The sequence below is a fragment of the Eschrichtius robustus genome, chromosome 1 (assembly GCF_028021215.1).
Source record: "Eschrichtius robustus isolate mEscRob2 chromosome 1, mEscRob2.pri, whole genome shotgun sequence".
NCBI lineage: Eukaryota > Metazoa > Chordata > Mammalia > Artiodactyla > Eschrichtiidae > Eschrichtius > Eschrichtius robustus.
The window spans coordinates 91867811-92156168 of record NC_090824.1 but is presented as its reverse complement, the minus strand read 5'-3'; the positions used below and the strand labels follow the sequence as shown (position 1 = coordinate 92156168).

The 288358-nt window shown below is 44.9% G+C and overlaps 7 protein-coding genes, 3 non-coding genes and 1 pseudogene across 36 annotated transcripts in view; 7 read left to right on the top strand and 4 right to left on the bottom strand.

Moving 5' to 3' along the window:
* The window catches only part of GATM (glycine amidinotransferase), a 14977-nt gene extending 12207 nt beyond the window's left edge, over nt 1-2770 (top strand). The window contains exons 8-9 of the mRNA XM_068550953.1: nt 1-67; nt 2036-2770. The exon at nt 1-67 is cut by the window's left edge and continues 50 nt beyond it. Of these exons, the coding sequence (XP_068407054.1) occupies nt 1-67; nt 2036-2148 (180 nt within the window). The 3' untranslated portion in view covers nt 2149-2770. The remainder of the gene's footprint in view (nt 68-2035) is intronic.
* Nucleotides 2771-26748: 23978 nt separating this feature from the next.
* On the top strand, nt 26749-29747 carry LOC137762022 (52 kDa repressor of the inhibitor of the protein kinase-like; annotated as a pseudogene).
* A 54614-nt stretch (nt 29748-84361) lies between these two features.
* On the bottom strand, nt 84362-180192 carry SLC28A2 (solute carrier family 28 member 2). 21 transcript variants are annotated; one of them, XM_068550799.1, is made up of 24 exons: nt 169927-170247; nt 166018-166215; nt 162819-162891; nt 146837-146879; nt 130943-131192; nt 130334-130410; nt 126841-126932; nt 126612-126706; nt 110873-110964; nt 109607-109790; nt 107272-107413; nt 106528-106641; nt 106097-106174; nt 105586-105666; nt 105065-105145; nt 103251-103376; nt 103038-103168; nt 102438-102606; nt 102062-102259; nt 101392-101473; nt 99609-99707; nt 99331-99442; nt 89163-89220; nt 84362-84755 (listed from the first exon to the last, which is right to left on the bottom strand). In XM_068550799.1, the coding sequence occupies exons 5-24, from the start codon at nt 131002-131004 to the stop codon at nt 84681-84683; spliced, it is 2148 nt and encodes a 715-aa protein (XP_068406900.1). In that variant the 5' UTR covers nt 131005-131192; nt 146837-146879; nt 162819-162891; nt 166018-166215; nt 169927-170247; the 3' UTR covers nt 84362-84680. The 21 variants fall into 21 exon arrangements, with proteins under 21 accessions (XP_068406900.1, XP_068406920.1, XP_068406890.1 ...); XM_068550819.1 differs by lacking the exon at nt 166018-166215 and adding an exon at nt 128519-128604 and having other exon boundaries at nt 169927-170246; XM_068550789.1 differs by lacking the exons at nt 166018-166215; nt 169927-170247 and adding an exon at nt 170418-170466.
* Nucleotides 169872-169943, bottom strand: TRNAH-GUG (transfer RNA histidin (anticodon GUG)). The gene has a single exon. It is a non-coding gene; the product is annotated as a tRNA-His (tRNA).
* TRNAH-GUG (transfer RNA histidin (anticodon GUG)) lies at nt 170620-170691 on the top strand. Its single transcript has one exon. It is a non-coding gene; the product is annotated as a tRNA-His (tRNA).
* TRNAH-GUG (transfer RNA histidin (anticodon GUG)) lies at nt 172168-172239 on the top strand. Its single transcript has one exon. It is a non-coding gene; the product is annotated as a tRNA-His (tRNA).
* On the top strand, nt 178574-198282 carry SHF (Src homology 2 domain containing F). 7 transcript variants are annotated; one of them, XM_068550909.1, is made up of 8 exons: nt 178574-179071; nt 187825-187966; nt 190573-190782; nt 192197-192337; nt 193621-193792; nt 193935-194054; nt 195418-195438; nt 195539-195703. In XM_068550909.1, exons 1-8 carry the CDS (start codon nt 178574-178576, stop codon nt 195639-195641), a joined length of 1407 nt encoding a protein of 468 aa, XP_068407010.1. In that variant the 3' UTR covers nt 195642-195703. The 7 variants fall into 7 exon arrangements, with proteins under 7 accessions (XP_068407010.1, XP_068407000.1, XP_068406989.1 ...); XM_068550899.1 differs by lacking the exons at nt 195418-195438; nt 195539-195703 and adding an exon at nt 197539-198282; XM_068550888.1 differs by having other exon boundaries at nt 195418-195714.
* A 1953-nt stretch (nt 198283-200235) lies between these two features.
* On the bottom strand, nt 200236-219261 carry LOC137761961 (dual oxidase 1-like). The gene is given in 21 exon segments (XM_068539197.1): nt 200236-200632; nt 201310-201438; nt 201591-201746; nt 202881-203039; nt 203288-203520; nt 203942-204095; nt 207837-207964; nt 209422-209535; nt 209685-209724; nt 209925-210124; nt 210865-210978; nt 211675-211812; nt 212431-212549; nt 212770-212945; nt 215065-215237; nt 215480-215582; nt 216621-216711; nt 218106-218202; nt 218351-218411; nt 218793-218959; nt 219057-219261. Coding segments are annotated over 21 exon segments (2766 nt in total). The 5' UTR covers nt 219112-219261; the 3' UTR covers nt 200236-200473.
* A 12531-nt stretch (nt 219262-231792) lies between these two features.
* Nucleotides 231793-235069, top strand: DUOXA1 (dual oxidase maturation factor 1). Its single transcript, XM_068539069.1, has 6 exons — nt 231793-231939; nt 232258-232315; nt 232984-233118; nt 233373-233586; nt 233856-234073; nt 234756-235069. The coding sequence occupies exons 1-6, from the start codon at nt 231793-231795 to the stop codon at nt 235067-235069; spliced, it is 1086 nt and encodes a 361-aa protein (XP_068395170.1).
* Nucleotides 235070-236576: 1507 nt separating this feature from the next.
* Nucleotides 236577-239908, bottom strand: LOC137759519 (dual oxidase maturation factor 2-like). Its single transcript, XM_068535844.1, has 6 exons — nt 239762-239908; nt 238600-238657; nt 238171-238305; nt 237699-237912; nt 237127-237341; nt 236577-236770 (listed from the first exon to the last, which is right to left on the bottom strand). Exons 1-6 carry the CDS (start codon nt 239906-239908, stop codon nt 236577-236579), a joined length of 963 nt encoding a protein of 320 aa, XP_068391945.1.
* A 764-nt stretch (nt 239909-240672) lies between these two features.
* LOC137759516 (dual oxidase 2) lies at nt 240673-258334 on the top strand. Its single transcript, XM_068535829.1, has 34 exons — nt 240673-240726; nt 241021-241097; nt 241385-241474; nt 241720-241884; nt 242485-242672; nt 242807-243008; nt 243119-243285; nt 243667-243727; nt 243876-243972; nt 244419-244509; nt 244784-244886; nt 245373-245536; nt 246067-246242; nt 246444-246562; nt 246919-247056; nt 247273-247386; nt 247584-247786; nt 248083-248268; nt 249065-249290; nt 249370-249463; nt 251073-251264; nt 251764-251850; nt 252271-252354; nt 252881-253059; nt 253217-253447; nt 253606-253705; nt 254411-254460; nt 254748-254875; nt 255128-255281; nt 256533-256765; nt 256986-257144; nt 257495-257650; nt 257803-257931; nt 258212-258334. The coding sequence occupies exons 2-34, from the start codon at nt 241028-241030 to the stop codon at nt 258332-258334; spliced, it is 4659 nt and encodes a 1552-aa protein (XP_068391930.1). The 5' UTR covers nt 240673-240726; nt 241021-241027.
* The last annotated feature ends 30024 nt before the right edge of the window (nt 258335-288358 follow it).

The window sequence follows — 288358 nt, the reverse complement described above, 5'->3', positions numbered from 1 at the left end:
CTAGATGAAAAGCGTGTTATGGTGGATGCCAACGAAGTCCCGATTCAAAAGATGTTTGAAAAGCTGGGTATGTACAATAAATGAAACATGTTCATATTCCAAAATATTAAATGAGAAGAAATGACATGCTAGGTCTGATGTATGATTTATCTAATTAAATTTCTGTTCCTTTTAGAAGCACCAAGTTATTATTTCATAGATGGACAATATATTTGTTTTCAACAATCACAACCTCAAAAGGTTGGAGATGCATCCCAGGCTCCTTCGACACCCCCTTAGCAATAAGTTTATCAATCTCCTGTGACTTATCTAACTTCCTGGTGCCCAAGTGTGGAGAACTACCCCTTTGCAGATGAGCATATAGATGATTTGGCCCTTCGCCAAATAAGAAATTGTTGGGGTCCTTTAAAAGTAATTTAATTGTCATTACATATTTTAAAGGACGTATAAGGATACAGATATAGAAGTGACATATGTGTGATAAGCACTGTGAACAAAGTAATGAAATACAATAGAGGATGTCAGTAAATCATTTCAGCTTCCAACTAAAAAGCAGAACTGGTTATTACTTGGGTGGGAATTTGCTTATCGTGGTATTCAAAATTTAGACCAGTTATTCTATACTGAGAAAAGCGTTGAAAGAATTTTCATACGGCTATTATTAGGGTGCAGAAGTGTGTGTTTATCACTATCATTCTACTTGACATATCCTAAGTGTCAAATAAAGCCAGGCGGTACACTTGTTGAAATCAAGTCATGTTTTGATTTATGTCTTATATTTCAGGTGTACTACTCAGAAGATATTGTTTGCCCCTTTGAAACATCCCTCTTTAATGAAGTATCAGTTTAAAAAGATTAGCCCATTAGTTTTAGATTGAGCCCAATCTAATGATTTCACCCCTAATGCTATCCCACTTTTTTTTTCGTGGCTTTTGTTAAATAAGCCAATTGCTTGGGTTCAGTTTCCTTGTCCATTAAGATTTTATTGTTTCTCAACTTAAAATATTATTAAGTACCAAATATTTGATTTATAATTTTGTTTTTAATAAAGTCTTTTTGAACATAGGGAACTTGTTAAAACAAATTAAATTCTCTCCAATTCAGGGTTAATATGGCTCTAGCCATCTGACTAAGATAGATATGTCTTTCTATCAGGAAACCCATGCTCATGGTTAAAAGCCCACTTCTTATCCCAAGCCCACTCCTGAACCCATGTCCAAACCCTATTTTTACTCTTCAAAGCCCTGCTCAGTCTTACTTTCTCATGAAAGGCTTTCCAGATGACTCATGCTGCCTTTCTAACTATACCAATGGACCCTTTAGCAACTCTGTAGCTTAGCTTTCCTCTCAAAATAATGGATTCCTCGAGAGAGGAGAATAGATTTTCTTTTTAAAACCCCATTATGCCAAACACAACAGATTCTTCCAAAATACCATTGGTTGACTGGGCCATGTACATCATAACCATATTAATACAAATGGTGCTGGATTAAACTAATTGCCTGAGTAGCTTTGATACCTGTATGACCATACAACCCAGATGAGCTCTGTTCCATTGTTTCCTTAAGGTGGGCTGGTCAAGCTAATTGTGTTAGATAAACTCTGCTTATACGTGGGTAGGTAAAGTCAACTTTTCAGGTTGGCTAAATTATATTTTTCTTACTAAATTCACGTGGTAAATTAGAAACAGTCTGACAAAGTAGTTAAAGCATAATTCTAAAAGGCCTTGAATTTTTACTATTTGGATTGTTTCTGAACGTTTGTCAGATATATCCGCTCATGAAACCTGTTGATTTGTGAATAGTCAATAGAACAAAATAGACTTCAGAGTCTCTGCTGACTTTCTGGTGAAGGTTTTATATTAGCAGTGGAATAGATTAGATGAAATATAATTGATGAATAAAATTGAAAGACTATCCTGGGGTGGACTTAAGGGTTAGAACCACAGGATTCCTACCCATTTTTAGGCTCATTTCTATAGAAGAATCTTCATGTGAGTCCATCTAACTGGCCACGTCTCTCTCTTTCCATGTAGGTATCAGTACCATTAAGGTTAACATTCGTAATGCCAATTCCCTGGGAGGAGGCTTCCACTGCTGGACCTGCGATGTCCGGCGCCGAGGCACCCTACAGTCCTACTTTGACTGACCAGGCCTGCTGGGGCTTGGGGCTTGGCCTCAAATAAACCTAGGAAGCTTAGGGATAAGGTTCATTCTCCTGCTTTAAAAAGTGCATGAACTGTAGTGCTTTATACAATCATATCCATAACAGGGGTCTTAAGCCTGGTTTATTTTTATTACTTTTCTTTGATAAAAGGAAAATAACCTGTGCTAGATCTTACTCTCTTCTCCTAAATTTTTTTACTGTTTGGCTTCAAGCATAAAAATTTGGTGAATGTCTACCAAAACAAAAAATTAGTCATTTGAGTAACTTGGCTACTAATATATTTAACCATCTACCTCTGTTTTTAATTTTCTTTCCAAAAGGCAGCTTGAAATGTTAGTCCTAATAGTCACTTTTTTTTCCTTTTTGCTAAACTTGTGAATGTTTGTATCACTTCTTTTTTCTAAATAAAAGACTCAGTATGTACACAGATGTTATAGAACCAGTAATTGTCTCTTTTTCTAATAAGGAATTTTGGTAATTTTTAATTTTTTGTTTTAAAAAATAACCTAGACTATGCAAACATTTAAGTGAATTTTCCATGAATATTTTTAATATTCTCATCTCAACATTGGTGATATTTGCTATTAAAAACCTTTTCATACAACTTACCTCATTTCAAGTGATTTATTTTAATCTCTTTTTTCTTCTCTGTCCAGAATTTTAGAGGAATATTTAGTGCAATAGGATATAACTATCAGTTCCAATTCCTAAAGTTTGATGTTCAGTATCTAATGGATACATTGCATCTTTGGTAATCTAAGATTTGTTTACAGATGTGCAAATTATTTAAAGCACAGACTTTAAAAGCATTAAAAAAAAAAACTAATGGAGGTAAAACCTACATGCGATGTGAAATAATTTTAATGTCAGATACGGTACATATATTTTTATTCTAATAAACTTTTGTGTTACAGAATGGGTTTTATTAGAGTTTGGCATCAGTCTAATCATTTTAAGCATAAGTAAATTATGGGAATATAGCTCTTGGAACAGTGTTCTAATGCTTTGAATTAATCAATATATTCACCTCCAGTAGATAAAAATTTAAACCTAATGCTTGTGTTCAGAAATGTTTAGCAGAGTCAGATTTTATTTATTAATTAATCCAATCAGTCAACAATATCTGAATGTCTTCTGAATATAAGGGACTAATCCTAGGCCCCAGAAGAGGAAAAAAGTCTCCATTCTCTAGATACTCAGTATTTTGACCCATGAAAAATCTGTGGGGTGGGGATGGGGGGAGGTGTTCTTTGAAGTGGTCATGGGTTTCGACCATGCCTTTGTAGCCTAGTGTCTTTTTTCACACACCACAGAAATACCTGCCCATTCTACGCTCGACTGAATCCTGCTTAAGAAACCTTACAATCATGTGGATTGGTGCACACTTAGGGGATATATTCCCGGGTCTAAATACTACTCTGCAATTCTATTACACACCCCTCCACATTCTCCTCAGTGGCTATTCCAAACCTTCACTTTGTTCTCTTATCTGATCATATTGTTTCATTTTTCACAGAGAAAATAAGAGGCCGTCAGGTGTCAGTTCCGTCAGATTTTCTGCTCCAATTCTCTATAGATTTACCTGCATTTGCATTCCCTGGTTAAATTCTCTCTCCTTGCCTGTACTAGCTAAGCTTCTAAAGAGAGAAGTCGGGTCTTCCTCTCGTCACTCAACTGTACTTCTCAACGCTCTACAAAGACACTTCTCTCACTGCTGCAGAGAAAGAGGTGAACCTTTTGACCCGGTCTAATCCACACAACTGTCCTTAGATTCTAATCTTTCTCTCCTCTTTCAGGAACTGGCTTCATCAGTTATCATCTTTCTTATAACTCCAGCCTCTGTGTGTGTGTGTTTTCCCTCAGCAAACAGTCATGTTCAAAATAATCTTCAAAACAAAAACTATCCCTCTGGCAATGTCACTGTCCTTTAGAGCTCAGTTTCCAGAAAGAATACATCTACTGATATGTCCACTTTTTCACCTTTTATTTACTCTTCAATCTCTTGCTATCTGATTTGTACCTTATTGCTTCAGTGTACTGCTGAGAACCCTGACCCAAGTGTCATTTCCAGTGGACACAATTCAGGCCTTAACGACCATTCCTTTGAATGTCTCTCCTCTTTTGGGTTTCTGAGATACCGCTTTCTCCCATCTCTTTTTGACTTTCAACCTCCTCCACTGGATTGTCTTCTTCCTCTGTTAAGGGTGGATGTCCACAGGGTACTTCCCTGGGGCCTATTCTTCTCTCCTGGATCCTCCCGGGTCATCTCGCCTGTGCACAGGTCTTCCCCTCTGCATATCCACCAGTAATTCCCAGAGGCTACGTGGGAGGGGAGGCCCTAAGCCTGGACCTTCTAGTCTAGGCCTGGCCCTGAGCCCCAGGTCCTGTTCCCAACTGTCTGTGGACATTATCTGGATGTGCAAAGGCATCGCAGGCTCAACACTATCACAACTGACTCAGTTGGCCAAGCCATCCTGGACTCTTCCCTCTTCCTCATCTCATCGTGTCTCTTCCATTGGCCTTTTGCATGGTTATTAAATAAGACAATTACTTCAACAAAGATAGCTCAACTGAATGATTTAATAAAGTCTCTGTTTTTAGATCCTTGGCACTGCTTGTGGGTGTCCCCTCTTGTCAAAGTTGTGGAGGAAAACAGAAGCAGCCTGGTGTCCACCACACAATTGCTATCAGGTTTCTCTTCGTCATCCACCAGTCCTGCAACCTGGTGGTTTCTCCGGTATCTGTAGCAGGCAGAAGGCCCACCATTTGCCGCTTTAGAGTCATGGTTTCCAGATCACTTGCCAACAACTGCAGATTGCCATTCTTCCTAGGGAACACCAAGCCTTGTGTAACTCGATGTCTAAGGAAACAGCTGTGCATATTAGGACGAACCTACTGTCATAAAAAATGAACTAAATTTAAATAAAAATATCTAATATTGCCAGGGCAGGTCTAGTTCCTAGTAAAAAGCAAGGTATTCCTTTCAGGAATAGCCTTTTAAAAATAAAGTTCAGGACTTCCCTGTTAGCGCAGTGGTTAAGAATCCACCTGCCATTGCAGGAGACATGGGTTTGAGCCCGGGTCCTGGAAGATCCCACATGCCACGGAGCAGCTAAGCCCGTGCGCCACAACTATTGATCCAGCGCTCTAGAGCCCGTGAGCCACAATTACTGAGCCTGTTTGCCACAACTGCTGAAGCCCCTGCGCCTAGAGCCCATGCTCCGCAACAAGGGAAGCCACTACAATGAGAAACCTGCTCACCGCAACGAAGAGTGTCCCCCGCTCGCCGCAACTGGAGAAAGCCCGTGTGCAGCAACGAAGACCCAATGCAGCCACAAATAAATTAATAAATTAATTAAAAATAAATAAATAAACAAAAATAAAAATAAAGTTCATGGATCTGACCACTCTAGTGTGTTAACTTGCAACTACATAGGAATACCACCCAATAGTTCAGAAGAATGTAAAAATACACTACCTCAGATTTTTTTTTGGTCAACTTTTTGGATGTAGAGGATCTTTTTTTTTTTGAGAAATTAGAAGAATATGAAAAACACTTAGATTCCCATCACAGTGCACTAACAGTAACAGTTAAACGAGGTTTGACTGCTAAAGTCTCATAGGACTTAAAATGACAGTGCTTATAAATCTATAGTTTATTGCAGGAAAAGGACACAATATAGCAATAGTATTAAAGTAAGGATATGCATCACAGCCAAAGGCCATCTCACAGCAAAGAGTCCAAGGCAGCCAAGCCCTGCATTTGTTAGCCCTCTGTAAGGGCTGTCTAGACACACTTTCTCAGATCTGGAACCACCAGTATGAGCATGGACCATCTCAGAACCAAGGAGCCCAAGACAGAGTCTCAACCAGGGTTTCTCATCCCCTGTTGGTCACGTGGGCATATACTTGCTATGTAACCAGTTCCAATGACAGAACCCTCTGGGTGTCTCAGACCAGGTGCAAGTCAATTTCACTGTTATCAATAAACAATGTCAACAGCTTGCCCTGAAACTCCTCCCACCCATGGTTACAAAACAGCACTAATAATCAGTAGACGTTATGCCTGGACCAGAGGTCAGTGTCAGGTGGGTACATTTCTTATTTTAGTAAAACAGTTCGGGCCAATTTCAGGTCTGCAGGAATTAACCCTCACAGCACGGTCTATCCCCCTCATCCATGGTCAAGACCATTTTAGGACAAAATGGTCACTGTTGGTTTGAGAGCCATTACTTGCTTGATGATATATAATCAAGTAGACGATCAAAATGTACATGAAAATTCCATGCATTTGTAATAATCCGTGGGCAGCTGGTGGTATGGATTTAAACAAATAGCTGAAAATTCCAGCATAAACTTTGTCATACTTCTGAACTAACTTTACAATTTGTTTGTCTACTTCTTCTACAGCCATTGTATTTATGGTATGTATCTGCTGAGGGATTCAGGGACTGTAGTCGACCTACCATTGCTCAGGTCAAAATTTTCTTCACGCCGGTTCTTCTCCACAGGGATAATATCCTAAAGGGGTTTAGTTCAGTCTCCCAACATTCACATTTGATTGTCAATATCAGTATTATCATACATTTTATTAGCTTCTACAATATTAGTTTTACCCAATTATCTAATGTAATTCTACCTTTAATCCTCCTCAGGTCAAGTTATAAGACATAGTCCTATAATTTTGTGGAACGGCCCTTCAATCACTTGTTTTCCCTCAGTTTAAAAAGCATATGTTTTGTTTATCCCCATTTTCTATTAACCCATTACTTTGAGAGTGACAAGTAATATGCTAAGCCTACTGAATATGTTTCTTTGCCTACCGTTTCACTCTATATATAGGCAGTGAAGTGTCTTGATCTGATCTGATGAAATGTAACTAGGAGAGCCAAACAGGAAGGTGATATATGTGTGTGTGTGTGTGGTTGTTGCAGTCCTTTGACAGAATTTGCAGCACTGACTTTAGCCATTGGTATGTGAAACCAAACCCTGAAGGCCAATATTTAAGTTGCCAAACAATAGGTAAAGGGACAATGTAATCTATTTGCCAGCTATATGATGGACCTTTTCCCCTGGGAATACTTCCCCAGAGGAACCGAAAATTCTGCCTTTCCTGTTGGCAAATAGGGCAATTTTTATTAAGAGTTTGAGGCTCAGTAGGGGCCAAATAACAGATGGCCAATCCTCTTCAGGAGGCTCTATAGTCAGTCCTAGGGGAAAAGAGGCTACTTGCTTGTGACTACAGTGAGTTCCTCCCATGGAAACTCCCAGGAACATGCTCCCATTGTGTACCAAATCCATTTTAGGATGGAACTTGTTTGGGCATTGTCCTTCTTGTTGGAATGCTTTTCTAATATCACCCATGACATGCTGGTATTTCAGGTCTTAATATAATCTTATATCCTTCCGTTATTGGAGCTGTTCCATAAATGCTCAATAACAAGCCTGTAACTGTCTTCAAAAGGAATATACTAGAGAGTAGCATTTGGTACTTTTCTAGTTCAAAAGTCCAGTTCACCACTGAGCAATAGATATTGCCTTTGGCCAGAGACTCCAGTTGGCATGAGTGCAGGCAGCCAACACTTCTAATTTTATTTCATCATTAGGATCATAAGGTCCTAATGGGATAATTTGGGCTACAGCCCTCTGCGGTTTTAAGAAGCCTTGCTGCTATTCAGCTCCTCAGTCAAATATAGCCCTTTTCTGGGTAATCTTATGAACTGAAACTAATGGTATCCCTAAGTGAGGGATACAATTTTTCCAAAAGCCAAACAGGCCCACTAGGTGTTGAGTCCCTATAGCCTGAGAGGTGGGAAGCAATAATTTATTGCTCATTGTCTACAGTATGCAGTCCCCCCAAATTTCATAGTCTGTGTACAGCCCTGGATTTTTTTGGAGTTAATCAATTATCCCCAATTAGTTATATGATTTATGACCTCAGTAAGGTCTCTTTTAGCTTGATCCTCAGATTTTGAGATAACCATAATATCACCAATATAGCATATTCGAACATTGTCCAGTTGTATTAGATCTAGGGCCCACCTGACCAGACTGAAAATACATGGGCACGTTCAAATATCCTTGATGTGATACAGTAATTGTGTATTACAGACCATAACACGTCAATGCAAGTTGTGGTTGCCTCCCCCTGTCGACTGATAATGGGAACAGCACATTTTCTGTGGAATTCTGTGGTGAACTGGCCCACATTGGTCTCTGCTTCCTTTACCCTGCTATCTGGATTAGGTATCACTCCTCCATCAGCTGTCCTGTCTTCCAAAAATTTATAGGCAGCTCTCATCCCCTGTTCTCTCTTTTCTCTTAGTCCTTGTGGGTTTTTACCGTGTTATTCCATCACTATCATTTTAGGGCAGTTTCAGGGGAAAGTGAAGATAAATGTTTATTTTTAATCCAATTCAGTCCCTAATCACGTGTTAGTCTTTAGACAGTTAATTCTAAATAGCATGATAAAGGAAGAAATTGAGGGAATTTCCCCCAAATCGCACAACCTGGTTGCACACCAGGAATTAAGGTGAAATGGAAGTGAACCAGTCCTTGCACCGTCTGCAGCTCAGCTTCACATCATTTGAGTAGCCCAGAAAATCTCTAGCTTGGAATTGGATTAAAGTGATACTTGATTGCTGGCACTCCCAGGTGCCTGAAAAAAGTAATCAGAATTCTTCTTTGAGGGAATGTAACATCTGTCTAGGCTTCAGATTGTTTCTAAAAATAAGATTTCATATGCAAAGTCCCATACACAACCAAAGATAGACAGATGCACGAAGAGTAAAGACCCTTTCAGCAAAATATTCAACAGAAATATATCCACAGAGACTCCAGATATCAGATTATCAGACAACAGACTATAAAGTACCCTCCCACTAAGAAGCCCCATACCCATTAGCAGTCATTCTCCATTTCTCTTCTAAGCCCTAGGCTATTACTAATCTACTTTCTGTCTCTATAGATTTATCTATTCTGCAAATTTAATAAATGGAATCATACAAAATGTGGTCTTTTGTGATGGGATTTTTTCACTTAGCAAAATGTTTTCAAGTTTTATCCACTTTGTAGCTCATATCAGCACTTTATTCTTTTTTTATGGCTGAACAAAATTCCATTATATGGATATTCCACATTTTATCTGTCCATTCATCAGTTGGTGAATAGTTATGTTATATCCATTTTGGGGGAATTATGAATAGTGCTGCTGTGAACATTTGTATGCAAATTTTTGTGTGGACCCAGCAATACCAGAGTGGAATTGGAATTGCTTCGTCATATGGTAACTCCACGTACTACTTACAGAAAGAAAAAAAAAAGTTACATTAAAAAAAAACTAGCAAGGGTTCTTTGAGAAGATAAACAAAATTGATAAACCATTAGCCAGACTCGTCAAGAAAAAGAGGGAGAGGACTCAAATCAATAAAATTAGAAATGAAAATGGAGTACAACAGACACCGCAGAAATACAAAGCATCCTAAGAGACTACTACAAGCAACTCTATGCCAATAAAATGGACAACCTGGAAGAAATGGACAAATTCTTAGAAAGGTATAACCTTCCAAGACTGAACCAGGAAGAAATAGAAAATATGAACAGACCAATCACAAGTAATGAAATTGAAACTGTGATTTAAAATCTTCCAGCAAACAAAAGTCCAGGACCAGATGGCTTCACAGGTGAATTCTATCAAACATTTAGAGAAGAGCTAACACCCATCCTTCTCAAACTCTTCCAAAAAATTGCGGAGGAAGGAACACTCCCAAACTCATTCTATGAGGCCACCATCACCCTGATACCAAAACCAGACAAAGATACTTCAAAAAAAGAAAACTACAGACCAATATCACTGATGAATATAGATGCAACAATCCTCAACAAAATATGAGCAAACAGAATCCAACAACACATTAAAAGGAACATACACCACGATCAAGTGGGATTTATCCCAGGGATGCAAGGATTCCTCAATATACGCAAATCAATCAATGTGATACACCATCTTAACAAATTGAAGAATAAAAACCATATGATCATCTCAATAGATGCAGAAAAAGCTTCTGACAAAATTCAACACCCATTTATGATAAAAACTCTCCAGAAAGTGGGCATAGAGGGAACCTACCTCAACATAATAAAGGTCATATACGACAAACCCACAGCAAACATCATTCTCAATGGTGAAAAACTGAAAGCATTTCCTCTAAGATCAGGAACAAGACAAGGATGTCCACTCTCACCACTATCATTCAACATAGTTTTGGAAGTCCTAGCCATGGCAATCAGAGAAGAAAAAGAAATAAAAGGAATACAAATTGGAAAAGAAGAAGTAAAACTGTCACTGTTTGCAGATGACATGATACTAGACATAGAGAATCCTAAAGATGCCACCAGAAAACTACTAGAGCTAATCAATGAATTTGGTAAAGTTGCAGGATACAAAATTAATGCACAGAAATCTCTTGCATTCCTATACACTAATGATGAAAAATCTGAAAGAGAAATCAAGGAAACACTCCCATTTACCATTGCAACAAAAAGAATAAAATACCTAGGAATAAGGCTACCTAGGGAGACAAAAGACCTGTATGCAGAAAACTATAAGACACTGATGAAAGAACCTAAAGATGATACCAACAGATGGAGAGATATACCATGTTCTTGGACTGGAAGAATCAATATGGTGAAAATGACTATACTACCCAAAGCAATCTACAGATTCAATGCAATCCCTATCAAATTACCAATGGCATTTTTTACAGAACTAGAACAAAAAAATCTTAAAATTTGTATGAAGACACAAAAGACCCCGAATAGCCAAAGCAGTCTTGAGGGAAAAAAACGGAGCTGGAGGAATCAGACTCCCTGACTTCAGACTATACTACAAAGCTACAGTAATCAAGACAATATGGTACTGGCACAAAAACAGAAACATAGATCAATGGAACAAGATAGAAAGCCCAGAGATAAACCCACGCAACTATGGTCAATTAATCTATGACAAAGGAGGCAAGGATATACAATGGAGAAAAGACATCCTCTTCAATAAGTGGTGGTGGGGAAACTGAACAGCTACATGTAAAAGAATGAAATTAGAACACTCCTTAACACCATACACAAAAATAAACTCAAAATGGATTCAAGACCTAAATATAAGACTGGACACTATAAAACTCTTAGAGGAAAACATAGGGAGAACACTCTGACATAAATCACAGCAAGATCTTTTTTGACCCATTTCCTAGAGCAATGGAAATAAAAACAAACAAATGGGACCTAATGAAACTTCAAAGCTTTTGCACAGCAAAGGAAACCATAAACAAGACGAAAAGACAACCCTCAGAATGGGAGAAAATATTTGCAAACGAATCAACGGACAAAGGATTAATCTCCAAAATATATAAACAGCTCATGCAGCTCAATGTTAAAAAAACAAACAACCCAATCCAAAACTGGGCAGAAGACCTAAATAGACATTTCTCCAAAGAAGACATACAGATGGCCAAGAAGCACATGAAAAGCTGCTCAACATCACTAATTATTAGAGAAATGCAAATCAAAACTACAATGAGGTATCACCTCACTCCTGTTAGAATGGGCATCATCAGAAAATCTACAAACAACAAATGCTGGAGAGGGTGTGGAGAAAAGGGAACCCTCTTGCACTGTTGGTGGGAATGTAAATTGATACAGCCACTATGGAGAACAGTATGGAGGTTCCTTAAAAAACTAAAAATAGAACTACCATATGACCCAGTAATCCCACTATTGGGCATATACCCAGAGAAAACCATAATTCAAAAAGACACACGCACCCCAATGTTCATTGCTGCACTACTTACAATAGCCAGGTCATGGAAGCAACCTAAATGCCCATCGACAGACGAATGGATAAAGAAGATGTGGTAACTATATGCAATGGAATATTACTCAGCCATAAAAAGGAACGAAATTGGGTCATTTGTAGAGATGTGGGTGGATCTAGAGACTGTCATACAGAGTGAAGTAAGTCAGAAAGACAAAAACAAATATCGTATATTAACACATATATGTGGAACCTAGAAAAATGGTACAGATGAACCGGTTTGCAGGGCAGAAATTGAGACACAGATGTAGAGGACAAACGTATGGACACCAAGGGGGGAAAGCGGCAGGGGGTGGGGGGGGTGGTGTGATGAATTGGGCGATTGGGACTGACATGTATACACTGATGTGTATAAAATTGATGACTAATAAGGACCTGCTGTATAAAAAAATAAATAAAATTAAATTTTAAAAAAATTTACATTTCCCCCCCCCCAAAAAAACTAGTAAGAATAAAAATAAACCTACTAATATACCAAATCAGTGTATGATTTGTGTGATTCATTTATATAATAGTTGGTATGACTGTATTATGGCTTGAAAAAGACGATGAAAAGGATCTGAAGGGCAAAGTGGCTCTCATGTGAAGATAGACTAAATTCACTGAACTCAGTCTAGAAGAAGGAAAGCTGAGGAAGTTACAAAATCAAAATTACTGAAGTTACAAAATCTTGACTAACTGATCAACTTCCAATTTATTTAACCATTTTCAAAACACCTCAATAGGAGTACAGTCTTGATTTTAAATAAGATAGTTTAGGAACCTAATAGCAAAGTAATCTGGGAAGCATAGACTCTGTTGGGTTTTTTTACCAAAAAAAAATAATGAACATATATGAATATTAATATATGAGTTATTGAGAATCTACCATAAGCTAGGCATCATCTTGAGTACAAAACATGCTTTATCTCATTTGACCTTTCTAAAAAACTTCAAGATAGGTATTATTTTTCTTATTAAAAAAGGAGGAGAGGGCTTCCCTGGTGGCGCAGTGGTTGAGAATCTGCCTGCCAATGCAGGGGACACGGGTTAGAGCCCTGGTCTGGGAAGATCCCACATGCCGCGGAGTGGCTGGGCCCGTGAACCACAATTAGTGAGCCTGCGCGTCTGGAGCCTGTGCCCCGCAACAAGAGAGGCCGCGATAGTGAGAGGCCCGCGCACCGCGATGAAGAGTGGCCCCCGCTTGCCGCAACTAGAGAAAGCCCTCGCACAGAAACGAAGACCCAACACAACCAAAAGTAAATAAATAAATAAAAATTAAAAAAAAAAAAAAAAAAAAAGGAAGAGAAAATAAAGGTTAAGTGCTCATGTCCAAATCTCTCCTATTTTAACAACAACAACAACAACAATTTTCTCTTAAATCACCTCATCCCCCAGCTACCTCTCATTTCCTTCCCCCCATCCAGAGGGAAATTTCATGAAAGGATTGCTTGTATTTCCCGTAATCATTTTCTTACCATCCACTTATACCTGAAGTTTGCCCCACGACATTGTCAGAAACTGCCTCCTCCGAGTTCAGCACAGAAGTGAGAGTTCCAGTGCCATTTTCCAGACTTTCTCTTAAAAACCTCTTCCCTTGGCTCATCCTCTAGAGCAGGATTCAGCAAATGTTTTCAACATCCTTGGAGCTAAAAATGGCCTTTGTATTCTTCAATAGTTGAAAAAAGTCAAAAGAAGATGATTTCACAACATGTGAAAGATTACATGAAATTCTCATTTCAGTGTCCATAAATAACGCTTATGGGACACAGACACGTGTATTCACTTCTGTACTGTCTATGGTTGCTTCGGTGCCACAATGGCAGAGTTGAGTAAGTTGGGACAGAGGCCTTACGTGCTGCTATCACTGCTTCGCAATGCCGCTCGCGGCCTATGAATCACACTGACACACTTAGAACTTGACAGATCCCACTGACACACTTAGAACTTGACAGATCCCACTGACACAGTTAGAACTTGACAGTGTTTCAAGTGCCTTATGTATCACTGTATCCGTGACATTTTATTTTTTTCACTGCCAGTGCATACCCAGCATGTCAAAACAAGAAAAGTGGACTTCAAATGTCATGCCTCTAAGGCACAGTGGAATGTGGGTTATTTTGATCAAATTAGATGGCAAAGCATTGTGTTCATTATACAATGACATTAAGGCTGTGCTGACATTACCAGACTAAGCCTGATCACAATATTCCCACCTCACAGGAGAGGAACAGTCAGAAAAAGTGGAAAATCTTAAATGGAATATCTCATCACCGAAAAATTTCTTCACAAAAATAAAAAATGAAAATAAGGCTGCAACAAAAGCCAGTTTCCTACTGGCTCATTTGTTAGCCAAGCGAGGAAAGCCATTTACTGCTGGTACGTTCACTAGATCATGTTGGATTGCAGCAGCTGAAGGAATCTGTCCAGAAAACACACACTTGCTTAAAACTATTAGCCATTTGGTGTGAAGCGTTGCTCCAAGAGTTGAGGACATTGGGAGCAACATCAATAATCAATTAAACAAGAAGGCAAATGATTTCGAGTGGTTTTCCTTGGCTCTTGATGCGTCCGCAGATATTATCGATACTGTATCTGCTAACACGGAGAGGGATCAACTTGAAGTCTTAACACACATCATGCCCTACAGCATTTTTCATCTTTCCTTCTCTAGCCAGCTTTCACACATACCACAAAGGTTTCAGATTCGTTCTCTTCTCAAGCCGGGGCATATTTGTTCTTGCAGGATTCTAACTGCAGTTCTCAAAGCTCTAGGATAACTATGGTACATTTTCAGAGAGTGTCAATTTTATTCCAGGATTTGGAGAAAAACTGTTTAAAATGTTTGCCCCTTAAAAGGGTTTTGTGACACATGTACAAGTAAAATCAGCAAAATTCTGCTTTTCCATGTCAGTCAAACTTGTGTTTTTCTTGAATGCATACTGTAGAGTAGAAAATTTTTTATGTGTAGAGAGCGATTGAAAACTCTGGCGTTTTTTGGTGTAATCGGGGAACCCATTGATATTAGCTCTGGAGTCTCCTTAAGTGAATGCAAGACGCTACACGAGGCAAGAACAAATTTTGTGGGTATCTGTGGCCCACATGGTTTATACTTTGACCAGAGTAGACAAACTTGAACATGTGACTTCTCAGTGAGTCCAAGAAGGCTGAGATATCTATTGTACAATAGATATTTATCTACCTTATAAGTTTCTCACCTCGTAAATCACTGTTACTACTTGGATTATACACAAAACCATTGGCTCCTGCAAATCAGCTCCATTTCCTGATATAACTGCCCGCAAATGTTTTGGTATATTGAAATATTTCTGGATAAAATCATATGATATTTAGGATTCGGTTCAAAATAATATGGGATGGGGGAAGTACACTGGAGTAAGGTTTCAAACTCAAGGTCGACTTGCTTTTCATTAGGCAAGAAAAGAGAGGTGATGACCAAAGACAAAAACCTAGATAATTTGACTAACTTGTTCATCGTGGTGATAAAGAAAGTCTCACTCAATTTTCTTATTTAATAGCTTTTGGCTTATTTGTTTGAAGTCTAAATAATTTCAGATAACAACTGCAAAGCAAAACTGTTAATGTTTTTTTTTGTGAACATCAATAAAATTGCTATAATAATAAAGATTGAGAGTTAGATGGAAATCATAAGGACTATATCACTGACATCCTCGGTTCATTTAAGCATAGTGAAAGTTTTGGCTTTAGTGAAATAGAAAACATCATTACTCGTCTTTCTTCAACATAAAAGTGTTTTGACAAGAATTCTGTGGAAATAGTAAAAAAAAGGCTGACTGGGTCAGAGAGCAGATCATATGACACTGGTTACTTGGCCTGTGAGCAGGATGTTGCAACTCTCAGAATTGTTTATCACAGGAACCTGAAAATATTGCACCATCACTCTCTCTCCAGCAGCATCCTACAAATATTTTTTCAGCATTTACCCTTTTATAGCCCATAAAGCAGTGAAAAACTGTTTGCCGTTTTTTTGTGGGTGTGGGTTCTAGAGACACTGGGACTCCAAAATAGAGAAGAGACATTGTCGAGATGATGAATCTGATATTGGCATCAGCTGCCTTCGGTGCAGCCCAGTTTTCTGACATGGACAGAATCCAAGAAAAGCAGCCTCTTCATTGAACCAATGATACAAGCGGAACATTTCTTTTTCCCTGAATGATAATTTAAAACATTTTAATATATTTTAAAATATGGTGTTATTATAGTATAAAATGAAATATTTGATTTTAATATTTCAAAAAGAGACTTCAAAGAAACTTAATGATTTTATTGGCTACTTTGGCCATACCCCCGTACTCTCCAGAGTATGATCTGTTCTCCTCTGCTAGGAGGGGTAACTGGTGGAAAATACTGAAAAGTCCTGATTGAACTGGTTTTCTTTTTTTTTAAGGAAAGCTTAGGAAGGTATCAATTATTTAAAACTTCTCTAAACCATACCTGTGGGGAGAAATTCTTCTCAGTTATTTAAAAATCAGGCTAACAAAATATTTTTACATAAACAGTAGTTTTATTATTTTCTAATACTCTAGTGTATTCAAAGTAGGCTAAGAAAGCATTGCCTAATAGAGAATCGGTGAAATGGAGGAAAAAATGAATTGATTTAAGAAACCATGGGCTTACCACAAATCAATTCCTAAACTGAAATTTATTATTTGCATAGACATTGAAGATAATGCCTGAAACCTTTTAAAAAACTAAGTAAAATTTCCTGTATAATTCTGTAGACAGCCTAAATTTTCTATGGGAACAATTATCTCTAAGGTAAAAGGGGAAACTTTGATTTTGTCCCTCCAACTGATCACAAATAGTCAAATCTGTTTTAGGAAGGTTTTATTATAACCTACATTGCACAGAAAGGATGCTTGGGTGGTATTTGTGGGGATGCCCAGAAAAAAATGTATCGTCTGGTCAAAGCTGAGACATCGAGGTCAGCATTTTCATCCCATCCTGTCCTTGGGCTCCAGGATGCAGCGATTGTGGCTTTCAAGTGAGCGCCACAAGTCTTTCCACTCTGTCCCTACAGAAACTATTTCCTTAACCAGAATTGCTGGCGCTTATTGTGCACAGAGTGGGAACAAACCCCTGGCACAAGGTTAGAATGTGTTCAGCGTTCTGAGAATTGCTTTAGCAATTCTCCCCTCTATAATGCATCCATATTTTTTTTCTCTCTACTAGACATTTCCACTAGTATACAAATATAGTACTATTTCTTCCACTTAAAAAACAAACAAACAACCACTCCTGACCTCATTCCCCCATCTAGCTTACTGCTCTATTTCTGTTCCTGCCACAGAAAAACTCCTCAAAATAATCATCTACCCCCCTTGTCTGCAATTCCTCTCCCCTTCTCTTCTGAGCCCACTCAGTCAGGCCTCTACCCCGACCTCTTCACATAAGTTGCCCTTGTTAGGGCTATTAATGTTTCCCACGTTGTAAAATCTAAGGCACATCTTCTTTATCCTTACTTGACCCATCAGCAGTGTCCTCGACAATTGATCACTTTATTTTTCTTCCTTGTAACATTTTCTGCCTCTGGTTTTCAGGACACCCCTCTCTCCTGGCTCTCCTCTCTCCTCAATGGCTGCTACTCGGTCTCCCTGGTTCCTCCTGTCTCTCTGCTTGAAACGCAGGACTGCTCCAGGGCTCAGTTTTGGCTCTTTGTCTTAGACTACAATTTCTCCTGGGGAATCTCATTCAGTCTCATGCATGTAGATGACATCCAAATGCACATTTCCAGCCCTGACCTGTCCACACGCGTATGTTCACCTGCCTGCCCCACATTTCTACTTGTATGTCTAATAGGCGTCTCAATTTTCATGTCCCAAACTGAACTCCTGATCTTTCCCCCCAAACCTGCTTCTCCCTGAGTCTGCCTCTGCTTATTTAGTTAAAGTAATTCCATCCTTCCAGTGGCTCAGGCTACAAACTTTGGACTCATTGTCCTTCACTCCTCTCTTTCTCTTGAATAAAATGCTGAAAGAAAACGTTGAAGTCTGCTCAACATAATGCTTAAAGACAAAGGGCTAGAAATCTTACCACTGCCTAAAAGTTGCAAAAGGGCTACTGACACCTCTTTCTCTCTAGAAATGCCAAGCTTCCAACCATCAGCTATAATCACCCTCTGGAGAGACCAGGAAGCTTCTGTTCAGACCTGTAACTTCTACTAACTGGGTAACAATTGTTCAAACTGGTTCCAGGAAGGAAGGAAAAACACAAGGTTGGACATCACATTCCCTCTATACACACCACTTACATACGCCAAATATTTTCACACACGTTTCTTTTATTCTCTACTCTCAAGTGGTCAACTTTCCCACCAAGTGCTAAAGGGGAGCCCTGTGGCCCTGGAGACACCAAGTGCTGGAAAAGTTCTTTGCAGAGCACGTAGGTGCCATAGTTGCTGCTGGGCACTTGTATTGGAGAAACAGAGCTGGCCTCACCTCCTTTGGGGGCATATCAATAAAGAGAGGATTCCCAAGTAGTGGGGAAACATGCTCCCACGGGTAGAATGTAGAATTTAAATCCCTCTGGGAGTTTTTAAACAGTAAAGTATGTCTTCTGCTTTTTTGAAAATCAGGCCATCTGTAATTTCTTTGAAGATAAGAGATCTGTTTTCTACTTTTTTTTGTACCACTCCCAAGAGCCTGAGTGAGGTGCTTTGCATGTGATGGGTACTCAAAAAAAAATGTTGCTGATTGTTCTGAACTTTATCCTCTCCCTTGGGAACTGGGTGGGTTCCTTTATTCTTTAAGGACTAAATCATATTTCTATGTGTTTCTATCTCCAAGACCCAAAGAAGCACCTACTTGCCACACAAACAGGCAAAGATACACAAGCCCCAGTGAAGAAGGCACTCATGCAGTCTTGGAAAGTTGCTCTTCTGGTGGGACATCACTGAGGCTTCAGGCAACAGGGGAGATGAGGAGAAAGGAACTTAAGGTAGCCAAGTGTTCTGTATGCTACCAGTTTATTAGAAGAAATTCTGATAGGATTCTTAGTTTACCACTACTAACAGCTCTGCCTTCTCCTTTGAAAACTGGCATTTGTATTCTGTCATCATTTTTACTATCAACCTTGCAGTCTTTAGTGTCTTAAATTCATTTAAATACATTTCTTCTTCCCTACCCACAATCCAACATACATAAGTGATTCTGATAGAAAAGAAATGGGACATTATCTGATAGATATCCTCAAAGACTTAAAATATTTTTAAGAGCTCCATCTGAAAAAATTGCGACAAAGGAGTATGAAGAAATCACTTAGTATTTATGTTTTAACTTTACTTTCTGTTAAATGTAATCTTGAAATGTTCTTTTCTAGAAAAGATACATGAATGATAAGGTTCTTTAAAAAAAAGAAGGTGCACAATAGAAACCTGTTAGAGCTATTACTAAGGAAACCCATGAACCCACGAAGAAATGCCTGTAAATAAGTGCAAGTGACTGATGCAGATCAGAAGCTCAATTCTGGTTTCAAAGAAAAAAATGCTAAAAGCAAAGATAGAGGAATAACTTTCTTTTTTCCCCAAGTTTTACTGAGGTGTAACTGATGTATAACATCGCATTAATTTAAGGTGTACAACCTAATGACTTGATTTATGCAAACATTGCAAAACGATTACAATAGTCTAGTTAACATCCATCATCTCATATAGTCATATGTTTTTTTCCTGTGATTAGAATTTTAAGATCTACTCTCTTAGCAACTTTCAAATATACAATATAGTATTGTTAACTATAGCCATCATGCTGTACATTGCACCCCCAGAACTTATTTCTTATAACTGGAAGTTTGTACCTTTTGACCCCCTTCACCCATCCCCTCCATCCCCCACCTCTGGCAACCACCAATCTGTTCTGTTTCTACGAGTTCATTTTTTTTAGATTCCAAATATGTAATACTATATGGTATTTGTCTTTCTCTGTCTGACTTATTTCACTGGAAATAACTTTCTTATTAGAAAGGTTGTATTAGTCAGGGTTCTCCAGAGATACAAAACCAATAGGATAGAGAGAGAGAGACAGAGAGAGAAGAGAGACTTATTTTAAGGATTGGCTCATGGAATTTTAGAGGCTAGAGAGTCTGCAGTCTTTAGGGCAGGCAGGCAGAGTTTCTCTATTGCAGTCTTGAGGAGAATTCCTTCTCCTTTGGGAAACCTCAGTCTTTGATTTTAAGACCTTCAACTGATTAGATGAGGCTTACTTACATCATGGAAGGTAAACTGCTTTATTCAAAGTCTACTGATTTAATGTTAATCATATCTAAAAATACCTTCACAGCAACATCTAGACTGGTGTTTGACCAAACAACTGGGCCAGGTTGACACACAGAATTAACCATCACAGAGGAAGTCAAGAAGGCGTGTTCTCCCTCTAGCTCTTCTTCAGCTGAGGAAGGAAACAGCTCTGAGTACTCAGGGACGTGGGGCACTGGGCAAAGTCACCTAAGCTTGCTCAAGACTAGCAGACACCAGCCTAAAGCTTAAGTTAAAGCCTCAGCGGAAGAAGTAAGAGGTTTTGGTAGTTGACAAAGCTGCTGAAGGTCCCAGAACTGCGACTAGGGCCCTTGGAAGACCAAATTCAAGAAGAGTTCAGGGTGAATTTGAAAATTCTGTTCTTCTTAAGGCTTAGATAAAATGAAGCAAGATAATACTAGAATAAGCAATAATTGATAACATCGAAATTAGTATTGGATAAAATTAATTATACCTAGGTATTTTTTGAAACTGCTTCCAATTGTGTATAATGCTTTACACTTAAGGAGAATTCTAGGAATTATTTATGTCTAGGTCCTTTATGAGAGTACTATTTCTTTTAAAAAATCAAAAGCCCATCAGTCTTTGACCCTCTTAACCACTGTCTGTGAGAATGGCACCTAGTGGTAGCTTAATTAATACCTAAGTAGAAATAAAACAACTTCTGGAACGCTAACTTTGCAAATCTAAGCCAAAACCTATCATGTGAGAGCAAAAGTCCAAACTGTGGCTTTAAAATATTCCTTCTAAACATCTAACTCTTGACTCTTCCCCCCTTATTCCTCTTCTTTGAATTTTAGCGAAGAACAACACGCATTCTTAAGAAACATCCTTTTGTTATGCCTTCCATTACTAATCCTGTGTTCATCTACTTAGCAAGGGCATAGGGAATTGACACCATTTTTATTCTCCTGGTTCCTGATCATTTTAATAAATTCAGTATTCATGCTTTACATTGTATAGAAACAAATCTTCCACCAGGGCCTTCACTTTGGCCCTAATGAAATATACCCGTTTCTAAAATTGTCTGTAATATTCCAGAGGTTTAATAGGAGGAAAAGGAAGTGGGGAGTTCCTACTGTGCTCACTCAAGTTTTCTCACATGACCCCTACCGGGGCCCAGGTTGGCAAATCCACAAAGAACAAGCTCTTTACTAAGAAAGAGAAAGTAGATGTGAGAAGTTCTGTTTCTCCTGCCAAAAGTCTTTCCATCATCCCAATTATATGAAAAAAAAAACTTAAGAAAAACGCAGATTAAGGGATGGGAAACTGTCAGAGATTAGAATAGTGACTCTATCCTTTATTGACAGGCTAGGGAAGCTGGCCTTCTTTACACTATGGATTTGAAAACTATTATGACATTGTTGGGGCCAGTGATATCGCTAACTCTCTGGGAATGGGGTGGATTAACTAGGAAAGGAATGTATTATCAATTCCAAAGGGCTGGCTATTAAGTCTGTGGCTCTTCCTTTTTTCTTTCTCTTTGCTCTCTAGTTATTTACAGAACTTTTAGTGCTCATTAGCACCTTCAGCCCGGGCTGAAACATGGAAAAGAATTAAAATTCAAATTATCATTTCCCATAGATCTGTCTTCATTTCTAGGCACCAACCCTGCGTTGGTTTCCGTACTACATTGGAGGGGATTATATTGTTCTCTTCCACATTTTATTGTTAACACAAGCCGGTATGGATGTGACTGTATACTTCTGTGCGTAGGCTACGTATAGAAATGTACCGTTATTCATTCCCTGCCCATTCTTCTATTCCAGAGAGACATTTATTCTTATGCTGGAACAACTACTGACAGGCCACAAACTTATTCAGAGAAATCTAATCCACAGCATCTCAGCGGCTACGGGATGGGCTGAGGCTCCACTGGTAGCAGCTGCCAAGAGGTTCTCTGCCTCCTTGTTGGGTTAGAAATTATTTTTATGGCACATTTCCTGAAAACCGTTAAGATTTTATGGGCCGGGCTTCCCTGGTGGCGCAGTGGTTGAGAATCCGCCTGCCGATGCAGGGGACACGGGTTCGAGCCCTGGTCTGGGAGGATCCCACATGCCGCGGAGCAATTAGGCCCGTGAGCCACAACGACTGAGCCTGCGCGTCTGGAGCCCGTGCTCCGCAACAAGAGAGGCCGCGACGGCGAGAGGCCCGCGCACCGCGATGAAGAGTGGCCCCCGCTTGCCGCAACTAGAGAAAGCCCTCGCACAGAAATGAAGACCCAACACAGCCATAAATAAATAAATAAATAATTTTTTTTAAAAAAGATTTTATGGGCCTATAAACAACTCAGCGAGATAAAACTGCTATACCCTACACAAGGAAATTTGGGGGGAAAGCAGTAGAATTCAGGGCCAAGTGTCTGTCCATAGTGTCTGACAAGAAAGATTCTTCTAGAAATAATGAGAAAGAGAGTAAACTCTGCCCAAAGATGAGTATGGTAAAATGTCAGAGAGGCTGTGTTAAGAAAGAGCATTTTTATTATAATGGGATATCAATGTGCAGTGGAATGTACAAGCTACTCATTTTCTTCCTGTACCATTTGTCTTTTTATCCTGGATTTGGACTCTTCCACTGCCAGATAGATCAGTTTCAATACGGCAAAGCCTCCGGGGGCAGCCATTTCAGAGGCAGCAAGCAAAGATGAAGAGTCAGTTTGCAAGGTCAGTGTAACAGAGACCGCTTTCTTATCCTGAAATTCCTGGTTGATGGGAATGCTCTGCCACCCACTACTGGATGGCATCTAGGATGACTTCTGATTCTTCCAAGGAACTCAGTTTAGAGAATGAGTTAACACCCCCGTCTTTCCTTCACTCTCTAGAAGGCTTGCTGTAGACTAATAATTTCCTGTCATAGTTATAGAGCAAAGAGGCTTGGCTTTCATTACAATAGGGGCATAAAAATACTAATTTAGAAAAAAAAAATGAATTCAGCTACTATGGTTGGATAAAAAGCCAATATGATGAGATTAGTTGAGTTCATAAATGACCTCAGGGCGGTAATCTGCAAATGGGAAACTGAGTCAACTCTGTGTTAATAGCAATGAAGCAGTTTCCCCTGTGCTTGTTCAAGTAGCCGTCCTTACACTGGGGAACCTTAGGAAGAACCTGGGAAGTATTGGTTTGGCCAAAAAGTTTGTTTGGGTTTTTCCGTAAACTCTTATGGAAAAACCCAAAAGAAATTTTTGGCCAACCCAATATACTCCATGTAAAGTAAATTCCAGGGGCATTCACTGAAGCCAAAGCAAAACTAGTGTCCAGACCAGAAAACTGACCCATATCATACCAGTATTTAGTTCTGGGGATTAATGGAAGTAGGAAGGAGAATACATTTTTATTGTTTACTTTGCCATCTTGTTTGCAGATTGCCTGGTTAATGTAGGTTACTTCGGGCATAGCAGCCACAGAAACTCTGAGGGCAGCGGGAAACAATTCTTGTGGGTATGGTAAGTAGCATGTATCTTTTTCATTAGGTAATCTCAGATATTTTTATAAACACATCTCAGAGTCCCCAGAGCTCTGCTGGGTATAGAAGGTTTTTCAATAACTTTTTTTGTAGGAACTTTCCACAATGATAGAAACTCATCCCTGCCGTTCAGTTAACTTGAGGTTTTCCTAATGGTTGACTACTTAATTCTCCGAATTCAGGTTCCCACAGTAAAATAACTTGCTCCTTCTACTTCTGGGGTTGTTTCGTGAGCAGAATAGCTGGTGTTCTTTCATCTGTGGCTGCCCACATCCAATCCTGATTATCATTCTAGTTTGCATACAGCGGCACTTCTAATTTGTCCGTGCATTGCAGGCTATTGCTCTCTGAAATCCATGCCTTGATGACTGGTGACTTTGCTACCACTGCAAGGAGCGTGATGGATGTCTACATGTCTTTTGTTAAGCTTCTGGCAAAAGCCAAGAGCACCAGACACTGAGGAATGTAAGCTTCTAATATAGCATATCAGGCATGTAATATGGTCATTCAACTGCCCCTTCTAGAGTACTGGATCCTGACCACATATGTAGGCATTTCCTTACTGGTTTTAACGAGTGCTTTGGTTCTTTAGGGAAGGCAAAGGTAAAAGAATGAGGGCCCCAGGGGAATTTTCCACTCAATTCCTAGAACACAAGTACCCTAAATGCAGTATTCTTTGGTCTAGTCTAATTTATCCCTAGGAACACTGTCTGAATATCAATAACTATTTTCAAGGTAGCCTAACTTTCCAGTAGTGTGTTCCAGAAGCCACTATCATAAGGAATCCCTTTGGCGTACTTGTCCTGCATCCAGTCATGAACTTGTGGGGAGATTGGGGATTTCTAGTTTGTCTACAAACTGTAGGGTGGCTAAGGGACCTCTTACCTTCAGGGTAGACCCAGAAGATAAGCCTTTGGGGAAGAGGGTTTGTTTAGTCTTGTGTCAGCTGTTAAGGAGAATTCCAATGGGAGAGGTCTGCTCATCTGAGCACTTCTTTTCCCTTTGAAGAATTCCAGGGCATTCCAGTTTGGCTCAGAATATGTGGCGAATTGAAGTAAAAGCAGACCTTTCGTGGAGTAGCTGTGAGCTACAATAGTTTCACATCATCGCCACCCAGGAATGATTTGACAGAACTCTGTGGTTGTAGGAAATACTTCAAGAAAATATATTGAGATAATATCTTTTAAAGTTTATGAATTTCTTTCTCCTCTAGTATTTACTGAGCTCAATCTCAGCTTATACTCAGACATTCTGATTTAATTATCTAGGATGGGGACCAGGGATCCTGATGATATGAATATGCAGCCTGCGTTGACAGCCACCAACTACCCAACCCCCTCATTCTACAGATGAGGAAATTGGGGGGTTAATTAAAATGGCACCAATACAGCATATTTAAGTAAAAAAATTTTTCATAAATATGTAGTTAATAATTTTTAAAACCTGAAACTTCTTGACCAAGGGAGACTTAACTGTCTGGACAACTGTTTACCATTTCCACTTTTTTGGGGGGTGTGGGAGAGGACTAAAGGTCTTCCTTATCTCTGATATTAACTCTATGAACATGGATTAACCTTTCTAACCTTTCTCTGAAAGAATTACCAGCCAAATATTTACCCACAGGAGCTGACACAAGCAAGTTTAAAAAGAAAAAAGAGGGACTTCCCGGCTGGTTCAGTGGTTAAGACTCTGCGCTCCCAATGCAGGGGGCATGGGTTCAATCCCTGGTTGGGTAACTATTCCACATGCTGCATGGCACGGCCTAAAAAAAAAATAAACAAAGAAAAGAAAAAAAGAATAAAAGTTGAAGTAACATAGTTGACTCTCACTTTTTAACTTTCTCTAACAGAACTTTAGTATACAAATAGAAGAGCTATTTTAAATAGCTTACAAAATTAAAAACCAAACAAGGATTAAAATCTGAGAGGCAAACAGGTGCCATGGTGATTTTTTTTTAATGGCTGTACCTTCTTTGACACACCCCCCCCCTCCAAGAGTGGGGTTTGTTTCCTCCCCTTGACACAGAATAGCTAGTGAGTGCTTTAACCAATAGGGCAGGGCTCAGCAAACCTTTTCTGTAAAGGACCACATAGTAAATATTTTAGGCTTTGCAGACCATATGGTCTCTGTTGCAACTACTCAGCTCTGCATCAGAGCACGAAAGGAGACACAGAAGATACATAAACGAACGGACATGGCTATGTTCCAATAACACTTTCTTTACAAAGTCAGGTGGCAGGATGGATTAGGCATCAGGCCACTGTTTGCTGACCCCTGCAATAGAGTGTGGAAGAAGTGATGCTCTGTGACTGCTGAAGTGAGGTCATAAAAGGCCACAGAGCTCCCGCCTGGGTCTCCTGGAACACTCATGCTCAGGAAGGTTCCTCTTGGAACTTGGCCACCATCCTGGGAGAAGCCCACACCAGAGACAGACCCCACATAGGCGCTCTTCTCAACAGCCCCAGCCAGCCCAGCCTTCATGTCATCCCAGCCCAGGTGCCAGCATGGAGTGAGGAAGCCTCCATGTGATTCCAGTTTCCAGCCTTTCAAATCACCCCTCAGCCTTTGAGTCTTCCCCGCTGAGGCCCTGGACATCGTGGAGCAGAGATAAAACGTCCCCACCATGCCCTATCTGAATTCCATTAGGATAACAAAACTTTTGTTTTTATGTTGCTAGGTTTGGAAGTGGTTTGGTGTGCAGCAATAAATAATTAGAACAGACACTGAATGAACAAAATGCAAGAGCACATGTGGAAGGCTAAAAATCTCAGGAAAGAGAGTTTCTGTATGTGTAGAACATTCAATGCTTGACATTGCTGTGGTTTCAGATACTTTGTAGGTAATACTAAAACAAAATTTATGATGCTAGTCTATACTAGAAAAGCTTTCAAACTTTAAGTAGTATGAACTATGCTAGTAGTCACATTTAAATTACAATGAACTAACTTCATCAGAACAAGCAAGAGAGAATGCAAGCATGACCAAGTCAGTCTTTTGTAACCTAATCTTGGAAGTGATATGTGATATCCATCATTTTTGCCATGTTCTATTTATTAGAAGCAAACCATTAGGTCCAGCCCACACACAGAGGCAAAATCACTGGGGGGCAGTTTAGAAGCGTGCCTACCCCAGAATGCAAGAGAGGTAAATTTTGGGGGGAATGTTTGTATACCTAAAATAGTCTTTTTCTACTCTCATATTTAATTGATAGTTTGGGCATAGAATTCTAGGTTGGCAGAGTTAGGCTGGTTCTCCTCCCCAACCTTGCCTAAGGGTGGGATGCCCTGAGGAGACAGGAAGGGGGAAGCAAGACTTGAGAGATGAGGATGCTTAACTCCTTCACGGACCCGACTGCACAAGGAAGAGTCAGAGCTGGTCTTTAGGTTCCCTGCAGGACCTGGCCAGATGCAGAGCAGGTGAAGAAGCATAGCAAAGCAGACTTAAAAATATAAAACTTAGAAGATAAAACATTATTGGTGATGTGCCAAACACTTTGAGACCTCTAGGATCTGTAGAAATAGTCATTATAGTACACTTTTTTATCTCACCAGTCATCTGAACAATCTGCCTAATAGACAGAAAACAAAAGAATTGAGTGAAGGTGAAATCATGACACTGAAACATAAAAACCAAAACCAAAATCAACAAAACTTCTGAACAGGAACAAAAATATAAGAATACAACGTGAAGCTCAGACCCCCGGTGCAGAAGAAGGAGGTGAAAAACTGGATGAAGACATTTTATCTTTAACTCTTGAAGAGAATGGAAACAATACCTAAAAACCTTTATTTGAAATTTCCTTAAAAGAACTTTTTTTTTTAGATTTGAGTATAGTTGATTTACAATATTATATTAGTTTCAGGTGTACAACATAGTGGTTCAATACTTTTATAGAGTATACTCCATTTAAAGTTATTACAACATAATGGCTATATTTCCCTGTGCTGTACAGTATGTCCTTGTTTACTATTTATTTTATACATAGTAGTTTGTATTGAAATTTCAATTCTTATGTAAAACAAAACCCACCTCTGGATGGACATGAGGCTGATGAACTCCCATAAATTCTCTTGACTTCTGATAACTCTGAAGCACCGTAGAAACGCAAGAAAAATTCTGGTGAAGAGGTCCTGAGAAGGCATTTTGAGACAACAACAGTTAACATACTCTGTTGGCAAACAGCAGAATCAGCTGCTAGAGATCCGTGAGAGCCTCATTCAGGAAGAAACCCTCACGGAAGTAAGGGACTCATGATCATGACGATGTGTGAACATAGCTGGGGAAGAACACCAGACCGTCCTGGTGAGGTTTGCTGACGAATTTCATACTCAAGAGAAGAATTTGTAGGCTTCCTTCCTCATCAAGTTGATACAGAAATTCTGGTTGTGTAATTTCACACTGGGACTAAATATGGAGCACTGCCATGGCCAGGCAGACGTTGTATCCAGTAGATTTTCTTCAAAAATGAAAGTTGTTGCTTTAAGACTCGTAGGGAAGTATCCCTAAGCTGTCTACACACTCTGTTCTTCCTGTGCCTTACATATGTGGTTGGCAAAATCAGTGCCTGTTAGGGGCGTACCTGTTGCATTGGGAACAACTGAGGAAGGTTGTTCTTTTATCCATCAATTACCATGGCTCTTTTAGAACTTGACAATGTAATTTCTGTCTCTTCTCAGAATAATGAAAAGGGTAATGACCTGAAGGACATTTATCATTCTCAGTGGACAGACAAGAATGATGCTTTTGAAATTTAAATAGATCTCCTGCAAGCACTTACTTTATGTTTAGATGAAATAACCGTCTAGCTGGCTGAGCATTTGTCCTCTGCAGTGTTATCAACAGATTTTTATTTCATTTTTGTCACTGTTGCCCTTTAAAGTGTCCTATCTTAACCTCTTTAAAAAGTTCTGTTTTTTTCAAGAGTCTTTGGAGAAAATCTCCAGGGGGCAAATCTTTGACGTTTTCTTTGCAGTCAGTAGAATGATTGCAGCGTTGCATTCACTAATGAGGTGATGGAAAATATTAAAACTTACCATGGATTTTGGTTTGAGGAAGCCATAAGTTTGATAACCAAACCTGATATTCAAATGATCTCCCTGGGAAATTCCACAGAGTTCAGCAAGGTAACCTGGAATCTCAATTAACCTCTGAGACTTACTCTGAAGAATCCCTAAGTGTTCCAACAGTGGAGCACATTACTCGAGAACTTAAAGATACAGCTGACCCCTGAACAACACAGGTTTGAACTGCACGGGCCCACTTATACGGGATTTTTGCAATAATAAATACCACAGTACTACGTGATCCACAGTTGGGCAACTCCATGGATAGGGAGGAACTGTGGTTAGGGAGAGCTGACCGTAAGTTACATGCAGATCGACTGCAGGCAATGTTGGTGCCCCTAACCCCCAAGCTGTTCAAGTATCAACTGTATATACTCAGAACAACACCCCAAAGCCTGTAAATGCTTATCTCTGGTACCATCGGTCACAGCACAGCTCAAATTCAACACATCAGAGGAATAGCATGCTGACGTGTACACAAGTGGCTTAGCCAACCCTGACACACTCTCAGCCCAGCTCCACAATTGGAGAATCAAGCAGAAGCACAGAAGGACAGAGGTAGAGCTTCCATCCACCCCTTATGAAGCCCTCCACCTGCCTGGCCTCAAGTTTTTTCCTAATGTTTATGCATTGCTGAAGGGCCTTTGCATTCTTCCTGTGATGGAGGTTGAGAATGAGCCCCATGAAAATGGAGGAAAGCATCTCAAAGCACACCTGAGGAACACTTCGACAGACCTAAGCTCAAGTAACTTGGTTTTGCTCAAAATGAATTTTTATATAAAACATGACCTGGATTTCATGGTAGACACATATATCAAACTATACAACTATGCTTCCTACAGATAATTCATAAACCATCAAAATACCTAAAAGAATGTTTAAAAATAGGTTTTCTCCTATATTTAATATTTGAAGGAAAAGCTGTAAGGCGCACGTAGGCACCTTAATCTTTGAATATTTTTGCCTACAGGGCTCTGACTAAATACATTAGCCATTGATAATCTACCTGTTTAAACAACCACCGTTTTTTTTGTTTGTTTGTTTGTTTGATTTATTCATTTTTGGCTGTGTTGGGTCTTCGTCTCTGTGCGAGGGCTTTCTCTAGTTGCGGTGAGCAGGGGCCACTCTTCATCGCGGTGCGCGGGCCTCTCACTATCGCGGCCTCTCTTGTTGCGGAGCACAGGCTCCAGACGCGCAGGCTCAGTATTTGTGGCTCACGGGCCCAGTTGCTCTGCGGCATGTGGGATCCTCCCAGACCAGGGCTCGAACCCGTGTCCCCTGCATTGGCAGGCAGATTCTCAACCACTGCGCCACCAGGGAAGCCCCAACCACCGTTTTAACGCTCACACTTTGAAAACTTATCTGGTTTTCCAGAAGATAGTACTGAAAGCGCCACATTTCATTTCTGCGTGATCTCTGGTACCGGCACTCTGGAATTGTTCAAAGTCATTTCAATATAGCATTTGTTATCACTGTGGACCCTACTGTATTGAGTTATCAGTTCTTTGAAGGAATAAATTTTGGGGAGGTGTGGGAGGAAGGAATACATTTTATAAAATATTACAACGAATCTCACAACTGACTTTTGACTAGTTGAAGTTTAAGTATATTGTTAAACATTTGTAATGTACAGTGAAGGGAATTACCAGAGAGAGAGAGAGAGAGAGAGAGAGAGAGAGAGAGGGAGAGAGAAACTGTGAGCTGGTTAAACAGTGTACTTTTGTCTTTATAAAGTGAACCTAAAGGAACAAGTTACAATTGAAGTTAAAATGAAGAGCCCACCACTGTTGTTCCACATCTGGTTGCTGCTATTTACGTTACTTTGTGGAGCCTACACCTTCTTCTATCCTAACCTTTTTATCAGGTATATGTTAAACACTTCTGCATCATGCTCAAGACAGAATTAGAGGCAATGGATACAACTGATTTACTGTTTTCTTCTGCTTTTTCTCTGACTACACTTACTTCATCTTGAGCTGGAAAACTTGCAAAAATAAATATTTGGTGGTTCATTTAGGAATAAAACAGTCTTTAGTAAGGAAAATAAATTTTCTTTTAATCTAAATGAATTTTTATTTCATCTTATTTCAACGAAATAAGCTTATTTCAATATAAATAAAATATGGATTTGGCTTTTCAATAAATTTGTTTTAAAATTTCATTTTGAAAACATTGTGTCTAGAAGAGATTGCTGGTGAATTCTTCCAAACTTTTAATACGGATAAAATTACACCAATTCTCTATAATCGCTTTCAGAAGACAGAAGCAGAGGAAATACTTCCTAACTGATTTTATGAGGCCAGAATTACCATGATATCAAAACTAGACAAAGACATTATAAGAAAAGGAAACAACAGACTGATCTCTCTCATGAACATATATGCAAAAATATTTAGCAAAATATTAGCAAACCAAATCCAATAATGTATAAAAAGTATTATACATCATGACCAAGTGGGATTTATCCCAGGTATGCAAGATTGGTTCAACATTCAAAAATCAACTAATGTAATCCATCACATCAACAGGCTAAAGAAAATCACATGATCATATCAATAAATGCAGGAAAAACATTTGACAAAATCCAACACCCATTCCTAACAAAATCTATCAGAAAACTAGGAATAGAGGGAAATATCCTCAACTTCATAAAGAACATCTACAGAATACAACTAAAATACTTAATGGTGAGAAGGTAATTGTCTGTGTAGAAAATGTGAAAGAATCAACCAAAAAAATCCTGGAACTAATAAGCAATTATAGCAAGGTTGCAGGATACAAAGTTAATACACAAAAGCCAATCATTTTCTTATGTACCAGCAATGAAGAAGTGGAATCTAAAATGAAAAACACACTACCATTTACATTAGCACTTAAAAAATCTAATACTGAGGAATAAATCTAACAAAATATATGCAAGGTCTATACGAGGAAAAATACAGAACTCTGATGAACAAAATCAGAGAAGAGCTAAATAAATGGAGAGATATTCCATGTTCACAGACAGGAAGACTCAATATTGTCAAGATATCAGTTCTTCCCAACTTGCTCTATAGATTCAACACAATCACAATAAAAATCCCAGGAAGTTACTTTTGTAGATGTTGACAAACTGATTCTAAAGTTTCTATGAAGAGGCCAAAGACCCAGAATAGCCAACACAACATTGAAGGAGAAGAAGAAAACTGGAAGACTGATACCACCAGACTTCAGGATTTACTATAAAGCTACAGTAATCAAAACAGAGTGGTATGGGCATAAGAATAAAGAAATAGATCAAGGGAACAGAGTACAGAGCCCAGAAACTGACCCACATAAATACAGTCAACTGATCTTCAATGAAGGAGCAAAGGTAATATAATAGAGCAAAGACAGTCTTCTCAACAAATGGTACTGGAACAACTGGACATACACATGCAAAAAAAAAAAAAAAAAAAAAAGGAATCTAGACACAGACCTCATACCTTTCACCAAAACTAAATCAAAATGGATCACAGGCCTAAATGTAAATGCAAAAATATAAAACTCCTAGAAGGTAACATAGGCAAAAATCCTAGTTGACCTTAGATATAGGGGTAACTTTTTAGATACACCAAAGGCATGATCCATGAAAGAGATAATTGATAATCTAGACTTCATTAAGATTAAAAACTTCTGCTCTGTGGAAGACAACGTCAAGAGAATGAGAAGACAAGCCACAGACAGACATATTTGCAAAAGACACATCTGATAAAGGACTGTTGCCCAAAATATACAAAGAACTCTTAAAACGCAACAATAAGAAAACAAACAACCCAACTGAAAAATGGGCCAAAGACCTTAACAGACACCTCATCAAAAAAGATGTACAGAAGGAAAATAAGCATATGAAAAGATGCCATCACGTTATATGTCTTCAGGGATATGCAAATTAAAACAACAGTGAGATCGCCACAACTACCAGAATGGCCGAAATCCAGAACACTGACAACACTAAATGCTGGCAAATACATAGAACAACAGGAACTCTCACACATTGCAAAATGGTACAACTGCTTTGGAAGACAGTTTGACAGTTACTTACAAAACTTAAAAAAAAAAAAACTTAAAAAAATCAGCTTTATATTGAAGTATAATTGACATATAAAATTGTAACATACTTAAAGTATACACTGTGGTGATTTGATACACGTATACTTTGTGAAAGGATTCCCCATCTAGTTAATTAACACATCCTCTTACCATATAATCCAGCAATCACACTCCCTGGTATTTACTCAAAAGAGTTTAAACACTTACGTGTATATAAAAACGTGCACACAGATGTTTATAGCAGCTTTATTCATAGTTGCCAAAAGTTGGAGCAATCAAATGTCCTTCGGCAGGCAAATCAATAAACTGTGGTACATTTTAGTTATTTATTTTTGGCCATGCCACGTGGCATGTGGGATCTTTGTTCCCTGACCAGGGATTGAACCCGCACCCCCTTCACTGGAAGCGTGGAGTCTTAACCACTGGGCCGCCAGGGAAGTCCCAGTCTGTGGTACATTCAGACAATGGAATATTATTCAGTGTTAAAAAGAAATGAGCTATGAAAAGACACAGAGGAAACCTAAGGACATGTTACTAAGTAAAAAAAGCCAATCTGTAAAAGCTACGTACTCTATGATTCCAACAACATGACATTCTGGAAAAGGCAAAACTATGGAGATAGTAAAAAGATCAGTGATTGCCAGGGTTAGGGTGGAAGGAGGGACCAAGAGGTGGAGTACAAAAGACTTTTAGTGCAGTGACAATACTCCGTATGCTATAATGGTGGATACACGTCATTATACATTTGTCAAACCTATAGAACGTACAACACTAAAGAGGGAAAGCTAATGCACGCTGTGGACGCTGGGTGATTATTATACGTCAATGAGGTTCAATGATTGTAACAAATGTACCACTCTGGTGGGGGGATGTTGATAGTGGAGGAGGCTGTGGGTGGGCAGGAAGGAAGAATACGGTAAATCTTGCCTTTTCTGCTCAATTTTGCTGTGAATCTGAAACTGCTGTAAAAAAATAAAGTCTATTTTTTAAAAATTTAACTAATTCACAGAGTGATTTTTTTTTTAAATATTTATTTATTTATTTGGCTGAGCTGGGTCTTAGTTGCCACACAATCTTCGTTGCCGCGTGTGGGATCTTTTAGTTGCAGCATGTGAACTCTTAGTTGCAGCACATGGGATCTAGCTCCCTGACCAGGGATCAAACCCGGGCCCCCTGCATTGGGAGCACAGAGTCTTAGCCACTGGACCACCAGGGAAGTCCCTCACAGAGTGATTTTAACAGAGTTTATGTGATGAATAAAGAGCACTCCAAATATCTAAGCACATTTTTTTTCTCTCTTGTAAAACTTCTCAGTGGCCTCACTGAAGGCAGAGAAACTAGTTATGAGTCTATTAGAAACGATCGTACCTGAAAAGCAGATTTCTTCAATCAGTATGTCTCCAAAGACAAATCTAGAACCAACTATGGTATTGTTCAGGAAAATCTGGGTGGGGGGCAGGGAAGAGCTATAGTTAATACACAATCTCTCTAACCTCTAGATGAGGGTTCTCAACAGGGGACCATGGACTCCTGTGACATCCATAGATCAAGGCACTCCTTGAACTCTATGAAACTTTGTAACATTTTCATGTATGTGCATTTTCATGGTTTTTTAAAAATCAAATTCTAAAAGGATTCCACGACACAAAAAAGGTTAAGAACTACTAGCTAAATTATGTTCTTTTTACCCACGTTTAATCTGCTTTTTTAAAAGTAGACCTAAGTAACTCTTTGGAGAATGAAAAAAACTACCACAACAGGAATACTGGGCACCCAAAATTGTGGAAAAACTGCTAGGTACAGCATGTTTAATTGGATGAACCTAAGAATCATGCGGGAAATCAAAAAAATCTGGTCCTACTCAACTAGGTGCTGACGATAGGAAAAAAACTCAAAACTTTTCTTTTTTTTTCTCTTTATGCCTTTTGTCATCCTGTAAGGATCATGGGACCTTCCTTAGCAGAGGAATATCTCCTACATCAAATCAGAATTATTGGGACTTCCCTGGTGGCACGGTGGTTAAGAATCCGCCTGCCAATGCAGGGGACAGGGGTTCGAGCCCTGGCACGGGCAGATCCCACATGCCGCGGAGCAACTAAACTCGTGTGCCACAACTACTGAGCCTGCACTCTAGAGCCCACGAGACACAACTACTGAGCCTGCATGCCACAACTACTGAAGCCCGTGTGCCTAGAGCCACTGCTCCACAACAAGAGAAGCCACTGCAATGAGAAGCCCGCACACTGCAACAAAGAGTAGCCCCCGCTCGCCATAACTAGAGAAAGCCCGCACACAGCAACGAAAACCCAATGCAGTCAAATAAATAAATGAATGAATGAATGAATTTTTTAAAAAATCAGAACCATTATCGGGTAATGTTGGTATTTGGATTAAATGAATACATTGGCTCAAGGCCTGGAAATATTAGGGATGGATAAGCCAGCAGCTGATGGGTGTGACAATATCATGCCATATTGATATGGCTTACTCATAATTCCATAAATGCCTCACTCTGAACCCTTCAGCATTAGAACATATAATTCTCCTTTGTGTTGAATGGGAAGACTATGTTTTCACCATGAAGTTCAAGTCATTTCTAGGATATCATCTTCCACACCACAACTCTTGCCTAATATCATTTCCTTTAAAGTGTGACTGAAGTGAGTATTTTTTGTACAGAGTTCACTAAAATCCTGATGCAGTTACCTTTTGTTAATTTATTAGAAGCATAATCCATAGTAATTTATGCCTTTCTGTTATATAAAATCATATCTACCCCAAACGATTCATTTGTAATTTGACATGAATTATATTATTTTTCACTTTCTAAACATCTTGCTTAGGCCAATATTAAAGTAGCTTAAAGGCCCAAAGCATACAGCAAAATGGGAATATGACCCTGAAGAACTTTAAATGCCAAGATGAAACTAAATTAGAATAATGGGCTGTGGGTTATAATACATTATTACATTACAATAATGTAATATTAGTAAATATAATCATAGTAAGCTTAAGAGAAGGAATTTTATTTATTGATCTTCATACTCTACAGAACTTAGCACAGTGTCTAGAACAAAGTAGATTCCAGAAGAGTCTGATAAATAATCTCTTAAATATTTATTTTCTTTGCTTGCCTGTATTTATGTTAACAGAAAAACTCTGAAATGTTGGGCCCCAAATTCAGTTGAGGTATCACTAGCTTAGCCCTATATTTTCTATAGCCATCTTTATATTGTGTTGTAGTAAGAGCCTTAAGAATTTCACTTCTGTATATTATCATGGGGACATAATCTGAAAGTCAACAAAACTGTATGCACAATGATATCTGTAAAATCCTTAATTATAAAAGCAAACACTGAAAACAACTTAAGTGTCAACAATGGGAAAATGGTTAACTAGTTACAATGGAATGCTTAAAGTAAGCTTTATTTAATTAAATAAATTACATTAAGAATATAATTAATTTTAACAACATTAAGGTAATGTTTATATGATAATATTAAGTAAAAAAAAAGAACAGGCTACAAAAATGTATATACATTTTACATATCAACTATGTAAAAAATATACAAAGGAAAAAAGTTGGAAAGAAAACATAATTCATCAATTTTAAGATATATTCTCTACCACACACATTTTCTAAAACTGGGATTCATTGTATCACCAAGTATATATTAACTGTAGTATCCTTGTTTTTCTAAAAGGTTGTTGGAATATTTGAATTTCCTTTCATGGCTTACTTTTTTAATGTCAATTGGTTATCTGGGTAGTGGGCCATTTTGTGGGTAATGGGTCATTTTGTGCTTTCCTGTATTTAAAAAAAAAACCCTATATTTAAATTTTTTTAGAAAATTAATGTTATGGGAAATTCTAGCCAAAGTCTCTAACACTATGATGTATATATTTTTTTCATTTTTCTTCTGGAAAGAAGATGAAGCTAACAAATTATGATCATGAAGTAATTTTTACCAGGATTTGTGTGACCTTTCCAAGAAAGTAAATACATATATATCAATAAGGAAAAAGTACATGCAGTTTTGCAGAATGTCCATGAGAAGTCACACATCTTTCTTTGTTAATGCTTACTTGCTATTTAATGTTTCTATTAGAAAGTTGAGAGACTTGCCCCTAAGTACTTTGAAAGAGGCTACAAAGTTGTGTGAATGTCAATGTTGAAATTGCCTCAAGTGAGGAATAAGAGTTAAGTACACACTGTCACCAAGCGCCCACAGTATTTGCTTGGTGGGGGTATTAAAGGGATTAGAACCCATTGCCCTCTTCCTTGAAGCTGTCACTCAATACTGCCCGGGAAGTTGGGCTGTAGGTTGTCCAGCAAATGCTGTCCAGCTCTAGGACCACGCAAGCCATGTCAGCTTGGGTGGCCCTGGACTGCACAAATACTTGAGATAGTCTCACCTTTGGCAGGAGACTAAATGCAATGCAAATAACACAAAAATTTTGCTTAGAAATGTCTTAGAGAATAAAGGAAAAATTTTAAAAATGTTTGAATGTTTTTTGCTTTTTTGTATCCTAAAATTTCCATTTCATTTCATTTAAAAGCCTTGTCCAGGGAATTCCCTGGTGGCACAGTGGTTAAGACTCCGTGCTCCCAATGCAAGGGGCCCAGGTTCGCTCCCTGGCCAGGGAACTAGATCCCACATGCATACCGCAACTAAGAGTTCGCATGCCACAACTAAAGAGCCCACGAGCCGCAACTAAGGATCCCGCCTGCCTGAAATAAGACCCAGCACAACCAAATAAATAAATATTTAAAAAAATAATAATAATATAAAAAATAAAAGCCTTGTCCAGAGACAGGAGATCATCTTTATTTTTGGCAAGGTTCTAAATGGCTAGGCAACTATCCTAACATAATTTATTTACTAATTAATCTTTTCCACAATTGATTTGAAATAATGCCTGTATCATTTACAAAATTCCCATATACACATTCTATTTTTAGACTCCCAATACTATTCCACTGAAGTGTAGATTTCTTGACATAACATACCAAATTGTTTCAAGCATTATAGCTTCATGATTAAATATCCAGTTGGGTCAGTGTATTAGTTATCTACTGCTGCATAACAAGTAACCCCTGAAATTCAGCATCATAAAACAACATTACCTCACACAATTGTAAGGAATCTGGGGGCAGCTTAGCTGGGTGGTTCTGCCTCAGAGTCTCACAAGGTGGCTATCCAGGTGTAGGATGGGGCTGAAGTCATCTCAAGGCTTGACAGGGCTGAAGGAGCCACTTCTAAGCTCACCTACATTGTTCTTGTTGACAGGGATTGGTTCCTCACTTGATGCTGGCCAGAGGTTTTAGTTCCTTGCCACGTAGGTCTTTCCACAGGGCTGCTCACAATATGGCAGCTTGCATCCTCCAGGGTGAGAGACCAGGGGATGGGGGGATGTCCAAGGCAGAAGTCTGTCTTTTATAACCTAATCTTGAAGCTGACATATCCTTACCTGTGTCATATGTTACGGGTCACACAGACCAATGAATTTGTAAATCAATAGTGTTCCAGATTTAACAAAGAAAAGTATAGCATTCTCAGTTAAATATAATTTTCAGATAAACATCAAAATTTAGTATATCGCAATAAAGTGAGTCACATGAATTTTTGGTTTCCTAGTGCACGTAAAAGTTATGTTTAAGCTATAATGTAGTCTAGTAAGTGTGCAATAGCATTATGTCTGAAAAAACAATGCACATATCTTAATTAAAAAATACTTTATCACTAAAATATGTTACCCACCATCCGAGCCTTCAGTGAGTGGTAAGTTTCTTTGCTGGTGAGGGTCCTGCCTCGGTGTTGATGGCTGCTGACTGATCAGGGTGGTGGTTGCTGAAGGCTGGGGTGGCTATGGCAGTTTCTTAGAACAAGACAACCACGAAGCTTGCCACATCGACTGACTCTTCCTTTCACGAATGATTCCTCTGTAGCCTGCAATGCTGTTGGATAGCATTTTACCCACAGAACTTCTTTCAAAACTGGAGTCAATCCTCTTAAACACTGGCACTGCTTTATCAACTAAATTTATGTAATATAGTAAGTCCCCTACATACGAATGAGTTCTGTTCCGAGAGCGCGTTCGTAAGTCCAATTTGTTCGTTAAGTCCAACAAAGTTAGCCCAGATACCCAACTAACACAATTGGCTATATAGTACTGGACTGTAATAGGTTTATAATACTTTTCACACGAATAATACATAAAAAACAAACACGAAAAATAAAGAAAACATTTTTAATCTTACAGTACAGTACCTTGAAAAGTACAGTAGTATAGTACAACAGCTGGCATACAGGGGCTGGCATCGAGTGAACAGGCGAGAAGAGTTACTGACTGGAGGAGGGAGAGGTGGTGGGAACACCAGCAACAGGAGACGGAGGGCAAGCTGCAATTTCACTCACGCCTGACACCATCAGCACAGATTCTGGTTCCTTGCTGGATTCAATTCTATCTACCCTCTTGAAAAAACGATCCAGTGATGTCTGAGTAGTAGCTCTTTTTTTCTTGTCAGAAATGACACGGTAGCATTGGATTGCATTCTGAACGGCCGCTGCAACCTTCGTGTACCATTCTACGTTCGGGTCCTGTGCCTCAAAAACTAACAGTGCCTCCTCAAATAAAGAAAATCCCCTTTCCATTTCCTGCGTCATGAATCTCTTCGGTTCTTCAATTACTTCTTCTTCCTCTTGTCTCTCTTTGTCCTTTCTCTGGGCCTCCAATTCCACCAGGTCTTCACTAGTATGCTCTTCGTGTTGCACAGCCAGGAGTTCAATGAAGTCGTCCTCTTGCAGATCTAGCTCCGCCTTCTCTCTGAGGGTCACTAAGTTGCTGAAGAGCTCTTTGGACTCCTCATCCACCTTCTCAAATACACGAAAATCATGAACAAAGGTTCTTCCAAACCCCATTCATGGTGACGGCCATAACCTCACACCAAGCAAAATCAATGGTTTTTATGGCCTTGTAGATGTTATAGTCCTTCCAAAATTGTCACAAGATTGTTTCTGATTCGTCACTTGCCTTTACTGCCTGACGAAAAGTGTGACGTAAATAATATTTCCTGAAAGTCACTATAACTCCCTGGTCCATAGGTTGGATGAGTGACATAGTATTCGATGGCAGATGCACTACTTTGACGTTGGGATGAAAGTCATCCATGAATGGGGGTAGCCCAGAGCACGGTTGAGCAGCAAAAGAATGTTGAATGGGACGTCCTTCTCCAAGCAATATTTCTCTACCTCTGGGATAAAGTGGTGGAAAAACCAGTGCTAGAAAATGGCCTGTGTAATCCAGGCTTTGGGGTTACTCTTCCACACAACAGGAAGAGAGCCCTTGACTATGTTTTTAAGGGCTCTTGGGTTCTCTGAATGATAAACTAAGAGAGGCTTCAGCATTGCCACCAAGCAACAGAGTTAGCCTATCCTTTGCTGCTTTATAGCCTGGCAACCACTTTTCCTCCTTACTGATATAACTTTGGTCTGGCATCCTCTTCCAGTGCAGCCCTGTCTCATCCACATTGAAAACCTGTGCCTTCATCAATAATTTCTCAAAATGTTTCCGGAAATTCCTGGGCAGCTACCATACCTGCATTTACTACTTAACCACATACTTTTTTTTTTTTAATTGGAGTAAAATTGCTTTACAATGTTGTGTCAGTTTCTGCTGTATAACGAAGTGAATCAGCTATATGTATACATATATCCCCTCCCTCTTGGACCTCCCTCCCACACCCCCCCATCCCACCCAGCTAGGTCATCACAGAGCACCAAACTGAGCTCCCTGTGCTTTATAGCAGGTTCCCACTAGCTATCTATTTTACACACAGTAGTGTATTTATGTCAAACCTAATCTCCCAATTCATCCCACCCTCCCTGTCCCGCCCTGTGCCCACATGTCCTTTCTCTACATCTGCATCTCTATTCCTGCCCTGGAAATAGGTTCATCTGTACTATTTTTCTGATCCCACATATATGCAGTAATATACGATATTTGTTTTTCTAGTTCTGATTTACTTCACTCTGTATGACAGATTCTAGGTCCATCCACATCTCTACAAATGACCCAATTTCGTTCCTTTTTATGGCTGAGTAATATTCCATTGTATATACGTGCCACATCTTCTCTATCCATTCATCTGTTGATGGGCATTTAGGTTGCTTCCATGACCTGGCTATTGTAAATAGTGTTGCAATGAACACTGGGGTGCATGTGTCTTTTTGAATTACGGTGTTCTCTGGGTATATGCCCAGTAGTGGGACTGCTGAGTCATATGGTAATTCTATTTTTAGTTTTTTAAGGAACCTCCATACTGTTCTCCATAGTGGCTGTATCAATTTACATTCCCACCAACAGTGCAAGAGGGTTCCCTTTTCTCCACACTCTCTCCAGCATTTACTGTTTGTAGATTTTTGATGATAGCCATTCTGACCAGTGTGAGGTGATGCCTCATTGCAGTTTTGATTTGCATTTCTCTGATAATTAGTGATGCTGAGCAGCTTTTCATGTGCTTCCTAGCCATCTGTATGTCTTCTTTGGAGAAATGTCTATTTAGGTCTTCTGCCCAGTTTTGGATTGGGTTGTTTGTTTCTTTGATATTGAACTGCATGAGCTGATAATATATTTTGGAGATTAATCCTCTGTCCATTGATTCGTTTGCAAATATTTTCTCCCATTCTGAGGGTTGTCTTTTCGTCTTGTTTATAGTTTCCTTTGCTGTGCAAAAGGTTTTAAGTTTCATTAGGTCCCATTTGTTTATTTTTGTTTTTATTTCCATTTCTCTAGGAAATGGGTCAAAAAAGATCTTGCTGTGATTTATGTCAAAGGGTGTTCTTCCTCTGTTTTCCTCTAAGAGTTTTATAGTGTCCGGTCTTACATTTACGTCTTTAACCCATTTTGACTTTATTTTTGTGCATGGTGTTAGGGAGTGTTCTAATTTCATTCTTTTACATGTAGCTGTCCAGTTTTCCCAGCACCACTTATTGAAGAGGCTGTCTTTTCTCCATTGTATATCCTTGCCTCCTTTGTCATAGATTAGGTGACCATAGGTGCATGGGTTTATCTCTGGGCTTTCTATCCTGTTCCATTGATCTATATTTCTGTTTTTGTGCCAGTACCATGTTGTCTTGATTATTGTAGCTCTGTAGTATAGTGTGAAGTCAGGGAGTCTGATTCCTCCAGCTCTGTTTTTTTCCCTCAAGACCACTTTGGCTATTCGGGGTCTTTTGTGTCCTCATACAAATTTTAAGATTTTTTGTTCTAGTTCTGTAAAAAACGCCATTGGCAATTTGATAAGGATGGCATTGAATCTGTAGATTGCTTTGGGTAGCATAGTCATTTTCACAATATTGATTCTTCCAGTCCAAGAACATGGTATATCTCTCCATCTGTTGGTATCATCTTTAATTTCTTTCATCAACGTCTTATAGTTTTCTGCATACAGGTCTTTTGTCTCCCTAGGTAGGTTTATTCTTAGGTTTTTTATTCTTTTTGTTGCAATGGTAAATGGGAGTGTTTCCATAATTTCTCTTTCAGATTTTTCATCATTAGTGTATAGGAATGCAAGAGATTTCTGTGCATTAATTTTGTATCCTGCAACTTTACCAAATTCATTGATTAGCTCTAGTAGTTTTCTGGTGGCATCTTTAGGATTCTCTATGTATAGTATCATGTCATCTGCAAACAGTGACAGTTTTACTTCTTCTTTTCCAATTTGTATTCCTTTTATTTCTTTTTCTTCTCTGATTGCCATGGCTAGGACTTCCAAAACTATGTTGAATTACAGTGGTGAGAGTGGACATCCTTGTCTTGCTCCTGATCTTAGAGGAAATGCTTTCAGTTTTTCACCATTGAGAATGATGTTTGCTATGGGTTTGTCGTATATGACCTTTATTACATTGAGGTAGGTTCCCTCTGTCCCACTTTCTGGAGAGTTTTTATCATAAATGGGTGTTGAATTTTGTCAAAAGCTTTTTCTGCATCTATTGAGATGATCATATGGTTTTTATTCTTCAATTTGTTAGCATGGTGTATCACATTGATTGATTTGCGTATATTGAAGAATCTTTGCATCCCTGGGATAAATCCCACTTGATCATGATGTATGATCCTTTTAATATGTTGTTGGATTCTGTTTGCTAGTATTTTGTTGAGGATTTTTGCATCTATATTCATCAGTGATATTGGTCTGTAATTTTCTTTTTTTGTAGTATCTTTGTCTGGTTTTGGTATCAGGGTGATGGTGGCCTCACAGAATGAGTTTGGGAGTGTCCCTTCCTCTGCAATTTTTTGGAAGAGTTTGAGAAGGATGGGTGTTAGATCTTCTCTAAATGTTTGATAGAATTCACCTGTGAAGCCATCTGGTCCTGGACTTTTTTTTGTTGGAAGATTCTTAATCGCAGTTTCAATTTCATTACTTGTGATTGGTCTGTTCATATTTTCTATTTCTTCCTGGTTCAGTCTTGGAAGGTTATACCTTTCTAAGAATTTGTCCATTTCTTCCAGGTTGTCCATTTTATTGGCATAGATTTGCTTCTAGTAGTCTCTTAGGATGCCTTGTATTTCTGCGGTGTCTGTTGTAACTTCTCCTTTTCCATTTCTAATTTTATTGATTTGAGTCCTCTCCCTCTTTTTCTTGATGAGTCTGGCTAATGGTTTATCAATTTTGTTTATCTTCTCAAAGAACCAGCTTTTAGTTTTATTGATCTTTGCTATTGTTTTTTTTTTTGTTTCTACTTCATTTATTTCTGCTCTGATCTTTATGATTTCTTTCCATCTGCTAACTTTGGGTTTTGTTTGTTCTTTTTTCTCTAATTCCTTTAGGTGTAAGGTTAGATTGTTTATTTGAGATTTTTCTTGTTTCTTGAGGTGAGATTGAATTGCTATAAACTTCCCTCTTAGAACTGCTTTTACTGCATCCCATAAGTTTTGGGTCATTGAGTTTTCATTTTCATGTGTTTCTATGTACTTTTTTAATTTCCTCTTTGATTTCTTCAGTGATCTCTTGGTTATTTAGCAGCGCACTGTTTATACTCCATGTATTTGTGTTTTTTACAGGTTTTTTCCTGTAATTGATTTCTTATTTCATAGCACTGTGGTCGGAAAAGATGCTTGATATGATTTCAGTTTTCTTAAATTTTCCAAGGCTTGATTTATGACCCAAGATGTGATCTATCCTGGAGAATGTTCTGTGTGCGCTTGAGAAGAAACTGTATTCTGCTGCTTTGGGGTGGAATGTCCTGTAAATATCAGTTAAATCTATCTGGTCTATTGTGTCATTTAAAGCTTGTGTTTCCTTATTTATTTTCTGTCTGGATGATCTGTCCATTGGTGTAAGTGGGGTGTTAAGGTCCCCCACTATTATTGTGTTACTATCGATTTCCCCTTTTATGGCTGTTAGCATTTGCCTTATGTATTGAAGTGCTCCTATGTTGGGTGCATAAATATTTATAATTGTTATATCTTTTTCTTGGGTTGATCCCTTGATCATTATGTGGTGTCCTTTCTTATCTCTTGTAACAGTCTTTATTTTAGAGTCTATTTTATCTGATATGAGTATTGCTACTCCAGCTTTTTTTTGATTTCCATTTGCATGGAATATCTTTTTCCATCCCCTCATTTTCAGTCTGTATGTGTCCCTAGGTCTGAAGTGGGTCTCTTGTAGACAGTATGTATATGGGTCTTGTTTTTGTATCCATTCAGCCAGTCTGTGTCTTTTGGTTGGAGCAGTCAACCCATTTACATTCAAGGTAATTATTGATATGTATGTTCCTATTACCATTTTCTTGTTTTGGGTTTGTTTTTGTGGGTCTTTTTTTTTTAATATTATCTATCTATCTATATATTTATTTTATTTATCTGGCTGCATTGGGTCTTCAGTTGTGGCATGTAGGCTCTTCTTTGCAGTGTGCAGGCTTCTCTCTAGTTGTGGTGCACAGGCTCCAGAGCATGCTGGCTTAGTTGCCCTGCAGCATGTGGGATCTTAGTTCCCCAACCAGGGCCCAAACCTGCATCCCCTGCATTGGAAGGTGGATTCTTAACAACTGGACCACCAGGGAAGTCCCTGCCTTTTTCTTCTCTTGTGTTTCCTGCTTAGAGAAGTTCCTTTAGCATTTGCTACAAAGCTGGTTTGGTGGTGCTGAATTCTCTTAGCTTTTGCTTGTCTGTAAAGCTTTGATTTCTCCATTGAATCTTAATGAGATCCTTGCTGGGTAGAGTAATCTTGGTTGTAGGTTTTTCCCTTTCATCACTTTAAATATATCCTGCCACTCCCTTCTGGCCTGCAGAGTCTCTGTTGAAAAATCAGCAATAACCTATGGGGATTCCCTTGTAGGTTATTTGTCGTTTTTCCCTTGCTGCTTTCAATAATTTTTCTTTGTATTTAATTTTTGTTAGTTTGATTAATATGTGTCTTGGTGTGTTTCTCTTAGGGTTTATCCTGCATGGGACTCTCTGTGCTTCCTGGACTTGGGTGGCTATTTCCTTTCCCATGTTAGGGAAGTTTTTGACTATAATCTCTTCAAATATTTTTTCAGACCCTTTCTCTTTCTCTTCTTCTTCTGGGACCCCTATAATTCGAATGTTGGTGCATTTAATGTTGTCCCAGAGTGAGACTGTCCTTCTTTCTCTTCTTCTTCTGGGACCCCTATAATTCGAATGTTGGTGCATTTAATGTTGTCCCAGAGTGAGACTGTCCTCAATTCTTTCCATTCTTTTTTCTTCATTCTGCTCCTCAGCAGTTATTTCCACCATTCTATCTTCCAGCTCACTTATTCGTTGTTCTGCCTCAGTTATTCTCCTATTGATTCCTTCTAGAGTATTTTTCATTTCAGTTATTGTGTTGTTCATCACTGTTTGTTATTTAGTTGTTCTAGGTCTTTGTTAAACATTTCTTGTATTTTCTCAATCCGTGCCTCCATTCTATTTCCGAGATTTTGGATCACCTTTACTATCATTACTCTGAATTCTTTTTCAGGTAGGTTGCCTATTTCCTCTTCATTTATTTGGTCTTCTAGGTTTTCACCTTGCTCCTTCATCTGTAACATATATTTTTGTCACCTCATTTTTTTTTTTTGATGGGTGGGGCTGTGTTCCTGTCTTAGTGACTGTTTGGCCTGAGGCATCCAGCATTGGGGTTTGCAGGCAGTTGGGTAGAGCCGGGTCTTGGTTCTAAGATGAGGACCTCCAGGAGACCTCACCCCGATTAATATTCCCTGGGGTCTGAAGTTCTCTGTTAGTCCAGTGGTTTGGACTCGGCCCTCCCACCACAGGAGCTCAGGCCCAACCCCCAGTCTGGGAGCCAAGATCCTGCAAGCTGCTTGGCTCGACCAAAACAAAAGGGGGGGGGGCAGAACCATAACAAAGAATAAAAAATAAAATAAAATTAGAAAAATAAAAAAATTTATTAGAAAAAATAAAAATATAAGTGAAACAACAACAGCAAGGTAAAATAGAACCACAACAGCAAAAAACAAACAAACAAACAAACAGAAAAGGCCTTGGCCGTGGGGGGGCAGGGCTTTGGCATGGGGTGCAGCCAGAGGGGGCCTCAGAGGGCAGAAGATCAGGACCTCAGCAGGCTCCCTGGGGCCCAAATGGGTGGGGGAAACACTGGCCCATTCCCTCCTATCCCTCAGGGGTCTCTTTCCATTCCCACTGATCGCACCGTGGGTGGGCCCCTCCCGAGCGTGGGAATCCCTCCCCTCCCCCAGCCGCCCCTCAGGGGCACCGGTCCTGTCCCGCCTCCACTTCTCCTCCCCACTTCTCCCCCCCCACATCCTACCCGGTTGTTCGGGGGTTCCTCCCGTCCCCTTAGGTGTCCGAGGTCCCCCACCAGTACCTGGTATGTGCCCTAGTTGTGAGGAGACGCAAACTCCATGTCCTCCTACTCCTCCATCTTGACCTCCCCAGTTTCTCGCCATTTACCTTTACATTGTGAAGGTTGGCTCTAGCTTTGAACCAATGAAACCTGCCATGGCTGGCATGAAAAGATGCGCCCTCTGATTATTTGCTGTGCTTCTTCTTTAAGTCTTCACAAAGGCTTTTAGCTTTCTCTTGAATCAGCATTAAACTGAGCAGGACTCGAGGCTGATGCTGATCCTGCATCCACACACTGAGAAGCTTCTCCATCTCCTCCATCACTTGTCCACACTTCTTCAATATTATTGTCTACATCACTGGCAGAGCAGACTTCACATGTTCCATGATCTTGTCCTTGTTCTTTAGAATTGTGCCAACGGTGGAACGATTCATGTTATAATAATGAGTGACAGCTACCATCTTTTTGCCTCTCTCCACTCTCTCAATTATTTTCAGTTTGTTTACATCGTTATCGCTTGATGCTTCTTAGCAGTACCAGCAGCTACATCACCGCTGCTTTTACGCTTGTTTCCGGACATCCTCAGCTTGAAATAAAGATACTGTACTACTGTACTCTATACAGTACTGTAAAGTACACAAAAGCACAACCACTTGTAGAGGATGCATGCACGTGACAATGTACGCCAGACACGTGAATTTACATGATTGGACATGCAAATTCACGTTCGCATCTTTGAAAGTTCACAACTTGAAGGTTCATACTTAGGGGACTTACTGTATTCTAAATCCTCTGTGGTCATTTCAACAATCTTCACAGCATCTTCACCAGGAGTAGATTCCATTTCAAGAAATCACTTTCTTTGTTCATCCATAAGAAACAACTCTTCATCCATGCAAGTTTATCATGAGATGGCAGCAAGTCAGTCACATCTTCAGGCTCCACTTCTAATTCTAGTTCTCTTGCTATTTCTTGCTACCACATCTATTGAAGCCTTTAACTCCTCAAAGTCATCCATGAGGGTTGGAATCAACTTCTTCCAAACTCCTACGGATACTGATATAGTGAACTCTTCCCATGAATCACGAAAGTTCTTTTTTTTTTTTTTTTCCTTTCGGGAGGAGGAAAGATTGATTTATTACTTGCAGCTGGTAAGGAGAACACCCGGGGATCTTTCCCAAAGCAGTGTCTCCACAAATGTTCTTAATGGCATCTAGAATGGTGACTCCCTTCCAGAAAGCTTTCTATTTAGTTTACCCAGATCCATCAGAGGAATCACTATCTATGGGAGCTATAACCTTACAAAATGTGTTTCTTAAATAATAAGACTTGAAACTGTTAATTACTCCTTGATCCATGGGCAGCAGAATGGATGTTATGCTAGCAGGCATGAAAACAACATGAGGGACTTCCCTCGTGGTCCAGTGGTTAAGACTCAGTGCTCCCAATACAGAGGGCACGGGTTTGATCTCTGGTCAGGGAACTAAGATCTCACATGCCACTCAGCGCAGCCAAAACAAAAACCAAAAAAAACACATGAATCTTGTTGTACATCTCCATCAGAGCTCTTGGGTGACTGGGTCCATTGTCAATAAAAGTAATATTTTGAAATGAATCTTTTGTTCTGAGCAGTAGGTCTCAACAGTGGGCTCAAAATATTCAGTAAAACATGTGGTCAACTGATGTGATGCCATCCAGGCTTTGTTGTTCCATTTACACAGCACAGGCAGAGTAGATTTAGCATAATTCTTAAGGGCCCTAAGATTTTCAGAATGGTAAATGAGTATTGGCTTTAACTTAAAGTCACCAGCTGCATTAGCCCCTAACAAGAGAATCAGCCTGTCCTTTGAATCTTTGAAGCCAGATATTGACTTCTCCTCTCTAGCTATGAAAATCATAGAGAGCATCTTCTTCCAATATAAAGCTGTTTCATCTACATTGAACTCTGTTGCTTAGTGTAGCCACCTTCATTAGTTAGCTTAGCTAGATCTTCTGACTAACTTGCTGCAGCTTCTACATCAGCCCTTGCTGCTTTACCTTGCACTTTTATGTTATGGAGATAGCTTCTTTCCTTAAACCTCATGAACCAACCTTGACTGGCTTCAAACTTTTCTTCTGTAGCTTCCTCACTCTCTCAGCCTTCACAGAATTGAACAGTGTTAGGGCCTTGCTCTGGATTAGGCTTTGGCTGAAGGGAATGTTGGGGCTGGTTTGATCTTCTATCTGGACCAATAAAACTTTCTCTCTATCATCAGTAAGGCTGTTTTGCTTTCTTATCATTTGTGTATTCACTACAGTAACACTTTTAATTTCCTTCAAGAACTTTTCCTTTGCATTCATAACTTAGCTAACTGTTTGGTGCAAGAGGCCTAGCTTTCAAGTCTATCTGGGCTTTTGACTGCCTTCCTCACTAAGCTCAATCATTTCCAGCCTTTGATTTAAAGTGAGAGATGTGCAACTCTTCCTTTCACTTGAACACTCAGAGGTCATTGTAGGGTTATTGATTGGCCTAATCTCAATATTGTTGTGTCTCAGGGAATAGGGAGGCCCAAGGAGACAGAGAGAGAGATGGGGGAACAGCTGCTGGGTAGAGCAGTCAGAACACACACATTTATCAACTAAGTTTGCCATCTTATATAAGTGCAGCTTGTGGCACCCCAGAACAATTATAATAGTAACATCAAAGATCACTGATCACAGATCACCATAACAGGTATAATAAAAATGAAAAAGTTTGAAATACTGTGAGAATTACCAAAATGTGACACAGAGACACAATATGAGCAAATGCTCTTGGAAAAATGGCACCAACAGGACTGTTCCACACAGGGTTATCACAAACCTTTAATTTGTAAAAAACACAGTATCTGTGAAGTACAATAAAGCAAAGCACAATAAAATAAGGTATGCCTGGGCTTCCCTGGTGGCGCAGTGGTTGAGAATCTGCCTGCCAATGCAGGGGACACGGGTTCGAGCCCTGGTCTGGGAAGATCCCACATGCCACGGAGCAACTGGGCCCGTGAGCCACAATTACTGAGCCTGCGCGTCTGGAGCCTGTGCTTCGCAACAAGGGAGGCTGCGATAGTGAGAGGCCCGTGCACCGCGATGAAGAGTGGTCCCCGCTTGCCACAACTGGAGAAAGCCCTCGCACAGAAACGAACACCCAACACAGCCATAAATAAATTAAAAAAAAAAAAAATAAGGTATGCCTATGTAAGTATGCCCTGTGCAACATTTTAAAATTATGCATTGTTTGTCTGAAGTTCAAATTTAACTGAGAATTCTATATTTTATCTGGCAGCCCTACCCTGGTACAATATAGGAGGGGAATACACAAGGGTATGAAAGCCAAGAGGCAGACAGTGATCACTGGGGTCTGTCTTATAGGTTGGCTACCAGAGCTAAGTCTTCCCATACAACACTTTTTTTTTTGGCTGATCAATTTCACAGTCACTGTTTCAGTGAAACTGAAAATCAAGTCACGTTCCAAAAAAAGAAATCAGTTATAGTTTTTGTTGAGATTTCATTAAATCTACAGATGAATGCAAGGGAAATGGATATATTTATAGTATGGAGTGTTCTCAGCAAGCTTTTTTATATCCTCTATTAAGTTTTATATTTTTCTTCATCTAGGTCATGCGTACTTCCTGTTAGGAGTTTGCTGTTATTATAGTTTTGATTTGTGATTATAATTTTACCTATAATAGTTTTGAGTTGGTTTTCGTTGGAATATAAGACTATTATTGATTTTTGTACATTTATTTTGTAATGGCTACCTTATTGAATGTTCCTATTATTTCTAATAACTTTTAAGTTGATTCCCTTAGGTTTTCCAGGTACATTATAATGTCATCGGCAACTAATGATAATTTTGCCACCTCCTTTTCAATATTTAAACCTCTAATTTCGTTTTTTTGACTGATTATATTGTCTATCAAGCAGTTATCATTTTTATGAGAAAAACCTGAGCCTCGGAATAGTCTTCTGAATTGGGAGAAAATAATATATAGGAAAACTACTTTACACATTTTATTATTTAGATTGAGGTGTAACTGTAAGTATGATGTTTCCAGACTACCCTCCCCAAATCTGCTACACAAAAAGCTTCCCAGAATTTCACTTTGTTTAAATATCCCACATCTGCGTTGCTTTGAAAGAACTTATAACAAAGTCTGCCTTCCAGAAACAGCGGAACTTTTTCCTTACCATTTCAGGCAGACATTCAAGGGGAATTTTCACAGGACTTTAGACATGTCACTTCCCCCAAAAGTGTATTACATAAAAAGCTTTGGATCAGGAAAACAAGAATCACACACATACAGATAAATAAGGACTCCTGAAAATCCAAAATACAGTCCACAGCAGAAAAACAACATAACCTAATGGGAGAGGGAGAAGAAAAGCCCAGAGAGAGAGACAGCTCACAGGGGAATGCTCTGCCGGGCATTGGCTCCCTCTCTTAAACAACAGCTGTTAATAAATCTCTTGAGCAGTGGGAGTGTCAGATTTTTTAGCTGGGAAACAGGGGTAGCTATCTGGCCGGAAGGGAAGTTGGAGGACTTGTCTTAACTGAGTGCTGCTTTTGGGTAGTTAGCGCACTGTTTTTACCTCCAATGCATATTACACAACAATAAAAATAACGTGTTTTCTAAAGGTGCTCTTATTTATAATTTACAAACATTTTTCTTCTTACATATGAATTCTGATTCTGGAGGGCAGTTGTGGGTTTTATGCAAATCGGTGGGGGAAGCTAAAGCTCTCCTGGGCCACTCCTTCACACCCACAAGTCTACAAAGCACTGTTCTAAATTGTATGAAAGCATAAAGCTTAAAAAGATACGATTCTACCTATATGGGAATAGAATCTAGAAAAGAGTGGATAGATGTATAACTGATTCACTTCGCCATACAGCAGAAACTAACACAACATTGTAAATCAACTACACTCCAATAAAAATTAATTAAAAAATAAAAATATAAAAATAAAATATACAATTCTTACCCTCAGAAAAGCACAATCCAAAGGTGTAAAGAGAATGTAAGGTGGGAATCAAAGAAGGTGACTGAGGTAACTAACTGTTGACTATGGGCACAGTACAGAACTACTCAACCTCCAGGTTACAAATGATAACACAGATGTTCAGGGCTAAGTTGATTTTAAAATTCTGCCTTAACACTGTGTTGATGATGGCAAAATATTCCCATGGAGGGGGGTTATAGGAACAAGGAAGGAGATGTGTCTTTTCCTAACACACCGGGTGATGTGGTCCTAAGCCATGATGAGTCTGGAGAGGCACCTCCTCCCATGTAATATGAGCTATTTCAAGTCCTATGGAGAGTTTAACTTGGGTCTGGAGGCTTCGGAAAAAAATCCAGATGGAGTGCCTTCAATTCAATACATATTTACTGGGTACATTTGTATCAGGCACTACGTTGGGGACAAAATAAGACAAAGGTCTCTATCCTCAGAGTCAATGGAAGACATTTTCATCTCTGACATCTCAGAATCACACTCAGGATCTTACCTGTACATACTAAAGCGAGGATCCACCAACACAACTGGTCTTGCATTTTCTAGAAGCTTCTTGTCTTTGAGATTGTGTGCCATTTCTGAACAGAGTACAAAAAATAAAATGTAAAAGGTGCTCTGGCATGCTCTTTAACTCTCAAATGCAGACCTCAGGGAAAAAACCCCAGCAAATTTCAGCTGATTTTGCTCTTGCTCCGTGGGAGACTGAGTTAAAGCAAATTTTAACTTAATGAACACTAACTGTGAGCCAATTTAAAACAAATATGCCAGACCAAGCCATCCTATTTGGGCAGTAATCAAAGCAAACCCCATCTTAGCCTGGATCAGTGACATCTACCAGAACGTGAATGCCTGGGGAGAAAGACTAACTTAATTAATATTCCTCACTGAATTCTTGATTCTAACCACCATCCCCTCCTCCAAAACCTCTTTTTCTCCACGCTTTCTGCACCTGAGAAAATGGCAACCCATCCTCCCAGCCACTTGCTCTATCTGGACACGTTAACACATCTGCTCTAGACAATGACCGAGTCCAGACCATGACCAAGTCCTGTCAACTCTACCCTCCAGTACATCTTGAATTTGCTTACTTCTCTCTCCCCTACCAGTACTGTAACCCAAGTCATGCATATCTCCCACGCAGACAACTGCATTAGCTTCCAAGCTGGTGTGCTTGCTTCTACCCTGACCTCTATCAAATTCCTCAGATACATATGTGATTTAACTTGTTTATTGGCTATTTCTCCCCTCAGAATGTAAGCTCCGTGAAGACAAAGACCCCTTCTGATTTTTTTTTACTGGGGGTATTCCTGGTGCCTAGCACAGTACCTGGCATACAGTAGGCATCAATAAGACTTGAGAGGATAAATGAATGATAGAAGTCCTCCTGTCCACACAGACAAGTAAGGTCCAGAGTCCATTCTCTTAAGTCTTTTTTCCCTCAGAGCCACATGAGCCATTCCTCAAAGAGAACTGTCTTTTTACTTCCTTCCTTCATTGTACGGTGATCTTTTAGCAGAGTCTTTTAGGAAAAAATCAGAGTGAGCTCTGAAAGAATCCAGACAGAGCCTGCCTCTTCCTAATGCTTTGGAAAGAGATGACATTTTATAAAGAAAACAAAACAAAACAATCTTAGACCTTTTGAGGCATTACTGCCATCTGGGGGCAATAATATTAATCTGCAGGCAACCAAGAACTTTTCCCTCTGCCTACTAATTGTCTCAATTTTTCTGAAATTTAACAATGATTTTAACCTTGGTATGAGTCTCTTTTTATCCATCATGCCTTCTATTCTGGAAACATATGTCCTTCAGTTCTAGGGCATTTTCTTGAATTATTTCATTGATATTTTTCTCCCCATTTTCTCTTTTGGGAATTCTTATAATTTGGATGTTAGATCTCCTGAATTGGCTTTTAACTTTCTTATCCTTTTTCTCCCATGTTCCTCCTCTCTTTTTTGTACTACTTTTATAGAGGCGATATTTCTGGCTCCACCAACATATCTCCAAAACAACCTTTGGCAAAACAAAGCTGAGGGACTTCCCTGGTGGCGCAGTACTTAAGAATCCGCCTGCCAATGCAGGGGACACGGGTTCGAGCCCTGGTCTGGGAAGATTCCACATGTCATGGAGCAACTAAGCCCGTGCACCACAACTACTGAGCCTGCGCTCTAGAGCCCGCGAGCCACAACTACTGAGTCCATGTGCCACAACTACTGAAGCCCGTGCGACTAGAGCCCGTGCTCCGCAACGAGAAGCCATCACAATGAGAAGCCTGCGCACCGCAACGAAGAGTAGTCCCCACTCGACGCAACTAGAGAAAGCCTGCGCACAGCAACAAAGACCCAACGCAGCCAAATATTAAAAAATAAAAATAAATAAAATTTTTTAAAAACAATAAAGCGGAGTTTATTCTTACTGAAGGAAGGGACAGCACTAACTTGACGGAGCCTTAGCCTCTTGGAGGGGGGAGGGCAAAGCTTAGTTATTTCTGAGGTTTTGCAACCTGGTTTAGGGCAGGTCTTTCAATGCTAGGGCTTGATTAGGATTGGACAAGAATAATAGTTTAGTGTTGGTGGTCCCAGCAAGGAAGGATTTTGAGACGCAGATTCAAAGAGTCTAGGGGAGTAAACTGTTCCTTGATGCTATCTATTGGTAAGCTCAGCATTTAAATGGGTTTGAGGGAAGGACATTCCCAGAATAAACAAAATTATTTACATCTGTCATTGCCTTGTGAAAAAGTTCCCTGTAATAATAAAGTTACACTTGAGATGAGTGGAATAGTAAGTCTTGTAAATGCAAACAATAAGCTGTGTGGGTACAGATGGTTTCAGTTCTCAGGGGTCTCCTCACCTTATTTTCCTTCCTTTCTGTTGAATTTTTCACTTCTACTATAGTATCTTCAATTTATGAGTCTTTTTTCTTCTGAAAGCTCCTTTTTAAAGCCTTCTTTCTTTGGAGGAACAAGGGTATCAACAAGGACAGAAAATAGAATTTTTTAAAACAAGTTTCCATGCCAGCTTCATTGCCTCAATGTCCTCTGAGTTCCTTTTGGTGTCTGTCTTTCATGCTGGGGCTTTCCTGGATTGTCTGAGGGTGAGCCTTGGCTGTCCATGAGGAGCAATGAGACCAACAGCAGGGGTGAGGCAGGGTAGAAGGCCGGGCCGGTCAGTGCAGGGTGATCGTATTAGGACTGCAGGGTTTTACCCCTCTTGGGCTGGAAAGTTTTCCCACTGAGGAATTATCCAATTGCCTGTGGGTCAAGGAGGGCATGGAACAAGCCTGGTTGCCCGCGTTCTCAGAGCTGTGCTGCAGAAGGGGGCTGAGATATCACCATCCAATACTGAGGTTTACTTGATTCTAATTTTCATTACAGTATGTCTGTCCTCAGCTATGCCTCTTATTTTTTTGTCTCACTCACACTCCCCCTTTCAGAGACATCTAGTATCTCCACCACCTAATCTTTCCTGGGGGTTCTAAAAATTGGCTTGTTATGGCTTCCCCACTAATAGCTTAGTGAATTACTACTCTGCTAAGTCAGTTTCCACTCTTCCAAAATGTGGTTGCTGTCATCTGCTCACCCAGGTTCTTTGTCTTGTGGGTTTATGCATTTTGAACTTATTCCTTTAGAAGACTTTGGATAGGCAGCAGAGATAAATGAATGTGTTCATTCAACCACTTTTAACTAGGAGTCTGCATTATATTCCTAAGGTTCCCTCCAACACTAAATACTGTGATTTTAAGTGCATTTTTGTTAAAGCAAGAGTGAACATAGTTGGGAATGGTACTGGAGCAAGTACAACTTAGGAATCTCATGTCCAAATGCATTAGGAGAAGAGAGGTAATTAGCTTTTTTTCCTCCCAATAATCAGTCTGGGAAGGCTTTATGGAAAAAGCAAAATTTGAGGAACTATTTATATGATAAGAAATACTCATTTTGACACAGAGTAGATGAAAAAATATTTTAATAACTAAACCTGAGGACTTATTTATTTATACATTTTAAAAAGCAGCAGGAGTGGAATAAAAGAGAAGTTGAGGGAGCCTACAGCAAACTTATTCTTGATCCAGAATGCAACAGGGACCTACCATCAGGCTTTAGGTAGTGAAATGGTATCAGAAAGGCGTGAAAAGAAAGATAACGTAGGAAACTTTGGTATCAATTATAAGGATAAACTGAGGGAGGAAGAGACAATACTAAAAAAGAAGAAGAAGAAGAAGAAGTTTTTTAAAGAAATGGAAAAGCCAATCTTCTAAAATTCATAGCAAAATGCAAAGGACCTTGATAAGCCAAAACAATACTGAGAAAGAAGAACAAAGTTGGAGGACTCCCTCTCCAATTTCCAAACTTACTATATGGCTATGGTAACCTAGAACAGTGTGGTACTGGCATAGGATAGACATATAGACCAATGGAATATAACTGAGAGTCCAGAAATAAACCCATACATCTATGGCCAATTGATTTTCAACAAGCATGCCAAGACTATTTGACAAGGAAAGAATAGTCTCTTCCATACATGGTGCTGGGACAACTGGATACCCACACTCCTACTTCATATGATATATCAAAATTAACTCAAAATGGATCAACAGCGTAAATGTAAGAGATAAAACTATAAAACTCTTAGAAGGATACATATGGGTAAATCTTCAGGACCTTGGAATCAGAATGGATTCTTAGATATGACACAAAAAGCACAAGCAACAAAAGAAAAATGAATAAATTAGACTTTATCAAGATTGAAAACTTGTTCATCAAAGGACATTATCAGGAAAATGAGAAAGACAACCCATAGAATAAGAGAAAATATTTGCAAATCACATGACTAATATAGAATCTAGGGGCTTCCCTGGTGGCACAGTGGTTAAGACTCCACACTCCCAATGCAGGGGGCCTGGGTTCAATCCCTGGTCAGGGAACTAGATCCCACATGCATGTCGCAAATAAGAGTTCTCATGCCACAACTAAGGAGCCCGCATGCTGCAACTAAGGAGCCCTTGAGCCGTGACTAAGGAGCCCACCTGCTGCAACTAAGACACGACACAACCAAATAAATAAATATTTAAAAAAAAAAGAGTCTAGTATTCAGAATGTATAAAGAACTCTTACAACTCAACAACAAAAAGATAAACAACCCGAAGTAAAAATGGGCAAATAACTTGAATAGACATGTCTTCAAACAAATTATACTGGGATTTCCCTGGTGACGCAGTGGTTAAGAATCCGCCTGCTAATGCAGGGGACACGAATTCGAGCCCTGGTCTGGGAAGATCCCATATGCTGTGGAGCAACTAAGCCCTTGGGGCACAACTACTGAGCCTCCGCTCTAGAGTCCGCGAGCCACAACTACTGAGTCCGCGTGCCACAGCTACTGAAGCCCGCACGCCTAGAGCCCATGCTCCTCAACAAAGACAAGCCACCCCAATGAGAAGCCCACACACTGCAACGAAGAGTAGCCCCTACTCGCCGCAACTAGAGAAAGCCCGCACGCAGCAATGAAGATCCAACGCAGCCAAAAATAAATTAATTAATTAATTTTTAAAAATTAACCAATGGGGGCTTCCCTGGTGGCGCAGTGGTTGAGAATCTGCCTGCCAATGCAGGAGACATGGGTTCGAGCCCTGGTCTGGGAAGATCCCACATGCCGCGGAGCAACTAGGCCCGTGAGCCACACCTACTGAGCCTGCGCGTCTGGAGCCTGTGCTCCGCAACAAGAGAGGCCGCGACAGTGAGAGGCCCGCGCACTGCGATGAAGAGTGGCCCCGCTCGCCGCAACTGGAGAAAGCCCTCGCACAGAAACGAAGACCCAACAGAGCCAAAAATAAATAAATAAAATTTAAAAAAAAAAAAAAAAAAAAAAAATTAACCAATGGACAACAGGCACATGAAAAGGTGCTCAGTATCATTAATCATTAAGGAAATGCAAATCAAAACCACGAGATAACACTTTAAGTCCATTAGGATGACTATTTTTGAAAAGTGGAAATAAGTGTTGGAAAGGATTGGAGAAATTGGAACCCTTGTGCGTTGCTGATGGAAATCTAAAATGGTGCACCTGCTGCAAAAAACAATTTGGTGGTTCCTCAAAAAGTTAAACATAGGATTACCATACGACCCAGCTATTCTACCCCTAGGTATACTGTATACAGAGGAATTGAAAACAGGGACTCAAGCAAGTACATGTAAATGAATGTTCACAGCAGCATTATTCACAAAGCTGAACGGTGGAAACAGTCCAAATGTCCGTCAACAGATGAATGGATAAACCAGTTATGGTACACACATACGCACAATGGAATTTTATTCAGCCATAAAGAGAAATGAAGCACTGATACATGATACAACGTGGAGGAACCTCGAAAACACTATGCTTAGTTTAAGCCAGACAAAAAAGATCACATGATTTTACTTCTGTGAAATACCCAGAATAAGTAAATCCATAGAGATAGAAAACAGTCTGGAGTTGTCAGGAACTTGGAGGAAGAAAGAGTGAAGAATGGCTGCTTAACGCGTATGGGGTTATCTGTTTGGGGTGGGTTAATGAAAACGTTTTGGAACTTGATGGAAGTGGTGACTGAATGATATTGTGAATGTTCTAAATGGCACTGATTTGTATACTTTAAACTGGTTAATTTTATTATGTGAATTTGACCTCAATTAAAGAAAGGGGGAGATGCTGAAAGACCCACCAAAAAGGCCTTAGGAGTAAGACAGAAAAAAGCAGAGTGATACAAATACAAAGAAAATCAAAACAAGGAATTATAAATCTGAGAATTTCACCCTGGAAACAATGATGGATATGAACATTCTTAGCTCAAAAAAAGGGAGCCGAGTGTACATAATCCCCAAAAAAGCAAATGCAAGGATTTTCTCATTGGCAGAGCTCTGGGAATGCTGGTGGAATAGGTGAGACGAGTGATTATCTAAGACTCAGTAAGATACTGAAGGGCAAAAACCTAGAGGGAATAGAGATAGGGAAGAACCCGGCATTTCTGAGAACAAGGGAATTTGACAGAGATATCTCAGAATGGTTTAAAAGTGGATACAGGGAAGACTAGAAAAGAAAAACTATTACCCTGAGGATCAGGACCTACAGTCAGGATATCGTAATAAAAGATAGGAAGACACTGAATACCTAACAGAGACTATTCAAGCTTTAAAACTTACAGAGACTATTCAAGCTTTAAAACTTACATCTATCTAAGTAATTTGTGAGGAAACCTTGATTATATTACAACTACACATTGTGTATATACTGTACAGTATATACACATACTACAGTACATGTGCATTGGAGCTCTATGAGTTGAACTACAGTGGACAGACTGGAAGATGTGAGGATTCACAAAGCAGTAATCTAACATTTTAATTCTCAGAAAATAGTGTTGAAAGGTTAACCTAATGAGTGTATAAAGGTATGCATACAAAGGTTTATTGCAGCGCTGATTCTTTTAGCAAAAGAAAAAAATTGAATCAAAGTGAATATCTACCAGAATGGAAAAGGATAATTTACGGTACTTCCATACAATGAGATATTATGAAGACATTTAAAAGGGTGAGGTAGTGCACTTCCCTGGTGGTGCAGTGGTTGAGAATCTGCCCGCTAATGCAGGGGACACGGGTTCGAGCCCTGGTCTGGGAAGATCCCACATGCCGCGAAGCAACTAGGCCCGTGAGCCACAACTACTGAGCCTGCGCGTCTGGAGCCCGTGCTCCGCAACAAGAGAGGCCGCGATAGTGAGAGGCCCGCACACCGCGATGAAGAGTGGCCCCCGCTTGCCACAACTAGAGAAAGCCCTCGCACAGAAACGAAGACCCAACACAGCCAAAAATAAATTAATTAATTAATTTAAAATTTTTTTAAATAAATAAATAAAAGGGTGAGGTAGATTTTTACATATTGGCTTTGAAAGAGGTCCAAAACATAACTAAGTGGGGAAAAAAGCATAATGTAGAGCAATATATGCACAAGAGTTTCCATTTTTGTAAAACCAAAGCAAACGAAAAGTCCCAAGGAACAAGTTCTATAAATGCATATGTTTGTGCTAGCCTAGAATAAAGTCTAGAAGACCACACACACAACTGTCAACAGCGGTTACCTCAGGTGGTAATGATTGACAGACTGTGCTTAAGTTAATATGCCTGCAGAATAGTGCCTGGCACATAGTTAATGCTCATTACATGTTAACCACTATCATTTTCACTTTATATGCTTTGACACTGAATTATTATAAAAACTACTTCTGTAATTTAAAAAAACAATGCTTGCAGAATGAGAAAAACAAATGTCCAAAAACATACGAAAAGATGCTTAATCTCACTAAGAATCAGGAAAATACAAATTAAAACAACATCATTTCTAGGGCTTCCCTGGTGGCGCAGTGGTTGAGAATCTGCCTGCCAATGCAGGGGACACGGGTTCGAGCCCTGGTCTGGGAAGATCCCACATGCCGCGGAGCAACTGGGCCTGTGAGCCACAACTGAGCGTCTGGAGCCTGTGCTCCGCAACAAGAGAGGCCGCGATAGTGAGAGGCCCGCGCACCGCGATGAAGAGTGGCCCCCACTCGCCGCAACTGGAGAAAGCCCTCACACAGAAACGAAGACCCAACACAGCCAAAAACAAAAATAATAAATAAATAATAAATTTAACAACAACAACAAAAAAAAACATCATTTCTACCCATTAGATTGGCAAAAAATAAAACATTTATGATATCCATTTTGTTAAAAGTTTGACTGAAGCAGCATTATCATGCACAACTGGTGAAAAATCAATTTATATTATATTTATAAAGGTTTAAACATGTATATCCTTTGATTCAGCAATTCCACTTCTAGAAATCAATCCTAAAGATATAGTTGCCATATACACAAAGTGATGTGTATAAGAATGCTCACCTAGCAGTGAAAAACTGAAAATAACCCAAATATCTATCAAGGAATGAAATTAAGTCACATGGAATATTATGTAATCATTAAAAAGAATAAGATACAGCTGTATATATCAAATGGAGAATTCTCTAAGATGTTAAGTGAAAAAAAGTAAGTTGTGAATCTGTGCCAGGTAGTTTATTGCTCCTTAGCTCCAAATCTACCCTTCTTTGCCTGTTTTGTGATCCTGGACGTTTTAAGCATTTTTCCTTTGCCCTCTGATATGATTTTAACCTCTACCAGTAGAGGGCGCCGGAGGAACTCTGATGAGGAACGGGTAGGCTTCTCCGTGCCTGGGTGCTTGCCTACCATCAAGTTTCAACAGCACCCCTGTGGGTGTCTTCCCATTGAGTTCCCTCAGCATCCCTGTGAGCAGCTTCCCAGAATCGTGGTGGCTTCCTGGCGAGTTTCATCAGCCCTCCAGCTCGGCATTCCAGCACATCCAGTTTCCTGCATGCCAGCCCTTCAGTGGGCAGCAACTCAGCAAACTTTGTCATCCAGTGACATAAACCGTCACATACTCTCCCATATAGTCCAATTATCAGTCTTGGAGGAAAAGAGGGCCTCTTCCAAATTCTTTCCTTCCTTGAATGCTTTGCCTCAACCCTGGAGGTAGTGGCTGCTCCCTATATCGGCTATCGAATTCTTTTAGAGTTCTCTTCACTCCTTAGTAGTTAATTCCCTATTACTAGTTAATAATTCTCTGTGTCAAACTTACTCTATTTGATGTGTGGTTTCTGTCTCCTGACTGAGACCCTAGCTGGATACAGTGTCTCATTTATGTTTTTAAAAACCTCTGTGTGTATGTGTATGCACATACCCACGCCCCCACACCTGTGTAAATGTACAGACGATATGGAATACACCAAATTATTAACAGTGATTATTTCAGGAAAATAAGTGGGATACAAGGATAAGGTAAACAAAAGGATTTTCTCATTTACTCTATATGCATCTCTTGTTTTAATTTTTTACAATAAACATTAATTCAGGTATTATATAATTAAAACACATATATAATATTTAAATATATAATATTAATATATATTAATATATAATATTAATATATTTTAAAATATGGTATATATATGGTAATTATGTATAAAATGCCAATTTCTGGGACTTAAATTATATAATTTAAAACAAATATATATTTTTAATATATATAGAGAAGGTATATATTTTTTATCTATATGGCATATATATGGACATATATATATATATATCTCATGCCAATTTCTGGGAATTAAAATGGTGGATGGCTGTTTCATGACTGATGTTTGCTCCTGAAAAAATAAGCTATCTAATTATAAATAGAAAAAAGAACAAATTATAAAAAGGCAATGAATAGTACGAAAAGGACAAATTCTAGGTGACAAGGATTTGAGATTATTGCATGATATCAAGAGATGCCAGAAATCATGGCAGTGCTCATCACGTCAAGAGTTGCACATGCAGGAAAAAATGGTAATAGGAAGATGGACAACTCCAGCTTCATGATATTCAATTTAAATAGAAGTTAGTAGCTACAGTATAAGAGGACACTTATACATTTAAACCCTGCCTAAGCCACTCCTAAAACCTGACGGCCTTGAGTAGAAGGGAACCTAATAGATTAAACCCCGAAGTGCCAGCAATTGTCATTCCAATAATTTCCAGCTTTATTTCTCAACTTTCACCCTTGCCTAATTGCCTATCCCACAGTAGCCATAGCAAAATCTACTGCTACAGTCAGAACTGTAAAGTCAGCATTCCCTAACTCCTAATTTAGCAGGGAAGCCTAAAATATAAAATTTTCTTGAAACTAAAGTGTTTTATGACAAAATGGAGGAACTGAACTTGAGGTAGCAAAGTAGATACATGGGCCATTTATATACAGTATAGATAACTGAACTTGTGATAAGTATGAAGAGCCTTAGACTTAAGACATGGAAACTTTGGTGTGGTTAAAAAAAAAAAAATCATGGCCCTGCCACTATCTAGTAATTCTTTTTTTTTGTACTTAATCAGTTAGGCAGGCAGGTTTTAGAGTCAGATCTCCTGGGATCAAATCCCAGCTATACCACATATTAGCAAGTTAATCACTCAGCCTGTTTCCTTATTTGTAAAAAGGGAACAATAGTACCTACAGCCCAGGTTTTTGAAGAATACGTATAAGACATGCACAGCACCTGGTGCTTACTAAGGTCGCAATACAAGTCACGTTCACCTTTCAGAGTCTCTGTTATTTTTGTTTTTTGGGGTTTTTGTTTTTGTTTTGTTTGTTTTGTTTTTACCTAAAAAATGAGGGGTCCCCACTTGATTATCTCAAAAGTCCCAAACCTGCCGTACCAGTCTGTAAGTCTACACGATCAGGGTGGGTTTCTTAGGCGGCGGCGGGCTGGGAGGATGTACAGAAAATAGTCTAACATAAAAGTCAACGAAAGAAAAATTTTCAGAAAGGTGGCAGATAAATCAGTAGAAACTGTCTTCCGGGAGTATACGTTAGACAATGTGTCGGAGGAGTCAAAGTGTCAGGTATCCTGTAAAGGAAGAGGTAAGAAAAGATGCTCCTTTCTCAAAACTAGAGGATGTGAGGGGTAATCTTGCAGTGACTTAGAGGTCGAATCTGTTGATCTGTTAGACCAATGCTTTGAGTAGAATGGCAGTCCCAGTCAAAGGAACCTAGGAAAAGTCCCATTATCAGCCTCGTCTTAAAGGGCCAGACAGCACTTCTGCACTCACCGGGTAATTTGCATGCCGAGTGCGGCAGAAAGTGTGGCTAGGTTGGTGATCATATGACAGCTCTCTTCCAGGCTTTGCTTTACTGCCTCACTCGGAATGAACTCCTAGGGCATTCCGTAAGGTGGGTTATCCTACTCTTCCCATTCCCCTTTCAACGCCCCGTCTGCACTCTCCCTTCCGCGTCCAGTTGGTCTCACCACGCCGCCCGGTCCCCATCCCTCCCTCACTCCCTCCCTCTCCCCATTTCTCCGGACCCTCCCAAACTCCCACCCTCTTTTTCTTTCCCATCGTTTCCTATTTCCCATTTTCTACGGTCGTAGCCTCCCCCTCTTTCCTTTACCACCCGTACACGCTGCTTTCCCGCGCTCACCTTGCTGCAGCCGACCGCCACCCGCCGACCCACGGAGGATTGAAAGTAGAATTGCGAGCGCCACAGAGGCCCCGCCCAACGCGCGTGGACGTCCCGATTCTCCCGCCCCCTGAAGGCGCAGTCCGAGAGCGATTGGTCCCCAGGGTGCGCCTCCCAGGACTGGCAGCTCTTTCCACCCAACCGACGTGTCCAGCCTGCCAAGGTCCGGACAAGGCTCGTTGTTCCTCTTCCAACCTTTCAGTCTGTTCTGCGGGGGGTGGTTTTAGTACGGTCCTGTTTCCTTGCGAGGAGAGCTGCACCCAGATTTGCTTTACACAGGAGACGAGTCAGAATTAGAAAGCCTGCCCTTCCTCTCCAAATTGTCTCCATGTTCATGTGTGTTGGCCCAACTTTTAAAGAAGTCCAACAAACTGATTCATAGCCATGGACTGAGCTCCATGATGATAATAGTAGCTAACACTCCAAACTTACTGTGCCACAGACACTATTATAGACGCTTTATAAGAATTAGCTAATTTCTCTGTAAGGTAGATGCATATTATCTCCATTTTACAAATGAGGAAACTAAGTTACAGGGAGGTTAAGTATCTTGCCCATGATAGCTTAATAAGTGAACTAAAACTAGAACACAGGTGGTCAGATTTCCAGCTTTATTTCTCAACTTTCACCCTTGCCTAATTGCCTATCCCACAGTAGCCATAGCAAAATCTACTGCTACAGTCAGAACTGTAAAGTCAGCATTCCCTAACTCCTAATTTAGCAGGGAAGCCTAAAATATAAAATTTTCTTGAAACTAAAGTGTTTTATGACCAAATGGAGGAACTGAACTTGAGGTAGAGAAGTAGATACATGCGCTATTTATATACAGTATAGATAACTGAACTTGTGATAAGTATGAAGAGCCTTAGACTTAAGACATGGAAACTTTAGTGTGGTTAAAAAAAAAAAATCATGTAATTCTTTTTTTTTTTTTTTTTTAAAGAAGAATTTTTTTTTTTTTAATTTTATTTATGGCTGTGTTGGGTCTTCGTTTCTCTGCGAGGGCTTTCTCTAGCTGCGGCAAGCGGGGGCCACTCTTCATCGCGGTGCGCGGGCCTCTCACCATCGCGGCCTCTCCTGTTGCGGAGCACAGGATCCAGACGCGCAGGCTCAGTAGATGTGGCTCACCGGGCCCAGCTGCTCCGCGGCACGCGGGATCCTCCCAGACCAGGGCTCGAACCCGTGTCCCCTGCATCGGCAGGCAGATTCTCAACCACTGCGCCACCAGGGAAGCCCTAGTAATTCTTTTTTTTTGTACTTAATCAGTTAGGCAGGCAGGTTTTAGAGTCAGATCTCCTGGGATCAAATCCCAGCTATACCACATATTAGCAAGTTAATCACTCAGCCTGTTTCCTTATTTGTAAAAAGGGAACAATAGTACCTACAGCCCAGGTTTTTGAAGAATACGTATAAGACATGCACAGCACCTGGTGCATACTAAGGTCGCAATACATGGTCACGTTCACCATGATTCCATTACTCACCGTAACACATGTATACCACATTACATCATGTAATTTATAGACTGACTACCTGGAACAAAAATGTTAAGAATTTATTTGAGGGCTTCCCTGGTGGCGCAGTGGTTGAGCATCTGCCTGCCAATGCAGGGGACACGGGTTCGAGCCCTGGTCTGGGAAGATCCCACATGCCGCGGAGCAACTGGGCCCGTGAGCCACAACTACTGAGCCTGCGCGTCTGGAGCCTGTGCTCCACAATAAGAGAGGCCGCGATAGTGAGAGGCCCGCGCACCGCGATGAAGAGTGGCCCCCACTTGCCGCAACTAGAGAAAGCCCTCGTACACAAACGAAGACCCAACACAGCCAAAAATAAATAAATAAATAAATAATTAAAAAAAAAAAAAAAGATCCCTCAAATGATCAATTTCAATCTTTCTAAAAAAAAAAAAAAATTTATTTGATTGAATTTATTACCATATTATGGTAATATTTATTATTTCAAATCTAAGTTCAGGTAAGGTTCATGGTCAATTTCTAATATTGTTCAGTAAGTTTTCATTTTTAGGATACAGTGAACAGACTAAATTTAAGATTTTCTATTAAAGATCTTGGTAAGTTGATTGTAGAGCAGGAACTCAACTAACTTTACCAACAAAAAGGTAATTTGAATAAGGAATAGTAAAGAAATGAACCAGTCTCACAGTGGCCTATTTAAACCCTAAATTCTTTTTCACTTAGGGACTGGAAAGTGATGGTCCCTTCAGAGAAGTGCTGACATGAAAAGGCAAAGGAATACATAGTGGTTCAGATTACCACAGAGCAACGAGACTGTATCAATATGTTATGCTAAGTAGCTGGAGGTGAGGACTTCAGCAGTGAATAAGTGAATAAAAAATGTATTTTCTCTTTCATACTTCAAATTATACCAGTAAGGAACTCTATAGGATGTGTTAGGAGAACTAGTTCCTTCCTTTCTTCTCCCATGCTTCATACTTAACTCTGCCCCTGTTGGGAAACTCACTTCCCAACCTTTGCTGCAACTTAGCTCATGCTTTACCAAGTGGCCTCCATCCTAAAAGTTGAGTTAGGTATCCTCAGGGCTCTTTACTTTTGGGGCAGAGAGGATAGAAATTCAGGCTTAATGTCTAGTATAATTGATTGGGTAAAAATTGTCCTTCCTTCAGATTCTGGATGCTAATGGCCTTCATTATGGAGCTTTAGCCAACAGTCAATTCTGGCTCTGAAAGAAGAGAGTAAGAAACACTCTTGTATTTTTTTCATTTTTTCATTTTTTTTCATTTTTCACTCTTGTATTTTTTTTTCATTTTGGCATAATATATATGAGTGATGTGACTACAACTCGTGAACAAAAGTTGGTTATTTTTATACTATTCTTTACTACATTTGGCCTTAATGATGACACAGAGCCACAATAGGAACAAAAGAATTAAAAAAAAAAAAAAAAGACCAGGTCCAGATTGTACAGCTCAGAATTCTCACAATGGACCAAAAGGACTAAATTGGAGAACTAGATTGCCTTCCCTGATGTTAACCTACAGATTCAACAGGAGAGCATCTTGTAACTTTCCCTGCATGGAGCCAGGATTGAGAACATAATACCTCTATTGTGACTGTCACTTATTTGCTGTTGGTTCCAAATCTATGTCTCCAACTCTGATTTGCTATCCTGAACTTTAAACTCCAGCTGCCGTCTTCATCTCTACCTGGATGCCCGGGGTATCCCACAGCATATCCAACCCAGAGTGTCCAAAATGGGGGAATTCCCTGGCGGTCCAGTGGTTAGGACTCTGCGCTTCTGGGGGTGCAGGGGGTGCAGGTGGAACTAAGATCCCACATGCCATACAGCGCGACCAAAAAAAAACCAAACAAACACAAAACGGAATTAGCCTATCTCCTCCCTTACCCCCACCCCAGAACTATTTCAGTAAATGAATAGCAGCCCCCCCTTAAGACTCAAGCCAGATTTAGAGAACATTCCAGTTCCCTTCCTCTCCTCATCTTCCCTTCTCACTCCTCTAATTAGTAGTAGCCAATCTCTTGTTTCCACCCCCTGTCATTGACTACAGGTAGTGGTTAAGTGGGGGCATCGTAACTTCCTGGGTGAGGTGGCTGCAGTCAGTGGTGGGTAATTCTCTGGAGAAAGAGGCAGCTGTGAGCCATCAGCATCCACAGTCACTGCCGAGGCTGGGGGCTCCAGCCCGGTGCAAGGAGATCTGGGCAGGGCACCCCAGTGTCTACCACACCAGCCCTCGTCACTACTTGAACTACTGTAGTAGCCTTCTCGTTAGAAACTCTACCTCTAGACTCAACCATCTCTTCTTATTCAGCATCCACATGGCAACCAAGAACGATCTTTCCAAAAAGAAACTCTGATCATGCAACTATTCAAAATTACAGAGGAAAAAGCTAAACTCCTTAACTTTTCACATCAACCCTTCATGATAAGACCTTACACCACCTTCCTGGCTTTATTTCCAAGAAATCTTTTCACCCACCTACACTTCATGACGATCTCACACTCACACACACATACACACGCGCAAGTTTCACACTGAACTCTGCTCTAGCAATATCAAACGCAAACCCTTCAAACTCTCTCATGTTGCCATGCTTTTACACTGCTGCTCAATCTGCCTACAATGTCTTTCTTACTCCCTGTTCCCACTTGTCTACCTGAGAAATTCCTGTTCCTTCAACTGTAAGTGCAGCATCACCTATAAAGCCTTCCCTGGTTTCTTTAGACCTACTCAACACTCTCATGGTACCAAATGACAGCACATGGCACATTGCGTTGTAATTGTGTACTTAAGCACATGTCTCTCCAATTAAACACTAAGCTGCTCATTTAGTCTCCTGGAACCAGCGTGGAGTTAATGCTCAATAAATGTCAGCTGTTGATCTTCCAGCTTTATCACCTGTGGAATAACAGGTTCCACTACTTTACCACTCACGGTTTCATGTGATCCTCTCTTACATGCCCCCAAAATGTCTTTTTGAAGCTCCACCACATATTCCCTTCCTTTAATATTGTAGAACTGGGTAAACAAGTCCATGTTCACTTGTGATTTTATTAAGTTCAGCATTATTCCTCCTGAGTCTTCTGCAGTTCTAACTAATATGATAATTTATATTTGAGCTGAGTAAGCTTTAAAAGCTAAGATTTCTATAAATGGGGAATGAGACAGTGTCCTTCCAGACTTAGGAAATAGCATGGATGTGGGTAGAAGAATTAACGCACCAGTGAGAGCACTAACCAGCAGTCTCAGGAGGACAGAGGGATGTGGTGGGAGAAGAGACAGGAGACCAGTGAATGTGGAAACTTGAAGGCCTCGCTGATTGAGATGGAGGGCACACCTGTGGAGTTACAGTGTGTGTAAGTCCTGGCTCTACCACATCCCAGCTGGGTGATCTTAGGTAAGCATCTTAACCTCTCTGAGCATCACTTTCCTCATTTGTAAAATGAGAATGCTATGAAACTTAAAAAAAAGAAAAAAAAAGACCCCTTAAAATGTGCTGACTGGACGCTAGTGGGGAGATGGCTGGCAGAACAGAAGGGGAAGAAAACCATTTCTAAGGAAGGGGGAGGCCCGGATGGGGTCTGGGAGGACTCCCATCCCAGACCTTGGTGGCCCAGCATATGCAGATGGAAAAAGAAAGATGGAAGTGACTTCCTGGTCAGACTGAAACATCCCAAAACGACTCAGGAGGCGCAGTAGACAGGCTCAGCTATTGCCCAAGCCAGTTAACTTCCTGGGAGAGGGTGCCCAAGTGGGCTGAGAAACAGGAAAATAGTAGGTCTTCCTAGGGTGAGAATTGGGTTGGGGGAGACCACCAAGGGGTTCTGACTCCACACCTGGCACAGAGTCACTTGCCTGAGAGTTGACAGCACGTGCAGATAGCAGAGAAGCAGCACCAGCTGCAAGAGCATTCACACCCGTGCTGAGATCAACACACTTGGTCTCAGTGGGTGGTGAGACTGGAGCAGAGGAATTTCTGGGCAACTGCAGGGTTCATGCCCCCCAAGGTAATCGAGGAGCCCACGGGGCAACCCACCAACACCTGAAAAACAAGAGGCTCCTCAAAACAAGGCTGTTGAGGAATAACACTTATGTTCAATCTTTGTGTTTCCAAGTAGAGAGACGTCAGCTAAATGAGGTTCCCTCCCTCACTCCTCCTTGGGTATTTGTGTTTGGGGATGTGCTGGGAGGAGACTTGTGTGAGTGGTGAGTTTGGGGGAAGGGACACAGCATATGAGGTTCAGCCTCTCACTTCCTCCTCTTTGGGACCCAGCCTAATCTCGGGATGCAGATATTCTAGTCTGTAGAGTAAAGAGACTGTTCCTGCAGAGCAAGGCCTGAGGTTGTCCTTGGCTATTTGTCCTGGGTGGAAAAGGGCTGTGTGTTCTTCAACTTAGCTTTCATCAGTCGAAAAAGGAAAAGAAAAAAAGCTGACATTCTCTTTTAATTAATTTAAAGATTTTTTTTTGAAATTGATAAATTACTAACTTTATTTATCGAAAATAAATATAAATTTATTTTCAAACTTTCAGAAAAATTGCAAGTACAGTACAAAGAATATCCACATCCCCCTCACCCAGGGGGTGTTACATTTGATCACATTTGCTCCTTCCGTATGTGTATTGTATGTATATATATATAATTAGTTGTTTTCTGAGCCTTTTGAGAACAAGTTACATCCATGATACCCCACCACCCCTAAATACGTCAGTGTGTATTTCCCCAAATTAAGGACCCTTTGCTATTCAACTACCATAAAACCCTCCCAGTTAGGAAATCAACATTGATACAACACCACCATTTAGTTCACAGACTCCCACCCCCATCCTGTCCCAACTCACATTTCCCCAACTCTCCCAATAATGCCTCTTCCTCCTTTCTGGCAACTATCCCTCACAGGAACACACACTGCCATTGGGGTCACATCTCTTCCATCTCCTCTGGCCAGAAACTGTTCTCCCTTTTTCCCTGCCTTTCACACCCTCAACAGTTTTACCTCATGTCTGTGACACTTGTAAGGAATACAGACCTTACACTCTGGAGAAATGATCCTTAATCTAAGTTTGGTGTTTCTTCTTGACCACGCCGGAGTTGTGCTTTCTCGTCAGGGATTCCTCAGAAATGATGCTGGACACTTTCTAGGGTAGAGATGGGGCCTGCGTTGTCAATCCACCCCGCCACTGGTGATGTTAACCTTAGTCACCTGGTGGTGTTGACGTCTGCAGTTTTCTCTCCTGTAAGGTCCCCATTCACCTTTGTAAATGTTGATTAGTACTTCCTGCAGATGTGCTGCCAAATTATGCCATCAACCTCCAGTTATAGCCCTAGCCTTCACTGACAACTTTACCTCAATAAACCACTACTATGAACGTTGCCAAATGGTGATTTTCTACTGCCAGCATTCCTGCTACGTTTAGTACTTGATATTCTACTGTAAAGAAGATCTTTCCCTCCTCCCTATTTATTTACTCTTTCATTTATTTATTTATATTAGTATGGACTCATGAATTCCTATTCATTTATTCATTCATTATCGTAAGTTACTATCATTATTTTCATGCTTAAATTGATCCAGGTTTGGCCAATGGGAGTTCCATCAAGGGGCTTCTAAGATCTTTTGACATGTCCCCATCATTCTGTAACTATTTTCTTGCTTTCTGGAACAAGATATGCCAGGATCACCATTTTTTCAAGGAGTCCTGGCATTTTAGAGAAGGGTGGTATTTGGAAACCAAGATCTGGCTACTAGATGTGCTCACTGCCTCCGGAGTGTCATTGCTTCCAGACTTTTTTCAGTGGACAGAGCTAGGAGGTCTATGTACATAAGTAGGCATGTATGTATATACATATCCATGAATTTGTACCAGTACTTCTAAAACCACTACAACACCTCTGGGTTCTTTTGAACTTTGCCTCTTTCCATGTTTCCCTTCTCCAATGGTGAGAAACCTGGCTCTCTAATCCCAAATATATTTAATTATTTGCTCAATGAATTTTCTTATTTGCTCAATGTAAACAGCCTCCCAGCCCTGCTGTTGTTTGTCTCCTCACCTCGCTCTTGGGCACCAGTGGGCACAACACCAACATGCTCTGCACAGGGCCTTCCTTTCCCCTTCAGTGTGTGTGTCCTGGGGTGCAGGTGGGCAGCTGCCACACCACCTCATGCATCTCACCCCCACCCCGGCCTCCAGCTCACTCCTTCATGCCCAGGAAGAAAGAAAACAAAAGGGAAGACAAGACTGTGGGGGGGGGAGCAGGGAATGGGATTTAAAAAGAATGGCAGATGTTCTCTCATTTAAAAAATATCCAGCTAACCAACTCCTTTGTCTTTCAGTTGATCCTGAACTTGGGCAGGTAAGGAAGGTGTTTTTTTGTTTGTTTGTTTTTACTGCCAGTTTTCCTTCACTGCATGCAGAACTTCAACAATGGAATTTTATTTCCTGGGAGGCAAAGATTTCTTTCTTTTATATTTGGCTATCCCCCCAGAGAGACCTGTTACATTTTCACAAACTGTTTGAAATTCAAACAGTGTAAAATTTCTTTGTTCTGCTGCTGGCTGTAGTTCACTTCCTCATCTTGGAAAGCACTATCTATCCTTATCAAACTACTAGCCAGATGGTGTCCTAATGACCTGGGAGAGCCCTTGGGGAAATATCTTGAAGTGAGAAAATTGTTGAAATTACTTTGCTGTGGCATCATATTCGTCTGAGGGATATTCTTTTGAGCCCAGATTGTATCAAAGAGTTTGGTGTTCTACCTCCTGAGAAGAGTATAAAGGAGGAGGGCATTTAAAAGTCAGCCCAGGGACTTCCCTGGTGGCACAGCGGTTAAGAATCCACCTGCCAATGCAGGGGACACGGGTTCGAGCCCTGGTCCAGGAAGATCCCACATGCCGCGGAGCAACTAAGCCCGAGCACCACAACTACTGAGCCTGCGCTCTAGAGCCCGTGAGCCACAACTATTGAGCCTTCGTGCCACAACTATTGAGCCCGTGTGCTACAGCTACTGAAGCCTGGGCACCTAGAGCCCGAGCTCCGCAACAAGAGAAGCCACTGTGATGAGAAGCCTGTGCGCCACAACAAAGAGTAGCCCCCGCTCGCTGCAACTAGAGAAAGCCCACGCGCAGCAACGAAGACCCAGCACAACCAAAAATAAATAAATAAATAAATAAATTTTCTAAAAAAATCAGCCCATAGTGCTGCCTCTTTAGCCATACATTTTTTAAAGTGCTTGAGCTGAAGTGTCATCCCTTACAGAAAGGACTGGGTTGGTCCAAAGGCCAAATGGGAGTTGGGAAACAAGAGAAGGCAGGGGAGAGGCATAGAGGGTGGGCGTGGGCAAAGAGCAGATGGTCTGGGACTGAATCTGGAGGCGAGGCCGGGCGCAACTGGAGGTAATGAGTACTGAGGTCACCAGCCAAGGCTGTGAGTGAGGAGGAAGCCTAAGCCACAGGGCCATGATGCTCTGTAAAAGGACCCCCAGACCTCTACACACACAGCACTCAGTCTCTGTTTACTGCTTGCAAGCCAGTCCTTGCAAGCTAGCAGTGGAGCACAGTGTCAGGGGTCCACAGAGGCCAGAGGTGCTCCTGGTGCTGGGCCTCTCAGCAGCCCCGCCACCCCGACCCGCCTCACCTCCTCTCTGCCAGAACAGCGCTGCCCTTGCCTCTCCAAGTCAGGGAGTGACGGTGGAGGCAGCCAGGGAGTCTTAGATGAGTCATCCTCCCTCGTGAAGGAGGGTGGCTCTCAGCCCTCACTGGCTCTTTGTTTAAATTTTTTAAAAAATTTTTGGCTGCGTTGGGTCTTCGTTGCTGCGCGCGGGCTTCCTCTAGTTGCGGCGAGCGGGGGCTACTCTTCATTGCGGTGCGCGGGCTTCTCATTGCGGTGGCTTCTCTTGTTGCGGAGCTCGGGCTCTAGGTGCCCAGGCTTCAGTAGCTGTAGCACACGGGCTCAGCAGTTGTGGCACGAAGGCTCAATAGTTGTGGCTCACAGGCTCTAGAGCGCAGGCTCAGTAGTTGTGGCACACGGGCTTAGTTGCCCCACGGCATGTGGGATCTTCCCGGACCAGGGCTCGAACCCATATCTCCTGTATTGGCAGGCGGACTCTTAACCACTGCACCACCAGGGAAGCCCTCAATGGCTCTTTTTAATCCAAGCCCATCATTATTGCTAGAAGAAATGCCTCCAGATTTTTAGTTTATAGATGATTCCAACCTTAGTTTTCAGTAGTGATAAATTATTTCCCCCTGTCTCCCTGCTCTATTGATTATTTCAGTGGACTTGGGGGAGGGAGATGCTAGGCTTCCATACTCTACCACCATCCTGCTCGGAAGAGTCATACATAAGGAGCAGGCAGAAGAGACTTAGAAGGAGCCATCGGAGAAGTAGGAGAGAACCAGAAGAGGTCAGTGCCACGGAGGTCACAGGAAGATGAGTGGTCAGCGGTTCCAAAAATAGACCAAATTTGGCAATGAGGAGGTGACTGGAGAGGGTTGAAAGAACTGTTGCAAAAGAGTTACTGGGGTGTCAACTGAGCTTCATATGTAGAAACGGAAAACAGCAAGTACGAGAACCTTTAAAAGACGTTTGGCAATAAACAGACAAGGAGAGTGACGGGATACAGGTTGAGAGGGAGTAAGGTGAGGAGAGAAGGTTTTGTGGGGTAGAGGAGTGGGAGGGGAGGTGAGTGGCTCCCGGTCCCCAGGTCCCCCCTGCTGCACAGCTTGCTTCATTCCCACTGCTGGGCTCAGAGTATGACGTGGGAAGGCAAGTGTGCCCGGGAGAGATCACCCGGACATCCACTCCAGCCTCTGTAACTTCCAAATGTGACCTAGACCCCACTGCTTCTTGCAAATCATGGCCAGCAGTACAACTGAGGACCTGAAGAGCTAAGTTCTGCTCTTACAGAAATCCTAGCAACAACAGCAATGAACTAACATGCTGAATACATACAGTAGACCCCATGATTCCAGGTTTTACACAGCTCGTCTGATCCTCACAATCACTCCCTCATGTGTCAATATTAGGGCTCATATTTTGTAATGAGAAATCTGAGGTTCGGGAGGTTAAATTAGTTGCCAAAGTCATAGAGTTGGTAAGTAAGAAAGCAGAGGTTCAAAATCAGATCTTTCTGATTCTCCTTGGGCACCTGAGGCCAAAATACAAGCCATGAGCAACATGAGACCTGAGGACAGACCACAAGTAGCCTAGATTCATGGAGAGTATTGAGTTATAGGACCAAAGAGAGAAAAGTTAGGGCCAAGTGGGTTTGCCTGATAAAATACAGGATGCCCAGTTAAATTTGAATTTCAGATGAACAGCAAAAAATTTACTAGTATAAATACATCCCAAATATTGCATGTGACATACTTTTACCAAAAAAAATTGGTTGTTTATCTACAATTCAAAATTAACTGGGCTCCATGTATTTTTATTTGCTAAATCTGGCAACCGTATGGCCAGATTATGGAAGGTTTTCATATATACTAAGGAACGGAGACTTTATTCCATAGCTAATAAGGATCCATGGAAGATTTTGGCACAAAGGAGTGACATTGGTGAAGTGGTATCTGAGACCAGCCAGAAGACAATGGCAATTGTCCAGGTAGGGAATTCTGAAGTATAAGACAAGGATGCTAGGAGAAGGAAAGAAAAAGGGCAGGATCTTGCGGCTGGTTAAAAATAGGCGGATAAAGAATGAGGAGAAATCCAATATGACAGGTTTTCAGCCTGACTGGCTGGAAGAATGACAGAGCTACTAAAGAAAAGACAGGTCTGGGGGAGTAATTGCTTTGGAAAGAAAAATAGACTTTGAGATGACACTTGTATTTCTAAGTGAATTTTAAAACAGGAAAAATAAGTTACCTCTTCTTCAGCACCTCCTCCCAGGTTCCGCACAGATGGGATGTTACTCATCCTCACAGCCACCCTGCCTGTACGTATTATTACCGCAGTTTTCTAATGAGCAAAATCGACGTCACCAGTAGGTGGCAGAGCCAGGTTTTAAAGTCCCAGGCTACCTGACTAAAGTCTGGTCTTATTTCCTCTATGCCACACTGCCTGGGATTAGAGAAATAGAAGCAGAACTTCAGAGTAGTTGTGTCTTGAGTTCTCTGGCTCCATCTACCTTGTTTAGAGGCTTGGCTATCTAATGCCTCTATTGATGCATGAGGCTTACCAAAGTTGTCCTGTAAACTGCCAACTTCTGAATACATTCGGAGGTCAGTTAAGACACCCGTCTATAGAATGATGGAATTAATGACATGTTACAGGTTTAAACACAGTTTAGGTGGGGATTCACTCTTGGGTTATTTTCCTACAATCTTCATTTTCCACTCCCAGTGCCCTCTGTGAGAATGTCCTTCCTCTAGATGCAGTAGCCACTTGATGGTAATTACTTAGACTTGTGATGATGGTCTTCTGGAGTCTTTGGGGTCCCAAGGCTACACAGAGGCAGAGGGGAAAAGGACAGAAAAAACAACATGTGCTCCAGCTCTATGGCTACATTTCCCCCTGAGTTTTGGAATATAGTGAATAATCCCAGAGTCTCTTAAAGTTTTTCATGAATATGGAGCTTTTTCTCTTTCTAAAACTAAACCTTTCTAAAGAACCTCAAAACTAGATCATTGGTTCTAGCTGATACATACACTCATCTATTGCCTCGTTATCTCATTTTTCTCCTACTCTCCATCCCTGGCACACCTGCCCCAAACTCCTACCAAAACAGTGAAAGTCCCGTGCATATCAGTTGATGCATGAGGCTTACCAAAGTGGTCCTGTAAACTGCCAATTTCTGAATACATTTGGAGGTCAGTTAAGACACCCGTTTATAGAATGATGGAATTAATGAAATGTTACAGGTTTAAACACAGTTTAGGTGGGGATTCACTCCTGGGTTATTTTCCTACAACCTTCATTTTCCAAGAGAAAATGACATCAGAGATTATCTTGATCTTTTATTCTACCTAGAACTAAAGTCTTTTCAAATTCGGCTCTGCGTGACTTTTGTCAAGTTCCTTCCTATATTATTCTGATCCTCACATATTCTCAGGTTCTATAATTCTTTTAGAATGTAGGCGAATTCCTCCTGGAGCAGGACCTGTACTTCCCTGGTTAGGGTGTGCAGAGCTCTGACACTGGTTATCAGACTGGAAGCAGAAAAGGGCAATGGAGGAAAACAAGAGTCATCTTGCAATGAATCTATTAATATTTCATTCATGTACAGTCTCCAGGTAAAGGGAGACTGTTTTCTTCAGTCAAGAGGAAATGGACTGCTTCTTCAGGCCAAGAAGATTTAGGGACAATTGGGAGGTCAAGGTTCTGAGGCTCTCACCCACCCAAATATTTCTTGTCCAGGTCTTAAGGTCTCACATTTTTCCTATCTGGAAAAGTCTTTGACCTGTTGAAGCTATGCATTCAATCTCTTTTGCAGCTCTGCCACTCTGGATCCTGAACCTAATTTTCTACAGTGCCTCACTTGCTCTGCAAGAGATCAGAGTCTCCTTTGTGGCTGCCAGAGAAGTCCTCTGGCTTCCATAGTGTTCTTACCTCGGCAATTAGCTGCTTCAAACTATTGTTTTCTTTTTGCAAGGCTTCCAGTGCTGTCAAAAGCAACCAGTCTCGGGAGTTTGGGGTTGGTAGATGCAAACTATTACATTTAGAATGGATAAACAACAAGGTCCTACTATATAGCACAGGGAACTGTATCCAGTCTCCTGGGATAAACCATAGTGGAAAAGAGTATATATATATAAAAAGAATGTCTCTATGTGTATAACTGAGTCACTTTGCTGTACAGCAGAGACTGGCACAACATTGAAAATCAACTATACTTCAAAAAAAAAGGAGCCAATCTCTTCCCCAATCCTTACCATTATCTTTTCTCCCGTATCGATCAAGTACAGCATCCACTTGGTATCCCAGTGCTTTATCTTCCACCTGCACCTCATCCCACTTAACTACAGATGAAAGCTTTAGTAACTGTGATGCCATGCTACTTCATAGCAGGAATTATTATCCCACTTACTATCAGGAAAACCATTCCTATTGCCTTCAGATAGGTGGGCTATTCAACTCCAAAATCTCATTTTGAGGGTCTGTTCTTAAAGACCACTCCTGGTACCAGTGCTTTTTAACAGAGAGTCCTAAGAAAACAAAACTTGAAGCAGAAGATAATGTACTAATGCTTTGTTGATGGGTGAAATTCCAGGGAAGAAAGTGTGAGAGAAAAAGGAAGTGAGGTAGGGAAAAAGTGAAAACAAACATAACGGATGTGTTACCAAGATGGCCACAGCTTCATTGCAAACAAAGCTGGCTGCTTGATCATCCAGGGCAGCTCCAGGAAGTACTTATGAAGCTACTACTTCTCAGAACCGCCCTTCACACAGGACAAAGAGTGAGCAATGCTGGCTTCTTTCTGTCTCCTGTCTCTCATGGGTTAAGTTTTATCTACTCCCAGACTTAACTCCCCTACACTTCCGGATTGTTTTACCCAGCCCTACCCCTCCCCACTCAGGTAGCTTCTTGGGAAGCTAAAGCCTCGGCAGTTCATTCCGGCCAATTTTCAGGTGCTTCAGTTCTTCCTCCCAGTCAGTACTGTCTGTGGAGGACCCTCAGTTTGTGGGGGCCAGATAGCACCAGGGGCTATAACTTCACGGCTATAGGCTACCTCATAGTGTTTTTGTGAGGACTCGGTCAAGTAATACCCAGTGTCTGGCATTTAGTATGCACTCAGCAAATGTTAGCTATTAGTATTAATAGTAATTAAGTGAAAATTTTGTGTGTGATTGTTATGTGATATGACTGTTATAAGCATCCTCCTCCCCCCTCCCCCCCACCACAAGCCTTTGTTAGGCACCACTGGACCCAATCATCACTCTGATACACAGCCAGACTCATCTGAGTGGTTCAGCAATGCCATAGGCAGTGGTCCACAACAGCGGGGGATAGCCAAGCAGCCAAATGGATGTGCAACAAATCCACAAGAGTGGTGGCCACTGGCCAGGCAGCATACAGCTGTGCGATGGAGCTGAGTATCTTCCCTTTATAAAATATGACTAGCGATACTGCCTTTCATTGTTTAGCCACCTTAAAAAATTCTTTTAAACATTTAACTTGTCTCTGAAATCCACTAAGGAAATAAATTGGTATTGTTTTTTGTTCTGTAAATCATAGCCATGTAGCTGAAGGCTAATTCGCCCTTTCACAGAGCCATAGATTTGCTTCTGAAACCATGAACACAGGAGCCCTCAAATGTCAAATACCTGACGGATAATATTTTCTTTGGGAAATTTCCTACATCATCCTCTGAGTTTGGTTAATCACAGATAAATATCCTTTACTTAATGAATAATTCAAACCTTAGTCTTGTCACCATGGAAAAGAGGGCTCCCTCCTCCATTTTTTCTGTATGAGACACTCAGTGCCACAGACCTAATGTGTACTTCCCTTGAGGGAACAACAGCCCTTGACAAGTGGAAATATGATTTCAGCAAAGAAATTGCTGTTCTATGTGTTAAAAATGGCTTCAATGTTCTGTTTTGATTCCTGCTTAAAATATACAAAAAGGATTTTTATAGTCAAGGTAAATCTATGTGATAAATGTGATAGACATGAGCCTTGAAACTGAAAAGTGCATTTGGGGTTTTCAAAAAATATGCTTTTCTTTTCTGGATGTAAGAGTTGAGTTTTTAAAAATAAAAACTGGTAAAAGTTATTATCTAATGAAAAATGTAAGCTGTTAACACGGGTGGTTTCTAATAAATTTCCTAAATCATGCTTTTCTTGTTGATGACAAGTGTTTGTCATGAGTATCCGGTACTTGTTTGAAACCCTTTGATGACCTAGTCGCCCCTGTTCACAGATCTACATCACCTGCGTTCCCTGAGAAAAGATTTGGCTCCATCAAGTCTGATCTTTGGTCTTGTGACTTAAACGTGGCATGGGGTTCCTGTTAGAGTGCCTCAGGCCACCCTCAGCAACTACCAGCCAGACCTAACCCAGCCCTTTGCCCCATCCTTCTGAGACTACCTTTGGCCCCAGGGGAGGAGTTGGGACATGCACAGGACATGAAGCCAGGTGCCATCGAAGCTGCAGAGAAATATAAGAAATATTTGGTAGAGTTATGCAGAAAGTATTGAACTTTAAGTTGAAAGATATGAAAAAGAAAGCAAGCCAAGGAATCAAGGACAGAACATTCCTTAAGCATTTCTGTGTTCCAAGCACCTTAGAGTTAAAAAATTTAACCTCCCCAACAACCCTTTAATGAAGCCATTATTATCTTTGTTAGTATAACTGTGAGAATAGAGGCTCTCGGAGGTTAGGTACTTTTTCAAAGTCACTGAGGTGTAGATTTCTTAGGGAAAGTCGGTAGATCTCTGTGGTGATTGTGTACATGGATGGGTAGCATGAGATAGTGGTAAGAAAGAGACTGGATTAACTACTACTCAGCTATAAAAAAAAAAAGAATGAAATTTTGCCATGTGCAACAACATGGCTGGACCTGGAGGGTATCATGCTTAGTGAAATAAGTCAGACAGAGAAAGACAAATACTGTATATTATCACTTGCATGTGGAATCTAAAAAATAAAACAAACTAGTGAATATAACAAGAAGAAAAAGACTCACAGATACAGAGAATAAACTGGTGGGGGAGAGGGGGGGAGAGGCAAGATAGGGATAGGGGATTAGGAGGTACAAACTACTATGTATAAAGTGAATAAGCTACAAGGATATATTGTACAGCACAAGGAATATAGCCAATATTTTATAATAACTAAAAATGGAGTATAAAGTGTAAAAATTCTGAATCACTATGTTGTACACCTGAAACTAATATAATATTGTAAATCAACTATATCTCAATTTTTAAAAAAGAGAAGAAAAAATAAAAGAAAGAGATTGGAAAGCTAGATTTCACCCATATAGTGAAAAGCCTTATTAAACTATATCCTTTTCACTATACCACGCTGGCTTAGGTCCTTGCTAGCTCTGTAACCAAGGGCAGGTGTACTTAAACTCTCTGCATGAAGTGCCTTGTTTTTAAGACAGAGGGGAGAAAAGTGATGACATCATACATACCACAAACAGTTTTGTTAGTTCCAATGAACTCATGTAAAAAAAAGAAATTCATACATAGAAAAATGCCATACAAACTCAACTCATTTCTCATCATTTCAAGTTGCAAAATTTTACAATCCAGCTGAGAGGACATGACATAAACATAACTTACGGAGAATAACCACAGCAGTGTAACTCAAGGTTTAGCTGTCTTGATATCTCAAAAGTCCTCCTGCCTACTGGAGAATTCCCTATCCTTTACAATTTAATGGAAATGGTCTTGAGCCCCCATCCTATATAAAATGAGAAAAACCAGCATTGTTCCCAATGTTTCTGAGGTTTCTTGGACACCTTACTTCTCTCCTTATAATTTATGGCTCTATTTTACTCCTGTTGACTGGAGTGCCTATACCATAATATCTGTACGGGATACCACCTGGATTCTTGAATTCATCAAAATACCACTGGCACCAGATCATATAGAGAGCAGACTTTTACTGAAGATTTGAGGGCAAAGTTGGTGGGGTTAAATATTAAGTATCCCTATTCTTAAATGCTCTTTGCCCATTTCTGCCTGAAAAGTCCTCACTGGCCATCTATTCACAAACTAGCCCAGCATCATTTTGCTCTATTTTTTCTTTCTTTTGCCTTCCCATTTTCTACTTGCTACCCATACCCTCCCCAAACCTATTATACATATGTAGCAATAATAACTAATACTGATTAAAAGCTTACTTTGTACCAGGCCTATGTTCTTTCATATAGCAGACATTTTCTCTCGCTTTGTTTTGCCCCCAGGTGTCTAGGACAAAACGCTTGGAGTTTCCTCTTTTTTGTTTCTCAACAATATTAAATGCATTTTTTGCTTGCAGGTTTGTTTTGTTTTGCTAGGCACAGTGCTAGCTCCTAGAGCTTTGGTAATAAATAAAACAGACTTGGTTTCTGCCCTCATGGAGCTCCATATTCAAAGACCTGATAAAAGTAACTTGTTAAATAAAGACAATTCTGTCTTTGAGGTACTTGCCAGTTTTTATAACAATCTTTTTTCTACTTACTGCAATAGAAGACAACAATAAGACAAACTGCAAAATATGACAAAAATACAAAAGATGCCACACAGCAGGACATGATTGGCACACAAGTCGTTCACAAATAATAAATACTTTAGAAGCTGATGAGATCACTTGGGTTAAACTGGTCGGCCTTGAGGCACTGGATTAGAGAAGGAAAGAAGGCAGGGAGGGCTGGGATAGAATGAGAACAGACATAGTGGTTAAGAGGCTTTTGGAGTTAGACACTCCCTGGGCTCAAATCATGGTTCTGTCACTTACTATGTGACTCTAGGGAGCAACTTAATCTCTCTAAGCCTATCTTTCCTCCTGTGGAAAACTGGGATAATAACAGTACCTTTCTTAAAGGATGGTTGTACAGATTAAATTGGGGCAGGGGACACGCAAATCTCATTAAGCAACTGCAAGGAACTTGATAAGTGCCAAGCAAATGTTCATGTATAAAGGAACAAATGCTCTCTATTTAAGATCCTTACACCTTGGGACTTCCCTGGTGGTCCAGCAGTTAAGACTCCATGCTCCTAATGCGGGGGGCCCCGGTTGGATCACAGGTCGGGGAACTAAGACCCTGCGTGCCGCACAGCACAGCCCAAAGGGAAAAAAAAAATCCGTACACTTTAACTACTTGTGAAAAGAATAGCTTTGGCACACCTTACCATTTACATAATGCACTTTTTTCATATATATAAGTCAAATTTTCTACCAACTTATAAGGTAGATATAAGGTAGATATAATTATCATCACCTTCATTATTATAATTATCGGCAGAAGTGGAAATTGAGCTTTCGAATTATTAAGAACTTTCACGTGGCTTGAAAGGGACTCAGGACAGGACTTTGAATCCAGATCTTCTGGCTCCTAATCTTTTTATTCCTATCTTGAAAGTCAATTATTCCCACAGATGGGATAACCTTTTAAATGTCTGACAACCAATAGCTTAGCCAAAGAATTTCACCAAGAGTAGTTCAGGCATCTAAAGGAGAGTCAGAAGTGGGAGTCAAACACAAACTGTTTACATGTACCGATCTAGAAAGATGTCCACACACATAAGCAAAAATTGCAGGTTGTGGAATAATATATACAAAAGAGGCTTTATGGTGTAATGTTTGCAAGAACAGACTGTACCCATTCAGTGATCCAGTCGGCCACTCTACTTTCTTCATTTCCACAGTCTCCCTTCCGTTAGGGGAAACACTGACTGAAACCGCCCGCCCTGGCCAGGCAAAGACAGTAACAATTTGCGTGAGTTATTTTACGACAGGAGATCCTGGTAAGGACCACGGAACTAACAAGCCACCACCAACCAGAAGAATACGGGAAAGGTCAAAAGGAGAGAGGAGACGCCAGTGCACAGGTCCTACCAACCTCCCAGAATCCTCGCCGGAATCCATCTTGGTTGAGCGCTTGTGCGCCACCAGGAAGGACCCTGAGTCAGAATGATTGGCCAGAGACAACCCGGAAACTAATCCCATCACCATAAAGCCCGAGACTGCGAGCCACGTGGCAGAGCAGTCCTTCCTGGGTTCCCTTACCCTCCTGCTCTCCACCTGGGTGCTCATTCCCCATAAAGTCTCCCGCTTTGTCAGCACGTGTGTCTCCTCCGACAATTCATTTCCGAGTGTTACACAAGAGCCCACTCTCGGGCCCTGGAAGGGGTCCTCCTTCCTGCAACATTTCCCACTACTGCTCCCACATCCCAACACAGCCCCCTTCCTAGTCCTCCAGTCTTTTCTCTTGGCCGCTCTTCCTCAGGCTCCTCTCTTCTCTCTGCCTAAGACTCCTTTATCAGGGATGGAAACAGGGAGACTTGTTTGTGGAAGTCAAGTGCGTGCGCCATGGAGTCTCCAAGAACTGGGCATCTGCATGTTTGCCCCGCCCCCAGGACGGAGCCCGAGGGCCATTGGTCCCCGTCTTGCGCCTCCCCTCCGGGTTGACCAGGCACTTCGAACTCTACCCGGGCCCGCCCAGCCCAGCCCAGCCCAACCCACTTCCACCCTGGTCTCTGCTGTGCTCACCTGCGAGTGCCTCTTGGCCCCAGGAGGCAGCATTGTGTTTGTCCACATCACGCTCAGCTTTCCCTGTTCGTTCCTCCTGCTTGTGAGGCTGTTCTGCTGGTGATGGTGTTGTCACGCTTCTGGCTGTTACAGGGCGGCCCTCTTAAGTGTGAGAGTTTAGACCAGATTTGCTTGAAATAGGAGACAGAGTTAGAAAGCCAGCCCATTCCCCTGAAAGGAGATAAGAAGATCCCTCCGCCCCATACCCTTCCTCGTGTGAACTAAATTTCATACATAACTCAATAAATTGATGGTTATGAACTCAGCTCCTTAAATGGTAATAATAGTAGCTAACCCTTACATTGGGCTTACAGTGAGCGGACACTCTTGATCCCTTTACAACCTCACAACCGTTAACTATAAGGTAGGTCCCATTAACCCCATTTTACAGACGAGGATACCAAGGCACAGAGACGTTAAGGAACTTGCCCAAGATCCTCTGGGATAAGTGGCAGAGCTCAAAGCAGAACCCAAGTAATCTGGCCTACTGTCCAGTACCACCAACCACTGCATTCAGCTGCCTCTCAGAAAGAAACTAGGCTGGGGTAAAAATCAGCGTGCAGGACAAGAAGCATGCTTCTTTATTGAGGCTTCGTTTTCTTTTACCTCAAGTTTGGAAAATAAGGGAGAGAAGTTGGGACAGGAGACTGGAAGGAAGACCAAGAGGTTCTTTTTTTTATAAAGTTATTTATTTATTTATTTTATTTTTTTATACAGCAGGTTCTTATTAGTTATCCATAAGATAACTATACGGATAGTCAATCCCAATCTCCCAATTCATCACACCACCACCCCCTCGCCACTTAAAGTTATATATTTATTTATTTAATAAACTTTAATAAAGTTTATAAACTTTATTTAAAGGTATTTATTTATTTATTTATTTATTAAAGTATAAAGATATTTATTTATCTTTGGCTGCGTTGGGTCTTCATTGCTGTGCACGGCTTTCTCTAGTTGTGGCGAGCAGGGGCTCCTCTTCTCTGTGGTGTGTGCGCTTATTGCAGTGGCTTCTCTTGTTGCAGAGCACGGGCTCTAGGTGCACAGGCTTCAGTAGTTGTGGCACATGGGCTTCAGTAGTTGTGGCTCGCGGGCTCTAGAGCGCAGGCTCAGTAGTTGTGGTGCACGGGCTTGGTTGCTCTGCGGCATGTGGGATTTTCCCGGACCAGTGATCAAACCCGTGTCCCCTGCATTGGCAGGCAGATTCTTAACCACTGTGCCACCAGGGAAGCCCAGACCAAGAGGTTCTGAGCTCAGATAATTGTGAAATGGAAGAAGGTAGATTAGCTAAGGGAACATACAAATAGTCTATATACATAAAATTATATATATATTTATTTATATATATAAATTTTACATATATATAAAATTTACCGAGGTGAAATTCACATAACATAAAACTAACCATTTGAAAGTGAACCAATCAGTGACATTTAGTACATTCACAATGTTGTGTAACCACCATTTCTATCTAGTTCCAAAACATTTCCATCATCCCACAGTAAAACTGCATACTCATTAAGTAGTAATTCCCTATTCCCCCTCCCCCCCTACCCTTGGCAACCACCAATCTGTATTCTGTCTCTATGGATTTATCTATGCTGAATATTTCATACAAAGGGAATCATACAAAATAGGATCATACAATAATAAGCCTTTGTGTCTGGCTTTTTGACTTAGCGTAATGTTTTCTAGGTTCTTCTGTGTAGGATATATCAGTACTTCATGCTTTTTATGGCTGAATAGAATTCCACTGTATGTACATAACACAGTTTGTTTATCCGTTCAGCTGTTGATGAACATTTGGACTGTTTCCACCTTCTGACTACCGTGAATAGTGCTGCCATGGTCATGCGTGTACATGTACTCGTTGGCATACCTGTTTTCAGTTCTTTTGGGTATACCAAGGAATAGAATTATGGGGCCAGGGGGTAATTTTAACTTTTTGAGGAACTCCTACATCCTTTTGAAACTCTTCCTTAAGGCTATAATATTAATATTATAAATAACATTAGATATTAAGAAATATGTTAAATATTTTCAATCAGAGTATCTCAGCCTTAGCACCGCTGACATTTGGGGCCACAGAATTCTTTGTTGTGGAGGCTAACTCGTGCATTGTAGAATGTTTAGCAGCAGTTCTGGCCTCTACTCCGTCGAAGATGTCAGTAGCATTCCCCCAGTTGTGACAACTAATTATATCTCAAGACATTGTCAAATGTCCTCTGGGAGGAAAAACTGTCCCCCCTCCCTGCCGAAAATCACATTTTTAAAAGAGTCATTGTAAACTTGAAGCAAATATGGCACTAAAGCAGAATACTAAAATGAAGTAAGGGCCTCTAAGAAACTCTAAGAAACGGATATTCCTTATAAGTTTGCATATAGGAAAAACTGTTTACTGTGTAATGATGTTAAAGAGTTTTCAGGTTTACGAATGTATGGCAACAAGAAAAATCTTATCATGAAATATTCATGGAAATTTCTTATGTACCTTTAGTACCATAAACCCAGCTCAACCACAGAACTCCAAGAAATACAGCTTTTCACCTCAGTACACATTACATACCAAATCCCATTTATAGCACACCAACATCACATAATTTTTTAAAAATTTTGTCAATTATATATTTTATCCAAGTGTTTAAATTGTCCAAATGCCCATTGTGATACATTGTTTTCATACAAAAAGAAAAATGAAATGAAACCCAATAAGCTATAAGTAAAGGGCATTAAACTGCAACTTTCATTCTCAGATGGGTACCTCTAACAGCATCCTTCCCAAAGTATTCAGATAACATCCAAGGTCTACTTCAGGGCAACTCCAGCCAACATAAAGTGAAGCATTTGTCAATTATATGTTAATTATATATTACAATAACTTTTATAGTAATGATTCCACATACAGAGTCATGAAACACTTTTTCTTTGTATTTATTTATTTACTTATTTATTTATTATTTTTTAACATCTTTATTGGAGTATAATTGCTTTACAATGGTGTGTTAGTTTCTGCTTTATAACAAAGTGAATCAGTTATACATATACATATGTCCCCATACCTCTTCCCTCTCGCATCTCCCTCCCTCCCACCCTCCCTATCCCACCCCTCTAGGTGGTCACAAAGCACAGAGCTGATCTCCCTGTGCTATGCGGCTGCTTCCCACTAGCTATCTATTTTACGTTTGGTAGTGTATATATGTCCATGCCACTCTCTCACTTTGTCCCAGGTTACCCTTCCCCCTCCCCGTATCCTCAAGTCCATTCTCTAGTAGGTCTGCATCTTTATTCCCATCTTGCCCCTAGGTTCTTCATGACCTTTTTTTTTTTTTTTTTTTAAGAGTCCATATATATGCGTTAGCATACGGTATTTGTTTTTCTCTTTCTGACTTACTTCACTCTGTATGACAGTCTCTAGGTCCATCCACCTCACTACAAATAACTCAGTTTCGTTCCTTTTTATGGCTGAGTAATATTCCATTGTATATATGTGCCACATCTTCTTTATCCATTCATCTGTTGATGGACACTTACGTTGCTTCCATGTCCTGGCTATTGTAAATAGAGCTGCAATGAACATTTTGGTACATGACTCTTTTTGAATTATGGTTTTCTCAGGGTATATGCCCAGTAGTGGGATTGCTGGGTTATATGGTAGTTCTATTTGTAGTTTTTTAAGGAACGTCCATACTGTTCTCCTTAGTGGCTGTATCAATTTACATTCCCACCAACAGTGCAAGAGGGTTCCCTTTTCTCCACACCCTCTCCAGCATTTATTGTTTGTAGATTTTTTGATGATGGCCATTCTGACCGGTGTGAGATGATATCTCATTGTAGTTTTGATTTGCATTTCTCTAATGATTAATGATGTTGAGCATTCTTTCATGTGTCTGTTGGCAATCTGTATATCTTCTTTGGAGAAATGTCTATTTAGGTCTTCTGGCCATTTTTGGATTGGGTTGTTTGTTTTTTTCATATTGAGCTGCATGAGCTGCTTATAAATTTTGGAGATTAATCCTTTGTCAGTTGCTTCATTTGCAAATATTTTCTCCCATTCTGAGGGTTGTCTTTTCATCTTGTTTATGGTTTCCTTTGCTGTGCAAAAGCTTTGAAGTTTCATTAGGTCCCATTTGTTTATTTTTGTTTTTATTTCCATTTCTCTAGGAGGTGGGTCAAAAAGCATCTTGCTGTGATTTATGTCATAGACTGTTCTGCCTATGTTTTCCTCTAAGAGTTTGATCGTGTCTGGCCTTACATTTAGGTCTTCAATCCATTTTGAGTTTATTTTTGTGTATGGTGTTAGGGAGTGTTCTAATTTCATTCTTTTACATGTAGCTTTCCAGTTTTCCCAGCACCACTTACTGAAGAGGCTGTCTTTTCTCCACTGTATATGCTTGCCTCCTTTATCAAAGATAAGGTGACCATATGTGCGTGGGTTTATCTCTGGGCTTTCTATCCTGTTCCATTGATCTATATTTCTGTTTCTGTGCTAGTACCATACTGTCTTGATTACTGTAGCTTTGTAGTATAGTCTGAAGTCAGGGAGCCTGATTCCTCCAGCTCCGTTTTTCTTTCTCAAGATTGCTTTGGCTATTCGGGGTCTTTTGTGTTTCCATACAAATTGTGAAATTTTTTGTTCTAGTTCTGTGAAAAATGCCAGTGGTAGTTCGATAGGGATTGCATTGAATCTGTACATTGCTTTGGGTAGTAGAGTCATTTTCACAATGTTGATTCTTCCAATCCAAGAATATGGTATATCTCTCCATCTATTTGTATCATCTTTAATTTCTTTCATCAGTGTCTTATGATTTTCTGCATACAGGTCTTTTGTCTCCTTAGGTAGGTTTATTCCTAGATATTTTATTCTTTGTGTTGCAATGGTAAATGGGAGTGTTTTCTTAATTTCACTGTCAGATTTTTCATCATTAGTGTATAGGAATGTAAGAGAATTCTGTGCATTAATTTTGTATCCTGCTACTTTACCAAATTCATTGATTAGCTCTAGTAGTTTTCTGGTAGCATCTTTAGGACAGAGTCATGAAACACACTTTACATCTTCCAAGAACTTCCACACACTGCTTTGATTATTATAATCTTGAAGTGAACAGGGCAAACATCATTCTTCCCAGTTTACGATAAGAAAACTGGTACAAGATTTTTAATAACTTGCCTGCATACGTCTTCTTTCAGTAAGGGGCAGAGAGGAATGACACTCATCAAACTCCAAGGCAGACTGTGCCTGCCTCCCATATTTGTTTTACCAGAACATATATAGAAGAGTTCTGGCACACATCACGTAATTTTTAAGATGGCAACTAGAAGCAAGGTTTGCAAGACATTCTTTGACATGGTAATATTTATTATTTCAACTCTAAGCTCAGACAGAGCCCATAAGGAATTTCTTATTTGGTTCGGCCAAATAATGGAAAAACGAGGGCTAATATTCATTACTGACATACAGTGAACCAAAATGAATATTTTACATTTACTATTAAAGATCAAGGTGAGTTAGCTGTAGAATGAGAACTCTGAGTACGAAAATAACTTTGCCATCAAAAAGCCATCCAGATCAGGACTGTTACGGAAATGGACCAGCTTTAGGCACAGACAGCATTGGTGTAGAGGTCACAGCATTTAGCAAGGGCTATGGCACTGACCTCTTTATCTTCCCAGGGACCAGGAAAAGAAGGAGGGTTGGTTCCATTCAGAGAGGTACTGAAATGAAAAGCCAGAGAGATACATAGTGGGTCAGATAAAAACAATGCAACAAGATGTATCATTAAGTTCTACCAAGCAGGTGAAAACAAAAACAGAAACTTATTAATGAATCCAATCACAATGACGTAATATTGGGCTGGCCAAAATGTTCATTCGGTTTTTTCCATAAGATGGCTCTAGTGGCACTTAGTTGTCTTTAACTTCATTCGAAACAATTGTATTAGATTGTATTGTGACAGCTGTCATATCAGCATGCAATTAAAAAAAAGAACTTATCAAAATTGGTGAATTTTTGTGTAGCCATTTTAATACTGAAGATGGAAGAAAAAAGCAACATTTCAGCATATTATGCTTTATTATTTCAAGAAAGGTAAATGCAACTGAAATGTGAAAAAAACGATTTGTGCAGTGTACGGAGAAGGTGCTGTGACTGATCAAACGTGTCAAAAGTGGTTTGCGAAGTTCCATGCTGGAGATTTCTCGCTGGATGATGCGCCACGGTTGGGTAGACCAGTTGAAGTTGATAGTGATGAAATCGAGATATTGAGAACAATCAACGCTATACCACGCGGGAGACAGCTGACATACTCAAAATACCCGAATCAAGCGTTGAAAATCATCTGCCCCAGCTTGGTTATGTTAATTGCTTTGATGTTTGGGTTCCACATAAGTTAAGCGAAAAAAAACCTTCTTTACCATATTTCTGCATGCGATTCTCTAATTAAATGTAATGAAAACGTTCTGTTTTTAAAACAAATTGTGACAGGTGATGAAAAGTGGATACTGTACAGTAATGTGGAACGGAAGAGATTGTGGGGCAAGCGAAATGAACCACTACCAACCACATCAAAGGCTGGTCTTCATCCACAGAGGGTGATGTTGTGTATATGGTGGGATTGGAAGGGAGTCCTGTATTATGAGCTCCTTCCGGAAAACCAAACAATTAATTGCAACAAGTACTGCTCCCAATTAGACCAACTGAAAGCAGCACTCGATGAAAAGCATCCAGAATTAGTCAGCAGAAAATGCGTAATCTTCCATTAGGGTACGGCAAGACCACATGTTTCTTTGATGACCAGGCAAAAACTGTTACAGCTTGACTGGGAAGTTCTGATTCATCCGCCGTATTCACCAGACAATTGCACCTCTGGATTTCCATTCATTTCAGTCTTTACAAAATTCTCTTAATGGAAAAAATTTCAATTCCCTGGAAGACTATAAAAGGCACCTGGGACCATTCTTTGCTCAAAAAGATTAAAAGTTTTGGGAATACGGAATTATGAAGCTGCCTGAAAAATGGCAGAAGGCAGTGGAACAAAACGGTGAATACGTTGTTCAAATAAAGTTCTTGGTGAAAATGTAAAATGTGTCTTTTATTTTTACTTCAAAACTGAAGGAACTTTTTGGCCAACCAATAAATAGGACAGGGACTTCCCTGGTGGTCCAGTGGTTAGGACTCCACACTCTCAATGCAGGGGGCCTGGGTTCGATCCCTGGTCAGGGAACTAGATCCCGCGTGCCACAACTAAGACCCAGCACAGCCAAATAAATAAATAAATTAAAAAAATAATAATAATAAATAAATAAATAAATAGGACAGAATTAAGCGTATTTTCTCATTCATGCCCAAGATAGTACTAGCAAGAAATCCTATACAATGTGTCTGCTTCTCTGTCCAGTTCATAACCATAGTCCTTTGGGGAACTGCTTGTCCAAACATCACTGAAGCAAGATTTATGCCTTGTAATGATTTAGAATTGAATTTATTCTAAATAGTGAGATGGTACTCCAAAGCCACATTCCTCTTGAGAAAGGAAAACAGCTCAGGCTTGGTGTGTATGTATATATGTATGTGTGTTTCAGTTTTATGGAGGTATAATTGACAAACAAAATTGTAATATATAGAGAGTGTACAGCATGATGATTTGACATATGCATATACTGTGAAAGGATTCCCAACATTGAGTTAACACATCCACCACCTCACATATTTATTTATTTATTTTTTTTTTTTGGTGAGAACACTTAAGTTCTATTCTCTTAGCAAATCTCAATTATATAATACAGTATTATCAACTATATCCACCATGTTATACATTAGGTCCTCAAACTTATTGATCTTATATCTGAAAGTTTGTACTATTATACCAGCTTCTCCCTATTCCCCTATTTCCCAGCCCTAGGCAACCACCATTCTATGAGTTCCTTTTTGTTGTTGTGTTTTTTTTGGATTCTGCATATAAGTGAGACCATGCAGTATTTGCCTTTGTCTGGCTTATTTCACTTAGTGTAATTGTTCATCCACATTGTTGCAAATAACAGGATTTCCTTCTTTTGTAAGGATGACTAACATTCCATTGTATACATACACAACATTTTCTTTATCCATTCATCTGCTAGTGGGCATACCTCATTGAGGTTTTTATTTGTATTTCCTTGCTAGTTAGTGATATTGAGCACCTTTTCATGTACCTGTTGGTCATTTGGTTGAGTTCTTTGGAAAAATGTCTATTCAAACCCTCTGCTCATTTTTAAATTGGATTACTTGGATTTTTTGCTATTGAGCTGTATAAGTTCCTTGTATATTTTGGATATTAATTCCTTACCGGATATATGGTTTGCAAATATTTTCTCCCATTCTGTAGGTTGACTTTTCATTTTGTTGATGGTTTCTTTTGCTGTGCAGAAGCTTTTTAGTTTGATGAAGTCCCAATTGTTTTTTGTTTTTTGCTTTTTAAAATTTTTATTATTTTTTGGCTGTGTTCGTTCTTCGTTGCTGTGCGCAGGCTTTCTCTAGCTGCAGCAAGCAGGGGCTACTCTTTGTTGTGGCGCATGGGCTTCTCACTGCGGTGGCTTCTCCTGCCGCGGAGCACGGGCTCTAGGCGCGCGGGCTTCAGTAGTTGCGACGTGTGGGCTCAGTAGTTGCGGCTCGAGGGCTCTAGAGTGCAGGCTCAGCAGCTGTGGCTCACGGGCCTAGTTGCTCCACAGCTTGTGGGATCTTCCTGGACCAGGGATCGAACCCATGTCCCCTGCATTGGCAGGAGGATTCTTAACCACTGTGTCACCAGAGAAGTCCCCCAATTGTTTATTTTTGTTTTTGTTGTCTTTGCTTTTGGTTTCAAGTCCAAAAAATCGTTGCCAAGACCAATGTCAAGGAGCTTACTCCCTACATTTTCTTCAAGGATTTTCAAGGTTTCAGGTCTTATGTTAAAGTCTTTAATCCGTTTTGAGCTGATTTTTGTATATGGTGTAAGACAGGAGTCCAGTTTCATTCTCCTACAGGTGGATATACAGTTTTGCTAATACCATTTATTGAAAAGACTACCCTTTCCCCCACTGTACATTCTTGGCTCCTTTGTTGAAAACATGGGTTTATTTCTGGACTCTCTATTCTGTTTGATTGATCTGTGTGTTTATTTTTAAGTCAGTACCATACTGTTTTGATTACTACAGCTTTGTAATATAGTTTAAAATCAAGACGTGTGATGCCTTTAGCTTTGTTCTTCTTTCTCAAGATTGCTTTGGCTATTCAGGGTCTTTTGTGGTTCCATATGAATTTTAGAATTGTTTTTTCTATTTCTATGAAAAATGCCATTGGAATTTTAATAGGGATTGCATTGAATCTGTAGATCACCTTAGGTAGTAAGAACACTTTAATAATATTCATTCCTTCTAATCCATAAACGTGGAGTATATTTCCATTTATCCCTTCCACTTTTTCATCAATTTATAGTTTTCAGTGTACAGATCTTTTCTCTCCTTGATTACATTTATTCCTAAGTATTTTATTCTTTTTGATGCTATTGTAAATGGGATTGCTTCATTAATTTCTCTTTCCAATAGTTCATTGTTATTGTATAGAAACACAAATGATTTTTGTATGTTTAGTTTGTATCCTGCAACTTACTGAATTTGTTTATCAGTGCTAACAGTTTTTTGGTGGAGCCTTTAGGATTTTCTATGTATAAGATCATGTCATCTGCAGACACAGACAGTTTTACTTCTTTTCTGATTTGGGTGCCTTTTATTTCTTTTTCTTGGCTAATTGCTCTGGCTATGATTTCCGATACTATGTTGATTAAAAGTGGTGAGTGTGGTAATTCTTGTCTTATTCCTGATCTTAGAGGAAAAGTGTTCAGCTTTTCACGATTCAGTATGATGTTAGCTGTGGGCTCGTCATATATGGCCTTTATTATGTTGAGATACATTCCTTCTACATCCAATTTGTTGAGAGTTTTATCATGTAAGGATGTTGAATCTTGTCAAATGCTTTTTCTGCATCTATTGAAATGATTATATGGTTTTTATCTTTCATTTTGTTACAGTGGTATATCACATTTATTGATTTGTGTATGTTGAGCCATCCTTGCATCCCAGGAATAAATCTCACTTGATCATGGTGTATATGACCTTTTTAATGTACTGTTGAATTTGGTTTGCTAATTTTTGTTGAGGATTTTTGCATCTATGTTCATCAGGAATACTGGCCTGTAATTTTTTCTTATAGTGTCCCTGTCTGGCTTTGGCAACAGGTAATTCTGGCCTCATAAAATGAATTTGGAAGTGTTCACTCCTTTTATGTTTTTTTGAAAAGTTTGAGAAGATTGGTATTAATTATTCTTTAACTGTTTGGAAGAATTCACCAGTGAACCTGTCTAGTCCTGGGCTTTTTTTGTTGGGAGGTTTTTGATTACTGATTCAATCTCCTTACTAGTAATCATTCTGTTCAGATTTTCTATTTCTTCATGATTCAGTCTTAGTCAGTTGTATATTTCTAGGAATTTATCCATTTCTTCTATGTTATCTAATTTGTTGGGATATAATTTTCCATAGTAGTTTCTCAAAATCCTTAGTATTTCTGTGTTATTAATTGTAATACCTCCTTTTTCATTTCTGACTTTGAGTCTACTCTCTCTTCTTCTTAGCTTAGCTAAACATATGTCTATTTTGTCTGTCTTTTAAGACAAATGGCTCTTAGTTTCATTGAACTTTTCTGTTGTCTTTTTTTGTCTCTATTTCATTAGCTTCTGCTCTGATCTTTGTTATTTCCCTTCTTCTATAACTTTGGACTTAGTTTGTTTTTCTTTTTCTTGAGGTGTTAAATTAGGTTGTTTGAGATCTTTCTTTTTTTCTTAATGTAGGTGTTTGTCACTATAAACTCCCCTCTTTGAACTGCTTTTGCTGCATCTCATAAGTTTTGGTATATTGTGTTTCCATTTTCATTTGTCTCAAGATATTTTTTCAAGTTTTTTCCCCCAGTTTTATTGAGATATTATTGACATATAACATTGTATAAGGTGTGCAATATAATGACTTGATATAGGTATATATTGTGAGGTGATTACCACAATAAGTTTAGTTAACGTCCATCAACTCACACAGTTACAGATTTTTCCTTGTGGTGAGTAAAGATATTTTATTTCTCTTTTGATTTCATTTTTGACCCATAGTTCAGGAGCATGTTGTTTAATGTCCACATATATGTGAATTTACCAGGTTTTTTCTTGTTACTGATTTCTAGTTTCATACTATTGTGGTCAGAAAAGACATTTGATATAATTTCAGTCTTCTTAAATATACTAAGACTTACTTTGTAGCCTAACATATAATCTATCAGATAATTTCCATGTGTACTTGAGAAGAATGTGTATTCTGCTGTTGTTGGATGGACTGTTCTGTAAATGTTGTCAGGTCCATCTGGTCTAACATGTAGTTTAAGTCCAATGTTTCCTTATTGATTTTCTGCCTGGATGATCTATCTGTTGTTGAAAGTGGAATGCTGAAGTCCTCTACAATTATTGTATTGTTGTCTCTTCAGATCTGTTAATATTTGCTTTATATATTTAGGTGCTCCATATTGGGTGCATAAAAATTTACAGTTATTACATCCTCTTGATGAACTGACCCCTTTATCACTATATAATGACCTTCTTTGTTTCTCATTACTGTTTTGGCTTAAATTCTATTTTGTCTGATATAAGTATAGCTACCTCTGCTTGTCTGAAAAACTCTCTCTCCTTCAATTCTGAAGGACAACTTTGCCAGGTAATGCATTACCAAGCATTGGTTGGTAGTTTTTTTCTTTTTAATATATCATCCCACTTTTTTTCTGGACTGTAAGGTTTCTGCAGAAAAATCTGCTGATAGTCTTATGGGAGCTCCCTTGTATATAACAAGTTGCTTTTCTCTTGCTGCCTTTATCTATGCTTTGTTTGTCTTAGTTTTGACAGTTTAATTATAATGTGTCTCAGTGTGGGTCTCTTTAGTGTCCCAAAGAGGAGAATTGCAGCCAGCACCTAGATGCAGGCTGATTAGAAGCTGGACCCTCAGGCACCAGCTGGAAAGTATGCAGTCAAACCCCTTCCAGGGAAAGAGTGGGAGATGGACATTTTTGACTGCTTCCTCTACACTGAGCCTTGTGGGGCAGGCGGGGGGTGGTGGGGAAGTAGGCACAGTTCCGTCTTAAAAATTGGGGCACTAGGGGCTTCCCTGGTGGCGCAGTGGTTTGGAATCCGCCTGCCAATGCAGGGGACACGGGTTCGTGTCCCGGTCTGGGAAGATCCCACATGCCGCGGAGCGGCTAGGCCCGTGAGCCACAAGTACTGAGCCTGCGCGTCTGGAGCCTGTGCTCCGCAACGGGAGAGGCCGCGACAGTGAGAGGCCCGCGCACCGCGATGAAGAGTGGCCCCCGCTTGCCACAACTAGAGAAAGCCCTCGCACAGAAACGAAGACCTAACACAGCCAAAAATAAATAAATAAATTTATTTAAAAAAAAAAAAAATTGGGGCACTAGATGTTCAGTCTAAACCCTTCACTGCTTAGGGATAAGCTTAGAGTTGGGAGTTCCCTTCCATTATATGGTGCTGTGCCAGGGGTGGGTTTTATGATGAGACTGTTTCTCAGTCTTTCCTACCCAATTCAATGTGGGTATTTTCTCAGTTGTAGGAGTCATTCAGCTAGTTTCTGGATTTTGCTTAGAGGGAATTACTCCACGTATAGCTGTACATTTGGTGCATCCATAGGAAGAGGGAAATTTAAGCCTCCTTTGTTGTTGTTATCTTGGTCTGGAGTCACTCCAAATATATTTAGCATGAATGAATTGGACAAAAACATTATCTCTTTCAGATTCTAGATACTAATGATGCTTAGTATGTGACTTTAGGCAAAAAGTCAGTTTCCGTTTTGAAGGCAGAATGACCAGGAAAGAGTATTCTACTAATTTTTTAGCGAAGTTCAGTGATGTAAAGACAACTCATCATTAAACACAAATCAGCAATTTTCACTTCACTCATTTACTTTAGACTATGCTTACAATGACATCCATTGAACTTCCCCAAGAACATAGGAGTCATAACTATGCCAGACCAATGATCTATCCAGTTTATAATTCATCTTTAATAGTACAGCAAAAGGATTATTTTTTCAGAGGATGTTGGTTGCTTTCTCTGGTGAAAACCTCCAAACACAGGAGGGTAATGTCTGTTAACTTGCCATAGTAACCTGTTAAGGAGCTGGTACCCAAACATCTACCTATATACTGAACAGATCATTTACTTAATGACAACTTCCAAATCTATCTCCAGTTCTTTTTTCTCTCCTGAACTTCAGACCCAAGTTGGTTTGTGAGTTGCTTAACATGATGGTCCCACAGGTACCTCCAAGTCAACATATCCACCTGAATTAAGCCATAATCTCTCCCCTTTACTCTCATTCCTGGAACTAGTCCTCTTCCTGTCAGTGAATGAATGGCATCCCTCAGACCCACTTACCCAAGCCGGAAAGGGTACAGTCATCCTTATCCTGCCCTTCACTTCAATAACCAATCCTATTGATGCTCCTTGTTCTAGTGCATCTTCATTCTCACAACTACTTAGTATCAGCTCTCATCATCTCTTACTTGGGAGCATTACAGCAATGTGTTTATTGATCTCCCTGACATCCAAATGGCTACCAGCATGATCTTTTGAAAAAACATACCAGTGTTAAGAATTCTATAAGTCAAAGTCTAAATTCCTTATCATTTCATACAAGGCCTTATAAGATCTTTCAGCCTCATCTCTCAGAACTCTCTTCATTTACCCATATATCACTACTAATACACACATCTTTTGCTTTTGAAGCACCAAACATTCCAGTTCCTCAAATCTTTCATTTTGTGTGTCCTGTAAATAGTTCTTTCAGCTTAATGATATACTCTCTTTTTTTTCAACTGACTTCTTTCAGTATTTTTTCTTTATCTTTGATTTTCTATAATTTCAAAATATGCTTAAGTATAGTCTTCTTGGAATTTATGCTGCTCGGTGTTCTCTGAGCTTCCTGGATCTGTGGTTTGGTGTCTGACACTAATTTGGAGAAATTCTCAGTCATAATTGTTTCAAATATTTCTTCTGTTCTTCTCTTGGTATTCACATTATGTGTATGTTACACCTTTTGTATTTGTCCCACAATCCTTGGATGCTCCATTCTGGTTTTTTTTTTTTTTTTCCAATCTTTGTTCTCTTTCCTTTTCAGTTTTGAAGACTTCTATTGATATATCTTCAAGCTAGGAGTTCTTTCCTCAGATGTGTTTAGTCTACTAGTAAGCCATCAAAGACATTCTTTATTTCTGTTACAGTGTTTTTTGATCTGTAGCATTTCTTTTTGGTTCTTTCTTGGGATTCCTATATCTCTGTACTTACATTGCCCATCTGTTCTTGCTTGCTGTCTACTTTATCCATTAGAGCCCTTAGCACATAAATCATAGTTGCTTGAAATTCCCACTCTGATAAATCGAAATCTCTGCCATGTCTGGTTTTGATGCTTGCCCTATCTCCTCAAATTGTGTTTTTTGCCTTTTAGCGGGCCTTGTACTTTCTTCTTGATAACTGGACATGATGTACCCAAAAAAGGAACTGCTGTAAATAGGCCTTAGTAATGTGGTGGTGAGGTGTGGGGGAGGGGAAGCATTCTGTAGTCTTATGATTAGGTCTCAGGCTTTTAGCGAGCCTGTGCCTCTGCACTGTGAACTTCACAAGTGTTTCTCAGTTTTTCCTCCCCCTTTAAGGGGGATAGGATGGCTAGAGTGAGCTTTAGTTGGGTATTTCCCTTCTTCCAGGTCAGGTAGGCTCTGATAATACCCCAGCTGGTTAGGCTCTGGTTAACTAGTTTCTCCTGAGAGCAGGCCTTGTTTAAAAAAAGAGTGCTCTGGTGTATTTCAAAATGGCTCCTTTTCCCCTCCCCCTGCCAGAAGAATGAGGCGGTTTTTGTCTGATATTTACTGTGAGAACTTGGTCTAGCTCCTGGAGGTAAAACTCCCCAAAGTGTAGGGTTGTCCCCTATAACTGGGTCCCCCCGGAGTTTTTAACATCCAGACCTGTCCTCACTGAGGCTCCAGCAATTAGTTTCAGGTTTTCCTGCCCCAGCACAGGATTCTGTGGCAGTTTCCGCTCATGAGTCTGCTCCAGTAAGCTATGTGTTTGCCTGTCTGTCTCTCCAGTCTTCAGGTCAGCAGTTTGCCCTGTGTCTCTTACAGATCCAAGAAGAGTTATTGATTTTTCAGACTGTTCAGTTTTTTTTTCTTGTTGTTAGGATGGAGTGGTGACTTCTGAGCTCCTTACATGCAGAATCAGAAAACTATTCTAATAATATCCCAGAAATTGGTAAACAAGTTCATTTTTACACTATCCGAATGCATCATGATTTTATCAATTCAACTTTATCCACTCTCAGTCTTCATTTCTGTCTGAAGAAGGCTATAAGTTTTTAGCCACTTAGGACCATTGCCATGTCTTCACCTACAACTTATCTATGTTCCAGTTACAATAAATACATCACTTCTGATCAGGGAAACCACCCTCCCTTACTTCCCCTCACCCTCCACTTCTCAGTGCCCCATCAATACAGGTAAAATCTGTCACTTGTCCATGCTAGAGCTAATAGTGAGTATGCATCTAATAAGAGAAAAAAACGGAGATCTAGACCACCGCAAATACCTGTCTCCCTTCTTACACGCTCTATTCAGCATCCGTGTGATTACCCTCAAGACCTTGCTTCTCCCCACTCCCAGAAGACTCCTGAGTGGAGGAGAGCATAAAGGAGAAGGGGTCAGGGATCCCAGTGTTCACTCACCTCCGAAAGAGCTCTCTGCAGCACACATAGATCTCATAGGTTCGATTGGTGAAACTTGTGTTTAGGAAGGAGACACAGTCAGTTTCAGCTCCCCTGGGGACATAGAGGATTCCTGGGTAAAGGAGACAGAGATGCTAAGGGGAAGATTTTACACATGTTCCTTAAGGCTCTTAATTCTTTGGGTATAAATTGAGAACACTGTAGATTTGGTGCCTTTTCTATGCATATGTGAGATGGAGAGTTAAAACAATATTCTGAGACTAAGCTGAGACACTTACCTGCCACACAGGCGCTGATAAGGGATACACAGGCCCCTGTGAAGAGGGCACTGACCACAACCTTGGACAAGTCACTCTTCCGGTGGGGTACCATTGATGCTGCGGACAACACAACAAAATAATTCAATCTCTTCCCCACAAGGCAATTAGGCATACCCCATGAAACCCCACTAGAAGAATGCTGAGGATCAAAATGCAGCAGATGAATAGCATTCTTACCACCAACCACCAGAGGCTGGACAGTGGTACCCTAAGAAGTGTGTATATTCATTAGTCCTATGGGGTCACTAACTTAGACATTCCCCAGGTCAAGGATTGTGTGAAGGATTGTGTGAAGTGTGTGAACCACTATTTAGTGGTTTTGTGAACATTCCCAAGATATATCTGAATTAAGCAAAGCCCTGGGTTGCTCCAGACAGGTGCAAATGCCTTGGGTGTTCACTAACTGAAATCTGCATTCTTAACCTGGACAGAATTAGATGGGCTATTTTGTGCCAGAGAAATAAGGAGGGCAACATTCACCTAAGCCTTAGTCACATGATGCATATCCCACTACTGGATGACAAGCTCACAATCAGATTGTAATCAGGCATCAGAATTAGAATACAGGGACTTCCCTGGTGGCGCAGTGGTTAAGAATCCGCCTGCCAATGTAGGGGACACGGGTTCGAGCCCTGGTCCGGGAAGATCCCACATGTCGCGGAGCAACTAAGCCTGTGCACCGCAACTACTGAACCTGCGCTCTAGAGCCCGGGAGCCACAACTACTGAAGCCCGGGCGCCTACAGCCCATGCTCCGCAACAAAGAGAAGCCACCAAAAGGAGAAGCCCGCGCACCACAACGAAGAGTAGCCCCCGCTCACTGCAACTAGGGAAAGCCCATGTGCGGCAACGAAGACCCAACACAGCCAAAAATAAATAAATAAATATTTTTAAAAAAAGAATTAGAATACAGACAAGTGTTTAACAGAAGGGAAAAAGATAAACTGAAAGGAAATTGTTTCACCTTTAAATTGTTCGATCAGCTACCAAGTAAATCAACTTAATGATTCTAGCCCAGAATATGAGTGCCATAAAATACTGAGCTGAGCTGTATTTTTCTTACACTTTATTTCTCACTTGGATCTTCCAAACTCTTGGAATCCCCTGCCTTCAAGGACAATTCCATTTTCCTCATATTGTTTCCTCCAGCCATCACCATTCAGCAAGATTTTCAGCAATCTAATTGTATCTATGTATGCTTCACATACTCACTCCTCCCACACCTGGTGACTTGTAGCTTTTAATCCAACACTTCACACCACTTGCTCTAATTATCTATCTGCCTTATGTGTCTGCTGCTTTTATTTGGCCTTTGATTCCTTGTGCAATGCCTAATTCTGTGAAGTCAACTGGTGAGCAGCATAATTTCAGAAAGTACCTTCACTACTGAATAAAAAACAAAATACCTTTACTTATATATGCACTATGTCCATTTAATGGCAAAATAAAAATAATATCATTATAGTCTTCCTCATAGGGAAAATAAAAATAAAATTGGTCTTTTGGGCCTCCATTTGAAAGGGAAAAAAATGACAGAAGTTGAGATTGCAAACCCAGCCTGGGCTTCATGCATAGCCAGGTAGCATGATTACCTTAACTCCAAATTAACTGCCACCTGAGAGGCCCATTTCACATCAGCTTCTCTATCTGGTCTCAACTCATACTGAAGCACCAGGACTGCCCACTACAGATGCTGGGAACTGGCTGGCATATTGGGTAGCTGGGAAAATGAATTAACTCACTCAAGCCTCCCAGTGTGATTCCTATGGAACTAAGATTGGCAAATCCACAGAGTGAAAATGTTGTAATGATTTCAGCTCTCACCTAGGGAAAACAAAAATAAATAAGTAAACTCAGTCCTATGTGCACAGTCGTATAATCATGATAGACGTTCCAGAGTACTTAGAACCCCCAATCTTGTGTGTGCTACTCTAAGGAATATGGAAAGGATGCTCAGAAAATAATCGCTTCATGAGTTATTATAGGGATAATGATATGGAACCACCATGGCCTCTTTACCCAATGCTCTTCTTGTTGAAGCCTATGAATTAGGAGAAGGCCTAGGAATGAGGATGATTGAGAGAAAAGAGAGGGAGAGAAAAAAGGAGCTCAGTTTATAGCAATTTAAACTTATAAATGAAGAAGGAGACCTTAGACTATCAGAAATAGTATCCTCCTTGGACTGCCCCAACTGTAAAGGCTCAGCAATTACATTCTAGAGAGAAGTTGGGTCAGAGTGTAGGGGACTAGCACACAGACCTCAGGGCAGCTCAGGCACCGAAGCCAAGCATACTGTTACTCTTGCTTTGTGGTCAGGCCTGGGATCCTGGAAAGGGATCTGTGCATGTTAAACTTTAGTGTAACACTTTTTGTCTGCCTGGACTGTTTATGCTTTTCTAGATTGTCACTTACAGAAATCCACTGTTTCTCGCCTCCAATCCACTCTTCCACTCCAGAGAGACGTTTGTTTTTGTACTGAGACAGTTGCTGATAGGCCACAAACTCATTCGTGAAGAACTTGATCCCCACCATCTCAGCCACCATCGGACAGTCTGCCCACTCGACACCCATCATGAAAACCACGGGCCTTAGGATATAGGAGCAGATGACCTGGGTGAGAGAAAGAGACAGTCAGGAGACAAAGACTTCTCTGGAGCCTTGACTCAGTCTCCTGCACCCTTCTCCTCTCCACGCTCCCTCAGTGCACTGTGGGTCAGGAGGACATGCACAATTCAAGGACTACTTAAACACACCCTAGAGGGACAGCCCAACAAATGGAATCCTTTACCTGAAAAGTGAGCCCCTGTATGTCTACCAGTTCCCCTAGCCAGGAGAGGGTAGCGTTGATGAAGGCCAACACGGCCAAAAAGGCAATCAGGTTGGCTGCTATGTTAGCAGCAAGGCCTATGGCATCTGTGGCTCCATTGCTGGCAGCTTCCAGAACACTCTTCTCCTTCCTGTGGTTATTGGGCATAGGGGAAGAATACGGTGTCTAGAGTAATCTCGGCTCCTCAGAGAAGAGCTGTCCCAGTGTCCCAGCAGTGCAGGAGTGCAACAGGAGAGTGCAAGAACAGCTTGAGGGGTGATGGGGGTTCCTAGTGACCCTTTTTGTGGAAATTACACTGAAGCAGTATCAGATTTAATCGCCATGAAATGGTACTGACACAAAGGACAGAGGATAATGGCATGCAGAAGAGAGAGGCAGGTGGGAGGGTTAAACAAAAGAAAAAAATCAACATGATTATCTAAAGGCAGAGGTAGACAAGAGGGGATATGGAATCATATTATTTCTTCTCCAGAAGACTTGAAGCCTCTGCCACCATAGCACCACTCTTGACTCTGCACCTGACCTCACCATCTCCCAAATTATATGCCTCATTGGACTCACCCACGGGGCAATTTTACCCCCTCCTTATTCTTGAACTTGGACTCCTCCACTTCTGGATATACCAGCTTTGACAAAGCAAGAGCAGAAGGGGCAGCCATCACAGAGGCAGAAATCAAGGATGACGCGTCAATCTGTAAGGCCAGACTTAGGAATGAGCATCTACAGAACCCAGACTTGGGCTCACCCAGGAGTGATCAAACAGACTATGCTTACCCCAAAGGATATGAAGGCTCCCAAGACAGTGCCTGAGATGGTGGCAAACCCTCCAGTCATCACTGCATGGACTTCTGAAAGCGTCATGTCTGCAAGGTATGGACGGATGAGCAGAGGTGCCTCTGTCTATAAAAAAGGAGAAGAGAGTCAGAATCAAGAAGGTGCAGCTCCCCATCCCAGAGTGTCCGCCCCAGCTCCGGGCACACATCCCTCCAGTGTGGGTGCTCTTCCAAAACTAAGCTCTGCTCTTAGGCTCTCCCAGTGTCTGGCTCACCCACTCTGGCACCTAATCATATCCCGGCTAGCACTCTTCTCATGTGTTTTCATATCAGTTTGTCTCATCTATTTAAAATTTAGAATGCTATAGAAGACAAACAGTATATTTCTTTTGAATGTTCTCAATGTCTAAAACTATATACTTGGGAATTCCCTGGTGGTACAGTGGTTGGGACTCCGCGCTTTCACTGCCAAGGTCCGGGATTCGATCCTTGGCTGGGGAACTAGGATCCCACAAGCCATGTGGTGTGGCCCAAACATACAAACAAAAACTATATACTTAGTGAATGACTTTAGTATAGTGTACTTACTGAGTACATATTAATTGCTTAAAAGGTACTCATTAAATGAATTGCAAATAGATGACTGAAGCCCAATGTTGATGAAAGAATCCAAAGAAATAATGTTTGTGAAAATGGTATGAAATTATGAAGACCCAACTATGTAAAATATATCTAGCACTGGGGCTTCCCTGGTGGTGCAGTGGTTGAGAATCTGCCTGCCAATGCAGGGGACACAGGTTCGAGCCCTGGTCTGGGAAGATCCCACATGCCGCGGAGCAACTAGGCCCGTGAGCCACAACTACTGAGCCTGCTCGTCTGGAGCCTGTGCTCCGCAACAAGAGAGGCCGCGATAGTGGGAGGCCCACGCACCGCGATGAAGGGTGGCCCCCGCTTGCCACAACTAGAGAAAGCCCTCGCACAGAAACGAAGACCCAACACAGCCAAAAATAAATAAATACATTAATTAATTAAAAAAATATATATCTAGCATTGACCTAAGAAATACTTATTATTTAATGAGTGACAACTATGTGCCTAGTGCTATATGATATGCTAGGGACACTCCTATGAATAAGGCAAAGTTCCTACTCTTAGGACTTTATAGTCTAGCAGAGGAAACTAAGCTGATTATGGAGAAGTTCAGCAAAATGCATCATGCTATGGTAGAAGTGTACAGAAGTATTCTGAGAACACTTCAAATACCATTAATCAGCCTAGGGCCTTAGGAGAGAAAGACCTCAATACTAATTCCTTGTCAGTTTGACAAGCCATTGTCCCTAACATTGAGTTGATCAGTCAGTAGCATATATTGAACACCTACTCCATACAGACAAATGCATCAAACAAGTATTATGGGGACAAGCTTTGGTTTTAGCCCTGAGCAAGGCAAGCTATTGTCTCCTTAGAGACCCTGGAAAACAAAGGTCACAGGAAGAAACCAGAATATGGAGGAAACATCTTTCATAGCCCCTGAAGGAGGATGACTTGGACCAGGCCATTTCCCTAAATTCCTGTGTAAGGAGTTGGATCTGTGGTTAAGTATGTCCCCATTACATACACCCAAATAAGTATTATTAGGTATGAAAGGTGAAAGCAATGAGCTGAGTTCCAAGTTTTCTTTCATCAGAGTGACTGGCTGCCCATACAGTCTTCATCTATTTGACTTTTCAAAAGGAAAGCATACATTTCTCAAACTGTTCTCTGCCATACTCTCTGTTCCCCAGAGAAAAGATCAGAAGGCCTCAGGGTGCTTACCATACCCACAAAGATGTTTCCTGCCACAGCCAGGGTCTCTGTGGCAGTGGTGCCCATGGTGATTTGCAAAAACCAGGCAATCTAAAGGGATACAAAGATCCAAACCATTAACATTAGCAGAAATCTTGGGGTGTATCCATCAAAACCCCTTCTCCATTATGTTGGTAAGGAAACTAAGGCCTAGAGAAGAAGAGGGACAAGGCCGAGACCACAAACCAAGTTACTAACAGAGCCTGGACCAGAACTCAGGACTCTTGGCTTCCAGAAAAAGTAGATTAAAACTCAGTATGAAATGGCAGTTCAGCCCATTTTTTCTCCCTGCTCTGTCCCTCAGCCTGCCTAGGGCCTGGTCCTGACCATCTGATATCAGGCACGCTTGAAAGAGTTTGCTTTTCACATTGGTTCTAATGCTCTAGATCTGACATATGATCATTTTTTCCCAAAGTAAGTGCCATCTTCATGCCTCTTGATAGATCACAAGACAAAGGCCCACCTCCTGACCATGCAGGAGAATGACTCACCTTCTGAACTACCCACTGCACAAAGCCCAGGTAGTAAAGAATGGACATCACACATCCAAAGAAAAGGATGATCGGTAAGGCCTATAATGAGAATGATGGGGCAACCAGTGAGATACTACACTGAATGTGCAACTGTGTGCCATAAGAAGACAGTGTTTCAGGTCTCTAAGTTAAGTTCTTAGCATCCTAAGCACAGCTGATACAGTATAGATACTCTGGATATTTAAACACAAGCTAGTCTAGGAATAAATTTTAAATGTATTGCAAATCTATTATTTGCAATAATAGAGCCTTCTTCTCCCACCCCTATTTCATTCCAATTTCAGTATGACAATGATCAAAGGGCAAGAGATTAATGCTGCTTCCTATATGGATAAGATCAAATCCTCTTCTTAGGGTCAAATTGGTATACAGACTGGCTGATCTCTTGGACACACATCTTCATCATCTCGCTTTATCCCCCTCACCCTCACTGCCATTGACGCTCATTCTTGCTCATGAAACATATGACCTGAAAAGCGAAGATATCCTTGACCAGCATATCCCCAAAAACAAAACTGGAGCCAGCCACAGTATAGTTGAGGAAAATCTGAAAGAAAAAAAAAGAGAGACAGAACAAGAGTGAAGCCAGAAAGGACACAGGGAAGATAGGATCAGCCTCATGTATGCTGAGGACCTACTGCTGCTACTGAGGTTGCCTCCCTTTGACAGCATGGGAAGCAGCCTAAGTCACTATGAGCTACTCATTGAATGACAGAGGACTCAGCAGTTCTGTTCTCTTTATTTGTATGCTTAGTTGTACCCCAGTATACTCTCTCCTTTCCCACCAGATCACCCACCACCATCACTAACAAGACACAGCCTGATCTCCTCATGCTTTCCCCCAGTCTCCTTTCTCTAGGGTTCTAAAAGACCAGAGCTCTCATATTCAATTTCTCATACCTGAATCTGGTTTCCCAGCCATTGAAATGCATTAAATCCAGGATCAGTTCTGATGACCAAGATCCCAAAGACAAACTGAAGACCTAGGCCCCAAAGCACTGTCCTCCAGGACACCTGGGACCAATAAGAACGTTATTCTAATGTGAGCTCTAAACCCGACTTGTTCATTACCTGGCTGGGGTTTTAAACATGGGTACGTGTACTCTGGAACCAACCTAGCATGTTAACAGTAAATCTGGGGTAAGGTGGAACAGGGAGCAGGGGGAAATAGGGCAGTAGTATATAAAGAGCCACATATGTCTATGTGGTTTTCAAAACTATGTCTACAGGTTAGACCTCACACACAGACACACGCACACAAATATATAAAAGCATCATAAATGAATACTTTAATATTACTATGTACAATGCAAGCTGATTCTCTATTGTATTCTATTTTCTTTCTTTCCTTCTTTATTTTTTGTTTTGTTTGTTTTTTCTTTAACACTGGCCTGGATCCACAAAATTGATATCAAGGCTCACTAATGGGTCACAACCTACAGTTTGAAAATAAATGGTCTAGGGCCTGTGAGAACTTTAAACTTCACTTAGGAGCAAAATTGTCAAAGGGGCAAATTCCAGAGATTGGTAAGAACTTAGTTCTATGCCTTTGTAATCAATACTTGGCTCATGCACTTTGTAATTAGTAACACATGGTCCTTGGCTAGGTATTACTATGCCCACCCTGCAATACCCAAAACTCACTGCACTGTGGTGTTTGGAGCAGGCAAAGAGGATGAGGGTGAACATGCAGATTCCTGTGAAGGAGATCAGCTGCTCTGGCCTTTGGGCTGTGTCTAGAACCAGCCACAGGATAAGGCCAACCAAGAAGACTCCCGTGAACACACTGGAGAGGGAATTTCAAGACCATGTCATCAAATCAGTGAGTGAATAAGAAATCATTAACTTTACCTCTAAAAAATAGAAATTCACCACAAGGATAAATGAAACAACTCAATAGATTAGACACAGAGACATATCTTTAGAATCATTCATCTGGTGGTTTCCCAGTTACCACCTCTTCCCTCCTCTCAACTCTTTTACTCACAGAATGAAGCTGAAAGAGTCCAATCTGAGGACATAAATCTCATGACCTCCTTTTCTTCAAGTTATCATACCAGTAAGATGTGATATAAAGACTTATTCTTTAAGAATGTTCTAATGCATAACCAAAGTATTTTTAAAAGAAGGAGGAAAAGTCCTCCCATGGATCTCCACCCAATTCCAACCACTCCAAGGGCAAGAGTAAACGCTAAGCCACAAATCAACTACTTAGTGCCCTGTGGTACCTTGATGTACCAAACATGCTTGATCAATACATAAACTAGTCTCCTCATGTCTGAGTGTTGGAGTCATTTCAGTTCAAGGGAGAAGAATTAGAAGGTGAATCACATATGAAAAGAAAAGAAAACAAAAAGAGCACATTGTCCGTTGAGATGCCGTAGGAACAACAATGATGACGACAGAAGGGATCACAGGTCAGGGTTGAATTTTGGAGCTGTTCTCACTGTGAACTCAAAGTGAATTAAATCTGGCTTCCATGGATAACTAATAAGAACGTGCTGTATAAAAAATTTAAAAATAAAATTAAAAAAATAAAGTAACATAAAAAATAAATAAATAAATAAATAAATAAATCTGGCTTCCAGAATCCATCCTGTTAATGAAGAAAGTCCTTTCGCTCTATCTCTCCAATGTCAAATAAATCAATGATCCAAAATTTAGGCTGTAGTCTGGTGTGTTTCTCCAAATGAGCGCTGTTGCAAACATCGTGAACAGCTATTTTCCGTGCATCCATTGGACAAAAGGCATAAAAGTGGAACATATAGAGAGTCTGCAAGTTATCCTCTCACCCCAGGCGTGTGATCAAAGGACACGTGCATGCCACAGTTAGTTAGATGAGGTGCGGCTGCTGTAGCATCCAGCTCAGTATACATTGAACAGTGAGTTTGCTCCTTAAGCTCTAGGGAATTATAAGACACCAGTGGGTGCAGGAAGTCTGGAGGACTAAAGGGAAAAAAAGCACAAAAAGTATCCGGGAACTAAGGGAGAAACACATGACCACCAAATCAATATGATAGTTTAATGCTGCTATAAGCCTCTTTGCCTTGATTTCTTCATTGAAGAGGAGTATGGTTTTTCTCATTTCTGATACCAGCCCTGACAATAAACAGACCGAAACTCTTCTCTGAAATGGAACCCCTCTGGCCCCCTAGCAATATTGAGACACGAGGCTATAAGAAACTGGACTAAGTTCAGTGCTCAGACGCCCACTGCTATTTGCTTGCTGAACCTTGGGTTTTTTTTGTTTTTTTTTTAACATTTTTATTGGAGTATAATTGCTTTACAATGGTGTGTTAGTTTCTGCTTTATAACAAAGTGAATCAGTTATACATATACATATATCCCCGTATCTCTTCCCTCTTGAGTCTCCCTCCCTCCCACCCTCCCTATCCCACCCCTCTAGGTGGTCACAAAGCACCGAGCTGATTTCCCTGTGCTATGCGGCTGCTTCCCACTAGCTATCTATTTTACATTTGGTAGTGTATACATGTACATGCCACTCTCTCACTTTGTCCCAGCTTACCCTTCCCCCTCCCCGTGTCCTCAAGTCCATTCTCTAGTAGGTCTGCGTCTTTATTCCCGTCTTGCCCCTAGGTTCTTCATGACCATTATTTATTTAATTTTTTTTTTTTAGATTCCAGCTCTATTTACAATAGCCAGGACATGGAAGCAACCTAAGTGTCCATCAACAGATGAATGGATAAAGAAGATGTGGCACATATATACAATGGAATATTACTCAACCATAAAAAGAAACGAAATTGAGTTATTTGTAGTGAGGTGGATGGACCTAGAGTCTGTCATACAGAGTGAAGTAAGTCAGAAGGAGAAAAACAAATACCGTATGAGCCTTGGTTTTGTAAAGTATAGGGGAGGGTCTGAGAGACAGCTCAGGAACCGTCAAAGGAGGAAAAGGGTAATGGACTGGGATTTAAGACAAGTTGTGGGATGAGGGATATTGAGATTCTTATCTTACCATTTCATCCAAAGCTTCAGGCAGGAGTTTTCAAGGGGCTTCAGACATCTCGTTAATTTTTCACCAAAGAACCTTTTCAGAAAGCGGTGAACCAGGACTAAAAGCACCAAACAGGTGAGGACGAACAAGGCCAGTGCCCTATGGAAATTCAAGATGCAAGCTGCCAGGAAGTAGGCAGCATAAGCTAAAAAGAGAAAGTACAGAGTAAGGATCAGCAAGGCAGAGCCCCCTAGGACCAAATGAAGATTTAGTCATGAATGTCTGGGACTTAAGGCAGGTAAAACCCTCCAGCGACCTTACCACCCAGCCCTGTCAGACTGAGCTGCAATTCTCAAGGCCAGGATAGATGGCTAACTGTTTTCTTGGGAGATCCCAAGGAGGAAACAACTTAGTTTGAATGTTGCATATTTTCACTTGTCCCTGATAAAATCTCATTCCCTTCTATTTTATCTGATATTCTCTTTCTATCCCTGGAAGTGGATTTGATCAGCACCCACCTTTATACTCTTAAAAAGTCATCTTTTCTCAGAACTTTATAACCCCAGTCATTTTAACCTTTCCTCTTCAGCAGAACCATGTAAACAAGGCTACTACTAGGAGGTACAGCCATATGGTTCTCATTCCATGGCCCCTTGACTCACCCCAAAATATAACTTTTGTTCTCACTACCCCAGCTGCCTCTAATATTCACATCAAAGTCCCATACGTCACTGATGGTATATTTTAAGTAAAGGTTTGCTATCTACTTTTTTTTTGGTCATGCCCCGCAGCTTGCAGGATCTTAGTTCCCCAATCAGGGATCGAACCCGGGCCCCAACATTGAAAGCACTGAGTCCTAACCACTGGACTGCCAGGGAATTCCCAAGAGGTTTGCTGTCTTTTAAAAATATGTTATATCATTGATCTCACCAGTAAACCAGCAAATAAGTAACATACTATAGGCTTCTTTCACAGACTTCAAGAACCATGCCCCTCATCTAATCAAGATATTAAAAAAGAGACAAGCCCAGATTCTCTTACATATTTAAGTCTATCAAATAGTACATTTTGAAAAATAGCTTATTCTCAGAAGTGTAACTTACTTATTCCTAGAAGTGAAACTCTATAAATTACAGCTCACCTACAAGTAATTAAGATCTTCACATCACATAGCCCTTTAGATCAACTTGTGAATAAAGCTGCTTTCCATCTAGTAATAGTCTTGACACAAGGTCACATTTCTAAAACGACTGTGTCTCTCACTTCCGTGGATCCTCAATACCTTACCCAAACACAACAGGCTCAGCAGGATCTTCTTGAACAAGCCAGCATGTGTCTTACAGAAACTTCTTGCCCTGGTGAAAGGCTGTAGGTTCCTCCTGATGAGAATCCAAAGGTAAGATCCAAAAATTATTCCATCCCGTTTATATCAATTCCCAGAACTTAGATTGCCTGGCCAGAGGAAGAGTTTTCTCTTAATGAAATTCATCCTGGGGAAGTTCGGTAGTGTTCTAGCGATGCCAAAAAGGCCAGGTCAACCTTGCCAATGGGCAGCAGGTCAGAACACTCCTACCCAACCTGGACTAGCAATATCCTCAGTAATTTCCTACCACAGAAGGGAACACTGGTCACATCAGGGAGAGACTACCGGGACCTACTCCTTCCTGTTCCCTAGGGACGAGGGATTGCTCAGCTTCCAGATGCAGAAAAGGGCCTATTCTTCTGAGAGAAAATAAAAATCACATAAACCCATAACCCTGAACAGTCAATCAGATATGCATTGACAGACTGGATGGAAAACACTACCACCCTCAAGAATCCCTGGGTGAGAGGGCCTGAGAGAAGGTACCCAGCAAGTAGAACTTTTCAAGTTTAATTTATCAAACATTTATCTAGTGCTTTCTATGTGCTGAACTCTTTCTAAAAAGTTTAAAAGTACTAACTCATTGACTCCTAATAAGAACTCTTGAGATGGCTACTATTATCATTCCCATTTTACAGATGTAGAAACTGGAAAACAGGGAAGTACCTTTCCCAAGGTCATGGAAGTTGTAAGGAGCATAGACAGAATGTAAACTCAGGCAGTCTGGCTTCAGAATCTGAGCTCTTAACCATCTTCCTTTGCTGCGTCTTACCTAGGCCCCAGGCTCACCTGTCTCTGCCACTTTTAAATGTCCTCAGCACACTGAAGTCATATGAACAAAAAGCTCTAATTTCCAAACTCTCAGACGCTCCAAAGAAGATGAGCCCAGCAAGAAGGTCCCAGTTGGCCATCATGCTGAGGCAGGACAGCTTAGCCAGGGCTGGGACCAACCACTAGCTCCAAATGCCCTGGGGACTTAGCTCACAGATTTCCATGGCTCTTTCTCCATTGTTACCTCTCCCATCTAACACACTCCCTCTTCTTTATACAAAGCCTTCCTTTTCACTCCTCTCTCCTTCCCCTTATTTCTTCTTTCTTCAGGGAGTCCAACCCTGTGTTAGTTGAGTAGAGGGTGTATTATCAGATACAGGTGATCTGAGAAAGGAGAAAACATTCTTTATCACCACCTGACTTATCAATTCAAGAGGACACTTTAGGATCTCAAGAACTCTGCTACCTTTCCATGCTTAATAGAGAAAGTAGTGAGTAAAAAGCATTGCTTAGAGGTGTCAGTGTACCTGAAGGATGTCAATATCTTTGGAATATCATTTGCAAAGTATATCAAGGAACTAATGTAATTTCAATCCTAGACTTCCCATGTGTGCCAGATACCTTTGGTTTGCTCCTCCAGATCCACTCTCCATCTTGCTCTGTGCCCTGGGATTCTAACCCATGTGGACTGCAGCAGTGGGATTACATAACCCTCTGGATTATCTAGTTGGGTTCTACCAAGAGGACCCAAAAGGAGATCAGAGTGTATGAAAAGAATGAGGTCAGCATATTGAAGTCTTCTTTATCTGACTCTCCTTCTGGGTTCTCTTATATCTTGTCCCTTTGGGCCTAGGAATAGTAACTGTTCATTGCTTCTAGCCTCAGGTTCTTGCACTATTGTTCCTTGTGATTCCACTACATCTTGCACACATCCCTGTAATGGTCTCTCTGTAAATAAACCCCCTCTGTAAATAAACCCTTCTCTAATTATCCTAATTTAAGTATTCTGTCTGTTCCTGTTAGGACCCAAACGGATCTATTAGGTGAAGCTGATTTAAAATCATACCTAATCAAATGCCAGTTCAGCAAAGCCATTGCAGAATTAGAGGGGACACTCACTAGTCCAGGATAAATATAAACCACATACCTAGAAAAGATTTCTGCCATTACCTCATGACCACATTCAACCATTCCCTGGGAACTAAAGATCAGTGGGTACTACCAGAAGTCTGAAGAACACTCATTTCTGTAAAACCCATGAACAACCTGATCCTAGCATACCAATTTACAACTGGACATCTGCTTTAAAAAATTAAAATAAAAAAAATCATACAGGACATTCCAAGGAAAAGAGAATATATGTTCTCAGACCCTTTTAAACCAACTGAGAAGCAGTGCATAGAGGTATGTGCACGGGTGTTCATGATCCTGGCATCCTGCTTGGCCTAGGATCTTGCTAATACAACCAAGCTCTTTACATAATGGTTCAGTTTGAGAGTTAGTAACTGTGTTATACTCAGAAGCTGAATTGAGAAAAAAAAATCTGTCTGGTAGATGGTGACACTTGATATCTTGTCCATAACTTGCTGTGATGTCTGTACCCACTCATAAATTCTCCAGGTATGTGTGTGGAAGGCTTTGCAGATATGGACTAATAGTAACGCTCTCACTTACATGCTTACTGCCTGCAGCCTCAAGTGACAGCATGGGAAAGAGTAGGGTAAGGATGATAGGTTGTGCTAGCTGAACATAGCATTAGTGGTCACTATAGGTCAGGCCCAGCAGCAAGGGTGTTCGTGCATTTTCTCAGTGACCCTTTCCACAAGTTGTGGAAACTCCCTCAACTAAGGGAGACAAAGCTATGGAAATTCCCAGGGTCTGGGGTACTATCTTTTAGCAGTTAGAATGGAAGGCGTAGATAGCTTTCAAAAAATCCATCTCCTGTGACTGTTGACAGTGGGGCCCTGGGTGAATCCTTGCTCGCCCTGGCTTGAAGTAAGAACTAGAAGAAAGAAAATGAGTCAACCCAGTACCAAATGATGGTCTGAGTAAAGGGCAAGGGCCTCCAGGTAGAAGTGACCAGAATCTTTTCAAGGTGTCCAAAGTTTTCATTTGATGATAGCATAAGAAGAACTGGTCAGTGGGTACTGTACTGGGTACCACTTTGCCAGATTCAAAGGTGTGTATAAAGCTGGTTTAAAACTGGATGGGCAAGGGTTGCTGCATAGTGTTGTAGAGGAGCTCAAGAACAGTTACAAAAAGTGTTCAAGGGAGAATGGTGATTGAGAAGCAAAAAGCTTATTAATAAACCAAAGTGGAAAGCCAAAAAGGAGTTGGAAAACCAGGGAAGGCAAGAGAAAAGTCTATCAGATGGTGGCCAGCAAACCTACATTGGAGTCAGAGGCTCTGTGCACCAAGGGATGACCAGTTCTGAGAACCATCAGCCCAGGTAGAGTGAGAAGGAAACCTAAACCAGAACACAGCCGGGTGCTTAACTGCTGAATTGTGATGGATGTGTTGCCTTGGAAAAGAACCCTCTCTCCACACAGGACCCAAATCTCTGCTTGATGTGCAATAAAAAGTCAGATCTTCTTCACACTAAAAGTAGAGATTCAAAGATCCACAAAAACAAGAGGGACCTAGTTAGTGGGTTTTCCAACCGGCCCTTCTACCCAGCCTCAACTTCTTCCTTCCACAACTCTTATCCCTTCAGGTTAGAGGTAGCGGGGATTCTGAAAAACAGTAGAGTCTCCCTAGGTAAGGCTCCCTCTCATTAGGGAGAGTCATGACTCTTTCCCCAATGGCCTTTGCAGGCCAGCCCTTTAGTTCCATTTTTAGCAAAACTTTCTCTAGTTTCTAGTATATGATTAATGCTCATCATGTAGTTCCTATGCTGACACAATTTGTCCCTATTTACATCTTCTTTTAACGATTTCAGTAGGAATTTGAGGACAAAGGAGCTCTGGCTCATTTAGCTGTTGAATTCAGGCTGAGGCCCTAAAGAGGAAAAAAAAACAAAAACAAAAACTGGAGGGGTTGGGGGGAGGAGTTCCCAGCAAGGATGGGCTGCCTAAAGTTCTTCACTCAAGATGTGCACTGACATGCAACTTAGTCCAGCCCAAGATGCCCTTCCAGACCTCCCTCCCAGTAACTTGTGCAGTTCACACTCACCCACCTATCTTGCCATCCCCATCTGTCCCTGCCAGGCTTACCATCATCCTCCCAGGAAATTAGAACTGTTGCTCTGATAGGGCAGCCAGAAGAAACAACAGACTTAGTAGGAGCAGTTGGAGAGCTAGGAGGAAAAGCGAAAAAGAGAAATGATCTTTAAGAAGGAGAGGGCTACCCTGGTGGCGCAGTGGTTAAGAATCCGCCTGCCGATGCAGGGGACATGGGTTCGAGCCCTGGTCCAGGAAGATCCCACATGCCGCGGAGCAACTAAGCCCGTGTGCCACAACTACTGAAGCCTGTGTGCCTAGATCCCATGCTCCGCAGCAAGAGAAGCCACCACAATGAGAAGCCCGCGCACCGCAACGAAGAGTAGCCCCCGCTCGCCATAACTAGAGAAAGCCTGTGCGCAGCAACGAAGACCCAATGTAGCCAAAAATAAATAAATTTTTAAAAAAATAATAATAATTTAAAAAAAAAAAGGAGGAGAGGTCAACAACATTCAGTGATGTGTAAGATCAGGTAGCATAGCAAATGAGAAGATGGCCGTGAACAGGTGACTGGTTCTGTTTGAAAGAGCCATTTACAGGAGAGTGACTGGATGAAAATGGAATTGCAGGGGATTGAGTGAGTGTGAGTATATATGGACCACTTTTTCAAAAAATTGCCTCTAAAGGAAAGAAAAACCAGATACTATTTAGTAAGCACTTTTTACCAGGTACTGCAAGACCTCATCAATCATCCTCCTCCAAAACCACAGGGTTAATATTATATTCACAGGCAAGGAAAGTGAGCCTGCTGGCAAAGTTAGGATTTAAACCCCAGATCTTTCCATTACTCCATGTGGCTTCTAATTAGACATGAAAGACTGGAATTCCACAGGGAACATTCCAGAATTCCAAAGTTATAATTGCGAAGAGAGTAGAGGAGAAGGAGCAGGTAACCGTGCCTGTGAATGTCAAAGAAGCTTTCACAAAGAAGAGGACAGATGAACTGATCCTAAAGGGAAAGGGGAAGGCATTTGCCAAGGGGATGTGTTTCAAGGAGTTAGAAGAGAGGGCTGGGCTACCACTAGAGGAGGAAAAGCATACTTGAGTGAGCCAAGCATTTTGAAAGAACAGTATGATTTACTGTCGCTGAGAAGCAGGGAGCATGTGGAAGGATGGTGGGAAGAAAGCATGCAAAGAAGACAGAAGCCAGGTCATTTAGACTACATATCATGCTTAGGAATTTCAGTTTTATCTTGTAGAAAGCAGAGACCCATTGAGGAATTTAAGCAAGGTAATAACATAAGTATATATGTATTTTTTAGAAAGATCACTCTGGAAGCAGGTGGTGAGGGATGGGCTAGGGGCCAGTATGGAAGTAACTGAAGGTGCAGGGGAGGACTGATAGGAGGTGAATGGCATAGGTGTTTGTTTGTTTGTTTGTTGTTTAATTTTCAATTTAATCACAGTATGACACTAATTCCTTAATATCAGTTATCTAGTCAGAGTTCAGATTCCCCTGATTTTCTCGTAAGTGTTGTTAGTTTTGTTCTTACAGTTTGGGTTTTGAATCTGGATCTTTTTAAGGTCCATATGTTGCAGCTGGATGAAGCTTCTTTCAAGTGTCTTTCCATCTGAATGTCCTGCCATCTTTTATTTGTTGAGGAAAGTAGGTTGTTTGTTCTGTAGGTTTCCCCCAGGTTGCATTTTGATGATTGCATCCCTGCGGTACAACTGAACCTGTTACTCCTTCCCCCTGTATTTCCTATAAATTGTAGGTAGAGTTAGAGACCTGATCAGATTCCATTTTCAGGGGGGGAGGCGGGTGTGCAGGACTGTGTCTGAGACGTTGCATGCTTTTATCAGGAGGCACAGGCTGTCTCTATTTTTGAGATGTTAGCATTGACGACTGTTGCCAGGATCTCTTAATTCATTAGGAAATTCATGTTTTTATTATAAACATTTTATTCAGAATCATATGAACCTTGCTGAATTTTGCTCATGAAATTGTATCTCCATTAGGCCACTTTAATTCATTAATCAGTTTTTCATTAAGGCATTGAATTATTTTAAATTATTTTCCATTTCCACTTTAGAAGATTTTAAAAATCTCTTCTTTTAAGGCTTTGTAACAAAGGCATAGGTGTTTGAGAAAGAGGATCAACATCAAGGGGAGGGAAACTGGGATGACAAATGAGGTTCCTTCTGTGAGTGACTCAGTCAGGGTGATAACATGAACCAAAATAGAAAAGACAGGAGGAGGAACAGACCTGAGGAGGAAATGTGAGCTTATTTATCTTTGTGTGCCTAGAGCCCAGCCTGACTAGGGCCTGACTGAGTAGAAAAGTATCAAACCCATGCTGACAGAAATTTGGTTTTAATGTTTAATTTGAAGTGTGTATGTCACACCTAGATGAAGGTGTTTGGTAAGTGGTTAGATATATAGGCCAGAAGCTTCGAACAAAGATTCAGGCTTCAGATGTGGCTTTAGGAATCAAGACATTAAGTGTAGGAGTGAGAAGAGAAGACAAATGACAGGCTCTGGAAAACAACAGACAAGAAAGAACATCCAGAGAGGTAGAAGAATGAGGAGGGGATAGTGCCATTAAAATCAAAAAGTGAGTTTCCAGAAAGAAAGGGTCAGAAGGGTCATGCTGCAGATGCCCAGTGAAAGTGTGTGTACATTGGACTTGGTAAGTACGTTTTCATTGCTTACTTGAGTAAAAGATTTTCAGCAGAGCAGTGATGGTGAAAACTAGATTGTACTGGGCTGAAAATTGAATGGGGAGGTGAGAAAAATGGAAAGAGCAAGGAAATCCTGTGTTTCCAAGAAACTTGGCCATGAAGGAAAAAGATTACACAAGTTTGAGATAAGGTTGATTTTTGAGGAAAGAAACTTGAGTATATTTATAGATTGAGGGAAGGAATAATTGAAGAGGTAGGGGAAAGAGGCCCTGTTGAAGGGGATGGAGAAGGGTGGCATTAAGAAGATGGATAAAGAGGTTGGCCTCAAACTCAGGGAGAGTAGGCCTTCTGATAAGGAGGGGAAAAGATAAGGATTCATGCAGGTGCAGGTATATTTAAGTTGGAACATATGGGAAGATAACTTAATGTTTAAACAAAAATAATAATATTGTAGTATGGGGTTTATAACATATGTGAAAGTAAAATGTATAAACATAAACAAGAGTAATATAAAGGCTGGAAGAGGACATACAGAAGTATACTATTTTAAGGTTCTTATACTATATGCCAAGTATACTATTATAAGTTTCTTATACTATATGCCAAGGGGTATAATATCACTTGAAGGTAGACTTGATAAGTTGAAAATATACACTACGGGGGACTTGCCTGGTGCTCCAGTGGTTAAGACTCCATGGTTCCACTGCAGGGGGCACCAGTTCCATCCCTGGTGAGGGAACTAAGATCCCACATGCCGCATAGGAAAGAAAGAAAGAAGGAAGGAAGGAAGGAAAGAGAGAGAGAGAAAGAAAGAAAGAAAATATATACTACAAACTCTAAACCAACCACTAATATAGCAAAACAAAGAGTTATACCTAATAAGCCAATAAAGGAGGTAAAATGGAATCATTTAAAAATATTCAGGGAGTTCCCTGGTGGTCCAGTGGTTAGGACTCCATGCTTTTACTGCCAAGGGCCCGGGTTCAATTCCTGGTTGGGGAACTGAGATCCTGCAAGCTGTGCAGCGCAGCCAAAAAAAATTTTTTTTCAATTAATCTGAAAGAAGGCATAAAAAGAGGAAAAGAACAATGGAAGACATCTGTGTTTATGGATCAGAAAAATTAATATTGTTAAAATGTCCATACAACCCAAAGCCATCTATAGATTCAATACAGTCCCCATCAAAACTCCAATGGCATTCTTCACAGAAATAGAAAAAACAATCCGAAAATTTGTATGGAACCACAAAAGACCTCAAATAGCTGAAGCAATCCTGAAGAAAAAGAACAAATCCAGAGGTATCAAATGTCCTGATTTCAAACTATACTACAAAGCTATAGTAATAAAAACAGTATGGTACAGGCATAAAAAGACACATAGACCAATGGAATAGAACAGACAGCCCAGACTTAAAGTCCCACATATACAGTCAGGTAATATTTGACAAGGGAGCCAAGAACACCCAATGGGGAAAAGATAGTCTCTTTAAACAAATGGTGTTGGGAAAACTCGATAAACCCATAAAGAACAATGAAACTGGACCCCTATTTTATACCAATCACAAAAATTAACTAAAAATGAATCAAAAACTTAAACATAAGACCTGATACCATAAAACTCCTAGAAGGAAACACAGGGAGGAAGCTCCTTGACATTGGTCTTGGCAATACTCTTATGGATAGGAAACTGAAAGCAGAAACAACAAAAGCAAAAGTCAACAAGTGGGACTATATCAAACCTAAAAGTGGGACTTCCCTGGTGGCTCAGTGGTTAAGAATCCGCCTGCCAATGCAGGGGACATGGGTTCCAGCCCTGGTCTGGTAAGATCCCACATGCCGTGGAGCAACTAAGCCCGTGCGCCACAACTACTGAGCCTGAGCTCTAGAGCCCGTGAGCCACAACTACTGAGCCCACGTGCCACAACTACTGAAGCCCGTGCACCTAGAGCCTGTGCTCCGCAACAAGAGAAGCCACTGCAGTGAGAAGCCCGCGTACCGCAACGAAGAGTAGCCCCCGCTCACCACAACTAGAGGAAGCCCGCGCACAGCAACAAAGACACAATGCAGCCAAAAATAAAATAATTAATTAATTAATTAATTAATTAATTTTTAAAAAAACCAAAAGCTTCTGTATAACAAAAGAAACAATTAATGAAATAAAAGGCAACCCATGTAATGGGAGAAAATTTTTGCAAACCATATACTGGATAAGGGGTTAATATCCAAAATACATAAAGAACTCATACAACTCAATAACAACAATGACAACAAAAGATACAATTTTAAAATGGACAGAGGAACTGAAAAGACATTTTTTCCAAAGAAGATATCCAAAAGGCCAATGAGTACGTGAAAAGATGCTCAACATCACTAATCATTAGGGAAATAAACACCAAAACCACAATGAGATATCACCTCACACCTGTCTGAATGGCTATCATCAAGAGACAAGAGATAACAAGTGTTGGCCAGGATGTGGAGAAAAGGAAACACTTATACACTGTTGGTGGGAATATAAATTGGTTCAACCACTATAGAAAACAATATGGTGTTTCCTCAAAAAATTAAAAATAGATCTACCATATGACCCAGCATTCCCACTTCTGGTATATGCCCAAAGGAAAAGAAAACAGGGTATCAAAGAGATATATGCACTCTCATGTTTACTGCAGCATTATTCACAATAGCCAAGATATGGAAACAATCTAAGTGCCCATCAATGGATGAATATATAAAGAAGATGTGGCATATATATATGCAATGGAATATTATTCAGCCATGAGAAAAAAGGACATCCTGCTATTTTCGACAACATGGATGGACCTTGAGAATATCATGCTAAATGAGGTAAGTCAGAGAAAGAAAGACAAGTACTGTATGATCTCACTTATATGTGGAATCTATAAAAAAGCCAAACTCGGGAATTCCCTGGTGGTCCAGTGGTTAGGATTTGGCACTTTCACTGCCGGGGCTCTGGTTCAATCCCTGGTTGGGGAACTAAGATCCTGCAAGCCTTGTGGCATGGCCAAAAATATAATAATAATAAAATAAATTAAAAATGAAAAAGCCAAACATTAAAAAACAGAAAGTAAATGGTTGTTACCAAGGAATGGGGTGGTGAGGGGATAGGACAGATGGTGTTAAGGGTACAAACTTTCAACAAGTAGTAAATAAGCCCTAGAGAACTGATACACAGTATAGTGAATATAGATAACAGTATTGTATTATAATCATCAAACTTGCTAAGAGGCTAGAACTTGAGTCCAACTACTAAAAAGAAATGATCATTATGTAACATGATAAAGGTGCTAGCTATTGCTACAGTGGCAATCATATTACAAATATAAGTATATCAAACTAACATGTTGTACACCTTATCTTTGCAGAATGTTATATGTCAAACATATTTCAACTTTAAAAATTACATTTAGTTGCAATCCAGAGATGAGAGGAAGGATCTGGGTAAACAGCTGAGCTAAATTCTCATTGATTGTGAATTGGGCCTTTACTTTTTATTTTGTCTAGTTTTGTTTTGTGGAGCCAAGAGTGACAAATGAAATTATAAATGCTTCCCAAATCCTAAATTTTATCATTAAGAAAACTTTCATAAAATCAGTGGCATGGGGTGACTTTAATTGATGAGAGGAATGTAATATTGGGTAACTAGTGAAAAGACAATCTATTCTTAATGGATGACTGGGAAAGTTAACAGTGGAAGAAATAAATTTGATATGTTGAGAAAAGAAAAGAGCAGTGGAGCCAAATAAAAACAAATAAATAGCTGGGACGTCCCTGGCAGTCCAGTGGTTAAGACTCCATGCTTCCACTGCAGGGGGCGTGGGTTCAATCCCTGGTCAGGGAACTAAGATCTACATGCCACACAGTGCAGCAAAACAAAACGAAACAAAAACATACACACACACACACACACACACACACACACACACACACATAGATAGCAAGATGGTAGATTTAAATCTTTAAATGTAAATGGTCTAAAAATGCCAATTAAAAAGCAGAGACTGGAAGGTTGGCTTTAAAAAGCAAGAGGGAGACTGCTCTTTTTCTGAGAGAATGGAAAAAAAAAAAGAGGACAAAGACAAAGAAAATTATAAGTGATGAATGGGGGTCTTAGTAACAAAAATACTTAGTCTTCTTAGAAAGGAATGATATTGGATTATATACAGTGGAGACTGTATAGCTATTATATACCAGTGGAGATGGGGATGGGTAAGAAAAAATGGGGTTGAGAATTTGTAAAGAATAGAAGTTGTAAAACAACTACTAAAGGTAAATAAGCAGGTGAGTCCACATGTAACAAAGTGAAGTGCCAAACCACTGAAGACGGCTCAGGCAGTCCAGTTTGGCACCAAAGTTCCACTTAATTGTTTTAAGTTGTGATGACTTTACTGGGCTCCACGTGAAGACTAGGCCTGTCTGAACAGAATTTATAGCTGAACTTCAGCAAGATTTAAAGCAATATTAATTTGGTACATGATCATTATCCTTTTTTTCCTGGTAATTGGCTTGAATGAAAAAACCATTCACGTAAAAGAAAATTTTAATGATCCAACTCTTCATTTCTGGAATCAAGAACCAGAAGAGCTAGTATTTAGAAGACAAGCTAGGAAAAAGTACATGACTCTTTTCCTCTAGGGCAGAAGAGCCCTTCTCAGGTCTACTGGCCCTTCCGTCAGCCAGACCTAAACTTAGGACAGGATGCTTCCCTGCTAAGCCAGCCCCAGGACCCTAGCATCACTGTGGGGGTGGCGGTGGGGGCATAAGGGCATATGGCTGAGGGTCTGTGGGACTGAGGGGGAGAGGGATGCTCTTATGAAGCCTAGTTTCCTTTGCTTTCAGATTTGCTTTCAAATTTTACAGAAATTCAGTCTCTCTCGCCCTAGATCCTTTAGCACATCTCTGATCCAATAGCTTCTGAGCCTCCTTTCTAAAATCTTAGGGAAAACTGGCCTTCCCGCTTACCAAAGCAAATCCTCCAACTCTTGATCTCAATTCCACCTCCTTGCAACTCCTAAGGGCTTATCTGACAATTATTTATCTCACTATCTCCATCCTCTTCTATTGTCCATTCCTTTTCTTTCTTTGACTCTCCCGGCTCCTTCTTTCAGCCATCAGATGTGCTCAAGTTCACTAGTTCTTTAAAACAAACACCCCTCACCACCACCATACATTTTTGAATTCTAACAACAATAGAAAGAACCCTCTTTAAAATGTTTATGTTTTGCTAAACTGCTTTATAGAAATGGCTAAATTCAGAAAGAGTAATGAAAAGAAAGAGAAGCTAAAATAGTTTGCACTGAAGAATCAGATTAAGGATATCCTGAGGAACCAAGAACAGAAGAAAGGATAAAGACAGGGGTATGAGTATGTGTCCTGAGAATGGCTGGCCTTAATCAGTCATCAAATCTTGTCAATTCTACTTCAAAAGTGTATCTATTGAACTCTGAATATTTTTGAATTTTTGAGTATATACTATGGGTAAAGCATTGTACCAGGTGCTATAGGAAATAAAAGGATGAAATAGACATGGATCCTGCCCTCAATGTATTTACAGTCCAGTTTAGGGGATGCAATATACATATAAATCTGTAACACAGTGTCAAAACTTTTAAGTGTTATTAGAGAAGATCAAATAGAAATGTTATGGGAGTTTTGAGGAAGAAGGGGCCTCTTTGGACTGCGGCCAGTGAGGTTGAGGAGGAGGAAGACCATTTGTGATAATATCATGGACATGATTGCTCTTGAGTTGGGCCTTAAAAGATATGTTGTATCTGGGCAGAAAGATGTAAAATGAAAAGATATTTCACTCAGAGGGAATGATGGAAAACATGACACAGAGGCAGGAAATGAACGGTTATATTTAAGGAACAATTGAGGGTTAATTCTAATGCATAGAGGAGCATTAGAAAGGGAATTGTAAGAGTTAATTTTGGAAAGTCAAGTTAGGTACAAACCATGGTTGGAGAGCAGGAGGAGTGGGGAAGACTTGAATGCCAACCAGTGGGGAATGATAGAGGTTTTTGAACAAGGCAATTCAGAGTCATGCTTTAGGCAGTTCTGGTAGAATCTATATAAGATAGGTGTGTAGCAAGTGGGAAGGACTGGAAACAAGAATCTTTATGGGTGCTATTTGAATAGTTCAGCAGAAACGAAATGAGTTTCAAAATCCAGATTCTACTATAGGTGGTAAAAGAAGGAAAGCAAACCACACACAAAAATACAGAAAGTAAACTAAATGGGGAAAATGTATAGCTTTACTAGGATTCAAAGAAATGCAAGTTATAACTTTAAAGCATGATTTAACATCTATGTAACAAATTTTTCATCTGAGAAAACATAAAGTTGATGAGATTTGAGGGAACTGGACACAATTATACATCAGAGCAGTTTAATATACCAACAGCAACCTGACAAAATGTAGGAAGGTCCACAGACTTCCCTAGTGGTCCAGTGGTTAAGACTCCACCCTTCCACTACAGGGGACACGGGTTCCATCCCTGGTTGGGGAACTAAGATCCCGCATGCTGTGCAATGCAGCTAGAAAAAAATAAAATAGAATAAGAATTCAAGCCCAACATTGTAAATCAACTACACTTCAATTTTTTAAAATGAAATTAAAAAAAAATTTAAGCCCAGTATTAGAAGAGTCAAGAGCTGATCAACAGCTTCATGGAACCCACTCCCTAACTTGGGCGGGGCGCTTTAAGGTGGATCTATACTCTGTCTTTTCTATGCCCAGCACAGTCACTGGGCTAAATATAAACCAATTCTCAAACAATCTTCTAAAGGCTCCACATAAGTCAGAAGGTTTAAGTTTAATAGAGAAAGACACAGCCCTGTGTTTAAATAGGCTTTAATCTATAGGTAGCCTGACCCCTGTCTCAACAACCACCAGGCATACCAGGACACGTCACTGGAAGCTGAGCCACAGCATGGCAAGTGCAAAGCAGGAGGCCCTGATGCTACTGGAAGAGGCAGAGGCTGACTAATGTGCCATAACTATGACACCAAGCTTCTGGTTTATAACAAGACAGGTCATAAATCTCAGGACAACTCCTAATTATTTTGCTACACTTTACTGTTACCCAAGCTCTTAAGGGTCTCTCTTCTGTGTGTATGGTGGAAATCTTATGTAATGATGTGCCATTGCCCATCTCTTCCCAACTCCTCATTCAATGACATCCCATTGGTAGCTTGAAATAAGCCATGTTGAGAGTATTTATACTACAAGCAAATGCTACAAATCAAAGGTTGATTTATTATTTTGTCTAGATCAAGAAGCGGCAAACTATGGTCTGTGGGCCAGTCCATCCTTGTTTTTATAAATAAAGTTTTAAGAACACAGCCATGCCCATTTGTTTAGTATCATCTGTGGCTGCTTTCCCACTAAAATGGTACAGTTGAGTAGCTGTGGCAGAGACCCTATGGCCTGAAAAGCCTAAAATATTTACTATCAGGCCCTTTACAGAAAAAGTTTGCCAACCCAGGGTCTTACTCACTAAGGCGAGCAAAAATATGAACCAATATTCATGGCAAAACTACTCTTGGAGAGCCAATTCTTAAACGTTTACCAGCACATCACTGGGTAGAGCTCATATATAGACCTAAGCAGTCTGATTCTAGAATTCACATTAACCACTATATTGCTAAACAAAGTATGAAATATTATGTAAGCATGAAAAATTTATAGAAAGCTTACTGTCAGTTCATAGAAATGTGATGTATAAAGTAAGTGGAAAAACAAAAATACAAAGTAGTAATGTCCACATTGATATATATCAATTTGTATACAGATGTGAAATTCTGGAGAAGAAAATAGAATTTAAAAAGTTAAGCTTGTTTTCTCTATGAAGTCACTTAGTTAATTCCTAAAAATAAAGAGAAGAAAACACATATCCGGGACTACCCTGGTGGCGCAGTGGTTAAGAATCCGCCTACCCATGCAGGCGACATGGGTTCGAGCCCTGGTCTGGGAAGATCCCTCATGCCGCGGAGCAACTAAGCCCGTGTGCCACAACTACTGAAGCCTACATGCCACAGTTACTAAGGCCCGCGCACCTAGAGCCCATGCTCCACAACAAGAGAAGCCACCACAATGAGAAGCCTGCGCACCACAACGAAGAGTAGCGCCCACTCGCTACGACTAGAGAAAGCCCACGTGCAGCAATGAAGGCACCACACAGCCAAAAAAGAAAAAAAGAAAAAAAAAAAACACATATCCATATATCCATATATTCCCTTTAGAAACTATCCAATATCCTCTTCTAAGCTTCTCAACGTATGACTTCTGCACTTTTTTATAAATACCCAGACTCTTTTCCACACCGTGGAACACGGCTTCCATCGGACCTATTTTACCCCAACAACTTCTATAGACATTACTTCTGCGACTATGACCATGACCAAATTCAGAGATTTTTCTCCTTCCTTGTCTCCTGATACACAGAACATTGTGGATTGATTGTACCTTCATTCTTGACACTTTCTTCTCTTTTGACTGTCAAGACTGTACTTTTTACCTTTCTCTATTATCTCTTTTGGTGGGTCCTTCTCCATCTTTTTAAATTTCTGATTTCTCTTTCTCCTCATCCCCAAATCTGAGTATTCCAAAAGAGCTTTTTAAAAAAAATTATATGGGTAAGTTAATATCTAAGCCTCAATTTTCTAATTGAAAAAGGGAACTAAAATTAGTACCCACCTGTTGGCATGAAAATTAAATGAATTAATTTCATAAAGCATTCTGCACAATAGTAAGTACTCAATAAATGTTAGTTGTTGTCATTCTCATTTTTGTTCTTTTGTTGCTGGTCCAACCAACACTGATATCGCTGAACTCATTACTTATGGCAAAGATTTATGTAACAATTAATTACATAAAAATGTATATGTGCACTTGGTAACAGCAGGTAGCTGTGAGTCTTATTTCGACAACAAGATCATAAGCTCCTGAGAACAGGGCAAGTTTGACCTCTTCTGAGTCCACCAACCATACTAGCCAACCCTAGGCCTTAACTGAATCAATGCCAGAACACCTGTATCTCTGTTGAGTGGGAGGTTCCAATCCATCCCCAAAGCTGTGTCCTTGCTCTTCAGTCTTCCTGGTTCCCTCAGGATTTATTCCTTCTTCCTGTAAGCACAGGTAGAGTTGAGGTCAGTCATAAGGCCCTGCCAGGGGTGATAGGGATTGTGAGCAACCAAAGACCCTACATGAGGCCATGCATCAGCCCACAGAGATGTGCAGAAACTAAACTGGTGAGTTACCATAAGCTCCAGCCCTGGGTTCTCTATGCCAGTCTCCACTGTGGACAGAGCAATGCCCTCTCTCCCATTTGTTTTCTCCATCTCCTGTTCTCCTGAAAAACAAATTCAGACCCAAGGCTGAAAGATTAGTTGTTCTATAATATGGGGCCGGATAGAACTTTTAGGGCCAGTTACCCACAGGAAAACAAAACTAAAAATATTTAGAGATTTAGTTGATTTGTTTAGGAACTGAGAATTGAGAAAATTGGAAACATAATTCTAAAATAATAAACAATGAAATACAGACTTCTACTTCCTATTGTGAATAGCAAAGGAAGGAGAAATAAGATAGGAAAAGAGAAATGAAGGGCAAGGGAACTGAAATGAATCAGTGGCTCACCCAGGGCTCCAGGACCTGGACTAAAAAGGACCCTCTTCAGTCCCCTTAAGGAATGGTTAGAGGGCAACTACTCCCGTTAGCCTCCAGGTGGCCCCACTGAGCTGTGCTGAGTGAGAAGAAAACAAGAAGGCAGAGGGCTGGGAAGACCACAGCCCCCAACCTATTACTGAGAAACCAAGATTAACAGACTTTCCAGTTCCTGACTATAATGTAGCATGAGAATTGTTTTTGGAGCATCTAAGAGAGTACCTCATGAGATAAATAAAAGAAACCTACACGTAGAATAATCAGTATGAATGTTCATTATCTCCAGTAAAGAAAGTTTTAAAACAAAATGAGAGAATAAAGAAACAAACACTTGAGCCTCACTATAAGCAACCTTAATAGATAAACATTCAAAGTTATAATATAGGTTCATCTGAGATTTTTTTTACTTTGTAGAAATTTTCCTTCAATTTTATGGAATTGTTTTTGTTTTTGTTGTTTTTTACTGTGATCTCTTCAACCATTTAAATATTTTATTAAACATACATAAACAAACAACTTTTGTTTTTTAAATCAGGGCTTTCCTGTATAGGCACAGAACTAATTGAATTTGGTCTAAATATGATCAATTAAGAAATCTAGGGGCTTCCCTGGTGGTGCAGTGGTTGAGAGTCTGCCTGCCAATGCAGGGGACACGGGTTCGAGCCCTGGTCTGGGAAGATCCCACATGCCGCGGAGCAACTGGGCCCGTGAGCCACAACTACTGAGCCTGCGCGTCCGGAGCCTGTGCTCCGCAAGGGGAGAGGCCGCCAGAGTGAGAGGCCCGCGCACTGCGATGAAGAGTGGCCCCCGCTTGCCGCAACTAGAGAAAGCCCCCGCACAGAGACGAAGACCCAACACAGCCATAAATAAATAAATAAATAACTTAGGATTTCTTTCAAATTATTAAAAAAAAAAAAGAAATCTAGGGCTTCCGTGGTGGCGCAGTGGTTGAGAATCTGCCTGCCGATGCAGGGGACACGGGTTCGAGCCCTGGTCTGGGAGGATCCCACATGCCGCGGAGCGACTGGGCCCGTGAGCCACAACTACTGAGCCTGCGCGTCTGGAGCCTGTTCTCCGCAACAAGAGAGGCCGCGATGGTGAGAGGCCCGCGCACCGCCATGAAGAGTGGCCCCCGCTCGCCGCAACTAGAGAAAGCCCTCGCACAGAAACGAAGACCCAACAGAGCCAAAAATAAATATTAAAAAATTAAAAAAAAAAAAGAAAGAAATCTAGCAAATCAGGTTCCTGCCCTCCTCCAAGACCATTACTTACTCCAGTTTGTAGGATTCCTCTGCTGCCTCAGTGAAGGACAGAAAGAAAAACTCAGCTCCACGAGACCTTGACTCTGAAGGGATGGGCTGGAGATGAGAGAGAGGGATTTCCTGATTGGCCCATTTTGCCCTGGGCCCTCCTTTGCTGTGCCTGCCCTTCTCTGTAGAGGAGGAGTGCAACTCTCAAGTTAAATATTTATATGTTCTAAAGACTATTTTGCAGGGTCAGGTCTAAGAATTCTGCAGGAATTCCTAACAGGCACATCAGCAGGAGCGTTGCCCAGCACAGAACTAGGCACAGGGTAGTATGGAGAAGAAAAATAAGAGAAGGATCTCTGTACTCAGAAAACTTAGCATCATTTTGTACGGGAACGACGGTTGCTAGAAAACAAAAGAATGAAGGACTGTACATGATTCAATTCTAAATGACTGCTAGGAAGTCTTTTACTAACTAATCCATTTAACAAATATTTGTTAAGTATTCACCATCACCCAGGCACAGTTTTGGGTGCTGAGGCCACAAAGATGAATGGGATATTGCCTCTGCCATGAAGGAATTACAAATCAGTGAGGAAAGACATGTGTCAAGAAAGGCTTTACAGAGTTGGTAACATTGGCCGTGAGTCTGGAAAGTTTTGAAAGGTAAGTAGGGAATCACTGATGGAGAAGGGGAAAGATATACCACCAGAGCGAGAAACTGAAACAAAGGCACAGAGGTGAAGACTTCCCTGACACACTAAGGAGGCTGTAAAAAATAGCTAAAGATGCAGACCTACTAGAGAATGGACTTGAGGTTACGGGGAGGGGGAAGGGTAAGCTGGGACAAAGTGAGAGAGTGGCATGTACATGTATACACTACCAAATGTAAAATAGATAGCTAGTGGGAAGCAGCCACATAGCACAGGGAGATCAGCTCGGTGCTTTGTGACCACCTAGAGAGGTGGGATAGGGAGGGTGGGAGGGAGGGAGATGCAAGAGGGAAGAGACATGGGGATATATGTATATGTATATCTGATTCACTTTGTTATAAAGCAGAAACTAACACACCATTGTAAAGCAATTATACTCCAATAAAGATGTTAAAAAAAAATAGCTAAAGAACAGACGGAAATTTTTGAGAAACTAACGAAGGAGGGACAAAATAAAGTAAGAAATTAGTTAAGGAAGGGAGGGGAGAAATGTGAATGAGACGGTGGTAGTTTATCAAGAAATAAGTCTGGAGATGCAGTCAAGTGCCAGATGGAGATGGGCTCTGTAAGCCAGGCTAAAAGTTTGGGCTTATTTGGAACCAACTGCGGAGGCAAGAGGAGAATGGATTGGAAGGATGCACACTGGGGACAGGGAGACCAGTCAGGAGACAAAAGCAATAGTCCAGGTCAGACATGGCGAGGCTCTCTAACCAAAGCAGCAGATGGAGAGAAGGAAACAAATCTACAGGATGTGGTGACTAATTGGGCATAAGGGAGTAAATGAAAGGGGGAAGTTAATTCTTCAAAATTGTTCAAAATGATCTACTTTCTTCCTGCTCCTGCCTGCCAGTAATACTGAGCTGTATGTTGTTCCCTAAACACATTATGTTGCCTTGTGCCTGTGTGACTGTTTGTGGATGCTGTTCCTTCTGCCTCCAACACCCTGCTCCTATTTACTTACCTGGCAAATTCCTACACCACCTTCAAGTCTCTGTTGCAAGGCTACTCTCTTCAATGAAGTTTTCCATGATTCCCTCCAGATGAGACTTAAGACCCCTTTCCCCACACCCCTACTGCAACATGCTCTTGCAGAAGTCTACAGAGTATTTAGTGCTCTAAATGCTTACTTGTCTCCCAGTAGACCATGATCTCATCAAGCACAGGCTCTTTGTCTTGCTCACCACTGTATCCCCAGGCTGAAGGCCTGCCACAATATTAGGCAATCAACAAAGACTTGTAAAATAAGTGAAACAAACAAGTACAGATTTCTGGCTTAGATTATTGGGTATGTAGATGATGATAACAATCACCAAAATAGGAAAACATATTTCTATTTCCCTAGCTCCATGCGCGCACGCGTGCACACACACACACACACACACACACACACACGCACACACACAAACATAAAAGCCCTACCAGAGTAAATGTGTGTTATATTCTGCAACCTAGAGCAACTCATTTTGCCTCTCTGGGCCCCTTCTGTTATTCCTGCCCTGCCTAATTGCCCAATGCCATTTGACAAGATGATTAGGAAAATTAAGTAATTTAATACAGAAAAAGAATTTGAAAAACAGTAGGTAAACTTGCAGTTGTAGTATACTATTGTACATTCTTATAGAAACTCAGGAAAATTAAAGATATTTTCAAGCTGACATCTGATTACAATCTCAGTATGACTGTGAAGTCTCTCTGACTCATCCTAGCTCACACTTCATCTCTGTTTTCATTTTTACCTTAGAAAATTGCCAGTTCTGGGGTCAAGCCCAGGTATAGTTATAGGCACAGAGCCTAGCATTCAGTCCAGGTGAAATGATGCCAGTGATCACATCTGTCTTCTCTTGCCCTTCCTCTTCCCTCTTTCTTTTTCCTCTAGAAGGTGTGAAAAATCCATGTTCATCTTCTAAATGCAGCCTACAGCACTCATCTCACTTTTCCAGCAGATCCAAGTTTCTTTTAAATGCAGGTACAGTTGATAACACCCAACTGTGGAGAGGAAGAGAATTAATTCGGCTGATACCTCCCCTTGAGTAACTGCTGGCTCACAGGCTTGGGCTTCATTGTTTAAATGTTTTCTTTTTCTCTTATCATTTACAGTTTGATAAACTCTCTCAAAGTACAGATCAGGAAGAATGAAATGATTTACCCAGGGTCAACAGCTAGTTAGTGGCTAAGCCAAACCAATATCCTGGGATCCTCACTCCTGGTTCTGTGCTATTTCTGGGCTGTAGGGTGAAACATAAGAGATGCTTCTGTCTCTGCAGCCTTTTACAGCTTTTCAAAAGATTTTCCTGTACTTTCACTGCTCATCCTCATAATATTCCTGTAAGCAAGTCAACTACTAATCCTATTTTAGGTACAGAGAAAATTATATTCAAAGAAAACGAGCAATTTGTCTAAAGTCATACAGCTGGTTAGGGCAGAGTCAGGACAGGAGGCTAGCTATGGTCATTTCCATGGAAGCTTGGCCTTAGAGCTCTCCTAAAGTCTAGGGGTTGCTCCTGGAAAACCAGGTGGCCTGCCACAAACCTATCTGGGAAATAAGTAGGGTATAAATAATAAATGATTTTATCCTTCCTGCTTTGACCTCTCCTTGATTACTAGTACAAACAAGGGGAACTAGAGAGCATATAGAAACTTACAATTTTGGTCTTAATGAAGTAACTTACATTTAACTAACCCTCCTGCTGAGAACAACTAAAAAGGCTAGACAAATATATAAATCAACAGATGAAAGCACTGCAGAGCAACCAATGGAAGCAGGACTTGAAGGTTTTTGATCCTTGAGAGAAGGGAAGCATACCAGTTGAGTTCCACATTCATCCTAGCTCTTTTTCTGAGGGCATTTTATTTTTCAAATCACAATGCAGAGAAATAATGCTCAAGCAGTCTTTTTGGAGGAAAAAAATCATTAAAAGAGAACAATGAAGAAGGAGCCTAAAAACCTGCAACCAATTTCAAAGTCATTGGCCAACTCAAAAATTTTAGATGCTCAGAACAAGACACCAAGAAACTCAGTGAAAAACAGTATTTGGAGTGCTGAAAGACCTGAGCAGACGGACTTCCCTGGTGGCGCAGTGGTTAAGAATCCGCCTGCCAATGCAGGGGACACGAGTTTGAGCCCTGGTCAGGGAAGATCCCACATGCCGCGGAGCAACTAAGCCCATGTGCCACCACTACTGAGCCTGCGCTCTAGAGCCCGCGAGCCACAACTACTGAGCCCACGTGCCACAACTACTGAAGCCCGTGCCCCTAGAGCCTGTGCTCCCCAACAAAGAGAAGCCAGCTCAATGAGAAGCCTGGGCACCACAACGAAGAGTAGCCCCTGCTCACTGCAACTAGAGAAAGCCCACACGCAGCAATGAAGACCAAACACAGCCGAAAAAAAATAAATAAAATAAATATATTAAAAAAAGAAAAAAGACCTGAGCAGAGATTTCAGCAACTGTGTGGTACTGGAGAGACAAGTGTTTGTTTTGGACCTTGATAAACACATCAGGCTTTCTATTGAGACCCTAAAGGGGCCATAGCCTAGTAATAAGAAACATGCCTTAAGAATAAACACTATGCCCTAGGGGAAAGACAAAGCCGAAATGACAAACATAAAACAAAGGCTCAACAGAATCAAGTCAGTCTATTTCTACCCTATCTTCCTGACAAAAGAAATGCTAACCTTCTTTAAGCATATATAACATATCATCCAGAGCCTCTACAAATGTTCAATTATAATGTCCAGCATCTAATTTAAAAGAACAAGACATTCTTAAAAAAAAAAAACATAATAGAAACAAATCCGTGAATGACTCAAATATTAAAAATATCAAACAGGGACTTTAAAATAACTATGATTAATCTTTTCAAGAAAATAACGGGAAAGGTAGAGAAATAGATGAAAAGATGGAGATTTAGAAAAGACAATTAAAATTTGTAAAAAATAAATGCACATTCTAGGGATTAAAATTAAGAACTAACTGGGCTTCCCTGGTGGCGCAGTGGTTAAGAATCCGCCTGCCAATGCAGGGGACAAGGGTTCGAGCCCTGGTCCAGGAAGATCCCACATGCCGCGGAGCAACTAAGCCTGTGCGCCACAACTACTAAGCCTGCACTCTAGAGCCCACGAGCCACAACTACTGAGCCCACGTGCCACAACTACGGAAGCCCGCATGCCTAGAGCCCGTGCTCCACAACAAGAGAAGCCACTGCAAGGAGAAGCCCGCGCACGGCAACAAAGAGTAGCCCCCACTCGCCGCAACAAGAGAAAGCCTGCACACAGCAACGAAGACCCAATGCAGCCAAAAATAAAAAAATAAATTAAAAAAAAGAACTAACTAAAATGGTTTAACAAACTGGATAAAACAGAAGACAGGGTGAGTGAACTCAAGGAGTGGTCAAGAGAAAAATATCTGAACAGCACAGAGAGAAAAATTTAGGGGTAAAAAGCAGAATAAAACTTCTATCTTCCATTTAGGATGTAGAAAGCTGGAAAAGTCTTGCTCCCATCTTCATAACAACAATTTTAAAAATTCAGATAATCTGAAAATTTACAATTTTCTTTAACCCATCAGTGACCTGAGGTTGCAGGGCAACCAATTATCCCCAAATCTAGGGAAAGACAAGCCGACTGAAAAAAAAAAAAAATACACAACCTAAAAGTTGAAAATTATATTTTATTTGGTGGGCTTACTGAGGACTTAAGTCCAGGATACAGCCTCTCAGATAACTCTGAGGGTCTGTTCCAAAGAGATAAGGGAGGTGCCAGGATATAGAGGAGTTTTTGCAAAAAAACAAACACAAACAAAGAGATAGTCAGAACATCAAAAGATTACTGCTAATTAAAGAAAACCAGGCATTGCAAGTTAATGAATTTAGCCTTTTTCTGTGAATAGGAAGAGACAAGAGTCTGGGTTTATTGAAATTATTCCTTTGATATGAACCTTAACAATCTAGGGTCAGTAACCTGTTTTTTTCTACATCCTGAATTCCTTCCAGGTGCGCCATCAGGAGCAGCTGCAGTGGCTGATGGCTTGATGGCCTCCACATCCTTTATTTACTATAATAAAATTGGCTTGTGACATTCTTTGTCCACAGCACCCTCTCTTGGACATAAATTTGACCAATATTTGGTAGGCATTTCATGACCAATTTTGTCCCACTACCCTAGGAAGGCTCATTGCTGGATCAGGTGAAGATTCTGTTGATAGGCCACTCAATGTGCTGGGGTTTTTTTTGGATTAGGCCCTGTTGATAATCTGAAATTCTCTGGCTCTCTTTTCTTACCAGTCTCTTATAATCCAGGAAGTATTTTCCCTTGTTGCTTCTTCCCATATCTAGAGTTGCTCTATTATAATTATTCTATGTAGAGATAAGTATATGATCAACTGCCTCAAGATGTTTAGCCAGTATATTTCAGAAAAAAGTCATAACATTATAAACCATATTTATCAGTTCATTCAGCCCCAGGTAATTAATTCCTATTGATCTGGATGAAGTCATCATGTTTTTCATTAGAGTTTTGTAATTTCTTACCTAGTTCAGTGGTATTGTAAGCAGATAGGGGAGGGGGTCCCCGGAGAAAGAGAACCAGGTATGGCTTTCCTGACATAAGAGAAGCCATTGTGGGCCTAAGTCAGTTTGTGGTCTAAGCCTGGCCACAGTGCTTGCCCTTAATCATGTCTCAGTAATTAATGATCTTAAGGGAAGTGAGAGAATACAGGAACAAAGGAAAAACAGTCAAGAAACAATAGTTCAGGGATAAAATAGATCCTGGTTCCTTCTCAAGGGATGTACATAACAATCTGATACATATCTTTGAGCTCTGCAGGAACTAAGGACCCCACCCAGGTAAAGGATGGAATGATGATGTTGACCTTTTCTGACTTCAATCAACTGAAGCTTGGACTCTGTTGACCTTTGCCCCAATTCTATGCTGAATTCTCCTCTGCTCAAGCCCCTTCATGAATACGCATACACCACCCAAGCCCCTTCGTGAATATGCATGTACCCTTAGCTTAAAACTTCCCCAATTTTGCTGTTTGGGGAGACAGTGCTTTGGGAAAGATCCCTGATGTTCTCCCTACTTGCTGCAAGTAATAAATCCTTCCTTCTCCCAGTCTTTGGCTTGGCTGTATCTTTTGGCTCAAGAGGCAAACACAGTTTTTTGAGTAACAGTATGATCTAAAAGTTATCAGAGGGACTTCCCTGGTGGCGCAGTGGTTAAGAATCTGCCTGCCAATGCAGGGGACACGGGTTCGGAGATCTCACATGCCGCGGAGCAACTAAGCCCGTGCGCCACAACTACTGAGCCTGCATGCCACAACTACTGAAGCCCTCATGCTCTAGGGCCTGTGTGCTGCAACAACTGAAGCCCACGCGCCTAGAGCCCATGCTCTGCAACAAGAGAAGGCACCATCTCGCCTGCTCACTGCAACGAAGAGTAGCCCCCACTCGCTGCAACTAGAGAAAGCCCGCGTGCAGCAACGAAGACCCAACACAGCCAAAAAAGAAAAAAAAAATCTGGAGAAACTATTTTAGATAGACGCACCCAATACATAATTATTCCTAAAGACTGCACATGAAAATCCTTACCTCATTTATCTTTATTTTATAACTTATGAAAATATCATCATACCAAGTTAATTTTTTTCTTCTTCTTTTCTTTTTTTTGCTGATAAACTCTGCAATAGAAATAACATGAACTTACTGACCTTCAGTATACCTAGGTACAATAAAAGTAAGACATGTCTATATTGATTAAATCAACAAGCTTAAGCTAGCTTTAATACCAGATATTAATTTAATATTAATATTTCCTAGATTACGTGAACCTGAAAGTCATTCTGGCCTGCTTCCTTTATATTTAGAAACATTTAATTTGTAAGCACTTACTTTTAAGTCAGTTAGATAGAATTCTTTTATAAATTTAGTTTTGATAATATTTTCTGGAGGTTAGAGACATTTCATATGTATAATGTACATACAGACATATAAACAGACAAAACTAGAGATCTCATAGCTTCACTTTAACACTTAGTTATGAATCAGGTATTACAATATAAACTTACTAGTTTACAAATAACAGTTGAAATAAGTTAAATTTGTTTACTCAGATGACTAAGGCTTTACTATTTGTGGAAGAGACTTTTAAGATTTGTATTTGTCCTTGATAAACCATTAAGGAGGCTATGAATCAGATTTGGGTTGGGGGAGCCTTTCCCGTGGTTTGAGTTTAAAAAGGCCTTATTTCCCTTTTTTGTTCTCCCTTGGTTTCAGGTTCTACCTGATTGAGTGAATTAGGCTCAGTCTCAGGTCACTGTGGACTGTATTTACATTTCTGATTTGTAGAGATTTGCAAGACAAAGACAGTTACTTTTAATTCTCCAAAAAACTGGTCTGCCACCTAAATGATATTAAAAGATTGACTTGCCCAGCTATATTTTCTTTAATTTGCCTTTTTGTATCAGTGAGATGATCTCCAACTAAACTGAAAATTAAGAGTTCTGGGAATTCCCTGTTTAGAATCCCAGTCTATTCAACTGACTGCCAAATGTTTCTGAAGAGTTGTTTTATCAAGCCGGCTTTCTCTAACTTAACAGCAAACACAATAAAGAGCTCCATCTTAGTCATTTTCAGGGTGAGATTTCCTTTAATTCCCAATTAAGTAAGTACTTGTAAGTATAAGTTTTGTATGTACATAAACCTGGTTGGGATGTTAGTTGGAGGCTGACAATCTGTCGCTCCTTTTTCTTTGGGTTTGAAAGCTTTGTTCCCCACTCCAAAGTTGGTCTGTTGAGACAAAATCACTAGTGAAGATCCTGCGGTTTGTGAGCTTAACTCCTCTAGGTTTCACTCTAGAGTCCTTTCAGCCTGCCATGTCAGTAAACAAAGGATGTTGAGGCCATCAAGCCATCAGCCCCTGCAGCCACCCCAGCGGTGCACCCTGAGGGGATTCAAGACAGAGAAAGAACAGGATACTGGCTCTAGATAGTTAACGCTGCATATCAAAGGAATAATTTCAATAAGCCCAGACTCTTGCATCTTCCCATACATAGAAAAGTGCTAAATTCAAAGTCTGGCTTTCTTTAATTAGCAGTAATCTTTTGATGTTCTGACTACCTGTTTTTTCTTTTTTTTTTTTTTCCTTTTCAAAAACTCCTATACATCCTGGCTCTTCCCTTACCTCTTCGGAACAATCCCTCAAAGCTATCTGAGAAGCTGTATTATCCTGGGCTTATATCCTCAGTAAGTCTACCGAATAAATCATAATTTTCAACTTTTGGGTTGTGCATTTTTTTTCAGTCAACACATGTCAATCGTTATATAAATAGTTTAAACATACCAAAAAATACAGAGATTGTTGGATTGGATTTAAAAAAAAAAAAAAGCAAGACCCAACTATATGCTGTCTATAGGAATCCATTTTAAATATAAAAACACAGAATAAAAGTAAAAGGATGGGAAAAGACATATCATGTTAACACCAAAAAAAAAAGGCTGGAGTGTCTATATTAATATTAGAAAGGTAGACTTCAGAACAAAGAATATTGCCAGAGATAAAAAAAGAACATTACATTAATGGAAAGGAATCAGTTCACCAAGACTATATCACAATCCTAAATGTGTATGTGAAACCACACAACTCAGATGGGGACTTGAACACACTGTCTTTTAATTGAGGTCACACACCTGGTCTCAGGACTTAACGAAGCTCAGGTTCTTTATGTCTCATCACACAAAGAATTCAGTGAGAGACAAAGTGGTACGTAAGAAGTGGATTTATTTAGAGAGATACACATTCCACAGACAGAATACAGTCCCTCTCAAAAGGCAAGAATGGCTTTGAGAGAAACACTCCACAGACAGAGTGTGGGTCATCTCAGAAGGCAAGAGGCCCCAAAATATGGGGTGGTTAGTTTTTATGGGCTGGGTAATTTCATAGGCTAATGAGTGGGAGGATTATTCCAACTATTTTGGGGAAGGGGAGGATATTTCCAGGAATTGAGCCACCACCCACTTTTCGACCTTTTATGGTCAGCCTTGGAACTGTCTTGGTGCTGGTAGGTGTGTCATTTAGCATGTTAATGTATTACAATGAGTGTATAATGAGGCTCAAGGTCCACTGGAAGTTGAATCTTCCACCGTCTTGGACCTAGTTGGTTCTAACCAGTTTATGTCACATCTTCAACAGCTATGTCATTCTTTTAAAGGTTGTGCCCTGCCCCCTTCCCTCCTGTTTCATATGGACTAAATAATGTAGCTTCAAAGGATACAAGGCAAAAATGGATAAAAGTGAAAGGAGAAATAGGCAAGTACAAAACTATGGCTGAAGAGTTTAATACTCTTCGCTCAATAATTGATAGCATAAATAGAAAAAAATATGAGAAAACAGAAGATCTAAACAACATCATTAAGTTACTTGACCTGACATATTTAAACATTTCACCTGACAATTGCAGAATATACATTGACTTTAGGAGTATACAGAATATTCACCAAGGCAGACCATATTCTAGGGGGAAAAAAAAACCTTGGAATATTTAAAATAATTGAAATCATACAAAATATGTTCTAAGGCAATTAAGGAGTTAAACTAGGAATGTTTAACAAAAAGATACCTTGAAAGTCCCCAAATATTTGGAAATTAGACAAGATAGTTGTAAATAACCCATGACTCAAAGAAGAAGTCACAAGGGAAATCAGAAACATTTTAATTGATCAAAATTTTAAAATATCAAAATCCGGGACTTCCCTGGTGGGGCAGTGATTAAGACTCCGTGCTCCTGATGCAGGGGGCCTCGGTTCGATCCCTAGTCAGGAAACGAGATCCCACATGCATGCCACAACTAAGAGTTCACATGACGAAACTAAGGAGTCCTCATGCCACAACAAAGGAGCCCACTTGCCACAACTAAGACCCAGCACAACCAAATAAATAAATAAATAAATTTAAAAATAAATAAAAAAATAAAATAAAAATCTATGGGGGGGGGGTACTTCCCTGGCACTCCAGTGGTTAAGACTTCGCCTTCCAATGCAGGGGGTGCAGGTTTGATCCCTTGTCGGGGAGCTAGGACCCCACATGCCTCACAGCCAAAAAACCAAAACATAAAACAGAAGCAGTATTGTAACAAATTCAATAAACACTTTAAAAATGGTCCACATCAAAAAAAAAATCTTAAATCAAAATCTATGGGATGCAACTGAAGCAGTACTTATACTAGAAAACAAACCCACAACAAGGTCTAAAATCAATTATCTAAAACGTCACCTTAAGAAACTGGAAATAGAAGAGTAAATCAAACCCGACACAGACTGAAGGAAATAATTAAGAGCAGAAAACAAGAAAAGTGAGACCAGGAGAAAAAAAATATAAAGAAGATCAATGAAATGAAAAGCTTGATTCTTTGAAAAGTACAATTAAATTGATAAGTATCTAGCTAGAATGGTGAAGGAAAAAAAGAGAAGAAACAAGTTACAAATATCAGGAGTAAGAGGGGACACCACTATAGTTCCTACATACATTAAAAAGATAATAAGGGAATAATAAAAACAACTCTATGCTCACAAATTCAAATATTTAAATGAAACAAATTCCATGAGACTCAAAACTGCCAAAGCTCACTTCAGAAGAAGTAGATTATCAGCATAGTCTTATATCTATTAAAGAATGTACACTTAAAAACCTTCCAACACAGAAAACTTAGGCCCAGATGTCTTCAAATATTAAAATTCTACCAAATATCCAAGTGAGAAATAAAATATTGCCTGCCATATCTGTAAACAAAGGAATGCACAGTCATCAGCGATTGCAGCCACCTCCAATGATGAGCTGGTAAGCCCTGAGGGAACTCAGGATGAGAACATACAGGATACTGGCCCCAGATAGCTGAGGTGCATATCAAAGGAATGATTTCAGAGAGCCAGGACTCTTGCATATTCCCATAGAAAAGCGCTAAATTCCTTAACTTGAGATATCTGGTTTTCTTTAATTAACAATAATCTTTTGACTTCCGACTACCTGCCCTTTGTTGCAAACAAAGTTAACTGAGATCCTGCCTCCTGGGCTTGAAGTCCTAAGAATGTCCGCGGAACAAAACATAACTCTCAACTTTTAGGTTGTGCATTTTTTTTTCAGAGGACATAAGGAAGAAATAATACCAGTTTTCATAAACTCTTCCAGACTGTAAAAGAGGAGGGAACACTGATAACTCATTTAGGAGGCCAGCAATACCCTGATACAAAAACCAGATGGTAACATAAAAAAAAACTACAGACCAACATTCCACATGAACATAACATGAAAAAAATCCTCAACAAAACACTAGTAAATCAAATCCAGCAATACGTAAAAAGAATAATGTATAATAACAAAGTGGAATTTATCCCAGGAATGAAAGGCTATTCAACATTTGAAAATCAATCTAATTTACCACATCAACAGACTAAAAATGAAAAGCCACATTATTACCCCCGTAGATGCAGAAAAAGGATTTAACAAAGTTCTATATTTGTTTATGATAAAAACTTATAGCAAACTAGGAATAGAGGCAACTTTTTCAATCTGATAAAGAAGGTAAACAAAAAACCCTACAACTAGCATCATTTTTGATCATGAAAAACTAAATAAACGTTTTCTCCCTAAGATCAGGAACAAGAATGCTCTCACCACTGCCATTTAACAGCATACTGGAGGTCTAGAGAGTACAATAAGACAAGAAAAGACCCAAAAGACATATGGATTGGAAAGAAGAAAGAAAATTATCTCTACTCACAGACAATATACTTTTCTACATAGAAAATCTCAAAATATCTACAAACAAAACAAAAACAACCAGCACTTATAAGCGAGTTTAATTAGGCTACAGGATACAAGATCAATAAATAAAATCTACTGTATTTCTACATTCCAGCAATGAACAATTGGAAACTGAATTTTAAAAAGAGTACCATTTACAAGAGCACCAAAAAACGTGAAATACTTAGGTTTATTTTATTTTATTCTACTTTATTTTTATTTATTTATATTTTTATTGGAGTAAAATTGCTTTACAATGTTGTGTTAGTTTCTGCTGTACAATGAAGTGAATCAGCTATATGTATACCTATATCCCCTCCCTCTTGGACCTCCTTCCCACCCCCACCCCCATCCTGTATGCTGAAAACTATAGAACCCTGGTGAACGAAATCAAAGAAAACAAATAATTGGAGACATATTCCATGTTCATGAATTAAAAGACTCAATACTGTTAAAATGTCAATTCTTCCCAAAGATTTTAAATAAAAATTGACAAACTGATTTTAAAAGTTATATGGAGAGTCAAAGGAACTAGCATAGTCAACACAATTTTGAAAAAGAAGAACAAGATGGGAAGATTCATAGTACTTGTTTTCAAGGTTGTTATGGATTGACTGTGCCCCTCCAAAATTCATATGTCAAAACCATAAGTTCCAATATGATGGTATTTGGAAATGGGGCCTTGGTGAAGTAGTTAGGGTTAGATTAGGTCATGAGAGTGCTGTCTTCATGATGGGATTAGTGGTCTTATAAAACGAGGAAAAAAGAGAAGTATCTCTTTCTGTGTAAGCACAAAGGCCATGTGAGGATGCAGTAAGAACACGGCTGATTGCAAGCCAGGTAGAAAACTCTCACCATAACCTGATCATGCTAGCATCCTGATCTCAAACTTCTAGCCTCCAGAACTATGAGAATATAAATTTCTTGTTTAAGCCACCCAGTCTATGGCATTTTGTTATGGCAGCCTGAGAAGATTAAGGCAAAGGCTCATTATAAATAGACAGTAATTAAGACAGTGTGGTATCAGAGAAAGCACTGACACATAGTTCAATGGAATAAAGAGTCCAGAAATAGACCCACAAATATATGGTGAATTGATTTTCCACAATGTTGTAAAGGCAACGCAATGTAAAAAGGATAATGTTTTCAACAAATGGCACCAGGACAATTAGGTATCCATATGCAAAAAAGCAACTCAAAATGGATCATAGACCAAAATACAAAATCAGAAACTATAAAGCTTCTAGGAAAAAAAAATAAAAGCAAACCATTGTGATCTTGGATTAGGCAAAAAATGTTTACATATAATGTCAAAAGCACAATCCATAAAAGAAAACTTAATAAGGTGGATTTCATCAAAATTAAGAACCTCTGGGGCTTCCCTGGTGGCACAGTGGTTGAGAATCTGCCTGCCAATGCAGGGGACACGGGTTCGATCCCTGGTCTGGGAGGATCCCACATGCCGCGGAGCGGCTGGGCCCGTGAGCCACAATTACTGAGCCTGCGCATCTGGAGCCTGTGCTCCGCAACAAGAGAGGCCGCGATGGTGAGAGGCCCGCGCACCACGATGAAGAGTGGCCCCCACTTGCCGCAACTAGAGAAAGCCCTTGCACAGAAACGGAGACCCAACACAGCCATAAATAGATAAATAAATAAATAAGACTTTCTCTCTCTAAAAAAAAAAAAAAAAAAGAACCTCTGTTCTTCAAAAGACACTATAAAGAGAATGAAAAGATACACCACAAATAGGTAGAAAACATTTGCAAATTCCATATCTGATAATGAACTTATATCCAGCATATATTTAAAACTCTCAAAACTGAATATTAAGAAAAAAACAACCAAACAACTTGATAAATGGGCAAAAGACTTAGATATTTCACCAAAGAAAATATCAGATGGCAAAAAAGCATATGGAAAGATGCTACATCATCAGTCACCAGGAAAAGGCAAATTAAAACCACAATGAGATACAACTATACACCCATTAGAATGGCTAAAACTAAAAAAAAAAAAAGAGAGAGAGAGAAGAAAAGGAAAAGAAAGAAAGTAAAGAAAAAAATGGGGCTTCCCTGGTGTCGCAGTGGTTAAGAATCTGCCTGCCAATAAAGGGGACACGGGTTCGAGCCCTGGTCTGGGATGATCCCACATGCCACAGAGCAACTAAGCCCGTGCGCCACAACTACTGAGCCTGCGCTCTAGAACCCGCAAGCCACAACTACTGAAGCCTGTGCACCTAGAGCCCGTGCTCCGCAAAAAGAGAAGCCACCGCAATGAAAAGCCCACATACTGCAACAAAGAGTAGCCCTGGCTCACCACAACTAGAGAAAGCCTGTGCGCAGCTACGAAGACCCAACTCAGCCAAAAATAAAATAAATAAATTTTTTTTAAAAAGAAAAAAATGACAATACCAAGTACTGATGAGTTTGCAGAGCAACTGGAATTCTCATACACTGCTGGTGGGAATGATCTCTACAAGAGTATGCAAAAACAAAATACAAAAATCAACTATATTTCTATGTACCAAAAAAATGAATTTTAATGAAAGATACTTTTACCATACAATTTTTAAAATAGTGTACCTTCAAATACTTTTCTGTCTCCACCATCTATTCTCTCTTTCTGGGACTCCAATTAGATATACATCAGGCCCTTGAAGATATTCCACAGATCTCTAATACAGTGTTCTCTCTCTCTCTCTCCTCTATGTTTCATTTCAGATAGTTCCTATTGCTATGTCTTCAAGTTCACTAATCTTTTCATCCTCAGTGTGTAAACTGCTGTTAACCCCATCCAGTGTACTTTTCATTTCAGATAGTGTACTTTTTATCTCTAGAAGTTTAATTTCAAACATATCTTTTTTATAATTTCTTTTTTTTTAATATCTTCTATTTCTCTCCTCATTAAGCTCATTACTTTCTCTACCTTCTTGAACATATTTTAATACATATGGGATGTATTAAAATACTTGTTTTAATGATTTTGTTCTCTAAATCTATCATGGGTCATTGCTGTGTTTTTTCTATTGATTGATTTTCCCCCTTGTTATGAGCCTTATTTTTATGCTTTATTACATAAAGTAAATTAAAATTTTTTTTAAATAAGATGGTACTTTAAAGTCAGATGACAGTTAATATGAGTTTTACATAGTTGGGTGTTATATTTTCTGTATTCCTTTAAATTTGGACTTCATTCTAGGATGTAGCTAAGTTATTACTTGGAAACAGCTTGAATCTAGCAAGTCTTGTTTTTTTCTGGGTTGTTATATAGGTCCAAAACAGCTTTTAAAGGGACTTCTCTGGCAGTTAAGACTCTGCATGTCCACTGCAGGGGGTGTGGGTTCAATCCCTGGTCAGGGAACTAAGATCCCACATGGAACTAAGATCCCACATGCCGCGTGGCCAAAACAAAAACAAAACAGCCTTTAAACTAGGACTAATTTGGCTCTATGAGGCAGTCCTTTTCTGAGAACTTTACTCACTGCCCCAAGGATTAGGAGGTCTTTCCACTTGGGTTAATAGTTTCCCAGTTCTACGTGAGCTCTGAGGATTTTTCTGCCTGCTCTTTTCCAGTTCATCTTTCTCAGGCCTCATTGGTTTCCTCACATGCATGTCCTCATCAGCTTTCTATTACTCTCTCCTCCTCAGTACTCTGCCCTGTGAATTCCAGCCACCTTGAACTGAACTCTGAACTCCACGAGATCACTGGGCCCTTTCGCACTTCTCTGAGCTACGGCCTGGAAACTCTCTCCAGGCAGTAAGCTGAGACAATCATAGGGTTCATTTCATCACCCTTCTTTCAAGGATCACCATCCTGTGCTGCCTGTTGTCCAACATCTGAAAATCATTGTTCCATATATTTGGTCAGGACTTTTTAGTTGTTTAGAATGAGACAGTAAGTCTGGTCCCTGTTACTCCATCTTGGCCAGAAGTGGAACTCTCTAAGTAATATCTGAGTGCCTACTAATTGTGCTGGATGCAGCCTTAGATGCTGAGCATACAGTTGTGACCCACACAGACAAGGGTCCTGTCCTCTGGGAAGAGGCATTTTAACAAAGGCCTGTGAAGACAAGTATTGGGTTCTATAGCAGGAATGGATACAATTAAAAAGTCTTCACTTCTACCTTCCAGGACTTCCAGATCTAAAGCTGTAGCTGCAAACAATAGCAGATTACACTGGAGGGCTGAGCGGAGGGGTAGAGGTGGAGCAGACATCTATATAAAAAAATGTTGCCTGTCATTTTGTAAATAGAATGGTAGTTGGCTGTAACAAAATAGCATTAGTTTAAGAGCTAACATGGGTAACTGCAGTGCCCGTTCAATAGAATCCTAAATTGAGTTAATTGATGTGAAGTACTTACTTAGCTCAATGCTCGATGGGGACTGCTTTTCTTCTCACTTCAACTCAATCTGGCAAATAATTATGGACAAACCTACAGCTCAGAGTAGTGTTTGGTGCCTTTTCTCCCACTCCTATGCAACTTCTATTATTATTCCTATAGTCTTCTGTCCCCAGATGCAGAATTCTCTCCAGAAGAATCTCTCCTATTCAAGACTAGCTACACAATTTGTGGGGCCCAGTGTTCAATGAAAATGTGGCCCTCCTTGTTCAAAAATATTAAGAATATCCAGATTTTGACAGCAGAGTATTAAACCAAGCACATGACCCTTCTGAGAGTGGGCCTTGTGTGACTGCCTAGGTCGCACACCCATGAAACCATTCCTGCTCCTGTCTCACCTCCAGACAAATTCCAGTCTCCTCTGTGATGCCCTCAACCATCTGTTAGACAGACAGAAAGGCTCTCCAGCAGCCCAGTAACACAGTTAGCACAAACAAGCAAACCAATCAAAACACTCATCACTCCCAGCTCAAATGCATAGTGCTTCTCCTAGTGTTGTGACACAGCAGGCATTTAATAAACACTGTTGGATAATAAATAATGAAGAAGATGGAAGAAATCATGCCCTAAGGAAAGGAGCTAGAAAAGCTTTGATCACCAGGATTTTTCCGGCACCCATGCAATCTTCCCACGTGGGTTATCCTTTCTTGAGCTCTAAGGATAGATCTGCCAGGGTTCATACTGTGCTAATGTCATTTAGCAACCTTTCGAGAAAATGCAGAAAATTTGTTTAAAATGAAGAAATTATATTTAGAGGAAAGGCAGAGAACCAACAAACTGAAAATTCAACTTTCTAATCACTGGCTGAGCTAATGTTAAGTGGATATAGTATTATATTATCTTGTTACCACCTAATGAAGAGAACAGATTTGGAAATTATCCTGCTTTCAAGAGGGTGATTGAAGAAATCAAAGTTCCAAGGAGAAGAACTTCTAGGCCCTCCCATTCCTCCCTTGCTCAATTCCATCTGGCCTTGGTGCCAGCCAGGGTCATAAAATAGCTGCTGTCTGGAGGGGTGGAGCAGGTTATCTTGTAGAATCTTATAGATTTTTAGAGCAAAATGGACCTTTAAGATCTTCCTATTAACCACAACTGAACTGACTGTGGGTAACGCCCGTCATCAAGCTGCACGCAGCTGCCTGGTGAGCATGGTGTAAGGACCCTGTGCTCTGCTGGTGGTGCACTCAGGCCCTCAGTGAACCCGACAGCCTATTACACACCTTCCACTTCATGGAGATGACATCCAGTCCCTCTCTCTAACGGTGACCTTGAGAAGTCTCCCCTCATTCTCCTGTCTTCCCAAAAACCTTTCCACTTAGAAGATCCACTGATGTCTCAGCACTAATTGTTCTAAACACAAAATTACAGTTATCTTCTCAGATGCCATCTCCTCCCAAATCCCCTCTGTTACCCACTAGGTAAAGCATTCCTTTTACTTACTTTTCTCCTTCTGTCCCCCCAGTGGTGCTTTCCTCACTTGGCCCTGTGTAGAAGTAGGCATGTGTTAGAGCCAGGTATAGAGCTTGAGTTGGAGCTAAGGCCTTTGTTCCCTCTCACCAGAGAGAAGACCTTGTGAAGGAGAAAACAAGACATGCAGTAGGGGGCAAAGGAAAGCATCTAAAGATCCACTTCTTCAATGTCACAAGTTTTAAAAGGGTTGACCCTGAATACCAGGCCATGTGAATTACTGGGGACAGTTAAAATGGCAGGTTTAGGGACTTCCCTAGCAGTCCAGTGGTTAATACTCCACGCTTCCAATGCAGGGGGCATGGGGTTTGATCCCTGGTTGGGGAACTAAGATCCCACATGCCCTGCAGTATGGCCAAAATAAAAAGGCAGGTTTAGGGACTTCCCTGGCGGTCCAGTGGTTAAGACTCCACGCTCCCAGTGCAGGGGGTGTGGGTTTAATCCCTGGTTGGGTAACTAAGATCCCGCAGGCCGCACAGTGTGACCAAAGGAAAAAAAAAAAAAAAAGATATTATTGGGACTTCCCTGGTGCCTGGTGGTCCAGTGGTTAAGACTCCGTGCTTCCATTGCAGAGGGTAGGGGTTCAATCCTCGGTCAGGGAACTAAGATCCTGCATGCTGTGTGGCATGGCCAAAAAAAAAATTTGCTTTCAACAAGGACCTACTGTATAGCACAGGGAACTCTGCTCAATGTTACGTGGCAGCCTGGATGGGAAGGGAGGCTGGATGGGACTCCCTGGTTGGGAGTTTGGGGGAGAATGGATACATGTATATGTATGGCTGAGTCGCTTTGCTGTGTACCTGAAACTATCACAACATTGTTAATCGGCTATACCCCAATATAAAATTAAAAGTTAAAAAAAAAGTTAAAAAAAAGTTAAAAGTTAAAAAAAAAAAACAAAGGCAAGTTTAAAGGGGTGGTGATGACTAGTGTTTTCCAAGCACCCCCTTATTTATTTATTTATTTTTAATTTATTTATTATTGGCTGTGTTGGGTCTTCGTTTCTGTGCGAGGGCTTTCTCTAGTTGCGGCAAGCGCGGGCCACTCTTCATCGCAATGCGTGGGCCTCTCACTATCGCGGCCTCTCTTGTTGTGGAGCACAGGCTCCAGACGCGCAGGCTCAGTAGTTGTGGCTCACGGGCCCAGGTGCTCCGCGGCATGTGGGATCTTCCCAGACCAGGGCACGAACCCGTGTCCCCTGCATTGGCAGGCAGATTCTCAACCACTGCGCCACCAGGGAAGCCCACCCCCTTATTTTTTAATGTCTTACACATCCAACTATGATTTATTTTTTGAAATGTTTGCCACTTTTCATGGAATTCTGCTGCTTTTTAAAATTTTGCCTATGAGAAATTTAAGGTCTTTTTCTCTGTAGCTTTGTCTCCCACACAGGTTCCTTTCAGAGTAGTGAGACACTGAATGTGTGGAGGGCGTGGAAATAGAGGAGGGAGATGATAAATACCCTTCCGTTCCGCAGCACTAGTCTTGGCCAATTCAATGACCAAGTGCTGGATAACCTGCTTTTTCAGTAAAGAGTTTCTAGAAATACTTAATTGAAAGATCAACCACATGTTATCTCACTACAGAAAGCAGAGTGAAAATATGGTTAAATCCTAAGGAATTATAAGCTCTCCGCCCTGGTGTTAAGGAATCTTATTCCTAAAGATTCTTTCCCGACATCCTGTTTGTAATTTCTCTATCTCTCTGACTCTACCTCCCTTCCTCTTTCCTCTCTCTCTCTCTCTCAAACCCCTTCCTCTCTGTTTCCCACCTCTCCTACTTATACCTTGCAGTGCTTTGCCTGAGAAAGCTGTGATAGAGAGAACTCAAACAGCCTCGGGAATGCCTGCGGGGACCTCCTCAGTCCTTGCAGAGTGGAGCTGGCGACTGAGGCAGACAGTGCTCGGGGCGTGTTTGTCACGGAGCAGGTAGATGAGCAGTCAAGGCTTTATGATGCGAATGGATGACGCTTGTGGAGAACCCAGCGAGGCCCTGTGAGCACGCTCATGTGTTCCAGAGATTCAGCGTTAACAACTACCTCCCACAATTGGTCTTACAGGACTATGACTAGAACCTTTATTCTCTATTTGCTGAACTTCTTGGGAGACTTTCAGCTTGGGTTTTGATTAGAAAAGTCTGACCTCTAGTATTCCTTATTGATTTATAGTTGGCCAATTATTTTCCATGGCTAAATTGTGAGGTGGACAAAGTCTAGGAAAGTTGGTGTTGGTTTCTCACTCCTGACCCTCCCCCTAGATGCTCTAACTGTATCCCATTGGTAAAAGTCTATCCTTGTTTGGAAAACAAGTAATAAGAAAGTAATCCTTGGCCAAACTATTTGTTATTAACCACTTCAGGGTTTGTCTCTTTGGGTTTTTGTGTGTATGGTTTTTGGTTTTTGGTTTTTTGGTGGGTGGGTTTTTGTTTGTTTGTTTTGTTTTGTTTTACTTTTAAGGCAGGATTAGAAAGATTTGGAGTCAGAAGCTCCATGGAGCAAAGGAAAGTGAGAACGCGTGTTATTTGAGAAACGTAAAAGCACTTAGCATAGTGCCTGGTACAAAGTAAGCATTCAATAGATGGTCTGTCTATTTTGTCCTACATAAGTAATACAGCATGAATTATTGAACCTAGGAGGAGCAGGTAGAAGATGGCAGGAGAAGAAGGAAATGGAGCAATAGGGTGGTTGCTGGGTCTCTACGTAAAAAGCGGGCCAGTGAGGTCTTTTCAGGGGCCATTAGGGAAAAGGGACATTTAACATTTGCTGTACTGAGCTAGAACTTCACCTTCCTTCCCTCAAGTCTTCAGTAAAATCTGCTACACATACAGCTCAGTGCCAGTGATGCTTGGAGAATTCAGGAAGCCAGATGGTGTTCAGGGCTGCTGGGGTGGAGGTGGGGGCAGGGATATGATATTGAAAAAAAAAAAGGCAGCCCATCCAGCAAAGTTAGAAAATTCAGCAGAAGTGTTCAAACAGAGCCAGAGACAACAAGGAGAGGGGCCCCAAGAATTCTCAGAAAGATTGGGAATGATGGTGATTATTCTCACTCTACAGGAGATGCGGGTTCAAGACAATTTTATTTAAATATTAAAGGATGGGGGTTCCCGGTAGGCCAGAGGGCTTTGGGGACATCCAAGTGGCTAACACTTCAGTCACATGTATACTGTTATCACTTGGTTTAAGTTATATCCCCTTAGCTGTATTGTAACCTCTTTGGGATAGGAACTATGACAAGGTGTTGCACTGAATCTGTATGGCTTTTTTTCCTTGCATGAATTACATTCCTGTACATTGACACACTGGATCCTGGCAATAACTCTTTGAAATAGTATGGCAAGTATCAGTGTGTATCCCCTATCTTCATGATAGGAGAATGCAGCCTTGGTGGTGACTGCCTGGGAGGTCTTGCTTAAGCTTGGCACCCAGGCACCACGGGCCCAGTCCAGACACTGATGAGGTTTTGTCAAGCTCCACGTCAGAGCACTGAATGAGCTCAGTGGAACCTGACAGAGGCCTTTAGGGGGAGAGAGAAAAGGCTCACACAAAGCATGTCCTAATGTGATTACCAAAAACTCAGTTATTATTAATAAAAATAGCTAACCTTTATGGAGAGCTTACTAGGTTCCAAGCTGTGAGCCAAGGGCCTTTCATGCATTATCTCACTGAATCCTCCCAACCCCCTCCAAGATAACTACTGCTTTTTTAAAAAATAAATTTAGTTATTTATTTTTGGCTGCGTCGGGTCTTCGTTGCTGCACGTGGGCTTTCTCCAGTTGCCGCGAGCTGTGGGGGCCACTCTTCGTTACGGTGCGCGGGCTTCTCATTGCGGTGGCTTCTCTTGTTGTGGAGCACGGGCTCTAGGCACGCGGGCTTCAGTAGTTGTGACACACAGGCTTAGCTGCTCCGTGGCATGAGGGATCTTCCCCCACCAGGGCTTGAACCTGTGTCCCCTGCGTTGGCAGGTGGATTCTTAACCACTGTGCCACCAGGGAAGTCCAATAGTTAACTGCTTTTTAAAACCCCTATTTTATAAAAACCAGGACTTAGAGAGGTTAAACAACTTGCCCGACTTCTGTTAAGTGGAAATCTTAGTTTTGAATCCAGACAGTTGGGTATTTCTCAGGGAGAATCCCAAACTCCCAATCGGTAGGTTCCAAAATTGCCTTGTCTCCCCTAATCAGAGGGTGCTGATAGGGGCATTGTAGCTGGAGCACTGATTCACCCCTCAGTTCACATCTCCTCAGGAAGCTGCTCCAGTTACTGATAAAGCCTTCCACAAGCAGTGTTGCAACGAAGGTAAGTATAATGGCATTCTCCTGAAGGGAATTAAGGCAATTCTGACAGTAGGGAAGGGCAGCCGGGCTGCACTAGCTTTGACGTCTGCAAACTCCGCCTGTGATTCAGTCTATACGTCAAGTTCTCAAGAACTTTTCCAGTCCTGTTGACTCCATGGCCTAAAAGAGTGGGACCTGCCTGTAAGAAAGATGGAACAGAGTGGTTGCTACCATCTCCTCGCTTCACTCCTCTCCTCTCCACCTCTGCAAGCCTTTACAAGGAAACCATTGTCCATATCACCTGAGAGAAGGAGAGGGAAATAGGGTCCAACCTGGGTCAGACAGGGGCGAAGAGAGGAGGGGCCATGTCTGACACATGCACTAAGGACAGCACAGATAAACAGGAAGCCAGCAAAGAGAGTCTTTGGAGGTAAAGCCCCCTCTCTCTTTTTCCTTTTCTCCATCCTCTGTCTTCCTCCTCTCCAGCCTGATCAAAATCTGTCCTCAGGAAAAGATCTGAGATTGGCTGCTTCCCTGGGAACCAGCGTCAGGAAGTAACCATGTAGTTTCTGTGCTCTGTAAAGGGCTCTGAAGAATTGGTGAGCAAATGAGGGAGGTAGACTTTGTCTGATTCAGGATTATTTCCCCAGTGCCTAGATCATTGCCTGGCTCTTTAGTTGTTGACTAAATGAATATTGGAGGCCACGGAGTCCTTCTCAAGACCCTAAAATTGAACACCTATTGGCCCCAGGCTGTGGACCTGTGGGCCACAGGTGTTAGAGCTTCTGAGCAAACGAACTTCTGATGCTGAGAGATAGGCAGCAGAATGTGTGAAGCGAACACTAAATACTGTATCACTACATGTACCCAGGGTGCCCTTCAGCTCCTAGCAGACATTTATAAGCCTCACCCCTGCCTCTAATCCCTGCTTCCAAAATAGTAGAATGCTGGCTCTACCATTGGAGGACATGCCCCCAACTTTCTGGGCACAGAGCAAGGGGTCTGCATTAAGCCTTCCCTACTGCTAATGTGCTGAATTGTGTCCCTCCCCCCCACCCCCCGCCAAATTCATATGTTGATCCCCTAAACCTTAATGTGACTATATTTATAGTAAGGAAGTAATTAAGGTTTAATGAGGTCATAAGGGCAGGGCCCTAATCCAATAGGATTAGCGTTCTTATAAGAAGAGACACCAGAGTGGTCACTCTCTCTCCACCATGTGAGGACAAAGCAAAATGGTGGCCATCTGCAAGTCAGGAATGGAGTCCTCGCCAGAAAATAAATTGGCCAGCACAAATAAATTCTGTTGTTTAGCGACCCAGTCTATGGTATTTTGTTATGACAACCTGAGCAGAACAAGACACCTGCTTCCTCTATAATGCTTCAAGATTTATGCTCAGAGAGGTTCCAATGAGCAGACATACCTTCTAGGCCCACTCTTACCCAAGCCAAATTTCTTCCTGTTATACATCTTTTATTCCACATAAATGGACACAACACTGCTTTTTCTCACACTCCATTTCTCCTTCACCACATCTTAAATATTAAGTCACAAATGAGGCAGATTCTGCAGGACAAGAATGCTTTGAAGATCCAGGTATACTATGAAGCCCTGGTGGTACAGAGAGTCTTCTCTCTTAGTCTGTCTTGGTCTCAGGGTCTCAGCATCAAGGAGGTGGGCTGGGCTTAAGATGTCTCCATTAATTCTGGAGCTATACTTCCTGGTTTCAAAGCCAGGCTCTGCTACTTACCGGCAATGAGGCACAGAGCATGTTTGAAATAAGGATGTTAACAGTACCTATCTGAAAGGGGTTTTGTGAGGATTAAATCTAAAAAAAAGAAAAAAAAAGATGTCTCCATTAAAATGATCATGTTACTTTGGGGTAGGAGGATAATATTTTTAACACCCTTCAACAACTTAGTAGGTCAGCTGGCTCCTTCTGAAGGGAACTGGATAAAGAGATATATTTAATTGGAGGAAAGAAGGTTCAAGATCCCTGGGAGGGAAAGTTTAGGAACCAGAGCTGGTGTCTACAAGAATGTGAAGCTAAAATCAGCAAACCAGGTTTGCTTACTTGATAGTTTTTCCCCTATTTCCCAGAAGATAGAAAACTACAATAAAGCACTTGATGCTGGCAAAGCATAATCCTCAGCAAAGGTTAATAAACAATTATAAAGCATTTAAGATAAGACCTTAAATGATTAACTGATTATCTTGGAAATTAAACAACAGGGCCCCAGGGTATGGGACCTGATTAGAAAGTTATACATATATATGTGAGGGGGGGCGAGGGTAGGAAGAGGGTAGCAGGAGGGCACTCTATTAGAACAGGCTGAAGGGGAAGGGGAGGAGTATGTAAGTTGGCCAGAGACAGGAGGTGGGAGAACTCTGTTGACTGACAACTGTACCTATATCACTGCCATGTGTTGGGGTAGCCATAATCCTGGACATTAATCACAAATACTACTGCCCTTTCCAAACTGATACACAACCAACTGCTTAGGAGGGGAGCTAAAAAGAGACCATTGGAAACATAAGGGTTTTTCTATGAAATTGTTAAGAAGTGTTATCAGACTTATTTTCTGCATATTTTCCAATCCCAACCTTCTGCCTCATTAAAATGTTGGGCCTTTGCAACCCTGGAAATGTCTTAGGGTGAGTCACCAGCTGTTCTGTAGAATTTCAAGATACTCTGTTGTCGGGAGGAACCAAGATGGCAGAGTAGAAGGACGTGCTCTCACTCCCTCTTGTGAGAACACCAGAATCGCAACTATCTGCTGGACAATCATCGACAGGAAGACACTGGTACTCACCAAAAAAGATACCCCACATCCAAAGACAAAGGAGAAGCCACAATGAGACAGTAGGAGAGGCGCAATCACAGTAAAATCAAATCCCATAACTGCCGCGTGGGTGACTCACACACTGGAGAACACTTATACCACAGAAGTCCACCCACTGGAGTGAAGGTTCTGAGCCCCACGTCAGGCTTCCCAGCCTGGGGGAATGGCAACTGGAGGAGGAATTCCTAGAGAATCAGACTTTGAAGGCTAGTGGGATTTGATTGCAGGGCTTCGACAGGACTGGGGGAAACAGAGACTCCACTCTTGGAGGGCACACACAAAGTAGTGTGCACATCGGGACCCAGGGGAAGGAGCAGTGACCCCAGGGGAGACTGAACCAGACCTACCTGCTAGTGTTGGAAGGTCTCCTGCAGAGGTGGGGGGTGGCTGTGGCTCACCGTGGGGACAAGGACACTGGCAGCAGAAGTTCTGGGAAGTACTCCTTGGCGTGAGCCCTCCCAGAGTTTGTCATTATCCCCACAAAAGAGCCCAGGTAGGCTTCAGTGTTGGGTTGCCTCAGGCCAAAAAACCAACAGGGAAGGAACCCAGCCCCACCCATCAACAGTCAAGCGGATTAAAGTTTTACTGAGCTCTGCCCACCAGAGCAACAGTCATCTCTACCCACCACCAGTCCCTCCCATTAGGAAACTTCCACAAGCCTATTAGATAGCCTCATCCACCAGAGGGCAGACAGCAGAAGCAAGAAGAACTACATTCCTGCAGCCTGTGGAAAAAAAACCACATTCACAGAAAGACAGACAAGATGAAAAAGCAGAGGGCTATGTACCAGATGAAGGAACAAGATAAAACCCCAGAAAAACAACTAAATGAAGTGGAGATAGGCAACCTTCCAGAAAAAGAATTCAGAATAATGAAGTGAAGATGATCCAGGACCTCGGAAAAAGAATGGAGGCAAAGATTGAGAAGATGCAAGAAATGATTAACAAAGACCTAGAAGAATTAAAGAACAAACAAACAGAGATGAACAATACAATAACTGAAATGAAAACTACACTAGAAGGAATCAATAGCAGAATAACTGAGGCAGGAGAACGGATAAGTGACCTGGAAGACAAAACGGTGGAATTCACTGCTGCAGAACAGAATAAAGAAAAAAGAATGAAAAGAAATGAAGACAGCCTAACAGACCTCTGGGACAACATTAAACGCAACAACATTTGCATTATAGGGGTCCCAGAAGGAGAAGAGAGAGAGAAAGGACCAGACAAAATATTTGAAGAGATTATAGTCGAAAACTTCCCTAACATGGGAAAGGAAATAGCCACCCAAGTCCAGGAAGCGCAGAGAGTCCCATACAGGATAAACCCAAGGAGAAACACACCGAGACACACAGTAATCAAATAGCAAAAATTAAAGACAAAGAAAAATTATCGAAAGCAGCAAGGGAAAAACGACAAATAACATACAAGGGAACGCCCATAAGGTTAACAGCTGATTTCTCAGCAGAAACTCTACAAGCCAGAAGGAAGTGGCATGATATACTTAAAGTGATGAAAGGGAAGAACCTACAACCAAGATTACTCTACCGAGCAAGGATCTCATTCAGATTCGATGGAGAAATCAAAAGCTTTACAGAGAAGCAAAAGCTAAGAGAATTGAGCACCACCAAACTAGCTCCACAACAAATGCTAAAGGAACTTCTCTAAGTGGGAAACACGAGAAGAAAAGGCCCTACAAAAGCAAACCCAAAACAATTAAAAAAAATGGTCATAGGAACATATATATCAATAATTACCTTAAACGTGAATGGATTAAATGCTCCAACCAAAAGACACAGGTGTGCTGAATGGATACAAAAACAAGACCCATATATATGCTGTCTACAAGAGACCCACTTCAGACCTAGGGACACACACAGACTGAAAGTGAGGGGATAGAAAAAGATATTCCATGCAAATGGAAATCAAAACAAAGCTGGAGTAGCAATACTTGTATCAGATAAAACAGACTTTAAAATAAAGAATGTTACAAGACACAAGGAAGGACACTACACAATGATCAAGGGATCAATCCAAGAAGAAGATATAACAATTATAAATACATATGCACCCAACATAGGAGCACCTCAATACATAAGGCAACTGCTAACAGCTATAAGAGCGGAGGGGCTTCCCTGGTGGCGCAGTGGTTGGGAGTCTGCCTGCCAATGCAGGGGACACGGGTTCGAGCCCTGGTCTGGGAGGATTCTACATGCCGCGGAGCAGCTGGGCCCGTGAGCCACAACTACTGAGCCTGAGCGTCTGGAGCCTCTGCTCCGCAACAAGAGAGGCCGCGATAGTGAGAGGCCCGCGCACCGCGATGAAGAGTGGCCCCCACTCGCCGCAACTGGAGAAAGCCCTCACACAGAAACGAAGACCCAACACAGCCAAAAATAAAAACATAATAAATAAATAATAAACAAAAAATTTAAAAAAAAAAAAAAGAGCGGAAATCAACAGTAACACAATAATAGTGGGGGACTTTAACACCTCACTTACACCAATGGACAGATCATCCAAGAAGAAAATAAATAAAGAAACAGAAGCTTTAAATGACACAATAGACCAGATAGATTTAATTGATATTTATAGGACATTCCATCCAAAAACAGCAGATTACACTTTCTTCTCAAGTGCGTACGGAACATTCTCCAGGCTACATCACACCTTGGGTCACAAATCAAGCCTCAGTAAATTTAAGAAAATTGAAATCATATCAAGCATCTTTTCTGACCACAACGCTATGAGATTAGAAATGAATTACAGGGAAAAAACGTAAAAAACACAAACACATGGAGGCTAAACAATATGTTACTAAATAACCAAGAGATCACTGAAGAAATCAAAGAGGAAATCAAAAAATACCTAGAGACAAATGACAATGAAAACACGATGATCCAAAAACTATGGGATGCAGCAAAAGCAGTTCTAAGAGGGAAGTTTATAGCTATACAAGTCTACCTCAAGAAACAAGAAAAACCTCAAATAAACAATCTAACCTTACACCTAAAGGAACCAGAGAAAGAACAACAAACAAAACCCAAAGTTAGCAGAAGGAAAGAAGTCATAAAGATCAGAGAAGAAATAAATGAAATAGAAACAAAGAAAACAATAGCAAAGATCAATAAAACTAAAAGCTGGTTCTTTGAGAAGATAAACAAAATTGATAAACCATTAGCCAGACTCATGAAGAAAAAGAGGGAGAGGACTCAAACCAATAAAATTAGAATTGAAAAAGGAGAAGTTAAAACAGACACGGCAGAAATAACAAAGCATCCTAAGAGACTACTACAAGCAACTCTATGCCAACAAAATGGACAACCTGGAAGAAATAGACAAATTCTTAGAAAGGTATAACCTTCTAAGACTGAACCAGGAAGAAATAGAAAATATGAACAGAGCAATCACAAGTAATGAAATTCAAACTGTGATTAAAAATCTTCCAACAAACAAAAGTCCAGAACCAGATGGCTTCACAGGTGAATTCCATCAAACATTTAGAGAAGACTTAACACCCATCCTTCTCAAACTCTTCCAAAAAACTGCAGAGGAAGGAACACTCCCAAACTCATTCTATGAGGCCACCATCACCCTGATACCAAAACCAGACAAAGATACTACAAAAAAAGAAAATTACAGACCAATATCACTGATGAATATAGATGCAAAAATCCTCAACAAAATACGAGCAAACAGAATCCAACAACACATTAAAAGGACCATACACCATGATCAAGTGGGATTTATCCCAGGGATGCAAGGATTCTTCAATATACGCAAATCAATCAATGTGATACACCATATTAACAAACTGAAGAATAAAAACCATATGATCATCTCAATAGATGCAGAAAAAGCTTCTGACAAAATTCAACAACCATTTATGATAAAAACTCTCCAGAAAGTGGGCACAGAGGGAACCTACCTCAACATAATAAAGGCCATATACGACAAACCCACAGCAAACATCATTCTCAATGGTGAAAAACTGAAAGCATTTCCTCTAAAATCAGGAACAAGACAAGGATGTCCACTCTCACCACTATTATTCAACATAGTTTTGGAAGTCCTAGCCATGGCAATCAGAGAAGAAAAAGAAATAAAAGGAATACAAATTGGAAAAGAAGAAGTAAAGCTGTCACCGTTTGCAGATGACATGATACTATACATAGAGAATCCTAAAAATGCCACCAGAAAACTACTAGAGCTAATCAATGAATTTGGTAAAGTTGCAGGATACAAAATTAATGCACAGAAATCTCTTGCATTCCTATACACTGATGATGAAAAATCTGAAACAGAAATTAAGGAAACACTCCCATTTACCACTGCAACAAAAAGAATAAAATACTTAGGAATAAACCTACCTAGGGAGACAAAAGACCTGTATGCAGAAAACTATAAGATACTGATGAAAGAAATTAAAGATGATACCAACAGATGGAGAGATATACCATGTTCTTGGATTGGAAGAATCAGTATTGTGAAAATGACTATACTACCCAAAGCAATCTACAGATTCAATGCAATCCCTATCAAATTACCAATGGCATTTTTTATGGAACTAGAAGAAAAAATCTTAAAATTTGTATGGAGACACAAAAGACCCCGAATAGCCAAAGCAGTCTTGAGGGGAAAAAACAGAGCTGGAGGAATCAGACTCCCTGACTTCAGACTATACTACAAAGCTGCAGTTATCAAGACAATATGGTACTGGCACAAAAATAGAAACACAGATCAATGGAACAGTATAGAAAGCCCAGAGATAAACCCACGTACCTATGGTCAACTAATCTATGACAAAGGAGGCAAGGATATACAATGGAGAAAAGACAGCCTCTTCAATAAGTGGTGCTGAGAAAACTCGACAGCTACATGTAAAAGAATGAAATTAGAACACTCCCTAACACCATACACAAAAATAAACTCAAAATGGATTCGAGACCTAAATGTTAGACCGGACACTATAAAACTCTTAGAGGAAAACATAGGAAGAACACTCTTTGACATAAATCACAGCAAGATCTTTTTTGATCCACCTCCTAGAGTAATGGAAATAAAAACAAAAATAAACAAATGGGACCTAATGAAACTTCAAAGCTTTTGCACAGCAAATGAAACCATAAGCAAGACGAAAAGACAACCCTCAGAATGGGAGAAAATATTTGCAAACGAATCAACGGACAAAGGATTAATCTCCAAAATATATAAACAACTCATTCAGCTCAATATTAAAGAAACAAACACCCCAATCCAAAAATGGGCAGAAGATCTAAACAGACATTTCTCCAAAGAAGACATACAGACGGCCACGAAGCACATGAAAAGATGCTCAACATCACTAATTATTAGAGAATTGCAAATCAAAACTACAATGAGGTATCACCTCCCACCAGTTAGAATGGGCATCATCAGAAAATCTACAAACAACAAATGCTGGAGAGGGTGTGGAGAAAAGGGAACCCTCTTGCACTGTTGGTGGGAATGTAAATTGATACAGCCACTATGGAGAACAATATGGAGGTTCCTTAAAAAACTAAAAATAGAATTACCATATGACCCAGCAATCCCACTACTGGGCATATACCCAGAGAAAACCGTAATTCAAAAAGACACATGCACCCCAATGTTCACTGCAGCACTATTTACAATAGCCAGGTCATGGAAGCAACCTAAATGCCCATCAACAGATGAATGGATAAAGAAGATGTGATACATATATACAATGGAATATTACTCAGCCATAAAAAGGAACGAAATTGGGTCATTTGTTGAGATGTGGATGGATCTAGAGACTGTCATACAGAGTGAAGTAAGTCAGAAAGAGACAAACAAATATCGTATATTAACGCATGTATGTGGAACCCAGAAAAATGGTACAGATGAGCCAGTTTGCAGGGCAGAAGTTGAGACACAGATGTAGAGAACAGACATATGGACACCAAGGGGGGAAAACTGCGGTGGGGTGGGGATGGTGGTGTGCTGAATTGGGCGATTGGGATTGACTTGTATACACTGATGTGTATAAAATTGATGACTAATAAGAACCTGCAGTATAAAAAAACAAACAAACAAAACAACTAATACTAAACTTTCATTGGGTTATTTGTATGGAAATATGTTAATATAAATGTTTCAGACATTACATGAAATTTCTAAAAATCTTATATGTTCTGGTATAATGTTATAAGTCATAATCCTAGTTATTACTTTAAAATGTATATCTCAGAAATAACTAATTGTCCTGTCAACTGCATATTATGAACTTTCATCAAATCTTTAACCGTGGTCATTTTTAAGTCTTCTGTCATTTACAGACAGTTCTGGGTGTAGTCTGATGCTTTTGCAAATATGTTCCTATAAAAGGGTTTCATCTTCAAGAAATTCATGGAAAAGACTCTGACAAGTACAGGTCTCTGGTAACTGACTGTACTGCTGAAATGAATGAATAAGCATTTTCAGACCTCTAATGAAAAACTGATGAACTCATAAAAGTGCTAACAAAATATCAAGATGAAAAAAAAAATTAATTACATGGGACTGAGTGAACTGATGAGGATAATTTTTGTGACTTTCTGTTTGAATTAAAAAAAAAAATCACACAAGGACTCAGAGGCAAAGAATATACAAATCAATTTTCACTGCAAAGTAAAGGAGCTGTTACAGTGGAGGATTACTGGACTGAATGTCAATATTATGACATAGTATGAGTGTGTTTCATGTTAGGTAATTGCAATCATTGTTGCTTTTGTTGTGGTCATCCATGTACAATGCTTGGTGTCAGTCTATTTATCTTGTAAAAATAAAATACAGTGTGTGTGTGTGAAAACAAAAAAAAAGATACTCTGTTGTCTAGTGGCTGAGCATTCATTGCCTTGCTGGTTTCCAGGAAAGCAGGCCCCTAAATCACTCAGCACAGACCCAACAATTTTTTTTTTAGGGCCCATTAAAAATTGCTGGGGTTTCCGCTGCCAAAATAGCCATTCATATATATCTGAATAACTTATGAATACAATTTATATATAAATAAAGCATTCCAACAATTTTCTTTTCAAGAGTCATGAAATCTGTACTACGGCCTTCTGAGACCCAAGCAAATTAAAGATGATAGGATTGTTAGGGAACCATTGGCTGAAACTGCCCACCCTGGCCAGGCACAACAATAACAGATTTGCTTAAGTCTCCCACCTCAGGATGCTTCAAAAGAACACACAACCCGTGAAGGGTCCAAAAGCAACCCAGGGAAAACCCACAAGGTGTCAAGAAGGGGAGGAGACACCAGTCCATAATACGTCTTGCCAACCTCCCAGAAACCCTCACGATGAAAACCATTGTGACTGAGAGATGCGCGCACCACCCGGAAGGGCCCTGACTGGACCAAATGAAGGCACAAGCAAGATGATTGGCCAGAAACGACCTGGAAAGCTAACCCCACCACCATAAAACCTGAGACTGCAAGCCACAAGGCAGAGCAATTCTCCTGGGTTCCCTTACCCTGCTGCTCTCCACTTGAGTGCCCCCTTTTCAATAAAATCTTTTGCTTTGTCAGTACGTGTGTCTCCTCGGACAATTCATTTCCAAGTGTTGGACAAGAGCCCACTCTTGGGCCCTTGAAGGGGTCCCATCCAGTGACAGGATGACACTAGCAATATATACAAGGACAGAGATTTGTAAAATTCAGTGGTAAGAAGAAAAACAATCTTATTCTGGACAACCTTTTAGTTAAATCATTGAGGTGAAAAACGAATATAAAGAACCTTCTTCTCTGGACCAGACTTTGTTAAAGAATCAGAAACCCCTACTCCTTTTGGGGCATGTGGTTGTGAGCTGTTGAAGCAACCTGTTAAAGGTAGAGCCAGCTTCAGTTTCCTGAGATTAAACCAGGCTGAAACCAGGTTTACAGACAGCACAAAAGTCAGGTGCAGGGCCTCTTGTCTCTGTTGTGGAGCTATGCCTTGGGGAATTATGCCTTGGGTCAGTTATTAGCTGTCTCCTATAACTACTTTGTTTAGGGTAATATTATTTATAGAACCTTGATTAGATAAAGATTAAGAGAATTATAAAATATTTAGGTATTCATCCAGCCCAACTCGTTCATTTTACAGATGGGGAAACTGAGGAAGACAGTCTCTTCAAGCTATTTGGACTTATACTAACACTCTCCTCAAAGTTTTTCCAGTGTCTGCCGAGTTCTAAAGCCACTTTCACATTCTGGGTTTTTGTTATGGCAGCGCCTCACCTCTGGTAACAAAATCTGTATTCATTATCGATCACAGTGTAACAATTACCCGAAAATTTAGCAGCTTAAAATGACAGGACTTCCCTGGTGGCGCAGTGGTTGAAAATCTGCCTGCTAATGCAGGGGACACAGGTTTGAGCCCTGGTCTGGGAAGATCCCACATGCCGCAGAGCAACTAGGCCCGTGAGCCACAACTACTGAGCCTGAGTGTCTGGAGCCTGTGCTCCGCAACAAGAGGTCGCGATAGTGAGAGGCCCGCACACCGCGATGAAGAGTGGCCCCCGCTCGCCGCAACTAGAGAAAGCCCTCACAGAAACGAAGACCCAACACAGCCAAAAAATAAATAAATTTAAAAAAAAAAAAAGATAAACATTGGTTATCTCACAGTTTCTTAACTCAGGAATTTGGAAATGACTTAGATGAGTGGTTTGGTTCAGGGTTTCTCAAGAAATTGCAGTCAAGATGTCAGCCAGGGCTGCAGTCATCTGAAGGTCTGGCTGAGGCTGGAGGATCTGCTTTCAAGGTGGCTCACTCACATGGCTATTGGCCAAAAATCTCATTTCTTTGATGCCTGTTGTGGCAGAAGGCCTCAGTTTCTCACCTCATGGGTCTCTCCATGGAACTGCTTGAGTGTCCTCTTGACATGGCGGCTGGCTTCCTTCAGAGCTAGTGATCTGAGAGAGAGCAAAAAGGAAGCGACATGCACTTTATGACCTCATCTAGGAAGTGAAACACCATCACTTCTACTTCATTCTATTCGTTTGAAGGAGTCACTAAGTCCAGCCCTCAGTCCAGGGAGGGAAATAAAGCTCTACCTCTGGAAGAGAGGGGTATCAAAGAATTTGTGAACATATTTTAAAACCACCACAAGTTCTCTCAGAGCATTTGATCTAAAGAGAATTAAGTGGAAAAGGAGTTCTTAGTAGCTTTGATGATATGGTAAGAAAGGAATTCATCTAGACTCAGTCTGAGGCTACTGAACCAAAGAGTAGTCATGACACAGAAGTAGTTTGACTCTGAAATTTACGAGGAAGTTGGGAAAAGTAAGGGTCAAGTCAGTTTGTTGCAACCTGTGCATGTGTCTCTCCCTCTTAAAGTTACATTTGAATTTGCATATCCACATCTCAATACTAACAATATAGTATATATACATAAGGGTAACACAAATACATCTATTTTCATACTATTTGACTACTGTGATTCTAGAAAATATTCCACCCTTGATATTAGACCTTCTCTCAAGCTTCACATTCATTCCCTTCATCCAACATGTCCATCCCCTCTACCTCTGAGCTCAAGAGGAAACACCTATGGGTGTGATGTGAGGGAAGAGCCTCTCCCCCTAGATTAGTCCCCAAGCCCCAACCTCAACCACCAGACCAGGGGGCTGAAATCCTCTTCTATCTCTCCTTTGAATTAAGACTTTTGTCAATAATTACCCATTTACACCTCACCCTTCTAAAAGGAAGATGCGATTATGTCCCTCTTCTGCTTAAAACTGGAGACTTAAATGGTCCCACAATGCTTATAAGAGAGCCTCTGTGCATAGAACTATATCCAGTCTCCTGGGATAAACCATAACGGAAAAGAATATTTTTTAAAAAGCATGTCTCTATGTGTGTAACTGAGTCACTCTGCTGGACAGCAGAGACTGCCACAACGTTGTAAATCAACTATGCTTCAATTAAAAAAAAAAAAAAGCCTCTGTGAATTCCTGACATTCTATCATAGCTGCACTATTTTGGAGAACAAGCCTGTAACTTTCAAGGGATCCCCAAAGCAATAAGTTATCACAAAATGTCAAGATCCACCAGCCTCCAGGATAAAGCCCTGTCTCAATAAGGGGCAAGAGATTCATCAATTTGTCTCCAACCTTGCTCTCTATTAAGAAAAAAAAAAAATGTTGCCTGCCGTTCCAGTTCTACAAGGATCAGGCCATCAGCCACTGCAGTTGCCCACAGGTGCCCTTAGGGGAATTCAGGATGAAGAAACAAAGGAAACATTCTATGCTTTGGGTACAATGGCCTTTAGATAGTTAAGATGCATATCTAAGAAAAATTTTCAAATGAATTCAGATGCTTGCATTTTCCCAGACACAGAAAAGCACTAAAATCGCTAACTTGAGATATCTGTTTGTTGTAATTAGCAGTAATCTTTTGATGCTTGACTACGTTTTCCCAGCAAAAAAGCTTATATATATCCTAGCTCCTCCCTTACCTCTTTGGAGCAGTTCCTCAGAGCTATCTGAAAGGCTGTTTCCTGGGCTATAGTCCTCAGTAAGGTCCTCAGATAAAACTTAACTCACAACTTACATTGTGTGTTTTTCTCTCAGTCCACATCTCCATCCACTCTCCCCTCCATATCTTACGTCACAGCTTTATCTTTCCCTGTGCTGTTTGTTCACACTTCCTGGCCTTTGTTTCTGCCTTTCTCTCTGCCTAGAATACCCTTTCACCTTCTCTGCCAGGAAAACTACTCTGCATGCCTTGGTACCCAGCTCAAATGTCATATCCTGGAGGAATGAATGATTTAAGTTCCAATATACTTTGTATGTATATAGCTGTAATTACTTCTTCACTCATCTGATTAACCCTGCACTGACATGATCTCTGAGTAAGAATGTTTTATTTGAATTTGTAACATGATCTCTGAGTAAGAATGTTTTATTCGAATTTGTATCTCCAAGGCCTAGCACAGGTCATACTAGGGACTACTATTTGTTAGGTGGGTGGATAGGGGTTAGCCTGGACCATTGCCTGACAGAACAGGGACCCTTCTCCCTCTGAGCATTTCTCTGCAGACCCACTACAAACTGAGGACCATCTCTTCTCAGTCTGATGCTTTGCTCTCTGGGCTCTGTAGTGAGCTTTGTACTTTTAGATTTCACTGACCAGTAAAATTTCAAAAGTAATTTTGGAGACCAAAATAGGATTGCCAATTTTTAATTTTTCCAAATTTAAAGACTTTAAAAAAATTATCACCTACTTTTTAAAAAGTCACTGTAACACCTCAGAAGTAGGAAGACCATAACTTAGCGTAGACAACAGTTCTTTGAATTAAACACGTTTAGCCTTTTGAAAAGCCTACCACATCAACCTGATTTTTTCTCATTCCATGATGAAAAATTCATCCCTGTTTATGAGCTCTAGAATAATGTTTGGAAACCACTGATTTTGACCTTTGCTTCTGAGACGTGGCTCCTGCAATCTTTTTGACTCAAGAATGAGTTTTAGGCCTCATGACAGGAATAGTCCTGTAGGATCTTCCCATGGCTTTTTTTTTTGTGGGTGTAGACAGAAGTACCTGGGAACAAGAGACCAACTAATGTATATTGAACACCTCTATGCTAGTCACTTGGCACGTATATGAGGTGCACCATCTCAGTTGACAAACTCAAGAATGCACAAAAAAATGCAATTTTACTTCTTTGCTTACCAAATTTATTATCTATCCAAGTATGTTCAACCTAGTGACACAAATACAATGTTAATTCAGGGTCCCCTCCTCCCTTTCTTTCCCTAGGGGTTGCATCTCTGATCCAGGGGGCTGATTTAGGGTGTCAACGGGGCTGGATTAAACCTCCCAAGGTCTTAAGCACTGAAAAAATTATGTTGCCTCATATGTAACTGGAAGTTTTTTAAATAATTATTTTATAGTTTATTTTTTCCCAACAAAGTTCTGGTGGGTTTTTTTCATCCTGAAATTGATCACTTCACTGCTTTTTATTCTTTCAAAAAATTTTCTTACTTTCTGGGTGGATGTTTTGTTTTCCTTGTGTCCTTGGCAAGTTCTTGACCTACCTATAGGGTCATCTGGTCCTGCTCACTGGCCCTCAGCATCCACCTGCTTGTACTGGATTATATTGCAGGTCCACGCAGGTTGCCACGGAGTCCTCCTCACGCTGTCCACACAAGACTGCCTCATATCTGAAGGCTCTTTATGACACATGTGGGCCACTCTGGGTTAGAGTTTATCTTTTTAGTGTAAAACTTCCATCCCTATTAAAAGGCAACACTTACTATTATCAGTCATCTTACTTTGTACAGACAAAGGAGCTGAGGGGGTACATGGGTGGATAATAGGCAGGGAACAGGAGGACACTATATCACGTTATTTTCCATTGGCACACATTCTTTTGTTTATTTTTTATTTAACATTCCTTTCTGATTCCTGCACTAGACTATAGGTCTATGAGAACAACCCATCTGTCTTATTCATTACTATAACCCCAGAACCTAGAACAGTGCCTAGCACATAGTAGGCTGTTAGTAAATACTGTTTATCAAATGAACGAGAATGAATGAGATAAGGACAACACAAAGAGGTAGAAGGGGATCAGAATGAGGGTGCCGGAAGTGCTGAAAATAAACTTCAATTATTTTACAATTCTGGAAGTTTATGTTAGCTCTTCCTTGGAGAGTTTCCTTCCATTGCATCAAGAGATGTCTCTTCTACAGCATTCCTTGTGTTGTTTTCTGACTGTTGCCTGTGGACTAGCATTTTCTTTCAGCTGGAAAATAAACTATTTTGGGCAAGAAGGATCATATACAGCTTTGCAGCTCCCCATGAGGTACAGCACTTTAAGAGCTAAAATATGCTAGTTTACTGAATGAATGAATGACTGGAACTTGAGTCCTAAATATCCAGAGAATCCCTGAGGAATGGGCTCACTGTTATAGGGGCTAAATCCAAAGTGGTATCTTCTAGGCTAAGTTTTATCCAGCCTCAGCATTCTACATCCACTTCCTGGGGTGCAGTACCTCCTAGTGGAAGTCCAGGGCTGCTTCCTCCTTCCTAGATGCTCCCAAACATGGACCCTCGGTGACTCCCTCCCAGAACTCCATCTTCTCCTCCTCAAAACTTCAATGGGACTTCCCTGGTGGCGCAGTGGTTAAGAATCCGCCCGCCAGTGCAGGGGACACGGGCTCGAGCCCTGGTCCGGGAAGATCTCACATGCCGCGGAGCAACTAAGCTCATGCGCCACAACTACTGAGCCTGCGCTCTAGAGCCTGTGAGTCACAACTACTGAAGCCTGCACGCCTAGAGCCCGTGCTCCGCAACAAGAGAAGCCACCGCAATGAGAAGCCCATGCACTGCAACGAAGAGTAGCCCCCGCTCACTGCAACTACAGGAAGCCCGCGTGCAGCAACGAAGACCCAACGCAGCCAAAAATAAAATTAAAAAAAAAAAACAACCCTCAATGTCACCCTCATCAATGAAGCCCAGTAGACGATGAGGCCCAGCAGACTCAGGCAGGTCCTTTCTAGTAACCCCAAGTACTCACAAGGTAAATAATGAAGGGCTGCATCACAACCAGGTAGTCCTCTAGAGCAGACCAGCACCTCAAACTTTAAGGTGCAAATGAATAATCTGGAGAGAATCTTGTTAAAATGAAGGTTCTGAGGCAGTAGTTCTGGGTTGTGGACCAAGATTCTGAATCTGAACTAGCTTCCGGGTGACACCAAAGGATGCTGGTCCAGTCTGTACTGCACCCCTGTGGTGACTGGCAGTTACAGCAGTAGCAGCTCCCAGATGTACCAAGTCTGACCAGCAAGCCATGGGGTTCATCATTTACGTAAACACTCTGACACTTATGAAGTACATTTCTCCCCTTCAAGGTTTGTCCCTTGAAGGTTTGCCTGCCTCTTTCCTGGTGCTGAGACCCTAGAGAAAAGCTCCGACCTCCAGCTGGAAGGGGTACGGGAAAGGACACATTCCCAGAATCAGAAACTGCAAAACGCGGTTTAAATCAAGAGGTCAAGGGGAGGGAACTGACTGACTGCTCAGAGGGTGTCCCAGAGCAGCCAGAGTCTCTAGCTCTCAGCTTTGCCAGCCTGGAAACTCCATTTTGTCAGTACACCCAGAGATAAGCAGACTCAAGGGAAATGAATCATACCAGCCAGACCCTTAAAAGTCTAAACCAAATGCCAACAGTAAGAAGAACAAACGCCAACTAATCAGAAACTTGTTCAGAGCAATACTTTCCCTGCAGGAATGTCTACGTGGGCTGGCAAATCATTATCAAAAATCTGTTTGGGGGCCTGAAATCAGAGCAAGGGGAATCGAGTGAGCGACCTCAGAAGAGGATATTATGACATTTTGATAGCTGGATGCACCCATCTCCATGGATAATTGCATACCTGCCAAGAAGGTCAGCAGTCAGAAGTTAGGAGAGCACCTTCCCCTTCTGTTACTCTTCCTGCAACTGGGAACTTTCTGTTCAGATTTCTTTAGTGCATTCCTGCCCTCAAATACACTTCAGTTGCCTTGGATGGATGTGAATGGCTAGAGTGGGTTACCTCCATTGACGTATGTTTGTAGTTTTCATTTTCTTGGTTGACTGTTTTTACTCAAAACACTCTCAGGAAGTGACTGCCCCAGAATTTCTCCCCAGATTCTGAGAGCAGCTCATTGCCCAGCACTGAAGCACCAGCAGGAGAGGAATGGGGGTTGGAGGGAGGGCCATCAGAGAAAAAGCTGGATCCTTTCCTTGCTTCCCACCCTGACATCTTACTCTAGGCTGCAGATTTAAAAAACCTTCAGTACAGTTATTTGGTAAGTGGTCAGGGCAACAGAAGTTGTCACATTTCTGTTGGCTGGTTCTTTTTTTGCTGGTGATGTTGATTTTCTATACGTATAACACTTAAATCAGTGTCCAAAGTCTGGCAAGTTCTCAGGCTCACCTTCCCTCATTCTATTCTCTCGTGGTCTGAGCTGTCCTGTTGTGTGGCTTTAAAGTCATCAAACTTACGGAAGTGGGAGTGGGGAGACCCGGAAAATTACAGCCCTCCACAGTTTCTTGCTTTTACAGGCTGTTCAGTAAGCCTCTGTTGACAGACTGTCAGTAAACGGAGCACAACCCCACTGCAAAGTCCATCTCTCCCAGGAATGCTTCCTGACTTGCTCTGCCACCCCCAGGTTCCCTGGGAGAAGCTGGAGAGGCTCATTGCTCACTAAGTCCTATCTCATTCCTTCCTTGACAGTGACACAGCCGCTGCCAGCCACCTGAGAGCCAAATCCAAAACATATTTCCATTTTCGCCTAATGCCTAAATGACAGACCTAAATTTGTTGAGTCTGGATTTTTTAAGTGCTCATAAAACAAAGTAACAAATAAAATCTGCTTTAAACCTGAGGCAGATTAGGAAAAATCCTCAACGAGAATATCCCTCTCACCCAGGAGGCTGTGGAGATGGAGGCCACAAAGTCCTCTTTCGCACCCTCATAGTGGCTACGGGAACCAGCACCTCCAGAGCAGTCAGATTTTTCACTCGTCACACTGTATTGTCTACTCTGCACTCTTCTAACGCTTAATAAATGTTTGCACAGTATTCCTATAATCCCTGCACTCCAAAGTACTGAAGTTTTAGCGAGTGTGAGGGCTTTTTAGAAAACCCAATAGATGACTTCACCACTGACAGGGGCCAAATGAGGAAAGATAATGAGTACAACACGGAATAACCTCCCCCAGATTAAACAATCATATAGGAAGGAAGATGACGATTGGCTGATTCACTGAAGACCCCGCGTTCACCCTTTGCCGCGTTATAATTTTGGCCCTGACCTAACGTCAAGCAGCAGCTGGGGCCTAACCGCCGAAGAATGTGGCTTCCGGAATCTAAAAAGGCGCCCCTGCCGTACCATTGTTCCCACAATGCCGTGACTCGGATTCGAACCGAGGTTGCTGCGGCCACAACGCAGAGTACTAACCACTATACGATCACGGCGAGCTACTGGGACGCCGCGAGGGGCGCGTCATTGAGTGTCGTCCTCGTCTAGGTGGCTGCCACTCTCGCCTTCCCAAGCCGCTCACTGTCGACCAGGCCCCTCTGGCCCTGGCGCCCAGCCCGAAGTGGAGTAGGGGCGCCGTGGACTCCGGGCCGAAGTCTCTGCTGGTCGTCCGCACGGCCCGTGAAAGAGAGGACATGAAAGTCCTCTGCAAACTAAAGGACTCCTAGGAGGCCAGGCCTACGACCGGGACTCTCCCGCAGCCTGTACGAATGTGAGGCCCGGGGGCCGTCCGAATGGCGGTTCCGGGGCCCTCTCACACCCACCGTGTCCTGGCGCTCACGCTATCTGAATGGGCTCTTGCTAGGAATGGGGCCGTCTCTTAAATCCCACAAGAAGTAAAATCAGTTCGGACCCAGCCGCACAACTTCCTTCGAGATGCGGAGTAAGGGGAACTCGCAGAAAACCCGCACCTCGGTAATGAAGCGGTGGGATCTCGCGGGCGGGCGAGGGCGGACGGATATCTAGAAAGCAAGTGTGCAGTGCGCCTGCGTTCCCTCAGGGAGAGGCGAGGTTAGAGATGGGCGGAAACCAGCAGTGACACGGCAAAGGGGCGGGGCCTTAAACAGAGAAGAGCTTAGACGAGAAAAAAAACCCTCGGGTCCCCAGTAGCTCGCCGTGATCGTATAGTGGTTAGTACTCTGCGTTGTGGCCGCAGCAACCTCGGTTCGAATCCGAGTCACGGCATTGCGAGAGCAGTGGCACGGCAAGGGGTCTCCTCCGTTTTTATCTATAGTTTGTAATAACTTTCTTGAAAATGGATCCCAATCTCCTTGTGACAGTTGGAAACGATGCTTACGCCAGGTCTCGCTGAATTGAACTTCGGGAGCATATAGGCTCCCTCTTACCCTGGGCTACGCACGTTATCATGCCCAGCCCAGACAAAGCACAGAACACTCATAAGGCCAATAAGTGTTATAATTGACATATGTACCGATGTCCATGGCAGCACTGAAAAGGGGCTCCCAATAATAGGAAGAGAACGCTTCAAAGAGGAGGTGACCTTTGAAGTAGCTCTTAAAGGCAGAAAGGGAATTTGTCAAGCAGCCAGGATTATCTCGTGTGCTACGGGCTCCAAAAGGAACAATCATAATTCCTCTTTGTAAATCTTCTCTCTTCCCCACCCCCACTACGCCCACAGGCCCTGGTCTGACAGGTAGCAGGCGCCTCTCAAGGACCTGTTGACTGAATGAAAGCAAGTAACTAGGGAATGGGAAACGACACTGAGGGAAGGCCACAGGATGAGCTGGAAAAGGTAGACAAATTTCCCGCAGTCTCGGGGGTGGTGATGAGAGGTGGAGGAGGGAGAGGATTCTATTCGTGTTTAGCAAGATCCCTCTGGCGGCTCTGAAGGGGGCCAGTAATTAGAGCAGACGACACTGAAGAGACCGGTGGTCTCTCTGGATTCACTCGTTAGAACCAGGGGTATGTTCTCATTTTAGCAAAAAGCCACTGCCTACTGTGGACTCGGCCTGGTTCTAGGCGCCATGGAGACGAGAGCACTGATGTACAAGAAGGAAAATCAGACCCAGTCCCTGCTGCGCCCAGCGACGCAACAGAGGAGGGCACCGGGTCCGGCGGGAGCCCTGCGGAGGGACGAGTCAGGGCCGTCGCGGGGATAAGAGAAACAAGGAAGAGGGTGCTGGAGGGGAGGGGAACGGCAGGGTGTGTTCATTGAGTCCCTTCTAAGTGGACAGCCCAGTTCTGCGGGCATCCACATTATCCATAGAGGCTGCCATTAGATCACTCCTGGGGGAATCAACAGGGAGAAGCCCTGAGGAGCGCCCCCCGGCAGGTTTGGGGTCGCTGGAAGGGTCTCGGGGCAGAGGAGATGGGCGTCCTCCAAGGAATGAGAGTTACACAGCTTGTGAACACTCAGCTCCGGCCAGTCCCGTCTCTGGATGCCCAAGTGGTACCCCCTAAACTCTTACATGGAACCCACCCTTTCCCACTGCCTCATCCCCACCTCCCGTGGCTAATGGGCCAAAACAGGAGAAAACCAGGCCAACTGGCAAGAGAGCAATGCGCCTGCGCATTCTCAGACCCGGCCTTAGGCCGGAACCCGCCCCATAGGTGGACCCTTTGGTGACGTGCAGAATGGGAAGGCCTTTAACTGTTGAAGAAGACAATCAGAATGAGCCGCTGACAGGTCCCCGGTAGCTCGCCGTGATCGTATAGTGGTTAGTACTCTGCGTTGTGGCCGCAGCAACCTCGGTTCGAATCCGAGTCACGGCATTGTGGGAACAATGGCACGGCAAGGGGCTTGTCCTTTTTTAATTCCCTTTTTTCCCCCCAACCCATAACACTTTGTACAAATCGTAACTCATTTTTTAAAAATGAAACGCTGCATCTCTCTACTCTGAAAACTGAAACACCTCTATGATCAGTTGTAACCCCTTACCTCCTGAAAAACATGGAAAATCAGTGTCTAAATAATTCTCCTACACCAACAAAACAGCGCCCCTGTGGCCTTGCTGTTTTTTTTCCTTTTCATACATTTATTTTAAAAAATGGTTTATTCATTATCAAATAGAGAATACATATGCACAAGCCCAGTGAAAAGTGTCTCCCTCTCATTGTTCACCCTATCTACCAATTATTGCCAGTCTCCAATATGTTTTTCTGTGGCAGTCTTTGTATAAATAAATATTTATATATGTATATATGTATGCAAATATATTCCCCCCTTGCTTCTTGCATAATACAGGTGACCTCTTCCCTTCCTCCTCCTCACCCCCAGAAGTCAGACCTGAAGTGTTAGATTTGCATTGGTAGGCAATCTCCCTTTACAGGAAAGAGTATACATACCCAGGGGAATCTCCACCTGATCCAGTCCTTTTTCTCCCCAGGCACTGGCTCCCAGCTAGGGAGGGTGGGACACTATTTGGGGTGATAAGATAAGGGAAAGGAATTCCTTACTGTGCTTGTAAAAAACTTTTGGGAGCCTGGGCTCTGCTGGGAATCAGCCCTATTTTTATTTCAGGTTGGAAAGTCAGGGAAGCCTCCTGGGTTTGGAGTTGGGAAGAGGGACTAGACTTGATAGTTCATTTGGAGACCCTCCACTTCCATCTCTTATCTTATTGTCAGGATCCAGCTTAAATCACAAACCACTAAAGTTAGAAAACTCAAGTTCATTGAAGGCAGAACTGAATCCTACTATATTTGTGTTCCAAGAATACAGCCTCTCCATAAATATTTGAAAAGAGATTGCTTGAGTCCATAAATGAGAGAAGTGGCCCGGTTTTCTTTATGGTTGCATCTTAAGTTGTATTCTTGCAACACAGAACCATGTTTGTTTTTTGTTTTGTTTTTTCTTTTTTTATAAATGTATTTATTTATTTTTGGCTGCATTGGGTCTTTGTTGCTGCGCGTGGGCTTTCTCTAGTTGCGGCGAACGGGGGCTACTCTTCGTTGCAGTGGCTTCTCTTGTTGCGGAGCACGGGCTCCAGGCGTGCGGGCTTCAGTAGTTGTGGCTCGCAGGCTCAGTAGTTGCAGCTCACGGGCTTAGTTGCTCCGCGGCATGTGGGATCTTCCCGGACCGGGGCTCGAACCTGTGTGCCATGCATTGGCAGGCGGATTCTTAACCACTGCGCCACCAGGGAAGTCCCCCATGTTATTTTTATATCAGACAAATAGAAAACACGGCCCAAATGAAGCTCCATCTACATGCGGAATCTCTAAGAACAGAGTGCATATATGAGTATACTGGGATATGTTTGTCCTCTCAAGGTTGTGGACAGAGATGGACCCAAGGCAAGGCTGGAGAGCAAAGCCAAGGGCCAGACTTAGAAGACAAAACCAGAAGGAATGGGAGCTCAGGATGGGACTGGGCATTCAAAGTCAAGCAAATAGAAGGGAGGACACCCCACTTAGTACCCAGTAAGAAAAGTGAGCTCTAAGGTCTAGATGTTGGAACATGCAAAAATTTAGGAGGTTAAGGGAGGAAGAGAGGATTTGCCTTGAGAGAAAGGAGAACAGTGTTATTTTACAGAAAGTTTGGGAGAAGACAGTTGCAAGCACAGAGGAGGTCAGCAGACTCAGGTGCTGCAAAGGAGAAAGAGGAATGAGACAAAATAACTGGGCTTAACATTTAGAAGTCGTTGTTGACTTTTAAAACTTTCTATGAGAGCAGATGGGTAATGTGTATCAAGAGTAAGAAAAAAATGTACACTCCCTGCCCCAACAACTCCACTTTTGGGAATATTGTCAAAGGAAATAATCCTAAACTTGGAAAAGTTATCCGCGTAAAGATGTTTGTTACAGTTATTTAGAAGGGAGGAGAATGGAAATAGCCTAAATGCTCAACAAATAAAGTGATGAGCTAAACTGAGGTAGGCTCATTTGATGAGATATTAAATTGCCATTTTTAAAGTACAAAGTCAATTTTAAAATACCATTTCCAACTAAAAGGAGTAAGACTCCCTTAAAAAAATGACTGGTTACATTTTGCAGCAGGGTAAGTACAAGTTGAGTCTGGAACATCTTGTGTGAGAACGCAAGTAAGTGTTTAAAGATTGGTGAGACCAAGTCAAAAGAATGCAGAAGCCTCTTGAAAGGGCTCCTGCTGGCCCAATTTGGGACAGTTTTGAGCATCAAACAGAATGATGATGGTAATGGATTATATCACATTGAATTTTTTAAAGAAGAGTTTTTGAGACCATGGGGATGGGGGGGTGGGGGGGGGAGGAGGAGGGGGAGGGAGGAGGAGGAGGAGAAACTCTTCTTTACAGAAATGAATGTCAGATAACAAATGCAGGGACTTCCCTAGTGGCTCCGTGGTTAAGAATCCGCCTGCCAACGTAGGGAACACGGGTTCAAGCCCTGGTCCATGAAGATCCCACATGCTGCAGAGCAACTGAGCCTGTGCACCACAACTACTGAGCCTGTGCTCTAGAGCCCATGAGCCACAACTACTGAGCCCGTGTGCCACAACTACTGAAGCCTGTGCGCCTAGAGCCCATGCTCCGCAACAAGAGAAGCCACCGCAATGAGAAGCCTGTGCACCGCAAGGAAGAGTAGCCCCCACTCCCCACAACTAGATAAAACCCGCTGCAGCAACAAAGACCCAACACAGCCAAAAATAAATAAATAAATAAATAAAATTAAAAAAAAAAAACAAACACAGAATGACAATTAGAGTCATCATTTTGCAATCCCCAGTGTAATAACAAATGTAAGCATACATCATCAATGGAAGCTAAAACTACTGGGTAAAACATGTTGGGAGCTAATAGTCTTAGGTTATCACACCACAACTTACTTTGTGAAATTGTGAAATGGAGAGATATGATGGACTCCAGCTTAACCAAGTGATCAAGCCTAGCGTCACCAATGAAGGACAAATGTACACTATTGGCTGGCCTGCCAGTGTAACACACTAGAAAGTCCACAACATCCCTCATGTAATGGTCTTTTTAAAAATGTCTAACCTGAATCTAAGCATGAGGAAACTATGGAAAAATCCAAAGTGTGCAACATTCTACATGACAACTGCCCTGGACATTTCAGAATGATCAATGTCATGAAAAACAAAGTAGCAAGAAAAAAATGGGGAACAGTTCAAGATTTAAAGAGATTAAAGAAACAAACGAGTGCAACAGGGGAACCTTGATAAATCCTGAATCAGGACAAAAAACAAACAAACAAAAAAAACCCCAACCATATATATATATATGACATTTGGGGGGGAAATGGAAAAAAATTAATATAGACTGTATAATAGACAATACTATTATGGTAATGGTCTTAATGGCCCCATGCAAGAATTCTTTATTCCTAGGGAATGGCTGCTGAAGTATTTAGAGCTGAAGTATCATGATACCTGAAACTTGCATCAAATGGTTCAGGAAAAAAAGGGGTGGGGGCATAGAACAAATGTGGCAAAGTGTTAAAAAGTAGTGAATCTAGGTGAAGGCTATACAGATTTCCACTGTACTTTCTTTGAATTTTTCTGTAGGTTTGAATTATTTTGAAAAAAAATTGGAAGAAAATAAAGCTTACATAATAAAAATGGGGAAAATATGCAATGTTAAGTGGAAAAAATAAGGACATAAAATTGTGTATACCACAATTATAGCTATATAAAAATACGAACAAGAGAAATGATCTTTATTCATTTCAACAGTTGTTAAGCTCCTGCCACATGACAGGCTCTGCACTAAGTGATGGGAACACCCGGCTCCCCTTCGGAATCCTGAGTCTATGGTACAATGCTTAACATGCTTAACTGCAAGACTTTGGATCTGGCAAACTCCACCCAGGTCTTAGAGGAGGCTTGCCGAGAGGGCCTCACCTCTGTATCCTTGGTTCCTAGCAAGCCGCCTGGTCCCATGAGGTGCTCAGCAATGCCTGATTCCAGGAGCACACACTCTGGTGGGGGAGGAAAGTGCATTAACAGATAGTTTAAAACAAGAGTAAGTTCATGGTGCACATAAGGTATTACAGCATTTTAATTATCATTTAAACTCTACCCTTATGATATCCTGCCCCCTCCTCATGCGACTTTACCTCCTACTCTTCCTCACTATGAACCCACCCCTTCTTTATGGTAGGCTGGTTCCCACCTTAATCCCTTCACTCAACTCATGCTGACCTCCTGGCTTGGAATGATCTTTCACTCCTTTGCTTCATCTGTCCAAATCCTACCCAGCTCAGGTCTACCCCCTCCATGAAGCCTACTATCTTTTGTGTAGACTTGATTGATTCCATTCCTCTGAGCTGTCAGCAGCTTAACTCCATATTTCTTAAACATATGTGGCTTCATTTGACATCTACCATGGTAAGCACTTTACAGTTTTCAAATCCTGTTCCATCATTTCCATCATTTCATATCCATCATTTCCCCTAATCCTCACACAACAGTCATCATGCCCTTTGCAGATATAAGGAAAGTGAGAATCAGTGGCATTGAGTATCTTGCCACTGATCCTCAGAGATCTGGCTAGAGCCCACAATTATTGTTGTCAGACACCTGGTGATTGAGGAGACCCTCCAATATGGATCAACTGGATAATTCTTCTAGAATTTATTATCTCCATGTCCAGCTTTGCTTTGTTAGTCAATTTTTTAAGCTGCACATTTTTACGATGTGCACGTTATTTTCTCTATTATAGCTCATGAAACCAGACACAATATCAGCTATTTCAGTATCTCCTACAGTCCTGCTACTCAAAGTGTGGTGGGAGGGCCAGCTGTATCTGTATCACCTGGAAGCCTGTTGGAACTACACCGGGACCCCATCCCAGCTAGACCTACAGAATCAGAAACTTCAATTTAACAAATTCCCCAGGAGATTCGTGTGCATATCGCAGTTTGGAAAGCACTGTCCTATAACACCAACCAGAATACGCACAAAGCAGAAACTCAACAAATATTTTGAGACCTGGGGCCCTGGGAATCCTAGGGTATTCTCAGTTTTGCCATCACATCTTACTCTACTCCAGCTTTGAGCCCCCTTCCCTGTGGGGCCTCACGTGGCTCTTTGCTCCCTCACAAGACAGATATGAGCCTAAGAGTGAGGGAGACACTGAGGTAGTGCTCAGAGGGATGTTGGTGAGGTGAAGCTGCTACCTTTCCATCAGAGTCAAAAGCAAATGTTGGCGTTGGCCTCAGGGCTACAAGATTCCTGGGGAGAAATTGGTTTTATTTCTAAGACAAAAATGCTTGAGCATCCGAGCCTCTGGAGGATAAGGGGTTTATGATAGACAGCACTGGAACTGTTTCTAGACTTGATTTATTGACTTGTCTGTTTCTATTCTGTCACTAAGCTGATTGGCAACGAAACCTGGGACTTGAAGGGATTTCTGTGTATATGCGTGAGCTGCCATCAGGGCCGGGTGGGAAGCGTTTGTGCAAGGGCTGTTTGCCTGTGAGGAGGGCTTGTGTGGAAACCATTCGGGAGAAGTGGGCGCCTCTAGGGAGCTGACTGTCTGTGATATGAGACGTCTACCTGGAGTGGGTTCGAGTATGTGCACAGAGAGCAGTTGGATGGGAGGAGGTAGGTGGGGCTCCCAAGGCAGCACGCCGGAGCCGGTAGTTACAGACACATCTTACAGAACAGCCCCTGTCTCGCCCCCACCCCACCCCAGTTTTTCCTCCCAGGATATTATTTCCCAGTTGGGAGGCCTTGGGGAGGGTAAAGGAGGGGCGGAAGGCGCCGGAGGGCCAGGAACCCAGGAGTCCGAAGACTCCCCTCTTGGCGTCTCGCGCGAGGTGGGAGCTGGGGAGGGGGAACAGACGTGCACAGGTGCGTCCCCAGAGGAGCGCGCGTGGCGACACGTGGAGGATTCATCCTCAGTCCATCCTCAGGAGTCGCATTCCCTGCCTTAGGGTCGCCACTTCATTTCTGCGTCTACATAGGCTGGAAACCCCCGCCGGCTCCTCCCCGCCGGGCTGGGGGAGGTCGCCTCCTTTAGGTAGCGGAACCCCGCCCCTCCCTTGTTACTGACGAGCCCCGCCCCCTCTCGCCGCCCGGCCAAGCCCCGCCCCCTCTCGCCGCCCGGCCTAGCTCCGCCCCCTCCCCGCCCCCTGCCCGGCCACCGAGCGCCCCACGTTCAGTCTGGCTGGCCTCATGCTACTGAGCGGAGCTTCTCCTGCCGGCTCCGGCCCGGGGCCGCGGGCGCAGGGGAGTGCGGGGGGCGGCCCGGCTGGATCGCGCCGGGGCGCCGGAGGTGCGGGAACCGGCCCAGGAGGGGGCGGCAGCGGCGGAGTGGCCAAGTGGCTCCGGGAACACCTGGGCTTCCGCGGGGGGGGCGGCGGCGGAGGTGGGGGCAAGCCGGCGCCCCCGGAGCCGGACTACCGCCCCCCTGCACCTTCCCCGGCCGCGCCCCCCGCACCTCCCCCGGACATCTTGGCCGCCTACCGACTGCAGAGGGAGCGCGACTTCGAAGACCCCTACTCCGGGGGGCCGTCCGGCTCCGCTGCTCTAGCCACCCCTGCCGTTCCCGGCCCCACGCCGCCCCCGCGCCACGGCTCGCCACCCCACCGCCTTATTCGGGTCGAGACTCCTGGCCCCCCAGCGCCTCCTCCCGAGGAACGGATCTCTGGACCACCCGCCAGCAGCGACAGGGTGAGTGCCACGCCGGTCGGGGGGTGGCAAGGAGGAGAGGTGGTCGGAGGTCTGGGGCTTTCGAGAGGGACAAAGGTGGCCTGACCGGGGCCGGGCCCCTTGGTGTCACGGTTCCTGGCGGACACGATCTTAGTCCCTGACCCCGGGGCTCGGAGCCTTCATCCACCTTTGTTCAGATTCTCGACCTTCTAATTTGGGACGTGCGCCCCAAACTCTGCCTCTTTCCCTTATTATAGCCCCTGAACTAGTGACCCTCCACCTCCCAGCTCTGCTCTCCTCATCGCAGACCCCGGAGCCTAATCGGGGAGCCTTTTTTCTAACGGGATTTGAGCCCGCTTCTCCCCAGTTTATGGCCTTTCAATCTTCTGGGAGCTGCAGCTCACTGCCCTTTGATCTCTGACCCCTCCCCCTCAGGGCAGAGCCAGCACAAAGCTCCACTCCTCCTCCTGTTAAAAAAGCCCAAGCATCCTTGGAGGTGCTGAAGCCCCAGGAAGGAGGTGAAGGCTGGGTTTCTCCATGTGGACACGGCAAGAGCTGGCCTTTGCCTTACCCAGTGGGACTGGAGCCGGGTGGAGTGTTGTTCTCAGGAAGCCAGAACAGGCAGGATGCAGCTCTTCACCAAGGATGCTGACCACTGAGGTCCAGGCAGGCCCACTCCTGCTCCTTCCCTTATCCCCCCAGGTATGGGGACAGTCAGTGCTCAGAACCTGTTGCCCAGAAGGGGCTAAGCAACTGAGCCCACTCCTCCTCTCCTCTTGGTCTCCTGCTCCCCGCGTCCATTCTGAGGATGGCTAGAGCTTTTTGTGGATCTGCAGGCTTGGGGTAGAGAGGCGGGCTGGGCATTCACTGTTTCCAAGAACATCCACTGTGGCTCAAAGGCCCCTGGTAGAGAAGACACCCCCTGCCCAACCTCAGTGCGGCCTTATCCCTCCCTGACAGCTGAAAGTCATCCCCAGGTCCCTGTAGTCCTAAATTCTAGGACGATGACTCTGTGGGCTGCCCTAGCTCTACTGTCCCTCTTCACTTACCCCTGGGAGCTCGCTCTGGGGCTTACTCCCCTCTCCTCAGCAGAGAACAGTTTTCTTTGATTGGAGAGCAAAGTTGCTGTCTGAATCTGTTGGCTCCAGGGCTGAGGCTTTCAGCTGAGAGCGCGCCACTGTTCTGCCTGCTTCCTGGGTAAGAGAGATGTGTCAGGGTCAGAGCAGAAGCCTCAGGAATGTGAATTATTTTTCCCCTAGTTCCTGCCATGGGGCATGGCTACCCATCCTGGGCCAGGACTGTTCGCCTGCAGAAGGAGCCTATGGTTTCTTCACATGTCCTTAGGCTCCTCTTCCTAATTTTTCCTGATGGTGGTGGTGGCAGTGAGGCAGAGGGAGCATTAGGCTTTGTTCTTACTATTGATCAGTTAGTCTCCTCCTCCCTGACCACTGCCTGCTGGCACGTGGGCCTGGACTGTCCCTGGCCCTCCTCCTCTCTGTATCGTCTTGGAATGGCATAACAGGCTGCCCACCAAGCCGTGGGCTCCTCCAGGACAAGGACCTTATCCTCATATTGTGTCTCCCAAGTGCCTGACACAGTGTTTGGCATAAAGAGGGGTGGTGCATAAATATCAATAAGTCCTGAGTGGTGACTCTCCATTGCTAGGGTGACCTGAGGGTCAGAGACTCCCCTAACTAAAGTTTCCCTTGTACACTTTCCCACAGAGACCCCAAGGAAGGGGCTGTGCCCACACAACCATGCAGAAACCCACAGCCCCTTCTCACCAAGGGCATCCATGCCTCTCCCTGGGTCGTCTCTGTAATCTGTGGGCTGCTCAGACCTTGGGGGCTAAGAGGTATCGGACTCCTTTGTCAGCTGCAGGGACAGGAATGAAATCCAGCAGGATTTCCTGGAGCCACACAATCTGCGGTTTATTGGGTATGTGAGAAAGACCCAGTATGCCATCTGAGCTGGCCCAGGGGCAGGGATGCTGACCTGGGGCCTCCCACCATTCAGAGAGAGCAGCTCCACCTGTTCAGGAGCGGAGTTTGGATCTTCTTAGGAAGAGCCCAGACTAGATACCGGAGCCCCTTAGCCTAAACCCAGGTGTCAGCACCTGCCTGCAGAGCTCACACAGGATCGTGCCTTCTGGATGGTGAGCCGGCCTGGCCCCCGAGGCCCTGCTGAGCTGGTGTTCCTGTCCTGTGTGGCTGCTTTCTCCTTAGTCTCAGTTCCCCCTCCACTTAGCCCTGCAGGTCCTCTTGCCTTGCTGCTTTTGGGTCTCTTCCTGAGGTGAGATGAGGCTGGGGACCAGGTTTCGCCTTGGGCTGGCTCACTTCTCTCCTTCTGCCGTCCAGCAGCTGGTGCTGGGTGGGTCGGAACCCTCTGAGAGGAGCTGGATCGTGAGGTTTGATGAAATGGGTGCAAATGCTTCTGTGATGAGCCAGAGAAATTGAAGGGGAATGAGCCCAGTGGATGTAGGGGCTGGAGATAATAGGCCTCAGACAGGACCCTGAGAGGCCTGGGGGCTCAGGACCACTAGCCTTCTCCCCGTGCAGGGCTCTGGCTGCTGGCCCACCCTGAGACCCATGGCTGCAGTTGGCAGGGGTGCAAGGGTGGCCATCTGGGCAGGCCTGGCAGGGCAGGTGTGGGAGCAGCAGGAGCTGCGCCCTGCACCAGGCAGGCAGGGCCTTGCCATCTGGCTGCAGGAAGACTCCCTCTTGGTACTGGGCCCTGTCTGGCCATCAGGCTATGCTCTGGCAGAGGGGCTAGAGAGCTGTGCCTTCCCTTGCTTTGCTCCCTTTTCTCAGACCTTCAACAGGAAAAACCTGATCTAATTAGGAAAGGGGGATGGGGATGGGAGAGGGGCCCTGATTGGATGAAGCTTTGAGTTGCCTCTGACCATCTGCACAGTGTGTCCTTTGCCTCCATCATGCCAAGATACGTGTGTGAGAGAAAGAGACAGAGAATGAGAGAGTGAGAGAGCAAAACAGAGAGAGAGAGGTGATGTGAACAATAAGACAGTCAGGCACCCTGTATGAACTGAAACTAGGGTTCTTGTTCTTAGCTCACAGAGGGGCTTCTAGGGTTCATGAACCTCCAGAAATACTGTGCACATATTTGGGGGCATGAGCATTTTTCTGGGAAGAGGCTCACAGCTCTCAGATTCTCACTGGTGTTCACAGGGCCCGAAATATTAAGAACTTTGAAGAATAGATACTGTACCTCATAGATGGTTTTCACATGGACTTGGATCCTCCGGGCCCAAGTTTGGAAACGAGTGAACAGATAGGCGGGAAGAAGAAAGTGAAGGATACATTCCGGGTGTCAGAAGATGAACAAGACATGCCTGCCCTGGGATTAGGAGGGCAGGCAGGGGCCCTCCCTGGCCAGTGTTCATTGAGTGTTTGAGTGTCATTAAGTGACACTGGCCGAGGCGCTGAAAGAGACTCAGCACCTAGAGGACTGAGTCCTTGCCTTTTTTGAGTTTGTTTCCTTGTTTGGTTTAATTTTCTTTCATATGACTTGCGCAGAGTCTAGAGGTCTGATTTGTTTATCTCACACGTGTCCTTGTGTCCCCTGATGGAGGAAAGGAGGAGGGTTCCGGTCAAGGGATCTGAACTTTGTGGCCTGCGCTGTTGTTGGTGCCACTGCCGTTGTTGCTTCGAGGAGGGCTGAGGCCCGCAGGCCTGTCCACTCTATCCACTGCTGCCTCCTCGTGCTGCAGCACTCCCTCCCTCTGGAAGACATCTGCGGCTTGTTGGCTTGGGCAGTGCCTCAGTGACACCGCAGCCCTGGTGCTCCACCCTTTGGGAGCCAGGAACAGCCGGGACCCTGTGACCCTGGATGGAGCAGCTGGCTGGGGCCCGGGACTTGGAGGGCTACCTGCAGCCTACTCCCGCTGCACTGGAGAACCAGTGTGATATGATATGAGAGTGGAGGTGGGGCCCAAACCCTGCATACAGTGAGCCTATGGGGCTTCCAGAGCCTGGGGCTCAGCCATGTGGCTTCATAACACCTCAAGGTGCTTCACTCTTTGGGAACTTGTTTTGTGTCTGTCACTGTGAGCTCTTGGAGGATCCAGGAATTTGTTCTTTGTATTTAATAATATAATCGTGGACATTTACTGAGCCTCCACCTTGTATCTAGTACCATTTGAAGCAGCTGATGTGTATTAGACCAGTTGATCCTTACGACAACCCTATGAGGACAAGTCTGTTATTATTCCAGCATTACGAAAAGGGAGACTGAAGCACAGGAATGTTGAGTCACGCTTGCATGGTTTCACAGCTAGTTAGACAGCTGAGGTTCCCAGCTGGGCAGCCTGACTCCAGACTGGCTGCCAGCACTGTGTATGGGACCTTTGCACCTGCTGAGAGGACGCCTGCAGAGAGAGGAAGTGTCCACTGAGCATTTGCTAATGAACCAGGGGAAGGAGGCTCTTAAGGAAGGAATGAGGATTGCATTCTGTGCTGAGTTCGCCATTTCCTGAATGCTGAAGGCCAGCACTTGCCACCCAATCCCAAAGTGGCCTCAGACATACCTTATAAGGGTCTTAAAAGGTTTGGTAGCATCAATTGCATGTCTGTGATGAATGTTTTACAAGCATGGCATCGCTTTGTTATTACAAAAGGATAATAACAAATTTGTTTCACGTGAAGGAGTTTCCTTGGCAGATAAAATTGGGAAGGGCATTCTAGTAAGTGGGAACAGAAGGTGCAAAAAGTTCAATCTTGAGGAAGGTAAATATCAATAGTACACCATTTCCCAGACTGACAGACTTTCAGTGGAAAAGGGATTTCATGGTTAAATAGTTTGGAGAAATGCTGAATTAAACAAAATTAAGTTAGTCTTTTGGTTGCAGGACTTCTCAGAGCCTTTAACATGCTAAGGTGTATTTTAAATCTACAAGTAGAGGAGAGAAGATGCCACATTTCCCAGTTTTTCTGGAAAATCTGTGGCAAGGCACTGAGAGTCAGGAGACCTGGGTCTCTGTCTTTCTTGTCTCTGCTACTGCAAGCTGTGCACCCTGGACAAGCACCTGAACTCTGGGGTCTTAATGCCTGAATAAAAGATTATCATCAGGGCAAACACTTATTGAGCACTGACTTCTTGCCAGCCTCTGGGCCAAGGACTTTTTACATTCATTGTCCTCTACCCAGTCCTATGAGGTAGGTGCTAATACCATCCCCATTCTACAGATTAAAAAACCAGAGGCTTCCAGACATTAAACTAAATGTTTATAAATGTAATATATGTTATATATTATAACTTATATATTATAACTTATATATTAACTTATTATACTTAAATAAGTTTATAATGTTTATAAACTAAAGAAATGGAGAAAAGGGACAGTGGTAGACTTCGGGTACCTTGCAGAGCCCAAATCCTGTGACATGTGTCTCCTTTGCTCCCCTGGCCTCAGAAGCCCCACGGGTGGGGTCAGAAACTCGTAGCAGGGCCCAGCTGCAGAGTGGAGGGTTCAACCAGATTGTGGGCCTGCCGGCTACCTCAGGAGAGGCCTGGGCAGGAAGGAAAGGCAAGGCCTGACAGCTGCTTTGGGAGGAGCACTGCCCAATTGAACAGGCGCAAGACCAGGGTCCTGGAGGCACCCTGCCATCCTCCTGCAGGAGTGGAGGGAGCCAGGGGGCCCTCTGGGCAGAGCTACTTACCTACTAGTTTGGAAATATTTCAGCATTTCAACAGCGTACCAGAGGATTTGCCTAAATATCAGCCCTGGCTTTAGGTGCCTTCCCTGCCAGTTCCTTCCTTCTGCCCTTGAGCCAAAGGCTTTGATCCCTATCAAATGTCGATTCTCCTGACAGGCTGCTCCTACAGCCCCTACTGGTCGGTCAGAGTTAGGATGAATGGGGATCTGAGAGTCTGTGTCACTCCAGAAGATGGAGTGTGGGTAGAAGGAGGCCTTTCGAGCATCCAGTAAATGCGCACTGAGCACCTACTGTGTGCCAGGCCCTGTGATGGATGCCGTATACAACAGTGAGCACGGCAGAGTCAGGCAGAGGGCCCATAAACAAAGTAAATCATGATAGAGCAAAGGTGTCAGAAGCCTACAAGGGCAGCTTCTGCACACTGAGCAGTTTTGCCTCCTCACGTGACCTAGAAGCCACTGGGAAAGCAGGTCTGGTCTCTGACAGGTCCTCTAGGTCCAGGTCAGGTGCCCGTCCTGCCAGCCTTCCCAGCAGGCGTCTCTGCTGCTGCTCCCAATGCCGGCCCTGTGGGTGGCTTCTCTGGGCGCCCCAGCCCAGGGCGGAGGCCAGGGCCTCCTAGAGCAGGGTGTGGAGCCAGGAATGGAACAGAGGAGCCATTGAGCTGCCCACAGAGCTGCCACCTGGGTGCCCATGGGCCCCGAGCTGCCAGGAGGGGTCGCAGCTCCTGGCACTGGCCCAGGACTCCAGTGGGAAGGGCGCTGCCTGCAGCTCTGACTGGGCTTGGTAAGGGAAGGCAAGGGGGGCTCTGTGGAGTTGGGGAGGGGGGCCTGGGGCTTGGGCCAGGTGCTTCTGCTTATTGAGCAGCTTCCAGGGACTCATACCCCCTGTTTGACTCCCCAGGCAGATTCATGCTTCCTCCTCTCCTGAATGAACAAGGAAAAGTGCTTCCTTTGTCCATTCTTCCTTCCTGTTTTATATGAACTGATTTAACAAATATTTACTGAGCACTTTTAGGTACTGGGAATTTAGCAGTAAACTCGGTTCCTGCCCTCAGGAAGTTCACAGTCTGCAGGAAGACAGATAATAAAACAAGTATTTACTACACAGTGTGTTGATAGCCCAGCACAGAGGCCCTAACCGGACCTGGAGGGAGAATGGAAGGCTTTCTATCGAAAAATAATCTGATCCAGGTAAAGGGAAAGCCTTTGAGATAAGAAAGAGATCATAGAGCTTTCAGGTAACAAAGTAACCTAGGGTGGGTAGAGAGAACCCAAAGAGCAAAGTGGAATCTTTAAATCCCTTTAACTTTGGACTTGTTCTTTTGGCACTGGAGAGCCATTGCAAGGTTTAAGGATAGCACATTTGTTGATTCAGTTACTGTTAAGTAGCTGCCACATATGAGTGTAAGGCTGGGTGCCAAGCTGAGTGGGTACCCAATGGGCTGGCTCCAGAGCCCCTTGGTCAGGTGGGTGGGACTGTGGGTGCCCCTTGGCCTGGGATGAAGCAGCTCGGGGTAGGAGTGGATTCCTTTTCTGCACTTCCGGAAGGAAGGAGGACTGGAAGAGGGGGACTGTAAGGGGAAATAGGCAGTGATCTAGCAGAAACATTTTTCTAGTTCCCACTGTAAACCAGGTGCTTACTGGAGCTGGAGAGACAGAAGTGACAAAGAGCCCCAGGCCAGTGGATGCTCTGGTGGAGATGATGGGATGATCTGAGATGGTGGTCTTCTCAGAAGCAGACAGAGATTCGAGGGAGGTAAAGGAGCTGGGGGTCTTGACTGGAACAAGGTGAAACGAGTAGGAGCTGAAGAACTGATGGATGAGATGGTAGGAGCTGTTGGGACACGCTTGAGACCCCTAGAGGGGCCAGTGGGGGTTCAAGGGACATGCAGAAGGGGTCTCTGAGGTGGGAAGTTTTCTTTCTCCATTTCCGCCTTGCTAGGGGTCCCAGATCCTATGACCCAGGACAGGCGGTCATCCCCACAACCTCCCTGCCCAACTGTCTCCCACAGTCCTGATCTGGACCAGAACCAAAGCCTAGACCGAGACTAGGGGAGAGGCAGGAGTGGGCCCTTCCCCATGCCGCAGGCCCCAGAGCTACCTCTTGTCAACGCCTGGCAACCCGGTGTGCAGTGCTCTCCCATCCCAAGGTGCAGTTAGCGCACGGCGGGCTGTGCTCTGTCTCTGCCTCAGCAGGTCCCCCCCAGCCTGTGCCCAGCTTGGAGAAAGGCTCTATTGTCCTCAGCTGCGCCCTGCCCCGGGCACCTTAAGCTCCTCTGCAGGGTGTGCGGCTTGCAGCCTGGGATGGGGAGGGCCAAGACCAGGCCTTTCCTGTCCCTGTTCTCCAAGAGCCTGGGGGATTTCAGCAGAGCCCAAACCCTGGCTTTCTCAGGGCTATCCTAAGGTGGTCTCTCTCCCAGGACAGCCAAGATGCCCAGTGGTAGCAGGTTGGCAACATGATTTTGCACAAAGGGCACAGGTTCCAATCCTGGTTTCTCTACTTACGTGGAATGGGCTTGGGCATGTTGTTCCCTACCTGCCCTGAGCCTCCATTTCCTTAAAATGGGGATAATAATTCCCACATGACATTGTGAAGGATGTTGTGAGGATAAACCAGCGAACTGTGGCATAAAGTCAGTACCTTCCTTGATGGTCAGCAAATACTTATTTGTTTAGCATCTGGGAATGCAATGGTAGGCATGGACCAAGCTATCCCCCGGTTGCCTACTGTTCCCTGCTTATTCTTTGAACTCCAGCACCTTTATAACCAGGTCTCTGAATTAATTCCCTCTGTTAGGCCACTTGGTATAGGCTCTGGTCCTGCCTGGACCCTGACTGAGGCAGGCCTTAAAGCCCAGAGCCTCATCCTGTCCATTTAGCCTAGGGAATGGGCCAGAGGCACAAAATTAACAGAAAAGAAAGATGTACCATTCTGTTGGCAGCGTAGTGGGGACCCCTGCAAAGGAAGAGCCAGAGCTTCTCCCCATCCAAGCTCCTGGGCAGCCTGCCCAGGACTCTTGCTCCCATGGACAGAGCATCCTGGGGAGAAGCAGAGCTGTCTCTCAGACGTCTGAAGCTTGCTCCCCTCACTCTCTTCCCAAAGTTAGCAATTCTAGAAGACTATGCGGATCCGTTTGATGTTCAGGAGACTGATGAAGGCCCAATAGGAGCTTCAGGAGCCCCAGAGAAGGTCCCCGAAAATGATGGTTACATGGAGCCCTATGAGGCCCAAAAGATGATGGCCGGTGAGTGATGGAGTTAGGGGTGGGGGTGGGGTGGGGTGGGGGGTTGCTCCCTAAGGCCTGAGTATCTGCAGAACAGGCTCTGGGACCCACAAGTCTAAGGACTGATTCCTTGGCCCCTAGAAAATATGGAGAAAGCCTTTGCTGGGTCTTTGGGGAGGGTGGCCATTGCCTTCAAGATAGTCATTTTGGAGAAGAAGCTGGGACTTGTGGTGCCTGAGACGTGAGGTGCTAGAGAAGGCCATACAACCACAGGTCAGATAATAGAAGCATTTGGGATAGTCACGAATGACAAGCTAGTGGTGTGGGCTGGGGGTCATTGATCCCAAGAAGAGAATCACTAGCTTTAGGGAAGGTGATGGATCTGAAATGATGGGACGTCGAAGTGAACATCTATGGCAATTGGAAACACATGACTAGAAATGCAGATGCAATGCACATGAGATTGGGCAAGTAGTTCAAGGAGTGAGGGCAGGGAGAAGTGAATGAGACCTGGCCCTGGGGAACAGAGGTCAAGAAAGGATCCAGGGAAAGGGAACAATGTGGGTGATCAGAGAGGAGGACAGGGGTGAATCAGTGTAAGCCAAGGCCCCAGGGAAGGATGAGAGGAAGGTTTGTTCAGGGGCAAATAATCTTAGTGCTGGGCATACAGGAGAGCTAAAATGAGAGAGGCCAAGAGGGGTAGTGAAGGTCTTGAAGGCTCAAATGGGGCATCTGAACTTGCTTCAATAATGGGAGGGGAGCCATTATGGATTCTTGAGCAAGAAAGGAACAGGATGAATATGGCATTTTTAGAGGATTACTGAGGTTTTGGTGTACAGAACACACTAGAAAAACTGGGCATCAGAAAGATGAGTTAGGGGGCTTCCCTGGTGGCGCAGTGGTTAAGAATCCACCTGCCAATTCAGGGGACACAGGTTCGAGCCCTGGTCTGGGAAGATCCCACATGCCGCGGAGCAACTAAGCCCGCGCACCACAACTACTGAGCCTGCGCTCTAGAGCCCGTGAGCCACAACTACTGAAGCCCACTCACCTAGAGCCTGTGCTCTGCAACAACAGAAGCCACTGCAATGAGAAGCCCACGCCCTGCAACGAAGAGTAGCCACAACTCGCTGCAACTAGAGAAAGCCCGCGCACAGCAACAAAGACCCAACTCAGCCAATAAATAAATAAATTAATTAATTAATTAGTTAAAAAATAAGAAAGATGAGTTAGTAGGCTATCGTGGAAATTGTTGAGGCTTTAAGGGACCAATAATTAACACCCCTTTCTTCCCCTCTGAGCTTGGAAATAACTGAGGAATAGGATTAAGGAAACAGATGCCAGCTTTATTACTGATAAAGTTGATTGGAGAATATTACTTAGCTCTGTCACCAGAATGACATAGCTAAGAATACTTCGCCACAGAATTAAACTTGCCTGCTCAGGCTTGGGCAACTCAGGACAGCTATAGCTATAGGCCCCTGCACGGGGGCAGGAGGAGAAAGAACCAGAATGTTCTCTCTCTGCAAGTAGGCAGATCTGGGAAAGAAAGGAAGCTTCCTTTGGCCAATCAGATAAGCTGTTCTCCCTCCCTGGGAGAGGTGGGTGAGGGAGCAGAGAACAGTAGGGAGTGTTATTCCATGGAGCCCCTGAAACATGAGCCTGTAGATTGGAGGTTCACCCTAGCAGTAATCTAGACGTGGAGAGTTGAGGGGGAGAGTCACCAGGTATTGGCACTGAACACATGGGATTCAGAGAATGAAGGAGGGCCAGGACCAAGGAGAGCAGTGTAGTAGACAGAAATGGAGAAAGTGAGAGGGCAGCTACTGTACTTAGATTAGAAGGGTGTAGAACCCCAGGAGGTCCATGAGTGCCGTGGAATTGTATGTGAAAATTCGCACATTTTTCTGGGGAGTAGCTCCATAGCTTTTATCAGATTTTCACTGGGTCATTGATCCCCAAAAGAGGATCACAGAACAGACTAGAAGAATTTTGGGGGAAAGCAGTGAGTTTGAAACATCAAAGTGAAACATTTTTATGGCAGTTGGAAACATATAGATGCAAAGAGTGCCATGCGACTGGAGAGTGAGGGCAGGGAGAAATGAATAAGATTTGGCCCTGGCAGACAGAGACCAAGAGAGGATCCAGGGAAAGAGACCAAACGGGGGTGATGGGAGAGGAGGACAGTCCATGAAAATGACTTGTCCGAAGGGGATTTTCAAGGAGGGGGTGGTCAGCAGTACCTGAGCAACAAAGAAGGATTTTCTGATTGCGAAATGATGTAACTTGGGACACAAGGAAATAAATGGATCTGAGTAGCAAGGAGATGGACCCTGCCTCAGTTTCCTAAATGTGTAAGCCTCAGCTCCCCAGCCCTTGTTGGCCATCGCAGGATCTTTTTTCTGTCTTTCACTCTGGTGCTTCTCTGCCCCTGCCTCTGTTGGGTCCCATGCTTTTGGAACCCTAGAGGTGTTCTGAGGGCGAGGGACCCCAGATGTGTGGCCACTGGGCTCCCCCCAGAGCCAGCAGCGTCTCCTCTGAAGGCTTGTAGCTGGGGAGCGCTGCCGGGGGCACTGAGCCAGGCAGCCAGGACTGCTCACACCTCCTCTCCTGCCTTGCCCTGGCAGAGATCCGGGGCTCCAAGGAGACAGCAGTTCAGCCCCTGCCTCTGTATGACACGCCCTATGAGCCAGAGGAGGAGGAGGGGGCCACCCCGGAAGGTGAGGGGGCGCCCTGGCCCCGGGAGTCCCGCCTGCCAGAGGATGATGAGAGGCCCCCTGAGGAGTACGACCAGCCCTGGGAGTGGAAGAAGGAGCGGATTTCCAAAGCCTTTGCAGGTGAGTCCTGGGTGGAGAGGGCAGGTCTGCTGGGGCCTCTGAGCAGCTTTCCAGGCTCAGGGGAATGGGAGGAGTGGACTTGGGGTGGGGGTGGGCAGGAGCTGGGCTCAAGGGAAGTGCAGTTGAGTTGCACCATGGAGAGTGGTGAGTTGGGCGGTGTGGACACAGAACTGTGTGCAGGGTCGGGGATGACTCCCTGCATCACCACCTCTCAGAGGCCAAGAGGCTTGGGCCACTTCCATCTTTTGGGAGGCGGGGTATACTTAAAAATAAAGAAATTCCAAACAAAATGATAAAACTTGTGGCATATGTTAAATACTTACACGTAACAAAGGAAAGCATTTAACACTCCAGACAGTGAAAACCCACTGTGTGTATAGCCTAGCCCCAAGGGTATTTCTCAGGAGCAGGAACCAGTGGGGAGAGGGAGAAATCATCAGGTTTCTCCTGTACCAAGCACCCCAGTGTCCATCCCAGGCCCGGAGTCCAACATAGAGAGGGCCTGAGTGGGTGATACAAGAGCCTGGTACAAGAGCCTTGTTCAGTGAGAACATAAAGAACTTCAGTGCCGTTAGACCTCATTCCTACTCCCATGTCCTCCTCAGCCCTCCTTGGGCAAGGAGCTCATCCTGGAGCTGGACCCGGCTCTCTGCTCTGTCCTCCCCACCCCAGCAGCCAGATTGGGAAACCACAGGTTCCTAATTTGTTTCCCGTAAAGCGAACACCATTGAGGATGGGCCGTTTATCTCCAGAAGTCTCCTTGGAGAATCAATACTGTTTGAATTGCTTAATGGGAAAATCTATGCTCCTCATTAGGAAACCTCGTTAGCAGTCCTGCAGCCGCCAGTGGCATGGCTCTCCTAATTGTCAAGGCTCAGGATTGAGGGTGTGGCGGGTAAATTTCAATAAAACATCTGCTCCTGCTTCTGAGTTTTCCTGACAGCCTGAGGCTGGGCTGTCTCAGTCTCGCTGCCCATGAGTTCCCAGGCTGCAGGCGAAAGGAGGAAGGGAGGAAAGGTGGGGCATGCCAGGATGCTGTGTGGGTGTCCAGGTATGGTGCTGGGGAGTATGGGCAGCTCCTGGTCCTGCTTTTCCTCCCTGCCTGGGCCCTTTGGGCCCTGGAGGCTTGTGAGAGGTCAAATAAAGGGGACCTGTGGGGCTGGCAGAGCAAGACCCTGTGTCCGGCTGTTTGCTCCTGGAGCCTCCCACCCACCATGGTGCGGTCAGTGTGGCTTCACCCAGTCCTCTGAGAGTCCTGTTCTTCCCTCAGAAGCCGCCCCTGCCTCTGCTCTGACCCTCCTCTCTAGGCTGTCCTGTGTCCTGGCTCTGGGTTTTGGTGTCTCAATCTCTGCCTCTCTCTGTCTCTGTCTCTGTCCCTGTCTGTCTCTCTTCTCCCTGTTGCTACTGGCTCCAGTTGACATTAAGGTCATCAAAGACCTACCTTGGCCTCCACCGGTGGGACAGCTGGACAGCAGCCCCTCCCTTCCCGACGGGGACAGGGACATCTCCGGTCCAGCCTCACCCCTCCCTGAGTCCAGCCTGGAGGACGGCAGCGGTGGGTCCTTTGGGGGTTTCTGGCCAGGGTGATGTGTCCTCTCAGCCCTCAGGCCCTGTGGATTGGGTTGGAGGAGCAGAGAGGTGGGGCAGAGTCCAGAGAACCCAGGAGGAATCCCTCTTGCCCTGGAGGAAGATGGAAGGGACAAAGTACAGGTTCCTCCCTCCCCTAAAGGTGTGGGGAAGGTATCTCCTGAGGGAGGCCCCTTCCAAATATCTTTCCCCCCATGCCATAAAAATCCATTATTCTAAATTCAGTCTTTTGGGCAGAGCTCTGCCTGACCAGATCCTTCAGCAGTGCAAATAACGCCTGAGGCAGGGGCGATGCTAGCACAGGAAGTATCTAACTCCTTAAAGGAAAGATTTGATCTTTGTATCTGGTGACTGGAAAGACAACGAGGGGCTTGAAAGTGCTACACAGGGAGAAAAAGAGCCCAAATGGGGCGAAAGAAGACACTGAACACTTCATCTACTTGCAGTTTTACCCAGAATGGGCAGCCAGGGATGTGCTTGCATCTGTGCATACGCACACAGGCATGAGCACCTGTTTGTACATTGGTGCGTGGGTGTGAGTGGGTATTTTGTAAATCCAGGCTGAAGGAGGGTCTCTGTCATCTGTGCATGTATGCTTGTGCCCGTTTGGCCCACTGGCTTCAGCCCTCCCTGGGCAGGCTCAGCGGTCATGCCTGTCCCAGTCTGGGAGGCCAGAGCTGCCTCTGCTGGGCTTCTGTGGGTGGGAGAGGGGAGCCTGTGGGCCGCGACCTTGGGGGCGGTGGAGGGGCGGGCTGGCTGGTGGCTTTGGGCAGGATTAGCCTGTCAGGATGGCACCGAGGGGAGTCAGATAATTGTTCTCAGATCAATAAGTCATTTCTACAGAACGGCTTGGCAGGGTGATTTGGAGAACGGTAATGAACTCTGAGGAGGAGAAAGGAACAATATTATCAGCACTGAAGCCACCCTGAGGGGGATGGAATAAGGGAAGGCAGTCAGCTCCTCCAGAGGGAGGAGCTTAAGTGGTTTCTCGTGTTGCTCGTCTCCCCTCTCCTGCCACGGTGTGGGGACTGGGAGGCCCTGTGGCACAGGAGAGCTGAGCCCTGCCCCTGCCCCGCCCAGGGATGGACCTAGGATACTGTCCCTAGAGCTGGTCAGGCTCGTGAGCACGCCCCACCCTTCCAGAACATTCCTTTGCCCCCTTTTGGCTGGAAATGGGGATGGGGCACTGGATAGTCTATAGGGCTCTATCTCTAGGGTCCTCAGAGTCTATGACTGGTATGTCCCCCACAGCCCAGTTTGAAGGATCTGAGAAGAGCTGCCTGTCACCTGGCCGGGAGGAGAAGGGGCGGCTCCCTCCCCGACTCTCTGCAGGGAACCCCAAGTCAGCCAAGTCCCTAAGCGTGGAGCCCAGCAGCCCCCTGGGGGAGTGGACAGACCCAGCACTGCCTCTGGAAAACCAGGTGTGAGTGTCTGTGTCCAGCTGGGGACTCTCCCCTCCCTTCCCCTGCTGGCACCGGCTTGCCTGCAGGGGACACCCAGAATGGGTGGGCCTGGACAGCGAGGGACCCAGCAGAGATGCCCCCCTTCCTCTCTCTTGTCCTCAGCTGGTACCACGGGGCCATCAGTCGAACAGATGCCGAGAACCTGCTCCGGCTGTGCAAAGAGGCCAGCTACCTGGTGCGCAACAGTGAGACCAGCAAGAACGACTTCTCCCTGTCCCTCAAGTGAGTGGGGCCTGCTGGCTGGTGGCTTTAGGCAGACTGAGCCTGTCAGGATGACTCCAAGGGGAATCGGTGGGAGTATAACCAGCAGGACAAGAGGAGTCTCCAGTATCTCTCCCACGCCCAGCCAGGCTGGGGAGAACTTCATCCCCTGTGAACATGTGCCGACTCTGTGCCAAGCCCTGGGCATCTGGAGAGGTCTGAGGCTCAGCCCCTGCTCCCAGGGAGCGCAGAGTCCATTGGGGGAAGCAGTTAAGCTATAGAGTCCAGCTTAGAAGGGTTCTGTCACTTTCTAGCTCTGTGGCCTGGGGCCCCCTTAACCTCTCTGGGCCTCAGTTTCCTTATCAAATGGGGGAATAATCATATCTGACTTATAGGGAAGGATTAAATGAAATACGCACTTAGCATAGTGCTAAGTGCTTAATGAATTATCACTATCATCATTATTAATGGAAGCCCAAGATGTTCTACAAGTACAGGCGAGGAGATAGGAACTTTGCCTGTGGGACTCAGCAGGGTGAGATGGAGGCTGGGTGCTGGGAGGAGGACGGAGCAGTGGACACAAAGCTGTTCTTGTTCACTCTGCAGAAAAGGGCAGAAGGTCTGGGTGCTAGTGGCTGACAACTGAGCTTTAAAGGGTCCTGGAAGAGGCAGGGGAGGCAGGGCTCCTCCTCCTCCTCCTTAGCCTTCCACTCTGGGCACAGATATACAGAGACCAGCATCAGCCTCCCAGGTTCTACTGGCAGGATGGCTAGTCCTCTCCTTGGTACCTAGGAGTTCTGCCTAGTAGAACCTGCACCCCACAGAGCAGCCTGTCAGAGTGCTGTGTCCATTCACATCCCCCATCATTACTGGGGCATCTGTACCACTTCCTACCACATTTTCTAGGGGGCATTAGAGTACAGGTATACCCCCACTTCAGACCTATCCAATATATGGAAATTTGGGAGTATTAAACAGATACACTGGAGGATAATTTTTCAACTTCACTAAAAGATAATGGAAAAAATACCAGACTATAGTCAGATAACCTGAATTTCATTCTTGGTTTTAATAAAACTAGCTGTGTGACCTTAGGCAAATCACTTAACCTCTCTGGACCTCGGTTTCTACCTTTGCAAAATATGTCAATGGATACCTCTTAGGTTTCTTCCACCTCTTATGCTGGGGGAGTCTGCAAATTATAACATCAAAGGAGCATTTAGGAAAAATTCATTTGTCAAAAATTTGATCTACATAACTTCAGAATGTGTATTGCTTTAAAAAATTATAGTTAAGATTCATAGAGCATCTACTATGTGCCAAGCAGCATACATACCATCTCCAAACCAGCTACCGTCCTGCAAGATCAATCTCTTTTTTATAGAAAGAAGATCAATTCAAAGAGGTATGTGACTTGCTCAAGGCCACCAGCTAATAAAGTGCCCAGAGCAGGATCTGAACCCAGCTCAGGCCGACTCCAAGAACCACACTGTTCCATTACACAGTTCCACCCCCCATCAAGTCTGGTATGGTCCAAGGCAAGAGGAGACATCGGGGTCTGGCTCCGAGCAGAGTAGAGCCTGGGCCCTACCTTATCCTGAGGAGTGAAAGGGGGAGGCCGGCCTGGACACCGCTCCAGCCCAAGCTGATCAGGCCCTGCCAGCATCTGTCTGCCAGAGCCTCGTTTACATATAAATGGCTTCTCTGAAATACAATTATGGTTTCTCTTCTCTCTGTAATGGAAGGGCTTTCACTGGTAATTAAACAGCTTCCTCCAAAAGCCATGCCAGCCCTAGCCCTGCAGCCCAGCTAGTACCACCTCAGTTCCCTGAGGGGCAGGCAAGGGCTCTGCTGTGTCTTAATGGACCCTTGGGACTTCGTCCCAGGAGGTCAGTTATCCAGGTGTGGAGGCTGAGCGCTCAGCTGCCAACTCAGTTCTCTGGCCACTTGTTGCCCTTCTTGGCCAGATCTGTCCCTGAAGGAGAAGATACAATGTACAGTTTTCAGGAGAGGGGATTCTGTCAACTGGACTGTGGGGCGGGGGCTGTCCCCAAACTGAGAGCACAGGGCCTACCCTGATGCCCATAGCCTTGGGCCTGGGTTTTGGCATAGGGCAGACAGGGGAGGGCGACCACTCACTGCCTCCCCTCTCTGCTGCCCCAGGGGCTGTACGTGTTCCTCAGGACCTTTGCTCTTTTCCCCAGGGCCTGCGTGGTCACTGTCAACTTCAGCCGTTATCTCAGCCCTGCAGATGAAGGATGGTCCCACACCCTGACACACACACCCAGGCTTTAGGGAACTGTACCCTGGGGCGGGGTGGGGAGGGAAGGATGGCGTTAAGGGCCTGTTTTTTTCCCTCCCATCCCTTTCCTCTTTAGTCTCCCCACTCTATGTGCTTTCTCACTTGTGGCCCTAGTGAAATGGGATCAGTCAGAGCCCTCTTTGTACACAGGGGAAGCAAGTGAGGGGGTTTGCCAGCCTCACCTCTCAAGGGTGGCAAACCTCACGAGGAGGCAGCCCCCTCCCCAGTCCTGCCTCCCACACCAGCTTCTGAGCCCGGCCCTTGTCCCCAAGTAGGCTCTGACCAGCAGAAACAAGTACTCGGGCTTCAGGGCTCTCCCGAGCATGGTTTCCCCGTTGCCTGTTTGGAGTTTCAGACCTGGGGCCTGGCCGACCAGGCCTGTGGTAGTTTGAACAGACGTTCTTGCTGGGAGCTGGCCAGAGCTCTGAGCAGCAGGGTCCTTGTCTTGTGGGCAGGGCTGGGCACTGATGCTGATTTCCTGGATTGTGGTGGGGAGATGGGAGAGGCAGTGGAGCATGTCCTCTCTGAGGGAGGGGATGGAGCTGCAGCCTCACAGATGATGTCATCCCAGGCAGAAGAGCTGGATAGATGAGCTGGGGGATTGGCCCAAGGCCCAGTTAGCAGGAGGGTGAAGGGATGTCCCCAGGACAAGGCAGCTGAGTATTCCCAGATTTGGGGGTGATGTCCAGCTCACTCCCTCCCCTAGTCTCTGCAAGAGAGCCCCAACCAAGATTCGCTTGGTTGTCGCACGTGCCCACCCACTGTCCTGCCAAGGGTGTCTGTGTGTTCACGAGGCACCAGGAGCCCCCCCCCCACAGATGTCCTCCCCCACAGCTCAAGGAGGGGGAGGGTAAACTGGCCCTGGTCGCATAGGCTGGGGGGGTGCATTGGCTGAGGCAGGAGCGACTGGATCCCAGGGTTGGGGGGTGGTGCTGATAGCTTGTTTCCACCTGCACACACCCTGTACACTCACCACCCACACATTCTTGGCACACCCAGTGCCCTCACCACAAAGCCAGTACCTACTGCTGCCTACTTACAAAATCCCCTACATCCCCTCCCTGCTTCCTGGACTGACCTCCACCTTCCCTAGTTGCCTCCACTCTCAGCTGGCTTGGAACAACCATGTTTGCAGCGGGTGGTGGGGTGGTAACCACGGCCGGAGAGGGCCCCACTCACCAGGGTCTCCCCTCCTCTTCCCAGGAGCAGTCAGGGCTTCATGCACATGAAGCTGTCCCGGACCAAGGAACACAAGTATGTGCTGGGCCAGAACAGCCCGCCCTTCGGCAGCGTCCCTGAAATCGTGCACCACTACGCCAGCCGCAAGCTGCCCATTAAGGGGGCCGAGCACATGTCCCTGCTCTACCCCGTGGCCATCCGGACTCTGTAGGTGTGAGGCCCGGGCACTGTGACAGATGTGGACCCAGCCCTGTGCTCATCCCCTGGCTGAGGGCTGTGGCCCTTCCTGGGCCACATGATCTCTCAAACCTTTTCGAGTGAAAGCTGGAGATTCCTTAATTTATTCTAAAGGGAAGGACTACTGGAGCCTTGGAGTAAGAGGTGGTCTGGAGCTGAGGATAGAGGACTCCCTGGGGAGAAAGGATAGCCCCTGGAGGAAGGGATTTCAGAATCGCTGATCTCCTGAGGAGTTTAAGATAGCTCCAGCCCCTTTCTTCCCCTAGGGCAGAGGTGGCCCAGGGGTGGAGGGATGGATTGGGAATGGAGCTGGACGCGGGCCCTCGGGGCGCTCTAACCATCTCTCCGCCTCCACCCGCAAACCACCGGTGGGCTCCGCCCGGAGTCTGGTGCGGGGCTTCGGGAAGACAGACCCCTGGGATGGAGACGGCATTGGGGGTGGGGAAGGAGGGGAAGGGCTCGGCCGGAGGGAACTTGTGCAGTCCCGGGGCCGCCCCGGCTCCGGGCCAGAGGCAATAAATAAACCCAGTCCTGCCAGGCACAGCCCCTTCCGCGCCTCCAGCGCCGCCGCTCCCTCCCGCCCCCCCCCCCACACCCCGCCGGCTGAAGGGGGAGGGAGTTGAGCTAGCACAGATTCTGTTTATAAATCAGCTCTGGAGCGGACACAGGCGGCTGTGAAAAGCACTTTGGAAGCATCAAGTTCCTTCCTTCGACGAGATGTCAAAACATCCCCCCTCGCCCCCGCCTCGGCTGGGGGCACCAGAGCCGGCCTGCCAGGCGGCGCCCCCTCCCCGCCGCCCTGACGAGCGCGGCTCCCCGAGAGCGCATCTAATTTCCTGCCAACAGCCATTTGTCTGGGAGGAGGGGAGCCACGGAGAGACAAAGAGGCAGCGCGCCAGGCGGGAGGGAGCGGGGCGCCCCTGCCACGCGGAAGCCGCGCGCCGGCGGAGGCGGGAAAGCTGGCGCGGCCGACTGCGTTTCCTTTCCAGAGGAAGCGGGGTCCTGCCGCGCCTCCCGCGGCCCCGGGCCTATGGGTCCGGCCCCGAGACCGGCAGCCGGCCAGCCCGGGCCCGGATCTCCCTCGTGGCTGTGGCGCCTGGCGGGGCCGTCCGCGCGCGCCCCCTGCTGGCCGTGCCTCTACCCGAGGGGCCACACCGCCTGTGGCCCTGGCGGCCCCCCAGCCCGCGCCCGCAGCTGGAACCCGCCGAGGCCTGGGGCCCAGTCCCTGGGGAATACCACTGGGCCGCCAGGCGGAGCTGCTGTCAAACCACTCTAGGCCCGCCCTCCCGCTCCCACGGGCAAGCTGAACAGAAGCTCCCGATGAGCGGCTGAACTAACACCCTCGGGACGGCTGCCCTAGGAGGGCAGCCTGAGAGCCTCCTCCAGAACCGAAATCTGCAACTCCCAAGCGTGGTGTGAAGCAGGGGAATTTGGATTTTCTAATCCGGTGGCTAGTTTCTCGAAATCGAGGATATGTGATCTGACGAATGCAAGAATTCTGTGGGGACAGTGGAAAGGATCACTTGAAATTGAGTCCTGCTTCAAACATTCCATCATAGAGGTTGCCCTATCCTTAAGTAGACTTGGAGGGCATTCAGTTATTTTGCAGATGAGAAAACAGAGGCCCGAAGAGGTTAGGTGATGTGCTCATCAGTCTCCTTACTGTCATCTCACTACATAGAAGACTCATATAGGCACAGGTGCTCCACCCTCCCATGGCTCAGAGGACCGGGAGTAACTGAGGTCCTGGAGCAAGCCAGTGAACTCTGGCTCCCTGTAGACTCCTGCTGTGTCTTGCTACACTGCTCCCTTCTTTGTGCCCAGCCCACCGTCACCAGAAACCCTCACACCTCCCTCTGCCCCTCCTGACCAGGCCTCAGGAGCCCCACACTAGCTGCCCTGAGAGGCCCTCTGTCAGGAAAGGTACCCCTGAGCAGGGGAAGGGGTCTCTAGCTGGGGCGCTTGGCTTTGGAGGGGTTCCCTTAGTCAGTGGGTACAGGGAAGCTCCGAGAGAACGTGTGGCCCAGCCTCGGTGAGCTGGCTGCGTGAGTGGCTTCCTCTGCTAGTACCTACCCCATCCTGCAGCAGAATAAAGAAACCCTAAGGGCAGGAAAGTGGCTTATTTATAAAAGAGGCTATTAGAGCAGGAAGAGGAGAGAAGAGCTGAGGAGCACTGAGGCATGCTGGGGCAGGTTTTGACTACAGCACACGTTTAAAAAGTTGGGAGAAAAGATCAGTTGTGCTGTTAGAGTGGGGTGCTGAGGTGGTTCCTGTAAATTGCTCTCTGTGGGTCTACCCTCTACCCTCTCTAAGGCACTTGCCAGCCCTTTTGACAGTGGGGAGCTCAGAGGAGAGGAGATTTGGGGGAAGGGGTTTTAGGATGCCAGCATCTGTGCTCCCACTTCATCCTTAGGCTCACAGCCCCCTACACACACACACACAATTTGTCTGCTCCAGTCTTTTGATTTTTTTTCTTATTTTGGAAGAAGAGGTGTCACTTTGCCCCAAAGCAGTAATAGCTCTCCTACCTCCCAACCTCTAGTCCCCACACAGTGCCTTGCATTTCTCCAGGCTGAGACCTTCCGGGCCTGGGAGTCCCTGAACCCGCATGACGTGACTGACCATGGCCACCTGGACCAAGGTTGGGAGGCGCAAATGGGGAGACGGCTGAGGGAGCCAGAAACAGGAAAGCTAGAGGTGAGGTATGGGGCCAAACCTCTGCTCAGCTGGGCAGTGGGCAGAGGCCCTGGGCAGGAGGCCAGAAGTTCTCATGATGGTGGGAGAAATGAATCCCGTCCTGCCTGTTGATGAGCTGACAGGCCTTTTCCGCATTCTTGGTCATGCCAGGGGTGTCACAGATAAACACCCCGATCTTCTGGACCTGTTGGAGGAAGAAGTGAAGGCTAGCTCAGTGTTCAGAGGGAGGGCTAGCTCCATGTTCATGTTAAAGACCAGCAAGAGTCCTTGGTGAGGACCATTCCATGTTCCTGATGAAGGTTTGCTTCGTACCATGCATGGTGAGGGCTGCTTCAGTGTTTATAAAACTAACTCAATTTTGGTAGACTTGCTCTCTGTGCATCCAGCCTTTACCGTCTTCCAACGCATTTGCTAGCTTCAGGTGCAAGATCAGTGTTTCCAGTAGGGGCCAGGCTAATCAATGTCCAAGTTGAGGACAGTTTAGTGTCTCATTGAGGGCTAGCCCAGTTTCTTTGAGAGCGTGGCTAGCATAGTGTTCATGGTGAAGGTTAGCTTGGTGTCCAGGGGGAGGGCTGGACAGTATTGGTGGTAAGGATAACTCTGAGTTCATGGTGAGGACCAGCCCAACCACCGAGCCTTTCCTTCTGGACAGGGCATCACGGCTTCAGAGGTGGCGAGTCCTTGCTTCCTGCTTCCTCCCTTTGCCCCTCAGGGTGACCCACACCTCTCCCCTTCCATTCCGTTACCCCACCAATCTCCCTGGAGACGGATTCTCCTTCCCTTATGGAGCAGGTTTGGGAGCTTTGCTCAGACCCCAAACAATAAAGGTGAAGAAAACCTGAATATGGGGTGGGAACTGACCTGTGGGTGGACCTCCTGCAGAGAGTTGAAGAAGGGCTCGAAGGGGGGTCGGCCAAGGTGGCTGATGGAGCCCAAGCCCGTGAACAGACTCCGGTTCAGCACCTTCTGGAAGTGCCGCTCACAGATGTACTGGGGGAGGGAGTAGAGGAGGAAGGTCACAGCCAGGCAGGGCCAGGGTCAGCTCCTAGTCCAGATGGTGGTCCACCCACCTGCCTTGGCCATCCTTACCCTGTCAACCCACATACCCACTGAGCTGCCCTGCCTGGCCGGCCCTGACGTACCAGCATGGTGGTCCTGAGGTCAAACTTCTCAGCCAGCTGGGTGATGTAGATGTGCATGGACACCAGGTCCTGGTGGTCATTCTCCTCCACCTCCCGGATGATGTCAGCCAGCCACTCAAACTGCCGCTGGGTCCATGTCACCTAGACGAAGTAGATCTGGGGACAGGGCTGGAGCTTGGGACCCAGCTCATCTCACGCTCCCTACACCCCAGGAATCATCACACCAATAGAACTCTTCTGGTCTCTAGCAGCTTGTGCCTCTCCCCAGATAGCCTGGGCAGGTGGAATGTATGGGGCCACAGGGCCGTGCTCTGAGGCAGGAGATGGAGTTGCCCCAGGGCACAAAGCAGTGGAAGTGAGCAATAGCCTAGGGCCATGAGAAAGGACCCTGTCAAGTGAGCTGAAGGTCTGTTGAGGTGGGAAGCAGCTTTCTCTTGCGGAGCCTGACCTTCCACTCCCTCCAGTGGGCCCTGCTCAGGCTGCTAGGCTCCCAACCTACAGGCTGCCCAGAGGGAGAGGGTCCCGCTAAGGGGTATGTCACAGAACAGCCTCTGGGAAGACCCAGCTGGCTGCCTGGAGTGGATGGGCATGGGCTCAAAGAGAGACCAGGGGAATGGAAGCTGCCCGGGGGGACCCACCTCCAGCTTCTGATGGGGAGAAACGGGGCTGTGTGAGTTAAGAGGCAGAGACAGAGCTGGCACGGACAGAGGGGAAGGGGAGCTGTCTGTCACCCTCTGAGTGCTGACAGCATACAGGCTGGGCCTCTGCCCGCTGCATTCCTGTGGCCCTGACTCACCTGCCAGGCCCGGAGAGACAAGCAGGGGCCTGCCACCAGGGCCAGGGTGAGGCGAAGGGGCCTGGTGTGGAGGGGCCTCAGGGCCTGGGCTGTGTTCCTAGAGCCATCCAGGCCCGCCAGCCCTGCCTTGCTGCCTCCCCTCCTCTTCCTCTTGAGAGCAGAGCCAGTTTCACTTGTGCCCCACCCCAAGTGTGCCCTTCCCTCTCCCGACCCGAAAGTGCTTCAAGTGCTGGCTTCCTCTCCAACGCTGCCTGGAGGGCCTCTCAGAAGCACATCCTATGTGGGGCACCCCCTAACTGAGGGAAGAGCCTGGAAGGCATCAGTGAAACAACTCTGTCCCTTAGGGTCCAGGAATATCCCGACTCCCTTGCGGTCAGGCCAACTCAGCCCTTCCCAGACCAGGGAGGCCAAGGACAGAGGCAGGAGACAGGTTCAGATGGACACAGTGATAGGGAGCAGGGGGCCAGGGGCTGGTGGGAGGAGGGGACACTCACCTTCCTACAGAACACTTGGCAGCTGACTGATGACATGAAGACCAGGTCTTTGAGGATGGAGGCAAAGGGGGTGACCCCAATGCCCCCTCCCACCAGCACGGACACCTCAAACTTATGCCACTCCTGGTGGCCCTCTCCAAATGGTCCATCGAGGTACAGCTGCAGGGAGGGGAGTGGGTTTGAGTTAAGTTCGGCTACCACCATAGTTCTGAAGCCATATATGGGAGGCAGGGAAATGCAGGTAGGCTTATGGAGTGGGGAGTAGTGGGGGGCTTGTAGCATCATCTGGAAGAATCAGTCTCTGGACAGGGGAAGGGAGGAACACAGTGGGGAGTCTGGGGCAGCAGGACCGAGGCCTGCTAAGGGGCTGTGGGAGCATGTGGTGCGTCCGGCCTGGGTCTGGGCACCTTTGGATGTTTGGCACAGCTGTCACCCGTCGGGGGTGAGTAGGTCTCCCTGAGGCGGGTGGTCCAGGGCCCTGCTGCCCAGATGTGCAGGCTAAGCATGTCCTCGTGGGGCGCAGAAGTCAGGGTGAAGGGGTGGCACTCATTGGTCCCCAGAGCCAGGCAGGCGATCCGCACCCACTGTCCTGACTTGTACTCAAAGCCTTGGGGCCGCTGGAACTCGAGGTGGGTCACTCCTGAGGAGGAGAGGTAGGTGGGAGGCTGCTGTCCTGAACCCAGCAACAATGTGACCCCTAGAGAGTTCCCCAACCTGCAGCCTCAGCTCTGCTTTTGGAATATGACAGAGGAGGCCTCCCGCGATCAGAGGTCATTACTCCCCTCAGGCCACGTCTACCCTGAGCAGATGCTGGGCAGCACTGGGGCTGGTGGTCAGCAGGACAGGGAGCAGCCTGGCCTGGGCTCCTCCTCTGTTGTGAGAGAGGCTCAGGTCCCCTGGCAAAGAGCCTCTCTTACCAGCTCCCTCATCCCTACCACCTCAAGGACCCTGCTAACTCCACTGGGCCAGGCCAGGAGATTTCAAGGTCCAGGCTCTGCCCCTGGCCTGTCAGCTTCCTCAGTACCACCAGCCTGCTCCCCTGACAGCCTCTATGTTGGTACCTGAAGGCAGCAGCTCCGCCTTCACCACACTGATCTCCACCTTCTTCTGGCTCAGGCTCACCAGCTTGTCCCCCATATACATAAGTACTGGCACCAGGAAGAAGATGTGGAAACGGGGTAGCTGGATCAGAGCGAAGCTGCCATGGATGATGAGCTGGAGAGAGCAAAGAGTATAGCTGAGATCCAAGCCACACTCACAACAGGGTCTGACCCCTGCATCCTTTCCCAATTGGCCCATCCAATTCTCACCTCACCAGGTGCCATGTTCCTTCCAGGCTCCAAAACTTAACCTCTCCCAACCCATCCTCCAAAGCATTTATGTTAATGAGAGTATTTGCATCTTCCTGACACCATCCTAGATCAAGCCACCTGCACTCATGCACTCATGCGGTAGCCTCCTACTTGGTCTTCCACTGGGTTGCCCCACTGTGATCCATTTTCTCCAAGACAGACAGTGTGACATTTTAAAGTTTGTTTTATCACGTCATTCCCAGCTCAAAAGGCCTTAGATGATTTCCCATTGCACCACAAGGCCTTGCAATGTTCTGGCCTCTACCTGCCAGCATTTCCCCCTCCCTTTCTGCTTCAGGACTTTGCACCTGCTGCCCCCTCTGCTGGGAATGCCTTTCCCCTAGTTCTTCCCATCCATCTCATTTTTCAGGTCTCAGCAGAAACGCCACCTCCTCAGGCCTTCACCCAGCCCTCTCTATCCCTTCTCCCTGTTAACTCCCTTCACAGCATTGTCGTCAGCCGTGATACTTGTGTTCCTTCATCCACGGACATGTTTACTGTTGTTCTCCCACTGGACTGGAGGAGTAGGGACTGTGTCCATTTCATTTGCCACGACACTCTCAGCTCCAATCAGTTTCTGCCTGGCACGCGGTAGGTGCTCAGTAATTATTGAGTTAATGGAAGGAGTTTCCCCAATTTACCCGATCCCTTTGGAGACTAAGAACACCTAACCAGTCCTCCTTTTCCATGAAATAACTGACAGGTATTGTCCAGCTCCGGTCCTTTCTCCAACAAGCTGGTCTAATGTGGTCAGACACGACTTGCCCCCTTCTTCCCACTTGCTTGCTCCTGAGTATGGTCAGCCTGGCTCCCGCCTCCACGTCTTCTCAGGACCTGCTCACAGAGGGCTCACAAGTGACCAAACCCCGAGGTCTCCCTTCAGACTGCATTCGCTCCCACCCTTGGCAGCCTGTGGCTCTAGTCACCACCCCCGCCTTGCCACTTCTGCAACAGTGCTCTACTGGTTCTCTCTCTTTCCCTCTCTGGCTGTTTACTTTCTATCTCCCACACTGGCTCTGCTCCTTCTCCCACCCCCAATCCTGTGTGTTGCCCAAGCCTGATTTCCTCACCCTCTGCTCTTCTCTTTCTATGATCTCCCACCTGGCACAGCCTCTCAGCTGAGCCACAGCCCTTCAGCTGCAACTGCAGCCTGCACAGGTCCGCCATGTCCTGCCACCACCTACTGCCCTGTTGGCCATTCATAGCCAGGCCCATCTCCTCTGTGCCCCAAATATTCCATCATCATTCCCACCTCTGCACCAGTGTTCATACCTTTCTCCTTCATTTTTTTTTGGCCCAACCAGGGATTGAACCTGGGCCCTCGGCAGTGAAAGCACAGAGTCCTAACCATTGGACCTCCAGGGAAGTCCCTCATGCCCTTCCTTCCACCTGGAATGCTCAGTTCAGTTTCCACTCTGCCCTGTCAAACCTTAGCTTATCTCTCCTTAAGCTTAGCGCAAGTCCCACCTTCTCCCCAAAGTCTTCTCTAACCAGTTTGGCCCAAACAAAACTCCATTCAATGAGCTCTTCTAACGGACTGACTGGAACACTCAGCTCAGCAATTAATCCTGTATTATCTGTTCATTTTGATCATTTCACAGGCATGGCACTTATCTCTGCAGCAAATCCTCAGTTCCTGAGGGCAGAGCTTAGAGCCTCCCCCTGCTCTGCTGGGCCTAGCACAGAGCAAGTATAGACTAGACCCTCAACACACAACAGTTAAAGTGAACTCTGGTTCCTCATTCAGCTCTCCATTCCTCCAGCTGAGTGTTACCCAATTCTTGAAACTTTCCCCACAGAGCTAACTCAAACCTCCTCGGGCTCTTCTCTGAATTGGCTCCAGTTTTCCCAAGTTCCTCTCTCATTATGGAGCCCACGCCCACCCCCAAGGCTTTCTGAGAATCCAACCAGGCTGAGAACAATGTCAAGGTGACTTCATACTCCTTTGATAATACACCTTGCTCGGTGTTGGCTCTACCTTTAAACCACAAAGCTGCTGCAGGGTCATGGTTGACTGAGGAGCCTGGGGAACAGCCTGCCAGCTCAGTTTCTGCTGTGCTAACTCCACCCTCTACAGCCTGGATCAGGAGCCTGGACACCCTTCCCCAGGGTCTGCTCCACACTGGGGTCGTTTACTTGTAACTTCTCTTTCTGCCAGAGGTCAAGTGGCCATACCTGAGATAAACAGGAAGGCAGCAGGTGCTTTGGCTCTGATCTCCCCCCAAATGAGACGCTCCCAAGCTGCAGGGGCTAGGACTTCCCAGCAGAGGGGCCTGCACCTTTCTGAGCTGCTAACTTCCCTTCTGGATCCCCCAGTGATCCCCACAACTGGGGATAAATCAGAAACCGGTCTTGGTCTCAGGGAACCAGGCTGGCCACTCTTCTGGGTCTCCCATCTAGTTCAAAAAAGCTGCTTTATCACCAGAAACAAGACAATCATTTCCACCCCTAACAGAAACAGTAACCCAGATGCTAGGGCTCTACCCATTATCAGGAATGTTGGGAGGGAGGCATAAATTAGCCACAATTTCCAGAGAAACAAACGTCATCAGTTTTAGGAAACATCCTAAGCCCAGGCTGGATAGTCATCTTCAGAACCATGAAGTGCTGAGCCTCAAGCAGGATGGAAACAGATCCTCCTACCTACCAGTGAAGACAGACTGCACCCCAGCACCAGCCTGACCCAGGCAATGATGACCTTTCTCCCCTGTCTCAGGACAAAGGAGACCCCTGTGTGCAGTTCTGCCTGGAGCCAGGTGAAAGGGCAGCCATCTGGGCTCTGCACTTCTTGAATGCTGGCAGCCAAGCTATCATCAATGGGGACATCAGAGCATTGGGACTTGGTTTAACTTCTCAGCAAGGCCCTCAGGGTGCCCTTCGGGGAAATGCCTGTGTCTGTGAGAAAGGCAGGCCAAGTAGAGCCATGACATAGGGGCATAGATCAGAGTCATCTCTGGAAATAGCCAGCTGAAGCAGCTGAGGATAAAGCCAGGGAAAGGTGAAAAGGGAACAGGAGAGAAGAAGGGAGGGAATGTGAAAGAAGAGAGGCAGGGGCCCAGGTTAAGAAGGAAAGGGGAGAGGTGGAGTCTTAAAAATCCATTTTATCAACAGTCCAATGAAGACATTTTGAGCGAGTTCATTAACTTTACAGGTGGCACTTAGCTAGCTGGATGGGGTGGCTAACACCCCAGAAAACAGGATCAGAACAAAAGTGGCAGAACCTATTTAAGGTAAGTTTCTCTTTAAGAAGGTGACGCTCCCTTGAATGCAGACAGTCCACCCAAGAGCCCAGACCACCACCCAAAGTAGGGAAAGATTGGCTGGGCAGAAATGATGTGGGGTGTCTGGAAGGAATGCAGATCAGCCTGGTAAGCCTGCTACTACAAATCCCATGCCAGGGAGTCAGTCTTCCAAGTGCTGCATATTGGGTCAGCCTACCTGAGAGCCCCATACTATAATCTCCACCTTTTGAGAGAGACACGGAGAAGTGAAGAGGATACTTGAAATAACTAAGGGGATGGAGAACTGATGTCTCAGGCATCACTGCCTCCCTGGAACATCTGCCCAGACTCCGCTGGCCTGGTTCACAGCCAAAAGCCCTCACCAGCACGTAGAGCAGAATGTAGAGGTGGTGGGTCAGCCAGAAGCCCTGGAAGCTGCGGCGCCGGAAGTGGTGGGAGGCGAAGATGTACATGATGGCGAGAACCAGGAACAGCATGACCCCTGTGAGACCTGCAAATGAACATGGGGTGAAGGACAGAGGAGCAGGGCCTCACAGAGGGGGCTGTTCTGAGGCTGCCAGGGTCCCCTCTCCACTCCACAGCTCCAGGCAGGGGGCGGAAAGCCCAGCATCCTTCCCTCTTCCTCTCTCCGACACCACTGATCACAGGTACCTTTCATCTCAACAGACCCTACTTGTCCTTCATGGACCTTGTCACGATTGTTAGTTTTCAAGCACCTGTGTCATTACTTGTTTTACGTCTGTCACTTTCTTGATTCTCAGGTCCACAAGAACAGGGACCAGGCTAGGCTAGTTCACCACTGCACCTGAGTGCCTAGTGCAGGGCCTGGCACACCATGGGCCTTATGGACATGTGTGCTGAATGAATGAATGTACAGGGCAGCTGCTCTGAGCCCTCTGGGTGTAACTCTGGACATTGTAGGCCCTGCCATCAGGGAGTCAAGGCTTGGCCAGCATTCCAGCTGCACTCTACCTGGCAGCCACAGCACCAAGCATGAGCACTGGCACCGTTAGTGAGCGAGTGGGACCACACTGTCGCTGCTCATCACCAGAGCCCCCCTGGATCTGGCCCAGACCTGGTGGGAGATCCCTCCTCTCAAAGGGGATCCCAGGCTAGGGGTGCACAGGAGGGCAGTACTGGAGCCATTCCAGATAACGGCCCCTCAAGTGATCAAGGAGGAGAGAGGCAGAAGTGAAGAAGATTAGAGCCCTGTAGTGTGGAAAAGTAGAGGTTAAGAAGGGATCTAGCCAAAGCCTGTAAAGTCCTGAATGGAGAGAAGGGCATAAACGCGGCCTGATCCACTAAACCCCAGTGTGCAGGAGTTAGCAAGCACTCTCTGAAGTTCAAAGCCGATCGTTTTAGGATTTAAAGAAAAATACAAAACAACACGCTGTGTTTCACAGAAAGGAGTGTAGAAAACGTGTTACCCCAAGGAGGGAACTGAGTGAAAATATAAATAGCTTCAAGAAGCATTTGAATAGATTCACAACTAATAGCTCTAAAATGGGTGATTATGGGGAGTTAGGAATATGCCCCTTTAACAGCTTGTCAAGACAGACTACAGAATGGAGGGGGAGAGGGGGAGGGGGTGTCCACCAGGCTCCACAAAGAGCCTGGTCCCTCCCCTATGCAGCTGGGGCATAGCATTCCTCAAAGTCACTGTCATGGTAGGTGTGTGTGTCGGGGGTGGAGGGGTGCACTCCCATTCCTCAGAGGGAGGGACTAGTTCAGAACTGGGGCAGAAGCCCAGCTAAGCTCCTGAGAGAAGGCCTGGAATGCAGAGTCTCCTACTGCCTGGGAGAGCGCTCAGGGCAAGGGCAGAGCCTGGCTCACCGTGAAGGCTATGAGGGCCGAGTGAGAGCGACTGGGCTGCCTGTGGCAGATAGAACCCAGAGCCTGGAACTCAGAGCCAGGCCCAGAAATTCACGGAGCAGAGAGGGCTCTCACCTCGCACGGTCTGGAAGAACTACCAGTAACACTTCTGGGGGAACTCGGACCTGAGGGTTAGGGAAAGCAAGGACGGATCCTGTGAGGAGATGTCTGGGACCTCCAGAAAGGATTCTCCAGAGAGGACCAGAGCCAGACAGAGTCAGAGCTGAAGATCAGCCCCTGACTGAGCTCCCCTCCGGAATCCCTAACAATTCACTGGATCCTGCAATCAGGGCATAGGAAAGAGGGCCCAGCCTCTTCTAAGTACTCTCAGCTAGGACCTGCCAGGGCGCCCTTAGAAAGGGAGGAGGCAGACTCTGTCTGCAAGAGTAAGAAGGGACTGTGACCGTGTCGTCAGGCAGGCTCAGAGCAGGAAAACAGTGTTCCAGTTTCTCTATCTGGTGCTACAGCTGGGGACTAGAAGCCAGAAACCCTGCCTGGCCCAGGGCTCCCGCCCCTCCACTCGGCTGCCTCCATGGCTGTGGCCGTGGACAAGGAGCCAGGGGCCGGCTAGGCCGTACCAGGTCATACTCCTTGCAGATCCTGAGCAGCAGGGCACGGCGTCCGCGGTTGCTGGACAGGATGAGGTGGACCTGCTGCGGGGGCCTCAGCTGGACGGTGCGGAGCACGGAGAGCCTGCCATCCACCACGTGGATCTGCCCGGGCTGCAGGTGCACGAGCACAGGCCGGCAAGGCTCCTTGCAGCCCTGCCATTCTGAGGCTGGAGAGAGACAGGGCTGGGTCAGCTGGGGCCCCCTGCCTCGGGGAGGAAGAGGCCGGCTCAGGGCTGGAGGAAGACCAAGGCCTCTAAGCTCCTTGTCCTTTCTTGGGTCCTGAAGGTCATCCCCTCCCCGACAGTCCTGCTGTGCCTCTAGCCCGTGAGAAGCGTAATAACTACCACGTCCTGAGTGTTTACTATGTGTCCAACACTGTACCAGGTGCTTTGCATGAACTGCTTTATTTAACCTTCATAAATCTATGAGGTAAGTGCTATTATTATGTTACAGATAAGAAAAAATAGGTTTAGAGAGATTAAAAAGTTTGCCTGAAGTCCAGTAGCCCGTAGGGGTGGAACCAAGATTCTAATCCTCAATGAGTGCGACTCTAGACCTTCATTAATGACTTCTCTGTTGCCTGAAATTCCAGTGTGAGACACCACAAAGCAGCAGTTCTCGGGAATTTGTGCATCACAGTAAGCCTGTGAAATGTAGGCAGGGTCCCGTGACTCCTCCCCGCGAGTCAGTCACATTCTCTTTTTTTAGGACCATTAGGAGGAGCTAGGGAGGATGGAGGACTCCTGGTCCAACTTCTGCCTAATGCCCCTGTGGCTCTTCCTGCCTGCCCTGGCCTGCCTGGAGGCCTAGAAAAGGGAGGCCTTTGCCTGAGGCTGCTGAGGGAGGTGGGGGATGTAGCCTGGAGTCACGTCCTCCCCACCCGCACCCTGGCCAGCCCCAGGCCTACCTTTCATGCTCCCCACGAACTTCTCAGACATGCTGCTCTGGCGGCTCTGGCCCTGGAGCCTCTTTAAATATCTCCTCCAGAGCTGGGCAACAATCCAGGCACTGAGCAGGCTCACTGAGAGGGCAGAGGCAGCGGGATGCTCAGAGGAAGGTGAGGGTCTGGAGAGATCAGTGGCTTCTTTCCCAGGCTCCTTTCCTTGGCAAGACTCCCTGCTTTCCCCACCTCTTAGGTTACCCATTCAATTGTCTCAAACTATGAAGCTCCCTTGGGGGGAGCTGCTTTGCATCCCATGGGAAGCTTTGGGTAGCATCTAAGGTGCCTGCCCAGCCTCCTCTGCTTCCATCACTCAGATCCCTTTCCAGCCAAAAACTGAGGCCAGAGTCCTTGTGCCAGAGACTGGACCCACTCTGCCAGTCTGCAGGTCGACCCACACACAGCCATGGCAAAGACTAAGTCCCAAGCCTTTGCCCCAGTAACTACATCCCAGCCCTGGTTCTCAAGCAGGGATTTGCCTCTGACAGTTTCCCAGGCCCAGGCTCCTGCAAATTGCTGTGGATTGTGGATTGCCCATGGCTCCTGACCAATCTGGGCCCTTCAGGGGACCCCAGAAGAATAGGAAGACATTTCTCCCTGGAGCTGACTTACGTGCAGGTTAGACACTTCTCATGTCCCTCCTGCTCTGATGTTTTCTTCATCTGCTCAGAGGAACAGTACTCTGCATGGTTGGTTGGTTGTCATAGTTGGAAACACTCCAACCCCACCACCCAGCTTACACCTCTCACCCAGCCCCACCCTGCCCATCATTTTTACCCAGGGGGAAGCAGCACAGGATCCCGATGGTGACCCCGAAGCCAAATCCACTGCCTTCAAAATAGGCCCGCATGACGGGGGGAGCACAGGCTGGCAGGCCCTCTGTGCTGAGCTGTCTTGGCTGCGGGCAGGGGTCTCCTGGGGAGACAGAGGAAGCTACAGGCCTAGGGGTGCTGGGCCACAAGTTTTAGGACAGGATCACTGAGGAGGTTAGGGTGGTAGAAAGAGTTCTGGGGAGCAGAGGGGAGGGGGCTTCTTACCCCTGCCATTGTACCAAGAATGTGGCATCTGCCTACTAGGGTAACAGGTGGAATAAAAAATGAAGCTCAACCTGTCTCTCCATCACACGTACATATGTACACACACACACACACACACACACACACACACACACACACACACACACAGCCCTTCCTTTCCTCATCACTGCAGTGGGATTAGATATCCTTAGGATAGTCTCACTGCACTCGGCCCTCCTAATATTACAACCATCCTGGCCAAATGTGAGCCTCCTCACCAGGTCTCTCTGCGTCTCAGTCCTGCCCTCGCTTGGGCACCTGGTGGAATTGTGCAGAAGGGACCGTACATAGCTGTATGTGGTCACCTTGGTGCCCAGAACCAAAGTTCCCAAGGGCAGAACCATAGCTCACGCCCCCCTTGGAGTCTACTATCCAGCCACACTGAACCGAGCCCACAGCTGAGGAGGGATGAGGCACCAGATCCCAAACCCTGCCAAACGGCCCCCTGGCCACTCACCAGCATGCCAGAAAAAGACGTTGGGCTGCAGGGCACCAGGGTTCACGTTGGTGACAGCTACTAGAACATCCTGTAGGGAAGTGTTTCTGATCTCTGCAATCTCTTTTTCAGAGAACAGCCTGGGGGTGGGAGAGGTGGGGAGAGGTGGGGAGCTGTTGAGGTGGGAGAGAGATGCAGGCTCCCAGGCCCAGGAACCCAGATGCAGGAAAAGATTCAGAGAGCTTGGGGAGGGAGGGGTGGGCCAGCTGGGAATCAAGGGCCCATGGGGCTGTCTACAGGCAGAGGGTCTGCGGCCCAGGCCGAGGTAGGGTCTGAGGTGGGAACCCAGGCAGGCCTCACCCATTCCTGCTGTTCTCAAACCAGTAGCGGTCGCCATCCCGCAGTCGCACAAACTGATCGAGGACAATGGCGCTGAAGAGGGGTCCAGGGTCCCCATGGCTCTCCAGGAGCCCCCCGGGGAGTAGCTCCAGCCGGGACAGGTCCTGGCTGTACAGGGCAGCTGTGGCCTCCAGCACCTGGGGCCAAGAAGGGACAGGAGTGAGTGCAAAGACCCGGTACCTGCCCTCCGGCCAAGAGGTTGCTCCCAGAGATCAGCCCCAGGGATAATCATAATAAATGACAGGGACAAGTCATCACTTATTATGCCCTGGGCACTGCTCTGAGTGCTCTCTGTAAGTTAACTCATTTATGAGAGCTCTCTCACAGATTCAGCTGCTTATTTTATATAGCTGGAATAAAACAGACAGTCAGTCCCCTATGTTACTTGTTCTTGAAAAGGTATGAAAGTTGAAGAGTCAAAATCAGCACAAAAGTTGAATCGTAGAATGATGTGTTAGAAAGTTTCTATTCTTTAGAGGTTAAAAAAAAGTTTTTGAAAATCAAATCCCTGCATATACATTGCCTTTTAGAGACAGTGTTCAACAGTATATGAGCAGTGTTGTCTACCTGACCTTTACTTTAGTTCTTTTCTCCACTATATATATATATATATATTTGGCTGAGTTGGGTCTTCATTGCTCTGCACGGGCTTTCTCTAGTTGCGGCAAGTGGTGGCTACTCTTCGATGCGGTGCGCCGGCTTCTCATTGCGGTGGCTTCTCTTGTTGTGGAGCACGGGCTCTAGGTACGTGGGCTTCAGTTGTTGTGGCACTTGGGCTCAGTAGTTGTGGCTCACAGGCTCTAGAGCACAGGCTCAGTAGTTGTGGCTCACGGGCTTAGTTGCTCTGTGGCATGTGGGATCTTCCTGGACCAGGGCTCGAACCCATGTCCCCTGCACTGGCAGGCGGATTCTTAACCACTGCACCACCAGGGAAGCTCTCTCTACAATATAAATAAGCACTTGACCAGCTCAATTCCAATGAGGCCCAACTGAAGTTAAAGATTCTTTTTTAAAATATTTTTTAAGGGCTTCCCTGGTGGCGCAGTGGTTGAGAATCTGCCTGCCGATGCAGGGGACACGGGTTCGAGCCCTGGTCTGGGAAGATCCCACATGCCGCGGAGCGACTAAGCCCGTGAGCCACAATTACTGAGCCTGCGCATCTGGAGCCTGTGCTCCGCAACAAGAGAGGCCCGCGCACCGCGATGAAGAGTGGCCCCCACTTGCCGCAGCTAGAGAAAGCCCTCGCACAGAAACGAAGACCCAACACAGCCATAAATAAATAAATAAATATATATATATTTTTAAAAATTTATTTATTTATTTATTTTTGGCCACGTTGGGTCTTCGTTGCTGCGAGCAGGTTTCTCTATTTGCAGTGAGTGGGGGCTACTCTTCGATGTGGTGCGTGGGCTTCTCATTGTGGTGGCTTCTCTTTGTTGCGGAGCACAGGCTCTAGGTGCACAGGCTTTAGTAGTTGTGCCACGCGGGCTCAGTAGTGGCGCACTGGCTTAGCTGCTCCATGGCATGTGGGATCTTCCCAGACTAAGGCTCGAACCCGTGTCCCCTGCATTGGCAGGTGGATTCTCAACCACTGCGCCACCAGGGAAGTCCAAAGTTAAAGATTTGCTACCTTTGGCATAGCTGGTGATTCCTATCTACCTATTGATTTTATGAAAGGTTACAAGTCTCATGTACATTATCACTTCTTTATAGCCTTTAATTCTCCACTTTCCAACAATGTTATAAAATACTAAGGGCAAACACAATAAAATAGGCACCCACTTGTAGAAACAATACTGTGCCAAGATGTTAAGGCAGCCAAAACTGGTCTGTTGGCTGGCAGGCAATGTCATTTGCCCAGGGAATAGCTCAGGGTATGACAGCTGACTCCCCAAAAGCAGCTTGAACATTGGTGCATGAAAGTACAGTTTGTTCCTGAGTCAAGGACCTTCTAAACCCATTTAGGGAGTTGTTGCGAAGAGTAAATGAGATGAACCCTATTAAGTGCCTGGCATGCAACAGATGCTCAATAAACATTCGCTGGATCTGCACAGTCACAGAGTCTAAAGCCTAATCCTGGTGGTCTGGTAACCTCCATCCTGGTGTGTGATACTGGGAAAAGCCACCTGGGTGGGCCCTGCCCCTCTCACCAGGTGCTTGTCTCTGATGCATGTGTTTCGCCGCCCATCTTCCGTGTCTCAAGCCAGTGTGCCCTGGACCTCCCACCCTGCCCTCTGGGTCCTGACCCCTCCTCACAGTGCCATCACTCCGGAAGAGTGCAGGGTTGACATCCTGCCATCTGGTAACTGGAGGCAGGCCCAGTGTTGCCCTGGCCTTCGTGTAAGAGGGCAGGCCTACATCCCGGCCCCGCTGCAGGCAACTGGCCAGGTGGTCTGTGCGGGAAAACTTCAGTGGCCCAGGCCAGAAATCTGGGGATGAGATACCAAGTCTGAGGGAGCTCCTCTAGCCCATGCCCCAGGCTCCAATCAGCCCCAGGGGGACCTGAGCCATACAGAGGGAGCCATGGTCAGCAGGTCAGAAGCTCTCTCAGCAGCGAGAGAGTGCAGGCTCCCAGCCCTGGGCACCCCTCCCTGCCCAACTCTGGAGCTCCAGCTGAACTTCTTCCCAGGGGCCAGGCATACACAGCCTGCAGGGACAGCCTCAGCCTCACCTCATACGTCCTCAACCACCACATGGTCCTCTCGCTCAGCGATCTGGGAGGCCATGCCCAGCAGCAGCGAGTCCACATCTTCAGCTCTTTGTAGGTTTGGGTGCTTTGGGGGTGGGGAGAAGAGAGGGGCATGGCTAATGAGGCCAGCGGTTGGGCAGCCAGGCTCCCTCAACCTCACAGTTCATGTCCTGGGCCCACCGAGTCCTGCTATTTGCTCCCAAACTGCGGGGCCATTGCTCCTCTACAGGTTGATTCCCCACTCAGGGTGCGCAGTGTCCCCATCCAAAGCTCATGCTGCTAGGACACAGGTCTCCACAAGCACAAGGAACCGAAAACTTTGCTTCTATTTTAGGAAACTCGACGGTATGGTTGACAAAGGCACTAGATCTAGGTCTTGGTCCTTGCTCAGTTAGTAACCAGCTGTGTGACAGGACCTCTCCGAACTCAGTGTCCTGCCCTTAATAAAAAGGGCCTTAGGGATTAATCAAATAAAATAAGTAAAATAATAAAAAGGTATTAGCAGGACACTGAGGTCTCTTTCATCTCAGCTCCATGACTGATTCTATGCTTGCCTCTTCCCTCTTTCCTCCCACCGCCTTCCCCCTTTATGAACACTCTACACAAAGTGTCTGATTTTGCTTTAAATTAATGGTCAACGCTCTTTACCCATATTGGCCTGGACAGATGATTCCTGGTAATCTCTCAGAATTCCTCTCTCCACCTTGCCCTCCCCACACGTTCACATTCACACACTGCCCTGGTGTGTCTAACTGGGAAGTTTCCTTGGGGGCTGGGATGGCTGGGGTACTCCATTGCCTACAGGGGACCCAGAGATGTCAAGGAAGAAGGAAAACCTAGAAGGGAGTGATAGATGTAGAGCCACATCTGCACAGGCCCCTGCTGTGCCTCACACAGCCCTGAGGTGGGCATGGAGGACTGACGTTTGACGGTGTATAGCTACCTGGTCATCTCAGACAGTTGGTAGGGGAGATGGCTGGGGTGCCCCAGACTGCTTCTTCTACCCCAGCCCATCCCAGCTGGCTGCCTCAGTCCTACTGCCCCCCTTCACCACACACCCTCAAACACAAACACACACACACCACAACACACACACACCCACATATGTGTCCCCAGCCCTGACCTCTCGGCTCCAGTAGCTATTGCAGACCCGGAGAGCTCTGGAGACACTTGAGTTCCTATTGATGACCCCCTGGAAGTGGCAGCTGGCATTTCTGAAATGCAAGGAGCAGGTTAGTGGTGACCGAGGCTATGAAGCCCTAATGTCAGGCATCAGCTCTGGTCTCCAAGGCTAGAGCCAAGGGCCCAGGCTATTGCTTCCTTGAGGTGGTGTATGGTCAGGGTAGGTCCTGAACAACCTGAATTTTTGGAAGGCCCCTCTCCCCACATCAGACCAAACGTCTAAAAGTGTACCCCCTATTTTACCATGTTTCATTCTCTCTCTCCTTCTTCTCTCTCTCAATAGATAAAGAGAGATAAACTCTCAACTCAAAGAAAAAATGCACAACATAAGAGTTGTGAGTTTCAATTTTATTCAGGAACCTTACTGAGGACTATAGGCCAGGAAACAGCCTCTTAGTAGCTCTGAGGGGACTGCTCCAAAGAGGTAGGGGGAGAACCCAGTATATATAGGATTTGGGCTAGGGAATGGGTGCAGTCAAACATACATCTCTGTGAAAGGTTACTGCTGGTTACAAAGATCAGATACCTCAGTAAATGGTTTTTGTGTTTTTCTGTGTATGGGAAGATGTAACAATCTGGGTCCATTAAAATTTTTTCCTGAGATATCTCTGTCTAAGGGGTTTGTTTTCCCAAAGCACCGAGTGTCTTATCCTGTTTTTTGTCCCGAATTCCTTTTCAGGGTGTACTGTTAGAAGGCGACTGCAGTGGCTAATGACCTGATCCTTGTAGAACTGGATGGTGTGCAACATTCCTTATATATATTTTTATATATGTAAATTAAAACATTTTAAAAAGGATTATTAATTGTTCTTTTGAAATTGCTTGTCTATGGATAACTCAATTACTACAATTTATTGGCCATCATCAGCCATATCCAGAAATTGGTCCAGAGTAAAAATAATCTAATCCATGAACTGTTTTAACTTATAATGCAGTTGTAAAAAAATAGACGGCCAAGCTTTATTTTATATACTTTTAATTTAATATGTATATTTTTAAGTTTCCTTTTCATTATTTTGGAGTCAATACTTTTCTTCAGCTCTCACACATTTTTATTGTAATTCCCTCCAAAGGCTTATAAGCCCCGCTTCCTGTCCTTATAGCTAAAAATATCCCCAGTGTAGTGTCAACACCTGAGGTTCAGACCTGGGGGCTTTGTGACTCACCCTCTGAACCTCAATTAGCCCGTCTTTAATTGGAGGATTAATATCTAAACCAGCTGCAGAAAAGTGGACATTAAGGTGCTCAAAAACCACAACGATGTATCTTTTTAAACAACTGTTGTTCTTCTTTCCCTCCATATTCACTGTTCCCTGGGGAATGGGCACACTTCTGATTGATAAGCCTGTCCTGAGGGCTCCTGAGGCAGATTTTCTCAATATACACCACCCCTCCAAACACACAAACATCTGAGCCCCTCGCTCACCTCATGTAGACGCCAGGGGGCACCATGGTGGAGAAGAACTGCTCAGAGGCCGCCAGGAACTCCGGAGAGATGCTGGGGTCCAGGAAAGGGCGGTACTCTGTCCACAGGGGTAAGAAGAGAAGTAGGCTCTTTAGCCTCACACACTCTCGTCACATGTACCCACCTGTCTTCTTTGTCCTATGGATCCTGACCCCCTCGCCCTCCCCAAACCCCCCTCAGCCCAGGTGTTCCCCCAACTCCCTCACCTGTGTAATTCGGCGGTGCTTGCTGCAGGAAGCTGGGCAGCCACTCATACATCGCGATGTTCTGAGGGTCAAGAGAGGGGGAAATGGGAGGCCAGCGCTGGAGCAGCCAGGCCACGAGGGCTCTGAGCTCAAGGAAGGCTTAGGTGGGAGACGAGGAGCAGGCAGCGGCAGTCACGGGAGAGACACTCAAACAGGAGAGGGGTGGAGGTTCCCGTTGCCCACGAGGAACGAGGGCAGGGGGGAGGGGCAGCTAAATAACAATCACGAGAAAACCTCTGGTATAAGTGGCGTTTTGCCTCCTTATCACTCTCAGGGGCTTTCGCTAGACATAGCTGTCTGGGGAGGGGTGCTGCTGGGTGGGCTTGTCCAAGGATGGAGGGCTGTGCGGGGCAGCGGAGTCTCCCGGGGACCGGGGTGCGGGGGGGAGGGCCGCGCGACCGACCTGGTAGGTGGCGATGACCCTCTTGCGCGCGTGCTGGAACAGCTCCTCGTCCCCCCAGAGCGGGTGCTGGCGGGCCAGCCTCTGCGCCCACAGGTTGTGGTAGCGGAACCAGAGCAGGCCCAGCGCCTGCAGAAAGGGCTCGCGGTTCCCTCGCTCCGCCCCGAAGGCTGCCCGCGCCGTAGGGACGCAGGGGAGGAGTTGAGCGCGGATGGGCCCGAGGGGGGCGCACCTCGCCGGACCTCGCCCGCGCCCCCGCCGCCTCACCGTACAGCCCCCGGGGCCCGCGCCGTCCCGTGGCGGGGTCGGGCGCCGTCCACATACGCAGCGGGTCCTGCGCGTCCCGGGGGAAGGCGGCGTCGGGCCCCGACGCCAGCTGCCCCCCGGAGAAGCTCCGCAGCTCGTCGCTCCCGTCGCCTCGTTGGTCTGCGGGGACACCGGGAGGCTGAGCTGGGGGTCGGGTGGCCGAGGCGGCTCAGGGCGGGCAAGGGCCGGGCGGCCGTTGCGGGTGTGCTGGGTATGGGAGCCTCTCCTCAGCTGCCTCAGGTCCCGCCCCCGCCCCACCCCCAGGCGCCTGCCCCGCCCACCAGGTCCCGGGGGTTGCTGGGGCTCTGTCCGGTCTCCGGGTCCCAGCGGCTCCTCTGGAAGGAGAGCACCACGTCCCCGCTCTGGTCGCGATCGAACACGGGGTCTCCGGGCGGGATGTGGATGTTGAGGAACTCGGCCGGGCAGCCAGGCTTTTCCACGCTCACCAGGTCCGAGAGCACGTGGTAGCCTGCCCGCAATGGGGGAGGGCGTGGGAGGGCCAGCTGAGGGCCACTGAGCCGTGTATCTAGACCCTCCCACCCCCTTCCCTTGAAGCTTCAAAAGACTCAGAAGCCATTATGGGCAAGTGTAAGCCTTGATCTCCCCACCCCTTCCCAAGCCTTCGTCCAAACTGTTTTCGTTGTAAGTTTGGTCTTCTCCTTGGTAACTGGGAGGTGCCCAGTGAATGTGCCTAAGCAATAGGGCTGGCAGCACCAGCTCCAACATGCTGCTGGGAGCAGCCTGCCCAGAGGGCCTGCCAGCCTAAGTGGGACGCTGGACACTGGAAAGCAAGTGTGGGCACCATGGATGGCCGGCAGGAGCTGAGCATTATGGCTGGGAGCCAACAACCCACAGTCACTGCAGTCAGGCTCACCTGGCACCCCCATTTTGCTGGCCCACCCCCAGCCCTCTTACCAGAATCAGAACCCTGCCCTGAACCTGTCCTAGGAGCCACAGGGGCAGAGTGAGAACAGAGCCCCCCCAAGAGTACCTACCAGATTATTTCCATGCTCCTCCATCCCCACTCCCATCAACAACTCAAGGTGGCGCAGATTTATGCCTCCCCCAAGCAGATGTTCTCCCCCTGCTCCCACCCCTACCCCACCCCATTGCCTCCTCTTCCATCTCTCACCCCCTCTCTCAGACCCTCCATCACTCTCTCTCTCACTCCCTGACTCCCCGCCTCAGACACAGAGGTGTCCAGCTGACCCCACTGGCCTCCCTTCCCCAGAGGTTGAGGCTCTCACGGAAGAAGACCCCCAGCACTGTGCGGTTTCGCAGGGAGGCCTGCCCTGTGGGGTCCCTCATGGCTGTGTTGCTAAGTGCCCGGGGGTTGGGCAGGTGAGGCTCTCGGAAGGGCTGGTACCCACCATCTGCATAGCTGGCTGGGACGAGGCGCTGCAGCCGAGAGCCTAGAGTAGGAGGGGTAGCGACAAGGATGAATCCTCAGGGGGCTCCCTGACCTCTCTGCCGGGCTCCTTTCCACACCACAGATCTTAAAACCTTAGGAATGGGTGAGCCTTTGCTGGTACCTGCCAGCCCTTGCCCCTTAGCGGTGGCTACCTCCCTGACCCTGGGGCTCCATCTCCACTTGGCTCTCACCTACCTTTGCTGCCCCATCTGTGCTCCATGAGGTTGTTGTACCACCCATCAAATCGCTGCACCTCCCATGAAATGGGGTTCTGAGCTCCTGTGTGAGAACAGAGGGAAGGGGCAGCTGAGCAAGTCAGTGCATGAGAGGACAGGCCAGCAGCCGAAAGTGGATACCCAGCACAGTGCAGGAGGTAGGGTATGGAGGGAGCTTACCCAGGGCAAAGTATGTCCAAACTCAAGCCCAGTCTTTAAGCTGCTCACTGGACAAATATGGCAGGGAGCACTAAAGTGGTGTAGCCAGTGTGTGCTGATAAATGGCCTCAGAGAGGAAGAGGAGGGTGAAAGAGAACAGTGGCGGTGGCGCAAGGGATGTAGGAGCCTTCTACTGCCCTCACACCCCAACTCCCTGGGGGACAGGACAGAAACTGTTCCCAGCCCTAAAACATCATACAGTGCAAGAGCCAGCCACTCTTCCACCCAGTGAAGGACATATTCTGTGACTCACCCCTGGGCAGGGGAAATATGGAGAGGGGCTTGGCTCTCTCTCGTTGAGCCGCTCTCAGAGCAAGGGTATGGGCCATGGGGCTGTGGCTTTGGGGCCTATTGCTACCCCGATCTTTTCCCCAGTTTCTTGGGTGAGATCAGGGACTGACTGGTCATGTGGATAACCTTGCTGCCTCCTCTTCTGGGGCATCATATTCCCCGTATGATTCCTCTATTGACCCTATTTTATTCTCCAAAAACTAGGGTCTAGGAGGAAGCACTCAGCTGTTGAGGAAAGAACTCAGGCAGTAGGGGCAGAAGGAAGGGTCTAGAATCAGAAGTGGAGCAAGGATCCTTCTGGTCAGTAGATCAGATGACCAGCCAGAGTCCTTTCCCCAAACTAGGAGGCTACAGGGCTTAGGCTCCCTCTCTGCTCACCTCAGAGAACAGAGAAAAGAAAAGGACTCTCATCAGCCAGAGGGAGACCCATTCCTCCGGTTGTCTCTCTACTCAGACCAAGGACAGGATCTCAGAGCTACTTTCTTGCCCCATGCCCTGGGAGCATGCACGTCAGCACACATCATACATACACTCGCCAGGGGATCTGAGAGGGAAGATGACTCAGGCCCTGATGTTTGAGCAAAGAACTCAACTAAGGATCCAGGACTTGGGGCAGGAACTAGGGCAGCCACATATATGTGATCTCTAAAATAAGATGAACCGGTGGCAGAACAAGGAGGCCGCCTATGGGGGAGAATACCTCTGGGAATAAGAGGCAAGAGCTGGGGGAAAAAAAAGGAAAATCCAAGGCCAAGGCAAGGAGAGGACTGGGAGGAATGGGAACATGAGCGGCTTTGGCAAGGGAGAAGCTGCACGGGCCGCCTCGCCATGCTATCGCCTCCAGCCAAGACCGATCACACCACAGATTCTCTCTGCTTTCTCCTCGTGCATCCCCCACCCCTGATGATCAGAGACTTGCTCTTTTAAACCTAATTTGTGGCACCTTAAGCTCACTTTTCTCCTCGGAGACCCAGACTACAGAGAATGGCCTCAGATTCTAATAAGAGACTGTCCAAAGCTGAAGTAACAAACGCTTATGGATATTATTATTCTTTTTTTTTAATTTTATTTTTTTGCCATGCCATCAGTTCCCCGACCAGGGATTGAACTCAGGCCAGGCAGTGAAAGCCCAGAATTCTAACCACTAGGCCACCAGGAAACTCCCGTATCTTATTGATTTTTGTTTTTGTTTTTATCATATTGTGTTAAAACACTGGTGACTTCCCTTTAGCTTTGGGTCCAGTCCGATACCAAGATCCTTTATTGTTTTGTGTGTCTAATCAGTCTTTTCCTCTGTGGGGTGTCCGGGGTCCTTACTGCGTGAAGAAAGAGAGAAGACAGAAGAGAGAGAAAGGGCCCCCAGATTGTAAGGAATAAAATAGGAAGTGCTGACACAGCAGATGAAGGCTCCCTAAGTCTGTGTATTTGGGGAAATTTTTCATTCTATTATCCATTCATCTAGTCAAGAAGCTTGAAATGAGCAGCTACCATGTGCAGCGTGCTGGGTTAGCTAGGGACTAGGGATACAGAGGTGAATATGACACAGCTTCTGTCCTTGGAGGACCCCAGAGGATGCTGGGTTCCTCTGCTCCTAGCTGTACTTCTCCTCCAATCTGTACTCACCCATGGGCACCCATGGCCCAACCAGGAGTGTCCATGCCAGAGCCAAGCGGAAGCCCATGATGAAAATGTTAATAGGGCTCAGTTGTTAGAACACCCTAAAATGGAGACCCTAGAAAAAAGACAAAGGACAGAGAGAATGAGCTCCAGCAGTTCAGGAGAGTCAGGGCCTCTTGAGGCCCCTAAGAATCAAGGCCCGGGGCTGGGCCAAGACCAGAGTGTGTTGCAAGTGGCAGGAGACTGACTCTCTCCCAAGAATCTTTCATTCATTCAACAAACACTTGATAAGCACCCACTACATAGCGGGTACTGACCTAGGCACTTGAGATTAAGTGATAAACAAAGCAGACAGAAATCTCTGCCTTCCTGGACTTAACTTTCTCAGATTAATTGGAAACCTTGCTTTGACTCAGCTTCCTGCCGTGTGTGTGTGTGTGTGTGTGTGTGTGTGTGTGTGTTCCTTGGACAGAGTCTTGCTTGGGGGCCAGAACACTGGGTTGAGGCCAGGATACTGTGCGGTTGCCAGTCCACTAGTGTGATCTTAGGCAGGTCACTTATCTGCTCTGGACCTTGGTTTCCTCTTCTGGCTATGGGAGTACACATGCCTGAACTGTCTACCTCCTAGCCTGGTTGCCAGAATCAAATGTGAGAATGAGGTTGAATTCCAAGCAAGAAAAGTGACAGATGTTATGTAAATGTGATATAGAGAGGGTAGGCTGGAGCTTGGCTTCTCTGGGCAGACTCAGAAAGGATGCAGCCCCCGGTGCTCATGTGTTTGGGGCTGGCTTCCTGCTGTCTCTCCCAGGCCAACAAATCACCTAGGGATGACAGGGAAACAGAGGCAGCAGGGGACTCAGGCTGGGACTCCTGAGTGGCGCAAGGAGTGCCTAAGGCCAGTGAAGACCTCCTAAAAGCGATATGGAGAAGGGGGTGGGTTGGGGCTGGGGAACTATCTAGTAGAGGAAGGTAGGAGCTCAGGGAAAGCCTCATCTCTAGCCAAACCCTCAGGGCTCCTGGATAGGTTGTCTAGTCACAGAGGAGGGAACCCAGAGGATGATCTCCTCCCTGACTTGCCATCTCCCATTAAACAAATGAAAAAAATGTAGGCCCAGCATAATTCAAAAGCTCAGCATTCCACTCACTCCACCCCAGTGAAGGGCTGTGGATGGTTAAAGGCAAAAGGCTGGACATGCTGAATTGGCCACAGTGGTCCTTCCCTGATCCAGGATGTCTTGCCCCTTCCCCCCACCACTACGTCTTCAGGAGTCTGGGCCCCAGCCAGGTGTACCACTCAACCAGTAAAAGCATGCGGTGAGCTCTCAGGCCAGGCTGTGGGGGGAAACTGAAGGGGAAGGTGGACATGCTTCATAACCACTCCTTTTGGGTGGGTAGCCACAACCATTTACGCAGCATCGCTGGTTCCGTAACTTCCCAACAACCTTGAAAGGAAAGCACAGCCTCATGACAGGGCAGTGAAGCCCCCGGGATGTGGTAGAACCAGGAGAGAACACAGGTTGCCTGTTTCTTTCCCCACATGGCTGCTTTCCAGGCCCAAAGTCCTAGTGTGGTGACCCTGGGCTAGGGAAAAGATGAGTCAGCTCCACAGGTAGTCCAACTTGGTCCCAAGGGAGGGCTGAAGGGGAAAGCCCGGACTCTAAATGCCCAAAGTTCCCTTTCTGGAATGATGTGCTGGTACCAGGAGGAGCTCCAGAGAGCCCCTAGGCCCAGGCAAACTAGGCCACCCAACATTCCCAGTTCCCAAAGAATCCTGTCTCTCCAAACCGTCGTTGGTGGGGAGGATAGGACCTCACAGGCTCATTTTAGCCTCAGGTTAAGAACGGAGGCGCAGGGGGGCCAAAGCTAGAATTCCCCTTCCCTCAAAAACGTGGCGGCGCTGGGGCACACGCCACCGCAGTCACCTTCCCCGGAGCGCCCGGGACCGCGGGCGGGAGATGCCCTCCTGGGTCTGACCTACGGCCGCGGCGTCTCTCGAGCGCGGACGGCGGATTCTCTCCCGCCGGGCTCACAGCTGGGCCCGCGACTTGCGCTCGGGTCCGGCTTCCTCTCCAGCTCTGTGCCGGGGCTGGCGGGGTTGTGGGGTGAAAAAGGGACCGCACGTCCCAGTTCTCAGGCAGGGCGGGGCGAGGCGGGGCGGGGCGGGGTGGAGCGGAAAAAAGCGGGCGCGCCGGGAACCGCCGAGGTGCTCCGAGGGGACCCGGGCGCGCAAGGTGAGACCGCACGGGCTCGCGGGGCTCAGATGGGGTAGATGTCCAGTCCGTGGCGAGGCTCGGCTAATGCGGCCGAGTGAACGGCGAAAAGGGCAAGTCCGCCTCTACCGGTCTGCTGGGGCTGGGGAAAGGGCAGAAGAGGGGGAGAGGGTGCGAGGGGACAGGGGAGGCGCCCCCCAAATCCTCTCCACGCGGGCGGATCTGGGCTCTAAGACCAAGAGGATGGGTCAATGCCTGCAGACCAGGCCACGCGTTTGAGCAAGGCATCCGTCCTAAGACCCTTTAAGAGTCCGTGGTAACACCCACCCCCCGGAGTTCCTCGTGGGATCTCGGGGGTCTCACCGCCCTCGAGCGCTTCCCGCCGGACCCCGGATTGCATCGCTAGGTTTGTGCTAGAACTGCCCGGGGTTGTGGGCAAGGGGCGAGGAGAAGCAGGGGTCCGAGGGATGGCTGCGTAGGACACGGTTCTCGTGCACCCGTCCTTTTTCTGTCCCAGGCTGGGTGGGGGCGGGCGCAGCGCCTCAGAGCCTCGGGTGCGGTCTGAGTAGGTTGAGGCTACTTGGAGTGGGCGGCTGGGGGGAGGGCGGGAAAGCATCCCGGACCCGGTTTGTCTGGTCGTAGTCTAGTACTTAAGTGAATTAGAAGAGTGGGGGTTGGAAGAGAGCCCCTCCAGGAGAAAGGGCGTGCGCTTTGGGCGACAGAACGTCCAGACCTGGTTCCTTCTCTATCCCATCCCTGGGAGCGCTGCGTGTGAGGTTCCACCACGAGGAGGAGAGCTGCGCGTGCTGCGAGGCACGCGGTGTTTAGAAGAGGCGAAGGTAGGAAACAGCGGTCCGGGTTTGAGTGGCGGGATGCGTCTGCTGGGGTCTGTGCGGTCCGGGTGGGTTTTAGAGGGTACCTTGAAGTGTTGTCCCCGCCCCGGCCCCTAGAGGCGCACTTCCTGCATCCGCCCAGACCAAGTTCAGATCTAGTGGGAGTTCAAAAACAAAGTATGGTGAGAAACTAAGAACAGGCAAACAAACAAAACAACAACAAGAACAACAAACTTAATAAGGTCCCAAGGTTTACCTCTGCTTAACTGGAGCCTAGATAGTTTGGCTGGCATGATTCAGCACCCCTAGGCTCCTCACGCACCTCAGCTTATTAGGGATTCCTGCCCCAAAGCGCTTTTCAAATCTTGTTCTCTTTCTCCACTTAACTCCTACTTTGGTGCAAAAGCACACATACACACGCCCACACACCTTCTTGAAGAAAAGAGACTGGAACAAGAGTTCTGGACAGGGTCCCCTTAGCCATCTAGAACTGTAAACTTTGAATGGGGTCCACCCTAACCAGAGAAATAAACCATCACATTCTAGTAGCTCTGTATCACCAATAAGAGCTCTTGGCAACTCCAGGCATGTCACCCACTCCCCCTTTGTAGAGAATTAGTAGTCTTTATGGGTTCCAGAAGAAGGGGAAGGCAGTCAGGGGAAGACTTCAGGAAGAAATCCCTGTGAAGTTACCAGAGGCCACAGAGCATTAAGAAAGTACATAAGAACTTTGAATGCTGAAGTCTGGAGCTTGTACTAGGCTATATTTCCTTAAAAGACTGTAGCTTTATTTCTTGGCCATCCCTCATACACACACAGGAACCCTACTTCTCCTGTGGTAGGTAAGGAATGAGTAACTGTATCTGAAATGCAACTGAGTATGAAAAATGCTTTAGTATTTCAAGGGAGTTCAGAAAGGGAAAAGGTGTCCCTTACCTCTCCAGGCCAGGTGAGGAAGGAGAACCCCCAAAGTGTAGGGATTGGCCCACCCTGTGAGAAAGCACCTCAGTTTTGTCACAGGAGCCTCTGGTGCAGCGTTTTTGTGCCTAGATGTCTGTTACTGGGAACTCCTTCCTTCTTGTGTCTGTATTTCTGTTTATATGAACCTGCAGATGTATGTCGGACTGTATCCTGTGCTTATTTATATTAGTATATATTTATATCAATATACCAATCATGGTAGTCAGCTAGGGGAGAAGTGGTGGAGTGAAGATTGACATGAGATTTCTCTCAGATTAGAAAAATTCTACTGTCAGACCCTCCTTGGCAAGCCAGGGAGGAAGATGTTCCCAAGGGAAACTACAAGCTTTGTAGGAAAAGCAGGATTATTGGGTGTGGGAACTTTTCATTTCAGTCCCACCTCTTCATGCAGGAGGCCTCTTAGCTTAATAATTAAAACCAAATTAGGATCAGAGTCAATAAAAATTAACTTCAAATTGGGCAATGTAGATTAAAGAAGACCTAATTCATTAAACTGAACAAGAAGGAATTAAGGTAAGTTTTATTCACCAACTGTCTTTTTGCTTTAGTCAATTTTAATGTTTTGGAGAATTGGAGATAAGTTAACATGTTCTTCTGTACTTAAGATACAGAAGCCCTTTTGTTAGTGTTTCTTTGAATCATCATGTTAATAGAGATGAGCCATTCTTATAAAATATTTTATAACCTCTCTTTGAAATAAATGCAGGAATAATGCTAATACATGACCCTGATCAAAATACATTGCACCTTTATGCCTATGTTGCCTATGTTGCAAATATTTGTTTTTGAAATTCCAGCATATAACATTTACTCTTACTTGAATACTATGTATTCAGACTTGCTTTATCTTCCTATATTAACCAAGATATTCTACATTTTATAGCTCTTCCTAAATCATATAGCCTTCCATCAAAATTGTAATGGCTTCAGTCTAGGTGTCATAAATAAAAAATTCTTAGACCAATAAATATCTGCTTTAAAATAAGTATCACTGGGACTTCCTTGGTGGTCCAGTGGTTAAGACTCCACGCTCCCAATGCAGGGGGCCTGGGTTTGATGCCTGGTCAGGGAACTAGATCCCACATGCATGCCGCAACTAAGAGCCCGCATGCTGCAACTAAAAAGATCCCACATGCCGCAACTAAGACCCGGCGCAGCCAAATAAATAAATAAATAATGAAATAAAATAAATATTAAAAAGATAAGTATCACTATCACATATTTTACAAAATAATTTAATCCTCAGATTCTTACTTATCTTCAGCTGGAGTTGAAATTTATGTTTCAGATTCAATTAAACATGAACATTCATGCTTTGGAGACTCCAACTGTTGGAAAAGGCTTTCTGAAAATTTTGTGAAAGCGCTAAAAATTGACAGGGTTGGTCAAATCCCTTCCTGTCCAGCCCTTAGCCCTATGTTGGCGATAGTTAATGTTGAATGATTATGATAGAGGGCAGTGAGGGAGCATAGCTCCCTCTTGTGTGCAAAACAGAAGATGACTCTCGCAGGGATAGGGACTCATTCATTCATATATTCATCCATTCCATCCACAGACTGATTGGTAAGTATATGCTGCCTGCAGGGGATGCAAAGATGGAAAGACAAAGTCGTCGCCCTTTAGAAGATTAGAAGCTAATGGGTTCTAAACGTTCAAACAGTTAGAGTGCAGTGTAATTACTGTGATTGTGAAGGTATGTTCAAAATGCAGTCAGAACATTAGAGGTGGGAACATCTACACTGGCCTGATGACGTCAGATGAAACTTCACAGAGGTGGTAACACAAGCTGAGACTTGATGGGTGAAGAGTTTGCCACGGGAGTAAGAGCATTCCAGACAGAGGAAATAGCATATACAAAGGCACGAAGACTTGAAAGAGCGTGTCAGATTCAGGGAGAAGCCAGTAGTTTAGTATGGCTAGCGATTAGATTGCACAAAAGATGGAGATGGAAGTGCAGGTGGGACCAGATCACAAAGGACTTTGCATGTGATGGTGAGAAGATTAGATTTAACCCAGAGCAAAGAAGTGAAATGATTATATTTGCTTGTTAGAAGAATTGTTGTGGCACTGGGCCAGATAGGATGAGGCTGAATTAGGGCAGAGGCAGTAGGGAAGGAAATGCCTGGGTGGTTTCAAGAAATATTTAGGAGGTAAGATGGTTCAGCTCTCTGGCTTACTTGATTGATGAGGTGGTGATGCCACCAAAAAGACAAATAAAACAGAAGAAAAAGCAGAGTGGAGACAGTGAATTCAGTTTGGGACCTGTTAAATCCAAGGCATCTGTGGAACAGCCAAGTGAAATGTCCAGAGGATAGCTGGCCCTTTTGTGTTTGGAGCCCAAGTAGGGGGTCTATGTGGAGACATAGATTTGGGAAGCATCAGCCATGGGAATGGATGAACTTGCCGAGGGAATCATGAAGAGTGCTGGAAGAAGAGAGTCAAGACAGAATCCTAGGGAGAATAAGTGTTTAAGAGGGGAGAAAGAACTAGCAAAGGAGCCACAGAAGGGTTGGCCAAAGGCAGGAGACCCAGGAGAACATGGTGTCATGGAGGCCCAGGGAGGAAGCCTGAAGAAAGAGGAATTACTACAGAGAGATCAAGAATGATGAAAAGTGAAAATTTCCCTTTAGATTTAGTGCTTGGTAACCTAAAGGAGAGAAGTTGGGGATGGGAAGAAGCCAGATTCACTGAGGAAATAAGGCAGTGGACATACATAGACGATTCTTCCCAAAAGCCTGACTGTGAAAGGGAGAGAGTGGCATAAGATAGTAGCTGGAGGGGACCCAAAAGGTCAAGAGAAAGAGTTCCTTTTCTTTGTGTTCTTAAGATGGGAGAAATGTAAGCATATCCTTGAGAGAAAGAGCCAGCAGAGAAAGAGAAGCTGAAAAGTCACCAAGAGAAAGGGGGAGAACTGATGAGAAAGGTGGTGGTGAAGGCAGGCAGGATTAGAGTCAGAGCCCAAGAAGAAAGAAGATACACATTCCTCTGGAATGGGAGAGTTGAAGAGTTAAGGAAAAAAAGCAAAACTTCATGTGACAGTGTTTATTTCACTTACCCAAAAGACAGAATTAAACGTTTAAACTGTCTCTTTGTCTCTGCCTGATACCATGCTACCCCCCAGAGACAGCACCAGGAGGTGGCCAGCCTAGAAAGAGAGAGGGAGGTTGGGAGCTACGATGTGTCATAGAGAATCACAGAATTTAGAACTAGAATGGGTCCTGGAGATCATCATATCCAACTGCAGATGAGGAAGCCAAGAAACAGGGAGGTTGTCATTTGCCTGTCCAGTTATAAAATCAGTCAGTGAATGGGACTTTCCTGTCGGTCCAATGGCTAAGACCCCACGATTCCAATGCAGGGGGTGCAGGTTCAATCCCTGGTGTGGGAACTAAGATCCCACACGCCGTGCAGTGTGGCCAAAAAAATTAAAAAATAAAAGAAAAAAAAAATCAGTCAGTGAAGAACTGGAACTAGACCCAGAACTGATTCCTGCCCAGGGTTCCCACCAAGAAGGACTGGTGAAAGAGATAAATGAAGTAATGAAATGTCCCTTCCTTCCCAATCTGGTAGCTTCCATTTATTAATATTATTCTGTTCCAGGTACTATTCTTAACACTTTACAGACACAATCTTGTTTCATGTTCACAATGACCCTATGAAGTAAACATTATCATCATCATCCCTATTTTTAAAATACACCCAAGTCTCTGTTGAGGTCAAGTAACTTGAAGAGGCAAAGGCAGAATTCAAACACAAAGCTGCTAAACTTCTAAGCTTATTCATTCACTGTATCACTTAATAAGACACTACCTGGTCAGACTGTAACTTACGGAGCCTCCTGGGTACCAAGGCCCCAGTACAGATTATACACAGGGAAATGAGCAGAGCTGGGTTCGTTGATTGTAAGATGCATTTTTTTTTTTCACATTTTGACATCTCTGAAATTGAGGTGTGTTTTACCAGCAATGGCTGTCATTGTTTAATTGGCAGTGTTTTTTCCTCTTTCTTTCTTTGTGGTGCTTAAAATAATAGCATGTCTTGCAATCATTCTGTGTGGATTTAACAAAACACAGTAAATTCAGGTGCCATTTCCCCAATATCCTGTCTGCAAAGAGACAAATTAGGGCCAAAATAGCTCTGAGATCAGGGAACAGAGAGAAAAGAGCTAAGCCAGGGTTTGACCTGAAACGAAGCCTAGGAATTTAAATCAAGGAGGAAGGCTGCTGTTGATGATGTGTGGGGTAGAAGGACATCTGGCCCCAGCACTGTGCCCTAGTGGAGGGCAGGCTCCTTCAGTGCTTACTGAGGTGAGCTCAGTTCAGCTCGATTGCTCTCCAGTTGCCAGAACAGGAGCCAGGGTGCCCGGAAAGCTTGTCAGACCAGCCTGGGCAGTGCCAGGTCTGGAAATCAGCCCTCTGATGATGTAGTTGGATTATATACTTAGCAGAGCTATTTTACGTTTGTTCTTTGTGGAGTGAGGAGGAAAGCCAACCTTTTTTGTAATCTGTACCATCTTTCAGCCTTATGCCTTCCCTTGACAGAAAATATAGCTCTTTCTATGTTCTGTGATCTGTCTGCTTGTGCTGGAGGCCTGAGGGAGATAAAAGAGAATTACATTTCTTAAGACAGTCCCAGAGGAAGCAGAGAAGCCTCGAGGGTAGTGGTGGCACTGGTTTAGTGGACCTGGGGGTCAGCAAGGGAGCACGGGGTGACAGAGACTGATTGCCAAGACCCTTATTCTCTCACAGCTAAACCATGGGGAGATGGATGGCTGAGGGGTAGCGGAAATGGCAGTAACAGTGGCGTCTGGTGAGCACCAGAGAAGAGGGGTCTGGTTTATTCTCTGCTGGGTCTCCGGGCACTCAGTAAACACCCACTGTTGTTGTAGAGCATCTGCCTCCCCTGAACAACCCCACCAAAATGGCTGCTTTTGGACACACATTCCCCTCCTACGCTGGCCCCAAGTCGAACTTCCCAATGGTCACCACCTTGGCCGTCATCATCGCCATCTTTCTGACTTCACTGGTCACCTTCATCATCATCCTGCCAGGCATTCGGGGCAAAATGGTGAGAAACAAAACCAGCCCTGGAGACCCCAGCCCCAGAGAGACCTCGGCCTCGAGGTGAGGGGGCCAGACTTTCTGATTACAATCAGAGTCAGGAAAGAGATTCTAGTCCCGAGAAAGCGTCACCCACGCTCCCAGCAGAGAGCTCGCCACTCATTGATTCAACAGATAATTACGAGTATCTATTATGGGCCAGGCACTTTGATCTCAGGTGACCAAGTGACCTCAGTTTTAGAAAACCCTTCCCAAGTCTGGAAAGAGAAAGGGTGGATTTGGAAGGAGCGTACTCCGTCCTAAACCCACCCACCCTGTGATGCAGAGGCTGTTCTGGATCCTGCGAGCGGTGACCAGCTTATTCATTGGAGCTGTGATCCTGGGTGAGTGTGGAGTGCAGCTGACTTGGGCAGCTGCCTGCATCCCATCTCTTCTATCCTGGCTCCCTCACAGAGGCTCTGCTTCAGGGTGGGCTTCTAGACCTCCCTGCCCACACGCCTCCCTCACCCTGGCCTTATCCCCTCACGTCTACCTTTGCCCTGACAGGTACAAGCCTCCTGGATGCATCTCTCCAACCTTCCTTACATTTTTCTTCAGAGGAAAGCAGGTCAAAATGAATGCCTGTGGGGACAGGGTCTACGGAGGCTGGAGGGAGAGAATGGTGGAGGGCTGCTTGCTTTGCTTTGGGGATTAGGCGATAGGAAACATAGAAAGTCTCTGTGTTGAAGCTCTCTGTGTTTGCCCAGCATGGTTTATTATGTTAACGTTTCCTGCCCCAGCTGCTTGAGTAGCTCTCCCTATATGGGGGGAGGAAGGGAGGGCAGGGGTAAGAGGATTATGACCAGGGGAGATATTAGATTCTGACCCATTTATTCATTTATTCATCCCATACATATCGTTGGCAAACTTACTATGAGCCAGGCCCTAGGCGGGTTAATGGATACACAACTATGAGCAAAACTGACATGGTCCCCTTGCAGCTCTCCCTCTGACTAACCCGGCAATGCCCAGACCTCCCTGAGTTCCTGAATGTCAAACTCCCCAACCCCAGCTGTGAATTTCAGCTCTGGGTGGTCTGTGGGCCAGGTCAGCACCAACACATCAAACAAGGCCTTCAGTTCCGAATGGATCAGCACCGCTGTTGGGCTGCAGATTGGGCTGGGAGGAGTCAACATCACGCTCACAGGTGAGGGAGGTCTCTTGCCTGGGAGGAAGGGAAAGGCTCTGCTCTGTGGCTTTGGGATCTATGTTTGGTGTGGTCTAAAGAGCTCTAGGATCCGGGCCGGGGGAGGTAGGAAGGGAAGTTCTCAGACCTCGGAAGCTGCCTTCCCTCACTTGAGACTAGAGCCTGGCCCTCTTCCTGTGTGATAAGCCTCTGCCCAGGTAAATACCTACTCTGGCCCTCGGGTCCCTGCTGAGCACAGCTGATCCATTCCCCAGGGACCCCAGTGCAGCAGCTGAACGAGACCGGCGATTACAACAAGGAGTTCACCTGGCGCCTGGGGGAGAACCACGCCGAGGAGTATGCAAAGGCACTGGAGAAGAGGCTGCCAGACCCCGTGCTCTACCTGGCCGAGAAGTTCACCCTACACGGCCCACGTGGCCTGCATGGCCAGTACCACCTGGCGGGACACTACACCTCGGGCACACTGTGGTGAGGGTGGGACGGAGGCCCTGCTGGCCTAGACCCAGGAGTGGGGTTTCTACCCATCTCTCCCCCACTCATGTGGAGACCCCTAGTGGGACAGTCTGGCACCAGTCACCACGGTGCTTGGTTGGGAAGCCCACAGGCAGGAATCCCTACCTCACCTCTTTGGGGTGTTCTTGGGTCCCTGAGCCTCCACCTGGGCCCTCCAGGTAGAAGTTCACCCCAAATAAAGTAGAGGTGCCTGGGCCAGCCTTCCCCAGGTCGTGGCTCTCCAGGGTGGCATTCCTCTGCTGGCTGCTGGCCGATGTGATGCTCTCCATGCCTGTGCTGGTCTACGGTGGCCACATGCTGCTGGCCACGGGTGTCTTCCAGCTGTTGGGACTGCTCTTCTTCTCCACAGCCATGTCACTCACCCTGCCCTGCCCCCTACGCCTCGGCACTGCCACACTGCCCACTCACCGTGGGCCTGCCTTCTGGATCACATTGACCACAGGTGAGGCCCAATCCTGAAGGCAGGCATGGGAGGACTCAGGGCTGGGGCCCATCAGGTCCGCGGGGTTGAGCGTCTGCCTCCAGGGACCGGGAGGTACCTCTGGGGACCTTTCCCCTCTTTAGAGCCCCTCCCTCTTAGATCCCTCATCGCCGGGTTTCCCCTTCTCAGACCCACAGCCCCTCCTTCCTCATATATCCCTACTCCCCTGTGTCTTATCTCTGTTTCTGTCATGTCCCTCATCCCTTCTCTCTCTTCACCCAGCTCTTCCCCAGATCTTACGATCTCATGTCCCCCCTTCCCCCAAACACTCTTCTCTGTGTCCCCCATTCCTAGAACACTTCTCTGTCCTACTTCACATAGCCTTAAATTGCCCTGCAGTTTTATTGTCGTCTCCTGTCCCACTGTGTCCTGCCCTCCCCCCAGGGTTTCTCTGTTTTCAGAGTTCTCTCTCTCTCTCTCCTGGGATGCAATTGAAGGAGCACTGGGTTTAGAGTCCAGAAACTCAGAGCAACAGAGCCACATCAGCCATATGACCCTATGCCAGTCACTTCCCGGAGCCTAAGTTGCCCTGAAGCAGGGACGCTAGGCTTCCCTTAAGAGGTGTCCTAATGCTCTTAGCAGAAGATGTCCTTGGGAAGGTGTTACTATCACTAAGGCGGGATACTTGTTGCCTCATCCCCAGGACTGCTCTGTGTGCTGCTGGGCCTGGCCATGGTGGTGGCCCACAGGCTGCAGGCTTTCTTCAGCCAGACTGTGGGAGAGGACCCTGTCCTGGAGTGGGATCCTGAGGGAGGGGGACTCCTGAGCCCTCGCTACGGGTCCACAGCTGGGAGTCCCGAGCCCCAGGACATTCCTCGGTCAGAGGCTTCCTCTGAGGTGCCCTGTGAGGAGTCTGACTGTGCCCTGGAAAGTTCATCTCTCTGGTGGCCACCCGGACTTCCAATCTGGCTCCAGACTTCACTGGGAACCCCCCAAAACCCCACCAGAACTGCCTGAAGGATGGGTTGTATCAGGTTCCCAGCCCCAATGTGTAGGTGGAGTAGGAAAAGAGGCTCTACCTATTGATGCTAAAACATGAAACAAAACAAAAAGCCCTAAGGCAGATGTTGGGGCTGCCATAAACCCTGCTGCCATGCTAAGTGCAAATTCTGGAATACTGAACATCCGAAGTATTGAGGACATAGCTCCAAGGTGAAGCTTTTCCATCAGTGGAATAAGCCAAATAAGTGAGGTTTGGTGGAGAAAAGTAATAAGAGCATGATTCTTTGGGGTCCCTTGGAGTTACAGAGCCAAGGCTGTTTATGGCCAGAGTGGTCAAACCCAACAAAATGAGTGGAGGAATGAGCATGAAACTCTGGCAGCCTCCTGGGCCTAGTGGTGATTCCACGGAAAAACCTTCTTTGGGGAATTCATATCAGCTACACGAGAAGTGTTCTTTCCTGTTGCCCTTCCCTCTTGCTCACCATCCCAGTGATGAGACCAAGCAGGGGCTGCCCCTCCTTCTGCCCAGCAACCCTGCCCTCCCTTGGGGCTTTGCCTCTTCGAGGTGCCATTTACTGAAACCCAGCTCCACCCACATGATGACATACATGTACGGCGGGCTTACAGTGCGATTCTCCCATGTTCCCTCTCATCCCTCTGCATCTCTTGTTTTCCTTTTTCCTGGCTCCCTTTTGTTCTCTCTTCACTTCCCCAGCTTGTGTGATCTCTTGGTACAATGAACGTACTGCGAGGGAGGAGAGACCAAACTTCTTGTTCTAGATCTAATATTAACCGATTGTGCCCCATTCTCTCTGAGCTTCAGTTCTCAAATTTGCCGAATAAGACTGTAGGACTTGCCAAGGACCTAAAACAAACAAAAAAAATCCCAGGATTTCCAGCTTTATGCCTTGCTGACATTTGCCTCGGCCCTCAGATACCACCCCTTTAATGAATAAAGTGAAGCTAGTGAATAAACTCCAAAATGCCATTTCTTCCTAGCTCCCTCAGCTGGGCCAGCAGAGGGGGATCCCACAGGGCCAGCGGGGGTGGAGGTGCGGGGGAATGACCTGCCTGGTCACTGGGGCAGCTCAGGAAGATGCAGGCTCTGATTGGTTCCTCTCTGGGCTCACTAGAGGGCACCCTCTCCCAGACCCTTTCCCGGGTTACTCTGCATTCTTCAGACGCAGAGAATCCGGTGTCTGTGGCAAAGCTGAGAAAGAGTGTACTAGGCTGCCTCCAACCCAGGGAAGTCTCCCCAGAGCTCGTATCCCGAAAAGCCTTGAAAAGCCATGGAAAATAATGGGAGAAAGTTTTTTTAAAAAAAAAAAAAGCAGAAGAAAGTTTATTTACAGCTCGCTCTGGGAGACTCTTTCCCGGGTGCAGGCGGCACATCTGAGGCCACCGGCCTTTTCCCCCCGCGCCCCCAGCGCAGTGCCCTCCCGGAGCTCCCCAGGCCCGGTGGGCACTGCTCCCCGGCCTGCAGGGGACCAAGGCAGAGTAGGAGTCCGAGGTTGAGTCCCTTTCACAGGTTAGTACTGATGGTTAAGTCTGAGGCCCAGAACTGCTTATGCAGTGGGTTGTTGAGGATGAGAGGAGAGCTCCCTTTCGCCTGACTTTCGAGGCCCTTGCCGCTTCCATCCAAGAAGGTGCGAAGAGCGCTGGGCCGAGCGTAGTGGAGACTCAGCACCGCCACTCCGAGGAGGAGGCACAGGATGCCTGCGTTAGCGCAGTCGCGGGTAAAGGGGTCAGTCAGGGCTCCAGAACCCGGCCGCCCGTCTCCATCTACTGGAGGTATTTGCTTTTCCTCCCCAGACACACGCACCACGGAAAGACCTCTAATATGGCATACATAATACACGGGTTCGCACGCCACTGGGGCAAGATACCGTACCCTTCCGAACTCCCTTCCCCTCCTCTGTAAAATAGGCACAACAGTGCCTGCCTGTACGAACTATTGAGAGGGGCAAATTAGATAATATATATGACCTCATTATGCAGACCGGAAAGCGCACGCTGGTATAAATCTCGTCTCCGCCCCCAGACACCCGGGGGCCGGTTCCCTCGGTCCTCACCCGTGGCCAGCGTGATCCAAAAGGCGGCACCGTAGTGAGTGGTGAGCTCGGAGGAGCCAAGGCGGAGCTGGCAGAGAGACACGCTGGAGATGGAGGCGAAGGCGAAGACGGAGAAGAGTGCGAAGGCGCCGGTGATCAGCAGAGCCAGGCCTCCGTAGTGCGGCACCGGCATGGAGAGCAGCACGTTGGAGAGGAGCCAGAAGCAGAACGCCACCCTGCGGGGAGGGGACCAGCGGAGCTGTGAGCCGGATTTTCCCAGCCCGCCCGGGTTCCCAAGGGCTCGCCTCCCCTACATCCCGGCCCCAGAACAAAAGCCCGGGGCTGGGATGGCGGAGGCGCAGGGAAACACTGGAGGGGAGTAGCCGGCGCCCAGCCTTTGCTGGGTCTCTTCGGATTCCAGCGGTCTGTACGGACCTCGTGACCATCTGCCCGCGAGGCGGCAACTCTCACCCCAAGCGCGTCGGGCTGTAACTGTAGCTCACATCCTCCGGCTCACATGCCCCCACCACGACCCCCACCACACACACGCACGCGCGCGCGCAAGTACGCAAAGTGTCTTCTTCCGCGCTCACCACAGCGTGGCCGAGGCGTAGTGTCCCGCCAAGCGGTATTGGCGGTAAACCCCGCAGGGGCTGCTCGGAGTGAACTTCTCCGCCAGATAGAGAACTGGATCCGGCAGCCCCTTCTGCAGTGCCTCCGTGTACGCTCCAGCATAGTTTTCGCCAAACCGCCAAATGAACTGCTCGTTGTAGTCGATGGTCTCGTTCAACTGCTGCACCGGGTTCCCTGCGGAGGGCGGCGGCGTCACCCGGCTGCGTACAGCGAGGACCGGGCAACTAAGCGGATTCGGATAGGAAGGTGAGAATCTTGAGAGAAATAGGTTTGGCAGCGGTTGGGGAAAACACGAATCAATGAGAGCCAAAAGCTATTCATATGAGCTTGTGGGAGCTGTCCTCACAGGTCGTCCAGCTGCCCCTGCCTGCCACACACCCCCAACCATGGTGCCTGCCAACCTCAGGAGTTCACTTCGCCGCAGCTCCTCACCTGTGAGTGTAACATTAACGCCCTCCAGGCCCACGTGCAGACCGACGTGGGCTCGGACGCGTGCCGCACTGAAGGCCTTGTAGGATGTATTGGTGCTAACTCTGCCCACTGACCATTCTGCGCTGAAGTGTACCGCTGTGGAGAGAGGCAAACCGTGGGGGAGGGGAAAGATTAGGGAGAAGATTGGGGAGATGGGATTGGGAGCGTGGTGATGGGAGTTGGGACACTGAACAGAGATGGGGGGGTCTAGGAGTCCAAAGGGATATACACGGTAAGGGTGGAAGAGTGGGCACTAGAAAGAGCCTACTAGAAAGAGAATGGGAAGAGGGAGCGGGAACCCATTCCCAGTTCTCCATTTTCCCAGGTGCCCTCTGGCCACCTCCTTCCTCACCCCAGGTCCTCTCCCCCTCCGCTGCATCACACACTCACCCACAATTTCTGCTCCTATGAACAGGCTGAGGAGAACTCTCACCAACCAGAACCAGCGCTGCAGGAACAGGAACCTGGTCAGGCCTGGGTACTGCCCAACCAGAGTCCCCAAGCTCTCCCTGGACCCCATGCCACCCGGGCCTTTAGTGCTTCTGCAACTTCTCTCTCTTGCCCACTTTCCCCCAGTTACATTCCTGACCTTTAAAGGCTGAAGTCAAGTCATGCAAGTCCCTCTGAGCCACTGGCATTTCTAATGTTTTCTGGCTGCATGCTTCTGCCTCCCAGCCCCATTTCCCAGTCCACCCTGCAACTGGGCTGTCTCTACCTGGTGCTCTCCCACCACCTTCATCCCCTTTCCTCTCCAGCTATCTGACTCCTAGTCCTGGTCCCACCTCCTGCTTGGGTCACTGCCATGAGGAGGCTCAGTGAGTCCAGAAGTGCTAGGCAGGCAGCGGTCACCTCCCTCAGGAGAGGGAGGCCTCAAGGTCTGGTTACCAAGTAGAGGAGGTGCGAACACAACCTCTCAGATATTACTAGGTGTGCCAGTTTCCCAGAAAACCAACACAAGACTCAGGGAGGCTAGGTCCTCCTAGACTTGAAAAACAGACAACTTAGGTTCTGGGAGAGGAGGGAATCTAAGAAAAAGTGCCCAGTCTGCTACAACTTCGAAGAAATTTCTGTGGAGAAATCTCTGTCGTTAGGATGGGGGCTCCCACACACGACTCAACCCAGTGCACAGCTGAAACACAGCAGTATGAGTTGCTGGTTTCTGTCCTCTTGGCCGGAAGGTCATCACCTGAGGTCGGGATGGGAGTGGGATGGGAGTGGAGGTGCAGCCTGAGGAGAGGCAAGAGACCCCTGCAGCACGTGAAGACTAGAACTGGCCCCAGGATTACTGGACTGGGCTCCCACTCTCTGCAGCAGCCTCCTGAATGTTCCAGCTGGGGTCAGCCTCTGGATGTCTTGTATGGGACCTCTCCCTAACCTTGGGAAGGGGTGCTTGCTGGGCCAGACTTCTGGCTATGCTCCACCTGTCTGGTTCAGTGCTTCAGTTTGACTATTCATGGAAGATCTTGCCGCCGTCTTAACTGTCCTGTCCTCCAGAGACATGCTGTCCATGACGCCCTCCACCCCCAGACCCAAGCTTCTAGTACCCCCTTACCGAGTGGCCACGAATCCCGGGTAAGATGAGTAGGAAGCTGGCAGCCAAGGCCAAGAACACCAGAATGACAATGAGTAGCGGGACGCTGACGCCGGCGGCATGCCGGGGCTGAGGGTAGAAGGGCAGCACACCGTTCCACAGAGTCATGCTGCAACCCGGCCGAGCTGGGTCTGTTCCAGCGGGGAGAGCGGTCACTGGCGTCCGAGCCCGGATCCCACTTCCCTTTACCCCGTTCCCTGCGTGCGAGGACTGGACCCAATGGACAAGTCAAGTCTGAGCGCCTCGGCTCGCCCCTGAGGAAGCGCAGCAGCTAGCTGCCCTCAGGCTCTCTGGGTTGGCCGGGACGGAGTTAGGTAGGTGGGAGAGCGGGCTCCGCGTGTTCACTCTGCGTTTGGAAGTCGCACAGGACCTGAAATCCTTTTTATAGCAGCCTGGGCAGCGTGACGAGCCGTGTCGGGGCTTTGCAGCCAGGTCCCAGAGGGAAGAGATCATGCAAACGAGAGGCGGAGGTCGCTATGCAAATGAGAGGAGCCCCGCCTGCATAGCAAGAGTGTGAGTCCCAGTCCAGATGCTCACAACTGGCGCTGGTCTGGCCTGAGTGGACACCTGCACAACTGGCCTCAGAGGACCCAGAGAGGAGGGTGAGAATGAGGCCGGGGAGGCTGAAGATCTACGGAGCTGGGGAGGAGTGGCGGGGGAGAGGCAGAGAGCAGAGCAGAGAAGCAAAGATTCCAAGAAAAAGACGACTTCTGATCCCGATGGGGGCCCTAAGTGGGTTTGAGTGGGACTTGGGACCTGATCTTCCCATCCCTCGTGTCCATGCACAGGCATTCACTGAGGGGTATGAGGGACTGCAGGTTCCAGATTCCCAGCTCACTAGCCACGTTCCTTTCCTGCCTCCTCTAGGAGAAGCAGTTCCTGAGGGGTAGGATTCGAGGCTTTGTTCGGGACCTGGGAGGCTGGAGGTAAAGTCCTGCCAGGGACTGACAAGCCCCAGAGGATTTGTGCCTCCTGGGTTCCTGTGTGTGATCGGGGTTAGTTCTTCCACGGGGTGGAGGGTGGGGACCAGTGTCACTGCCCTGAGGGCTGCTTGTGCCTTTAAAAAAGTGCCCCGCGGGTGCGGGTCCTTGGCGATGTTTCTGAAAGCTTCGCTCCAGAAGTGGACACAGCTGGCGCCTCCTCCTCCTGTGCCAACTGTCGGTGTGGGGGACGCCTGCTCCGTGTCCCTCACGTACCACCGCCCACCCCCTTGGCCGCAGGGTCAGCATGCTCCGCGCAAGGCCAGAGGCACTCGTGCTCCTGGGAGCTCTGCTGACTGCACTCCTGGACCCAGCGGGTAAGTACTAGGCGCCCCTAGTTAGGGATGTCTCCCAGTTTCCCTTGGGAGTTGGGGAAGGGAGACGTGCAGGCAAGCGGCTTCCTGAGGCTGGAAGATCGGGTGAGATGGCTGAGCTGCTCAGCCAGATGGAAAACTTCCTGGCACAGCCTAGACGCCGCGTGAGTATCGCCACTTGGGTCGGGTTGGGGGCGCTGGGCGGGCTGGAGAAGCACGGGCCGAGGCCGTCGGGTCCCAGAGGGGTCGCAGGGAGGTTAGCACTGAGTGGACCACCCTCTGACCCACAGGCGGCCAGGACTCACTGTCGCTGACCTGGGAAGTGCAGCGCTATGACGGCTGGTTCAACAACCTGAGGCACCACGAGCGTGGCGCTGCCGGTGCGTCCCGTGGTCTGGGGTGGGGAACGGCTAGTGGAGGGCAGGGGCGCGGGAGACCCGGCGCGGAGAAGCCGAGAGAGCGCGCCGCCAGCCGCCCGGCTGCCTGCGCCGCGAACTCCTGTACACCCCTGGGGACAGAAGAAGGGGTCTCGTCAGTGGAAGTGGGGAGTTGGAGGGAGGTGTAGAGCGAGGTTCGTGGGCTTGTTGGAGACGGAGTACAGAGCCCGGCTCCCTGCTTCCCACAGGCTCCCAACTGCGGCGCCTTGTACCAGCTAATTATGCGGACGGCGTGTATCAGGCTCTGGGGGAGCCGCTGCTGCCCAACCCGCGCCGACTCAGCAACGCCACCATGCGGGGCACAGCCGGGCGGCCATCCGGCCGCAATCGCACAGTGCTGGGGGTCTTCTTCGGTGAGAGCAAAGTGGGAGAACGCGTCTTCGGTGAGGGTTGACCTGGCGCTCAGCTCAGCGCCTGGGGAGAGGGGCCCTGAGGCCTCTCTGCAAGTCCACAGGAGACCGATGCAAGACCCCGAACCACTTCCTTCCCCCACCAAGCCTCACTTCAAGCCTTTCTTCATCTTGGAGGGATTTGGGGGTGTTGATTCGGGGGTATTTGCTCTCCTAATCTTTCTCTTATCACTGACTACAAACCCAGGAGTGCCACTAACCCTCGTTATAGGTCTTAGAAGCTGATTCCCCTGCCGCCCCTCTCCTCCTGTTGTGATTATATCTTCTTTCCCCCGAAGAGGGAGGGAGAGGCAGGATCTGTTAGGAGATGGGGACTGGCTTGGGGGAGCCCTTACATTAATCATATTATTTTGATTCTCCCAACAACATTATGGGGTGGGCGAGGAGGGTACTATAACCCCACTTCGCGAATTAGAAAAAAGTTTTAGAGCTGGTGGCGCGGAACTTGCCTTGGAACATCTGCCTTTAGGCTCTTGAGAAATTGGCGTCAGCCTTGGCGGTGGGGAGTAGCGATTCCCACCAGTTTGCCCGCGACGCCCGCAGGCTACCACGTGCTCTCGGACCTGGTGAGCGTGGAAAAGCCTGGCTGCCCGGCCGAGTTCCTCAACATCCACATCCCGCCCGGAGACCCCGTGTTCGATCGCGACCAGAGCGGGGACGTGGTGCTGCCCTTCCAGAGGAGCCGCTGGGACCCCGAGACCGGACAGAGCCCCAGCAACCCCCGGGACCTGGTGGGCGGGGCAGGCGGCTGGGGGAGTGGGGTGGGGGCCACCCCCAGCACACCCGCAACGGCCGCCCGGCCCTCGCCCGCTCTGAGCCGCCTCGGCCACCCGACCCCCGGCTCAGCCTCCCGGTGTCCCCGCAGACCAACGAGGTGACGGGCTGGCTGGACGGCAGCGCCATCTATGGCTCCTCGCACTCCTGGAGCGACGAGCTGCGGAGCTTCTCCGGGGGACAGCTGGAGTCGGGGTCCGACCCCGCCTTCCCCCGGGACGCGCACGACCCGCTGCTTATGTGGACGGCGCCCGACCCCGCCACGGGACGGCGCGGGCCCCGGGGGCTGTACGGTGAGGCGGCGGGGGCGCGGGCGGGGGCGCGGGCGGGGGGCCGGCGAGGTGCGCCCCCCTGGGGCCCACCCGCGCTCAACTCCTCCCCTGCGTCCCCACGGCGCCGGCAGCCTTCGGGGCGGAGCGAGGGAACCGCGAGCCCTTCCTGCAGGCGCTGGGCCTGCTCTGGTTCCGCTACCACAACCTGTGGGCGCAGAGGCTGGCCCGCCAGCACCCGCTCTGGGGGGACGAGGAGCTGTTCCAGCACGCGCGCAAGAGGGTCATCGCCACCTACCAGGTCGGTCGCGCGGCCCTCCCCCCCGCACCCCGGTCCCCGGGAGACTCCGCTGCCCCGCACAGCCCTCCATCCTTGGACAAGCCCACCCAGCAGCACCCCTCCCCAGACAGCTATGTCTAGCGAAAGCCCCTGAGAGTGATAAGGAGGCAAAACGCCACTTATACCAGAGGTTTTCTCGTGATTGTTATTTAGCTGCCCCTCCCCCCTGCCCTCGTTCCTCGTGGGCAACGGGAACCTCCACCCCTCTCCTGTTTGAGTGTCTCTCCCGTGACTGCCGCTGCCTGCTCCTCGTCTCCCACCTAAGCCTTCCTTGAGCTCAGAGCCCTCGTGGCCTGGCTGCTCCAGCGCTGGCCTCCCATTTCCCCCTCTCTTGACCCTCAGAACATCGCGATGTATGAGTGGCTGCCCAGCTTCCTGCAGCAAGCACCGCCGAATTACACAGGTGAGGGAGTTGGGGGAACACCTGGGCTGAGGGGGGTTTGGGGAGGGCGAGGGGGTCAGGATCCATAGGACAAAGAAGACAGGTGGGTACATGTGACGAGAGTGTGTGAGGGTAAAGAGCCTATTTCTCTTCTTACCCCTGTGGACAGAGTACCGCCCTTTCCTGGACCCCAGCATCTCTCCGGAGTTCCTGGCGGCCTCTGAGCAGTTCTTCTCCACCATGGTGCCCCCTGGCGTCTACATGAGGTGAGGGAGGGTCTGGCTGAGCAGCGCACTGGCAGAGGTGAAGAATTAGTGGTCTTGGGGGCCTGGGGCCTTTTTTACACCCCTACAGTTTCATGGGGGAAAAGAAGCAGAATTTGGTGCCCTAAAACAGCACCCTGCGGTAGGAAGTTCAGTCTTAGCAGGAAAATCTCCCCATTTCCTCCTAATGGCTGAACTTCAGTTGTTGAGAGCAGGATTTGTCCAGCAGCTGGGTCACTCTCTTCCCTCCTTCCCTTCCTACCCTGTGTGGACAAAGAGCAACCTCTACCTTCAATCCGCACTCGTTGCCAAATCCCTGCCATGTTCAGGGAAGTTCAGAGGACACCCCTTAGTACTGGCCAGACCCCCTCTAAATCCCTCACCCCACTCAACCCCACCTCAACTTCTCTGAATTCTCTTACTGCATCCTTGCTGATTCCCCATTTCAGAAACACCAGCTGTCATTTCCAGATGGTCCTGAATGAGGGTTTTGGCAGCTCCCCTGCTCTCAGAGTCTGCAACAGCTACTGGATTCGGGAGGTCAGCCTGGGGTCAGGGGCAAGGGAAGGTGGATCAAGGTCAGTCTCATCACACAGGCTGGGAAAAGCAACAATTCCAGTTCTTAGGTGTTGCAGCTCCAGGGTGGCGGGAGTTGAAGGGTAGAGTGATCAGAAAATTACCTGGGGACAACAGCTCAAGAGAGTCTAGGACTGGCCAAGGGCCCTTTATCCTGAGGTGCTGCAATGGTCCTGAGAACGACCTGGCTTTAGGGAGGGGCCTGAAAACCTACCTTGAGTGTGTTGTTTTTTTCCAGAACCCCAATCTGAACAGTGCCGAGGCAGTGAATCAGCTGCTGCTGGGAATGGCCTCCCAGATTTCGGAGCTGGAGGACAGGATAGTGGTTGAAGATCTGAGGGGTAAGCACTGGAGGCAGAGGGGATGAGGGCCCAGAGGTCCGGGAGCCTGGGGACCCTTCTGGGTTAATCATCAGGCAGACCTAGGGTACCTACAATGCAGGAACATAGATAAACACGCAGCAAACAGCCATTAGAAGAAAACAAGCTTTATTCTAAATTACCGACATCTGAGTATGTGGGGGAAGGGTGGCAGCACAATCTCTGGTGCTTAGGTCGCTAAAGGTTTTTGTCCAGCCCTATGCTGAGGTTAAGGAGGTGGGACGGGGAATTTACTGCTTGGTGACTAGAACAGTCCTGAGTCTTAGGGGAAGGGTTTTGCCAGAAAAATTGCCCCTGGTCACACATGATGACAGTGACCCTGCACCAAGGCAGGTCACGTGTCAAGGAGTGCTGAGTGTGGGTAATGCCAACAGCCCAATTCAAGGCTGCTGGGCGAAGAAGGGTTAGAGGGACTGAGCCTAGAGCCTGGTCCTCTCTCCTCCTCAGATTACTGGCCTGGCCCTGGCAAGTTCTCCCGCACTGACTATGTGGCCAGCAGCATCCAACGTGGCCGAGATATGGGGCTGCCCAGCTATAGCCAAGCCCGACAGGCCTTGGGGCTGAAGACCCCAGAGAACTGGAGTGACCTCAACCCCAACGTGGACCCTCAGGTCAGGAATAGTGATGATAATAATGGCAGCTAAAGCTTTCTTGTGGTGATACTGTTCGAAGTCCTTTACACATGTAACACATTTAATCTATGTCAAGAACGTTACAGAGTAGATACCATAATTATCGCCGTTTTACTGATGACATAATTGGTAAGTCAGTCTTGGAGGCGGCATTTAAATTCAGCCACCTGATTCCAGAGTATCCTCACCACTGCATTGTACCATTACTGCAGAGTGGCCCCTGGGTTGGGTGCCATTGTCCTATTCCTGCAGGATCTCCCCCCATGAGTTGGGTGACCCTGCAGCTGCTGATCACTGGGGATAGGCAGTCTGGGTAGTGACACACTGGTCCTCCCACCAGACTTGTCACCACCTGAGGAGGGCTGCCTAGATAGAGGAGACTTCCTCAGGCCTGAGCAGCAAGCCAGGCAGCTGACGGGGTCCTGTGTTTGAGGGATGGGGCAATAGTGGCTGCCCTCCCAACACAAAACCACACGCTCACACGCTCCTCACTTCCTGTGTGGCCCCAGGTGCTGGAGGCCACAGCCGCCCTGTACAACCAGGACCTGTCCCGGCTGGAGCTACTCCCCGGGGGGCTCCTGGAGAGCCATGGGGACCCTGGACCCCTCTTCAGCGCCATCGTCCTCGATCAGTTTGTGCGACTGCGGGATGGCGACCGCTACTGGTTTGAGAACAGCAGGAATGGGTGAGGCCTGCCTGGGTTCCCACCTCAGACTCTACCTCGGCCTGGGCCCCAGACCCTCTGCCTGTAAACAGCACCCGGCTGTCCCAGCACCCCTCCCCAACCCCTCTCGGTCTCTTTTCTCATCTGGGTCCCTGGGCCTGAGTTTGCTGGGGACCTGTGTCCCCTTCCCATCCCAACAATTCCTGGCTTTCTCTAACTTAGGCTATTCTCCACGGAGGAAATTGCAGAAATCAGAAACACCACTCTTCGGGACGTGCTGGTGGCTGTCACCAGCGTGAACCATGATGCCCTGCAGCCCAATGTCTTTATTTGGCAACAAGGTGGGTGGCCTGGGAGAACACAAGCAGTGGTGGCAGAGAAGGGACAGAGGTTGTGTGGGGATCACTTGGTGCTGGTGCTAGGCACCAGGCAGCTCCTTCTGTGTTGGTCTGGGAGGCCTGCATTAGGCCACCTCCCCCAGTAGAGACTAGACTGGTTTGCAGGCTGAACCTTGTGGTCAAGTTGGGATAGATGCTGAGAGATGGGATGTGGAAGAGGAATTTTTGAGGGGAACAAGTTCCAGGGAGGAGGGTTTGGGAGGGAGTGGGTACCTGGTCCTTTATAGGACAGAAGGGAAGGCTGCCTAGCCAAAGAGTGGGATCCTCAGGCCCTGAGCTCTTCTGTGCCTTTCCCTCAGGTGCACCCTGCCCTCAGCCCCGGCAGCTCACAAGTGAAGACTTGCCCCCCTGTGTGCCCCTGACTGTGACTGATTTCTTCGAGGGCAGTGGTCCTGGTTTTGGCATCACCATCGTGGCTCTGTGCTGTCTCCCACTAGGTGAGCCCTTTACCCCTTCGCCCATTTCTCTTCTGGCTCCCCTCCTCCTCACAGACTGTCCCTGCCCCTCATTACCTGCTGGCCTGTAAGGCTAGCTCCTAGGTACATTTGAAGCCAGGCTCAGGGGGCCTTGGGAAGGGAGGGGCAGCAGCCAAAGCCTCAGTGAAGCTGTAGGCGAGGCGCCCCCCCCCAGTGGCTCCTTCTGACCCCCTTCAGTGAGCCTGCTTATCTCTGGGGTGGTGGCCTATTTCCGGGGCCAAGAGCGCAAGAAGCTACAAAAGAAAGGCAGAGAGAGTGTGAAGAAGGAAGCAGCCGAAGATGGAGTGTCAGGTGAGATGGGGCCAAGGGGCGGGAAGGGGGAAGGGGACAGATGGGGGGGCGGTGCTGGGAGAAAGAACCATGTTACAGATGTGGGGAGGGAGCCAGGCTTTGGGGGTGCCTGCTCAGACTGGCAGAGTGGAACTAGCCTGAGGGCAGAGGCCTGGGGACCTCTGTTGAACCACTCTGCCCCACTGTCCCTTCCCTAGCGATGGAGTGGCCGGGACCCAGGGAGAGGGGCTATCCCATCACCATCCAGCTGCTCCCAGACAGGCGTCTGCAGGTCCTGGACAGGCGTCTCTCTGTGCTCCGCACTGTCCAGCTGCGGCCCCCGCAGCAGGTCCACCTCATCCTGTCCAGCAACCGCGGACGCCGCACCCTGCTGCTCAAGATCCCCAAGGAGTATGACCTGGTATGGCCCATCCTGCCTCCCCGGCTTGGGCTGCCCTCACACATCTCCCCTCTCACGGCGAGTCCTCTCCGGCCACCCCATCCTCCACTACAGAGCTCAGTTGTGAAGGCTGATGCTGGGAGGAGGCACTCCTTTCAGAGGTCCCCAGACCCACCGGACTCTCCCTCTGACCCCCTTTGGGTCTCTCACGTGGTCCCAGCCGGGATGGAATGGGGGAGGGCTTTTTTTCTCCATCCCCCAACCCCAGACCCTCTGAGGGGAGGCTGAACCAGAAGCTTGAGCCTTCCTCCCCCCAGGTGATGCTGTTTAACTCCGAGGAAGAGCGAGGCACCTTCGTGCAGCATCTGCAGGGCTTCTGTGTGAGCTGGGCTCTGGGCCTTGATGTGGCTGAGATGAGTGAGCCTGAGCTGTTCAGGAAGGCTGTGACCAAGCAGCAGCGGGGCCGCATCCTGGAGGTCTTCTTCAGACACCTCTTTGCCCAGGTGCCTGACTGTGCCTTTTGGAGGCAGGACCGGGCCCAGGGGTTGAAGGGACCCTGGGCTGGACAGGACCCTATGTGGGGTGATCTAAGCTTCTGCTCTGCGGGCTGGAGATTTCAGTTTCCTCATCTATGAAACAGTGATTAAAATAGGATCCATCCCTTTAGGTTGTTGTGAGGATTCAGGGAGATGGTCTACATCAGTGGTTCTCAAAGTGTGGCCCCTGGACCAGCAGCAGCAGGCTCGTCTGGGAATTTGTTAGAAATTCAAGTCCTCAGGCCCTTCCCCAAGACCTAGGAAATCAGGAACTCTGGGCTTGGGGCCCACAAGCCCACCAGAGGCTTCTGATTCACTCTAAAGTTTGATGAACACTGTTCTATGTACAGGGTTTAGCCCAAGTGCTTGCTTCATTATAGGCATTTAACAAATGGTAGCTACATGTATATGACTTTTAAAATCAGGCACATGGCAGCCCTGTCTGAACTGACAAGAGAACATATCTTTAGCCCCTTCCTCCCTGTCCACTTAATGTCTGCTGCAGCTTCTGTCCCCAGTGTAGGCTCTCTCACTTTGCATTCCCAAACTGTGCCCCTCCCCGTTCCCTCCCCATCGCCTGCTACAGTCACCCCCTCTGCAGAGAGCAGAAGCCCAAGTCAGAAATTTATCTAATGACCATGAGCAGCCACCAGGGCTCACCCTTTCTGATCTGGACTTTGGGGAGATGTGAGAGGTCACTGAACTGCTTCCAGCCCAGGCCTCACCTCCTTCTCTCCTTCCCTCTGCTGCTGCCCGAGTGCAGGTGCTGGACATCCACCAGGCAGACGCAGGGACCCTGCCCCTGGACTCGTCACAGAAGGTGCGGGAGGCCCTGACATGTGAGCTGAGCCGGGCCGAGTTTGCCGAGTCCCTGGGCCTCAAGCCCCAGGACATGTTTGTGGAGTCCATGTTTTCTCTGGCCGACAAGGACGGCAATGGCTACCTGTCCTTCCGGGAGTTCCTGGACGTCCTGGTGGTCTTCATGAAAGGTAGGGGGATGGTGGACCATCCCAGGAGTCAGGTGTCTTTCAGCAGAGAGGTGACGGGCATCCCTCTATCTCCTCCCAGGCTCCCCAGAGGACAAGTCCCGCTTGATGTTCACCATGTATGACCTTGATGGGAATGGCTTCCTCTCCAAGGACGAGTTCTTTACCATGATGCGGTATGGGGTGGGCCTCTCCAGTCCTGAGACTTCCTAATATTTTAAACAGGAAAACAGGTCAGGTCAGAGGAGGGTAGGCGAGGAGGTTATGAAGCCATCTGCACTGAGACGTGGCCTAGGTACTATATCCTAGACACTCAGAGCATCCAGCTTCAGAAGTTTGTCTGGACAGGCCCCTGCCTCCAGGAGGGTCTGTATTTGCAGCGCCAACACCACCAGAAAATTCTCCCTAGTTACAAAAGACAACCAACATCAAGATGACCAGTAACAAAGCCCACTCACCCCTCCTGGATGCCTTTGGGTCTTTGCTAACTCTTCAAATGCTGTGCTTTACACAGTGAGGTAATGAATCATGGAGGATGGATGCCCTGGGTCACTGCCAGTATTAATCACCATGACAGGCAGGAGGAGAAACATGGAAAGTTCTTCTATATTCCAACCCTTCTCTCTTCCTGCTTCTTAAACCATTTCTTGTTGTGGTGTGCCGATAAAGAGCTGTTTTGAGCTCATAGACTTATTCCTGAAGACCATGCTCCAGTAACACAGCTGGCTGCAGCTCTATAAGGACAGGGTTCATATCTCTCTTTGTTCCCTGCTGAATCCCCTCCTCCGCACTGTGATTGGCACATAGCAGGCATTCAATACATAGTTAACTGAATCAGATGAAACAAATAAGCAAATGAATGAACAGAATGCATAGAACAGCCCAGACCCTTTTAACTCTTCTACCCCTGTAAGCCTCCTCATTGCTTTCAGCTTTCACCTTAACTGCCACATTCTTTACAGTCCAGATACCACAACTGGACGTGGGCTTCTGAAAGGGCTAGGGCGAAGCGCATTGCAGTTGTCCCTCGCTGGGCGTGCTGCTGCAGGACCCTCTAGGAGACGGTCTCTGCCCCCAGGGGCTGAGGTCCACCTCCTCGGCCTGTACTCAGTGTGGCTCTTGCTCAGTCTCACCCTGAGCAAGTGGGATGATGTGTTTTTTTTTAATGTGATGGCAGTGCTTGCTGTGCCATGCACGCAAAGGTCTTCTTCTGCTGGACTCACACAAACTTGCATGTTTATTTGCTTTTGTCCCAAAGCACAGTCTAAGAAAAGAGTTATGGCCACTGTAGCTGCCACTGTGGGTGCTGTCACATTGGGTGCGGAGATACTCCTGCCTATGCCCCAGGCTGTTGGCACAAGGAAGCAGCAGCCAGTGCAGCTACATCTCCCCTCCCAACCCCCCCGCTGGACCACGAACAGGGTGCCCGGCGGTGGTGTGGGAGGTATCAACACGAGAGCGGGCCACGTGAGAGCGCCATGGCACACGTGGACAAGTCCCTACACTAAGTGGACATTCATCCCAGCTGTAGATGCCCCCCTGTTTGGGGGCTGCTTTCTTTAACTGGTCAAGATCACTTTCAATTTTGTTCTGCCTTTTGAGCGCTTGGCCACCCCACCCAGCTTAGCGTCAGCGGCAGGCTGGATGAACACCTTCTCAGTGCCATTTCCTGGGTCACTGGTAACCACATTAGATAGTCTGGGGCCTGCCCCACCCAGCACCTGCCTGAACCTGACCTTGCCGGGTGACAGGCTGCTTTCGTCTCTCCTCCCTCCCCCTGCCCAGGTCCTTCATCGAGATCTCCAACAACTGCCTGTCCAAGGCCCAGCTGGCCGAGGTGGTGGAGTCCATGTTCCGGGAGTCGGGCTTCCAGGACAAGCAGGAGCTGACGTGGGAGGACTTCCACTTCATGCTGCGGGACCACGACAACGAGCTCCGCCGCACCCAGCTCTGCGTCAAGGGTGGAGGTGGAGGTGTGTGAGTTTGGAAGGCGTCAGGAATGGGCGTGTCTTCAAAATGAGAGTTCCTGGTGCATAGCACTCAGGTCTTATTTCTCTTTTAGTCCTTGGTGCCTAGTAGAGAGCCGGCACATGTAATCAAGGGTATCACATACACTTGTGCAATTTATGCACAAAGATACCCACTGAGGGCTCAGGGCAGGCTGAAGTCCAGCCTACATGCTACACACCAACCATGTGCATTGGTCTGGGGTGTGTCCGGCCAGAGGAAGAGGCCCTATTTTCTCTACACAAAGGACCTGCAGGGTTGCATCCGCCTGGAGGGGGGCCCCTTTTCTAATTGCACTCAGTTGCCACATTGTCTAGCAGTGGCCGCCGCCCTGTGTACAGTGGGTGCTCGGTGTGGGCAGTGAGGGGAGCAAGGCTGGAGAGAGAGATGGGGACATGACCAAGTCACTGGCAAGTGCCACGGCAGCCTTCCTAGGACAGTCTCCTCCCTCGTGGGGAAGCCTGTCCAGCTTCTTGTTCTCCCCAGGTATTGGAGACATTCTTAAACCAAACGTCAGCTGTCGAGTGTCATTCATCACTCGGACTTCTGGGGAACGGTGAGTGGGAACGGGGCACTGGGAGGTGCCCCGGCTGGGTACCCTGCAGAGAAATGAAGGAGTAGGGCTGGTGGAATCAGCCCCTGGGCCAGACATTTGCTCTGAAAGTAGCTCTCAGCGCACGGTTCTAGCCTGAGTTCCAGCTGCCTCACACACATACCCCTTACCGCTCAGGAGCCTGGCTCTCTCCCTGCCCCTCCAGGACAGGATCATTCTACAGAGCATATGACCAGATCATATTCATTCCTTCTGTCTTGCCTTCTGCCTGGCTTCTTTCTGACCGGTTTTATGGGCAGGTTCTGTGGACAGAAATGAGTCCCAGGATCTATCCCCTCCCACACCAGCCCCAACTCTGACTTGGCAGTTCTTCTCCTGGCTGCAAAGACAAGGGGAGAATGAGACCCATTTTTCTCTTCTCAGTTTTTGCCCTCAGGGAGTGGGGCTCCCTGTCTCAGAAGCCCCAGAGTTGGGAGGCCCTGGGCTGAAGAAGAGGTTTGGCAAAAAGTAAGTGTTTCCCAGACCCTTGACCCAAGGAGACATGGGGAGAAGTCTCAGGGTCTCTGGTCTGCCCACACCTCCACACACAAGGAACCATCCTGAGACTCATTCCATGTGTCCCTGACAGGATTGGCAGGCTATTGAGTTAATGACTCTTCAACCTCTGCACCCTAATCTTCAGGCAAGGGGCCTGGCACTCAGATGCAACACCAGGCAGTGAGGGGTCTCCTGGCTCCTGCCTGCTTTGGGCACAGCAGTGAGGCCTGTGCAGGGAGCAGGAAGAAGGAAGGACAGAACAGATAGGAGGAAGTGGAGATGGAGTAGTGGGGAGATGGAAGAGTGGGTGGATAGGGCAAATAAAGCTGAGAGGTAAAGGCTTGGCAGAGTGGGATTCTACCCGCCAAAAGCTTTTTCTTTCATCTGTTGTGGCCCATTCTGACCGCTACCAGATCACCAGGTCTCCTTCACAGGGTGGCATTTAGGGGAGGACAGGGTGCCCTGACCTCAGGCCACCTGCCTCCCATTGCTGCAGGGCAGTGGTACCCCCTCCCCGGCTATACACAGAGGCGCTGCAGGAGAAGATGCAGCGGGGCTTCCTGGCCCAGAAGCTGCAGCAGTACAAGCGCTTCGTGGAGAACTACCGGCGGCACATCGTGGCCGTGGCAATCTTCTCAGCCATCTGTGCCGGCCTGTTTGTGGAGCGTGCTTACTGTACGGAGAGTTCCAGGTTGTGGGCAGTGGGAGGGGAGATGTGAGAGCCTTCTGCTTGTTATTCTTGATCCTCAGGCGTCTGGATGGGGGAGCCCAGCTGTTCTGACTGGGGTCCAGGCCTCTGTGCTGTGCTGATCCACCCCCACTGTGCCCCCAGACTATGCCTTTGCCTCGCCACCCTCGGGCATTGCAGAGACCACCCTCGTGGGCATCATCCTGTCGCGGGGCACGGCGGCCAGCGTCTCCTTCATGTTCTCCTACATCCTGCTCACCATGTGCCGCAACCTCATCACCTTCCTGCGAGAGACCTTCCTCAACCGCTACATACCCTTCGACGCCGCCGTGGACTTCCATCGCTGGATCGCCATGGCTGCTGTCGTCCTGGCCAGTATGTGGCTCCCGGGCACGCTCGCCACTGCTGCAGCCCCCTGGGTCGAGCTGTGGGGGAGGCAGTGGGGAGACTGGAGCTACTTATACTTCCTGCTCTCCTCGGGGCTGGAGGTAGAGTTGGCCCTGGAGGCGTCTCTAACAGGATGTGTCTTTCAGTTTTGCACAGTGCTGGCCACGCGGTGAATGTCTACATCTTCTCAGTCAGCCCCCTCAGCCTGCTGGCCTGCATCTTCCCCAGCGTCTTTGTGAATGATGGGTCAGTTTTGGGGAGGGTCCCCCTTCGGAATCCTGGGGCAGGCCTCAGGGTACAACAGAAAAGAGGTAGATGGCCCTAGACCCTCCACTGTCTCACTAAGTGAGGGCGAGAAGCTAGCGTCCTTGGAGAAGCTGAGAGATGACTTCCTTGCCCTCAGGAAGGAAGCAGGCCGTAATTGGCCAGGAAAGGAGTTTGGGAGATGAAGTCGGAGGCTCTTTCTCACGTGTACCTGACACATAGCTTGCTATCTCAGCCTACTGTCCATTCACTGGGCAAATATTTGTGGAACACGTCCTGTGTGTCCATCCAGGAGCCAAAGAGTTGGGATGCCAAGATACATGCAGTCGTTCAACAAATATTTATTGAGCATTTACTCTGTGCTGGGCATTGTTTGAGCATAGGGATAGAGCATGGAGGTAAGCTCCCTGCCCTCATGGAGCTTACAGAATATGAACCAAGCACTCAAGGAAGCAAAGGTCAGCTGCAGTAGGAGAATTCAAGATAACACAGGAGGAAGAACTGCTTTGAGATCAGAGGGTGGAACTGCAGGAGGCTGGGTGCCATGTTGTTTGGAAGGATCCTTGGCCATCTGGGTTGAGGCCCAGCAACCTCCACATTCAGGGCCGTCAGGAACAGAGTCACATTGCAACAGTGGAGGAGCCCCTCCTTCCCCAGCCTGAGGCTCTGGGTGTCTTTGTCCTACAGGTCCAAGCTTCCCCAGAAGTTCTACTGGTGGTTCTTCCAGACAGTCCCAGGTAAAGAGTAGACTGTATGTGGAGTCTGGGGTTTCTGTCTGAGGACTTTTGCTTTTGTTCTCATCTTCCCATGAACACACACTTGTCTATAGGGGTCATAGGTTCCCTTTGCAGCCTCCAGCACAAGCCTCAGCTCCAGCTTCTTTGGGCAAGCTGTTCTGGGAGCCAGGGAGGGATGAGAGAGGTCAGGGAAGAAGAGCGGAATGGGGAAATGCCATCTGGTATTCTCAGCCCAGGCTGAGGTCCCGAGACCAGGGACTCTCTGACCCTGTCCCCGCTGCCCCCAGGTATGACAGGGGTGCTCCTGCTCCTGGTTCTCGCCATCATGTACATCTTCGCCTCCCACCACTTCCGGCGCCGCAGCTTCCGGGGCTTCTGGTTGACCCACCACCTCTACATCCTGCTCTACGTGCTGGTGAGGGACTCCTCTGGGCAGGGCCAGGCCACAGGGCAGAGATGAGCACTCACGACGTGGGGAGGGAGCAGGGTGAATTGGACGCAAGATCTCAAACGGAGACCCCGAGATCTGAGACCACGGTCTATGGAGCCTATGCCAGCCCCATCTACCCTGCCCAGGCCCAGGGCCCCGGCAGGAAGTATCTGGGTAGGGTGGGTACAGGAAGCGGGCCAGCTGGGCCTGAGCTATACTAACTGGCCATGTCTCCAGCTCATCATTCACGGCAGCTTCGCTCTGATCCAACTGCCCCGTTTCCACATCTACTTCCTGGTGCCAGCACTTATCTATGTGGGGGATAAGCTGGTGAGCCTGAGCCGGAAGAAGGTGGAGATAGGCGTGGTGAAAGCAGAACTGCTGCCTTCAGGTACCAGGCCTGGCCTGACCCTGGGTGGGGAGCATTGGAGGTCAACTCATGGGACGTGGGGAGACAGCTCCCCAGGCCTCCTCATCCCATTGCTGCCTCTGTTAGCCTCTCAGGGACCCCTGCAGCTTTCCTGATGGAACTGAAGCCCCCAAAAGAGCTGTGCTTAGTTCCCAGGAGGACTTGCGGACAGTGAGAAGTGACTATGAGAAGAGGAGGCTGAAAGTGCATTCAGAGGGGTTTAAGGACAAGAAAGACCCGCACACGTGTGGCCTGGGTGCAGGGCGGGGAACCATATATCCCTCTCCCATTCCTTCACTCAGAATAACCTCTCTTCAGAGACAGATAAATGGTCCAGACTGCAAGAGTCTGTTGTTGAGAGTCAGTGTTGGCCAGAGTGGGGATTCACATCAATGTAAAGGGTGGTGGAAGATGACTTAAGTGACAAGGGGCCGGCTAACCTTCAGGACTCACATAGTAAGAAAATTAACCTCCCTTCAACTTTATTTCAATCAAGATTATTTAAGAGCAAAGTCTCAGCATGGTATTAGCATGCCTTCTGCATCCTCCAGTACTTGCGAAACTCCTTTTTCCACAAAGAGAGAACAAGCCTGAGGCTCAGCTGTGGTCAGGCAACAAACACTATCCAGCTAAAGTTTGATAAAACATGGTACCTTCTGTTTAGACCACATGATACTTAGGCAAGGCAATGTAGGGTATTGGTTAAGAGCTTGGCCTCTGGAGCTAGATAGAGCACATGATACTGGTTTTCTACTCACCTTAGTGACCTAAATGTTCTTCTCAAGGTAAATTGAATTGAAAAAGTAAGTCAATTTAAAGAAAAATGTTAGATAAATGATAGTGCAGGAGGTGTGCTGATATGGCCCACCATAAAGGTAACCCTCATACGGTGGAGGTTTGGCAAACACTGAGATGGTACCTGGGGAGCCTGAGGTCCCCTGACCTAGTAAGCTGGTATCCAGGACAGTGGTATCAGGCCTGGGCCCTTGGTGGGAAGAATCAGCAAAGAGGAGGGGAGGGGCTGGAACAGGAGAGTGGAGAAGCCCAGCTCTTGAGTTACCCAGGAAACAGAGAAGGGGGCACTCCAACTCCCAGCCCCAGAAGCCATACTCGCTCAGATCATGTGACCACTCCCTGTGCCTCAGGTGTGTGGAGAGGACAGGGCACCTGCCAGTCCTCAGGTACCAGGAGGAAGCCCTCTGATCCCCACCCCTCCCTGCCCACGACCCCCAGGAGTGACCCACCTCGAGTTCCAGCGGCCCCAAGGCTTTGAGTACAAGTCAGGACAGTGGGTGCGGATCGCCTGCCTGGCTCTGGGGACCAACGAGTACCACCCCTTCACCCTGACTTCTGCGCCCCACGAGGACACGCTTAGCCTGCACATCCGGGCAGTAGGACCCTGGACCACCCGCCTCAGGGAGATCTACTCACCCCCGACGGGTGACAGCTGTGCCAAACATCCAAAGGTGCCCATCACTGGGAACCACTTTTGGGGTTCTGGCATTGACAGAAGGTCCCCACCCTCCCCGACCTTGGGATAAGATGCTCCAGCCACCCCAAAGCCAGACTGGGAGAGGGCTGGGGTGCCTCAAAGAAACTAGTTCTCCCTGTCCTCCCCGCCCCCCATTTCTAACCTCAGAGCTGGGGAAGGGCCAGGCTCATCTCACCTTCCTCTTCTGTTGGCAGCTGTACCTCGATGGACCATTTGGAGAGGGCCACCAGGAGTGGCATAAGTTTGAGGTGTCCGTGCTGGTGGGAGGGGGCATTGGGGTCACCCCCTTTGCCTCCATCCTCAAAGACTTGGTCTTCAAGTCATCCTTAGGCAGCCAAATGCTCTGTAAGAAGGTGAGTGTCCCTCTCCCATTCTTCAAAGAAATGGGGACAGACAGCCTGATTGTGTCCCCACATCCCAGCAGAGTAGCATGATAAAAAGTCCCTGGCTCCTAGGCAACTGGTTCTGCTGGGGCCATTCATACCCAGTTGCCCAGATGGCAAACATTTGAGGGAGGGTAGGAGGTATAGCCAGAAGAGCCTCTGCTGGGATCTGTGGCTAGAAGCCTTGGATCAGGCCTGTGGGTCCTGCCAGAGGTTTGGTGCCTGTGGGTGGTCCAGGGCTTCCCACCATCTCAGTATAAGCATCTGGGTGGAGGAACCTTGAGCTGAGCTGAGTCAGAGCCCTAGTTGTGTGTCCCCAGATCTACTTCATCTGGGTGACACGGACCCAGCGGCAGTTTGAGTGGCTGGCTGACATCATCCGGGAGGTGGAGGAGAATGACCACCAGGACCTGGTGTCCGTGCACATCTACATCACCCAGCTGGCTGAGAAGTTTGACCTCAGGACCACCATGCTGGTACGTCAGGGCCGGCCAGGCAGGGCAGCTCAGTGGGTATGTGGGTTGACAGGGTAAGGATGGCCAAGGCAGGTGGGTGGACCACCACCTGGACTAGGAGCTGACCCTGGCCCTGCCTGGCTGTGACCTTCCTCCTCTACTCCCTCCCCCAGTACATCTGTGAGCGGCACTTCCAGAAGGTGCTGAACCGGAGTCTGTTCACGGGCTTGCGCTCCATCACCCACTTTGGCCGACCCCCCTTCGAGCCCTTCTTCAACTCTCTGCAGGAGGTCCACCCAAAGGTCAGTCCCACCCCGACCCATCCTTCCCCTGCCAGGACTTCCTGGCCCTCAAGCAGCCTGCAGCTGGGTACTGAGCAGAGGACCTCAGGATGGGGTCAAGCATTGGAGAAGGGCTTTAAACCCCACTCCCTGCCTCCCCAACTCAAGCCTCCTCCTCAGGGCCTGGGGTCAATGCCCTGGTCATTCCAGCCAGGCTTGAGAAGCAGCTCCCTCCTGGGGAGGAAGCCCACAGGCCTCTCCTTCTCTGCAACCACTGCCCCCCCCCCCCCACACTTGACAGGTGAGGAAGATCGGGGTGTTTAGCTGCGGCCCTCCAGGAATGACCAAGAATGTAGAGAAGGCCTGTCAGCTCATCAACAGGAAGGACCAGGCCCACTTTGTGCACCACTATGAGAACTTCTGAGCCCTCCCTCCCTGGTTCCGGATCCCTCCATGGACCAGCCCTGCCTGCAGTTTCTGTCAGAATTCACCTCTGGCCTCAGCTGGAGAGCTGGAAGAGCCTCTCCCTCATTACCCCATCTGTCCCAGGCTCTGAGAAGATAGAGGAGACCCTTCTAGCTTAAGCCACAACAGGCTGTGGCAGACAAAGTAGGGAGGGGACAGTCCCTGCCCTGTGACAACTATGGAGGTGAAGAGATACAACCGCATTTTCCTCTGATAGGTCCCCATGTCTGTTTTCCTTCCAGAAAATCAATGTATTGCTTGGTATTTTCTAGGCCTAGGCATTTGAGGGAGGACAGGGTGGGGATTACCTGGTGTGAAGAGAGGGTCCAGAGTGAGAATCTCCTTACAGCCCAGCTTAGAAGTTGCGATGCTAAACCTGGATGGCCTGCCTGCCTCAATTCAGTCTCCGAGGCCTTTTCCCTCCAGCTCTACCCCCCAACCCATTCCTGCTCCTAGAATATCAGGAACCCTGAGGAGCAACCAGCAACGCCCGCTGCCCTCACCTCTTGGCTGGCCCTTAGCCTGCTGGAGCAGCCCCTCAGCTCTGGTACCAAGGGAGTCCAGCCTCTCTGCCAATCATCCAGAGTTCCCACTCAGCTCCCCTCCTCCACAGGACTTGGATGACCAACTGTCCCAGTTTGCCCAGGACTCTCCCAGTCTTGGCACTGAAAGCCTCTTCCCCTAGGATACCCCTCAGTCCCAGGCAAATCAGGACAGTTGGTCACCTTCCACAGGAGCCAATCTGGGACATCACCTCCATATTCTTTAAGACCCTTCCTTTTCCTTCTTCAACTGGCTCTTTCCTCAAAAGCTAAGCTTTAATTAAAAAAAAACAAAAGGTATAATTTGCATAAAGTGTACAGATCTTAAAGTTACCATGTACTACATGTGTTACTACTACCCAAATCAAGATATAGAACATTTCCATCACCCCAGAAACTTCCCTTGTACCCCTTCCAGTCAGTCTCCCCAGGCCTTAGAAGCAACCACAGATGTGATTTTTTGTTATCACTCCAGATTCATTTGGTCATACTGAATGTACTCTTTTGAAACTGGCTTGTTTTACTCAGCACAATGTCTCTGTGATTCATCCATGTTGTTGTATGTATCAGTAGTTTGTTCCTTTTTATTGATGTGTCATATTCCATTATAGAGATGTACCACAGTTTGTTTATCAAATCTTCTGTTAATAGACATTTAGATTGTTTCTAGTTTTTGATAATTATGAATAAAGCTGCTATGAACTTTCTTATGACTTATCTTTTGGTGAACATAATGCACTCATTCCTCTCGGGTATGTATCTAGGAGTAAAATTGCCGGGTAATAGCGTCCTCCAGCCAATAGGACCTGTGGCAGGGAGAGTTTCAGGCCATCTCCACATTCCTGCCCCAGGCTTCTGTCCTCATTGGTCATACTCTACCTCTTCTGACAGGTAAGATGCCTTTAGCTCCCTACCCTCTGTACTGAAGGAATCTCTCTGACAGAACTGGAAGGGCACCAGATCAGGAGCTAAGAGACCTGGATACGAGTGCCAACTTTGCCTATATGTAGCTACAGGGGAAAATCCCTCAACTTCTCTGAGCCTGTTTTCTCATGTGTTAAAATGTCTGTGTGGGTATTAGGAAGACAGATAGTGATACTGGCCCAGAAAATTATACAGATGAGAAAATTTATGAGAATATATTATACAATTGCAATGTATTTTGATTATTAATCTACCTATTTCCTAACAGCATCAGGCCTACAGGCCTCCAGCCCTCCTGCCCCTCACTGGGTCTACAACCAGTCACTAATCCCAAACTCCAGCCCCTTAAGTCTCAGCCTTAGCTATATTCCCAAATCTGGCCCATCAATTCCTTCCTTATTCCTTTCTAAAGACCACTCAAAATATTTATCTGTCTCATCCTAATTCATCTACCCTTGCTAGACCAGATGATATTGTTAACATGGCTGTCATGATTGTCCATAATATTCTCTACTCAGCCTTATCCTCCCTACCATTCTTGAGCCTGAGTGAGGGTCTCCTGAAGACTCCGTGATCACTTTTGCCCAGAGCCCAGACGATGCCAATTGCCTGTCCAGCTGGACAGAGGGATGTGCCATCATGATCTTGAGTAGCCTCAGGGGGCTCTTAGGCTGCCTGGCATTAGTCCCGACTCCAAACCCCAGCCAAGTTCTAGATATCAGCTATAAGCATGTATTCATATGATCTGGCTGCTGTCCAATCTTGCTCAGTTTCCAGAAACCCACTTGTTGCTGTGATGAAAGTCAAGGACTTGCAGAGAGGATAGAAGTGTTTTCAGCCTGGTCATTCACCAGAACCTCAGTGGGCCCCACCCTTCCTGGGACTTTGTAGCCAAGACTTCTTGGGAAGTGGATCGAAAGGCAAGATCAGGCAGCCAGCAGGCGATGTGCCTTTGGATTGAGAAAATGAGGTCACTGCACAAATAGGTATAGGGGAGAGGTTAGACTCCGGAACATATGTAAACGTGGGAGGCCACAAAAATGTCTCAGAAAAAGAGGACTAGGGAAAGATGACTCAGAAAAACTTCACGGAAACTATTATGTTGACAGTGAGAAAGAAAGCAAACCTTTTTTTGCTCCAGGTCACAGATATAGGTCTCAGGCCCTAGGACAGAGCCCAACCCAAGCCCTGCCTCATAGACATAGGAATGCGGATGAGAATGGAACAGGGATGGAAAAGGGATCAGGTGGGATTAGATGGAGATAGGATTGGAGATGGAGAAGATGAGGATGAGACTGGATGGAAGGGCTTCAGGGTCAGGTGGGAAGGGAGTGCACAAGGATGGGGAGGTGCTGAGACCGAGCTCTAGAAGAAAGAAGTGAAGCCTAGCTCTTTGTCTTTTTTTCAAACTTTCCAGATCCAGCACCATTTGAGAGGGGAGAAAGTTGATAAGATGTGGCAACCTTCCCACCCACTTGCTAAGAATTTTTGAGTAAGAGGAGCCAATCTAGCATAATCATTAAGAGTGAGGGCTCTTGACAACACAGCCAAAAATAATAAATAAATATATATATAAAAAAAGAGTGAGGGCTCTTGAGTCAAACTGGGCCACCAGCTGGGTGACCTTGAGCAAACAAAGGAGCTCTCAGTGCCTCATTTTGCTTCTTCGTAAAGGGGGGAATAACATGAGTATCTGCTTCCAGGAGTTTGGGAAGACCCCAAAGATATAATTCAATTCAATTCAACAAACATGTGCTGAGCGTCTGTTCGGTCCCAGGCGAGGTCCAGCTCCCATGAAACTTACCTGGTAGTGGGAGCAAACAGACAAGAAACAAGTAAAAAAAAAAAAAAAAAAAGGAAGATAATTCCAGATCATGATAAAGAAATTTGAAAACAATAAAACAATAATCTGATAGTGAGTCACTAAAGGGGACCCTTTAGATAAGATGATTAAGGGAAGGCCCCTGAAGTGACTCTAAGATATTAACAACTAATGCACACAGAGCTTGCTGTGTGCCTAGTGCTATTGTGAATGCTTCATATGTATTAACTCACTTAATCTTTAGAACAACCTATGAGGTAGATTTTACCATTCTTCCCTTTTTATAGATAAGGAAGCTGAAGCACAAAGAAGGCTTAAATAACTTGCCCAATATTGCCCAGAATGTAAGTGAGAGGTCTAGATTTGAGCCAAGAAAGTTTTAATCAGAGACCAGGCCCTTAACTACCACTTTATCTTGCCTCTCAAAAGCAGGCTGCAAGTGTGCAGGCAAAGATAATGTACGATAGCCTTTAACTGCGCCTGGCACTTCATAATATTATTGTTGTTGTCATCGGTATTATTGTTATTAAGAGAAATTGAGGCTCCAGGAGGCAGAGCTCCATACTCTGAGGAGTTTGAAGTGTTTGGGGCTTGAGTGATGCTAAGTGGCATGTTCTGACTGTCCTGTGCTGACTGCTCCCTTCCCTTCCCATCTCCCCAGGAAGGGGGAGGAGGAGGCCTGCCTTACCCTCTAGGGACATCAGGCCCCCAGATCATCTGGAAGTCACTCTATCCTGGCCTTTCCTGGAATGCAACAAGGAGAGCTGGCCACCTTCCCGCCCAGTCTCCGGGAAGTTGTAAAGGGTCTGGGAACCTCTCCAGCTGACTTCTCAGGGATCATCTTCCTCCCTGGAGAGAGACTTCAGATGAACTGTAACATGAAGGCATTCCCTTTTCTGAGAGTGAAAGGCTGGCAATAAAATTCTAGGAGAAACTGCCCAAAATGCACTGGATGCTGGGTCGGGACCTGGGTTCTGTTTCCAGCCCTACTACTAAAATCATTGTGCGACCCTAGGGGAATCACCTGAGTTCTCTGGGCCTCAATTTCCTCACCAAGAAAAAAAAGGGATTAGGCTAAGACCCCATCCAGACCTAAAATTTTACTGTTCCCCTCTGCACTCATTATCCTAAATGAATGGAAGTCCTATATTAGGAAAACAACTTCTTTGGCCTCCCATCCAAGGTTCAATTGGCTAGGGGAAGGAAACTAGCATTTAAAAGTTTGTATGTGTTTTAGATCCTATACCACATTTACATAAATTGCCTCATTTAATCTTCACAATAACTCTTTGGAGAAGGTACTGTTGCTTTCATTTTACAGAGAAGGCACCTGAGGCTCAGAGAGCAAATTGCCCATAAACATCCAAGAAGTAACAAGTAAAATCAGGATTTGAACCCTGGTCCCATGAAATCTCAGAATCTCTGCTCTTTCCATCCTGGTGCCTCTAATGGTATAGAAAGAGAAGGCAATCAAGAAGCAAACTATAGCTTGGTGACTCTAGTTAATAATACTGTATTGCATATTTGAAACTTGCTAAGAGAGTGGATTTTTAAAGTTCTCATTACAAGAAAAAAATTTTGTAACTATATAAGGTGACAGACATTAATTAGACTTACTGTGGTGATCGTCTCACAATACTGGATCATTACATTGCACACCTGAAACTAATATAAATGTTATATGTCAATTATACCTAAATTAAGAAAAGAAACAAACATTTTCATAATCTGTTTCTCATTGTTAATTATTCAAATGGTATGTATTGAGCAACTGCTGTGACAGATCACATTAGAGCCCACAGGACCCAAAAGGAATGCAAGATATTGGGTTGGCCAAAAGGCTCATTCCTTTTTTTTCCGTAAGCTGGCTCTAGTAGCACTTAGTTGTCTTTAACTTCATTTGAAACAATTTTGTTAGATCGTATGTAACAGCTGTCATATCAGCGTGCGTTTAAAAAAAGACTTATCAAAATTGGTGAATTTTTGTGTAGCCATTTTAATATTGAAGATGGAAGAAGAAAAGCAACATTTTCAGCATATTATGCTTTATTATTTCAAGAAAGGTAAAAACGAAGAAAAAGATTTGTGTAGTGTATGGAGAAGGTGCTGTGATGGATCGAACGTGTCAAAAGTGGTTTGCAAAGTTCCATGCTGGAGATTTCTCACTGGACCATGCTCCATGGTCAGGTAGACCAGCTGAAGTTGATAGCGATAAAATGGAGACATTAATTAATTGAGAACAATCAACGTTATACCACGCCGGAGAGAGCCAACATACTCAAAATATCCAAAGCAAGCATTGAAAATCATTTGCACCAGACTGGTTATGTTAATGATGTTTGGGTTCCACATAAGTTAAGCGAAAAAAACCTTCTTGACTGTATTTCCACACACGATCCTCTACTGAAACATAATGAAAATGTTCCATTTTTAAAACAAATTGTGACAGGCGATGAAAAGTGGATACTGTACAATAATGTGGGATGGAAGAGATCTTGGGCAAGCGAAATGAACCACCACCAACCACACCAAAGGCCAGTCTTTATCCAAAGAAGGTGACATTGTAAACATGGTGGGACTGGAAGGGAATCCTTTATTATGAGTTCCTTCCAGAAAACCAAACAATTAATTGCAGCTATCAATTAATTAATTAATTGCAATTATCCAATTCCATTAGGATAATGGCGAGATCACATGTTTCTCTGATCACCAGGCAAAAATTGTTACAGCTTGGCTGGGAAGTTCTGATTCATCCGACATATTCAACATACACTGCACCTCTGGATTTCCATTTGTTTCAGTCTTTATAAAATTCTCTTAATGGAAAAAATTTCAATTCCCTGGAAGACTATAAAAGGCACCTGGAACAGTTCTTTGCTCAAAAAGATAAAAAATCTTGGGAAGACGGAATTATGAAGTTGCCTGAAAAATGGCAGAAGGTAGTGGAACAAAAGGGTGAATATGTTGTTCAATAAAGTTCTTGGTGAAAATGAAAAATGTGTCTTTTATGTTTACTTAAAAACCGAAGGCACTTTTTGGCCAACCCAATACACCCCAGCCCTCTGGGAGTGGAAAATTAGCCCAGCTCTGGGGAAAAAGTGCAGTAATTCATCACACTTGCAAGCACAGTGCTTGTTCAAGGTCCGTCTTTCCTATTATGCTGTAAGCTCCTAGAGGGTAGGGCCTGGGCCCTTGCTGTTCACTGTTGTTTCTCCACTGCCTAGCAGAGTGCCGGGCAAAGAGCAGATTCTCACGGGCTTTTTGGTGCATAAATTACATTACACAATAAGTAATTGATTAAATGCCAAGATGAGTGGGAGAGCCGTGAGGGAGTTCAGGAAAGGTCTCTGGAGGAGGGAGCTAAACCTTGAAGGATAAAGAAGGTCAATTGTACAAACTCATCTCTGGGCTGGAGTCCACATTCTACTTGTCCAGACTTGAGCTTTATTCCCCTTCCACAATCAGACCTTCCTAAAGATGGCATCTTCAGAAGGAAAGAACATCTCTGAATTCCTATTACCTTCAGATCTGCTGGCATCCAGCAGATATGGCTACCTCGTCAGTGTCAGTGACCCCAATGAAGGATTGTCACCTTATCACATCACTTTATAAGAAACTAGAGTCTCAGCTGGTCTGGGTTTAGGAGAGGCTGACACTTTTGGAAGGCACAGACTTTTGGGGATGTAATGCAATGGCCCCCAGATGAGGAGGGGAGGCAGTTACGGCTGAGTTTTCTGGGGGACAAGAATGCCATTACCTGGAATGGCTGAAGGAGGGGGTCAGCAAACAAAGAAATGGAGTTCCCCTCTTAGTCAGGCCCAGGACCAGGTTCCCTAATATGCTTTCTCACTTAATTCTCTCAGCAACCCTATGAGGAAGCCATAATCTGGATGTCCAATGGGAAGGGAGTAGCTCAGTAAACTACACAACCAAATGGAATACGATCTGAAAGACTAACCGAGGTCCTGTTTAACAGCATGAGGTCTCATTAAATGGTGTATCAGATATGATATCGTGAGAACCACTAGGGGAGTAAATAGGGAGGTTTGACAGGGTTTTTACGACAGCTATATAATACCAAGAGCTGAGTAAGACTGGGGAGGAAACACTTAAATCCACATTTCTCTAAAGCAAGATTAAAATATAACTTAATTGTTCATAGAAATTAATAGCAGGAATGATAAAAAACATTCTGTTAAAGCTTTTTAAGGTGAAAACCAGTTTTAAAAACTAGAAAGATGAGGTAATGTTCTCCTCTGACCTAATTTAAAAGGATCCAGAAAACACAAAAGTCCTCTACAGAAATCAAATATGGGAGAACGGAAGCAAAAGAATTATGTAACCAAGGCAGGTCCAAGGGATAACGAAAGACAGACACCATAATCAGAGGCATAAATGAGTACTAGCTGAATTCTTCTGAAAATGGACAGGGCCTTGACTTGATTCAAAAACAGAACTCGGCGTCATGGAGTCCACAAAACATGGCTAAGACCAAAAGATGCAGGCATGCAGAACTAAAGGGAGGACTGCCAATGACTGCCCAGCTGTGAGAGGTTACTGCCCTAGTCATCAGATAAAGGACGTGATTTACTTAAGAAGACCAAAAGATAGCTCAAGGATGCAAACAGCTCACTTCTCAGAGCCAGTGGTTCCACCCCATAGTCCTGAGACAAGTGACCCTTGGGCCCATGATGTAACAGATCATCCTGCCCAGGCTGCCGGGGGTCTTCTAGGGGCCAGGGTTGGGGTTGCAATTGAGCTTGGGTGGCTCCTTCCCTCTCCCTGCTCCTGGGAACTGGCTGCAGCCAAAGGATTTCTGGGAATGGAGAGTGTCCTCTGCCTTGGGAGCCCGTGCCACTGCTTATGCACTTCTGCATTTGAGTCTGAAAGCTACAGTGAGTGAGTTGTGACATCCTTATTCATTTTCTTAAATTTCTTAAATGATAATGGTAAAAGCTTTTTTTCAATCAATAGAGGAATTTATACAGTAAAAAAATGTAAGTCCTCCTGTTCCCCTCCCCTCAAACACCACAAAACCCCCAAATCCTCTACTCCAGAGTTAACTACTATTAACAGTTTGGTGTCTATCCTACTAGACAATTTTCCCACACACATTCAAACATGTGTATGTATGGGGGGGCATCTGGAGCAATTAATTAATCTCTGTACCTCAGTTTTCTCAGCTTTAAAATGGGGGAAATACTAATCCCATAGGGTTGTTGTGAGGGTGAAATGAGTTAAGATATCTAGCATTCTCAGAAAAGTGCCTGGTCCATAGTTAGCACTCAGAGGTTAGCTGTTATGATTATTCCCTCATTCTTTTTCACAGCAGCTTAGTATCCTACTGCATAGATGATGTTACTGAGAGAGGTTTTACTGTCCCCATCACAGATGCCCAAGAACACACACAAATTAAATGGCTCTACTAAAATTAGTGGGGGGCTGGGCCCAGAACCTAGGATTCTTCTGCCTGTGGCCCAGAGTTGTTCTTATCATACCACAGTGTCCCCCACAAGCCCCCTTAAAGCCAAAGAGGTCTGAAGGGGGCAGCTGGTCTCACTCATTGTCCCCCAGTGAGATCCAGCTCGGTTGCCCCATCTTATTTGGACCCCAGGCTCTGATGGGTTTCCAGGGTAGGGGGCTCTAAGTGCAGGTGAGCCCTCCTCTTGCTCCAGATATGCCCCTCCTGGTCCTTCCTCTTCTACACAGTGAATCATGCTGAGGACTCCCAGCTGCTCTGGGGTTAGCTCAGGCTGATTGGCAAGAAGGCAATGGCTCAGAGCTGAGAGTAAGATCAGGCTGCTTATCAGGCTACAGACATTTCCAGAGCTCCCTCTGTGTATGCCAGGCACTGCACCAGCCATTGAGGGATACCTCCATAATGCAGGTGTGAGGCACAGCCATGGCCTCAGGGAGGCCCTGTCCAGCAGGGTCCAATCACCTTACTTAGGGCTCCTGGGTGCAGGGGCTCCTCTGGGTGGTCACAGGGGCAGAGTAGTGCAGGCAGATAACAGGGAGCTCCGGAGAGCAGTTACCTGGTCCCCACTTCTCCTACCTGCCTGGCCCCCACGTCTACCTCTGGTGCTATCTCCCTTGCCCTGACAGGTTTATGGAAAAGCAGAGGATACTGGGTCATGGACAGGCTGAGCCTTTCCTGTCACCCTGAGAACGTCTTTGAAGCACCTTTGCAGACTCAAGGCTCAGAGCTAGAAAAGTCTCGGGGATCATCCACTCTGCTCACTTACCAGCTGAAGAGAGGTTTGGTGAGGAAGGGGCAGGGGTACAAGTACTTACTGAGCATAATCACGGTGCTATTCACCATGCTAAGGACTTAAAAATCTCTTTATTCTGCCCCTGTGACAACCCTGAGGTAGGTATTATCTTTCCCACTTAAAGAATGAGGAACCTGAAGAATTTGAGTTGCTCAGGTCATAAAAAAATGGAGTAGCTTAACGTGTACCTACCTCTTTCTTACTATAGGGAGCCCAAGACATCCAAACACGCCACTGGCCTCTTCCTTTATCACCTCTTCCAAATGCAGGAGAGCTTTTCCTCTAGTCAGGCCAATGACCAGATGCATATTGGATGGACAGAATACTCTTCCTCAGCCAACCACCTCAGCAATGTCTGTCTTACCCCTGGAAGATTCACTCCCTTTGGAACCCTATTCTGGGAAAGGCAGTATGGGTTTAGGGACCAGTAAACAGAGCAATGGTGTTCCTCAGGTTCTAGTTTTTTTGGGTGTACAGCAAGATGTGGGAATTTTGTATGTGGTACCAGGGGAAGCCAAGTCCGGGGTGCCCAGGAGAGCTCTGACTAGAGCCTGTCTGTCCCTGTGCTGTACTGAAAGCTCAGCTCTTTTTCCCCAGAACAAGCAGCCCCAGTCTCCAAAGGCCACAGCTGAGTCACTTTCTTCACCCGGCCCTGGATTACTAGTTCCTTTTCCTCTGAACTTTTTCCTCATTCACTCCCTCTAAGGTCATATGTTGTGTTTCATTCTGCTTACTGATAACACTTTTTCCAGAAGTTCCTTAGAATCATCAGTCCTTGAGACTATCAATGTTGGTAGTCCTATCTCATTCCATATAATGGGTGACAAGGGAGATGATTCACTTTCGTGTTCCTGAAAGCACATGGCACAAATATGCAAGCACGACAGACCTTCAAGATGGCGGAGGAGTAAGACATGGAGATCACCTTCCTCCTCACAAATACATCAGAAATACATCTACATGTGGAACAACTCCTACAGAACACCTACTAAACGCTGGCAGAAGACCTCAGACTTCCCAAAAGGCAAGAAACTCCCCACGTACCTAGCCGTGTGGCTGACAGGGTCTTGGTGCTCTAACCGGGTGTCAGGCCTGTGCCTCTGAGGTGGGATAGCCGAGTTCAGGACATTGGTCCACCAGAGACCTCCAAGCTCCACGTAATATCAAATGGCAAAAGCTCTCCCAGATATCTCCATCTCAACACTAAGACCCAGCTCTACTCAACGACCAGCAAGCTACAGTGCTAGACACCCTATGCCAAACAACTAGCAAGACAGGAACACAACCCCACCCATTAGCAGAGAGGCTGCCTAAAATCATAAGGTCACAGACACCCCAAAACACACCACCAGACACGGTCCTGCCCACGAGAAATACAAGATCCAGCCTCATCCAACAGAACACAGGCACCAGTTCCCTCCACCAGGAAGCCTACACAACCCACTGAACCAACCTTAGCCACTGGGGGCAGACACCAATAACAACGGGAACTACGAACCTGCAGCCTGCGAAAAGGAGACCCCAAACACAGTAAGTTAAGCAAAATGAGAAGACAGAGAAACACACAGCAGATGAAAGACCAAGGGTAAAAACCCACCAGACCAAACAAATGAATAGGAAATAGGCAGTCTACCTGAAAAAGAATTCAGAGTAATGATAGTATAGATGATCCAAAATCTTGGAAATAGAATGGAGAAAATACAAGAAATGTTTAACAAGGACCTAGAAGAACTAAAGAGCAAACAAACAATGATGAACAACACAATAAATGAAATTAAAAATTCTCCAGAAGGAATCAATAGAGAATAACTGAGGCAGAAGAATGGATAAGTGACCTGGAAGATAAAATAGTGCAAATAACTACCACAGAGCAGAATAAAGAAAAAAGAATGAAAAGAATGGAGGACAGTCTCAGAGACCTCTGGGACAACATTAAACGCACGAATGTTTGAATTACAGGGGTCCCAGAAGAAGAAGAGAAAAAGAAAGGGACTGAGAAAATATTTGAAGAGATTATACTTGAAAACTTCCCTAATATGGGAAAGGAAATAGTTAATCAAGTCCAGGAAGCACAGAGAGTCCCATACAGGATAAATCCAAGGAGAAACATGCCAAGACACATATTAATCAAACTATCAAAAATTAAATACAAAGAAAAAATATTAAAAGCAGCAAGGGAAAAACAACAAATACAAGGGAATCCCAATAAGGTTAACAGCTGATCTTTCAGCAGAAACTCTGCAAGCCAGAAGGGAGTGGCAGGACATATTTAAAGTGATGAAAGGGAAAAACCTGCAACCAAGATTTCTCTACCCAGCAAGGATATCATTCAGATTCAACGGAGAAATTAAAACCTTTACAGACAAGCAAAAGCGAAGAGAATTCAGCACCACCAAACCAGCTTTACAACAAATGCTAAAGGAACTTCTCTAGGCAGGAAACACAAGAGAAGGAAAAGACCTACAATAACAAACCCAAAACAATTAGGAAAATGATAACAGGAACATACATATCGGTAACTACCTTAAATGTAAATGGATTAAATGCTCTAACAAAAAGAAATAGACTGGCTGAATGGATACAAAAACAAGACCCGTATATATGCTGTGTAAAAGAGACCCACTTCAGACCTAGGGACACATACGGACTGAAAGCGGGGGGATGGAAAAAGATATTCCTTGCAAATGGAAATCATAAGAAAGTTGGAGTAGCAATTCTCATACCAGACAAAATAGACTTTAAAATGAAGACTATTACAAGAGACAAAGAAGGACACTACATAATGATCAAGGGATAAATCCAAGAGGAAGATATAACAATTGTAAATATTTATGCACCCAACATAGGAGCACCTCAATACATAAGGCAAATAAATGCTAACAGCCATAAAAGGGGAAATCAACAGTAACATAATCATAGTATGGGACTTTAACACCCCACTTCCACCAATGGACAGATCATCCAAAATGAAAATAAATAAGGAAACACAAGCTTTAAATGACACATGAAACAAGATGGACTTAATTGATATTTATAGGACATTCCATCCAAAAACAACAGAATACACTTTCTTCTCAAGTGCTCATGGAACATTCTCCAGAATAGATCATATCTTGGGTCACAAATGAAGCCTTCGTAAATTTAAGGAAATTGAAATTGTATCAAGTAACTTTTCTGACCACAACGTTATGAGACTAGATATCAATTACAGGAAAAAATCTGTAAAAAATACAAACACATGGAGGCTAAACAATACACTACTAAATAACCAAGAGATCACTGAAGAAATCAAAGAGGAAATAAAAAATACCTAGAAACAGATGACAATGAAAACACAACAACCCAAAGCCTATGGGATGCAGCAAAATCAGTTCCAACAGGGAAGTTTATAGCAATACAATCTTACCTCAAGAAACAAGAAACATCTCAAATAAACAACCTAACCTTACACCTAAAGCAATTAGAGAAAAAAGAACAAAAAACCCCAGAGTTAGCAGAAGGAAAGAAATCATAAAGATCAGATCAGAAATAAATAAAAAAGAAATGAAGGAAACAATAGCAAAGATCAATAAGACTAAAACCTGGTTCTTTGAGAAGATAAACAAAATTGATAAACCATTAGCCAGACTCATCAAGAAAAAAAGAGAGAAGACTCAAATCAGTAGAATTAGACATGAAAACGGAGAAGTAACAACTGACACTGCAGAAATACAAAGGATCATAAGAAGAGTACTACAAGCAACTATATGCCAATAAAATGGACAACCTGGAAGAAATGGACAGGTTCTTAGAAAAGCACAACCTTCCGAGACTGAACCAGGAAGAAATAGAAAATATAAACAGACCAATCACAAGCACTGAAATTGAGACTGTGATTAAAAATCTTCCAACAGACAAAAGCCCAGGACCAGATGGCTTCACAGGTGAATTCTATCAAACATTCAGAGAAGAGCTAACACCTATCTTTCTCAAACTCTTCCAAAATATAGCAGAGGGAGGAACACTCCCAAACTCATTCTATGAGGCCACCATCACCCTGATACCAAAACCAGACAAAGATGTCACAAAGAAAACTACAGGCCAATATCACTGATGAACATAGATGCAAAAATCCTCAACAAAATACTAGCAAACGCTATCAAACTACCACTGGCATTTTTCACAGAACTAGAACAAAAAATTTTACAATTTGTATGGAAACAAAAAAGACCCCGAATAGCCAAAGCAATCTTGAGAAAGAAAAATGGAGCTGGAGGAATCAGGCTCCCTGACTTCAGACTACATTACAAAGCTACAGTAATCAAGACAGTTTGGTACTGGCACAAAAACAGAAATATAGATCAATGGAACAGGATAGAAAGCCCAGAGATTAACCCACGCACATATGGTCACCTTATCTTTGACAAAGGAGGCAAGCATATACAGTGGAGAAAAGACAGCCTCTTCAATAAGTGGTGCTGGGAAAACTGGACAGCTACATGTAAAAGAATGAAATTAGAACACTCCCTAACACCATACACAAAAATAAACTCAAAATGGATTAAAGACCTAAATGTAAGGCCAGACACTATAAAACTCTTAGAGGAAAACATAGGCAGAACACTCTATGACATAAATCACAGCAAGATCCTTTTTGACTCACCTCCTAGAGAAATGGAAATAAAAACAAAAATAAACAGATGGGACCTAATGAAACTTAAAAGCTTTTGCACAGCAAAGGAAGTCATAAACAAGATGAAAAGACACCCCTCAGAATGGGAGAAAATATTTGCAAATGAAGCAACTGACAAAGGATTAATCTCCAAAATTTACAAGCAGCTCATGCAGCTCAATATCAAAAAAACAAACAACCCAATCCAAAAATGGGCAGAAGACCTAAATAGACATTTCTCCAAAGAAGATATGCAGATTGCCAACAAACACATGAAAGGATGCTCAACATCACTAATCATTAGAGAAATTCAAATCAAAACTACAGTGAGGTATCACCTCACACCACTCAGAATGGCCATCATCAAAAAATCTACAAACAATAAATGCTGGAGAGGGTGTGGAGAAAAGGGAACCCTCTTGCACTGTTGGTGGGAATGTAAATTGATATAGCCATTATGGAGAACAGTATGGAGGTTCCTTAAAAAACTAAAAATGGAACTACCATATGACCCAGCAATCCCACTACTGGGCATATACCCTAAGAAAACCATAATTCAAAAAGATACATGTACCACAATGTTCATTGCAGCACTATTTACAATAGCCAGGACATGGAAGCAACCTAAGTGTCCATCGACAGATGAATGGATAAAGAAGATGTGGCACATATATACAATGGAATATTACTCAGCCATATAAAGAAACAGAATTGTTATTTGTAGTGAGGTGGATGGACCTAGAGTCTGTCATACAGAGTGAAGTAAGTCAGAAAGAGAAAAACAAATACCGTATGCTAACACATATATATAGAATCTAAAAAAAAAAAAAAAAAAAAAGTGGTTGTGAAGAACCTAGGGCCAGGACAGGAATAAAGATGCAGATGTAGAGAATGGACTTGAGGACATGGGGAGTGGGATGGGTAAGCTGGGACGAAGTGAGAGAGTGGCATGGGCATATATACACTACCAAACGTAAAATAGATAGCTAGTGGGAAGCAGCCGCATAGCACAGGGAGATCAGCTCAGTGCTTTGTGACCACCTAGAGGGGTGGGATAGGGAGGGTGGGAGGGAGACGCAAGAGGGAGGAGATATGGGGATATATGTATATGTATAGCTGATTCACTTTGTTATAAAGCAGAAACTAACACACCATTGTAAAGCAATTATTCTCCAATAAAGATGTTAAAAAAATATGTAAGCACACTTGAAAATCTACATTGTTAAGCTATATAAGCACAGCATTAAATATATATGTGACAAGAGATTAAAATAGCAATATGACGATTGTATTTTAATCACTCGCTCAGAAATTCCTTAAGAGTGTTACAAACTGTCCGTCTGTAGGTTCTGAGAATCCAAGATTTGCATCTTATTTACTATTCCAATTCATTCTATACCACATTGATTTGAATATATGAGAGGCCAGAGCCAAAAATGAACATTCTATATACACCACCCTCACTTCCTCCTAATGACTTCCAGTATAAGTTTATTTATGGGGTCCACTGCTCCACAGTAATCCAGCCACAATTCCCCGTGAATCCTATGCCAGCCCTTTACAGGAGCTGCTTGTTCTCATATCCTACTAGAAGCAACCACTGAGTTTACTAATAAGAAGACTAATGCCTGAAGAAATGGTGACCTGTCCAAGTTATAGATGAGGCCCAAGCCTCCAGCTTTCCCAGGGTTGGCCTGAAGCCAGAGAGCCAGTGGCTTCATGGCCCCATCTCTGAAAGCTCTCCCACTCCCCAGCATCCTCCCACATTGTACATGGACTGGCGCACACCCAATCTCAGATTTTCATAGACAGTCTCAATATTTTGTTTTCTTGTCTAACCAAGTCACCTTTAAAATGTGTATACTCTTCAACCCAGCTATTGTCATTCTAAAACATAACTTCAGGAAAGAATAGGTCAGAAGTACAAAAATGCATGTACAAGGATAGTCATTGCAACTTTATCTTAAGCCCCAAACCCTGTAGACTATCCAAATATCCAAACTACTGTGATTTGCTTTATAAATAATGGTACATCCATACAGTGGGATATGGTGATATAAAATGATGATGTGTGACATAGTTATGGGAGTGGCCAAGATGGTGGAGTAGGAAGACCCTGAGCTTACCTTCTCCCACAGGCGCACCAGACTTACAACTATTTACAGAGCAACTATTAATGAGAAAGACCTGAAGACTAGCAGAAAAGATCTACAACTAAAGATATAAAGAAGGAATCACCACAAGATGGGTAGGAGGGGCAGAGATGCAGTATAGTCAAGTCCCATACTTCCCAATGGATGACCCACAAATGGGAGGATAATTACAATTGCAGAGGCTCTCCCCAGGAAGCAAGGGGAACCCCACATCAGGCTCCCCATCCTGGGGGTTCTGCATGGAGAAGACAAGTCCCTAGAACATTTGGCTTTGAAGGCCAGCAGGGCTTACTTTCAGGAAAGCTGGAGGGCTATAGGAAATAGAGACTCCACTCTGAAAGGGCACACAAAAATCTCACATGCTCCAAGACCCAGGGCAAAAGTAGTAATTTGAAAGAAGCCTGGGTCAGACCCAACTGCTGATTTTGGAAAGAGCCTCCTAGAAAGGCAGGAGGCAACTGGGAACATAGATATTGGCAGCAGCAATTTTGGGGAGCTCATTCTACCATAAGGACACTGGTGCTGGCAAGCGCCATTTTTGAATCCTCCTTCTGGCTTATTAGTGCCAGCCCCACACACCAGAGGGACTAGAACCTGGACCCACCCTCCAGTGCACTAACACTAGACCTGGGACCACTGGGACCCCGCAGGAAGCCACTGGGACCAGGCCCCACCCACCAGTGAGCCAACACCAACTCTGGGACCTGCATGGCCATGCAGTCAGGGACCGTGGGACCCAACTCTGCCCACCAGTGGACCCACACTAGCCCCAAGATCAACCTCACCCACTAGCAGGCAGACATCAGCCCCAGGACAACGATAGCCCCACAGCCTGCTGTGTCAGGACACAGCCCACCCACCAACAGGCCAGCACCCAAGGCTCCCTGGGCCCTGGCCCCACCCACCAGCAGGCTGACACCAGCTCTGAGACAACTTGGGCTACTCAGCCAGCCATTCCAGTATCCAGTCCCACTCACCAGTGGGCCAATATCAGCACTGGGACATCCCAGACCCTGCAGCTAGCCATGTCAGGAATTGGCCCTGCCCACCAGCAGGTTGACACAAGATCTGGGATCCCTGGCCCTGCAACCAGCCACCACCCCAGGACCCGGCTCCTCCAATCAGTGGGCCAGCACTAGCCCTGGGACTCCCTGGGGCTCCACAGCCAGTTGATTCATGACCCGGATCCATCCACTAACAGTTGGCAGCCTCCGCACAAGGCAGGGCATGGTAGCCAACTGGACTAAAGGCCAGCAACACCTATCAGACCACCCATATTAGTCATCCTAAGGACCCATGCAGCCCACATAGGAAGCACCCCTAGAGAGTACAGCTCTGGTGACCAGAGGGGAGTGCACTGCTGGGACACCAAGGATGTCTCCTACAAAAGGCCACTTCTCCAAGATTGGGACACACAACCAACCTACCAAATACACAGAAATAAAAACAGTGAATTAGTCAAAATGAGGCAACAGAGGAATGTGTTCCAAAAGAAGGAACAAGATAAAACCCCAGAATAAGAACTAAGTGAAGTGGAGATAAGCAACCTACCTGATAAAGAGTTCAAGGTCATAATTAAAAGATACTCAAAGAACTGAGGAGAAGAATGGATAAACACACTGAAAAGTTTAACAAAGAGCTAGAAAATATAAAGAAGAAACAGAGCTGAAGAATACAATAACTGAAATTTTTAAAATACAGTAGAAGAAGTCAACAGTAGATTAGATGATATAGAGGGACAGATCAGCAAACTGGAAGACAAAGTAGTGGAAATCACTCAAGCTGAACAGAAAAAGGAATTTTAAAAGGTAAAGACAGTTATAAGAGACCTCTGGGACAACAGAAAGCATACTAACATTCGCATTATAAGGGTCCAAGAAAGAGAAGAGAGAGAGAGGCAGAGAATATATTTGAAGGTGTAATAGCTAAAAATTCCCCTAAACTGAAAAAGAAAACAGACAGCCAGGTCCAGGAATCACAGAGAGTCCCAAGTAGGATCAATGCGAAGAGGACCAAACCAAGACACATTATAACTAAAATGGCAACAATTAAATATAAAGAATCATAAAAGCAGCAAGGGAAAAACAACTAGTGGCATACAAGGGAACTCTCATAGGATATCAGCTGACTTTTCAGCAGAAACTCTGTAGGCCAGAGGGAGTGGCACCATATATTGAAAGTAATGAAAGGGAAAAACCTATAACCAAGAATACTCTACACAGCAAAGCTATCATTCAGATTTGAAGGAGAGACCAAAAGTTCAGCACCATGAAACAAACTTTAAAAGAAAAGTTAAAGGGACTTACCTAAGTGAAAAAGAAAAGGCCACAACTAGAAATATGAAAATTACAAAAGGAAAAAGCTCATTAGTAAAGGCAAATTTACAGTAAAGGTATTAGATCAATCACTTATAAAGTTAGTAGGATGGTTAAAAGACAGAAGGAGTAAAATCATCTATATCCACAGAAGCAGTTAAGGGATACACAAAACAAAAAGATGTAAAATATGATGTCAAAAACAGTAAACATGAGGAGTGGAGAGTAATAATGCAGGATTGTTAAAAATGTGTGTGGACTTGAACTTAAGAGATCAGTAACTTAAAAAAATAATTAGATTGATAGATGATAGATAGATAGATAGATAGATAGATATAGATATATAGACTGTTAAATATAAATCCCTTGGTAACCATAAACCAAAAATCTATAATACATACACATACAAAAAAGAGAAAGGAATCCAAACATAATACTAAAGATTGTCATCAAATCAAAAGGGAAGAGAGCAAAAGAAGAAGAAAGGAAAAAAAATGAACTACAAAAACAACCAGGAAACAATTAACAAAAATGGCAACAATTACATACCTATCAGTAATTACTTTAAATGTAAATGGACTAAACGATCCAATCAAAAGGCACAGAGTGGATGAATGGCTACAAAAGCATGACACATATATATGCTGTGTACAATAGACTTAGTTCATATCTAAAGACACAGACTGAAAGTGAGAGAAAGGAAAAAGGTATTCCATGCAAATGGAAATGAAAAGAGGCAGGGTAGCAATACTTTTATCAGAAAAAATAGACTTTAAAACAAAGACTGTACCAAAGACAAAGAAGGATGTTACATAATGATAAAGGGATCAATCCATCAAGAAGATATAACAATTGTAAATACATATGCAACCAACATAGGAGTACCTAAATGCATAAAAGCAAATATTAACAGATATAAAGGGAGAATTTGATAGTAACACCATCATAGGAGGGGACATTAACACCCCTCTTACATCAATGGACAGATCATCCAGACAGAAAATCAACAAGGAAACCTTAAACAACACATTAGGCCAGATGAATGTAATAGATATACATAGAACATTCTATCCAAAAGCAGCACAGCACACATCCTTTTCAAGTGCACATGGAACATTCTCCAGGAGAGATCACATGCTAGGCCACAAAACAAGTCTCAATAAATTTAAGACTGAAATCTTATCAATCATCTTTTCTGACCAAAATGCTAAAAGACTACAAAACAAAACAAAACAAATGAACAAACAAAAAACAACAACAACAAAAAACCCCACAAAACCTCTGGGGAAGGGTGGGAGGAGGGATAAACTAGGAGTTTGGGATTAACATATACACACTACTATATATAAAATAGATAACCAACAAGGACCTACTGTATAGCACAGGGAACTAACTTTACTCAATATTTTGTAATAACCTGTAAGGGAAAAGAATTTGAAATATATATACATAATTGAATCACTTTGCTATACACCTGAAACTAACACATTTAAAATCAACTATACTTCAATTAAAAAAACAACTGCAGAAATATAGACAGAGGCTAAACAAAACAACCAATGAGAAAAAACCAACCAACTGAAAAAATCAAAGAGGAAATAAAAAACTACCTGTAGACAAATGAAAATGAAAAAACAGCAATCCAAAATCTATGGGATTCAGCAAAAATAGTTTTAAGAGGGAAGAAGACAAGAAAAATTTCAAATAAACAACCAACATTACACCAGAAGGAAGTAGAAAAAGCATAACAAATAAAACCCATAGTCAGTAGAAGGAAGGAAATCATAAAGATCAGAGCAGAAATAAATGAAATAGAGAATTTTAAAAATACAAAAGACCAATAAAACTAAGAGCTGATTCTTTGAAAAGATAACCTAAATTGATAAACTTTTGGCCAGACTCATCAAGAAAAAAAGAGGGCTCAAATAAATCATAAATGAAAGAGAAGTTACAGCTGACACCATGGATATACAAAGGATCACAAGAGACTACTTCAAACAATTATATGCCAATAAAATGAACTCCCTAGAAGAAATGGATACATTCCTAGAAATGTACAATTTTCCAAGACTGAATCAGGAAGAAATAGAAAATATGAGCAGACCAATTACCATTAATGATATTGAATCAGTAATTTAAAAAAAAAGAAAAGAAAATGGCCAACAAACAAAAGTCCAGGACCAGATGGCTTCACGGGTGAATTTTCCCAACATTTAGAAAATAGTTAACACCTATCCTCAAACTATTCCAAAAAATTGCAGAGGACGGAATGCTTCTGAACTCAGGCCGGTATCACCCTGATACCAAAACCAAAGATATCACAAAAAAGAAAATTATAGGCCAGTATCACTGATGAACATAGATGCAAAAGTCCTCAACAAAATATTAGAAAACAAATTCAACAATACATTAAAAGGATCATACATCATGCCCAAGTGAGATTTATTCCAGAGATGCAAGGAGGATTCAACATCCACAAATCAATCAATGTGATACACCACATTATCAAATCGAAGAATAAACATCATATGATCATCTCAACAGAAGCAGGAAAAGCATCTGAAAAAAATTCAACACCATTTAATAAAACTCTCAAAAAAGTAGGTATAGAGGGAACATAGCTCAACATAATAAAGGCCATATATGAGAAGCCCGCAGCTAATATCATACTCAACTGTGAAAAGCTGAAAGCTTTTCCTGTAAAATCAGGAAAAGATAAGGATGCCCACTCTTGCCACTTTTATTCAACATAGTATTGGAAGTCCTAGCCACAGCAATCAGACAAGAAAAAAATAAAAGGAATCCAAGTTGGAAAGGAAGAGTTAAAACTGTCACTGTTTGCAGATGACATGACACTATACATAGAAAATCCTAAAGACACCACTAAAAAACTACTAGAACTCATCAATAAATTTGATAAAGTTGCAGGATAAAAAATTAATATACAGAAATCTTTTGTGTTTCTATACACTAACAATGAACTATCAGAAAGAGAAATGAAGAAGACAGGGACTTCCCCGGTGGTGCAGTGGTTAAGAATCCACCTGTCAATGCAGGGGACACGGGTTCGATCCCTGGTCCGTGAGGATCCCACATGCCACAAAGCAGCTAAGCCCATGCACCACAACTACCGAGCCTGTGCTCTAGAGCCCACGAGTCACAACTGCTGAGCCCACACGCCACAACTACCGAAGCCTGCATGCCTAAAACCTGTGCTCTGCAACAAGAGAAGCCACCGCAATGATAAGCCCGTGCACTGCATCAAAGAGTAGCCCCTGCTTGCTGCAACTAGAGAAAGCCCTCACGCAGCAATGAAGACCCAACGTAGCCAAAAATTAAATAAATAAATAAATTTATTATAAAAAGAATACAATCCCATTTATCATTGCATCAGAAAGAATAAAATAACTAGGAATAAATTTAACCAAGGAAATAAAAGACCTGTACTCAGAAAACTGTAAGACAATGATGAAAGAAATTGAAGACAACACAGATGGAAAGATATACCATGCTCATGGACTGGAAGAAGTAATATTGTTAAAATGACCATACTACCCAAGGCAATCTACAGATTCAATGCAATCCCTATCAAAATACCAATGGCATTTTTCACAGAACTAGAACAAATTTAAAGTTTGTATGGAAACATGAGAGACCCTGAATAGCCAAAACAATCTTGAGAAAGAAGAACAAATCTGGAGGTATTACACTCTCTGATTTCAAATTATACTACAAAGCTACAGTCACCAAAACAGTATGGTGTGTTGTAAAATATTTTCTGTTAATTTCTTTACTTGAGTCCTTATGCCTCAGTTTTAGTTGAATAATAAATTATCTGTCATTGTAAACAATTAAAAAAATAAAAATAAATAAATAAAAAGTGATTTACTTCCTAGTGATAAAAAAAAAGTTATATTGAAAACAAAATGTAAAAAAGTTCAACACTACTAACATTTAAAGACACAGAAATTAATTATTGGTCTGTTTAATTAGTGAGATTTTTAAAGAATTATAATGCCTAATGCTAAAAAAAAAATGTTGTAAATCTGATACACATTCTTACCTTGATACCAGTACTAATTGATAAAATAAATTTATCCCAAGATTCCAAAAGCCATAAAAGTATTTATATCCTTTGCTTAAATAATATAATTTCTATATATGTCAATTATACCTCAATAAAAAATTAATTAATAAAAAAAAGACTAAACTGAACAGTATGGTGGCACTAAAACGGACACATAGATCAATGGAACAGTATAAAGAGCCCAGAAATGAACCTACTCTTCTATGGGCAACTAATCTATGACAAAGGAGACAAGCATATAAAATGGGGAAAAGGAAGCCTCTTCAATAAATGGTACTGGCAAAACTGGACAGCTACAAGCAAAATAATCACACTGGACTACTTTCTCACACTATGCACAAAAATAAATTCAAAATGGATTAAAGACTTAAATGTAAAACCGAAACCATAAAACTTATAGAAGAAAATATAGGCAGTATGCTCTTTGACATCAATCTTAGTAATATTCTTTTTCTGGATATGGCTCATCAGGCAAGGGAAGCAAAAGCAAAAATAAACAAATGGGACTGCATCAAACTAAAAAGCTTTTGGACAGCAAAGGAAACCATCAACAAAATGAAAAAGCCACCTACTGAATGGGAGAAGATATTCGCTAACAATATATCTGATAAGGATCTAATATCCAAAATATATAAAGAACACATACAATTCATCATCAAAAAAAAACAACCTGATTTAAAATGGGCAGAGGATCTGAATAGACATTTTTCCCAAAGAAGACATATAGATGGCTAATAGACATATGAAAAAATGCTCAACATCACTAATCATCAGGGAAATGCAAATGAAATCCACCATGAGATACTACCTCATATCTGTCAGAATGGGTATTAACAAAAAGACAACAAATAACAAGTGCTGGGGAGGATGTGGAGAAAGGGGAACCTCTGTGAACTGTCGGTGGGAATGTAAATTGATGCAGCAACTATGGAAAACAGTATGACGATTCTCCCAAAAATTAAAAATAGAACTACCATGCAATCCAACAATTCCACTCCTGGGTACTTATTCCAAGAAAACAAACAAAAACTAATTCAAAAAGATATATGCAGCCTTATGTTCAATGCAGCATTGTTTACAATATCCAAGATATGGAAGCAACTTAAGCACCTATCGATAGTTAAATGGATAAAGAAGTTGTGGAATGTACATACAATGGAATATTACTTAGCCATAAAAAGAATGAAATCTTGCCATTTGCAACAAAATGGATGGAATTAGAGGGTATTATGCTAAGTGAAATAAGTCAGACAGAGAAAGCCAAATACTGTATGATTTCATTTATCTGTGGAATCTAAAAAACAAAACAAATGAATAAACATAACAAAACAGAAACAGAGGCCCAGATACAGAGAACAAATAGGTGGCTGCCAGAATGGAGGGTGGTGGGGGCTGAAGAGAAATAGTTGAGGGAGATTAAGAGGTAAACACTTTCAGTTGAAAAAAATAAATGAGTCACAGTATGAAATGTACAGCAACAATTAATATAGTAAATAATTACATAATATCTTTGTATGGTGATCATACCTAGACATCATGGTGATCATTTTAAAATGTACAGAAATATTGAAACACTATGCTGTGTAACGGGAACTAAAATAGTGTTGTAGATCAATTATACTTCAAAAACAAACAAACAAACTCATAGAAAAAGAGATCAGATTTGTGGTTACCAGAGGCAGGTGTTTGGGGGAGAGGGAGTTGGATAAAGGCAGTCAAAAGGTACAAACTTCCAGTTATAAGATAAATAAGTACCTTGGGAGGTAAGGTACAACATGATAAATATAATTAACACTGCTGTATATTACATATGAAAGTTGTTAAGAGAGTAAATTTTGAGTTCTCATCACAAGGACAAAATAATTTTTTCTACTCCAATAAAGATGTTAAAAAAAAAAGAAAAAAGGAAAGAAAAAAAATTTTTCCATTCCTTTAATTTTTTATCTATATGCGATGATGGATGTTCACTAAACTTATTGTGGTAACCATTTTATGAGGTACGCAAGTCAAATCATTATGCTGTACACCTTAAATTTATACAGTGCTGTATGTCAGTTATATCTCAATAAAACTGGAAGAAAAAAAGAAAAAAGGAAAAAGTTAAAATGATGATGTGTATAATTACTGACATAGAAGGAATTTAATAATTTATTAAGTGAAAACAACTGATTAAATGAAAACAAATGCAAAACAGTATGTGGAGGACAAATGACCCACTTTCGTCAACATAATAATGGATGGTATTTAGGGAATTCCCTGGTGGTCCAGCGGTTTGGACTCGGTCCTCTCATTGCTCGGGCCCCAGGTTTGATCCCTGGCAGGGGAAATTAGGTCCTGCAAGCCACACGGTGCAGCCAAAAAAAGAAAAAACAATGGCATTTAAACAAAAATGGAGGGGGAACTATAAGAGATTAAGAGAGACTTACAAGACATATCCACAAAACAGAAATAGACTCAAAGACATGGAAAGCAAACTTATGGTTACCAGAGGGGATGGCGGGGTGTGGGGAGGAGAGATAAATTGGGAGCTTGAGACTGACATAAACACACTGCTGTATATGGAGTAGACGGACAGCAGGGACCTACTGTATGGCACAGGGAACTATATTCAATATCTTTTTTTTTTTAGTAGTTTTTTTGGGACTTCCCTGGTGTCACAGTGGTTAAGAATCTGCCTGCCAATGCAGGGGATACGGGTTTGAGCCCTGGTCCGGGAAGACCCCACAAGCCACGGAGCAGCTAAGCCTGTGCGTCACAACTACTGAACCTATGCTCTAGAGCCTGTAAGCCACAACTACTGAGCCCTTGTGCCACAACTACTGAAGCCCGTGCACCTAGACCCCATGCTCCGCAACAAGAGAAGCCACTGCAATGAGAAGCCCACGCACCACAACGAAGAGTAGCCCGTTTGCTGCAACTAGAGAAAGCCTGCATGCAGCAATGAAGACCCAAAGCAGCCAAAAATAAATTAAAATAAATAAAAAATTTAAAAACCTTTAAAAATAATTTTTAAAATATTTATTTTATTTATTTATTTGGTTGTGCCGGGTCTTTGTTGCGACAGGCAGTCTCCTTAGTTGTGGCTCGTGGGCTCCTTAGTGTGGAATGCTAACTCTTAGTTGCGGCATGCATGTGGGATCTAGTTCCCTGACCAGGGATCAAACCCGGGCCCCCTGCATTGGAAGCGCAGAGTCTTAACCACTGCACCTCCAGGGAAGTCCCTCAATATCTTGTAATAACCTATAATGGAAAACAATCTGAAAAAGAACTTACATAAAACTGAATCACCTTGCTATACACCTGGAACTAACACAACAATTGCAAATTAACTATACCTCAATAAAAACAATGGTTGGACTTCCCTGGTGGCGCAGTGGTTAAGAATCCACCTGCCAATGCAGGGGACACGGGTTCAATCCCTGGTCCAGGAAGATCCCACATGCCGCAGAGCGACTAAGCCCATGCGCCACAACTACTGAGCCTGCTCTCTAGATCCCACAAGCCACAACTACTGAGCCTGCGTGCCACAACTACTGAAGCCCACGTGCCTAGAGCCTGTGCTCCACAACAAGAGAAGCCACTGCAATGAGAAGCCCGAGCACCGCAATGAAGAGTAGACCCCACTCACCGCAACTAGAGAAAGCCCGCGCAGAGCAACGAAGACCCAGTGCAGCCAAAAATAAATTAAAGGGCTTCCCTGGTGGCGCAGTGGTTGAGAATCTGCCTGCCAATGCAGGGGACACGGGTTCGAGCCCTGGTCTGGGAAGATCCCACATGCCGCGGAGCAACTGGGCCTGTGAGCCACAATTACTGAGCCTGCGCATCTGGAGCCTGTGCTCCGCAACGGGAGAGGCCCCAATAGTGAGAGGCCCGCGCACCGCGATGAAGAGTGGCCCCCGCTCGCCGCAACTAGATAAGGCCCTTGCACAGAAACGAAGACCCAACACAGCCAAAAATAAATAAATAAATTTAAAAAATAAATAAATAAATAAATTAAAAAAAAAAAAAAAGAGACCAACTCACTAAAAAAAAAAAAAAAAAAGTTAAAGAAAAGAGACATATCAACCACATGCAATGTGTCTGGATCCTGACTCAGGCAAACCAAGTGGAAAAGGTCTTTTTTTTTTTTTTAAAAATAACTAGGGAAAGTTGCACTTGGATTTATTGGGTGTTAGATGATTAGAAGAAATTGTTAATTTCATTAATGAGAATTGTGATGGTTAAAAAAGTCCTTATCTCTTATGGGTGAAAAGGGAAAAACAGTTATGTAAAATATATTCCCATTTCTGATTATAAATACATGTACATGTTTTGTATGTATAGAAATGCATGGGGTGGGGAGTTGGAAGGAAGTACTCCAACTTAATAGCATGCTTGGAGAACACATATGGCTGGTTTTCTCTTTTTTTTTACTTATCTGACTTTATTTTCTTATCAATATACAACCTTGTGTGATAAGGGAAAGTTCAGTTACCGTCATCTCCTAGTGACTAGGGCACTGCAAACAGCTGACCCTAGGAGCCTCTTGGGATTCCTGCCAGGGAGGAGGAGCTGAGACAGGGCTGTGCGAGAGGTGTCCCAGACTGGGGAACCCAAGGGGGCCTGTAGCTGGCAGCCCAGTGCATACAGAGCTGTGAGGTCAGGGCAGGACCCACGGGACTTCAGCATCACCCACCTGAAGCCTGGAGCTGGCCCCAAGGGAGCTACTCCGCCACTGTGCCTCAGTGGTGCTAGACCCAGAACAGGCCCACCTTTGGCCCAGGCCCACCTTCTTCCCACAGCTCCCTCCTCACTATGGATGAACTGCTGGGCTCCCCCACCCCCAGCCAGGCTGTGCCTCTGCCTGCAGTCCTACATGTACCACAGAAAGGCCAACTGGTGATCACACACAGGGAAGTCACTGACGGGGCCAGACCTCCCCAGGCCCAGCTCTGGGCGTGCAAAGCCCCTGAGGATCATACCTTAGAGCCCAGAGGACAGAGGCTTCTCTCCAACCCATCACCGCCAAGAAGCTCCCACTGATGGTGAGATCCACTGAGAAATCTCTTGGCAGGAACACCTTGCATACATCCTGTACCACTTTCAGGTGCCCAAGGAAGGAACTCAGTATCTGACTCAGCCAAGGCTTTAAGAGAGGAAAGCCAGGAGTGAGAAGTGGAGGCTGTGGGAGTATTGTTGTGCTGCTTCAGTACAGCAGTGGCTGCACCAGAGAACATCTGCTGTCTTCGAGGCACTTCCCTTGGGTGATGAGCTCCTGGCCAAACCACTTCACTGCTGCCCTCCCTGAGCCCTCAAGGACCTCAGTGTGTGGAGGCGGACAGCGAAGTTGGAGACCTGACTACTACCCAGGGATGTGGGTCCTATATTTTGGCTTCTGTACTCCAAACTCAGACTTAGATCATGTGCAGAGGACAGTTCTGGGAAAAGGCAAATATCCAATAAATCCTATCTGTCTCCCCCACTCCTACCCTCTGGCCCAACCAAGTTCCCATGGGCCTCCTTTGCTCTCCCAATGGGAGCAAAACAGGAACCAGGAAGGAAGAGGTAGGACTGTGCTACACAGAAATGCGACTGGGATGGCCTGAGGACCAGGGACTGGGGATCCAGAAGTGACTTCATATCAACATCCACTGTAGCCAAATGTGGATGGCAAGAGGAAGTGGCTGGAGCTGTGTCCCCTCTCTCCTTTGACGTCTGTGGGGCAGCCTCCCCCTTGCACCCTCTAGTCTGCCTGCAGGATTCTTCTTCCCAGCTCTCCACCCAAGCTGGGAGTGCTGGCTGGGTGGGGTTCTCAGTACTGACTGCTGCCACACGAGTGACAGAGCACACAAAGGCCGGCAAAGCCACCCAAGCTTGGGGAGCTCGTGGGGAATTCATATTCTTGTTTCCGGAACTGATTCACTGAATCAACATTTACTGAACACATTGGGCTTCCCTGGTGGCGCAGTGGTTGAGAGTCTGCCTGCCAATGCAGGGGACACGGGTTCGAGCCTTGGTCTGGGAAGATCCCACATGCCACGGAGCAAATAGGCCTGTGAGCCACAATTACTGAGCCTGTGCTCCGCAACAAGAGAGGCCGCGATAGCGAGAGGCCCGCGCACCGCGATGAAGAGTGGCCCCCACTTGCCGCAATTAGAGAAAGCCCTCGCACAGAAACAAAGACCCAACACAGCCATAAATAAATAAAAAAATAAAAAAATAAAAAAAATAAAAAAATATATTAAAAAAAAAAACATTTACTGAACACTTAGTGGAGGTAGCGAGAGAACTGAATTCCTGGGCTTCCTGCAGCCCCTTCCAAACAGTGGAGGGAACATCTGAACAAGGAGGCAGAGACGGGGGAGTCCCAGGGCCAGCTTAGTTCCACTCCCTCTCGCCACCTGGATGACTTGCTGGCAGCTCACACCACTTCCTTTCCCACCAACCACGCTCTCTGCCCGTGCTTGGGAAGCTGTGAAACATCACAGTAGGTTGAGAGTGTGGGGGCATTTGGAAATGGAAAGCGTTCCCTGAACTGCTGTTTTCAATCAGCCCATTCACTCTTTGTAATTGCCCTCATGGAGGTATCATGAAGCCCATTTAACAGGCCAGGGAGTGGACGCTCCAAGACACTGACTTAGAAGATCCAGCCCAATCACCATTGTGAAATGTGTCACATGTTTTTTGTCCTTGATAGCCCTACCTTTCCAGGAGTCCCCACTGCAACTCCTCTTTTTCAGGTTCAGTGGCTTCCTCCCTCCACCAAATCACAATCAGAGGAAGAGTGGCTACTCGTGAATTTAACATAGTGAGTCCACCTCCTTTAGGGGCATTTCTACTGGAAGACTTCCAATCTAGAAAGGGAAGAGTCTTTCTCATTCCACATTCAAGGAACTTTGGGCATCACTGAGCTGGAAAGAGTTTCAAGAAAAGGGAGCTGGCAAGTTTGGCCCTACCTAAACAGGACGCAGAGAAGGAAGCAGCGTGGCTCTTGAGTGTGTGTATGTGTTGTGTGTGGACTCAAGATCCCACCCTCCTCCAAAGAAAACATGAGAAAAGAAAAGCAGTGTGTGATCTTGAGCAAGTTACTTGATTTCTCTATTTCCTTAGTTGTAAAGTAATTATATTTGGCTTGCTGTGAGGATTAGAGATCATTAAAGTACAATTTCAACAGTCAATGAAAATTGTACTTGATGCAGAAAATGCATCACTCTCAAAAATCCCAGATGCTTCCTTTT

Excerpts from the sequence above, each read along its gene's own strand:
- LOC137759516 (XM_068535829.1), top strand. The coding sequence starts at position 241,028 with ATGCTCCGCGCAAGGCCAGAGGCACTCGTGCTCCTGGGAGCTCTGCTG. Across the intron at positions 242,673-242,806 it reads CCAGCAACCCCCGGGACCTG|ACCAACGAGGTGACGGGCTG; the intron begins GTGGGCGGGGCA and ends GTGTCCCCGCAG. Across the intron at positions 244,887-245,372 it reads AGTGGTTGAAGATCTGAGGG|ATTACTGGCCTGGCCCTGGC; the intron begins GTAAGCACTGGA and ends TCTCCTCCTCAG.
- LOC137759519 (XM_068535844.1), bottom strand. The coding sequence starts at position 239,908 with ATGACTCTGTGGAACGGTGTGCTGCCCTTCTACCCTCAGCCCCGGCAT. Across the intron at positions 238,306-238,599 it reads CATAGGAGCAGAAATTGTGG|CGGTACACTTCAGCGCAGAA; the intron begins GTGAGTGTGTGA and ends CTCTCTCCACAG. Across the intron at positions 237,342-237,698 it reads TACGCCTCGGCCACGCTGTG|GGTGGCGTTCTGCTTCTGGC; the intron begins GTGAGCGCGGAA and ends CCCTCCCCGCAG.
- SLC28A2 (XM_068550789.1), bottom strand. The coding sequence starts at position 131,004 with ATGCTAGGCTCTGTGCCTATAACTATACCTGGGCTTGACCCCAGAACT. Across the intron at positions 126,933-130,333 it reads CATGGTCTACTGGGAGACAA|GAGAACAGGAGATGGAGAAA; the intron begins GTAAGCATTTAG and ends TTTGTTTTTCAG. Across the intron at positions 84,756-89,162 it reads GTCCCTGGGAAGATAAAGAG|AACCTCTTGGTCTGGGCTTC; the intron begins GTCAGTGCCATA and ends ATCTGAGCTCAG.
- DUOXA1 (XM_068539069.1), top strand. The coding sequence starts at position 231,793 with ATGGCTGCTTTTGGACACACATTCCCCTCCTACGCTGGCCCCAAGTCG. Across the intron at positions 232,316-232,983 it reads CATTGGAGCTGTGATCCTGG|CTGTGAATTTCAGCTCTGGG; the intron begins GTGAGTGTGGAG and ends CCCCAACCCCAG. Across the intron at positions 234,074-234,755 it reads CTGGATCACATTGACCACAG|GACTGCTCTGTGTGCTGCTG; the intron begins GTGAGGCCCAAT and ends CCTCATCCCCAG.
- SHF (XM_068550888.1), top strand. The coding sequence starts at position 178,574 with ATGCTACTGAGCGGAGCTTCTCCTGCCGGCTCCGGCCCGGGGCCGCGG. Across the intron at positions 192,338-193,620 it reads CAGCCTGGAGGACGGCAGCG|CCCAGTTTGAAGGATCTGAG; the intron begins GTGGGTCCTTTG and ends TGTCCCCCACAG. Across the intron at positions 193,793-193,934 it reads CTGCCTCTGGAAAACCAGGT|CTGGTACCACGGGGCCATCA; the intron begins GTGAGTGTCTGT and ends TCTTGTCCTCAG.